Consider the following 286,279-nt stretch of genomic DNA (forward strand, 5'->3'; position numbering starts at 1 on the left):
ACTCACACACACACTCACACACACTCACACTCACACACTCACAAACACACTCACACACACACTCACACTCACACATGCACACACACACTCAGTCTCACTTCACAGACACACACACACCCACTCACACTCACGCACACACTCACACTCACACGCTCACACACACACTCGCACTCGCACACTCTCACACATACTCACACTCACACACACACTCACACACACACTCACACACACACTCACACACACTCACACTCACACTCCCTCACACTCACACTCACACTCACACTCACACTAACACTCACACTCACACTCACACACACACTCACACACACTCACACTCACACACTCACACACGCTCTCTCACACACACACTCACATGAAAACACACACTCACACACACTCACACAGTCTCACTTCACAGACACGCACACACTCACACACACACTCACTCACACTCATGCACACACTCACACTCACACACTCACACACCCACTCACACACACACTCACACACACGCTCACACTCACACACACACTCACACACACACTCACACACACTCACACTTACGCACTCACAAACACACTCACACACACACTCACTCACACTCATGCACACACTCACACTCACACACTCACACACCCACTCACACACACACTCACACACACGCTCACACTCACACACACACACTCACATACACACTCACACTCTCACACACCCACTCACACACACACTCACTCACACACTCACACTCACACACATTCACACACACACTAACACACACACACTCCCACTCACACACACACACTCACACTCACTGAGACACAGACACTCACTAACACACTCACGCTCACACTCACACACATTCACACACATGCTCACACGCACAGATACTCTGACACACACGCTCACACTCACACACACACTCACACAGACACACACACACGCACACTCACACCCACAAACACTAACACACACACTCACACTCACACACACACACTCACACACACACTCACACACACACTCACAAACACACTCACACACACACTCACACTCACACATGCACACACACACAGTCTCACTTCACAGACACACACACACTCACTCACACTCACTCACACACTCACACTCACACGCTCACACACACACTCACACTCGCACACTCTCACACACACTCACACTCTCACACACACTCATACTCACACTCACACACACACTCACACTCACGCTCACACACACACTCATACTCACACTCACACACACACTCACACTCACACACTCACACACGCTCTCTCTCTCACACACACTCACACTCACACTCACACACACTCACACTCACACACACACTCACACACACTCACACTCACACACTCACACACGCTCTCTCTCTCTCACACACACACGCAAACACACACTCACACTCCCTCACACTCACACTCACACTCACACTAACACTCACACTCACACACACACTCACACACACTCACACTCACACACTCACACACGCTCTCTCACACACACACTCACATGAAAACACACACTCACACACACTCACACAGTCTCACTTCACAGACACGCACACACTGACACACACACTCACTCACACTCATGCACACACTCACACTCACACACTCACACACCCACTCACACACACACTCACACACACGCTCACACTCACACACACACTCACACACACTCACACACACTCACACTTACGCACTCACAAACACACTCACACACACACTCACTCACACTCATGCACACACTCACACTCACACACTCACACACCCACTCACACACACACTCACACACACGCTCACACTCACACACACACACTCACATACACACTCACACTCTCACACACCCACTCACACACACACTCACTCACACACTCACACTCACACACATTCACACACACACTAACACACACACACTCCCACTCACACACACACACTCACACTCACTGAGACACAGACACTCACTAACACACTCACGCTCACACTCACACACATTCACACACATGCTCACACGCACAGATACTCTGACACACACGCTCACACTCACACACACACTCACACAGACACACACACACGCACACTCACACCCACAAACACTAACACACACACTCACACTCACACACACACACTCACACACACACTCACACACACACTCACAAACACACTCACACACACACTCACACTCACACATGCACACACACACAGTCTCACTTCACAGACACACACACACTCACTCACACTCACTCACACACTCACACTCACACGCTCACACACACACTCACACTCGCACACTCTCACACACACTCACACTCACACACACACTCATACTCACACTCACACACACACTCACACTCACACTCACACACACACTCATACTCACACTCACACACACACTCACACTCACACACTCACACACGCTCTCTCTCTCACACACACTCACACTCACACTCACACACACTCACACTCACACACACACTCACACACACTCACACTCACACACTCACACACGCTCTCTCTCTCACACACACACACGCAAACACACACTCACACACACTCACACTCACACAGTTTCACTTCACAGACACGAACACATTCACACACACACTCACACACACTCACACTCACACACACTCACACACGCACACTCACACTCACACACACACTCACACACACTCACACTCACACACACACTCACACACACATACACTCACACACACCCACTCACACACACACTCACACACACACACTCACAGACACACTCACACTCACATACAAACTCACACATACACTCACACACACTCACACACACTCACACATACATTTACACTCACACACACACTCACACTCACACACACACACACATACACTCACACTCACACACACACTCACACACAATCACACTCACACACTCACACACGCTCTCTCTCTCACACACACACACGCAAACACACACTCACACACACACTCACACAGTCTCACTTCACAGACACGAACACATTCACACACACACTCACACACACTCACACTCACACTCACACACACTCACACTCGCACACTCACACTCACACACACACTCACACACACACTCACACACACTCACACTCACACACACACTCACACACACTCACACACACACATACACTCACACACACCCACTCACACACACACTCACACACACACTCACAGACACACTCACACTCACATACAAACTCACACATACACTCACACACACTCACACACACTCACACATACATTTACACTCACACACACACTCACACTCACACACACACTCACTCACACTCATGCACACACTCACACTCACACACTCACACACCCACTCACACACACACTCACACACACGCTCACACTCACACACACACACTCACATACACACTCACACTCTCACACACCCACTCACACACACACTAACACACACACACTCCCACTCACACACACACACTCACACTCACTGAGACACAGACACTCACTAACACACACACGCTCACACTCACACACATTCACACACATGCTCACACGCACAGATACTCTGACACACACGCTCACACTCACACAGACACACACACACGCACACTCACACCCACAAACACTAACACACACACTCACACTCACACACACACACTCACACACACACTCACACACACACTCACACACACTCACACTCACACACTCACAAACACACTCACACACACACTCACACTCACACATGCACACACACACAGTCTCACTTCACAGACACACACACACTCACTCACACTCACTCACACACTCACACTCACACGCTCACACACACACTCACACTCGCACACTCTCACACACACTCACACTCACACACACACTCATACTCACACTCACACACACACTCACACTCACACTCACACACACTCACACTCACACACTCACACACGCTCTCTCTCTCACACACACTCACACTCACACTCACACACACTCACACTCACACACACACTCACACACACTCACACTCACACACTCACACACGCTCTCTCTCTCACACACACACACGCAAACACACACTCACACACACTCACACTCACACAGTCTCACTTCACAGACACGAACACATTCACACACACACTCACACACACTCACACTCACACTCACACACACTCACACACGCACACTCACACTCACACACACACTCACACACACACACACACACACACACACACACTCACACACACTCACACACACACATACACTCACACACACCCACTCACACACACACTCACACACACACACTCACAGACACACTCACACTCACATACAAACTCACACATACACTCACACACACTCACACACACTCACACATACATTTACACTCACACACACACTCACACTCACACACACACACACATACACTCACACTCACACACACACTCACACTCACACACACACTCACACTCAGACACTCACAAACACACACACGCTCACACTCACACACAGTTACACACATGCTCACACGCACAGATACTCTGACACACACGCTCACACTCACACACACACTCACACACACTCACACAGACACACACACACGCACACTCACACCCACAAACACTAACACACACACACTCACACTCACACACACACTCACACACACTCACACTCTCACAAACACACTCACACACACACTCACACTCACACATGCACACACACACTCAGTCTCACTTCACAGACACACACACACACTCACTCACACTCACGCACACACTCACACTCACACGCTCACACACACACTCACACTCGCACACTCTCACACACACTCACACTCACACACACACTCACACACACACTCACACACACACTCACACACACTCACACTCACACACACACACTCACACTCACACACTCACACACGCTTTCTCTCTCACACACACTCACACTCACACACTCACACACGCTTTCTCTCTCACACAACTCACACTCACACTCACACACACTCACACTCACACACACACTCACCCACACTCACACTCACACACTCACACACGCTCTCTCTCTCTCACACACACACGCAAACACACACTCACACTCACACAGTCTCACTTCACAGACACGAACACACTCACACACACACTCACACACACTCCCACTCAGACACTCACAAACACACACACGCTCACACTCACACACAGTCACACACATGCTCACACGCACAGATACTCTGACACACACGCTCACACTCACACACACACTCACACACACTCACACACACGCACACTCACACCCACAAACACTAACACACACACACTCACACTCACACACACACTCACACACACACTCACACACACTCACACTCACACACTCACAAACACACTCACACACACACTCACACTCACACATGCACACACACACTCAGTCTCACTTCACAGACACACACACACTCACTCACACTCACGCACACACTCACACTCACACGCTCACACACACACTCACACTCGCACACACTCACACACACTCACACTCACACACACACTCACACTCACACTCACACACACTCACACTCACACACACACACACTCACACTCACACACTCACACACGCTTTCTCTCACACACACACTCACACTCACACTCACACACACTCACACTCACACACACACTCACACACACTCACACTCACACACTCACACACGCTCTCTCTCTCACACACACACACGCAAACACACACTCACACTCACAAAGTCTCACTTCACAGACACGAACACATTTACACACACACTCACTCAAACTCTTGCACACACTCACACTCACACATTCACACACACACTCACACTCACACACACTCACACTCACACTCAAACACACTCACACACGCACACTCACACTCACACTCACACACACACTCAAACACACTCACACTCACACACACACTCACACACACTCACACACACATACACTCACACACACACTCACACTCACACACCCACTCACACACACACTCTCACACACACACTCATAGACACACTCACACTCACATACAAACTCACACATACACTCACACACACACACTCACACATACAGTTACACTCACACACACACTCACACTCACACACACACTCACACACACATACACTCACACTCACACACACTCACACTCACACTCACACACACACTCACACTCACACACACACTCACACTCACACACACACTCACATACACACTCACACTCTCACACACCCACTCACACACACACTCACTCACACACTCACACTCACACACATTCACACACACACTAACACACACACACTCCCACTCACACACACACACTCACACTCACTGAGACACAGACACTCACTAACACACACACGCTCACACTCACACACATTCACACACATGCTCACACGCACAGATACTCTGACACACACGCTCACACTCACACAGACACACACACACGCACACTCACACCCACAAACACTAACACACACACTCACACTCACACACACACACTCACACACACACTCACACACACACTCACACACACTCACACTCACACACTCACAAACACACTCACACACACACTCACACTCACACATGCACACACACACAGTCTCACTTCACAGACACACACACACTCACTCACACTCACTCACACACTCACACTCACACGCTCACACACACACTCACACTCGCACACTCTCACACACACTCACACTCACACACACACTCATACTCACACTCACACACACACTCACACTCACACTCACACACACTCACACTCACACACTCACACACGCTCTCTCTCTCACACACACTCACACTCACACTCACACACACTCACACTCACACACACACTCACACACACTCACACTCACACACTCACACACGCTCTCTCTCTCACACACACACACGCAAACACACACTCACACACACTCACACTCACACAGTCTCACTTCACAGACACGAACACATTCACACACACACTCACACACACTCACACTCACACTCACACACACTCACACACGCACACTCACACTCACACACACACTCACACACACACACACACACACACTCACACACACTCACACACACACATACACTCACACACACCCACTCACACACACACTCACACACACACACTCACAGACACACTCACACTCACATACAAACTCACACATACACTCACACACACTCACACACACTCACACATACATTTACACTCACACACACACTCACACTCACACACACACACACATACACTCACACTCACACACACACTCACACTCACACACACACTCACACTCAGACACTCACAAACACACACACGCTCACACTCACACACAGTTACACACATGCTCACACGCACAGATACTCTGACACACACGCTCACACTCACACACACACTCACACACACTCACACAGACACACACACACGCACACTCACACCCACAAACACTAACACACACACACTCACACTCACACACACACTCACACACACTCACACTCTCACAAACACACTCACACACACACTCACACTCACACATGCACACACACACTCAGTCTCACTTCACAGACACACACACACACTCACTCACACTCACGCACACACTCACACTCACACGCTCACACACACACTCACACTCGCACACTCTCACACACACTCTCACACACACTCACACTCACACACACACTCACACACACACTCACACACACACTCACACACACTCACACTCACACACACACACTCACACTCACACACTCACACACGCTTTCTCTCTCACACACACTCACACTCACACACTCACACACGCTTTCTCTCTCACACACACTCACACTCACACTCACACACACTCACACTCACACACACACTCACCCACACTCACACTCACACACTCACACACGCTCTCTCTCTCACACACACACACGCAAACACACACTCACACTCACACAGTCTCACTTCACAGACACGAACACACTCACACACACACTCACACACACTCCCACTCAGACACTCACAAACACACACACGCTCACACTCACACACAGTCACACACATGCTCACACGCACAGATACTCTGACACACACGCTCACACTCACACACACACTCACACACACTCACACACACGCACACTCACACCCACAAACACTAACACACACACACTCACACTCACACACACACTCACACACACACTCACACACACTCACACTCACACACTCACAAACACACTCACACACACACTCACACTCACACATGCACACACACACTCAGTCTCACTTCACAGACACACACACACTCACTCACACTCACGCACACACTCACACTCACACGCTCACACACACACTCACACTCGCACACACTCACACACACTCACACTCACACACACACTCACACTCACACTCACACACACTCACACTCACACACACACACACTCACACTCACACACTCACACACGCTTTCTCTCACACACACACTCACACTCACACTCACACTCACACACACTCACACTCACACACACACTCACACACACTCACACTCACACACTCACACACGCTCTCTCTCTCACACACACACACGCAAACACACACTCACACTCACAAAGTCTCACTTCACAGACACGAACACATTTACACACACACTCACTCAAACTCTTGCACACACTCACACTCACACATTCACACACACACTCACACTCACACACACTCACACTCACACTCAAACACACTCACACACGCACACTCACACTCACACTCACACACACACTCAAACACACTCACACTCACACACACACTCACACACACTCACACACACATACACTCACACACACACTCACACTCACACACCCACTCACACACACACTCTCACACACACACTCACAGACACACTCACACTCACATACAAACTCACACATACACTCACACACACACACTCACACATACAGTTACACTCACACACACACTCACACTCACACACACACTCACACACACATACACTCACACTCACACACACTCACACTCACACTCACACACACACTCACACTCACACACACACTCACACTCACACACACACTCACATACACACTCACACTCTCACACACCCACTCACACACACACTCACTCACACACTCACACTCACACACATTCACACACACACTAACACACACACACTCCCACTCACACACACACACTCACACTCACTGAGACACAGACACTCACTAACACACACACGCTCACACTCACACACATTCACACACATGCTCACATGCACAGATACTCTGACACACACGCTCACACTCACACACACACTCACACAGACACACACACACGCACACTCACACCCACAAACACTAACACACACACTCACACTCACACACACACACTCACACACACACTCACACACACACTCACACACTCACAAACACACTCACACACACACTCACACTCACACACACACTCACACTCACACACACACACACATACACTCACACTCACACTCACACACACACTCACACTGACACACACACTCACACTCAGACACTCACAAACACACACACGCTCACACTCACACACAGTCACACACATGCTCACACGCACAGATACTCTGACACACACGCTCACACTCACACACACACTCACACACACTCACACAGACACACACACACGCACACTCACACCCACAAACACTAACACACACACACTCACACTCACACACACACTCACACACACTCACACTCACACACTCACAAACACACTCACACACACACTCACACTCACACATGCACACACACACTCAGTCTCACTTCACAGACACACACACACCCACTCACACTCACGCACACACTCACACTCACACGCTCACACACACACTCACACTCGCACACTCTCACACATACTCACACTCACACACACACTCACACACACACTCACACACACACTCACACACACTCACACTCACACACACTCACACTCACACTCACACTAACACTCACACTCACACTCACACTCACACACACACTCACACACACTCACACTCACACACTCACACACGCTCTCTCACACACACACTCACATGAAAACACACACTCACACACACTCACACAGTCTCACTTCACAGACACGCACACACTCACACACACACTCACTCACACTCATGCACACACTCACACTCACACACTCACACACCCACTCACACACACACTCACACACACGCTCACACTCACACACACACTCACACACACACTCACACACACTCACACTCACACACTCACAAACACACTCACACACACACTCACTCACACTCATGCACACACTCACACTCACACACTCACACACCCACTCACACACACACTCACACACACACACTCACATACACACTCACACTCTCACACACCCACTCACACACACACTCACTCACACACTCACACTCACACACATTCACACACACACTAACACACACACACTCCCACTCACACACACACACTCACACTCACTGAGACACAGACACTCACTAACACACACACGCTCACACTCACACACATTCACACACATGCTCACACGCACAGATACTCTGACACACACGCTCACACTCACACAGACACACACACACGCACACTCACACCCACAAACACTAACACACACACTCACACTCACACACACACACTCACACACACACTCACACACACACTCACACACACTCACACTCACACACTCACAAACACACTCACACACACACTCACACTCACACATGCACACACACACAGTCTCACTTCACAGACACACACACACTCACTCACACTCACTCACACACTCACACTCACACGCTCACACACACACTCACACTCGCACACTCTCACACACACTCACACTCACACACACACTCATACTCACACTCACACACACACTCACACTCACACTCACACTCACACACTCACACACGCTCTCTCTCTCACACACACACACGCAAACACACACTCACACACACTCACACTCACACAGTCTCACTTCACAGACACGAACACATTCACACACACACTCACACACACTCACACTCACACACACTCACACTCACACTCACACTCACACACACTCACACACGCACACTCACACTCACACACACACTCACACACACTCACACACACACACACACTCACACACACTCACACACACACATACACTCACACACACCCACTCACACACACACTCACACACACACACTCACAGACACACTCACACTCACATACAAACTCACACATACACTCACACACACTCACACACACTCACACATACATTTACACTCACACACACACTCACACTCACACACACACACATACACTCACGCTCACACACACACTCACACTCACACACACACTCACACTCAGACACTCACAAACACACACACGCTCACACTCACACACAGTTACACACATGCTCACATGCACAGATACTCTGACACACACGCTCACACTCACACACACACTCACACACACTCACACAGACACACACACACGCACACTCACACCCACAAACACTAACACACACACACTCACACTCACACTCACACACACACTCACACACACTCACACTCTCACAAACACACTCACACACACACTCACACTCACACATGCACACACACACTCAGTCTCACTTCACAGACACACACACACACTCACTCACACTCACGCACACACTCACACTCACACGCTCACACACACACTCACACTCGCACACTCTCACACACACTCACACTCACACACACACTCACACACACACTCACACACACACTCACACACACTCACACTCACACACACACACACTCACACTCACACACTCACACACGCTTTCTCTCTCACACACACTCACACTCACACTCACACACACTCACACTCACACACACACTCACCCACACTCACACTCACACACTCACACACGCTCTCTCTCTCTCACACACACACGCAAACACACACTCACACTCACACAGTCTCACTTCACAGACACGAACACACTCACACACACACTCACACACACGCCCACTCAGACACTCACAAACACACACACGCTCACACTCACACACAGTCACACACATGCTCACACGCACAGATACTCTGACACACACGCTCACACTCACACACACACTCACACACACTCACACACACGCACACTCACACCCACAAACACTAACACACACACACTCACACTCACACACACACTCACACACACACTCACACACACTCACACTCACACACTCACAAACACACTCACACACACACTCACACTCACACATGCACACACACACTCAGTCTCACTTCACAGACACACACACACTCACTCACACTCACGCACACACTCACACTCACACGCTCACACACACACTCACACTCGCACACACTCACACACACTCACACTCACACACACACTCACACTCACACTCACACACACTCACACTCACACACACACACACTCACACTCACACACTCACACACGCTTTCTCTCACACACACACTCACACTCACACTCACACACACTCACACTCACACACACACTCACACACACTCACACTCACACACTCACACACGCTCTCTCTCTCACACACACACGCAAACACACACTCACACTCACAAAGTCTCACTTCACAGACACGAACACATTCACACACACACTCACTCAAACTCTTGCACACACTCACACTCACACATTCACACACACACTCACACTCACACACACTCACACTCACACTCAAACACACTCACACACGCACACTCACACTCACACTCACACACACACTCAAACACACTCACACTCACACACACACTCACACACACTCACACACACATACACTCACACACACACTCACACTCACACACCCACTCACACTCTCACACACACACTCACAGACACACTCACACTCACATACAAACTCACACATACACTCACACACACACACTCACACATACAGTTACACTCACACACACACTCACACTCACACACACACTCACACACACACACACACACACTCACACACACTCACACTCACACTCACACACACACTCACACTCACACTCACACACACACTCACACTCACACACACACTCACACACACTCACACACTCACAAACACACTCACACACACACTCACACATGCACACACACACTCAGTCTCACTTCACAGACACACACACACTCACTCACACTCACGCACACACTCACACTCACACGCTCACACACACACTCACACTCGCACACTCTCACACACACTCACACTCACACACACACTCACACACACACTCACACACACACTCACACACACTCACACTCACACACACACACACTCACACTCACACACTCACACACGCTTTCTCTCTCACACACACTCACACTCACACTCACACACACTCACACTCACACACACACTCACACACACTCACACTCACACACTCACACACGCTCTCTCTCTCACACACACACACACGCAAACACACACTCACACACACTCACACTCACACAGTCTCACTTCACAGACGCGAACACATTCACACACACACTCACTCACACTCTTGTACACACTCACACTCACACATTCACACACACACTCACACTCACACACACTCACACTCACACACACTCACACACTCACACACACACTCACACACACTCACACACACACATACACTCACACACACACTCACACTCACACACCCACTCACACACACACTCTCACACACACACTCACAGACACACTCACACTCACATACAAACTCACACATACACTCACACACACTCACACTCACACTCACACTCACACTCACACACACACTCACACTCACACACACACTCACACTCACACACACACTCACACACACTCCCACTCAGACACTCACAAACACACACACGCTCACACTCACACACAGTCACACACATGCTCACACGCACAGATACTCTGACACACACGCTCACACTCACACACACACTCACACACACTCACACAGACACACACACACGCACACTCACACCCACAAACACTAACACACACACACTCACACTCACACACACACTCACACACACACTCACACACACTCACACTCACACACTCACAAACACACTCACACACACACTCACACTCACACATGCACACACACACTCAGTCTCACTTCACAGACACACACACACTCACTCACACTCACGCACACACTCACACTCACACGCTCACACACACACTCACACTCGCACACACTCACACACACTCACACTCACACACACACTCACACTCACACTCACACACACTCACACTCACACACACACACTCACACTCACACACTCACACACGCTTTCTCTCACACACACACTCACACTCACACTCACACACACTCACACTCACACACACACTCACACACACTCACACTCACAAAGTCTCACTTCACAGACACGAACACATTCACACACACACTCACTCAAACTCTTGCACACACTCACACTCACACATTCACACACACACTCACACTCACACACACTCACACTCACACTCAAACACACTCACACACGCACACTCACACTCACACTCACACACACACTCACACACACTCACACTCACACACACACTCACACACACTCACACACACATACACTCACACACACACTCACACTCACACACCCACTCACACACACACTCTCACACACACACTCACAGACACACTCACACTCACATACAAACTCACACATACACTCACACACACACACTCACACATACAGTTACACTCACACACACACTCACACTCACACACACACTCACACACACATACACTCACACTCACACTCACACACACTCACACTCACACTCACACACACACTCACACTCACACACACACTCACACACCCTCACACTCACACACTCACACACGCTCTCTCACACACACACTCACATGAACACACACACTCACACACACTCACACCGTCTCACTTCACAGACACGCACACACTCACACACACACTCACTCACACTCATGCACACACTCACACTCACACACTCACACACCCACTCACACACACACTCACACACACGCTCACACTCACACACACACACTCACACACACACTCACACTCACACACACACTCTAACACACTCACACACTCACACTCACACACATTCACACACACACTAACACACACACACTCCCACTCACACACACACACTCACACTCACACAGACACTCACAAACACACACACGCTCACACTCACACACAGTCACACACATGCTCACACGCACAGACACTCTGACAAACACGCTCACACTCACACACACATTCAAACACACTCACACACTCACACTGACACACACACACGCACACTCACACCCACAAACACTAACACACATACACTCACACTCACACACACACACTCACACACACACTCACACACACACTCACACACACTCACACTCACACACTCACAAACAAACTCACACACACACTCACACTCACACATGGACACACACACAGTCTCACTTCACAGACACGCACACACTCACACACACTCACACACTCACAAACACACTCACACACACACTCACACATGCACACACACACTCAGTCTCACTTCACAGACACACACACACTCACTCACACTCACGCACACACTCACACTCACACGCTCACACACACACTCACACTCGCACACTCTCACACACACTCACACTCACACACACACTCACACACACACTCACACACACACTCACACACACTCACACTCACACACACACACTCACACTCACACACTCACACACGCTTTCTCTCTCACACACACTCACACTCACACTCACACACACTCACACTCACACACACACTCACACACACTCACACTCACACACTCACACACGCTCTCTCTCTCACACACACACACACGCAAACACACACTCACACACACTCACACTCACACAGTCTCACTTCACAGACGCGAACACATTCACACACACACTCACTCACACTCTTGTACACACTCACACTCACACATTCACACACACACTCACACTCACACACACTCACACTCACACACACTCACACACTCACACACACACTCACACACACTCACACACACACATACACTCACACACACACTCACACTCACACACCCACTCACACACACACTCTCACACACACACTCACAGACACACTCACACTCACATACAAACTCACACATACACTCACACACACTCACACTCACACTCACACTCACACTCACACTCACACTCACACACACACTCACACTCACACACACACTCACACACACTCCCACTCAGACACTCACAAACACACACACGCTCACACTCACACACAGTCACACACATGCTCACACGCACAGATACTCTGACACACACGCTCACACTCACACACACACTCACACACACTCACACAGACACACACACACGCACACTCACACCCACAAACACTAACACACACACACTCACACTCACACACACACTCACACACACACTCACACACACTCACACTCACACACTCACAAACACACTCACACACACACTCACACTCACACATGCACACACACACTCAGTCTCACTTCACAGACACACACACACTCACTCACACTCACGCACACACTCACACTCACACGCTCACACACACACTCACACTCGCACACACTCACACACACTCACACTCACACACACACTCACACTCACACTCACACACACTCACACTCACACACACACACTCACACTCACACACTCACACACGCTTTCTCTCACACACACACTCACACTCACACTCACACACACTCACACTCACACACACACTCACACACACTCACACTCACAAAGTCTCACTTCACAGACACGAACACATTCACACACACACTCACTCAAACTCTTGCACACACTCACACTCACACATTCACACACACACTCACACTCACACACACTCACACTCACACTCAAACACACTCACACACGCACACTCACACTCACACTCACACACACACTCACACACATTCACACTCACACACACACTCACACACACTCACACACACATACACTCACACACACACTCACACTCACACACCCACTCACACACACACTCTCACACACACACTCACAGACACACTCACACTCACATACAAACTCACACATACACTCACACACACACACTCACACATACAGTTACACTCACACACACACTCACACTCACACACACACTCACACACACATACACTCACACTCACACTCACACACACTCACACTCACACTCACACACACACTCACACTCACACACACACTCACACACCCTCACACTCACACACTCACACACGCTCTCTCACACACACACTCACATGAACACACACACTCACACACACTCACACCGTCTGACTTCACAGACACGCACACACTCACACACACACTCACTCACACTCATGCACACACTCACACTCACACACTCACACACCCACTCACACACACACTCACACACACGCTCACACTCACACACACACACTCACACACACACTCACACTCACACACACACTCTAACACACTCACACACTCACACTCACACACATTCACACACACACTAACACACACACACTCCCACTCACACACACACACTCACACTCACACAGACACTCACAAACACACACACGCTCACACTCACACACAGTCACACACATGCTCACACGCACAGACACTCTGACAAACACGCTCACACTCACACACACATTCAAACACACTCACACACTCACACTGACACACACACACGCACACTCACACCCACAAACACTAACACACATACACTCACACTCACACACACACACTCACACACACACTCACACACACACTCACACACACTCACACTCACACACTCACAAACAAACTCACACACACACTCACACTCACACATGGACACACACACAGTCTCACTTCACAGACACGCACACATTCACTCACACTCACGCACACACACACACGCTCACACACACACTCACACTCGCACACACTCACACACACTCACACTCACACACACACTCACACACGCTCTCTCTCTCACACACACTCACACTCACACTCACACACACTCACACACACTCACACACACTCACACTCACACACTCACACACGCTCTCTCTCTCTCACACACACACGCAAACACACACTCACACACACTCACACTCACACAGTCTCACTTCACAGACACGAACACATTCACACACACACTCACTCACACTCTTGCACACACTCACACTCACACATTCACACACACACTCACATACACTCACACTCACACTCACACACTCACACACGCTCTCTCTCTCACACACACTCACACTCACACTCACACACACTCACACACACTCACACACACTCACACTCACACACTCACACACGCTCTCTCTCTCTCACACACACACGCAAACACACACTCACACACACTCACACTCACACAGTCTCACTTCACAGACACGAACACATTCACACACACACTCACTCACACTCACACTCACACATTCACACACACACTCACACACACTCACACTCACACTCACACACACTCACACACGCACACTCACACTCACACACACACTCACACACACTCACACTCACACACACACTCACACACACTCACACACACACATACACTCACACACACCCACTCACACGCACACTCACACACACACACTCACAGACACACTCACACTCACATACAAACTCACACATACACTCACACACACTCACACACACTCACCCATACATTTACACTCACACACACACTCACACTCACACACACACTCACACACACATACACTCACACTCACACACACACTCACACTCACACTCACACACACACTCACACTCACACACACACTCACACTCAGACACTCACAAACACACACACGCTCACACTCACACACAGTCACACACATGCTCACACGCACAGATACTCTGACACACACGCTCACACTCACACACACACTCACACACACTCACACAGACACACACACGCACACTCACACCCACAAACACTAACACACACACACTCACACTCACACACACACTCACACACACTCACACTCACACACTCACAAACACACTCACACACACACTCACACACACACTCACACTCACACATGCATACACACACTCAGTCTCACTTCACAGACACACACACACTCACTCACACTCACGCACACACTCACACTCACACGCTCACACACACACTCACAGTTGCACACTCTCACACACACTCACACTCTCACACACACTCACACTCACACTCACACACACACTCACACACACTCACACTCACACACACACACACTCACACTCACACACTCACACACGCTTTCTCTCTCACACACACTCACACTCACACACACTCACACTCACACACACACTCACACACACTCACACTCACACACTCACACACGCTCTCTCTCTCTCACACACACACGCAAACACACACTCACACACACTCACACTCACACAGTCTCACTTCACAGACACGAACACATTCACACACACACTCACTCACACTCTTGCACACACTCACACTCACACATTCACACACACACTCACACTCACACACACTCACATTCACACTCAAACACACACACACGCACACTCACACTCACACACACACTCACACACACTCACACTCACACACTCACACACACACTCACACACACACTCACACACACTCACACACACACATACACTCACACACACACTCACACTCACACACCCACTCACACACACACTCTCACACACACACTCACAGACACACTCACACTCACATACAAACTCACACATATACTCACACACACTCACACTCACACACACACTCACACTCACACACACACTCACACTCACACTCACACACACACTCACACTCACACACACTCACACACTCTCACACTCAGACACTCACAAACACACACACGCTCACACTCACACACAGTCACACACATGCTCACACGCACAGATACTCTGACACACACGCTCACACTCACACACACACTCACACACACTCACACAGACACACACACATGCACACTCACACCCACAAACACTAACACACTCACACACACACTCACACACACACTCACACTCACACACACTCACACTCACACACAAACTCACACCCACAGACTCACACACACTCACACTCACACACACACACTCAAAGACACTCACACTCACACACACACTCACACTTAAACATACTCACACACTCACACACCCATACTCACACTCACACACACTCACACACATACACAGAGGGGCTGAAACAGAGGATGGGAAACAGAGGGGCTGAAACAGAGGGCGAGCAACAGAGGGCAAGAAACAGAGGGGATGAAACAGAGGTGCTGAATCAGAGGGGCTGAAACATAGGGCGAGAAACAGAGGGCGAGAAACAGAAGAGCTGAAACAGAGGGTGAGAAACAGAGTGCGAGAAACAGATGTGCTGAAACAGAGGGGCTGAAACAGAGTGCGAGAAACAGAGGTGCTGAATCTGAGGGGCTGAAACTTAGGGCGAGAAACAGAAGGGCTGAAACAGATGGGTTGAAACTGAGAGCGAGAAACAGAGGGGATGAAACAGAGGGGCTGAATCAGAGGGTCTGAAACATAGGGCGAGGAACAGAGGGGCTGAAACACAGGGGCTGAAACAGAGGGCGAGAAACAGAGGGTCTGAAACAGAGGGGCTGAAACAGAAGGGCTGAAACAGAGGGCGAGAAACAGAGGGCAAGAAACAGAGGGCGAGAAACAGAGGGTGAGAAACAGAGGGCGAGAAACAGAGGTGCTGAAACAGAGGGGCAAGAAACGGAGGGGCTGAAACAGAGGGCGAGAAACAGAGGGGCTGAAACAGAGGGCGAGAAACAGAGGTGCTGAAACAGAGGGTGAGAAACAGAGGGGCTGAAACAGAGGGTGGGAAACAGAGTGCGAGAAACAGAGGGGCTGAAACAGAGGGTGAGAAACAGAGGGGTTGAAACAGAGGGCGAGAAACAGAGGGGCTGAAACAGAGGGCGAGCAACAGAGGGGCTGAAACAGAGGGTGAGAAACACAGGGGATGAAACAGAGTGCAAGAAACAGAGGGCGAGAAACAGAGGGGCTGAAACAGAGGGGCTGAAACAGAGGGGCTGAAACATAGGGCGAGGAACACAGGGGCTGAAACATAGGGGCTGAAACAGAGGGCGAGAAACAGAGGGTCTGAAACAGAGGGGCTGAAACAGAAGGGCTGAAACAGAGGGCGAGAAACAGAGTGCACGAAACAGAGGGGCTGAAACAGAACGCAAGAAACAGAGGGTCTGAAACTGAGGGTCTGAAACAGATGGGCTGAAACAGAGGGCGAGAAACAGAGGGGCTGAAACAGATTGGCTGAAACAGAGGGCGAGCAACAGAGGGGCTGAAACAGTGGGTGAGAAACAGAGGGGCTCAAACAGAGGGGCTGACTCTGAGGGCGAGAAACAGAGGGGCTGAAACAAAGGGTGAGAAACAGAGGTGAGAAACAGAGGGGCTGAAACAGAGGGGCAAGAAACGGAGGGGCTGAAACAGAGGGCCAGAAACAGAGGGGCTGAAACAGAGGGTGAGAAACAGAGGGGCTGAAACAGAGGGACTGAAACATGGGGCGAGAAACAGAGGGGCTGAAACAGAGGGTGAGAAACAGAGGGGCTGAAACACAGGGCGAGAAACAGGGGGCTGAAACTGAGGGCGATCAACAGAGGGGCTGAAACAGAGGGTGAGAAACAGAGGGGCTGAAACAGAGGGGCTGAATCAGAGGGCGAGAAACAGAGGGGCTGAAACACAGGGGCTGAAACAGAGTGCAAGAAACAGAGGGTGAGAACTAGAGGGGATGAAACAGAGGTGCTGAATCAGAGGGGCTGAAACAGCGGGGCTGAAACAGAGTTCGAGAACCAAAGCGTGAGAAACAGAGGGCGAGAATCAGAGGGTGAGAAACAGAGTGGCTGAAACAGTGGGGCAGAAACAGAGGGGCTGAAACATAGGGCAAGAAACAGCGGGGCTGAAACAGAGGCGCTGAAACAGAGCACGAGAAAAAGATGGCGAGCAACAGAGGGCGAGAAACAGAGGGCGAGAAACAGATTGGCTGAACATAGGGCGAGAAAGAGAGGGGCTGAAACATAGGGCGAGAAACATAGGGGCTGAAACATAGGGCGAGAAACACAGGGGAAGAAATAAATGGCGAGAAACAGAGGGTGAAAAACAGAGGGGCTGAAACAGAAGGCGAGAAACAAGAGGGGCTGAAACAGAGGGGCTGAAACAGAGGGCGAGAAACAGAGGTCGAGAAACAGAGGGGCTGAATCAGAGGGCGAGAAACCGAGGGTCTGAAACAGAGGGGCTGAAACAGTTTGGCTGAAACATTTTGTGAGAAACAGAGGGCGAGAAACAGAGAGCGAGAAACAGAGTGGCTGAAACATAGGGTCTGAAACAGAGTGCAAGAAACAGAGGGCGAGAAACAGAGGGGATGAAACAGAGGGGCTGAAACAGAGCACGTGAAAAAGATGGCGAGCAACAGAGGGCGAGAAACAGAGGGCGAGAAACAGATTGGCTGAAACAGAGGGCGAGAAACAGAGGGGCTGAAAATAGGGTGAGAAAGAGAGGGGCTGAAACGTAGGGCGAGAAACACAGGGCGAGAAATAAATTGCGAGAAACAGAGGGCGAGAAACGAAGGGCGTGAAACAGAGGGGCTGAAACAGAAGGCGAGAAACAAGAGGGGCTGAAACAGAGGGGCTCAAACAGAGGGTGAGAAACAGAGGGGCTGAATCAGAGGGCGAGAAACAGAGGGGCTGAAACAGAGGGGCTGAAACAGAGGGCGAGAAACAGAGGGGCTGAACCAGAGGGCAAGAAACAGATGGGCTGAAACAGAGGGGCTGAAACATAGGGTGAGAAATAGCGGGGCTGAAACAGAGGGCGAGAAACAGAGTGGCTGAAACAGAGGGGCTGAAACAGAGGGTGAGAAACAGACGGGCTGAAACAGAGGGCGAGAAACAGAGGGGCTGAAACAGAGGGCGAGAAACAGAGGGGCTGAAACAGAGGGGGAGAAACAGAGGGGCTGAAACAGAGGGGCTGAAACAGAGGGGCTGAAACAGAGGGGCTGAAACAGAGGGGCTGAAACAGAGGGGCTGAAACAGAGGGGCTGAAACTGAGGGCGAGAAACAGAGGGGCTGACACAGTGGGCGAGAAATAGAGGGGCTGAAACAGAGGGTCAGAAACAGAGAGTGAGAAACAGAGGGGCTTAAACAGAGGGCGAGAAACAGAGGGGCTGAATCGGGGGTCGAGAAACAGAGGTGCTGAAACAGAGGGTGAGAAACAGAGGGGCTGAAGCAGAGGGTCAGAAACAGAGAGTGAGAAACAGAGGGGCTGAAAGAGAGGGTGAGAAACAGAGGGGCTGAAACACAGGGCGAGAAACAGGGGGACTGACACAGAGGGGCTGAAACAGAGGGAGAGAAACATAGTGGCTGAAAGAGAGGGGCTGAAACAGAGGGCGAGCAACAGAGGGTCTGAAACAGTGGGTGAGAAACGGAGGGGCTGAAACAGACGGGCTGAAACAGAAGGGCGAGAAACGGAGGGGCTGAAACAGAGGGTGAGAAACAGAGGTGAGAAACTGAGGGGCTGAAACAGAGGGCGAGAAACAGAGGGTGAGAAACAGAGGGCGAGAAACAGAGGTGCTGAAACAGAGGGGCAAGAAATGGAGGGGCTGAAACAGAGGGCGAGAAACAGAGGGGCTGAAACAGAGGGTGAGAAAGAGAGGGGCTGAAACAGAGGGTGGGAAACAGAGTGCGAGAAACAGAGGGGCTGAAACAGAGGGTGAGAAACAGAGGGGCTGAAACATAGGGCGAGAAACAGGGGGCTGAAACAGAGGGCGAGCAACAGAGGGGCTGAAACTGAGGGTGAGAAACAGAGGGGCTGAAACAGAGGGGCTGAATCAGAGGGCGAGAAACAGAGGGGCTGAAACACAGGGGCTGAAACAGAGTGGAAGAAACAGAGGGTGAGAAACAGAGGGGATGAAACAGAGGTGCTGAATCAGAGGGGCTGAAACATAGGGCGAGAAACAGAGGGCGATAAACAGAAGAGCTGAAACAGAGGGTGCGAAACAGAGGGGCTGAAACAGAGGGCGAGAAACAGAGGGCGAGAGTGGCTGAAACAGTGGGGCAGAAACAGAGGGGCTGAAACATAGGGCAAGAAACAGCGGGGCTGAAACAGAGGCGCTGAAACAGAGCACGAGAAAAAGATGGCGAGCAACAGAGGGCGAGAAACAGAGGGCGAGAAACAGATTGGCTGAACATAGGGCGAGAAAGAGAGGGGCTGAAACATAGGGCGAGAAACATAGGGGCTGAAACATAGGGCGAGAAACACAGGGGGAGAAATAAATGGCGAGAAACAGAGGGCGAAAAACAGAGGGGCTGAAACAGAAGGCGAGAAACAAGAGGGGCTGAAACAGAGGGGCTGAAACAGAGGTCGAGAAACAGAGGGGCTGAAGCAGAGGGGCTGAATCAGAGGGCGAGAAACAGAGGGGCTGAAACACAGGGCGAGAAACAGGGAGCTGAAACAGAGGGCGATCAACAGAGGGGCTGAAACAGATGGTGAGAAACAGAGGGGCTGAAACAGAGGGGCTGAATCAGAGGGCGAGAAACAGAGGGGCTGAAACACAGGGGCTGAAACAGAGTGCAAGAAACAGAGGGTGAGAAACAGAGGGGATGAAACAGAGGTGCTGAATCAGAGGGGCTGAAACAGAGGGGCTGAATCAGAGGGCGAGAAACAGAGGGGCTGAAACACAGGGGCTGAAACAGAGTGCAAGAAACAGAGGGTGAGAAACAGAGTGGCTGAAACAGTGGGGCAGAAACAGAGGGACTGAAACATAGGGCAAGAAACAGCGGGGCTGAAACAGAGGCGCTGAAACAGAGCACGAGAAAAAGATGGCGAGCAACAGAGGGCGAGAAACAGAGGGCGAGAAACAGATTGGCTGAACATAGGGCGAGAAAGAGAGGGGCTGAAACATAGGGCGAGAAACATAGGGGCTGAAACATAGGGCGAGAAACACAGGGGGAGAAATAAATGGCGAGAAACAGAGGGCGAAAAACAGAGGGGCTGAAACAGAAGGCGAGAAACAAGAGGGGCTGAAACAGAGGGGCTGAAACAGAGGGCGAGAAACAGAGGGTCTGAAACAGAGGGGCTGAAACAATTTGGCTGAAACATTTTGTGAGAAACAGAGGGCGAGAAACAGAGAGCGAGAAACAGAGTGGCTGAAACATAGGGTCTGAAACAGAGTGCAAGAAACAGAGGGCGAGAAACAGAGGGGATGAAACAGAGGGGCTGAAACAGAGCACGTGAAAAAGATGGCGAGCAACAGAGGGCGAGAAACAGAGGGCGAGAAACAGATTGGCTGAAACAGAGGGCGAGAAACAGAGGGGCTGAACATAGGGTGAGAAAGAGAGGGGCTGAAACATAGGGCGAGAAACATAGGGGCTGTAAAATAGGGCGAGAAACACAGGGCGAGAAATAAATGGCGAGAAACAGAGGGCGAGAAACGGAGGGCGAGAAACAGAGGGGCTGAAACAGATGGCGAGAAACAAGAGGGGCTGAAACAGAGGGGCTCAAACAGAGGGTGAGAAACAGAGGGGCTGAAACAGAGGGGCTGAATCAGAGGGCGAGAAACAGAGGGGCTGAAACAGAGGGGCTGAAACAGAGGGCGAGAAACAGAGGGGCTGAACCAGAGGGTGAGAAACAGATGGGCTGAAACAGAGGGGCTGAAACATAGGGTGAGAAATAGCGGGGCTGAAACAGAGGGCGAGAAACAGAGTGGCTGAAACAGAGGGGCTGAAACAGAGGGTGAGAAACAGACGGGCTGAAACAGAGGGCGAGAAAAAGAGGGGCGGAAACAGTGGGTGAGAAACAGAGGGGCTGAAACAGGGGCTGAAACATAGGGTGAGAAACAGCGGGGCTGAAACAGTGGGCGAGAAACAGAGGGGCTGAAACAGTGGGTAAGAAACAGAGGAGCTGAATCAGAGGGCGAGAAACAGAGAGGCTGAAACAGGGGGCGAGAAACAGAGGGGCTGAAACAGAGGGTCTGAAACAGAGGGGCTGAAACAGAGGGGCTGAAACTGAGGGCGAGAAGCAGAGGGCGAGAAACAGAGGGGCTGACACAGTGGGCGAGAAATGGAGGGGCTGAAACAGAGGGTCAGAAACAGTGAGTGAGAAACAGAGGGGCTTAAACAGAGGGCGAGAAACAGAGGGGCTGAATCGGGGGTCGAGAAATAGAGGTGCTGAAACAGAGGGTGAGAAACAGAGGGGCTGAAGCAGAGGGTCAGAAACAGAGAGTGAGAAACAGAGGGGCTGAAAGAGAGGGTGAGAAACAGAGGGGCTGAAACACAGGGCGAGAAACAGGGGGACTGACACAGAGGGGCTGAAACAGAGGGAGAGAAACATAGTTGCTGAAAGAGAGGGGCTGAAACAGAGGGCGAGCAACAGAGGGGCTGAAACAGTGGGTGAGAAACAGAGGGGCTGAAACAGACGGGCTGAAACAGAAGGGCGAGAAACGGAGGGGCTGAAACAGAGGGTGAGAAACAGAGGTGAGAAACTGAGGGGCTGAAACAGAGGGCGAGAAACAGAGGGTGAGAAACAGAGGGCGAGAAACAGAGGTGCTGAAACAGAGGGGCAAGAAACGGAGGGGCTGAAACAGAGGGCGAGAAACAGAGGGGCTGAAACAGAGGGTGAGAAACAAAGGGGCTGAAACATAGGGCGAGAAACAGAGGGGCTGAAACAGAGGGCGAGCAACAGAGGGGCTGAAACATAGGGTGAGAAACAGAGGGCGAGAAACAGAGGGGATGAAACAGAGGTGCTGAATCAGAGGGGCTGAAACAGAGGGTGAGAAACAGAGGGGCTGAAACAGAGGGGCTGAATCAGAGGGCGAGAAACAGAGTGGCTGAAACAGAGGGTGAGAAACAGAGTGCGAGAAACAGAGGGGCTGAAACAGAGGGCGAGAAACAGAGGGGCTGAAACAGAGGGCGAGCAACAGAGGGGCTGAAATAGAGAGTGAGAAACACAGGTGATGAAACAGAGTGCAAGAAACAGAGGGCGAGAAACAGAGGGGATGAAACAGAGGTGCTGAATCAGAGGGGCTGAAACATAGGGCGAGAAACAGAGGGCGAGAAGCAGAAGAGCTGAAACAGAGGGTGAGAAACAGAGTGCGAGAAACAGAGGTGCTGAAACAGAGGGGCAGAAACAGAGGGCGAGAAACAGAGGGGCTGAAACAGATGGGCTGAAACAGAGGGCGAGAAAGAGAGGTGCTGAAACAGAGTGTGAGAAACAGAGGGGCTGAAAAAATGGGTTGAAACAGAGAGCAAGAAACAGATGGGCTGAAACAGAGGGGCTGAAACACTTTGGCTGAAACATTTTGTGAGAAACAGAGGACGAGAAACAGAGAGCGAGAAACAGAGGGGATGAAACAGAGGGGCTGACTCAGAGGGGCTGAAACATAAGGCGAGAAACAGAGGGTCTGAAACAGAGGGGCTGAAACAGAAGGGCTGAAACAGAGGGCGAGAAACAGAGGGCGAGAAACAGAGGGGCTGAAACAGAATGCAAGAAACAGAGGGTCTGAAACAGAGGGTCTGAAACCGAGGGGCTGAAACAGAGGGAGAGAAACATAGTGGCTGAAAGAGAGGGGCTGAAACAGAGGGCGAGCAACAGAGGGGCTGAAACAGTGGGTGAGAAACAGAGGGGCTGAAACAGACGGGCTGAAACAGAAGGGCGAGAAACGGAGGGGCTGAAACAGAGGGTGAGAAACAGAGGTGAGAACCTGAGGGGCTGAAACAGAGGGCGAGAAGCAGAGGATGAGAAACAAAGGGCGAGAAACAGAGGTGCTGAAACAGAGGGGCAAGAAACGGAGGGGCTGAAACAGAGGGCGAGAAACAGAGGGGCTGAAACAGAGGGTGAGAAACAGAGGGGCTGAAACAGATGGTGGGAAACAGAGTGCGAGAAACAGAGGGGCTGAAACAGAGGGTGAGAAACAGAGGGGCTGAAACATATGGCGAGAAACAGAGGGGCTGAAACAGAGGGCGAGCAACAGAGGGGCTGAAACAGAGGGTGAGAAACAGAGGGGCTGAAACAGAGGGGCTGAATTAGAGAGCGAGAAACAGAGGGGCTGAAACAGAGGGCGAGCAACAGAGGGGCTGAAATAGAGCGTGAGAAACACAGGTGATGAAACAGAGTGCAAGAAACAGAGGGCGAGAAACAGAGGGGATGAAACAGAGGTGCTGAATCAGAGGGGCTGAAACAGAGGGTGAGAAACAGAGGGGCTGAAACAGAGGGGCTGAATCAGAGGGCGAGAAACAGAGGGGCTGAAACAGAGGGCGAGCAACAGAGGGGCTGAAATAGAGAGTGAGAAACACAGGTGATGAAACAGAGTGCAAGAAACAGAGGGCGAGAAACAGAGGGGATGAAACAGAGGTGCTGAATCAGAGGGGCTGAAACATAGGGCGAGAAACAGAGGGCGAGAAGCAGAAGAGCTGAAACAGAGGGTGAGAAACAGAGTGCGAGAAACAGAGGTGCTGAAACAGAGGGGCTGAAACAGAGGGCGAGAAACAGAGTGCGAGAAACAGAGGGGCAGAAACAGAGGGCGAGAAACAGAGGGGCTGAAACAGATGGGCTGAAACAGTGGGCGAGAAAGAGAGGTGCTGAAACAGAGTGTGAGAAACAGAGGGGCTGAAAAAATGGGTTGAAACAGAGAGCAAGAAACAGATGGGCTGAAACAGAGGGGCTGAAACACTTTGGCTGAAACATTTTGTGAGAAACAGAGGACGAGAAACAGAGAGCGAGAAACAGAGGGGATGAAACAGAGGGGCTGAATCAGAGGGGCTGAAACAAAGGGCGAGGAACAGAGGGGCTGAAACACAGGGGCTGAAACAGAGGGCGAGAAACAGAGGGTCTGAAACAGAGGGGCTGAAACAGAAGGGCTGAAACAGAGGGCGAGAAACAGAGTGCGAGAAACAGAGGGGCTGAAACAGAATGCAAGAAACAGAGGGTCTGAAACAGAGGGTCTGAAACAGATGGGCTGAAACAGAGGGCGAGAAACAGAGGGGCTGAAAAAGATTGGCTGAAACAGAGGGCGAGCAACAGCGGGGCTGAAACAGTGGGTGAGAAACAGAGGGGCTCAAACAGATGGGCTGACTCGGAGGGCGAGAAACAGAGGGGCTGAAACAGAGGGTGAGAAACAGAGGTGAGAAACAGAGGGGCTGAAACAGAGGGCGAGAAACAGAGGGTGAGAAACAGAGGGCGAGAAACAGAGGGGCTGAAACTGAGGGGCAAGAAACGGAGGGGCTGAAACAGAGGGCCAGAAACAGAGGGGCTGAAACAGAGGGCGAGAAACAGGGGGCTGAAACAGAGGGTGAGCAACAGAGGGGCTGAAACAGAGGGTGAGAAACAGAGGGGCTGAAACACAGGGCGAGAAACAGAGGGCTGAAACAGAGGGCGAGCAACAGAGGGGCTGAAACAGAGGGTGAGAAACAGAGGGGCTGAAACAGAGGGGCTGAATCAGAGGGCGAGAAACAGAGGGGCTGAAACACAGGGGCTGAAACAGAGTGCAAGAAACAGAGGGCGAGAAACAGAGGGGATGAAACAGAGGTGCTGAATCAGAGGGGCTGAAACATAGGGCGAGAAATAGCGGGGCTGAAACAGAGGGCGAGAAACAGAGTGGCTGAAACAGAGGGGCTGAAACAGAGGGTGAGAAACAGATGGGCTGAAACAGAGGTGAGAAACAGAGGAGCTGAAACAGAGCGCGAGAAACAGAGGGGCTGAAACAGATTGGCTGAGACAGATGGCGAGAAACAGAGGGGCTGAACGAGAGGGGCTGAATCAGAGGGGCAGAAACAAAGGGCGAGAAACAGAGGGACTGAAACAGAGGGGCTGAAACAGAGGAAGAGAAACATAGTGGCTGAAAGAGAGGAGTTGAAACAGAGGGCGAGCAACAGAGGGGCTGAAACAGTGGGTGAGAAACAGAGGGGCTGAAACAGACGGGCTGAATCAGAGGGCGAGAAACGGAGGGGCTGAAACAGAGGGTGAGAAACAGAGGTGAGAAACTGAGGGGCTGAAACAGAGGGCGAGAAACAGAGGGTGAGAAACAGAGGGCGAGAAACAGAGGTGCTGAAACAGAGGGGCAAGAAACGGAGGGGCTGAAACAGAGGGCGAGAAACAGAGGGGCTGAAACAGAGGGTGAGAAACAGAGGGGCTGAAACAGAGGGTGGGAAACAGAGGGGCTGAAACAGAGGGCGAGCAACAGAGGGGCTGAAACAGAGGGTGAGAAACAGAGGGGCTGAAACAGAGGGGCTGAATCAGAGGGCGAGAAACAGAGGGGCTGAAACAGAGGGTGAGAAACAGAGTGCGAGAAACAGAGGGGCTGAAACAGAGGGTGAGAATCAGAGGAGCTGAAACAGAGGGCGAGAAACAGAGGGGCTGAAACAGAGGGCGAGAAACAGAGGGGCTGAAACAGAGGGCGAGCAACCGAGGGGCTGAAACAGAGCGTGAGAAACACAGGTGATGAGACAGAGAGCAAGAAACAGATGGGCTGAAACAGAGGGGCTGAAACACTTTGGCTGAAACATTTTGTGAGAAACAGAGGACGAGAAACAGAGGACGAGAAACAGAGAGCGAGAAACAGAGGGGATGAAACAGAGGGGCTGAAACATAGGGCGAGGAACAGAGGGACTGAAACACAGGGGCTGAAACAGAGGGCGAGAAACAGAGGGTCTGAAACAGAGGGGCTGAAACAGAGGGCGAAAAACAGAGTGCGAGAAACAGAGTGGCTGAAACAGAATGCAAGAAACCGAGGGTCTGAAACAGAGGGTCTGAAACACAGGGTCTGAAACAGAGGGCGAGAAACAGAGGGGCTGAAACAGATTGGCTGAAACAGAGGGCGAGCAACAGAGGGGCTGAAACAGTGGGTGAGAAACAGAGGGGCTCAAACAGAGGGGCTGACTCTGAGGGCGAGAAACAGAGGGGCCGAAACAGAGGGTGAGAAACAGAGGTGAGAAACAGAATGGCTGAAACAGAGGGCGAGAAACAGAGGGTGAGAAACAGAGGGCGAGAAACAGAGGGGCTGAAACTGAGGGGCAAGAAACGGAGGGGCTGAAACAGAGGGCCAGAAACAGAGGGGCTGAAACATAGGGTGAGAAATAGCGGGGCTGAAACAGAGTTTGAGAAACAGAGGGGCTGTAACAGAGGGGCTGAATCAGAGGGCGAGAAACAGAGGGGCTGAAACACAGGGGCTGAAACAGAGTGCAAGAAACAGAGGGCGAGAAACAGAGGGGATGAAACAGAGGTGCTGAATCAGAGGGGCTGAAACATAGGGCGAGAAACAGAGGGCGAGAAACAGAGGGGCTGAAACAGAGGGCGAGAAACAGATGGGCTGAAACAGAGGGGCAGAAACATAGGGTGAGAAATAGCGGGGCTGAAACAGTGGGCGAGAAACAGAGTGGCTGAAACAGAGGGGCTGAAACAGAGGGTGAGAAACAGATGGGCTGAAACAGAGGGCGAGAAACAGAGGGGCGGGAACAGTGCGTGAGAAACAGAGGGGCTGAAACAGAGGCGCTGAAACATAGGGTGAGAAACAGCAGGGGTTGAAACAGAGGGCGAGAAACAGAGGCGCTGAAACAGAGGGGCTGAAACAGAGGGTGAGGAACAGAGGGGCTGAAACAGTGGGCGAGAAACAGAGGGGCTGAAACAGTGGGTAAGAAACAGAGGGGCTGAATCAGAGCGCGAGAAACAGAGAGGCTGAAACAGGGGGCGAGAAATGGAGGGGCTGAAACAGAGGGCGAGAAACAGAGGGGCTGAAACAGAGGGGCTGAAACAGTGGGGCTGAAACTGAGGGCGAGAAACAGAGGGGCTGAATCAGAGCGCGAGAAACAGAGAGGCTGACACAGTGGGCGAGAAATGGAGGGGCTGAAACAGAGGGCTAGAAACAGAGGGGCTGAAACAGAGGGTCAGAAACAGAGAGTGAGAAACAGAGGGGCTGAAACAGAGGGCGAGAAACAGAGGGGCTGAAACGGGGGTCGAGAAACAGAGGTGCTGAAACAGAGGGTGAGAAACAGAGGTGAGAAACAGAGGGGCAGAAACAAAGGGCGAGAAACAGAGGGACTGAAACCGAGGGACTGAAACAGAGGGCGAGAAACAGAGTGCGAGAAACAGAGGGGCAGAAACAGAGGGCGAGAAACAGAGGGGCTGAAACAGATGGGCTGAAACAGAGGGCGAGAAAGAGAGGTGCTGAAACAGAGTGTGAGAAACAGAGGGGCTGAAAAAATGGGTTGAAACAGAGAGCAAGAAACAGATGGGCTGAAACAGAGGGGCTGAAACACTTTGGCTGAAACATTTTGTGAGAAACAGAGGACGAGAAACAGAGAGCGAGAAACAGAGGGGATGAAACAGAGGGGCTGAATCAGAGGGGCTGAAACAAAGGGCGAGGAACAGAGGGGCTGAAACACAGGGGCTGAAACAGAGGGCGAGAAACAGAGGGTCTGAAACAGAGGGGCTGAAACAGAAGGGCTGAAACAGAGGGCGAGAAACAGAGTGCGAGAAACAGAGGGGCTGAAACAGAATGCAAGAAACAGAGGGTCTGAAACAGAGGGTCTGAAACAGATGGGCTGAAACAGAGGGCGAGAAACAGAGGGGCTGAAAAAGATTGGCTGAAACAGAGGGCGAGCAACAGCGGGGCTGAAACAGTGGGTGAGAAACAGAGGGGCTCAAACAGATGGGCTGACTCGGAGGGCGAGAAACAGAGGGGCTGAAACAGAGGGTGAGAAACAGAGGTGAGAAACAGAGGGGCTGAAACAGAGGGCGAGAAACAGAGGGTGAGAAACAGAGGGCGAGAAACAGAGGGGCTGAAACTGAGGGGCAAGAAACGGAGGGGCTGAAACAGAGGGCCAGAAACAGAGGGGCTGAAACAGAGGGCGAGAAACAGGGGGCTGAAACAGAGGGTGAGCAACAGAGGGGCTGAAACAGAGGGTGAGAAACAGAGGGGCTGAAACACAGGGCGAGAAACAGAGGGCTGAAACAGAGGGCGAGCAACAGAGGGGCTGAAACAGAGGGTGAGAAACAGAGGGGCTGAAACAGAGGGGCTGAAACAGAGGGTGAGAAACAGATGGGCTGAAACAGAGGTGAGAAACAGAGGAGCTGAAACAGAGCGCGAGAAACAGAGGGGCTGAAACAGATTGGCTGAGACAGATGGCGAGAAACAGAGGGGCTGAACGAGAGGGGCTGAATCAGAGGGGCAGAAACAAAGGGCGAGAAACAGAGGGACTGAAACAGAGGGGCTGAAACAGAGGAAGAGAAACATAGTGGCTGAAAGAGAGGAGTTGAAACAGAGGGCGAGCAACAGAGGGGCTGAAACAGTGGGTGAGAAACAGAGGGGCTGAAACAGACGGGCTGAATCAGAGGGCGAGAAACGGAGGGGCTGAAACAGAGGGTGAGAAACAGAGGTGAGAAACTGAGGGGCTGAAACAGAGGGCGAGAAACAGAGGGTGAGAAACAGAGTGCGAGAAACAGAGGTGCTGAAACAGAGGGGCAAGAAACGGAGGGGCTGAAACAGAGGGCGAGAAACAGAGGGGCTGAAACAGAGGGTGGGAAACAGAGGGGCTGAAACAGAGGGTGAGAAACAGAGGTGAGAAACTGAGGGGCTGAAACAGAGGGCGAGAAACAGAGGGTGAGAAACAGAGGGCGAGAAACAGAGGTGCTGAAACAGAGGGGCAAGAAACGGAGGGGCTGAAACAGAGGGCGAGAAACAGAGGGGCTGAAACAGAGGGTGAGAAACAGAGGGGCTGAAACAGAGGGTGGGAAACAGAGGGGCTGAAACAGAGGGCGAGCAACAGAGGGGCTGAAACAGAGGGTGAGAAACAGAGGGGCTGAAACAGAGGGGCTGAATCAGAGGGCGAGAAACAGAGGGGCTGAAACAGAGGGTGAGAAACAGAGTGCGAGAAACAGAGGGGCTGAAACAGAGGGTGAGAATCAGAGGAGCTGAAACAGAGGGGCTGAAACATAGGGCGAGGAACAGAGGGACTGAAACACAGGGGCTGAAACAGAGGGCGAGCAACCGAGGGGCTGAAACAGAGCGTGAGAAACACAGGTGATGAGACAGAGAGCAAGAAACAGATGGGCTGAAACAGAGGGGCTGAAACACTTTGGCTGAAACATTTTGTGAGAAACAGAGGACGAGAAACAGAGGACGAGAAACAGAGAGCGAGAAACAGAGGGGATGAAACAGAGGGGCTGAAACATAGGGCGAGGAACAGAGGGACTGAAACACAGGGGCTGAAACAGAGGGCGAGAAACAGAGGGTCTGAAACAGAGGGGCTGAAACAGAGGGCGAAAAACAGAGTGCGAGAAACAGAGTGGCTGAAACAGAATGCAAGGAACAGAGGGTCTGAAACAGAGGGTCTGAAACACAGGGGCTGAAACAGAGGGCGAGAAACAGAGGGGCTGAAACAGATTGGCTGAAACAGAGGGCGAGCAACAGAGGGGCTGAAACAGTGGGTGAGAAACAGAGGGGCTCAAACAGAGGGGCTGACTCTGAGGGCGAGAAACAGAGGGGCCGAAACAGAGGGTGAGAAACAGAGGTGAGAAACAGAATGGCTGAAACAGAGGGCGAGAAACAGAGGGTGAGAAACAGAGGGCGAGAAACAGAGGGGCTGAAACTGAGGGGCAAGAAACGGAGGGGCTGAAACAGAGGGCCAGAAACAGAGGGGCTGAAACATAGGGTGAGAAATAGCGGGGCTGAAACAGAGTTTGAGAAACAGAGGGGCTGTAACAGAGGGGCTGAATCAGAGGGCGAGAAACAGAGGGGCTGAAACACAGGGGCTGAAACAGAGTGCAAGAAACAGAGGGCGAGAAACAGAGGGGATGAAACAGAGGTGCTGAATCAGAGGGGCTGAAACATAGGGCGAGAAACAGAGGGCGAGAAACAGAGGGGCTGAAACAGAGGGCGAGAAACAGATGGGCTGAAACAGAGGTGCTGAAACATAGGGTGAGAAATAGCGGGGCTGAAACAGAGGGCGAGAAACAGAGTGGCTGAAACAGAGGGGCTGAAACAGAGGGTGAGAAACAGATGGGCTGAAACAGAGGGCGAGAAACAGAGGGGCGGGAACAGTGCGTGAGAAACAGAGGGGCTGAAACAGAGGCGCTGAAACATAGGGTGAGAAACAGCAGGGGTTGAAACAGAGGGCGAGAAACAGAGGGGCTGAAAGAGAGGGGCTGAAACAGAGGGGCTGAAACAGAGGGTGAGGAACAGAGGGGCTGAAACAGTGGGCGAGAAACAGAGGGGCTGAAACAGTGGGTAAGAAACAGAGGGGCTGAATCAGAGCGCGAGAAACAGAGAGGCTGAAACAGGGGGCGAGAAATGGAGGGGCTGAAACAGAGGGCGAGAAACAGAGGGGCTGAAACAGAGGGGCTGAAACAGTGGGGCTGAAACTGAGGGCGAGAAACAGAGGGGCTGAATCAGAGCGCGAGAAACAGAGAGGCTGACACAGTGGGCGAGAAATGGAGGGGCTGAAAGAGAGGGCTAGAAACAGAGGGGCTGAAACAGAGGGTCAGAAACAGAGAGTGAGAAACAGAGGGGCTGAAACAGAGGGCGAGAAACAGAGGGGCTGAAACGGGGGTCGAGAAACAGAGGTGCTGAAACAGAGGGTGAGAAACAGAGGTGAGAAACAGAGGGGCAGAAACAAAGGGCGAGAAACAGAGGGACTGAAACCGAGGGGCTGAAACAGAGGGAGAGAAACATAGTGGCTGAAAGAGAGGGGCTGAAACAGAGGGCGAGCAACAGAGGGGCTGAAACAGTGGGTGAGAAACAGAGGGGCTGAAACAGACGGGCTGAATCAGAGGGCGAGAAACGGAGGGGCTGAAACAGAGGGTGAGAAACAGAGGTGAGAAACTGAGGGGCTGAAACAGAGGGCGAGAAACAGAGGGTGAGAAACAGAGGGCGAGAAACAGAGGTGCTGAAACAGAGGGGCAAGAAACGGAGGGGCTGAAACAGAGGGCGAGAAACAGAGGGGCTGAAACAGAGGGTGAGAAAGAGAGGGGCTGAAACAGAGGGTGGGAATCAGAGGGCGAGCAACAGAGGGGCTGAAACAGAGGGTGAGAAACAGAGGGGCTGAAACATAGGGCGAGAAACAGGGGGCTGAAACAGAGGGCGAGCAACAGCGGGGCTGAAACAGAGGGGCTGAATCAGAGGGCGAGAAACAGAGGGGCTGAAACAGAGGGTGAGAAACAGAGTGCGAGAAATAGAGGGGCTGAAACAGAGGGTGAGAAACAGAGGGGCTGAAACAGAGGGTGAGAAACAGAGGGGCTGAAACAGAGGGCGAGCAACAGAGGGGCTGAAACAGAGCGTGAGAAACACAGGTGATGAAACAGAGTGCAAGAAACGGAGGGCGAGAAACAGAGGGGATGAAACAGAGGTGCTGAATCAGAGGGGCTGAAACATAGGGCGAGAAACAGAGGGCGAGAAACAGAAGAGCTGAAACAGAGGGTGAGAAACAGAGTGCGAGAAACAGAGGTGCTGCAACAGAGGGGCTGAAACAGTGGGCGAGAAACAGAGTGCGAGAAACAGAGGGGCAGAAACAGAGGGCGAGAAACAGAGGGGCTGAAACAGAGGCGAGAAACAGAAGGGCTGAAACAGATGGGCTGAAACAGAGGGCGAGAAAGAGAGGTGCGGAAACAGAGTGTGAGAAACAGAGGTGCTGAAAAAATGGATTGAAACAGAGAGCAAGAAACAGATGGGCTGAAACAGAGGGGCTGAAACACTTTGGCTGAAACATTTTGTGAGAAACAGAGAGCGAGAAACAGAGGGGATGAAACAGAGGGGCTGAAACATAGGGCGAGGAACAGAGGGACTGAAACACAGGGGCTGAAACAGTGGGCGAGCAACAGAGGGTCTGAAACAGAGGGGCTGAAACAGAAGGGCTGAAACAGAGGGCGAGAAACAGAGTGCGAAAAACAGAGGGGCTGAAACAGAACGCAAGAAACAGAGGGTCTGAAACAGAGGGTCTGAAACAGAGGGGCTGAAACAGAGGGCGAGAAACAGAGGGGCTGAAACAGATTGGCTGAAACAGAGGGCGAGCAACAGAGGGGCTGAAACAGTGGGTGAGAAACAGAGGGGCTCAAACAGAGGGGCTGACTCTGAGGGCGAGAAACAGAGGGGCTGAAACAGAGGGTGAGAAACAGAGGTGAGAAACAGATGGGCTGAAACAGAGGGCGAGAAACAGAGGGTGAGAAACAGAGGGCGAGAAACAGAGGGGCTGAAACAGCGGGGCAAGAAATGGAGGGTCTGAAACAGAGGGCCAGAAACAGAGGGGCTGAAACAGAGGGCGAGAAACAGAGGGGCTGAAACAGAGGGCGAGCAACAGAGGGGCTGAAATAGAGAGTGAGAAACACAGGTGATGAAACAGAGTGCAAGGAACAGAGGGCGAGAAACAGAGGGGATGAAACAGAGGTGCTGAATCAGAGGGGCTGAAACATAGGGCGAGAAACAGAGGGCGAGAAGCAGAAGAGCTGAAACAGAGGGTGAGAAACAGAGTGCGAGAAACAGAAGTGCGAGAAACAGAGGGGCAGAAACAGAGGGCGAGAAACAGAGGGGCTGAAACAGATGGGCTGAAACAGAGGGCGAGAAAGAGAGGTGCTGAAACAGAGTGTGAGAAACAGAGGGGCTGAAAAAATGGGTTGAAACAGAGAGCAAGAAACAGATGGGCTGAAACAGAGGGGCTGAAACTCTTTGGCTGAAACATTTTGTGAGAAACAGAGGACGAGAAACAGAGAGCGAGAAACAGAAGGGATGAAACAGAGGGGCTGAATCAGAGGGGCTGAAACATAGGGCGAGGAACACAGGGGCTGAAACACAGGGGCTGAAACAGAGGGCGAGAAACAGAGGGTCTGAAACAGAGGGGCTGAAACAGAAGGGCTGAAACAGAGGGCGAGAAACAGAGTGCGAGAAACAGAGGGGCTGAAACAGAATGCAAGAAACAGAGGGTCTGAAACAGAGGGTCTGAAACAGATGGGCTGAAACAGAGGGCGAGAAACAGAGGCCTGAAACAGATTGGCTGAAACAGAGGGCGAGCAACAGAGGGGCTGAAACAGTGGGTGAGAAACAGAGGGGCTCAAACAGATGGGCTGACTCTGAGGACGAGAAACAGAGGGGCTGAAACAGAGGGTGAGAAACAGAGGTGATAAACAGAGGGGCTGAAACAGAGGGCGAGAAACAGAGGGTGAGAAACAGAGGGCGAGAAACAGAGGTGCTGAAACAGAGGGGCAAGAAACGGAGGGGCTGAAACAGAGGGCCAGAAACAGTGGGGCTGAAACAGAGGGCGAGAAACAGGGGGCTGAAACAGAGGGCGAGCAACAGAGGGGCTGAAACAGAGGGTGAGAAACAGAGGGGCTGAAACACAGGGCGAGAAACAGGGGGCTGAAACAGAGATCGAGCAACAGAGGGGCTGAAACAGAGGGTGAGAAACAGAGGGGCTGAAACAGAGGGGCTGAATCAGAGGGCGAGAAACAGAGGGGCTGAAACACAGGGGCTGAAACGGAGTGCAAGAAACAGAGGGCGAGAAACAGAGGGGATGAAACAGAGGTGCTGAATCAGAGGGGCTGAAACATAGGGCGAGAAATAGCGGGGCTGAAACAGAGGGCGAGAAACAGAGTGGCTGAAACAGAGGGGCTGAAACAGTGGGTGAGAAACAGATGGGCTGAAACAGAGGTGAGAAACAGAGGACCTGAAACAGAGGGCGAGAAACAGAGGGGCTGAAACAGATTGGCTGAGACAGATGGCGAGAAACAGAGGGGCTGAAAGAGAGGGGCTGAATCAGAGGGGCAGAAACAAAGGGCGAGAAACAGAGGGACTGAAACAGAGGGACTGAAACAGAGGGAGAGAAACATAGTGGCTGAAAGAGAGGGGCTGAAACAGAGGGCGAGCAACAGAGGGGCTGAAACAGTGGGTGAGAAACAGAGGGGCTGAAACAGACGGGCTGAATCAGAGGGCGAGAAACGGAGGGGCTGAAACAGAGGGTGAGAAACAGAGGTGAGAAACTGAGGGGCTGAAACAGAGGGCGAGAAACAGAGGGCGAGAAACAGAGGGCGAGAAACAGAGGCGCTGAAACAGAGGGGCAAGAAACGGAGGGGCTGAAACAGAGGGTGAGAAACAGAGGGGCTGAAACAGAGGGTGAGAAACAGAGGGGCTGAAACAGAGGGTGGGAAACAGAGGGGCTGAAACAGAGGGCGAGCAACAGAGGGGCTGAAACAGAGGGTGAGAAACAGAGGGGCTGAAACAGAGGGGCTGAATCAGAGGGCGAGAAACAGGGGGGCTGAAACAGAGGGTGAGAAACAGAGTGCGAGAAACAGAGGGGCTGAAACAGAGGGTGAGAAACAGAGCGGCTGAAACAGAGGGCGAGAAACAGAGGGGCTGAAACAGAGGGCGAGCAACCGAGGGGCTGAAACAGAGCGTGAGAAACACAGGTGATGAAACAGAGTGCAAGAAACAGAGGGCGAGAAACAGAGGGGCTGAAACAGAGGGTGAGAAACAGAGCGGCTGAAACAGAGGGGCAAGAAACGGAGGGGCTGAAACAGAGGGCGAGAAACAGACGGGCTGAAACAGAGGGTGAGAAACAGAGGGGCTGAAACATAGGGCGAGAAACAGAGGGGCTGAAACAGAGGGCGAGCAACAGAGGGGCTGAAACAGAGGGTGAGAAACAGAGGGGCTGAAACAGAGGGGCTAAATCAGAGGGCGAGAAACAGAGGGGCTGAAACAGAGGGCGAGAAACAGAGGGGCTGAAACAGAGGGCGAGCAACCGAGGGGCTGAAACAGAGCGTGAGAAACACAGGTGATGAAACAGAGTGCAAGAAACAGAGGGCGAGAAACAGAGGGGATGAAACAGCGGTGCTGAATCTGAGGGGCTGAAACATAGGGCGAGAAACAGAGGGCGAGAAACAGAAGAGCTGAAACAGAGGGTGAGAAACAGAGTGCGCGAAACAGAGGTGCTGAAACAGAGGGGCTGAAACAGAGGGCGAGAAACAGAGGGCTGAAACAGAGGCGAGAAACAGAAGGGCTGAAACAGATGGGCTGAAACAGAGGGCGAGAAAGAGAGGTGCTGAAACAGAGTGTGAGAAACAGAGGGGCTGAAAAAATGGGTTGAAACAGAGAGCAAGAAACAGATGGGCTGAAACAGAGGGGCTGAAACACTTTGGCTGAAACATTTTGTGAGAAACAGAGGACGAGAAACAGAGGACGAGAAACAGAGAGCGAGAAACAGAGGGGATGAAACAGAGGGGCTGAAACATAGGGCGAGGAACAGAGGGGCTGAAACACAGGGGCTGAAACAGAGGGCGAGAAACAGAGGGTCTGAAACAGAGGGGCTGAAACAGAAGGGCTGAAACAGAGGGCGAGAAACAGAGTGCGAGAAACAGAGGGGCTGAAACAGAATGCAAGAAACAGAGGGTCTGAAACAGAGGGTCTGAAACACAGGGGCTGAAACAGAGGGGGGGAAACAGAGGGGCTGAAACAGATTGGCTGAAACAGAGGGTTGGCAACAGAGGGGCTGAAACAGTGGGTGAGAAACAGAGGGGCCGAAACAGAGGGTGAGAAACAGAGGTGAGAAACAGAGGGGCTGAAACAGAGGGCGAGAAACAGAGGGTGAGAAACAGAGGGCAAGAAACAGAGGGGCTGAAACTGAGGGGCAAGAAACGGAGGGGCTGAAACAGAGGGCCAGAAACAGAGGGGCTGAGTCATAGGGTGAGAAATAGCGGGGCTGAAACAGAGTTTGAGAAACAGAGGGGCTGAAACAGAGGGGCTGAATCAGAGGGCGAGAAACAGAGGGGCTGAAACACAGGGGCTGAAACAGAGTGCAAGAAACAGAGGGCGAGAAACAGAGGGGATGAAACAGAGGTGCTGAATCAGAGGGGCTGAAACATAGGGCGAGAAACAGAGGGCGAGAAACAGAGGGGCTGAAACAGAGGGCGAGAAACAGATGGGCTGAAACAGAGGGGCAGAAACATAGGGTGAGAAACAGCGGGGCTGAAACAGAGGGCGAGAAAGAGAGGGGCTGAAACAGAGGGGCTGAAACAGAGGGGCTGAAACAGTGGGTGAGAAACAGAGGGGCTGAAACAGTGGGTAAGAAACAGAGGGGCTGAATCAGAGCGCGAGAAACAGAGAGGCTGAAACAGGGGGCGAGAAATGGAGGGGCTGAAACAGAGGGCGAGAAACAGAGGGGCTGAAACAGAGGGGCTGAAACAGAGGGGCTGAAACAGAGGGCGAGAAACAGAGGTCGAGAAACAGAGGGGCTGACGCAGTGGGCCAGAAATGGAGGGGCTGAAACAGAGGGCTAGAAACAGAGGGGCTGAAACAGAGGGTCAGAAACAGAGAGTGAGAAACAGAGGGGCTGAAACAGAGGGCGAGAAACAGAGGGGCTGAAACGGGGGTCGAGAAACAGAGGTGCTGAAACAGAGGGTGAGAAACAGAGGTGAGAAACAGAGGGGCTGAAACAGAGGGCGAGAAACAGAGGGGCTGAAACAGATTGGCTGAAACAGATGGCGAGAAACAGAGGGGCTGAAACAGAGGGGCTGAAACAGAAGGGCAGAAACAAAGGGCGAGAAACAGAGGGACTGAAACAGAGGGGCTGAAACAGAGGGAGAGAAACATAGTGGCTGAAAGAGAGGGGCTGAAACAGAGGGCGAGCAACAGAGGGGCTGAAACAGTGGGTGAGAAACAGAGGGGCTGAAACAGAGGGACTGAAACAGGGGGCGAGAAACAGAGGGGCTGAAACAGAGGGGGAGAAACAGAGGGGCTGAAACAGAGGGGCTAAATCAGAGGGCGAGAAAGAGAGTGCGAGAAACAGAGGGGCTGAAACAGAGGGCGAGAAACAGAGGGGCTGAAACAGAGGGTGAAAAACAGAGGGGCTGAAACAGAGGGACTGAAACAGGGGGCGAGAAACAGAGGGGCTGAAACAGAGGGGGAGAAACAGAGGGGCTGAAACAGAGGGGCTAAATCAGAGGGCGAGAAAGAGAGTGCGAGAAACAGAGGGGCTGAAACAGAGGGCGAGAAACAGAGGGGCTGAAACAGAGCGTGAGAAACACAGGTGATGAAACAGAGTGCAAGAAACAGAGGGCGAGAAACAGAGGGGATGAAACAGAGGTGCTGAATCTGAGGGGCTGAAACATAGGGCGAGAAACAGAGGGCGAGAAACAGAAGAGCTGAAACAGAGGGTGAGAAACAGAGTGCGCGAAACAGAGGTGCTGAAACAGAGGGGCTGAAACAGAGGGCGAGAAACAGAGGGCTGAAACAGAGGCGAGAAACAGAAGGGCTGAAACAGATGGGCTGAAACAGAGGGCGAGAAAGAGAGGTGCTGAAACAGAGTGTGAGAAACAGAGGGGCTGAAAAAATGGGTTGAAACAGAGAGCAAGAAACAGATGGGCTGAAACAGAGGGGCTGAAACACTTTGGCTGAAACATTTTGTGAGAAACAGAGGACGAGAAACAGAGGACGAGAAACAGAGAGCGAGAAACAGAGGGGATGAAACAGAGGGGCTGAAACATAGGGCGAGGAACAGAGGGGCTGAAACACAGGGGCTGAAACAGAGGGCGAGAAACAGAGGGTCTGAAACAGAGGGGCTGAAACAGAAGGGCTGAAACAGAGGGCGAGAAACAGAGTGCGAGAAACAGAGGGGCTGAAACAGAATGCAAGAAACAGAGGGTCTGAAACAGAGGGTCTGAAACACAGGGGCTGAAACAGAGGGGGGGAAACAGAGGGGCTGAAACAGATTGGCTGAAACAGAGGGTTGGCAACAGAGGGGCTGAAACAGTGGGTGAGAAACAGAGGGGCCGAAACAGAGGGTGAGAAACAGAGGTGAGAAACAGAGGGGCTGAAACAGAGGGCGAGAAACAGAGGGTGAGAAACAGAGGGCAAGAAACAGAGGGGCTGAAACTGAGGGGCAAGAAACGGAGGGGCTGAAACAGAGGGCCAGAAACAGAGGGGCTGAGTCATAGGGTGAGAAATAGCGGGGCTGAAACAGAGTTTGAGAAACAGAGGGGCTGAAACAGAGGGGCTGAATCAGAGGGCGAGAAACAGAGGGGCTGAAACACAGGGGCTGAAACAGAGTGCAAGAAACAGAGGGCGAGAAACAGAGGGGATGAAACAGAGGTGCTGAATCAGAGGGGCTGAAACATAGGGCGAGAAACAGAGGGCGAGAAACAGAGGGGCTGAAACAGAGGGCGAGAAACAGATGGGCTGAAACAGAGGGGCAGAAACATAGGGTGAGAAACAGCGGGGCTGAAACAGAGGGCGAGAAAGAGAGGGGCTGAAACAGAGGGGCTGAAACAGAGGGGCTGAAACAGAGGGGCTGAAACAGTGGGTGAGAAACAGAGGGGCTGAAACAGTGGGTAAGAAACAGAGGGGCTGAATCAGAGCGCGAGAAACAGAGAGGCTGAAACAGGGGGCGAGAAATGGAGGGGCTGAAACAGAGGGCGAGAAACAGAGGGGCTGAAACAGAGGGGCTGAAACAGAGGGGCTGAAACAGAGGGCGAGAAACAGAGGTCGAGAAACAGAGGGGCTGACGCAGTGGGCCAGAAATGGAGGGGCTGAAACAGAGGGCTAGAAACAGAGGGGCTGAAACAGAGGGTCAGAAACAGAGAGTGAGAAACAGAGGGGCTGAAACAGAGGGCGAGAAACAGAGGGGCTGAAACGGGGGTCGAGAAACAGAGGTGCTGAAACAGAGGGTGAGAAACAGAGGTGAGAAACAGAGGGGCTGAAACAGAGGGCGAGAAACAGAGGGGCTGAAACAGATTGGCTGAAACAGATGGCGAGAAACAGAGGGGCTGAAACAGAGGGGCTGAAACAGAAGGGCAGAAACAAAGGGCGAGAAACAGAGGGACTGAAACAGAGGGGCTGAAACAGAGGGAGAGAAACATAGTGGCTGAAAGAGAGGGGCTGAAACAGAGGGCGAGCAACAGAGGGGCTGAAACAGTGGGTGAGAAACAGAGGGGCTGAAACAGAGGGACTGAAACAGGGGGCGAGAAACAGAGGGGCTGAAACAGAGGGGGAGAAACAGAGGGGCTGAAACAGAGGGGCTAAATCAGAGGGTGAGAAAGAGAGTGCGAGAAACAGAGGGGCTGAAACAGAGGGCGAGAAACAGAGGCGCTGAAACAGACGGACTGAAACAGGGGGCGAGAAACAGAGGGGCTGAAACAGAGGGTGAAAAACAGAGGGGCTGAAACAGAGGGGCTAAATCAGAGGGTAAGAAACGGAGGGGATGAAACAGAGGGTGAGAAACAGAGGTGAGAAACTGAGGGGCCGAAACAGAGGGCGGAAAACAGAGGGTGAGAAACAGAGGGCGAGAAACAGAGGTGCTGAAACAGAGGGGCAAGAAACGGAAGGGCTGAAACAGAGGGCGAGAAACTGAGGGGCTGAAACAGAGGGTGAGAAACAGAGGGGCTGAAACAGAGGGTGGGAAACAGAGGGGCTGAAACAGAGGGCGAGCAACAGAGGGGCTGAAACAGAGGGTGAGAAACAGAGGGGCTGAAACAGAGGGGCTGAATCAGAGGGCGAGAAACAGAGGGGCTGAAACAGAGGGTGAGAAACAGAGTGCGAGAAACAGAGGGGCTGAAACAGAGGGTGAGAAACAGAGGGGCTGAAACAGAGGGCGAGAAACAGAGGGGCTGAAACAGAGGGCGAGCAACCGAGGGGCTGAAACAGAGCGTGAGAAACACAGGTGATGAAACAGAGTGCCAGAAACAAAGGGCGAGAAGCAGAGGGGCTGAAACAGAGGGTGAGATACAGAGCGGCTGAAACAGAGGGGCAAGAAACGGAGGGGCTGAAACAGAGGGCGAGAAACAGAGGGGCTGAAACAGAGGGTGAGAAACAGAGGGGCTGAAACATAGGGCGAGAAACAGAGGGGCTGAAACAGAGGGCGAGCAACAGAGGGGCTGAAACAGAGGGTGAGAAACAGAGGGGCTGAAACAGAGGGGCTGAATCAGAGGGCGAGAAACAGAGGGGCTGAAACAGAGGGTGAGAAACAGAGTGCGAGAAACAGAGGGGCTGAAACAGAGGGTGAGAAACAGAGGGGCTGAAACAGAGGGCGAGAAACAGAGGGGCTGAAACAGAGGGCGAGCAACCGAGGGGCTGAAACAGAGCGTGAGAAACACAGGTGATGAAACAGAGTGCAAGGAACAGAGGGCGAGAAACAGAGGGGATGAAACAGAGGTGCTGAATCTGAAGGGCTGAAACATAGGGCGAGAAACAGAGGGCGAGAAACAGAAGAGCTGAAACAGAGGGTGAGAAACAGAGTGCGAGAAACAGAGGTGCTGAAACAGAGGAGCTGAAACAGAGGGCGAGAAAGAGAGGGGCTGAAACAGAGGGGCTGAAACAGAGGGGCTGAAACAGAGGGGCTGAAACAGTGGGTGAGAAAGAGAGGGGCTGAAACAGTGGGTAAGAAACAGAGGGGCTGAATCAGAGCGCGAGAAACAGAGAGGCTGAAACAGGGGGCGAGAAATGGAGGGGCTGAAACAGAGGGCGAGAAACAGAGGGGCTGAAACAGAGGGGCTGAAACAGAGGGCGAGAAACAGAGGGGCTGAAACAGAGGGCGAGCAACCGAGGGGCTGAAACAGAGCGTGAGAAACAGAGGTCGAGAAACAGAGGGGCTGACGCAGTGGGCCAGAAATGGAGGGGCTGAAACAGAGGGCTAGAAACAGAGGGGCTGAAACAGAGGGTCAGAAACAGAGAGTGAGAAACAGAGGGGCTGAAACAGAGGGTCAGAAACAGAGAGTGAGAAACAGAGGGGCTGAAACAGAGGGCGAGAAACAGAGGGGCTGAAACGGGGGTCGAGAAACAGAGGTGCTGAAACAGAGGGTGAGAAACAGAGGTGAGAAACAGAGGGGCTGAAACAGAGGGCGAGAAACAGAGGGGCTGAAACAGATTGGCTGAAACAGATGGCGAGAAACAGAGGGGCTGAAACAGAGGGGCTGAAACAGAAGGGCAGAAACAAAGGGCGAGAAACAGAGGGACTGAAACAGAGGGGCTGAAACAGAGGGAGAGAAACATAGTGGCTGAAAGAGAGGGGCTGAAACAGAGGGCGAGCAACAGAGGGGCTGAAACAGTGGGTGAGAAACAGAGGGGCTGAAACAGAGGGACTGAAACAGGGGGCGAGAAACAGAGGGGCTGAAACAGAGGGGGAGAAACAGAGGGGCTGAAACAGAGGGGCTAAATCAGAGGGTGAGAAAGAGAGTGCGAGAAACAGAGGGGCTGAAACAGAGGGCGAGAAACAGAGGCGCTGAAACAGACGGACTGAAACAGGGGGCGAGAAACAGAGGGGCTGAAACAGAGGGTGAAAAACAGAGGGGCTGAAACAGAGGGGCTAAATCAGAGGGTAAGAAACGGAGGGGATGAAACAGAGGGTGAGAAACAGAGGTGAGAAACTGAGGGGCCGAAACAGAGGGCGGAAAACAGAGGGTGAGAAACAGAGGGCGAGAAACAGAGGTGCTGAAACAGAGGGGCAAGAAACGGAGGGGCTGAAACAGAGGGCGAGAAACTGAGGGGCTGAAACAGAGGGTGAGAAACAGAGGGGCTGAAACAGAGGGTGGGAAACAGAGGGGCTGAAACAGAGGGCGAGCAACAGAGGGGCTGAAACAGAGGGTGAGAAACAGAGGGGCTGAAACAGAGGGGCTGAATCAGAGGGCGAGAAACAGAGGGGCTGAAACAGAGGGTGAGAAACAGAGTGCGAGAAACAGAGGGGCTGAAACAGAGGGTGAGAAACAGAGGGGCTGAAACAGAGGGCGAGAAACAGAGGGGCTGAAACAGAGGGCGAGCAACCGAGGGGCTGAAACAGAGCGTGAGAAACACAGGTGATGAAACAGAGTGCCAGAAACAGAGGGCGAGAAGCAGAGGGGCTGAAACAGAGGGTGAGATACAGAGCGGCTGAAACAGAGGGGCAAGAAACGGAGGGGCTGAAACAGAGGGCGAGAAACAGAGGGGCTGAAACAGAGGGTGAGAAACAGAGGGGCTGAAACATAGGGCGAGAAACAGAGGGGCTGAAACAGAGGGCGAGCAACAGAGGGGCTGAAACAGAGGGTGAGAAACAGAGGGGCTGAAACAGAGGGGCTGAATCAGAGGGCGAGAAACAGAGGGGCTGAAACAGAGGGTGAGAAACAGAGTGCGAGAAACAGAGGGGCTGAAACAGAGGGTGAGAAACAGAGGGGCTGAAACAGAGGGCGAGAAACAGAGGGGCTGAAACAGAGGGCGAGCAACCGAGGGGCTGAAACAGAGCGTGAGAAACACAGGTGATGAAACAGAGTGCAAGGAACAGAGGGCGAGAAACAGAGGGGATGAAACAGAGGTGCTGAATCTGAAGGGCTGAAACATAGGGCGAGAAACAGAGGGCGAGAAACAGAAGAGCTGAAACAGAGGGTGAGAAACAGAGTGCGAGAAACAGAGGTGCTGAAACAGAGGAGCTGAAACAGAGGGCGAGAAACAGAGTGCGAGAAACAGAGGGGCAGAGACAGAGGGCGAGAAAGAGAGGGGCTGAAACAGAGGGGCTGAAACAGAGGGGCTGAAACAGAGGGGCTGAAACAGTGGGTGAGAAAGAGAGGGGCTGAAACAGTGGGTAAGAAACAGAGGGGCTGAATCAGAGCGCGAGAAACAGAGAGGCTGAAACAGGGGGCGAGAAATGGAGGGGCTGAAACAGAGGGCGAGAAACAGAGGGGCTGAAACAGAGGGGCTGAAACAGAGGGCGAGAAACAGAGGGGCTGAAACAGAGGGCGAGCAACCGAGGGGCTGAAACAGAGCGTGAGAAACAGAGGTCGAGAAACAGAGGGGCTGACGCAGTGGGCCAGAAATGGAGGGGCTGAAACAGAGGGCTAGAAACAGAGGGGCTGAAACAGAGGGTCAGAAACAGAGAGTGAGAAACAGAGGGGCTGAAACAGAGGGTCAGAAACAGAGAGTGAGAAACAGAGGGGCTGAAACAGAGGGCGAGAAACAGAGGGGCTGAAACGGGGGTCGAGAAACAGAGGTGCTGAAACAGAGGGTGAGAAACAGAGGTGAGAAACAGAGGGGCTGAAACAGAGGGCGAGAAACAGAGGGGCTGAAACAGATTGGCTGAAACAGATGGCGAGAAACAGAGGGGCTGAAACAGAGGGGCTGAAACAGAAGGGCAGAAACAAAGGGCGAGAAACAGAGGGACTGAAACAGAGGGGCTGAAACAGAGGGAGAGAAACATAGTGGCTGAAAGAGAGGGGCTGAAACAGAGGGCGAGCAACAGAGGGGCTGAAACAGTGGGTGAGAAACAGAGGGGCTGAAACAGAGGGACTGAAACAGGGGGCGAGAAACAGAGGGGCTGAAACAGAGGGGGAGAAACAGAGGGGCTGAAACAGAGGGGCTAAATCAGAGGGTGAGAAAGAGAGTGCGAGAAACAGAGGGGCTGAAACAGAGGGCGAGAAACAGAGGCGCTGAAACAGACGGACTGAAACAGAGGGCGAGAAACAGAGGGGCTGAAACAGAGGGTGAAAAACAGAGGGGCTGAAACAGAGGGGCTAAATCAGAGGGTAAGAAACGGAGGGGATGAAACAGAGGGTGAGAAACAGAGGTGAGAAACTGAGGGGCCGAAACAGAGGGCGGAAAACAGAGGGTGAGAAACAGAGGGCGAGAAACAGAGGTGCTGAAACAGAGGGGCAAGAAACGGAGGGGCTGAAACAGAGGGCGAGAAACTGAGGGGCTGAAACAGAGGGTGAGAAACAGAGGGGCTGAAACAGAGGGTGGGAAACAGAGGGGCTGAAACAGAGGGCGAGCAACAGAGGGGCTGAAACAGAGGGTGAGAAACAGAGGGGCTGAAACAGAGGGGCTGAATCAGAGGGCGAGAAACAGAGGGGCTGAAACAGAGGGTGAGAAACAGAGTGCGAGAAACAGAGGGGCTGAAACAGAGGGTGAGAAACAGAGGGGCTGAAACAGAGGGCGAGAAACAGAGGGGCTGAAACAGAGGGCGAGCAACCGAGGGGCTGAAACAGAGCGTGAGAAACACAGGTGATGAAACAGAGTGCCAGAAACAGAGGGCGAGAAGCAGAGGGGCTGAAACAGAGGGTGAGATACAGAGCGGCTGAAACAGAGGGGCAAGAAACGGAGGGGCTGAAACAGAGGGCGAGAAACAGAGGGGCTGAAACAGAGGGTGAGAAACAGAGGGGCTGAAACATAGGGCGAGAAACAGAGGGGCTGAAACAGAGGGCGAGCAACAGAGGGGCTGAAACAGAGGGTGAGAAACAGAGGGGCTGAAACAGAGGGCGAGAAACAGAGGGGATGAAACAGAGGTGCTGAATCTGAAGGGCTGAAACATAGGGCGAGAAACAGAGGGCGAGAAACAGAAGAGCTGAAACAGAGGGTGAGAAACAGAGTGCGAGAAACAGAGGTGCTGAAACAGAGGAGCTGAAACAGAGGGCGAGAAACAGAGTGCGAGAAACAGAGGGGCAGAGACAGAGGGCGAGAAAGAGAGGGGCTGAAACAGAGGGGCTGAAACAGAGGGGCTGAAACAGAGGGGCTGAAACAGTGGGTGAGAAAGAGAGGGGCTGAAACAGTGGGTAAGAAACAGAGGGGCTGAATCAGAGCGCGAGAAACAGAGAGGCTGAAACAGGGGGCGAGAAATGGAGGGGCTGAAACAGAGGGCGAGAAACAGAGGGGCTGAAACAGAGGGGCTGAAACAGAGGGCGAGAAACAGAGGGGCTGAAACAGAGGGCGAGCAACCGAGGGGCTGAAACAGAGCGTGAGAAACAGAGGTCGAGAAACAGAGGGGCTGACGCAGTGGGCCAGAAATGGAGGGGCTGAAACAGAGGGCTAGAAACAGAGGGGCTGAAACAGAGGGTCAGAAACAGAGAGTGAGAAACAGAGGGGCTGAAACAGAGGGCGAGAAACAGAGGGGCTGAAACAGGGGTCGAGAAACAGAGGTGCTGAAACAGAGGGTGAGAAACAGAGGTGAGAAACAGAGGGGCTGAAACAGAGGGCGAGAAACAGAGGGGCTGAAACAGATTGGCTGAAACAGATGGCGAGAAACAGAGGGGCTGAAACAGAGGGGCTGAAACAGAAGGGCAGAAACAAAGGGCGAGAAACAGAGGGACTGAAACAGAGGGGCTGAAACAGAGGGAGAGAAACATAGTGGCTGAAAGAGAGGGGCTGAAACAGAGGGCGAGCAACAGAGGGGCTGAAACAGTGGGTGAGAAACAGAGGGGCTGAAACAGAGGGACTGAAACAGGGGGCGAGAAACAGAGGGGCTGAAACAGAGGGGGAGAAACAGAGGGGCTGAAACAGAGGGGCTAAATCAGAGGGCGAGAAAGAGAGTGCGAGAAACAGAGGGGCTGAAACAGAGGGCGAGAAACAGAGGGGCTGAAACAGAGGGTGAAAAACAGAGGGGCTGAAACAGAGGGGCTAAATCAGAGGGTGAGAAACGGAGGGGATGAAACAGAGGGGCTGAAACAGAGGGACTGAAACAGAGGGGCTGATACAGAGGGCGAGAAACAGAGGGGCTGAAACAGAGGGCGAGTAAAAGAGGGGCTGAAACAGAGGACGATTAACAGAGGGGCTGAAACAGAGGGGCTGAAACAGAGGGGCTGAAACAGAGGGCGAGAAACAGAGAGGCTGAAACAGAGGGCGCGAAACAGAGGGGCTGAAACAGAGGGCGAGAAACAGAGGGGCTGAAACAGAGGGGCTGAAACAGAGGGGCTGATACAGAGGGCGAGAAACAGTGGGGCTGAAACAGAGGGACTGAAACAGAGGGTCTGAAACAGAGGGACTGAAACAGAGGGCGAGAAACAGAGGGGCTGAAACAGAGGGCGAGAAACAGAGGGGCTGAAACAGAAGGGCTGAATGAGTGGGGCTGAAACAGAGGGGCTGAATCAGAGGGGCTGAAACAGAGGGTGAGAAACAGAGTGGCTGAAACAGAGGGGCTGAAACAGAGGGGCTGAAACAGAGGGCGAGAAACATAGGGGCTGAAACAGAGGGCGAGAATCCGAGGGTGAGAAACAGAGGGCGAGAAACAGAGGGGATGAAACAGAGGGGCTGAAACAGAGGGGCTGAAATAGAGAGGCTGAAACAGAGGGGCTGAATCAGTGGGGCTGAAACAGAGGGTCTGAATCAGAGGAGCGGAAACAGATAGCAAGAAACAGAGGGGCTGAAACAGAGGGGCTGAAACAGAGGGCGAGAAACTGAGAGGCAGAAACAGAGGGCGAGAAACAGAGGGGCTGAAACAGAGGGCGAGAAACAGAGGGGCTGAAACAGAGTGCGAGAAACAGAGGAGTTGAAACAGAGGGGCTGAAACAGAGGGGCTGAAACAGAGGGTGAGAAACAGAGGGGCTGAAACAGAGGGCGAGAAACAGAGTGGCTGAAACAGAGGGGCTGAAACAGAGGGGCTGAATCAGAGGGGCTGATTCAGAGGGGCTGAAACAGAGGGGCTGAATCAGAGGGGCTGAAACAGAGGGCGAGAAACATTGGTGCTGAAACAGAGGACGAGAAACAGAGGGGCAGAAACAGAGGGCGAGAAGCAGAGTGGCTAAAACAGAGGGGCTGAAACAGAGAGCGCGAAACAGAGGGGCTGAAACAGAGGGCGAGAAACAGAGGGGCTGAAACAGAGGGGCTGAAACAGAGGGGCTAAATCAGAGGGGCAGAAACAGAGGGTGAGATACAGAGGGGCTGAAACAGAGGGCGAGAAACAGAGGGGCTGAAACAGAGGGGCTGAAACAGAGGGGCTGAAACAGAGGGCGAGAAACAGAGGGGCTGAAACAGAGGGGCTGAAACAGAGGGCATGAAACAGACGGGCTGAAACAGATGCGAGAAACAGAGGGGCTGAATCAGAGGGGCTGAAACAGAGGGCGAGAAACAGAGGGGCTGAAACAGAGGGCGAGAAACAGATGGGCTGAAACAGAGGGCGAGAAACAGAGGGGCTGAAACAGAGGGGCTGAAACAGAGGGGCTGAATCAGTGGGGCTGATTCAGAGGGGCTGAAACAGAGAGGCTGAATCAGAGGGGCTGAAACAGAGGGCGAGAAACAGAGGGGCTGAAACAGAGGGCGAGAAACAGAGTGGCTGAAACAGAGGGGCTGAAACAGAGAGCACGAAACAGAGGGGCTGAAACAGAGGGCGAGAAACAGAGGGGCTGAAAAAGAGGGGCTAAATCAGAGGGGCAGAAACAGAGGGCGAGAAACAGAGGGGCTGAAACAGAGGTCGAGAAACAGTGGGGCTGAAACAGAGGGGCTGAAACAGAGGGGCTGAAACAGAGGGGCTGAAACAGAGGGTCTGTATCAGAGGAGCGGAAACAGAGGGCGAGAAACAGAGGGGCTGAAACAGAGGGCAAGAAACAGAGGGGCTGAAACAGAGGGCGAGAAATAGAGGGGCTGAAACAGAGGGCGAGAAACAGTGGGGCTGAATCAGAGGGCGAGAAACAGAGGGGCTGAAACAGAGGGGCTGAAACAGAGGACGAGAAACAGAGGGGCTGAATCAGAGGGGCTGAATCAGAGGGGCTGAAACAGAGGGGCTGAAACAGACGGCGAGAATCAAACGGGCTGAAACAGCGGGCGAGAAACAGAGGGCGAGAAACAGAGGGGCTGAAACAGAGGGGCTGAAACAGACGGGCTGAAACAGAGGGGCTGATACAGAGGGCGAGAAACAGTGGGGCTGAAACAGAGGGACTGAAACAGAGGGTCTGAAACAGAGGGACTGAAACAGAGGGCGAGAAACAGAGGGGCTGAAACAGAGGGCGAGAAACAGAGGGGCTGAAACAGAAGGGCTGAATGAGTGGGGCTGAAACAGAGGGGCTGAATCAGAGGGGCTGAAACAGAGGGTGAGAAACAGAGTGGCTGAAACAGAGGGGCTGAAACAGAGGGGCTGAAACAGAGGGCGAGAAACATAGGGGCTGAAACAGAGGGCAAGAATCCGAGGGTGAGAAACAGAGGGCGAGAAACAGAGGGGATGAAACAGAGGGGCTGAAACAGAGGGGCTGAAATAGAGAGGCTGAAACAGAGGGGCTGAATCAGTGGGGCTGAAACAGAGGGTCTGAATCAGAGGAGCGGAAACAGATAGCGAGAAACAGAGGGGCTGAAACAGAGGGGCTGAAACAGAGGGCGAGAAACTGAGAGGCAGAAACAGAGGGCGAGAAACAGAGGGGCTGAAACAGAGGGCGAGAAACAGAGGGGCTGAAACAGAGTGCGAGAAACAGAGGAGTTGAAACAGAGGGGCTGAAACAGAGGGGCTGAAACAGAGGGCGAGAAACAGAGGGGCTGAAACAGAGGGCGAGAAACAGAGTGGCTGAAACAGAGGGGCTGAAACAGAGGGGCTGAATCAGAGGGGCTGATTCAGAGGGGCTGAAACAGAGGGGCTGAATCAGAGGGGCTGAAACAGAGGGCGAGAAACATTGGTGCTGAAACAGAGGACGAGAAACAGAGGGGCAGAAACAGAGGGCGAGAAGCAGAGTGGCTAAAACAGAGGGGCTGAAACAGAGAGCGCGAAACAGAGGGGCTGAAACAGAGGGCGAGAAACAGAGGGGCTGAAACAGAGGGGCTGAAACAGAGGGGCTAAATCAGAGGGGCAGAAACAGAGGGCGAGATACAGAGGGGCTGAAACAGAGGGCGAGAAACAGAGGGGCTGAAACAGAGGGGCTGAAACAGAGGGGCTGAAACAGAGGGGCTGAAACAGAGGGCGAGAAACAGAGGGGCTGAAACAGAGGGGCTGAAACAGAGGGCATGAAACAGACGGGCTGAAACAGATGCGAGAAACAGAGGGGCTGAATCAGAGGGGCTGAAACAGAGGGCGAGAAACAGAGGGGCTGAAACAGAGGGCGAGAAACAGATGGGCTGAAACAGAGGGCGAGAAACAGAGGGGCTGAAACAGAGGGGCTGAAACAGAGGGGCTGAATCAGTGGGGCTGATTCAGAGGGGCTGAAACAGAGAGGCTGAATCAGAGGGGCTGAAACAGAGGGCGAGAAACAGAGGGGCTGAAAAAGAGGGGCTAAATCAGAGGGGCAGAAACAGAGGGCGAGAAACAGAGGGGCTGAAACAGAGGTCGAGAAACAGTGGGGCTGAAACAGAGGGGCTGAAACAGAGGGGCTGAAACAGAGGGTCTGTATCAGAGGAGCGGAAACAGAGGGCGAGAAACAGAGGGGCTGAAACAGAGGGCAAGAAACAGAGGGGCTGAAACAGAGGGCGAGAAACAGAGGGGCTGAAACAGAGAGGCTGAAACAGAGGGGCTGAAACAGAGGGCGAGAAACAGAGGGGCTGAAACAGAGGGCGAGAAACAGTGGGGCTGAATCAGAGGGCGAGAAACAGAGGGGCTGAAACAGAGGGGCTGAAACAGAGGACGAGAAACAGAGGGGCTGAATCAGAGGGGCTGAATCAGAGGGGCTGAAACAGAGGGGCTGAAACAGACGGCGAGAATCAAACGGGCTGAAACAGCGGGCGAGAAACAGAGGGCGAGAAACAGAGGGGCTGAAACAGAGGGGCTGAAACAGACGGGCTGAAACAGAGAGCCTGAAACAGAGGGCGAGAAACAGAGGGGCTGAAACAGAGGGCGAGAAACAGAGGGGCTGAAACAGAGGGGCTGAAACAGAGGGGCTGAAACAGAGGGCTAGAAACAGAGGGGCTGAAACAGAGGGTCAGAAACAGAGAGTGAGAAACAGAGGGGCTGAAACAGAGGGCGAGAAACAGAGGGGCTGAAACAGGGGTCGAGAAACAGAGGTGCTGAAACAGAGGGTGAGAAACAGAGGTGAGAAACAGAGGGGCTGAAACAGAGGGCGAGAAACAGAGGGGCTGAAACAGATTGGCTGAAACAGATGGCGAGAAACAGAGGGGCTGAAACAGAGGGGCTGAAACAGAAGGGCAGAAACAAAGGGCGAGAAACAGAGGGACTGAAACAGAGGGGCTGAAACAGAGGGAGAGAAACATAGTGGCTGAAAGAGAGGGGCTGAAACAGAGGGCGAGCAACAGAGGGGCTGAAACAGTGGGTGAGAAACAGAGGGGCTGAAACAGAGGGACTGAAACAGGGGGCGAGAAACAGAGGGGCTGAAACAGAGGGGGAGAAACAGAGGGGCTGAAACAGAGGGGCTAAATCAGAGGGCGAGAAAGAGAGTGCGAGAAACAGAGGGGCTGAAACAGAGGGCGAGAAACAGAGGCGCTGAAACAGACGGACTGAAACAGGGGGCGAGAAACAGAGGGGCTGAAACAGAGGGTGAAAAACACAGGGGCTGAAACAGAGGGGCTAAATCAGAGGGTGAGAAACGGAGGGGATGAAACAGAGGGGCTGAAACAGAGGGACTGAAACAGAGGGGCTGATACAGAGGGCGAGAAACAGAGGGGCTGAAACAGAGGGCGAGTAAAAGAGGGGCTGAAACAGAGGACGATTAACAGAGGGGCTGAAACAGAGGGGCTGAAACAGAGGGGCTGAAACAGAGGGCGAGAAACAGAGAGGCTGAAACAGAGGGCGCGAAACAGAGGGGCTGAAACAGAGGGCGAGAAACAGAGGGGCTGAAACAGAGGGGCTGAAACAGAGGGGCTGATACAGAGGGCGAGAAACAGTGGGGCTGAAACAGAGGGACTGAAACAGAGGGTCTGAAACAGAGGGACTGAAACAGAGGGCGAGAAACAGAGGGGCTGAAACAGAGGGCGAGAAACAGAGGGGCTGAAACAGAAGGGCTGAATGAGTGGGGCTGAAACAGAGGGGCTGAATCAGAGGGGCTGAAACAGAGGGTGAGAAACAGAGTGGCTGAAACAGAGGGGCTGAAACAGAGGGGCTGAAACAGAGGGCGAGAAACATAGGGGCTGAAACAGAGGGCGAGAATCCGAGGGTGAGAAACAGAGGGCGAGAAACAGAGGGGATGAAACAGAGGTCGAGAAACAGTGGGGCTGAAACAGAGGGGCTGAAACAGAGGGGCTGAATCAGTGGGGCTGAAACAGAGGGTCTGAATCAGAGGAGCGGAAACAGATAGCAAGAAACAGAGGGGCTGAAACAGAGGGGCTGAAACAGAGGGCGAGAAACTGAGAGGCAGAAACAGAGGGCGAGAAACAGAGGGGCTGAAACAGAGGGCGAGAAACAGAGGGGCTGAAACAGAGTGCGAGAAACAGAGGAGTTGAAACAGAGGGGCTGAAACAGAGGGGCTGAAACAGAGGGCGAGAAACAGAGGGGCTGAAACAGAGGGCGAGAAACAGAGTGGCTGAAACAGAGGGGCTGAAACAGAGGGGCTGAATCAGAGGGGCTGATTCAGAGGGGCTGAAACAGAGGGGCTGTATCAGAGGGGCTGAAACAGAGGGCGAGAAACATTGGTGCTGAAACAGAGGACGAGAAACAGAGGTGCAGAAACAGAGGGCGAGAAGCAGAGTGGCTAAAACAGAGGGGCTGAAACAGAGAGCGCGAAACAGAGGGGCTGAAACAGAGGGCGAGAAACAGAGGGGCTGAAACAGAGGGGCTGAAACAGAGGGGCTAAATCAGAGGGGCAGAAACAGAGGGTGAGATACAGAGGGGCTGAAACAGAGGGCGAGAAACAGAGGGGCTGAAACAGAGGGGCTGAAACAGAGGGGCTGAAACAGAGGGCGAGAAACAGAGGGGCTGAAACAGAGGGGCTGAAACAGAGGGCATGAAACAGACGGGCTGAAACAGATGCGAGAAACAGAGGGGCTGAATCAGAGGGGCTGAAACAGAGGGCGAGAAACAGAGGGGCTGAAACAGAGGGCGAGAAACAGATGGGCTGAAACAGAGGGCGAGAAACAGAGGCGCTGAAACAGAGGGGCTGAAACAGAGGGGCTGAATCAGTGGGGCTGATTCAGAGGGGCTGAAACAGAGAGGCTGAATCAGAGGGGCTGAAACAGAGGGCGAGAAACAGAGGGGCTGAAACAGAGGGCGAGAAACAGAGTGGCTGAAACAGAGGGGCTGAAACAGAGAGCACGAAACAGAGGGGCTGAAACAGAGGGCGAGAAACAGAGGGGCTGAAAAAGAGGGGCTAAATCAGAGGGGCAGAAACAGAGGGCGAGAAACAGAGGGGCTGAAACAGAGGTCGAGAAACAGTGGGGCTGAAACAGAGGGGCTGAAACAGAGGGGCTGAAACAGAGGGGCTGAAACAGAGGGTCTGTATCAGAGGAGCGGAAACAGAGGGCGAGAAACAGAGGGGCTGAAACAGAGGGCAAGAAACAGAGGGGCTGAAACAGAGGGCGAGAAACAGAGGGGCTGAAACAGAGAGGCTGAAACAGAGGGGCTGAAACAGAGGGCGAGAAATAGAGGGGCTGAAACAGAGGGCGAGAAACAGTGGGGCTGAATCAGAGGGCGAGAAACAGAGGGGCTGAAACAGAGGGGCTGAAACAGAGGACGAGAAACAGAGGGGCTGGATCAGAGGGGCTGAATCAGAGGGGCTGAAACAGAGGGGCTGAAACAGACGGCGAGAATCAAACGGGCTGAAACAGCGGGCGAGAAACAGAGGGCGAGAAACAGAGGGGCTGAAACAGAGGGGCTGAAACAGACGGGCTGAAACAGAGGGGCTGATACAGAGGGCGAGAAACAGTGGGGCTGAAACAGAGGGACTGAAACAGAGGGTCTGAAACAGAGGGACTGAAACAGAGGGCGAGAAACAGAGGGGCTGAAACAGAGGGCGAGAAACAGAGGGGCTGAAACAGAAGGGCTGAATGAGTGGGGCTGAAACAGAGGGGCTGAATCAGAGGGGCTGAAACAGAGGGTGAGAAACAGAGTGGCTGAAACAGAGGGGCTGAAACAGAGGGGCTGAAACAGAGGGCGAGAAACATAGGGGCTGAAACAGAGGGCAAGAATCCGAGGGTGAGAAACAGAGGGCGAGAAACAGAGGGGATGAAACAGAGGGGCTGAAACAGAGGGGCTGAAATAGAGAGGCTGAAACAGAGGGGCTGAATCAGTGGGGCCGAAACAGAGGGTCTGAATCAGAGGAGCGGAAACAGATAGCGAGAAACAGAGGGGCTGAAACAGAGGGGCTGAAACAGAGGGCGAGAAACTGAGAGGCAGAAACAGAGGGCGAGAAACAGAGGGGCTGAAACAGAGGGCGAGAAACAGAGGGGCTGAAACAGAGTGCGAGAAACAGAGGAGTTGAAACAGAGGGGCTGAAACAGAGGGGCTGAAACAGAGGGCGAGAAACAGAGGGGCTGAAACAGAGGGCGAGAAACAGAGTGGCTGAAACAGAGGGGCTGAAACAGAGGGGCTGAATCAGAGGGGCTGATTCAGAGGGGCTGAAACAGAGGGGCTGAATCAGAGGGGCTGAAACAGAGGGCGAGAAACATTGGTGCTGAAACAGAGGACGAGAAACAGAGGGGCAGAAACAGAGGGCGAGAAGCAGAGTGGCTAAAACAGAGGGGCTGAAACAGAGAGCGCGAAACAGAGGGGCTGAAACAGAGGGCGAGAAACAGAGGGGCTGAAACAGAGGGGCTGAAACAGAGGGGCTAAATCAGAGGGGCAGAAACAGAGGGCGAGATACAGAGGGGCTGAAACAGAGGGCGAGAAACAGAGGGGCTGAAACAGAGGGGCTGAAACAGAGGGGCTGAAACAGAGGGGCTGAAACAGAGGGCGAGAAACAGAGGGGCTGAAACAGAGGGGCTGAAACAGAGGGCATGAAACAGACGGGCTGAAACAGATGCGAGAAACAGAGGGGCTGAATCAGAGGGGCTGAAACAGAGGGCGAGAAACAGAGGGGCTGAAACAGAGGGCGAGAAACAGATGGGCTGAAACAGAGGGCGAGAAACAGAGGGGCTGAAACAGAGGGGCTGAAACAGAGGGGCTGAATCAGTGGGGCTGATTCAGAGGGGCTGAAACAGAGAGGCTGAATCAGAGGGGCTGAAACAGAGGGCGAGAAACAGAGGGGCTGAAAAAGAGGGGCTAAATCAGAGGGGCAGAAACAGAGGGCGAGAAACAGAGGGGCTGAAACAGAGGTCGAGAAACAGTGGGGCTGAAACAGAGGGGCTGAAACAGAGGGGCTGAAACAGAGGGTCTGTATCAGAGGAGCGGAAACAGAGGGCGAGAAACAGAGGGGCTGAAACAGAGGGCAAGAAACAGAGGGGCTGAAACAGAGGGCGAGAAACAGAGGGGCTGAAACAGAGAGGCTGAAACAGAGGGGCTGAAACAGAGGGCGAGAAACAGAGGGGCTGAAACAGAGGGCGAGAAACAGTGGGGCTGAATCAGAGGGCGAGAAACAGAGGGGCTGAAACAGAGGGGCTGAAACAGAGGACGAGAAACAGAGGGGCTGAATCAGAGGGGCTGAATCAGAGGGGCTGAAACAGAGGGGCTGAAACAGACGGCGAGAATCAAACGGGCTGAAACAGCGGGCGAGAAACAGAGGGCGAGAAACAGAGGGGCTGAAACAGAGGGGCTGAAACAGACGGGCTGAAACAGAGAGCCTGAAACAGAGGGCGAGAAACAGAGGGGCTGAAACAGAGGGCGAGAAACAGAGGGGCTGAAACAGAGGGGCTGAAACAGAGGGGCTGAAACAGAGGGGCTGAATCAGAGGGTCTAAAAGATAGGGGCTGAATCAGAGGTGCTGAATCTGAGGGCGAGAAACAGAGGGGCTGAAACAGAGGGCGAGAAACAGTGGGGCTGAAACAGAGGGCGAGAAACAGAGGGCGAGAAACAGAGGGGCTGAAACAGAGGGCGAGAAACAGAGGGGCTGAAACAGAGGGGCTGAAACAGAGGGGCTGAAACAGAGGGCGAGAAACAGAGAGGCTGAAACAGAGGGCGTGAAACAGAGGGGCTGAAACAGAGGGCGAGAAACAGAGGGGCTGAAAGAGAGGGCGAGAAAAAGAGGGGCTGAAACAGAGGGGCTGAAACAGAGGGCGAGAAACAGAGCGGCTGAAACAGAGGGCGAGAAACAGCGGGGCTGAAACAGAGGGCGAGAAACAGAGGGCGAGAAACAGAGGGACTGAAACAGAGGTGCTGAAGCACAGGGGCTGAAACAGAGGGCGAGAAACAGAGAAGCTGAAACAGAGGGGCTGAAACAGAGGGCGAGAAACAGAGGGGCTGAAAAAGAGGGGCTGAAACAGAGAGGCTGAAACAGAGGGCGAGAAATAGAGGGGCTGAAACAGAGAGCGAGAAACAAAGGGGCTGAAACAGAGGGCGAGAAACAGAGGGGCTGAAACAGAGGGGCTGAAACAGAGGGGCTGAAACAGAGGGCGTGAAACAGAGGGGCTGAAACAGAGGGCGAGAAACAGAGGGGCTGAATCAGAGGGGCTGAAACAGAGGGCGAGAAACAGAGGGGCTGAAACAGAGGGCGAGAAACAGATGGGCTGAAACAGAGGGCGAGAAACAGAGGGGCTGAAACAGAGGGGCTGAAACAGAGGGGCTGAATCAGTGGGGCTGATTCAGAGGGGCTGAAACAGAGAGGCTGAATCAGAGGGGCTGAAACAGAGGGCGAGAAACAGAGAAGCTGAAACAGAGGGCGAGAAACAGAGGGGCTGAAACAGAGGGCGAGAAACAGAGTGGCTGAAACAGAGGGGCTGAAACAGAGGGGCTGGAACAGATGGGGAGAAACAGAGGGGCTGAAACAGAGGGCGAGAAACAGAGGGGCTGAAACAGAGGGGCTGAAACAGAGGGGCTGAAACAGAGGGGCTGAAACAGAGGGCGAGAAACAGTGGGGCTGAAACAGAGGGGCTGAAACAGAGGGGCTGATACAGAGGGCGGGAAACAGAGGGGCTGAAACAGAGGGCGAGTAACAGAGGGGCTGAAACAGAGGGCGATAAACAGAGGGGCTGAAACAGAGGGGCTGAAACAGAGGGGCTGAAACAGAGGGCGAGAAACAGAGAGGCTGAAACAGAGGGGCTGAAACAGAGGGCGAGAAACTGAGAGGCAGAAACAGAGGGCGAGAAACAGAGGGGCTGAAACAGAGGGCGAGAAACAGAGGGGCTGAAACAGAGGGCGAGAAACAGAGGGGTTGAATCAGAGGGGCGGAATCAGAGGGGCTGAAACAGAGGGGCTGAAACAGAGGGCGAGAAACAGAGGGCGAGAAACAGAGGGGCTGAAACAGAGGGGCTGATACAGAGGGACTGAAACAGAGGGGCTGATACAGAGGGCGAGAAACAGAGGGGCTGAAACAGAGGGCGAGTAACAGAGGGGCTGAAACAGAGGGCGATAAACAGAGGGGCTGAATCAGAGGGGCTGAATCAGAGGGGCTGGAACAGATGGGGAGAAACAGAGGGGCTGAAACAGAGGGCGAGAAACAGAGGGGCTGAAACAGAGGGGCTGAAACAGAGGGGCTGAAACAGAGGGGCTGAAACAGAGGGCGAGAAACAGTGGGGCTGAAACAGAGGGGCTGAAACAGAGGGGCTGAAACAGAGGGGCTGAAACAGAGGGCGAGAAACAGAGGGGCTGAATCATACGGGCTGAATCAGAGGGGCTGAAACAGAGGGGCTGAATCAGAGGGGCTGAATCAGATGGGCTGAAACAGAGGGCGAGAAATAGAGGGCGAGAAACAGAGGGTGAGAAACAGAGGGGCTGAAACAGAGGGCGAGAAACAGATGGGCTGAAACAGAGGGCGAGAAACAGAGGGGCTGAAACAGAGGGGCTGAAACAGAGGGGCTGAATCAGTGGGGCTGATTCAGAGGGGCTGAAACAGAGAGGCTGAATCAGAGGGGCTGAAACAGAGGGCGAGAAACAGAGGGGCTGAAACAGAGGGCGAGAAACAGAGTGGCTGAAACAGAGGGGCTGAAACAGAGAGCACGAAACAGAGGGGCTGAAACAGAGGGCGAGAAACAGAGGGGCTGAAAAAGAGGGGCTAAATCAGAGGGGCAGAAACAGAGGGCGAGAAACAGAGGGGCTGAAACAGAGGTCGAGAAACAGTGGGGCTGAAACAGAGGGGCTGAAACAGAGGGGCTGAAACAGAGGGGCTGAAACAGAGGGTCTGTATCAGAGGAGCGGAAACAAAGGGCGAGAAACAGAGGGGCTGAAACAGAGGGCAAGAAACAGAGGGGCTGAAACAGAGGGCGAGAAACAGAGGGGCTGAAACAGAGAGGCTGAAACAGAGGGGCTGAAACAGAGGGCGAGAAATAGAGGGGCTGAAACAGAGGGCGAGAAACAGTGGGGCTGAATCAGAGGGCGAGAAACAGAGGGGCTGAAACAGAGGGGCTGAAACAGAGGACGAGAAACAGAGGGGCTGGATCAGAGGGGCTGAATCAGAGGGGCTGAAACAGAGGGGCTGAAACAGACGGCGAGAATCAAACGGGCTGAAACAGCGGGCGAGAAACAGAGGGCGAGAAACAGAGGGGCTGAAACAGAGGGGCTGAAACAGACGGGCTGAAACAGAGGGGCTGATACAGAGGGCGAGAAACAGTGGGGCTGAAACAGAGGGACTGAAACAGAGGGTCTGAAACAGAGGGACTGAAACAGAGGGCGAGAAACAGAGGGGCTGAAACAGAGGGCGAGAAACAGAGGGGCTGAAACAGAAGGGCTGAATGAGTGGGGCTGAAACAGAGGGGCTGAATCAGAGGGGCTGAAACAGAGGGTGAGAAACAGAGTGGCTGAAACAGAGGGGCTGAAACAGAGGGGCTGAAACAGAGGGCGAGAAACATAGGGGCTGAAACAGAGGGCAAGAATCCGAGGGTGAGAAACAGAGGGCGAGAAACAGAGGGGATGAAACAGAGGGGCTGAAACAGAGGGGCTGAAATAGAGAGGCTGAAACAGAGGGGCTGAATCAGTGGGGCCGAAACAGAGGGTCTGAATCAGAGGAGCGGAAACAGATAGCGAGAAACAGAGGGGCTGAAACAGAGGGGCTGAAACAGAGGGCGAGAAACTGAGAGGCAGAAACAGAGGGCGAGAAACAGAGGGGCTGAAACAGAGGGCGAGAAACAGAGGGGCTGAAACAGAGTGCGAGAAACAGAGGAGTTGAAACAGAGGGGCTGAAACAGAGGGGCTGAAACAGAGGGCGAGAAACAGAGGGGCTGAAACAGAGGGCGAGAAACAGAGTGGCTGAAACAGAGGGGCTGAAACAGAGGGGCTGAATCAGAGGGGCTGATTCAGAGGGGCTGAAACAGAGGGGCTGAATCAGAGGGGCTGAAACAGAGGGCGAGAAACATTGGTGCTGAAACAGAGGACGAGAAACAGAGGGGCTGAAACAGAGGGCGAGAAGCAGAGTGGCTAAAACAGAGGGGCTGAAACAGAGAGCGCGAAACAGAGGGGCTGAAACAGAGGGCGAGAAACAGAGGGGCTGAAACAGAGGGGCTGAAACAGAGGGGCTAAATCAGAGGGGCAGAAACAGAGGGCGAGATACAGAGGGGCTGAAACAGAGGGCGAGAAACAGAGGGGCTGAAACAGAGGGGCTGAAACAGAGGGGCTGAAACAGAGGGGCTGAAACAGAGGGCGAGAAACAGAGGGGCTGAAACAGAGGGGCTGAAACAGAGGGCATGAAACAGACGGGCTGAAACAGATGCGAGAAACAGAGGGGCTGAATCAGAGGGGCTGAAACAGAGGGCGAGAAACAGAGGGGCTGAAACAGAGGGCGAGAAACAGATGGGCTGAAACAGAGGGCGAGAAACAGAGGGGCTGAAACAGAGGGGCTGAAACAGAGGGGCTGAATCAGTGGGGCTGATTCAGAGGGGCTGAAACAGAGAGGCTGAATCAGAGGGGCTGAAACAGAGGGCGAGAAACAGAGGGGCTGAAAAAGAGGGGCTAAATCAGAGGGGCAGAAACAGAGGGCGAGAAACAGAGGGGCTGAAACAGAGGTCGAGAAACAGTGGGGCTGAAACAGAGGGGCTGAAACAGAGGGGCTGAAACAGAGGGTCTGTATCAGAGGAGCGGAAACAGAGGGCGAGAAACAGAGGGGCTGAAACAGAGGGCAAGAAACAGAGGGGCTGAAACAGAGGGCGAGAAACAGAGGGGCTGAAACAGAGAGGCTGAAACAGAGGGGCTGAAACAGAGGGCGAGAAACAGAGGGGCTGAAACAGAGGGCGAGAAACAGTGGGGCTGAATCAGAGGGCGAGAAACAGAGGGGCTGAAACAGAGGGGCTGAAACAGAGGACGAGAAACAGAGGGGCTGAATCAGAGGGGCTGAATCAGAGGGGCTGAAACAGAGGGGCTGAAACAGACGGCGAGAATCAAACGGGCTGAAACAGCGGGCGAGAAACAGAGGGCGAGAAACAGAGGGGCTGAAACAGAGGGGCTGAAACAGACGGGCTGAAACAGAGAGCCTGAAACAGAGGGCGAGAAACAGAGGGGCTGAAACAGAGGGCGAGAAACAGAGGGGCTGAAACAGAGGGGCTGAAACAGAGGGGCTGAAACAGAGGGGCTGAATCAGAGGGTCTAAAAGATAGGGGCTGAATCAGAGGTGCTGAATCTGAGGGCGAGAAACAGAGGGGCTGAAACAGAGGGCGAGAAACAGTGGGGCTGAAACAGAGGGCGAGAAACAGAGGGCGAGAAACAGAGGGGCTGAAACAGAGGGCGAGAAACAGAGGGGCTGAAACAGAGGGGCTGAAACAGAGGGGCTGAAACAGAGGGCGAGAAACAGAGAGGCTGAAACAGAGGGCGTGAAACAGAGGGGCTGAAACAGAGGGCGAGAAACAGAGGGGCTGAAAGAGAGGGCGAGAAAAAGAGGGGCTGAAACAGAGGGGCTGAAACAGAGGGCGAGAAACAGAGCGGCTGAAAAAGAGGGCGAGAAACAGCGGGGCTGAAACAGAGGGCGAGAAACAGAGGGCGAGAAACAGAGGGACTGAAACAGAGGTGCTGAAGCACAGGGGCTGAAACAGAGGGCGAGAAACAGAGAAGCTGAAACAGAGGGGCTGAAACAGAGGGCGAGAAACAGAGGGGCTGAAAAAGAGGGGCTGAAACAGAGGGGCTGAAACAGAGGGCGAGAAATAGAGGGGCTGAAACAGAGAGCGAGAAACAAAGGGGCTGAAACAGAGGGCGAGAAACAGAGGGGCTGAAACAGAGGGGCTGAAACAGAGGGGCTGAAACAGAGGGCGTGAAACAGAGGGGCTGAAACAGAGGGCGAGAAACAGAGGGGCTGAATCAGAGGGGCTGAAACAGAGGGCGAGAAACAGAGGGGCTGAAACAGAGGGCGAGAAACAGATGGGCTGAAACAGAGGGCGAGAAACAGAGGGGCTGAAACAGAGGGGCTGAAACAGAGGGGCTGAATCAGTGGGGCTGATTCAGAGGGGCTGAAACAGAGAGGCTGAATCAGAGGGGCTGAAACAGAGGGAGAGAAACAGAGAAGCTGAAACAGAGGGCGAGAAACAGAGGGGCTGAAACAGAGGGCGAGAAACAGAGTGGCTGAAACAGAGGGGCTGAAACAGAGGGGCTGGAACAGATGGGGAGAAACAGAGGGGCTGAAACAGAGGGCGAGAAACAGAGGGGCTGAAACAGAGGGGCTGAAACAGAGGGGCTGAAACAGAGGGGCTGAAACAGAGGGCGAGAAACAGTGGGGCTGAAACAGAGGGGCTGAAACAGAGGGGCTGATACAGAGGGCGGGAAACAGAGGGGCTGAAACAGAGGGCGAGTAACAGAGGGGCTGAAACAGAGGGCGATAAACAGAGGGGCTGAAACAGAGGGGCTGAAACAGAGGGGCTGAAACAGAGGGCGAGAAACAGAGAGGCTGAAACAGAGGGGCTGAAACAGAGGGCGAGAAACTGAGAGGCAGAAACAGAGGGCGAGAAACAGAGGGGCTGAAACAGAGGGCGAGAAACAGAGGGGCTGAAACAGAGGGCGAGAAACAGAGGGGTTGAATCAGAGGGGCGGAATCAGAGGGGCTGAAACAGAGGGGCTGAAACAGAGGGCGAGAAACAGAGGGCGAGAAACAGAGGGGCTGAAACAGAGGGGCTGATACAGAGGGACTGAAACAGAGGGGCTGATACAGAGGGCGAGAAACAGAGGGGCTGAAACAGAGGGCGAGTAACAGAGGGGCTGAAACAGAGGGCGATAAACAGAGGGGCTGAATCAGAGGGGCTGAATCAGAGGGGCTGGAACAGATGGGGAGAAACAGAGGGGCTGAAACAGAGGGCGAGAAACAGAGGGGCTGAAACAGAGGGGCTGAAACAGAGGGGCTGAAACAGAGGGGCTGAAACAGAGGGCGAGAAACAGTGGGGCTGAAACAGAGGGGCTGAAACAGAGGGGCTGAAACAGAGGGGCTGAAACAGAGGGCGAGAAACAGAGGGGCTGAATCATACGGGCTGAATCAGAGGGGCTGAAACAGAGGGGCTGAATCAGAGGGGCTGAATCAGATGGGCTGAAACAGAGGGCGAGAAATAGAGGGCGAGAAACAGAGGGTGAGAAACAGAGGGGCTGAAACAGAGGGGCTGAAACAGAGGGGCTGAAACAGAGGGTGAGAAACAGAGGGGCTGAAACAGAGGGCGAGAAACAGAGGGGCTGAAACAGAGGGGCTGAAACAGAAGGGCTGAAACTGAGGGGCTGAAACAGAGGGCGAGAAACAGAGGGGTTGAATCAGAGGGGCGGAATCAGAGGGGCTGAAACAGAGGGGCTGAAACAGAGGGCGAGAAACAGAGGGCGAGAAACAGAGGGGCTGAAACAGAGGGGCTGATACTGAGGGACTGAAACAGAGGGGCTGATACAGAGGGCGAGAAACAGAGGGGCTGAAACAGAGGGCGAGTAACAGAGGGGCTGAAACAGAGGGCGATAAACAGAGGGGCTGAATCAGAGGGGCTGAATCAGAGGGGCTGGAACAGATGGGGAGAAACAGAGGGGCTGAAACAGAGGGCGAGAAACAGAGGGGCTGAAACAGAGGGGCTGAAACAGAGGGGCTGAAACAGAGGGGCTGAAACAGAGGGCGAGAAACAGTGGGGCTGAAACAGAGGGGCTGAAACAGAGGGGCTGATACAGAGGGCGGGAAACAGAGGGGCTGAAACAGAGGGCGAGTAACAGAGGGGCTGAAACAGAGGGCGATAAACAGAGGGGCTGAAACAGAGGGGCTGAAACAGAGGGGCTGAAACAGAGGGCGAGAAACAGAGAGGCTGAAACAGAGGGGCTGAAACAGAGGGCGAGAAACTGAGAGGCAGAAACAGAGGGCGAGAAACAGAGGGGCTGAAACAGAGGGCGAGAAACAGAGGGGCTGAAACAGAGGGCGAGAAACTGAGGGGTTGAATCAGAGGGGCGGAATCAGAGGGGCTGAAACAGAGGGGCTGAAACAGAGGGCGAGAAACAGAGGGCGAGAAACAGAGGGGCTGAAACAGAGGGGCTGATACAGAGGGACTGAAACAGAGGGGCTGATACAGAGGGCGAGAAACAGAGGGGCTGAAACAGAGGGCGAGTAACAGAGGGGCTGAAACAGAGGGCGATAAACAGAGGGGCTGAATCAGAGGGGCTGAATCAGAGGGGCTGGAACAGATGGGGAGAAACAGAGGGGCTGAAACAGAGGGCGAGAAACAGAGGGGCTGAAACAGAGGGGCTGAAACAGAGGGGCTGAAACAGAGGGGCTGAAACAGAGGGCGAGAAACAGTGGGGCTGAAACAGAGGGGCTGAAACAGAGGGGCTGATACAGAGGGCGGGAAACAGAGGGGCTGAAACAGAGGGCGAGTAACAGAGGGGCTGAAACAGAGGGCGATAAACAGAGGGGCTGAAACAGAGGGGCTGAAACAGAGGGGCTGAAACAGAGGGCGAGAAACAGAGAGGCTGAAACAGAGGGGCTGAAACAGAGGGCGAGAAACTGAGAGGCAGAAACAGAGGGCGAGAAACAGAGGGGCTGAAACAGAGGGCGAGAAACAGAGGGGCTGAAACAGAGTGCGAGAAACAGAGGAGTTGAAACAGAGGGGCTGAAACAGAGAGCCTGAAACAGAGGGCGAGAAACAGAGGGGCTGAAACAGAGGGCGAGAAACAGAGGGGCTGAAACAGAGGGGCTGAAACAGAGGGGCTGAATCAGAGGGGCTGATTCAGAGGGGCTGAAACAGAGGGGCTGAATCAGAGGGGCTGAAACAGAGGGCGAGAAACATTGGTGCTGAAACAGAGGACGAGAAACAGAGGGGCAGAAACAGAGGGCGAGAAGCAGAGTGGCTAAAACAGAGGGGCTGAAACAGAGAGCGCGAAACAGAGGGGCTGAAACAGAGGGCGAGAAACAGAGTGGCTGAAACAGAGATGCTGAAACAGAGGGGCTAAATCAGAGGGGCAGAAAAAGAGGGCGAGATACAGAGGGGCTGAAACAGAGGGCGAGAAACAGAGGGGCTGAAACAGAGGGGCTGAAACAGAGGGGCTGAAACAGAGGGCGAGAAACAGAGGGGCTGAAACAGAGGGGCTGAAACAGAGGGCATGAAACAGACGGGCTGAAACAGATGCGAGAAACAGAGGGGCTGAATCAGAGGGGCTGAAACAGAGGGCGAGAAACAGAGGGGCTGAAACAGAGGGCGAGAAACAGATGGGCTGAAACAGAGGGCGAGAAACAGAGGGGCTGAAACAGAGGGGCTGAAACAGAGGGGCTGAATCAGTGGGGCTGATTCAGAGGGGCTGAAACAGGGAGGCTGAATCAGAGGGGCTGAAACAGAGGGCGAGAAACAGAGGGGCTGAAACAGAGGGCGAGAAACAGAGTGGCTGAAACAGAGGGGCTGAAACAGAGAGCACGAAACAGAGGGGCTGAAACAGAGGGCGAGAAACAGAGGGGCTGAAAAAGAGGGGCTAAATCCGAGGGGCAGAAACAGAGGGCGAGAAACAGAGGGGCTGAAACAGAGGTCGAGAAACACAGGGGCTGAAACAGAGGGGCTGAAACAGAGGGGCTGAAACAGAGGGGCTGAAACAGAGGGTCTGAATCAGAGGAGCGGAAACAGAGGGCGAGAAACAGAGGGGCTGAAACAGAGGGCAAGAAACAGAGGGGCTGAAACAGAGGGCGAGAAACAGAGGGGCTGAAACAGAGAGGCTGAAACAGAGGGGCTGAAACAGAGGGCGAGAAACAGAGGGGCTGAAACAGAGGGCGAGAAACAGTGGGGCTGAATCAGAGGGCGAGAAACAGAGGGGCTGAAACAGAGGGGCTGAAACAGAGGACGAGAAACAGAGGGGCTGAATCAGAGGGGCTGAATCAGAGGGGCTGAAACAGAGGGGCTGAAACAGACGGCGAGAATCAAACGGGCTGAAACAGCGGGCGAGAAACAGAGGGCGAGAAACAGAGGGGCTGAAACAGAGGGGCTGAAACAGACGGGCTGAAACAGAGAGCCTGAAACAGAGGGCGAGAAACAGAGGGGCTGAAACAGAGGGCGAGAAACAGAGGGGCTGAAACAGAGGGGATGAAACAGAGGGGTTGAAACAGAGGGGCTGAATCAGAGGGTCTGAAAGAGAGGGGCTGAATCAGAGGGGCTGAAACTGAGGGCAAGAAACAGAGGGGCTGAAACAGAGGGCGAGAAACAGTGGGGCTGAAACAGAGGGCGAGAAACAGAGGGCGAGAAACAGAGGGGCTGAAACAGAGTGCGAGAAACAGAGGGGCTGAAACAGAGGGGCTGAAACAGAGGGGCTGAAACAGAGGGCGAGAAACAGAGAGGCTGAAACAGAGGGCGTGAAACAGAGGGGCTGAAACAGAGGGCGAGAAACAGAGGGGCTGAAAGAGAGGGCGAGAAAAAGAGGGGCTGAAACAGAGGGGCTGAAACAGAGGGCGAGAAACAGAGCGGCTGAAACAGAGGGCGAGAAACAGCGGGGCTGAAACAGAGGGCGAGAAACAGAGGGCGAGAAACAGAGGGACTGAAACAGAGGTGCTGAAGCACAGGGGCTGAAACAGAGGGCGAGAAACAGAGAAGCTGAAACAGAGGGCGAGAAACAGAGGGGCTGAAACCGAGGGCGAGAAACAGAGGGGCTGAAAAAGAGGGGCTGAAACAGAGGGGCTGAAACAGAGGGCGAGAAATAGAGGGGCTGAAACAGAGAGCGAGAAACAAAGGGGCTGAAACAGAGGGCGAGAAACAGAGGGGCTGAAACAGAGGGGCTGAAACAGAGGGGCTGAAACAGAGGGCGTGAAACAGAGGGGCTGAAACAGAGGGCGAGAAACAGAGGGGCTGAATCAGAGGGGCTGAAACAGAGGGCGAGAAACAGAGGGGCTGAAACAGAGGGCGAGAAACAGATGGGCTGAAACAGAGGGCGAGAAACAGAGGGGCTGAAACAGAGGGGCTGAAACAGAGGGGCTGAATCAGTGGGGCTGATTCAGAGGGGCTGAAACAGAGAGGCTGAATCAGAGGGGCTGAAACAGAGGGCGAGAAACAGAGAAGCTGAAACAGAGGGCGAGAAACAGAGGGGCTGAAACAGAGGGCGAGAAACAGAGGGGCTGAGAAAGAGGGTCTGAAACAGAGGGGCTGAAACAGAGGGCGAGAAATAGAGGGGCTGAAACAGAGGGCGTGAAACAGAGGGGCTGAATCAGATGGGCTGAAACAGAGGGCGAGAAACAGAGGGGCTGAAACAGAGGGCGAGAAACAGATGGGCTGAAACAGAGGGCGAGAAACAGAGGGGCTGAAACAGAGGGGCTGAAACAGAGGGGCTGAATCAGTGGGGCTGATTCAGAGGGGCTGAAACAGAGAGGCTGAATCAGAGGGGCTGAAACAGAGGGCGAGAAACAGAGGGGCTGAAACAGATGCGAGAAACAGAGGCGAGAAACAGAGGGGCTGAAACAGAGAGCACGAAACAGAGGGGCTGAAACAGAGGGAGAGAAACAGAGGGGCTGAAACAGAGGGGCTGAAACAGAGGGGCTGAAACAGAAGGACTGAAACAGACGGCTGAAACAGAGGGCGAGAAACAGAGGGGCTGAAACAGAGGGCGAGAAACAGAGGGGCTGAAACAGAGGGCGAGAAACAGAGGGGCTGAAACAGAAGGGCTGAATGAGTGGGGCTGAAACAGAGGGGCTGAATCAGAGGGGCTGAAACAGAGGGTGAGAAACAGAGTGGCTGAAACAGAGGGGCTGAAACAGAGGGGCTGAAACAGAGGGCGAGAAACATAGGGGCTGAAACAGAGGGCGAGAATCCGAGGGTGAGAAACAGAGGGCGAGAAACAGAGGGGATGAAACAGAGGGGCTGAAACAGAGGGGTTGAAATAGAGAGGCTGAAACAGAGGGGCTGAATCAGTGGGGCTGAAACAGAGGGTCTGAATCAGAGGATCGGAAACAGATAGCAAGAAACAGAGGGGCTGAAACAGAGGGGCTGAAACAGAGGGCGAGAAACTGAGAAGCTGAAACAGAGGGCGAGAAACAGAGGGGCTGAAAGAGAGGGCGAGAAACAGAGGGGCTGAAAAAGAGGGTCTGAAACAGAGGGGCTGAAACAGAGGGCAAGAAATAGAGGGGCTGAAACAGAGGGCGAGAAACAGAGGGGCTGAATCAGATGGGCTGAAACAGAGGGCGAGAAACAGATGGGCTGAAACAGAGGGCGAGAAACAGAGGGGCTGAAACAGAGGGGCTGAAACAGAGGGGCTGAATCAGTGGGGCTGATTCAGAGGGGCTGAAACAGAGAGGCTGAATCAGAGGGGCTGAAACAGAGGGCGAGAAACAGAGGGGCTGAAACAGATGCGAGAAACAGAGGCGAGAAACAGAGGGGCTGAAACAGAGAGCACGAAACAGAGGGGCTGAAACAGAGGGAGAGAAACAGAGGGGCTGAAACAGAGGGGCTGAAACAGAGGGGCTGAAACAGAAGGACTGAAACAGAGGGGCTGAAACAGAGGGCGAGAAACAGAGGGGCTGAAACAGAGGGCGAGAAACAGAGGGGCTGAAACAGAGGGCGAGAAACAGAGGGGCTGAAACAGAAGGGCTGAATGAGTGGGGCTGAAACAGAGGGGCTGATACAGAGGGCGAGAAACAGTGGGGCTAAAACAGAGGGACTGAAACAGAGGGTCTGAAACAGAGGGACTGAAACAGAGGGCGAGAAACAGAGGGGCTGAAACAGAGGGCGAGAAACAGAGGGGCTGAAACAGAAGGGCTGAATGAGTGGGGCTGAAACAGAGGGGCTGAATCAGAGGGGCTGAAACAGAGGGTGAGAAACAGAGTGGCGGAAACAGAGGGGCTGAAACAGAGGGGCTGAAACAAAGGGCGAGAAACATAGGGGCTGAAACAGAGGGCGAGAATCCGAGGGTGAGAAACAGAGGGCGAGAAACAGAGGGGATGAAACAGAGTGGCTGAAACAGAGGGGCTGAAATAGAGAGGCTGAAACAGAGGGGCTGAATCAGTGGGGCTGAAACAGAGGGTCTGAATCAGAGGAGCGGAAACAGATAGCGAGAAACAGAGGGGCTGAAACAGAGGGGCTGAAACAGAGGGCGAGAAACTGAGAGGCAGAAACAGAGGGCGAGAAACAGAGGGGCTGAAACAGAGGGCGAGAAACAGAGGGGCTGAAACAGAGTGCGAGAAACAGAGGAGTTGAAACAGAGGGGCTGAAACAGAGGGGCTGAAACAGAGGGCGAGAAACAGAGGGGCTGAAACAGAGGGCGAGAAACAGAGTGGCTGAAACAGAGGGGCTGAAACAGAGGGGCTGAATCAGAGGGGCTGATTCAGAGGGGCTGAAACAGAGGGGCTGAATCAGAGGGGCTGAAACAGAGGGCGAGAAACATTGGTGCTGAAACAGAGGACGAGAAACAGAGGGGCAGAAACAGAGGGCGAGAAGCAGAGTGGCTAAAACAGAGGGGCTGAAACAGAGAGCGCGAAACAGACGGGCTGAAACAGAGGGCGAGAAACAGAGGGGCTGAAACAGAGGGGCCAAATCAGAGGGGCAGAAACAGAGGGCGAGATACAGAGGGGCTGAAACAGAGGGCGAGAAACAGAGGGGCTGAAACAGAGGGGCTGAAACAGAGTGGCTGAAACAGAGGGGCTGAAACAGAGGGCGAGAAACAGAGGGGCTGAAACAGAGGGGCTGAAACAGAGGGCATGAAACAGACGGGCTGAAACAGATGCGAGAAACAGAGGGGCTGAATCAGAGGGGCTGAAACAGAGGGCGAGAAACAGAGGGGCTGAAACAGAGGGCGAGAAACAGATGGGCTGAAACAGAGGGCGAGAAACAGAGGGGCTGAAACAGAGGGGCTGAAACAGAGGGGCTGAATCAGTGGGGCTGATTCAGAGGGGCTGAAACAGAGAGGCTGAATCAGAGGGGCTGAAACAGAGGGCGAGAAACAGAGGGGCTGAAACAGAGGGCGAGAAACAGAGGGGCTGAAACAGAGGGCAAGAAACAGAGGGGCTGAAACAGAGGGCGAGAAACAGAGGGGCTGAAACAGAGAGGCTGAAACAGAGGGGCTGAAACAGAGGGCGAGAAACAGAGGGGCTGAAACAGAGGGCGAGAAACAGTGGGGCTGAATCAGAGGGCGAGAAACAGAGGGGCTGAAACAGAGGGGCTGAAACAGAGGACGAGAAACAGAGGGGCTGAATCAGAGGGGCTGAATCAGAGGGGCTGAAACAGAGGGGCTGAAACAGACGGCGAGAATCAAACGGGCTGAAACAGCGGGCGAGAAACAGAGGGCGAGAAACAGAGGGGCTGAAACAGAGGGGCTGAAACAGACGGGCTGAAACAGAGAGCCTGAAACAGAGGGCGAGAAACAGAGGGGCTGAAACAGAGGGCGAGAAACAGAGGGGCTGAAACAGAGGGGCTGAAACAGAGGGGCTGAAACAGAGGGGCTGAATCAGAGGGTCTGAAAGAGAGGTGCTGAATCAGAGGTGCTGAAACTGAGGGCGAGAAACAGAGGGGCTGAAACAGAGGGCGAGAAACAGTGGGGCTGAAACAGAGGGCGAGAAACAGAGGGCGAGAAACAGAGGGGCTGAAACAGAGGGCGAGAAACAGAGGGGCTGAAACAGAGGGGCTGAAACAGAGGGGCTGAAACAGAGGGCGAGAAACAGAGAGGCTGAAACAGAGGGCGTGAAACAGAGGGGCTGAAACAGAGGGCGAGAAACAGAGGGGCTGAAAGAGAGGGCGAGAAAAAGAGGGGCTGAAACAGAGGGGCTGAAACAGAGGGCGAGAAACAGAGCGGCTGAAACAGAGGGCGAGAAACAGCGGGGCTGAAACAGAGGGCGAGAAACAGAGGGCGAGAAACAGAGGGACTGAAACAGAGGTGCTGAAGCACAGGGGCTGAAACAGAGGGCGAGAAACAGAGAAGCTGAAACAGAGGGGCTGAAACAGAGGGCGAGAAACAGAGGGGCTGAAAAAGAGGGGCTGAAACAGAGGGGCTGAAACAGAGGGCGAGAAATAGAGGGGCTGAAACAGAGAGCGAGAAACAAAGGGGCTGAAACAGAGGGTGAGAAACAGAGGGGCTGAAACAGAGGGGCTGAAACAGAGGGGCTGAAACAGAGGGCGTGAAACAGAGGGGCTGAAACAGAGGGCGAGAAACAGAGGGGCTGAATCAGAGGGGCTGAAACAGAGGGCGAGAAACAGAGGGGCTGAAACAGAGGGCGAGAAACAGATGGGCTGAAACAGAGGGCGAGAAACAGAGGGGCTGAAACAGAGGGGCTGAAACAGAGGGGCTGAATCAGTGGGGCTGATTCAGAGGGGCTGAAACAGAGAGGCTGAATCAGAGGGGCTGAAACAGAGGGCGAGAAACAGAGAAGCTGAAACAGAGGGCGAGAAACAGAGGGGCTGAAACAGAGGGCGAGAAACAGAGTGGCTGAAACAGAGGGGCTGAAACAGAGAGCACGAAACAGAGGGGCTGAAACAGAGGGCGAGAAACAGAGGGGCTGAAAAAGAGGGGATAAATCAGAGGGGCAGAAACAGAGGGCGAGAAACAGAGGGGCTGAAACAGAGGGCGAGAAACAGATGGGCTGAAACAGAGGGCGAGAAACAGAGGGGCTGAAACAGAGGGGCTGAAGCAGAGGGGCTGAATCAGTGGGGCTGATTCAGAGGGGCTGAAACAGAGAGGCTGAATCAGAGGGGCTGAAACAGAGGGCGAGAAACAGAGGGGCTGAAACAGAGGCGAGAAACAGAGGGGCTGAAACAGAGGGCGAGAAACAGAGTGGCTGAAACAGAGGGGCTGAAACAGAGAGCACGAAACAGAGGGGCTGAAACAGAGGGCGAGAAACAGAGGGGCTGAAAAAGAGGGGATAAATCAGAGGGGCAGAAACAGAGGGCGAGAAACAGAGGGGCTGAAACAGAGGTCGAGAAACAGTGGGGCTGAAACAGAGGGGCTGAAACAGAGGGGCTGAAACAGAGGGGCTGAAACAGAAGGACTGAAACAGAGGGGCTGAAACAGAGGGCGAGAAACAGAGGGGCTGAATCATACGGGCTGAATCAGAGGGGCTGAAACAGAGGGGCTGAATCAGAGGGGCAGAATCAGATGGGCTGAAACAGAGGGCGAGAAATAGAGGGCGAGAAACAGAGGGGCTGAAACAGAGGGGCTGAATCAGAGGGGCTGAAACAGAGGGGCTGAAACAGAGGGTGAGAAACAGAGGGGCTGAAACAGAGGGCGAGAAACAGAGGGGCTGAAACAGAGGGGCTGAAACAGAAGGGCTGAAACTGAGGGGCTGAAACAGAGGGCGAGAAACAGAGGGGTTGAATCAGAGGGGCGGAATCAGAGGGGCTGAAACAGAGGGGCTGAAACAGAGGGCGAGAAACTGAGGGGCTGAAACAGAGGGCGAGAAACAGAGGGCGAGAAACAGAGGGGCTGAAACAGAGGGGCTGAAACAGAGGGACTGAAACAGAGGGGCTGATACAGAGGGCGAGAAACAGAGGGGCTGAAACAGAGGGCGAGTAACAGAGGGGCTGAAACAGAGGGCGATAAACAGAGGGGCTGAAACAGAGGGCGAGAAACAGAGAGGCTGAAACAGAGGGCGCGAAACAGAGGGGCTGAAACAGAGGCCGAGAAACAGAGGGGCTGAAACAGAGGGGCTGAAACAGAGGGGCTGAAACAGAGGGGCTGAAACAGAGGGCGAGAAACAGTGGGGCTGAAACAGAGGGGCTGAAACAGAGGGGCTGATACAGAGGGCGGGAAACAGAGGGGCTGAAACAGAGGGCGAGTAACAGAGGGGCTGAAACAGAGGGCGATAAACAGAGGGGCTGAAACAGAGGGGCTGAAACAGAGGGGCTGAAACAGAGGGCGAGAAACAGAGAGGCTGAAACAGAGGGGCTGAAACAGAGGGCGAGAAACTGAGAGGCAGAAACAGAGGGCGAGAAACAGAGGGGCTGAAACAGAGGGCGAGAAACAGAGGGGCTGAAACAGAGTGCGAGAAACAGAGGAGTTGAAACAGAGGGGCTGAAACAGAGGGCGAGAAACAGAGGGGCTGAATCAGAGGGGCTGAAACAGAGGGCGAGAAACAGAGGGGCTGAAACAGAGGGCGAGAAACAGATGGGCTGAAACAGAGGGCGAGAAACAGAGGGGCTGAAACAGAGGGGCTGAAACAGAGGGGCTGAATCAGTGGGGCTGATTCAGAGGGGCTGAAACAGAGAGGCTGAATCAGAGGGGCTGAAACAGAGGGCGAGAAACAGAGAAGCTGAAACAGAGGGCGAGAAACAGAGGGGCTGAAACAGAGGGCGAGAAACAGAGTGGCTGAAACAGAGGGGCTGAAACAGAGAGCACGAAACAGAGGGGCTGAAACAGAGGGCGAGAAACAGAGGGGCTGAAAATGAGGGGATAAATCAGAGGGGCAGAAACAGAGGGCGAGAAACAGAGGGGCTGAAACAGAGGGCGAGAAACAGATGGGCTGAAACAGAGGGCGAGAAACAGAGGGGCTGAAACAGAGGGGCTGAAACAGAGGGGCTGAATCAGTGGGGCTGATTCAGAGGGGCTGAAACAGAGAGGCTGAATCAGAGGGGCTGAAACAGAGGGCGAGAAACAGAGGGGCTGAAACAGAGGCGAGAAACAGAGGGGCTGAAACAGAGGGCGAGAAACAGAGTGGCTGAAACAGAGGGGCTGAAACAGAGAGCACGAAACAGAGGGGCTGAAACAGAGGGCGAGAAACAGAGGGGCTGAAAAAGAGGGGATAAATCAGAGGGGCAGAAACAGAGGGCGAGAAACAGAGGGGCTGAAACAGAGGTCGAGAAACAGTGGGGCTGAAACAGAGGGGCTGAAACAGAGGGGCTGAAACAGAGGGGCTGAAACAGAAGGACTGAAACAGAGGGGCTGAAACAGAGGGCGAGAAACAGAGGGGCTGAATCATACGGGCTGAATCAGAGGGGCTGAAACAGAGGGGCTGAATCAGAGGGGCTGAATCAGATGGGCTGAAACAGAGGGCGAGAAATAGAGGGCGAGAAACAGAGGGGCTGAAACAGAGGGGCTGAAACAGAGGGGCTGAAACAGAGGGGCTGAAACAGAGGGTGAGAAACAGAGGGGCTGAAACAGAGGGCGAGAAACAGAGGGGCTGAAACAGAGGCGAGAAACAGAGGGGCTGAAACAGAGGGCGAGAAACAGAGTGGCTGAAACAGAGGGGCTGAAACAGAAGGGCTGAAACTGAGGGGCTGAAACAGAGGGCGAGAAACAGAGGGGTTGAATCAGAGGGGCGGAATCAGAGGGGCTGAAACAGAGGGGCTGAAACAGAGGGCGAGAAACTGAGGGGCTGAAACAGAGGGCGAGAAACAGAGGGCGAGAAACAGAGGGGCTGAAACAGAGGGGCTGAAACAGAGGGACTGAAACAGAGGGGCTGATACAGAGGGCGAGAAACAGAGGGGCTGAAACAGAGGGCGAGTAACAGAGGGGCTGAAACAGAGGGCGATAAACAGAGGGCGAGAAACAGAGAGGCTGGAAACAGAGGGCGCGAAACAGAGGGGCTGAAACAGAGGTCGAGAAACAGAGGGGCTGAAACAGAGGGGCTGAAACAGAGGGGCTGAAACAGAGGGGCTGAAACAGAGGGGGAGAAACAGTGGGGCTGAAACAGAGGGGCTGAAACAGAGGGGCTGATACAGAGGGCGGGAAACAGAGGGGCTGAAACAGAGGGCGAGTAACAGAGGGGCTGAAACAGAGGGCGATAAACAGAGGGGCTGAAACAGAAGGGCTGAAACAGAGGGGCTGAAACAGAGGGCGAGAAACAGAGAGGCTGAAACAGAGGGGCTGAAACAGAGGGCGAGAAACTGAGTGGCAGAAACAGAGGGCGAGAAACAGAGGGGCTGAAACAGAGGGCGAGAAACAGAGGGGCTGAAACAGAGTGCGAGAAACAGAGGAGTTGAAACAGAGGGGCTGAAACAGAGAGCCTGAAACAGAGGGCGAGAAACAGAGGGGCTGAAACAGAGGGCGAGAAACAGAGGGGCTGAAACAGAGGGGCTGAAACAGAGGGGCTGAATCAGAGGGGCTGATTCAGAGGGGCTGAAACAGAGGGGCTGAATCAGAGGGGCTGAAACAGAGGGCGAGAAACATTGGTGCTGAAACAGAGAACGAGAAACAGAGGGGCAGAAACAGAGGGCGAGAAGCAGAGTGGCTAAAACAGAGGGGCTGAAATAGAGAGCGCGAAACAGAGGGGCTGAAACAGAGGGCGAGAAACAGAGGGGCTGAAACAGAGGGGCTGAAACAGAGGGGCTAAATCAGAGGGGCAGAAAAAGAGGGCGAGATACAGAGGGGCTGAAACAGAGGGCGAGAAACAGAGGGGCTGAAACAGAGGGGCTGAAACAGAGGGGCTGAAACAGAGGGGCTGAAACAGAGGGCGAGAAACAGAGGGGCTGAAACAGAGGGGCTGAAACAGAGGGCATGAAACAGACGGGCTGAAACAGATGCGAGAAACAGAGGGGCTGAATCAGAGGGGCTGAAACAGAGGGCGAGAAACAGAGGGGCTGAAACAGAGGGCGAGAAACAGATGGGCTGAAACAGAGGGCGAGAAACAGAGGGGCTGAAACAGAGGGGCTGAAACAGAGGGGCTGAATCAGTGGGGCTGATTCAGAGGGGCTGAAACAGAGAGGCTGAATCAGAGGGGCTGAAACAGAGGGCGAGAAACAGAGGGGCTGAAACAGAGGGCGAGAAACAGAGGGGCTGAAACAGAGGGGCTGAAACAGAGAGCACGAAACAGAGGGGCTGAAACAGAGGGCGAGAAACAGAGGGGCTGAAAAAGAGGGGCTAAATCAGAGGGGCAGAAACAGAGGGCGAGAAACAGAGGGGCTGAAACAGAGGTCGAGAAACACAGGGGCTGAACAGAGGGGCTGAAACAGAGGGGCTGAAACAGAGGGGCTGAAACAGAGGGTCTGAATCAGAGGAGCGGAAACAGAGGGCGAGAAACAGAGGGGCTGAAACAGAGGGCAAGAAACAGAGGGGCTGAAACAGAGGGCGAGAAACAGAGGGGCTGAAACAGAGAGGCTGAAACAGAGGGGCTGAAACAGAGGGCGAGAAACAGAGGGGCTGAAACAGAGGGCGAGAAACAGTGGGGCTGAATCAGAGGGCGAGAAACAGAGGGGCTGAAACAGAGGGGCTGAAACAGAGGACGAGAAACAGAGGGGCTGAATCAGAGGGGCTGAATCAGAGGGGCTGAAACAGAGGGGCTGAAACAGACGGCGAGAATCAAACGGGCTGAAACAGCGGGCGAGAAACAGAGGGCGAGAAACAGAGGGGCTGAAACAGAGGGGCTGAAACAGACGGGCTGAAACAGAGAGCCTGAAACAGAGGGCGAGAAACAGAGGGGCTGAAACAGAGGGCGAGAAACAGAGGGGCTGAAACAGAGGGGCTGAAACAGAGGGGCTGAAACAGAGAGGCTGAATCAGAGGGTCTGAAAGAGAGGGGCTGAATCAGAGGGGCTGAAACTGAGGGCAAGAAACAGAGGGGCTGAAACAGAGGGCGAGAAACAGTGGGGCTGAAACAGAGGGCGAGAAACAGAGGGCGAGAAACAGAGGGGCTGAAACAGAGTGCGAGAAACAGAGGGGCTGAAACAGAGGGGCTGAAACAGAGGGGCTGAAACAGAGGGCGAGAAACAGAGAGGCTGAAACAGAGGGCGTGAAACAGAGGGGCTGAAACAGAGGGCGAGAAACAGAGGGGCTGAAAGAGAGGGCGAGAAAAAGAGGGGCTGAAACAGAGGGGCTGAAACAGAGGGCGAGAAACAGAGCGGCTGAAACAGAGGGCGAGAAACAGCGGGGCTGAAACAGAGGGCGAGAAACAGAGGGCGAGAAACAGAGGGACTGAAACAGAGGTGCTGAAGCACAGGGGCTGAAACAGAGGGCGAGAAACAGAGAAGCTGAAACAGAGGGCAAGAAACAGAGGGGCTGAAACAGAGGGCGAGAAACAGAGGGGCTGAAAAAGAGGGGCTGAAACAGAGGGGCTGAAACAGAGGGCGAGAAATAGAGGGGCTGAAACAGAGAGCGAGAAACAAAGGGGCTGAAACAGAGGGCGAGAAACAGAGGGGCTGAAACAGAGGGGCTGAAACAGAGGGGCTGAAACAGAGGGCGTGAAACAGAGGGGCTGAAACAGAGGGCGAGAAACAGAGGGGCTGAATCAGAGGGGCTGAAACAGAGGGCGAGAAACAGAGGGGCTGAAACAGAGGGCGAGAAACAGATGGGCTGAAACAGAGGGCGAGAAACAGAGGGGCTGAAACAGAGGGGCTGAAACAGAGGGGCTGAAACAGAGAGGCTGAATCAGAGGGGCTGAAACAGAGGGCGAGAAATAGAGGGCGAGAAACAGAGGGGCTGAAACAGAGGGGCTGAAACAGAGGGGCTGAAACAAAGGGGCTGAAACAGAGGGTGAGAAACAGAGGGGCTGAAACAGAGGGCGAGAAACAGAGGGGCTGAAACAGAGGGGCTGAAACAGAAGGGCTGAAACTGAGGGGCTGAATCAGTGGGGCTGATTCAGAGGGGCTGAAACAGAGAGGCTGAATCAGAGGGGCTGAAACAGAGGGCGAGAAACAGAGAAGCTGAAACAGAGGGCGAGAAACAGAGGGGCTGAAACAGAGGGCGAGAAACAGAGGGGCTGAAAAAGAGGGTCTGAAACAGAGGGGCTGAAACAGAGGGCGAGAAATAGAGGGGCTGAAACAGAGGGCGAGAAACAGAGGGGCTGAATCAGATGGGCTGAAACAGAGGGCGAGAAACAGAGGGGCTGAAACAGAGGGCGAGAAACAGATGGGCTGAAACAGAGGGCGAGAAACAGAGGGGCTGAAACAGAGGGGCTGAAACAGAGGGGCTGAATCAGTGGGGCCGATTCAGAGGGGCTGAAACAGAGAGGCTGAATCAGAGGGGCTGTAACAGAGGGCGAGAAACAGAGGGGCTGAAACAGAGGCGAGAAACAGAGGGGCTGAAACAGAGGGCGAGAAACAGAGTGGCTGAAACAGAGGGGCTGAAACAGAGAGCACGAAACAGAGGGGCTGAAACAGAGGGCGAGAAACAGAGGGGCTGAAACAGAGGGGCTGAAACAGAGGGGCTGAAACAGAAGGACTGAAACAGAGGGGCTGAAACAGAGGGCGAGAAACAGAGGGGCTGAATCATACGGGCTGAATCAGAGGGGCTGAAACAGAGGGGCTGAATCAGAGGGGCTGAATCAGATGGGCTGAAACAGAGGGCGAGAAATAGAGGGCGAGAAACAGAGGGGCTGAAACAGAGGGGCTGAAACAGAGGGGCTGAAACAGAGGGGCTCAAACAGAGGGTGAGAAACAGAGGGGCTGAAACAGAGGGCGAGAAACAGAGGGGCTGAAACTGAGGGGCTGAAACAGAAGGGCTGAAACTGAGGGGCTGAAACAGAGGGCGAGAAACAGAGGGGTTGAATCAGAGGGGCGGAATCAGAGGGGCTGAAACAGAGGGGCTGAAACAGAGGGCGAGAAACTGAGGGGCTGAAACAGAGGGCGAGAAACAGAGGGTGAGAAACAGAGGGGCTGAAACAGAGGGGCTGAAACAGAGGGACTGAAACAGAGGGGCTGATGCAGAGTGCGAGAAACAGAGGGGCTGAAACAGAGGGCGAGTAACAGAGGGGCTGAAACAGAGGGCGATAAACAGAGGGGCTGAAACAGAGGGGCTGAAACAGAGGGCGAGAAACAGAGAGGCTGAAACAGAGGGCGCGAAACAGAGGGGCTGAAACAGAGGGCGAGAAACAGAGGGGCTGAAACAGAGGGGCTGAAACAGAGGGGCTGAAACAGAGGGGCTGAAACAGAGGGCGAGAAACAGTGGGGCTGAAACAGAGGGGCTGAAACAGAGGGGCTGATACAGAGGGCGGGAAACAGAGGGGCTGAAACAGAGGGCGAGTAACAGAGGGGCTGAAACAGAGGGCGATAAACAGAGGGGCTGAAACAGAGGGGCTGAAACAGAGGGGCTGAAACAGAGGGCGAGAAACAGAGAGGCTGAAACAGAGGGCGCGAAACAGAGGGGCTGAAACAGAGGGCGAGAAACAGAGGGGCTGAAACAGAGGGGCTGAAACAGAGCGGCTGAAACAGAGGGGCTGAAACAGAGGGCGAGAAACAGTGGGGCTGAAACAGAGGGACTGAAACAGAGGGTCTGAAACTGAGGGACTGAAACAGAGGGCGAGAAACAGAGGGGCTGAAACAGAGGGCGAGAAACAGGGGCTGAAACAGAAGGGCTGAATGAGTGGGGCTGAAACAGAGGGGCTGAATCAGAGGGGCTGAAACAGAGGGTGAGAAACAGAGGGGCTGAAACAGAGGTCGAGAAACAGAGGGGCTGAAACAGAGGGGCTGAAACAGAGGGGCTGAAACAGAGGGGCTGAAACAGAAGGGCTGAATGAGTGGGGCTGAAACAGAGGGGCTGAATCAGAGGGGCAGAAACAGAGGGCGAGAAACAGAGGGGCTGAAACACAGGTCGAGAAACAGAGGGGCTGAAACAGAGGGGCTGAAACAGAGGGGCTGAAACAGAGGGCGAGAGACAATCGGGCTGAAACAGAGGGGCTGAAACAGAGGGGCTGATACAGAGGGCGAGAAACAGAGGGGCTGAAACAGAGGGCGAGTAACAGACGGGCTGAAACAGAGGGTGATAAACAGAGGGGCTGAAACAGAGTGGCTGAAACAGAGGCGCTGAAACAGAGGGGATGAAATAGAGGGGCTGAAACAGAGGGCGAGAAACTGAGAGGCAGAAACAGAGGGCGAGAAACAGAGGGGCTGAAACAGAGGGCGAGAAACAGAGGTTGGCTGAAACAGAGTGCGAGAAACAGAGGAGTTGAAACAGAGGGGCTGAAACAGAGGGGCTGAAACAGAGGGCGAGAAACAGAGGGGCTGAAACAGAGGGCGAGACACAGAGGGGCTGAAACAGAGGGGCTGAAACAGAGGGGCTGAATCAGAGGGGCTGATTCAGAGGGGCTGAAACAGAGGGGCTGAATCAGAGGGGCTGAAACAGAGGGCCAGAAACAGAGGGGCTGAAACAGAGGACGAGAAACAGAGGGGCAGAAACAGAGGGCGAGAAGCAGAGTGGCTAAAACAGAGGGGCTGAAACAGAGAGCGCGAAACAGAGGGGCTGAAACAGAGGGCGAGAAACAGAGGGGCTGAAACAGAGGGGCTAAATCAGAGGGGCAGAAACAGAGGGCGAGAAACAGAGGGGCTGAAACAGAGGGCGAGAAACAGAGGGGCTGAAACAGAGGGGCTGAAACAGAGGGGCTGAAACAGAGGTGCTGAAACAGAGGGCGAGAAACAGAGGGGCTGAAACAGAGGGCGAGAAACAGAGGGGCAGAAACAGAGGGGCTGAAACAGAAGGGCTGAAACAGAGGGGCTGAAACAGAGGGCGAGAAACAGAGGGGCTGAATCAGAGGGGCTGAATCACAGGGGCATAAACAGAGGGGCTCAAACAGAGGGCCAGAAACAGTGGGGCTGAAACAGAGGGTGAGTAACAGAGGTCGAGAAACAGAGGTGCTGAAACAGAGGGGCTGAAACAGAGGGGCTGATACAGAGGGCGAGAAACAGAGGGTCTGAATCAGAGCGGCGGAAACGGAGGGTGAGAAACGGAGGTGCTGAAACAGAGGGCGAGAAACAGAGTGGCTGAAACAGACGGGCTGAAACAAAGGGGCTGAAAAAGCGGGCGAGAAACAGAGGCGCTGAAACAGAGGCCGAGAAACAGAGGGGCTGAAACAGAGGGGCTGAAACAGAGGGGCTGAATCAGAGGGGCTGAAACAGAGTGGCTGAAACAGAGGGGCTGAAAAAGAGGGGCTGGAACAGAGGGGGAGAAACAGAGGGGCTGAAACAGAGGGGCTGAATCAGAGGGGCTGAAACAGAGGGCGAGAAATAGAGGGGCTGAAACAGAGGGCGAGAAACCGAGGGGCAGAAACAGAGGGTGAGAAACAGAGGGGCTGAAACAGAGGGCGAGAAACAGAGGGGCTGAAACAGAGGGCGAGAAACAGAGGGGCTGAAACAGAGGGCGAGAAACAGAGGGGCTGAAAAAGAGGGGATAAATCAGAGGGGCAGAAACAGAGGGCGAGAAACAGAGGGGCTGAAACAGAGGTCGAGAAACGGTGGGGCTGAAACAGAGGGGCTGAAACAGAGGGGCTGAAACAGAGGGGCTGAAACAGAAGGACTGAAACAGAGGGGCTGAAACAGAGGGCGAGAAACAGAGGGGCTGAATCATACGGGCTGAATCAGAGGGGCTGAAACAGAGGGGCTGAATCAGAGGGGCTGAATCAGATGGGCTGAAACAGAGGGCGAGAAATAGAGGGTGAGAAACAGAGGGGCTGAAACAGAGGGGCTGAAACAGAGGGGCTGAAACAGAGGGTGAGAAACAGAGGGGCTGAAACAGAGGGCGAGAAACAGAGGGGCTGAAACAGAGGGGCTGAAACAGAAGGGCTGAAACTGAGGGGCTGAAACAGAGGGTGAGAAACAGAGGGGTTGAATCAGAGGGGCGGAATCAGAGGGGCTGAAACAGAGGGGCTGAAACAGAGGGCGAGAAACTGAGGGGCTGAAACAGAGGGCGAGAAACAGAGGGTGAGAAACAGAGGGGCTGAAACAGAGGGGCTGAAACAGAGGGCGAGAAACAGAGGGGCTGATACAGAGGGCGAGAAACAGAGGGGCTGAAACAGAGGGCGAGTAACAGAGGGGCTGAAACAGAGGGCGATAAACAGAGGGGCTGAAACAGCGGGGCTGAAACAGAGGGCGAGAAACAGAGAGGCTGAAACAGAGGGCGCGAAACAGAGGGGCTGAAACAGAGGGCGAGAAACAGAGGGGCTGAAACAGAGGGGCTGAAACAGAGGGGCCGAAACAGAGGGGCTGAAACAGAGGGCGAGAAACAGTGGGGCTGAAACAGAGGGGCTGAAACAGAGGGGCTGATACAGAGGGCGGGAAACAGAGGGGCTGAAACAGAGGGCGAGTAACAGAGGGGCTGAAACAGAGGGCGATAAACAGAGGGGCTGAAACAGAGGGGCTGAAACAGAGGGGCTGAAACAGAGGGCGAGAAACAGAGAGGCTGAAACAGAGGGCGCGAAACAGAGGGGCTGAAACAGAGGGCGAGAAACAGAGGGGCTGAAACAGAGGGGCTGAAACAGAGGGGCTGAATCATACGGGCTGAATCAGAGGGGCTGAAACAGAGGGGCTGAATCAGAGGGGCTGAATCAGATGGGCTGAAACAGAGGGCGAGAAACAGTGGGGCTGAAACAGAGGGACTGAAACAGAGGGTCTGAAACTGAGGGACTGAAACAGAGGGCGAGAAACAGAGGGGCTGAAACAGAGGGCGAGAAACAGGGGCTGAAACAGAAGGGCTGAATGAGTGGGGCTGAAACAGAGGGGCTGAATCAGAGGGGCTGAAACAGAGGGTGAGAAACAGAGGGGCTGAAACAGAGATCGAGAAACAGAGGGGCTGAAACAGAGGGGCTGAAACAGAGGGGCTGAAACAGAAGGGCTGAATGAGTGGGGCTGAAACAGAGGGGCTGAATCAGAGGGGCAGAAACAGAGGGCGAGAAACAGAGGGGCTGAAACACAGGTCGTGAAACAGAGGGGCTGAAACAGAGGGGCTGAAACAGAGGGGCTGAAACAGAGGGGCTGAAACAGAGGGCGAGAAACAATCGGGCTGAAACAGAGGGGCTGAAACAGAGGGGCTGATACAGAGGGCGAGAAACAGAGGGGCTGAAACAGAGGGCGAGTAACAGAGGGGCTGAAACAGAGGGCGATAAACAGAGGGGCTGAAACAGAGTGGCTGAAACAGAGGCGCTGAAACAGAGGGGATGAAATAGAGGGGCTGAAACAGAGGGCGAGAAACTTAGAGGCAGAAACAGAGGGCGAGAAACAGAGGGGCTGAAACAGAGGGCGAGAAACAGAGGTTGGCTGAAACAGAGTGCGAGAAACAGAGGAGTTGAAACAGAGGGGCTGAAACAGAGGGGCTGAAACAGAGGGCGAGAAACAGAGGGGCTGAAACAGAGGGCGAGACACAGAGGGGCTGAAACAGAGGGGCTGAAACAGAGGGGCTGAATCAGAGGGGCTGATTCAGAGGGGCTGAAACAGAGGGGCTGAATCAGAGGGACTGAAACAGAGGGCGAGAAACAGAGGGGCTGAAACAGAGGACGAGAAACAGAGGGGCAGAAACAGAGGGCGAGAAGCAGAGTGGCTAAAACAGAGGGGCTGAAACAGAGAGCGCGAAACAGAGGGGCTGAAACAGAGGGCGAGAAACAGAGGGGCTGAAACAGAGGGGCTAAATCAGAGGGGCAGAAACAGAGGGCGAGAAACAGAGGGGCTGAAACAGAGGGCGAGAAACAGAGGGGCTGAAACAGAGGGGCTGAAACAGAGGGGCTGAAACAGAGGTGCTGAAACAGAGGGCGAGAAACAGAGGGGCTGAAACAGAGGGCGAGAAACAGAGGGGCAGAAACAGAGGGGCTGAAACAGAAGGGCTGAAACAGAGGGGCTGAAACAGAGGGCGAGAAACAGAGGGGCTGAATCAGAGGGGCTGAATCACAGGGGCATAAACAGAGGGGCTGAAACAGAGGGTGAGTAACAGAGGTCGAGAAACAGAGGGGCTGAAACAGAGGGGCTGAAACAGAGGGGCTGATACAGAGGGCGAGAAACAGAGGGGCTGAATCAGAGGGGCTGAAATGGAGGGTGAGAAACGGGGGGGCTGAAACAGAGGGCGAGAAACAGAGTGGCTGAAACAGACGGGCTGAAACAAAGGGGCTGAAAAAGAGGGCGAAAAACAGCGGCGCTGAAACAGAGGCCGAGAAACAGAGGGGCTGAAACAGAGGGGCTGAAACAGAGGGGCTGAATGAGTGGGGCTGAATCAGAGGGGCTGAATCAGAGGGGCTGAAACAGAGTGGCTGAAACAGAGGGGCTGAAACAGAGGGGCTGGAACAGAGGGGGAGAAACAGAGGGGCTGAAACAGAGGGGCTGAATCAGAGGGGCTGAAACAGAGGGCGAGAAATAGAGGGGCTGTAACAGAGGGCGAGAAACCGAGGGGCAGAAACAGAGGGTGAGAAACAGAGGGGCTGAAACAGAGGGCGAGAAACAGAGGGGCTGAAACAGAGGGCGAGAAACAGAGGGGCTGAAACAGAGGGCGAGAAACAGAGGGGCTGAAACAGAGGGGCTGAAACAGAAGGGCTGAAACTGAGGGGCTGAAACAGAGGGCGAGAAACAGAGGGGTTGAATCAGAGGGGCGGAATCAGAGGGGCTGAAACAGAGGGGCTGAAACAGAGGGCGAGAAACTGAGGGGCTGAAACAGAGGGCGAGAAACAGAGGGTGAGAAACAGAGGGGCTGAAACAGAGGGGCTGAAACAGAGGGCGAGAAACAGAGGGGCTGATACAGAGGGCGAGAAACAGAGGGGCTGAAACAGAGGGCGAGTAACAGAGGGGCTGAAACAGAGGGCGATAAACAGAGGGGCTGAAACAGCGGGGCTGAAACAGAGGGCGAGAAACAGAGAGGCTGAAACAGAGGGCGCGAAACAGAGGGGCTGAAACAGAGGGCGAGAAACAGAGGGGCTGAAACAGAGGGGCTGAAACAGAGGGGCTGAAACAGAGGGGCTGAAACAGAGGGCGAGAAACAGTGGGGCAGAAACAGAGGGGCTGAAACAGAGGGGCTGATACAGAGGGCGGGAAACAGAGGGGCTGAAACAGAGGGCGAGTAACAGAGGGGCTGAAACAGAGGGCGATAAACAGAGGGGCTGAAACAGAGGGCCAGAAACAGTGGGGCTGAAACAGAGGGTGAGTAACAGAGGTCGAGAAACAGAGGGGCTGAAACAGAGGGGCTGAAACAGAGGGGCTGATACAGAGGGCGAGAAACAGAGGGGCTGAATCAGAGGGGCTGAAATGGAGGGTGAGAAACGGAGGGGCTGAAACAGAGGGCGAGAAACAGAGTGGCTGAAACAGACGGGCTGAAACAAAGGGGCTGAAAAAGAGGGCGAAAAACAGAGGCGCTGAAACAGAGGCCGAGAAACAGAGGGGCTGAAACAGAGGGGCTGAAACAGAGGGGCTGAATGAGTAGGGCTGAATCAGAGGGGCTGAATCAGAGGGGCTGAAACAGAGTGGCTGAAACAGAGGGGCTGAAACAGAGGGGCTGGAACAGAGGGGGAGAAACAGAGGGGCTGAAACAGAGGGGCTGAATCAGAGGGGCTGAAACAGAGGGCGAGAAACAGAGGGGCTGAAACAGAGGGCGAGAAACAGAGGGGCTGAAACAGAGGGCGAGAAACAGAGGGGCTGAAACAGAGGGCGAGAAACAGAGGGGCTGAAACAGAGGGGCTGAAACAGAAGGGCTGAAACTGAGGGGCTGAAACAGAGGGCGAGAAACAGAGGGGTTGAATCAGAGGGGCGGAATCAGAGGGGCTGAAACAGAGGGGCTGAAACAGAGGGTGAGAAACTCTGGGGCTGAAACAGAGGGCGAGAAACAGAGGGTGAGAAACAGAGGGGCTGAAACAGAGGGGCTGAAACAGAGGGCGAGAAACAGAGGGGCTGATACAGAGGGCGAGAAACAGAGGGGCTGAAACAGAGGGCGAGTAACAGAGGGGCTGAAACAGAGGGCGATAAACAGAGGGGCTGAAACAGCGGGGCTGAAACAGAGGGCGAGAAACAGAGAGGCTGAAACAGAGGGCGCGAAACAGAGGGGCTGAAACAGAGAGCGAGAAACAGAGGGGCTGAAACAGAGGGGCTGAAACAGAGGGGCTGAAACAGAGGGGCTGAAACAGAGGGCGAGAAACAGTGGGGCTGAAACAGAGGGGCTGAAACAGAGGGGCTGATACAGAGGGCGGGAAACATTGGGGCTGAAACAGAGGGCGAGTAACAGAGGGGCTGAAACAGAGGGCGATAAACAGAGGGGCTGAAACAGAGGGGCTGAAACAGAGGGGCTGAAACAGAGGGCGAGAAACAGAGAGGCTGAAACAGAGGGCGCGAAACAAAGGGGCTGAAACAGAGGGCGAGAAACAGAGGGGCTGAAACAGAGGGGCTGAAACAGAGGGGCTGAAACAGAGGGGCTGAAACAGAGGGCGAGAAATAGTGGGGCTGAAACAGAGGGACTGAAACAGAGGGTCTGAAACTGAGGGACTGAAACAGAGGGCGAGAAATAGAGGGGCTGAAACAGAGGGCGAGAAACCGAGGGGCAGAAACAGAGGGTGAGAAACAGAGGGGCTGAAACAGAGGGCGAGAAACAGAGGGGCTGAAACAGAGGGGCTGATACAGAGGGCGAGAAACAGAGGGGCTGAAACAGAGGGCGAGTAACAGAGGGGCTGAAACAGAGGGCGATAAACAGAGGGGCTGAAACAGAGTGGCTGAAACAGAGGCGCTGAAACAGAGGGGATGAAATAGAGGGGCTGAAACAGAGGGCGAGAAACTTAGAGGCAGAAACAGAGGGCGAGAAACAGAGGGGCTGAAACAGAGGGCGAGAAACAGAGGTTGGCTGAAACAGAGTGCGAGAAACAGAGGAGTTGAAACAGAGGGGCTGAAACAGAGGGGCTGAAACAGAGGGCGAGAAACAGAGGGGCTGAAACAGAGGGCGAGACACAGAGGGGCTGAAACAGAGGGGCTGAAACAGAGGGGCTGAATCAGAGGGGCTGATTCAGAGGGGCTGAAACAGAGGGGCTGAATCAGAGGGACTGAAACAGAGGGCGAGAAACAGAGGGGCTGAAACAGAGGACGAGAAACAGAGGGGCAGAAACAGAGGGCGAGAAGCAGAGTGGCTAAAACAGAGGGGCTGAAACAGAGAGCGCGAAACAGAGGGGCTGAAACAGAGGGCGAGAAACAGAGGGGCTGAAACAGAGGGGCTAAATCAGAGGGGCAGAAACAGAGGGCGAGAAACAGAGGGGCTGAAACAGAGGGCGAGAAACAGAGGGGCTGAAACAGAGGGGCTGAAACAGAGGGGCTGAAACAGAGGTGCTGAAACAGAGGGCGAGAAACAGAGGGGCTGAAACAGAGGGCGAGAAACAGAGGGGCAGAAACAGAGGGGCTGAAACAGAAGGGCTGAAACAGAGGGGCTGAAACAGAGGGCGAGAAACAGAGGGGCTGAATCAGAGGGGCTGAATCACAGGGGCATAAACAGAGGGGCTGAAACAGAGGGTGAGTAACAGAGGTCGAGAAACAGAGGGGCTGAAACAGAGGGGCTGAAACAGAGGGGCTGATACAGAGGGCGAGAAACAGAGGGGCTGAATCAGAGGGGCTGAAATGGAGGGTGAGAAACGGGGGGGCTGAAACAGAGGGCGAGAAACAGAGTGGCTGAAACAGACGGGCTGAAACAAAGGGGCTGAAAAAGAGGGCGAAAAACAGCGGCGCTGAAACAGAGGCCGAGAAACAGAGGGGCTGAAACAGAGGGGCTGAAACAGAGGGGCTGAATGAGTGGGGCTGAATCAGAGGGGCTGAATCAGAGGGGCTGAAACAGAGTGGCTGAAACAGAGGGGCTGAAACAGAGGGGCTGGAACAGAGGGGGAGAAACAGAGGGGCTGAAACAGAGGGGCTGAATCAGAGGGGCTGAAACAGAGGGCGAGAAATAGAGGGGCTGTAACAGAGGGCGAGAAACCGAGGGGCAGAAACAGAGGGTGAGAAACAGAGGGGCTGAAACAGAGGGCGAGAAACAGAGGGGCTGAAACAGAGGGCGAGAAACAGAGGGGCTGAAACAGAGGGCGAGAAACAGAGGGGCTGAAACAGAGGGGCTGAAACAGAAGGGCTGAAACTGAGGGGCTGAAACAGAGGGCGAGAAACAGAGGGGTTGAATCAGAGGGGCGGAATCAGAGGGGCTGAAACAGAGGGGCTGAAACAGAGGGCGAGAAACTGAGGGGCTGAAACAGAGGGCGAGAAACAGAGGGTGAGAAACAGAGGGGCTGAAACAGAGGGGCTGAAACAGAGGGCGAGAAACAGAGGGGCTGATACAGAGGGCGAGAAACAGAGGGGCTGAAACAGAGGGCGAGTAACAGAGGGGCTGAAACAGAGGGCGATAAACAGAGGGGCTGAAACAGCGGGGCTGAAACAGAGGGCGAGAAACAGAGAGGCTGAAACAGAGGGCGCGAAACAGAGGGGCTGAAACAGAGGGCGAGAAACAGAGGGGCTGAAACAGAGGGGCTGAAACAGAGGGGCTGAAACAGAGGGGCTGAAACAGAGGGCGAGAAACAGTGGGGCAGAAACAGAGGGGCTGAAACAGAGGGGCTGATACAGAGGGCGGGAAACAGAGGGGCTGAAACAGAGGGCGAGTAACAGAGGGGCTGAAACAGAGGGCGATAAACAGAGGGGCTGAAACAGAGGGCCAGAAACAGTGGGGCTGAAACAGAGGGTGAGTAACAGAGGTCGAGAAACAGAGGGGCTGAAACAGAGGGGCTGAAACAGAGGGGCTGATACAGAGGGCGAGAAACAGAGGGGCTGAATCAGAGGGGCTGAAATGGAGGGTGAGAAACGGAGGGGCTGAAACAGAGGGCGAGAAACAGAGTGGCTGAAACAGACGGGCTGAAACAAAGGGGCTGAAAAAGAGGGCGAAAAACAGAGGCGCTGAAACAGAGGCCGAGAAACAGAGGGGCTGAAACAGAGGGGCTGAAACAGAGGGGCTGAATGAGTAGGGCTGAATCAGAGGGGCTGAATCAGAGGGGCTGAAACAGAGTGGCTGAAACAGAGGGGCTGAAACAGAGGGGCTGGAACAGAGGGGGAGAAACAGAGGGGCTGAAACAGAGGGGCTGAATCAGAGGGGCTGAAACAGAGGGCGAGAAACAGAGGGGCTGAAACAGAGGGCGAGAAACAGAGGGGCTGAAACAGAGGGCGAGAAACAGAGGGGCTGAAACAGAGGGCGAGAAACAGAGGGGCTGAAACAGAGGGGCTGAAACAGAAGGGCTGAAACTGAGGGGCTGAAACAGAGGGCGAGAAACAGAGGGGTTGAATCAGAGGGGCGGAATCAGAGGGGCTGAAACAGAGGGGCTGAAACAGAGGGTGAGAAACTCTGGGGCTGAAACAGAGGGCGAGAAACAGAGGGTGAGAAACAGAGGGGCTGAAACAGAGGGGCTGAAACAGAGGGCGAGAAACAGAGGGGCTGATACAGAGGGCGAGAAACAGAGGGGCTGAAACAGAGGGCGAGTAACAGAGGGGCTGAAACAGAGGGCGATAAACAGAGGGGCTGAAACAGCGGGGCTGAAACAGAGGGCGAGAAACAGAGAGGCTGAAACAGAGGGCGCGAAACAGAGGGGCTGAAACAGAGAGCGAGAAACAGAGGGGCTGAAACAGAGGGGCTGAAACAGAGGGGCTGAAACAGAGGGGCTGAAACAGAGGGCGAGAAACAGTGGGGCTGAAACAGAGGGGCTGAAACAGAGGGGCTGATACAGAGGGCGGGAAACATTGGGGCTGAAACAGAGGGCGAGTAACAGAGGGGCTGAAACAGAGGGCGATAAACAGAGGGGCTGAAACAGAGGGGCTGAAACAGAGGGGCTGAAACAGAGGGCGAGAAACAGAGAGGCTGAAACAGAGGGCGCGAAACAAAGGGGCTGAAACAGAGGGCGAGAAACAGAGGGGCTGAAACAGAGGGGCTGAAACAGAGGGGCTGAAACAGAGGGGCTGAAACAGAGGGCGAGAAATAGTGGGGCTGAAACAGAGGGACTGAAACAGAGGGTCTGAAACTGAGGGACTGAAACAGAGGGCGAGAAATAGAGGGGCTGAAACAGAGGGCGAGAAACCGAGGGGCAGAAACAGAGGGTGAGAAACAGAGGGGCTGAAACAGAGGGCGAGAAACAGAGGGGCTGAAACAGAGGGCGAGAAACAGAGGGGCTGAAACAGAGGGCGAGAAACAGAGGGGCTGAAACAGAGGGCGAGAAACAGAGGGGCTGAAACAGAGGGGCTGAAACAGAAGGGCTGAAACTGAGGGGCTGAAACAGAGGGCGAGAAACAGAGGGGTTGAATCAGAGGGGCGGAATCAGAGGGGCTGAAACAGAGGGGCTGAAACAGAGGGCGAGAAACTGAGGGGCTGAAACAGAGGGCGAGAAACAGAGGGTGAGAAACAGAGGGGCTGAAACAGAGGGGCTGAAACAGAGGGCGAGAAACAGAGGGGCTGATACAGAGGGCGAGAAACAGAGGGGCTGGAACAGAGGGCGAGTAACAGAGGGGCTGAAACAGAGGGCGATAAACAGAGGGGCTGAAACAGCGGGGCTGAAACAGAGGGCGAGAAACAGAGAGGCTGAAACAGAGGGCGCGAAACAGTGGGGCTGAAACAGAGGGCGAGAAACAGAGGGGCTGAAACAGAGGGGCTGAAACAGAGGGGCTGAAACAGAGGGGCTGAAACAGAGGGCGAGAAACAGTGGGGCTGAAACAGAGGGGCTGAAACAGAGGGGCTGATACAGAGGGCGGGAAATATTGGGGCTGAAACAGAGGGCGAGTAACAGAGGGGCTGAAACAGAGGGCGATAAACAGAGGGGCTGAAACAGAGGGGCTGAAACAGAGGGCGAGAAACAGAGAGGCTGAAACAGAGGGCGCGAAACAGAGGGGCTGAAACAGAGGGCGAGAAACAGAGGGGCTGAAACAGAGGGGCTGAAACAGAGGGGCTGAAACAGAGGGGCTGAAACAGAGGGCGAGAAACAGTGGGGCTGAAACAGAGGGACTGAAACAGAGGGTCTGAAACTGAGGGACTGAAACAGAGGGCGAGAAACAGAGGGGCTGAAACAGAGGGCGAGAAACAGGGGCTGAAACAGAAGGGCTGAATGAGTGGGGCTGAAACAGAGGGGCTGAATCAGAGGGGCTGAAACAGAGGGTGAGAAACAGAGGGGCTGAAACAGAGGTCGAGAAACAGAGGGGCTGAAACAGAGGGGCTGAAACAGAGGGGCTGAAACAGAGGGGCTGAAACAGAAGGGCTGAATGAGTGGGGCTGAAACAGCGGGGCTGAATCAGAGGGGCAGAAACAGAGGGCGAGAAACAGAGGGGCTGAAACACAGGTCGAGAAACAGAGGGGCTGAAACAGAGGGGCTGAAACAGAGGGGCTGAAACAGAGGGGCTGAAACAGAGGGCGAGAAACAATCGGGCTGAAACAGAGGGGCTGAAACAGAGGGGCTGATACAGAGGGCGAGAAACAGAGGGGCTGAAACAGAGGGCGAGTAACAGAGGGGCTGAAACAGAGGGCGATAAACAGAGGGGCTGAAACAGAGTGGCTGAAACAGAGGCGCTGAAACAGAGGGGATGAAATAGAGGGGCTGAAACAGAGGGCGAGAAACTGAGAGGCAGAAACAGAGGGCGAGAAACAGAGGGGCTGAAACAGAGGGCGAGAAACAGAGGTTGGCTGAAACAGAGTGCGAGAAACAGAGGAGTTGAAACAGAGGGGCTGAAACAGAGGGGCTGAAACAGAGGGCGAGAAACAGAGGGGCTGAAACAGAGGGCGAGACACAGAGGGGCTGAAACAGAGGGGCTGAAACAGAGGGGCTGAATCAGAGGGGCTGATTCAGAGGGGCTGAAACAGAGGGGCTGAATCAGAGGGGCTGAAACAGAGGGCGAGAAACAGAGGGGCTGAAACAGAGGACGAGAAACAGAGGGGCAGAAACAGAGGGCGAGAAGCAGAGTGGCTAAAACAGAGGGGCTGAATCAGAGAGCGCGAAACAGAGGGGCTGAAACAGAGGGCGAGAAACAGAGGGGCTGAAACAGAGGGGCAAAATCAGAGGGGCAGAAACAGAGGGCGAGAAACAGAGGGGCTGAAACAGAGGGCGAGAAACAGAGGGGCTGAAACAGAGGGGCTGAAACAGAGGTGCTGAAACAGAGGGGCTGAAACAGATGGGCTGAAACAGAGGGGCTGAAACAGAGGGCGAGAAACAGAGGGGCTGAATCAGAGGGGCTGAATCACAGGGGCATAAACAGAGGGGCTGAAACAGAGGGCCAGAAACAGTGGGGCTGAAACAGAGGGTGAGTAACAGAGGTCGAGAAACAGAGGGGCTGAAACAGAGGGGCTGAAACAGAGGGGCTGATACAGAGGGCGAGAAACAGAGGGGCTGAATCAGAGGGGCTGAAATGGAGGGTGAGAAACGGAGGGGCTGAAACAGAGGGGCTGAATCAGAGGGGCTGAAACAGAGTGCGAGAAACAGAGGGCGAGAAACACAGGGGCTGAAACAGAGGGCGAGAAACAGAGTGGCTGAAACAGAGGGGCTGAAACAGAGAGCGCGAAACAGAGGGACTGAAACAGAGGGCGAGAAACAGAGGGGCTGAAAAAGAGGGGCTGAAACAGAGGGGCTAAATCAGAGGGACAGAAACAGAGGGCGATAAACAGAGGGGCTGAAACAGAGGGCGAGAAACAGAGCGGCTGAAACACAGGGGCTGAAACAGAGGGGCTGAAACAGAGAGCGAGAAACAGAGGGGCTGTAACAGAGGGCGAGAAACAGAGGGGCTGAAACAGAGGGGCTGAAACAGAAGGGCTGAAACAGAGGGGCTGAAACAGAGGGCGAGAAACAGAGGGGCTGAATCAGAGGGGCTGAATCAGAGGGGCTGAAACAGAGGGGCTGAAACAGAGGGCGAGAAACAGAGGGGCTGAAACAGAGGGCGAGTAACAGAGGGCGAGAAACAGAGGGGCTGAAACAGAGGGGCTGAAACAGATGGGCTGATACAGAGGGCGAGAAACAGAGGGGCTGAATCAGAGGGGCTGAAACAGAGGGTGAGAAACAGAGGGGCTGAAACAGAGGGCCAGAAACAGAGTGGCTGAAACAGACGGGCTGAAACAGAGGGGCTGAAAAAGAGGGCGAAAAACAGAGGGGAAAAAACAGAGGGCGAGAAACAGAGGGTTTGAAACAGAGGGGCTTAAACAGAGGGGCTGAATGAGTGGGGCTGAATCAGAGGGGCTGAATCAGAGGGGCTGGAACAGATGGGGAGAAACAGAGGGGCTGAAACAGAGAGGCTGAATCAGAGGGGCTGAAACAGAGGGCGAGAAAAAGAGGGGCTGAAACAGAGGGCGAGAAACAGATGGGCAGAAAGAGAGGGCGAGAAACAGAGGGGCTGAAACAGAGGGGCTGAAACAGAGGGCGAAAAAGAGAGGGGCTGAAACAGAGGGCTAGAAACAGAGGGTGAGAAACAGAGGGCGAGAAACAGAGGGTATGAAACAGAGGGGTTGAAACAGAGGGGCTGAAACAGAGGTGTTGAAACAGAGGGGCTGAATCAGAGGGGATAAAACAGAGGGGCTGAATCAGAGAGCGTGAAACAGAGGGGCTTAAACAGAAGGGCTGAAACAGAGGGCGAGAAACAGAGGGGCTGAAACAGAGGGGCTGAAACAGAGGGGCTGAAACAGAGGGCGAGAAACAGAGGGGCTGAAATAGAGGGCGAGAAACAGAGGGGCTGAAACAGAGGGGCTGAAACAGAGGGGCTGAAACAGAGGGCGAGAAACAGAGGGGCTGAAACAGAGGGCGAGAAACAGTGGGGCTGAATCAGACGGCGAGAAGCAGAGGGGCTGAAACAGAGGGGCTGAAACAGAGGGGTTGAAGCAGAGGACGAGAAACAGAGGGGCTGAATCAGAGGGGCTTAATCAGAGGGGCTGGAACAGAGGGGCTGAATAAGATGGCGAGAAACAAACGGGCTGAAACAGCGGGCGAGAAACAGAGGGCGAGAAACAGAGGGGCTGAAACAGCGGGGCTGAAACAGACGGGCTGAAACAGAGAGCCTGAAACAGAGGGCGAGAAACAGAGGGGCTGAAACAGAGGGCGAGAAACAGAGGGGCTGAAACAGAGGGGCTGAAACAGAGGGGCTGAAACTGAGGGGCTTAAACAGAGGGCGAGAAACAGAGAGGCTGAAACAGAGGGCGAGAAACAGAGGGGCTGAAACAGAGGGCGAGAAACAGTGGGGCTGAAACAGAGGGCGAGAAACAGAGGGGCTGAAACAGAGGTGCTGAAACAGAGGGGCTGAAACAGAGGTCGAGAAACAGAGGGGCTGAAACAGAGGGCGAGAAACAGAGGGGCGGAAACAGAGGGGCTGAAACAGAGGGGCTGAAACAGAGGGGCTGATACAGAGGGCGAGAAACAGAGGGGCTGAATCAGAGGGGCTGAAATGGAGGGTGAGAAACGGAGGGGCTGAAACAGAGGGGCTGAATCAGAGGGGCTGAAACAGAGTGCGAGAAACAGAGGGCGAGAAACACAGGGGCTGAAACAGAGGGCGAGAAACAGAGTGGCTGAAACAGAGGGGCTGAAACAGAGAGCGCGAAACAGAGGGACTGAAACAGAGGGCGAGGAACAGAGGGGCTGAAAAAGAGGGGCTGAAACAGAGGGGCTAAATCAGAGGGACAGAAACAGAGGGCGATAAACAGAGGGGCTGAAACAGAGGGCGAGAAACAGAGCGGCTGAAACACAGGGGCTGAAACAGAGGGGCTGAAACAGAGAGCGAGAAACAGAGGGGCTGTAACAGAGGGCGAGAAACAGAGGGGCTGAAACAGAGGGGCTGAAACAGAAGGGCTGAAACAGAGGGGCTGAAACAGAGGGCGAGAAACAGAGGGGCTGAATCAGAGGGGCTGAATCAGAGGGGCTGAAACAGAGGGGCTGAAACAGAGGGCGAGAAACAGAGGGGCTGAAACAGAGGGCGAGTAACAGAGGGCGAGAAACAGAGGGGCTGAAACAGAGGGGCTGAAACAGAGGGGCTGATACAGAGGGCGAGAAACAGAGGGGCTGAATCAGAGGGGCTGAAACAGAGGGTGAGAAACAGAGGGGCTGAAACAGAGGGCCAGAAACAGAGTGGCTGAAACAGACGGGCTGAAACAGAGGGGCTGAAAAAGAGGGCGAAAAACAGAGGGGAAAAAACAGAGGGCGAGAAACAGAGGGTTTGAAACAGAGGGGCTTAAACAGAGGGGCTGAATGAGTGGGGCTGAATCAGAGGGGCTGAATCAGAGGGGCTGGAACAGATGGGGAGAAACAGAGGGGCTGAAACAGAGAGGCTGAATCAGAGGGGCTGAAACAGAGGGCGAGAAAAAGAGGGGCTGAAACAGAGGGCGAGAAACAGATGGGCAGAAAGAGAGGGCGAGAAACAGAGGGGCTGAAACAGAGGGGCTGAAACAGAGGGCGAAAAAGAGAGGGGCTGAAACAGAGGGCGAGAAACAGAGGGTATGAAACAGAGGGGTTGAAACAGAGGGGCTGAAACAGAGGTGTTGAAACAGAGGGGCTGAATCAGAGGGGATAAAACAGAGGGGCTGAATCAGAGAGCGAGAAACAGAGGGGCTTAAACAGAAGGGCTGAAACAGAGGGCGAGAAACAGAGGGGCTGAAACAGAGGGGCTGAAACAGAGGGGCTGAAACAGAGGGCGAGAAACAGAGGGGCTGAAATAGAGGGCGAGAAACAGAGGGGCTGAAACAGAGGGGCTGAAACAGAGGGGCTGAAACAGAGGGCGAGAAACAGAGGGGCTGAAACAGAGGGCGAGAAACAGTGGGGCTGAATCAGACGGCGAGAAGCAGAGGGGCTGAAACAGAGGGGCTGAAACAGAGGGGTTGAAGCAGAGGGCGAGAAACAGAGGGGCTGAAACAGAGGGCGAGAAACAGAGGGGCTGAAACAGAGGGCGAGAAACAGAGAGCCTGAAACAGAGGGCGAGAAATAGAGGGGCTGAAACAGAGGGCGAGAAACAGAGGGGCTGAAACACAGGGCGAGAAACAGTGGGGCTGAAACAGAGGGACTGAAACAGAGGGTCTGAAACAGAGGGACTGAAACAGAGGGCGAGAAACAGAAGGGCTGAAACAGAGGGCGAGAAACAGAGGGGCTGAAACAGAAGGGCTGAATGAGTGGGGCTGAAACAGAGGGGCTGAATCAGAGGGGCTGAAAAAGAGGGTGAGAAACAGAGTGGCTGAAACAGAGGGGCTGAAACAGAGGGGCTGAAACAGAGGGCGAGAAACATAGGGGCTGAAACAGAGGGCGAGAATCCGAGGGTGAGAAACAGAGGGCGAGAAACAGAGGGGATGAAACAGAGGGGCTGAAACAGAGGGGCTGAAACAGAGAGGCTGAAACAGAGGGGCTGAACCAGTGGGGCTGAAACAGAGGGTCTGAATCAGAGGAGCGGAAACAGATAGCGAGAAACAGAGGGGCTGAAACAGAGGGGCTGAAACAGAGGGCGAGAAACTGAGAGGCAGAAACAGAGGGCGAGAAACAGAGGGGCTGAAACAGAGGGCGAGAAACAGAGGGGCTGAAACAGAGGCGCTGAAACAGAGGGGATGAAATAGAGGGGCTGAAACAGAGGGCGAGAAACTGAGAGGCAGAAACAGAAGGCGAAAAACAGAGGGGCTGAAACAGAGGGCGAGAAACAGAGGTTGGCTGAAACAGAGTGCGAGAAACATAGGAGTTGAAACAGAGGGGCTGAAACAGAGGGGTGAAACAGAGGGCGAGAAACAGAGGGGCTGAAACAGAGGGCGAGAAACAGAGGGGCTGAAACAGAGGGGCTGAAACAGAGGGGCTGAATCAGAGGGGCTGATTCAGAGGGGCTGAAACAGAGGGGCTGAATCAGAGGGGCTGAAACAGAGGGCGAGAAACAGAGGGGCTGAAACAGAGGACGAGAAACAGAGGGGCAGAAACAGAGGGCGAGAAGCAGAGTGGCTAAAACAGAGGGGCTGAAACAGAGAGCGCGAAACAGAGGGGCTGAAACAGAGGGCGAGAAACAGAGGGGCTGAAACAGAGGGGCTGAAACAGAGGGGCTAAATCAGAGGGGCAGAAACAGAGGGCGAGAAACAGAGGGGCTGAAACAGAGGGCGAGAAACAGAGGGGCTGAAACAGAGGGGCTGAAACAGAGGGGCTGAAACAGAGGGGCTGAAACAGAGGGCGAGAAACAGAGGGGCTGAAACAGAGGGCGAGAAACAGAGGGGCAGAAACAGAGGGGCTGAAACAGAAGGGCTGAAACAGAGGGGCTGAAACAGAGGGCGAGAAACAGAGGGGCTGAATCAGAGGGGCTGAATCACAGGGGCATAAACAGAGGGGCTGAAACAGTGGGCGAGTAACAGAGGGCGAGAAACAGAGGGGCTGAAACAGAGGGGCTGAAACAGAGGGGCTGATACAGAGGGCGAGTAACAGAGGGCGAGAAACAGAGGGGCTGAACCAGAGGGGCTGAAACAGAGGGGCTGATACAGAGGGCGAGAAACAGAGGGGCTGAATCAGGGGGGCTGAAACGGAGGGTGAGAAACGGAGGGGCTGAAACAGAGGGGCTGAAAAAGAGGGCGAAAAACAGAGGCGCTGAAACAGAGGCCGAGAAACAGAGGGGCTGAAACAGAGGGGCTGAAACAGAGGGGCTGAATGAGTGGGGCTGAATCAGAGGGGCTGAATCAGAGGGGCTGAAGCAGAGTGGCTGAAACAGAGGGGCTGAAACAGAGGGGCTGGAACAGAGGGGGAGAAACAGAGGGGCTGAAACAGAGGGGCTGAATCAGAGGGGCTGAAACAGAGGGCGAGAAACAGAGGGGCTAAAACAGAGGGCGAGAAACCGAGGGGCAGAAACAGAGGGTGAGAAACAGAGGGGCTGAAACAGAGGGCGAGAAACAGAGGGGCTGAAACAGAGGGCAAGAAACAGAAGGGCTGAAACAGAGGGCGAGAAAGAGAGGGCGAGAAACAGAGGGACTGAAACAGAGGCGCTGAAACACAGGGGCTGAAACAGAGGGCGAGAAACAGAGGGGCTGAAACAGAGTGCGAGAAACCGAGGGGCTGAAACAGAGGGCGGGAAACAGAGAGGCTGAAACAGAGGGGCTGAAACAGAGGTGCTGAATCAGAGGGGCTGATTCAGTGGGGCTGAAACAGAGGGGCTGAATCAGAGGGGCTGAAACAGAGTGCGAGAAACAGAGGGGCTGAAACAGCGGGCGAGAAACACAGGGGCTGAAACAGAGGGCGAGAAACAGAGTGGCTGAAACAGAGGGGCTGAAACAGAGAGCGCGAAACAGAGGGACTGAAACAGAGGGCGAGAAACAGAGGGGCTGAAAAAGAGGGGCTGAAACAGAGGGGCTAAATCAGAGGGACAGAAACAGAGGGCGATAAACAGAGGGGCTGAAACAGAGGGCGAGAAACAGAGCGGCTGAAACAGAGGGGCTGAAACAGAGGGGCTGAAACAGAGGGGCTGATACAGAGGGCGAGAAACAGAGGGGCTGAAACAGAGGGCGAGAAACAGAGGGGCTGAAACAGAGGGCGAGAAACAGAGGGGCTAAATCAGAGGTGCAGAAACAGAGGGCGAGAAACAGAGGGGCTGAAACAGAGGGGCTGAAACAGAGGGGCTGAAACAGAGGCGAGAAACAGAGGGGCTGAAACAGAGGGCGAGAAACAGAGGGGCTGAAACAGAGGGGCTGAAACAGTGGGGCTGAAATAGAAGGACTGAATCAGAGGGGCTGAAACAGAGGACGAGAAAAAGAGGGGCTGAAACAGAGGGCGAGAAACAGAGGGGCAGAAAGAGAGGGGGAGAAACAGAGGGGCTGAAACAGAGGGGCTGAAACAGAGGGCGAAGAAGAGAGGGGCTGAAACAGAGGGCTAGAAACAAAGGGTGAGAAACAGAGGACGAGAAACTGAGGGGATGAAACAGAGGGGTTGAAACAGAGGGGCTGAAACAGAGGGGCTGAATCAGAGGGGCTGAAACAGAGGGGCTGAATCAGAGAGCGAGAAACAGAGGGGCTTAAACAGAGGGGCTGAAACAGAGGGCGAGAAACAGAGGGGCTGAAACAGAGGGGCTGAAACAGAGGGGCTGAAACAGAGGGCGAGAAACAGAGGGGCTGAAATAGATGGCGAGAAACAGAGGGGCTGAAACAGAGGGGCTGAAACAGAGGGGCTGAAACAGAGGGCGAGAAACAGAGGGGCTGAAACAGAGGGCGTGAAACAGTGGGGCTGAATCAGAGGGCGAGAAGCAGAGGGGCTGAAACAGAGGGGCTGAAACAGAGGGGCTGAAGCAGAGGACGAGAAACAGAGGTGATGAATCAGAGGGGCTTAATCAGAGGGGTTGGAACAGAGGGGCTGAATAAGAGGGCGAGAAACAAACGGGCTGAAACAGCGGGCGAGAAACAGAGGGCGAGAAACAGAGGGGCTGAAACAGCGGGGCTGAAACAGACGGGCTGAAACAGAGAGCCTGAAACAGAGGGCGAGAAACAGAGGGGCTGAAACAGAGGGCGAGAAACAGAGGGGCTGAAACAGAGGGGCTGAAACAGAGGGGCTGAAACTGAGGGGCTAAAACAGAGGGCGAGAAACAGAGAGGCTGAAACAGAGGGCGAGAAACAGAGGGGCTGAAACAGAGGGCGAGAAACAGAGGGGCTGAAACAGAGGGCGAGAAACAGAGGGGCTGAAACAGAGGGGCTGAAACAGAGGGGCTGAAACAGAGGGCGAGAAACAGAGGGGCTGAAACAGAGGGCGAGAAACAGAGGGGCGGAAACAGAGGGGCTGAAACAGAGGGGCTGAAACAGAGGGCGAGAAATAGAGGGGCTGAAACAGAGGGCGAGAAACAGAGGGGCTGAAACACAGGGCGAGAAACAGAGGGGCTGAATCAGAGGGGCTGAAACAGAGGGTGAGAAACAGAGTGGCTGAAACAGAGGGGCTGAAACAGAGGGGCTGAAACAGAGGGCGAGAAACATAGGGGCTGAAACAGAGGGCGAGAATCCGAGGGTGAGAAACAGAGGGCGAGAAACAGAGGGGATGAAACAGAGGGGCTGAAACAGAGGGGCTGAAACAGAGAGGCTGAAACAGAGGGGCTGAACCAGTGGGGCTGAAACAGAGGGTCTGAATCAGAGGAGCGGAAACAGATAGCGAGAAACAGAGGGGCTGAAACAGAGGTGCTGAAACAGAGGGCGAGAAACTGAGAGGCAGAAACAGAGGGCGAGAAACAGAGGGGCTGAAACAGAGGGCGAGAAACAGAGGGGCTGAAACAGAGGCGCTGAAACAGAGGGGATGAAATAGAGGGGCTGAAACAGAGGGCGAGAAACTGAGAGGCAGAAACAGAAGGCGAAAAACAGAGGGGCTGAAACAGAGGGCGAGAAACAGAGGTTGGCTGAAACAGAGTGCGAGAAACATAGGAGTTGAAACAGAGGGGCTGAAACAGAGGGGTGAAACAGAGGGCGAGAAACAGAGGGGCTGAAACAGAGGGCGAGAAACAGAGGGGCTGAAACAGAGGTGCTGAAACAGAGGGGCTGAATCAGAGGGGCTGATTCAGAGGGGCTGAAACAGAGGGGCTGAATCAGAGGGGCTGAAACAGAGGGCGAGAAACAGAGGGGCTGAAACAGAGGACGAGAAACAGAGGGGCAGAAACAGAGGGCGAGAAGCAGAGTGGCTAAAACAGAGGGGCTGAAACAGAGAGCGCGAAACAGAGGGGCTGAAACAGAGGGCGAGAAACAGAGGGGCTGAAACAGAGGGGCTGAAACAGAGGGGCTCAATCAGAGGGGCAGAAACAGAGGGCGAGAAACAGAGGGGCTGAAACAGAGGGCGAGAAACAGAGGGGCTGAAACAGAGGGGCTGAAACAGAGGGGCTGAAACAGAGGGGCTGAAACAGAGGGCGAGAAACAGAGGGGCTGAAACAGAGGGCGAGAAACAGAGGGGCAGAAACAGAGGGGCTGAAACAGAAGGGCTGAAACAGAGGGGCTGAAACAGAGGGCGAGAAACAGAGGGGCTGAATCAGAGGGGCTGAATCACAGGGGCATAAACAGAGGGGCTGAAACAGTGGGCGAGTAACAGAGGGCGAGAAACAGAGGGGCTGAAACAGAGGGGCTGAAACAGAGGGGCTGATACAGAGGGCGAGTAACAGAGGGCGAGAAACAGAGGGGCTGAAACAGAGGGGCTGAAACAGAGGGGCTGATACAGAGGGCGAGAAACAGAGGGGCTGAATCAGAGGGGCTGAAACGGAGGGTGAGAAACGGAGGGGCTGAAACAGAGGGGCTGAAAAAGAGGGCGAAAAACAGAGGCGCTGAAACAGAGGCCGAGAAACAGAGGGGCTGAAACAGAGGGGCTGAAACAGAGGGGCTGAATGAGTGGGGCTGAATCAGAGGGGCTGAATCAGAGGGGCTGAAACAGAGTGGCTGAAACAGAGGGGCTGAAACAGAGGGGCTGGAACAGAGGGGGAGAAACAGAGGGGCTGAAACAGAGGGGCTGAATCAGAGGGGCTGAAACAGAGGGCGAGAAACAGAGGGGCTGAAACAGAGGGCGAGAAACCGAGGGGCAGAAACAGAGGGTGAGAAACAGAGGGGCTGAAACAGAGGGCGAGAAACAGAGGGGCTGAAACAGAGGGCGAGAAACAGAGGGGCTGAAACAGAGGGCGAGAAAGAGAGGGCGAGAAACAGAGGGACTGAAACAGAGGCGCTGAAACACAGGGGCTGAAACAGAGGGCGAGAAACAGAGGGGCTGAAACAGAGTGTGAGAAACCGAGGGGCTGAAACAGAGGGCGGGAAACAGAGAGGCTGAAACAGAGGGGCTGAAACAGAGGTGCTGAATCAGAGGGGCTGATTCAGAGGGGCTGAAACAGAGGGGCTGAATCAGAGGGGCTGAAACAGAGTGCGAGAAACAGAGGGGCTGAAACAGAGGGCGAGAAACACAGGGGCTGAAACAGAGGGCGAGAAACAGAGTGGCTGAAACAGAGGGGCTGAAACAGAGAGCGCGAAACAGAGGGACTGAAACAGAGGGCGAGAAACAGAGGGCGAGAAACAGAGCGGCTGAAACAGAGGGGCTGAAACAGAGGGGCTGAAACAGAGGGGCTGATACAGAGGGCGAGAAACAGAGGGGCTGAAACAGAGGGCGAGAAACAGAGGGGCTGAAACAGAGGGCGAGAAACAGAGGGGCTAAATCAGAGGTGCAGAAACAGAGGGCGAGAAACAGAGGGGCTGAAACAGAGGGGCTGAAATAGAGGGGCTGAAACAGAGGCGAGAAACAGAGGGGCTGAAACAGAGGGCGAGAAACACAGGGGCTGAAACAGAGGGGCTGAAACAGTGGGGCTGAAATAGAAGGACTGAATCAGAGGGGCTGAAACAGAGGACGAGAAAAAGAGGGGCTGAAACAGAGGGCGAGAAACAGAGGGGCAGAAAGAGAGGGGGAGAAACAGAGGGGCTGAAACAGAGGGGCTGAAACAGAGGGCGAAGAAGAGAGGGGCTGAAACAGAGGGCTAGAAACAGAGGGTGAGAAACAGAGGGCGAGAAACTGAGGGGATGAAACAGAGGGGTTGAAACAGAGGGGCTGAAACAGAGGGGCTGAATCAGAGGGGCTGAAACAGAGGGGCTGAATCAGAGAGCGAGAAACAGAGGGGCTTAAACAGAGGGGCTGAAACAGAGGGCGAGAAACAGAGGGGCTGAAACAGAGGGGCTGAAACAGAGGGGCTGAAACAGAGGGCGAGAAACAGAGGGGCTGAAATAGATGGCGAGAAACAGAGGGGCTGAAACAGAGGGGCTGAAACAGAGGGGCTGAAACAGAGGGCGAGAAACAGAGGGGCTGAAACAGAGGGCGTGAAACAGTGGGGCTGAATCAGAGGGCGAGAAGTAGAGGGGCTGAAACAGAGGGGCTGAAACAGAGGGGCTGAAGCAGAGGACGAGAAACAGAGGTGATGAATCAGAGGGGCTTAATCAGAGGGGTTGGAACAGAGGGGCTGAATAAGAGGGCGAGAAACAAACGGGCTGAAACAGCGGGCGAGAAACAGAGGGCGAGAAACAGAGGGGCTGAAACAGCGGGGCTGAAACAGACGGGCTGAAACAGAGAGCCTGAAACAGAGGGCGAGAAACAGAGGGGCTGAAACAGAGGGCGAGAAACAGAGGGGCTGAAACAGAGGGGCTGAAACAGAGGGGCTGAAACTGAGGGGCTAAAACAGAGGGCGAGAAACAGAGAGGCTGAAACAGAGGGGCTGAAACAGAGGGGCTGAAACAGAGGGCGAGAAACAGAGGGGCTGAAACAGAGGGCGAGAAACAGAGGGGCTGAAACAGAGGGGCTGAAACAGAGGGGCTGAAACAGAGGGCGAGAAACAGAGGGGCTGAAACAGAGGGCGAGAAACAGAGGGGCGGAAACAGAGGGGCTGAAACAGAGGGGCTGAAACAGAGGGCGAGAAATAGAGGGGCTGAAACAGAGGGCGAGAAACAGAGGGGCTGAAACACAGGGCGAGAAACAGAGGGGCTGAAACAGAGGGGCTGAAACAGAGGGGCTGAAACAGAGGGCGTGAAACAGAGGGGCTGAAACAGAGGGCGAGAAACAGAGGGGCTAAATCAGAGGTGCAGAAACAGAGGGCGAGAAACAGAGGGGCTGAAACAGAGGGGCTGAAACAGAGGGGCTGAAACAGAGGCGAGAAACAGAGGGGCTGAAACAGAGGGCGAGAAACAGAGGGGCTGAAACAGAGGGGCTGAAACAGTGGGGCTGAAATAGAAGGACTGAAACAGAGGGGCTGAAACAGAGGGCGAGAAACAGAAGGGCTGAATCAGTGGGGCTGAATCAGAGGGGCTGAAACAGAGGCGCTGAATCAGAGGGGCTGAAACAGAGGGGCTGAAACAGAGGGCGAGAAATCGAGGACGAGAAACAGAGGGGCTGAAACAGAGGGGCTTAAACAGAGGGGCTGATACAGAGGGCGAGAAACAGAGGGGCTGAAACAGAGGGCGAGAAACAGAGGGGCTGAAACAGAGGGCCAGAAACAGAGGGGCTGAAACAGAGGGCGAGAAACAGAGCGGCTGAAACAGAGGGGCTGAAACAGAAGGGCTGAAACTGAGGGGCTGAAACAGAGGGCGAGAAACTGAGGGGTTGAATCAGAGGGGCTGAATCAGAGGGGCTGAATCAGAGGGGCTGAAACAGAGTGGCTAAAACAGACGGGCTGAAACAGAGGGGCTGAAAAAGAGGGCGAAAAACAGAGGGGCTGAAACAGAGGCCGAGAAACAGAGGGGCTGAAACAGAGGGGCTTAAACAGAGGGGCTGAATGATTGGGGCTGAATCAGAGGGGTTGAATCAGAGGGGCTGGAACAGAGGGGGAGAAACAGAGGGGCTGAAACAGAGAGGCTGAATCAGAGGGGCTGAAACAGAGGGCGAGAAACAGAGGGGCTGAAACAGAGGGCGAGAAACAGAGGGGCAGAAAGAGAGGGCGAGAAACAGAGTGGCTGAAACAGAGGGGCTGAAACAGGGGGCGAAAAAGAGAGGGGCTGAAACAGAGGGCTAGAAACAGAGGGTGAGAAACAGAGGGCGAGAAACAGAGGGGATGAAAAAGAGGGGTTGAAACAGAGGGGCTGAAACAGAGGGGCTGAAACAGAGGGGCTGAATCAGAGGGGCTGAAACAGAAGGCGAGAAACAGAGGGGCTGAAACAGAGGGCGAGAAACAGAGGGGCTGAAACAGAGGGTCTGAAACAGAGGGCGAGAAACAGAGGGGCTGAAACAGAGGGGCTGAACCAGAGGGGCTGAAACAGAGGGCGAGAAACAGAGGGGCTGAAACAGAGGTCGAGAAACAGAGGGGCTGAAACAGAGGGGCTGAAACAGAGGGGCTGAAAAAGAGGGCGAGAAACAGAGGGGCTGAAACAGAGGGCGAGAAACAGTGGGGCTGAATCAGAGGGCGAGAAGCAGAGGGGCTGAAACAGAGGAGCTGAAACAGAGGGGCTGAAACAGAGGACGAGAAACAGAGGGGCTGAATCAGAGGGGCTGAATCAGAGGGGCTGGAACAGAGGGGCTGAATAAGAGGGCGAGAAACAAAAGGGCTGAAACAGCGGGCGAGAAACAGAGGGCGAGAAACAGAGGGTCTGAAACAGAGGGGCTGAAACAGACGGGCTGAAACAGAGAGCCTGAAACAGAGGGCGAGAAACAGAGGGGCTGAAACAGAGGGCGAGAAACAGAGGGGCTGAAACAGAGGGGCTGAAACAGAGGGGCTGAAACAGAGGGGCTAAAACAGAGGGCGAGAAACAGAGAGGCTGAAATAGAGGGCGAGAAACAGAGGGGCTGAAACAGAGGGCGAGAAACAGAGGGGCTGAAACAGAGGGTGAGAAACAGAGGGGCTGAAACAGAGGGGCTGAAACAGAGGGGCTGAAACAGAGGGTGAGAAACAGAGGGGATGAAACAGAGGGCGAGAAACAGAGGGCAAGAAACAGAGGGACTGAAACAGAGGGGCTGAAACACAGGGGCTGAAACAGAGGGCGAGAAACAGAGGGGCTGAAACAGAGGGCGAGAAATAGAGGGGCTGAAACAGAGGGCGAGAAACCGAGGGGCTGAAACAGAGGGCGAGAAACAGAGGGGCTGAAACAGAGGGGCTGAAACAGAGGGGCTGAAACAGAAGGACTGAAACAGAGGGGCTGAAACAGAGGGCGAGAAACAGAGGGGCTGAATCATACGGGCTGAATCAGAGGGGCTGAAACAGAGGGGCTGAATCAGAGGGGCTGAATCAGATGGGCTGAAACAGAGGGCGAGAAATTGAGGGGCTGAAACAGAGGACGAGAAAAAGAGGGGCTGAAACAGAGGGCGAGAAACAGAGGGGCAGAAAGAGAGGGGGAGAAACAGAGGGGCTGAAACAGAGGGGCTGAAACAGAGGGCGAAAAAGAGAGGGGCTGAAACAGAGGGCTAGAAACAGAGGGTGAGAAACAGAGGGCGAGAAACTGAGGGGATGAAACAGAGGGGTTGAAACAGAGGGGCTGAAACAGAGGGGCTGAGTCAGAGGGGCTGAAACAGAGGGGCTGAATCAGAGAGCGAGAAACAGAGGGGCTTAAACAGAGGGGCTGAAACAGAGGGCGAGAAACAGAGGGGCTGAAACAGAGGGGCTGAAACAGAGGGGCTGAAACAGAGGGCGAGAAACAGAGGGGCTGAAATAGAGGGCGAGAAACAGAGGGGCTGAAACAGAGGGGCTGAAACAGAGGGGCTGAAACAGAGGGCGAGAAACAGAGGGGCTGAAACAGAGGGCGAGAAACAGTGGGGCTGAATCAGAGGGCGAGAAGCAGAGGGGCTGAAACAGAGGGGCTGAAACAGAGGGGCTGAAGCAGAGGACGAGAAACAGAGGTGATGAATCAGAGGGGCTTAATCAGAGGGGTTGGAACAGAGGGGCTGAATAAGAGGGCGAGAAACAAACGGGCTGAAACAGCGGGCGAGAAACAGAGGGCGAGAAACAGAGGGGCTGAAACAGCGGGGCTGAAACAGACGGGCTGAAACAGAGAGCCTGAAACAGAGGGCGAGAAACAGAGGGGCTGAAACAGAGGGCGAGAAACAGAGGGTCTGAAACAGAGGGGCTGAAACAGAGGGGCTGAAACTGAGGGGCTAAAACAGAGGGCGAGAAACAGAGAGGCTGAAACAGAGGGGCTGAAACAGAGGGGCTGAAACAGAGGGCGAGAAACAGAGGGGCTGAAACAGAGGGCGAGAAACAGAGGGGCTGAAACAGAGGGGCTGAAACAGAGGGGCTGAAACAGAGGGCGAGAAACAAAGGGGCTGAAACAGAGGGCGAGAAACAGAGGGGCGGAAACAGAGGGGCTGAAACAGAGGGGCTGAAACAGAGGGCGAGAAATAGAGGGGCTGAAACAGAGGGCGAGAAACAGAGGGGCTGAAACACAGGGCGAGAAACAGAGGGGCTGAAACAGAGGGGCTGAAACAGAGGGGCTGAAACAGAGGGCGTGAAACAGAGGGGCTGAAACAGAGGGCGAGAAACAGAGGGGCTAAATCAGAGGTGCAGAAACAGAGGGCGAGAAACAGAGGGGCTGAAACAGAGGGGCTGAAACAGAGGGGCTGAAACAGAGGCGAGAAACAGAGGGGCTGAAACAGAGGGCGAGAAACAGAGGGGCTGAAACAGAGGTGCTGAAATAGAAGGACTGAAACAGAGGGGCTGAAACAGAGGGCGAGAAACAGAAGGGCTGAATCAGTGGGGCTGAATCAGAGGGGCTGAAACAGAGGCGCTGAATCAGAGGGGCTGAAACAGAGGGGCTGAAACAGAGGGCGAGAAATAGAGGACGAGAAACAGAGGGGCTGAAACAGAGGGGCTGAAACAGAGGGGCTGATACAGAGGGCGAGAAACAGAGGGGCTGAAACAGAGGGCGAGAAACAGAGGGGCTGAAACAGAGGGCCAGAAACAGAGGGGCTGAAACAGAGGGCGAGAAACAGAGCGGCTGAAACAGAGGGCCTGAAACAGAAGGGCTGAAACTGAGGGGCTGAAACAGAGGGCGAGAAACTGAGGGGTTGAATCAGAGGGGCTGAATCAGAGGGGCTGAATCAGAGGGGCTGAAACAGAGTGGCTAAAACAGACGGGCTGAAACAGAGGGGCTGAAAAAGAGGGCGAAAAACAGAGGGGCTGAAACAGAGGCCGAGAAACAGAGGGGCTGAAACAGAGGGGCTTAAACAGAGGGAATGAATGATTGGGGCTGAATCAGAGGGGTTGAATCAGAGGGGCTGGAACAGAGGGGGAGAAACAGAGGGGCTGAAACAGAGAGGCTGAATCAGAGGGGCTGAAACAGAGGGCGAGAAACAGAGGGGCTGAAACAGAGGGCGAGAAACAGAGGGGCAGAAAGAGAGGGCGAGAAACAGAGGGGCTGAAACAGAGGGGCTGAAACAGGGGGCGAAAAAGAGAGGGGCTGAAACAGAGGGCTAGAAACAGAGGGTGAGAAACAGAGGGCGAGAAACAGAGGGGATGAAAAAGAGGGGTTGAAACAGAGGGGCTGAAACAGAGGGGCTGAAACAGAGGGGCTGAATCAGAGGGGCTGAAACAGAAGGCGAGAAACAGAGGGGCTGAAACAGAGGGCGAGAAACAGAGGGGCTGAAACAGAGGGTCTGAAACAGAGGGCGAGAAACAGAGGGGCTGAAACAGAGGGGCTGAACCAGAGGGGCTGAAACAGAGGGCGAGAAACAGAGGGGCTGAAACAGAGGTCGAGAAACAGAGGGGCTGAAACAGAGGGGCTGAAACAGAGGGGCTGAAAAAGAGGGCGAGAAACAGAGGGGCTGAAACAGAGGGCGAGAAACAGTGGGGCTGAATCAGAGGGCGAGAAGCAGAGGGGCTGAAACAGAGGAGCTGAAACAGAGGGGCTGAAACAGAGGACGAGAAACAGAGGGGCTGAATCAGAGGGGCTGAATCAGAGGGGCTGGAACAGAGGGGCTGAATAAGAGGGCGAGAAACAAAAGGGCTGAAACAGCGGGCGAGAAACAGAGGGCGAGAAACAGAGGGTCTGAAACAGAGGGGCTGAAACAGACGGGCTGAAACAGAGAGCCTGAAACAGAGGGCGAGAAACAGAGGGGCTGAAACAGAGGGCGAGAAACAGAGGGGCTGAAACAGAGGGCGAGAAACAGAGGGGCTGAAACAGAGGGGCTGAAACAGAGGGGCTGAAACAGAGGGCGAGAAACAGAGGGGCTGAAACAGAGGGTGAGAAACAGAGGGGATGAAACAGAGGGCGAGAAACAGAGGGCAAGAAACAGAGGGACTGAAACAGAGGGGCTGAAACACAGGGGCTGAAACAGAGGGCGAGAAACAGAGGGGCTGAAACAGTGGGCGAGAAATAGAGGGGCTGAAACAGAGGGCGAGAAACAGAGGGGCTGAAACAGAGGGGCTGAAACAGAGGGGCTGAAACAGAAGGACTGAAACAGAGGGGCTGAAACAGAGGGCGAGAAAAAGAGGGGCTGAAACAGAGGAGCTGAAACAGAGGGCGAGAAACAGAGAGGCTGAAACAGAGGGCGTGAAACAGAGGGGCTGAAACAGAGGGCGAGAAAAAGAGGGGCTGAAACAGAGGAGCTGAAACAGAGGGCGAGAAACAGAGCGGCTGAAACAGAGGGCGAGAAACAGCGGGGCTGAAACAGAGGGCGAGAAACAGAGGGCGAGAAACAGAGGGACTGAAACAGAGTTGCTGAAGCACAGGGGCTGAAACAGAGGGCGAGAAACAGAGAAGCTGAAACAGAGGGGCTGAAACAGAGGGGCTGAAACAGAGGGCGAGAAACAGAGGGGCTGAAACAGAGGGCGAGAAACAGAGGGTCTGAAACAGAGGGGCTGAAACAGACGGGCTGAAACAGAGAGCCTGAAACAGAGGGCGAGAAACAGAGGGGCTGAAACAGAGGGCGAGAAACAGAGGGGCTGAAACAGAGGGGCTGAAACAGAGGGGCTGAAACAGAGGGGCTAAAACAGAGGGCGAGAAACAGAGAGGCTGAAATAGAGGGCGAGAAACAGAGGGGCTGAAACAGAGGGCGAGAAACAGAGGGGCTGAAACAGAGGGCGAGAAACAGAGGGGCTGAAACAGAGGGGCTGAAACAGAGGGGCTGAAACAGAGGGCGAGAAACAGAGGGGCTGAAACAGAGGGTGAGAAACAGAGGGGATGAAACAGAGGGCGAGAAACAGAGGGCAAGAAACAGAGGGACTGAAACAGAGGGGCTGAAACACAGGGGCTGAAACAGAGGGCGAGAAACAGAGGGGCTGAAACAGAGAGCGCGAAACAGAGGGGCTGAAACAGAGGGGCTGAAACAGAGGGGCTGAAACAGAGGGCGAGAAACAGAGAGGCTGAAACAGAGGGCGCGAAACAGAGGGGCTGAAACAGAGGGCGAGAAACAGAGGGGCTGAATCATACGGGCTGAATCAGAGGGGCTGAAACAGAGGGGCTGAATCAGAGGGGCTGAATCAGATGGGCTGAAACAGAGGGCGAGAAATTGAGGGCGAGAAACAGAGGGGCTGAAACAGAAGGGCTGAATGAGTGGGGCTGAAACAGAGGGGCTGAATCAGAGGGGCTGAAAAAGAGGGTGAGAAACAGAGTGGCTGAAACAGAGGGGCTGAAACAGAGGGGCTGAAACAGAGGGCGAGAAACATAGGGGCTGAAACAGAGGGCGAGAATCCGAGGGTGAGAAACAGAGGGCGAGAAACAGAGGGGATGAAACAGAGGGGCTGAAACAGAGGGGCTGAAACAGAGAGGCTGAAACAGAGGGGCTGAACCAGTGGGGCTGAAACAGAGGGTCTGAATCAGAGGAGCGGAAACAGATAGCGAGAAACAGAGGGGCTGAAACAGAGGGGCTGAAACAGAGGGCGAGAAACTGAGAGGCAGAAACAGAGGGCGAGAAACAGAGGGGCTGAAACAGAGGGCGAGAAACAGAGGGGCTGAAACAGAGGCGCTGAAACAGAGGGGATGAAATAGAGGGGCTGAAACAGAGGGCGAGAAACTGAGAGGCAGAAACAGAAGGCGAAAAACAGAGGGGCTGAAACAGAGGGCGAGAAACAGAGGTTGGCTGAAACAGAGTGCGAGAAACATAGGAGTTGAAACAGAGGGGCTGAAACAGAGGGGTGAAACAGAGGGCGAGAAACAGAGGGGCTGAAACAGAGGGCGAGAAACAGAGGGGCTGAAACAGAGGGGCTGAAACAGAGGGGCTGAATCAGAGGGGCTGATTCAGAGGGGCTGAAACAGAGGGGCTGAATCAGAGGGGCTGAAACAGAGGGCGAGAAACAGAGGGGCTGAAACAGAGGACGAGAAACAGAGGGGCAGAAACAGAGGGCGAGAAGCAGAGTGGCTAAAACAGAGGGGCTGAAACAGAGAGCGCGAAACAGAGGGGCTGAAACAGAGGGCGAGAAACAGAGGGGCTGAAACAGAGGGGCTGAAACAGAGGGGCTAAATCAGAGGGGCAGAAACAGAGGGCGAGAAACAGAGGGGCTGAAACAGAGGGCGAGAAACAGAGGGGCTGAAACAGAGGGGCTGAAACAGAGGGGCTGAAACAGAGGGGCTGAAACAGAGGGCGAGAAACAGAGGGGCTGAAACAGAGGGCGAGAAACAGAGGGGCAGAAACAGAGGGGCTGAAACAGAAGGGCTGAAACAGAGGGGCTGAAACAGAGGGCGAGAAACAGAGGGGCTGAATCAGAGGGGCTGAATCACAGGGGCATAAACAGAGGGGCTGAAACAGTGGGCGAGTAACAGAGGGCGAGAAACAGAGGGGCTGAAACAGAGGGGCTGAAACAGAGGGGCTGATACAGAGGGCGAGTAACAGAGGGCGAGAAACAGAGGGGCTGAACCAGAGGGGCTGAAACAGAGGGGCTGATACAGAGGGCGAGAAACAGAGGGGCTGAATCAGGGGGGCTGAAACGGAGGGTGAGAAACGGAGGGGCTGAAACAGAGGGGCTGAAAAAGAGGGCGAAAAACAGAGGCGCTGAAACAGAGGCCGAGAAACAGAGGGGCTGAAACAGAGGGGCTGAAACAGAGGGGCTGAATGAGTGGGGCTGAATCAGAGGGGCTGAATCAGAGGGGCTGAAGCAGAGTGGCTGAAACAGAGGGGCTGAAACAGAGGGGCTGGAACAGAGGGGGAGAAACAGAGGGGCTGAAACAGAGGGGCTGAATCAGAGGGGCTGAAACAGAGGGCGAGAAACAGAGGGGCTAAAACAGAGGGCGAGAAACCGAGGGGCAGAAACAGAGGGTGAGAAACAGAGGGGCTGAAACAGAGGGCGAGAAACAGAGGGGCTGAAACAGAGGGCAAGAAACAGAAGGGCTGAAACAGAGGGCGAGAAAGAGAGGGCGAGAAACAGAGGGACTGAAACAGAGGCGCTGAAACACAGGGGCTGAAACAGAGGGCGAGAAACAGAGGGGCTGAAACAGAGTGCGAGAAACCGAGGGGCTGAAACAGAGGGCGGGAAACAGAGAGGCTGAAACAGAGGGGCTGAAACAGAGGTGCTGAATCAGAGGGGCTGATTCAGTGGGGCTGAAACAGAGGGGCTGAATCAGAGGGGCTGAAACAGAGTGCGAGAAACAGAGGGGCTGAAACAGCGGGCGAGAAACACAGGGACTGAAACAGAGGGCGAGAAACAGAGTGGCTGAAACAGAGGGGCTGAAACAGAGAGCGCGAAACAGAGGGACTGAAACAGAGGGCGAGAAACAGAGGGGCTGAAAAAGAGGGGCTGAAACAGAGGGGCTAAATCAGAGGGACAGAAACAGAGGGCGATAAACAGAGGGGCTGAAACAGAGGGCGAGAAACAGAGCGGCTGAAACAGAGGGGCTGAAACAGAGGGGCTGAAACAGAGGGGCTGATACAGAGGGCGAGAAACAGAGGGGCTGAAACAGAGGGCGAGAAACAGAGGGGCTGAAACAGAGGGCGAGAAACAGAGGGGCTAAATCAGAGGTGCAGAAACAGAGGGCGAGAAACAGAGGGGCTGAAACAGAGGGGCTGAAACAGAGGGGCTGAAACAGAGGCGAGAAACAGAGGGGCTGAAACAGAGGGCGAGAAACAGAGGGGCTGAAACAGAGGGGCTGAAACAGTGGGGCTGAAATAGAAGGACTGAATCAGAGGGGCTGAAACAGAGGACGAGAAAAAGAGGGGCTGAAACAGAGGGCGAGAAACAGAGGGGCAGAAAGAGAGGGGGAGAAACAGAGGGGCTGAAACAGAGGGGCTGAAACAGAGGGCGAAGAAGAGAGGGGCTGAAACAGAGGGCTAGAAACAAAGGGTGAGAAACAGAGGACGAGAAACTGAGGGGATGAAACAGAGGGGTTGAAACAGAGGGGCTGAAACAGAGGGGCTGAATCAGAGGGGCTGAAACAGAGGGGCTGAATCAGAGAGCGAGAAACAGAGGGGCTTAAACAGAGGGGCTGAAACAGAGGGCGAGAAACAGAGGGGCTGAAACAGAGGGGCTGAAACAGAGGGGCTGAAACAGAGGGCGAGAAACAGAGGGGCTGAAATAGATGGCGAGAAACAGAGGGGCTGAAACAGAGGGGCTGAAACAGAGGGGCTGAAACAGAGGGCGAGAAACAGAGGGGCTGAAACAGAGGGCGTGAAACAGTGGGGCTGAATCAGAGGGCGAGAAGCAGAGGGGCTGAAACAGAGGGGCTGAAACAGAGGGGCTGAAGCAGAGGACGAGAAACAGAGGTGATGAATCAGAGGGGCTTAATCAGAGGGGTTGGAACAGAGGGGCTGAATAAGAGGGCGAGAAACAAACGGGCTGAAACAGCGGGCGAGAAACAGAGGGCGAGAAACAGAGGGGCTGAAACAGCGGGGCTGAAACAGACGGGCTGAAACAGAGAGCCTGAAACAGAGGGCGAGAAACAGAGGGGCTGAAACAGAGGGCGAGAAACAGAGGGGCTGAAACAGAGGGGCTGAAACAGAGGGGCTGAAACTGAGGGGCTAAAACAGAGGGCGAGAAACAGAGAGGCTGAAACAGAGGGCGAGAAACAGAGGGGCTGAAACAGAGGGCGAGAAACAGAGGGGCTGAAACAGAGGGCGAGAAACAGAGGGGCTGAAACAGAGGGGCTGAAACAGAGGGGCTGAAACAGAGGGCGAGAAACAGAGGGGCTGAAACAGAGGGCGAGAAACAGAGGGGCGGAAACAGAGGGGCTGAAACAGAGGGGCTGAAACAGAGGGCGAGAAATAGAGGGGCTGAAACAGAGGGCGAGAAACAGAGGGGCTGAAACACAGGGCGAGAAACAGAGGGGCTGAATCAGAGGGGCTGAAACAGAGGGTGAGAAACAGAGTGGCTGAAACAGAGGGGCTGAAACAGAGGGGCTGAAACAGAGGGCGAGAAACATAGGGGCTGAAACAGAGGGCGAGAATCCGAGGGTGAGAAACAGAGGGCGAGAAACAGAGGGGATGAAACAGAGGGGCTGAAACAGAGGGGCTGAAACAGAGAGGCTGAAACAGAGGGGCTGAACCAGTGGGGCTGAAACAGAGGGTCTGAATCAGAGGAGCGGAAACAGATAGCGAGAAACAGAGGGGCTGAAACAGAGGTGCTGAAACAGAGGGCGAGAAACTGAGAGGCAGAAACAGAGGGCGAGAAACAGAGGGGCTGAAACAGAGGGCGAGAAACAGAGGGGCTGAAACAGAGGCGCTGAAACAGAGGGGATGAAATAGAGGGGCTGAAACAGAGGGCGAGAAACTGAGAGGCAGAAACAGAAGGCGAAAAACAGAGGGGCTGAAACAGAGGGCGAGAAACAGAGGTTGGCTGAAACAGAGTGCGAGAAACATAGGAGTTGAAACAGAGGGGCTGAAACAGAGGGGTGAAACAGAGGGCGAGAAACAGAGGGGCTGAAACAGAGGGCGAGAAACAGAGGGGCTGAAACAGAGGTGCTGAAACAGAGGGGCTGAATCAGAGGGGCTGATTCAGAGGGGCTGAAACAGAGGGGCTGAATCAGAGGGGCTGAAACAGAGGGCGAGAAACAGAGGGGCTGAAACAGAGGACGAGAAACAGAGGGGCAGAAACAGAGGGCGAGAAGCAGAGTGGCTAAAACAGAGGGGCTGAAACAGAGAGCGCGAAACAGAGGGGCTGAAACAGAGGGCGAGAAACAGAGGGGCTGAAACAGAGGGGCTGAAACAGAGGGGCTCAATCAGAGGGGCAGAAACAGAGGGCGAGAAACAGAGGGGCTGAAACAGAGGGCGAGAAACAGAGGGGCTGAAACAGAGGGGCTGAAACAGAGGGGCTGAAACAGAGGGGCTGAAACAGAGGGCGAGAAACAGAGGGGCTGAAACAGAGGGCGAGAAACAGAGGGGCAGAAACAGAGGGGCTGAAACAGAAGGGCTGAAACAGAGGGGCTGAAACAGAGGGCGAGAAACAGAGGGGCTGAATCAGAGGGGCTGAATCACAGGGGCATAAACAGAGGGGCTGAAACAGTGGGCGAGTAACAGAGGGCGAGAAACAGAGGGGCTGAAACAGAGGGGCTGAAACAGAGGGGCTGATACAGAGGGCGAGTAACAGAGGGCGAGAAACAGAGGGGCTGAAACAGAGGGGCTGAAACAGAGGGGCTGATACAGAGGGCGAGAAACAGAGGGGCTGAATCAGAGGGGCTGAAACGGAGGGTGAGAAACGGAGGGGCTGAAACAGAGGGGCTGAAAAAGAGGGCGAAAAACAGAGGCGCTGAAACAGAGGCCGAGAAACAGAGGGGCTGAAACAGAGGGGCTGAAACAGAGGGGCTGAATGAGTGGGGCTGAATCAGAGGGGCTGAATCAGAGGGGCTGAAACAGAGTGGCTGAAACAGAGGGGCTGAAACAGAGGGGCTGGAACAGAGGGGGAGAAACAGAGGGGCTGAAACAGAGGGGCTGAATCAGAGGGGCTGAAACAGAGGGCGAGAAACAGAGGGGCTGAAACAGAGGGCGAGAAACCGAGGGGCAGAAACAGAGGGTGAGAAACAGAGGGGCTGAAACAGAGGGCGAGAAACAGAGGGGCTGAAACAGAGGGCGAGAAACAGAGGGGCTGAAACAGAGGGCGAGAAAGAGAGGGCGAGAAACAGAGGGACTGAAACAGAGGCGCTGAAACACAGGGGCTGAAACAGAGGGCGAGAAACAGAGGGGCTGAAACAGAGTGTGAGAAACCGAGGGGCTGAAACAGAGGGCGGGAAACAGAGAGGCTGAAACAGAGGGGCTGAAACAGAGGTGCTGAATCAGAGGGGCTGATTCAGAGGGGCTGAAACAGAGGGGCTGAATCAGAGGGGCTGAAACAGAGTGCGAGAAACAGAGGGGCTGAAACAGAGGGCGAGAAACACAGGGGCTGAAACAGAGGGCGAGAAACAGAGTGGCTGAAACAGAGGGGCTGAAACAGAGAGCGCGAAACAGAGGGACTGAAACAGAGGGCGAGAAACAGAGGGCGAGAAACAGAGCGGCTGAAACAGAGGGGCTGAAACAGAGGGGCTGAAACAGAGGGGCTGATACAGAGGGCGAGAAACAGAGGGGCTGAAACAGAGGGCGAGAAACAGAGGGGCTGAAACAGAGGGCGAGAAACAGAGGGGCTAAATCAGAGGTGCAGAAACAGAGGGCGAGAAACAGAGGGGCTGAAACAGAGGGGCTGAAATAGAGGGGCTGAAACAGAGGCGAGAAACAGAGGGGCTGAAACAGAGGGCGAGAAACACAGGGGCTGAAACAGAGGGGCTGAAACAGTGGGGCTGAAATAGAAGGACTGAATCAGAGGGGCTGAAACAGAGGACGAGAAAAAGAGGGGCTGAAACAGAGGGCGAGAAACAGAGGGGCAGAAAGAGAGGGGGAGAAACAGAGGGGCTGAAACAGAGGGGCTGAAACAGAGGGCGAAGAAGAGAGGGGCTGAAACAGAGGGCTAGAAACAGAGGGTGAGAAACAGAGGGCGAGAAACTGAGGGGATGAAACAGAGGGGTTGAAACAGAGGGGCTGAAACAGAGGGGCTGAATCAGAGGGGCTGAAACAGAGGGGCTGAATCAGAGAGCGAGAAACAGAGGGGCTTAAACAGAGGGGCTGAAACAGAGGGCGAGAAACAGAGGGGCTGAAACAGAGGGGCTGAAACAGAGGGGCTGAAACAGAGGGCGAGAAACAGAGGGGCTGAAATAGATGGCGAGAAACAGAGGGGCTGAAACAGAGGGGCTGAAACAGAGGGGCTGAAACAGAGGGCGAGAAACAGAGGGGCTGAAACAGAGGGCGTGAAACAGTGGGGCTGAATCAGAGGGCGAGAAGTAGAGGGGCTGAAACAGAGGGGCTGAAACAGAGGGGCTGAAGCAGAGGACGAGAAACAGAGGTGATGAATCAGAGGGGCTTAATCAGAGGGGTTGGAACAGAGGGGCTGAATAAGAGGGCGAGAAACAAACGGGCTGAAACAGCGGGCGAGAAACAGAGGGCGAGAAACAGAGGGGCTGAAACAGCGGGGCTGAAACAGACGGGCTGAAACAGAGAGCCTGAAACAGAGGGCGAGAAACAGAGGGGCTGAAACAGAGGGCGAGAAACAGAGGGGCTGAAACAGAGGGGCTGAAACAGAGGGGCTGAAACTGAGGGCCTAAAACAGAGGGCGAGAAACAGAGAGGCTGAAACAGAGGGGCTGAAACAGAGGGGCTGAAACAGAGGGCGAGAAACAGAGGGGCTGAAACAGAGGGCGAGAAACAGAGGGGCTGAAACAGAGGGGCTGAAACAGAGGGGCTGAAACAGAGGGCGAGAAACAGAGGGGCTGAAACAGAGGGCGAGAAACAGAGGGGCGGAAACAGAGGGGCTGAAACAGAGGGGCTGAAACAGAGGGCGAGAAATAGAGGGGCTGAAACAGAGGGCGAGAAACAGAGGGGCTGAAACACAGGGCGAGAAACAGAGGGGCTGAAACAGAGGGGCTGAAACAGAGGGGCTGAAACAGAGGGCGTGAAACAGAGGGGCTGAAACAGAGGGCGAGAAACAGAGGGGCTAAATCAGAGGTGCAGAAACAGAGGGCGAGAAACAGAGGGGCTGAAACAGAGGGGCTGAAACAGAGGGGCTGAAACAGAGGCGAGAAACAGAGGGGCTGAAACAGAGGGCGAGAAACAGAGGGGCTGAAACAGAGGGGCTGAAACAGTGGGGCTGAAATAGAAGGACTGAAACAGAGGGGCTGAAACAGAGGGCGAGAAACAGAAGGGCTGAATCAGTGGGGCTGAATCAGAGGGGCTGAAACAGAGGCGCTGAATCAGAGGGGCTGAAACAGAGGGGCTGAAACAGAGGGCGAGAAATCGAGGACGAGAAACAGAGGGGCTGAAACAGAGGGGCTTAAACAGAGGGGCTGATACAGAGGGCGAGAAACAGAGGGGCTGAAACAGAGGGCGAGAAACAGAGGGGCTGAAACAGAGGGCCAGAAACAGAGGGGCTGAAACAGAGGGCGAGAAACAGAGCGGCTGAAACAGAGGGGCTGAAACAGAAGGGCTGAAACTGAGGGGCTGAAACAGAGGGCGAGAAACTGAGGGGTTGAATCAGAGGGGCTGAATCAGAGGGGCTGAATCAGAGGGGCTGAAACAGAGTGGCTAAAACAGACGGGCTGAAACAGAGGGGCTGAAAAAGAGGGCGAAAAACAGAGGGGCTGAAACAGAGGCCGAGAAACAGAGGGGCTGAAACAGAGGGGCTTAAACAGAGGGGCTGAATGATTGGGGCTGAATCAGAGGGGTTGAATCAGAGGGGCTGGAACAGAGGGGGAGAAACAGAGGGGCTGAAACAGAGAGGCTGAATCAGAGGGGCTGAAACAGAGGGCGAGAAACAGAGGGGCTGAAACAGAGGGCGAGAAACAGAGGGGCAGAAAGAGAGGGCGAGAAACAGAGTGGCTGAAACAGAGGGGCTGAAACAGGGGGCGAAAAAGAGAGGGGCTGAAACAGAGGGCTAGAAACAGAGGGTGAGAAACAGAGGGCGAGAAACAGAGGGGATGAAAAAGAGGGGTTGAAACAGAGGGGCTGAAACAGAGGGGCTGAAACAGAGGGGCTGAATCAGAGGGGCTGAAACAGAAGGCGAGAAACAGAGGGGCTGAAACAGAGGGCGAGAAACAGAGGGGCTGAAACAGAGGGTCTGAAACAGAGGGCGAGAAACAGAGGGGCTGAAACAGAGGGGCTGAACCAGAGGGGCTGAAACAGAGGGCGAGAAACAGAGGGGCTGAAACAGAGGTCGAGAAACAGAGGGGCTGAAACAGAGGGGCTGAAACAGAGGGGCTGAAAAAGAGGGCGAGAAACAGAGGGGCTGAAACAGAGGGCGAGAAACAGTGGGGCTGAATCAGAGGGCGAGAAGCAGAGGGGCTGAAACAGAGGAGCTGAAACAGAGGGGCTGAAACAGAGGACGAGAAACAGAGGGGCTGAATCAGAGGGGCTGAATCAGAGGGGCTGGAACAGAGGGGCTGAATAAGAGGGCGAGAAACAAAAGGGCTGAAACAGCGGGCGAGAAACAGAGGGCGAGAAACAGAGGGTCTGAAACAGAGGGGCTGAAACAGACGGGCTGAAACAGAGAGCCTGAAACAGAGGGCGAGAAACAGAGGGGCTGAAACAGAGGGCGAGAAACAGAGGGGCTGAAACAGAGGGGCTGAAACAGAGGGGCTGAAACAGAGGGGCTAAAACAGAGGGCGAGAAACAGAGAGGCTGAAATAGAGGGCGAGAAACAGAGGGGCTGAAACAGAGGGCGAGAAACAGAGGGGCTGAAACAGAGGGTGAGAAACAGAGGGGCTGAAACAGAGGGGCTGAAACAGAGGGGCTGAAACAGAGGGTGAGAAACAGAGGGGATGAAACAGAGGGCGAGAAACAGAGGGCAAGAAACAGAGGGACTGAAACAGAGGGGCTGAAACACAGGGGCTGAAACAGAGGGCGAGAAACAGAGGGGCTGAAACAGAGGGCGAGAAATAGAGGGGCTGAAACAGAGGGCGAGAAACCGAGGGGCTGAAACAGAGGGCGAGAAACAGAGGGGCTGAAACAGAGGGGCTGAAACAGAGGGGCTGAAACAGAAGGACTGAAACAGAGGGGCTGAAACAGAGGGCGAGAAACAGAGGGGCTGAATCATACGGGCTGAATCAGAGGGGCTGAAACAGAGGGGCTGAATCAGAGGGGCTGAATCAGATGGGCTGAAACAGAGGGCGAGAAATTGAGGGGCTGAAACAGAGGACGAGAAAAAGAGGGGCTGAAACAGAGGGCGAGAAACAGAGGGGCAGAAAGAGAGGGGGAGAAACAGAGGGGCTGAAACAGAGGGGCTGAAACAGAGGGCGAAAAAGAGAGGGGCTGAAACAGAGGGCTAGAAACAGAGGGTGAGAAACAGAGGGCGAGAAACTGAGGGGATGAAACAGAGGGGTTGAAACAGAGGGGCTGAAACAGAGGGGCTGAGTCAGAGGGGCTGAAACAGAGGGGCTGAATCAGAGAGCGAGAAACAGAGGGGCTTAAACAGAGGGGCTGAAACAGAGGGCGAGAAACAGAGGGGCTGAAACAGAGGGGCTGAAACAGAGGGGCTGAAACAGAGGGCGAGAAACAGAGGGGCTGAAATAGAGGGCGAGAAACAGAGGGGCTGAAACAGAGGGGCTGAAACAGAGGGGCTGAAACAGAGGGCGAGAAACAGAGGGGCTGAAACAGAGGGCGAGAAACAGTGGGGCTGAATCAGAGGGCGAGAAGCAGAGGGGCTGAAACAGAGGGGCTGAAACAGAGGGGCTGAAGCAGAGGACGAGAAACAGAGGTGATGAATCAGAGGGGCTTAATCAGAGGGGTTGGAACAGAGGGGCTGAATAAGAGGGCGAGAAACAAACGGGCTGAAACAGCGGGCGAGAAACAGAGGGCGAGAAACAGAGGGGCTGAAACAGCGGGGCTGAAACAGACGGGCTGAAACAGAGAGCCTGAAACAGAGGGCGAGAAACAGAGGGGCTGAAACAGAGGGCGAGAAACAGAGGGTCTGAAACAGAGGGGCTGAAACAGAGGGGCTGAAACTGAGGGGCTAAAACAGAGGGCGAGAAACAGAGAGGCTGAAACAGAGGGGCTGAAACAGAGGGGCTGAAACAGAGGGCGAGAAACAGAGGGGCTGAAACAGAGGGCGAGAAACAGAGGGGCTGAAACAGAGGGGCTGAAACAGAGGGGCTGAAACAGAGGGCGAGAAACAAAGGGGCTGAAACAGAGGGCGAGAAACAGAGGGGCGGAAACAGAGGGGCTGAAACAGAGGGGCTGAAACAGAGGGCGAGAAATAGAGGGGCTGAAACAGAGGGCGAGAAACAGAGGGGCTGAAACACAGGGCGAGAAACAGAGGGGCTGAAACAGAGGGGCTGAAACAGAGGGGCTGAAACAGAGGGCGTGAAACAGAGGGGCTGAAACAGAGGGCGAGAAACAGAGGGGCTAAATCAGAGGTGCAGAAACAGAGGGCGAGAAACAGAGGGGCTGAAACAGAGGGGCTGAAACAGAGGGGCTGAAACAGAGGCGAGAAACAGAGGGGCTGAAACAGAGGGCGAGAAACAGAGGGGCTGAAACAGAGGTGCTGAAATAGAAGGACTGAAACAGAGGGGCTGAAACAGAGGGCGAGAAACAGAAGGGCTGAATCAGTGGGGCTGAATCAGAGGGGCTGAAACAGAGGCGCTGAATCAGAGGGGCTGAAACAGAGGGGCTGAAACAGAGGGCGAGAAATAGAGGACGAGAAACAGAGGGGCTGAAACAGAGGGGCTGAAACAGAGGGGCTGATACAGAGGGCGAGAAACAGAGGGGCTGAAACAGAGGGCGAGAAACAGAGGGGCTGAAACAGAGGGCCAGAAACAGAGGGGCTGAAACAGAGGGCGAGAAACAGAGCGGCTGAAACAGAGGGCCTGAAACAGAAGGGCTGAAACTGAGGGGCTGAAACAGAGGGCGAGAAACTGAGGGGTTGAATCAGAGGGGCTGAATCAGAGGGGCTGAATCAGAGGGGCTGAAACAGAGTGGCTAAAACAGACGGGCTGAAACAGAGGGGCTGAAAAAGAGGGCGAAAAACAGAGGGGCTGAAACAGAGGCCGAGAAACAGAGGGGCTGAAACAGAGGGGCTTAAACAGAGGGAATGAATGATTGGGGCTGAATCAGAGGGGTTGAATCAGAGGGGCTGGAACAGAGGGGGAGAAACAGAGGGGCTGAAACAGAGAGGCTGAATCAGAGGGGCTGAAACAGAGGGCGAGAAACAGAGGGGCTGAAACAGAGGGCGAGAAACAGAGGGGCAGAAAGAGAGGGCGAGAAACAGAGGGGCTGAAACAGAGGGGCTGAAACAGGGGGCGAAAAAGAGAGGGGCTGAAACAGAGGGCTAGAAACAGAGGGTGAGAAACAGAGGGCGAGAAACAGAGGGGATGAAAAAGAGGGGTTGAAACAGAGGGGCTGAAACAGAGGGGCTGAAACAGAGGGGCTGAATCAGAGGGGCTGAAACAGAAGGCGAGAAACAGAGGGGCTGAAACAGAGGGCGAGAAACAGAGGGGCTGAAACAGAGGGTCTGAAACAGAGGGCGAGAAACAGAGGGGCTGAAACAGAGGGGCTGAACCAGAGGGGCTGAAACAGAGGGCGAGAAACAGAGGGGCTGAAACAGAGGTCGAGAAACAGAGGGGCTGAAACAGAGGGGCTGAAACAGAGGGGCTGAAAAAGAGGGCGAGAAACAGAGGGGCTGAAACAGAGGGCGAGAAACAGTGGGGCTGAATCAGAGGGCGAGAAGCAGAGGGGCTGAAACAGAGGAGCTGAAACAGAGGGGCTGAAACAGAGGACGAGAAACAGAGGGGCTGAATCAGAGGGGCTGAATCAGAGGGGCTGGAACAGAGGGGCTGAATAAGAGGGCGAGAAACAAAAGGGCTGAAACAGCGGGCGAGAAACAGAGGGCGAGAAACAGAGGGTCTGAAACAGAGGGGCTGAAACAGACGGGCTGAAACAGAGAGCCTGAAACAGAGGGCGAGAAACAGAGGGGCTGAAACAGAGGGCGAGAAACAGAGGGGCTGAAACAGAGGGCGAGAAACAGAGGGGCTGAAACAGAGGGGCTGAAACAGAGGGGCTGAAACAGAGGGCGAGAAACAGAGGGGCTGAAACAGAGGGTGAGAAACAGAGGGGATGAAACAGAGGGCGAGAAACAGAGGGCAAGAAACAGAGGGACTGAAACAGAGGGGCTGAAACACAGGGGCTGAAACAGAGGGCGAGAAACAGAGGGGCTGAAACAGTGGGCGAGAAATAGAGGGGCTGAAACAGAGGGCGAGAAACAGAGGGGCTGAAACAGAGGGGCTGAAACAGAGGGGCTGAAACAGAAGGACTGAAACAGAGGGGCTGAAACAGAGGGCGAGAAAAAGAGGGGCTGAAACAGAGGAGCTGAAACAGAGGGCGAGAAACAGAGAGGCTGAAACAGAGGGCGTGAAACAGAGGGGCTGAAACAGAGGGCGAGAAAAAGAGGGGCTGAAACAGAGGAGCTGAAACAGAGGGCGAGAAACAGAGCGGCTGAAACAGAGGGCGAGAAACAGCGGGGCTGAAACAGAGGGCGAGAAACAGAGGGCGAGAAACAGAGGGACTGAAACAGAGTTGCTGAAGCACAGGGGCTGAAACAGAGGGCGAGAAACAGAGAAGCTGAAACAGAGGGGCTGAAACAGAGGGGCTGAAACAGAGGGCGAGAAACAGAGGGGCTGAAACAGAGGGCGAGAAACAGAGGGTCTGAAACAGAGGGGCTGAAACAGACGGGCTGAAACAGAGAGCCTGAAACAGAGGGCGAGAAACAGAGGGGCTGAAACAGAGGGCGAGAAACAGAGGGGCTGAAACAGAGGGGCTGAAACAGAGGGGCTGAAACAGAGGGGCTAAAACAGAGGGCGAGAAACAGAGAGGCTGAAATAGAGGGCGAGAAACAGAGGGGCTGAAACAGAGGGCGAGAAACAGAGGGGCTGAAACAGAGGGCGAGAAACAGAGGGGCTGAAACAGAGGGGCTGAAACAGAGGGGCTGAAACAGAGGGCGAGAAACAGAGGGGCTGAAACAGAGGGTGAGAAACAGAGGGGATGAAACAGAGGGCGAGAAACAGAGGGCAAGAAACAGAGGGACTGAAACAGAGGGGCTGAAACACAGGGGCTGAAACAGAGGGCGAGAAACAGAGGGGCTGAAACAGAGAGCGCGAAACAGAGGGGCTGAAACAGAGGGGCTGAAACAGAGGGGCTGAAACAGAGGGCGAGAAACAGAGAGGCTGAAACAGAGGGCGCGAAACAGAGGGGCTGAAACAGAGGGCGAGAAACAGAGGGGCTGAATCATACGGGCTGAATCAGAGGGGCTGAAACAGAGGGGCTGAATCAGAGGGGCTGAATCAGATGGGCTGAAACAGAGGGCGAGAAATTGAGGGCGAGAAACAGAGGGGCTGAAACAGAGGGGCTGAAACAGAGGGGCTGAAACAGAGGGGCTGAAACAGAGGGTGAGAAACAGAGGGGCTGAAACAGAGGGCGAGAAACAGAGGGGCTGAAACAGAGGGGCTGAAACAGAAGGGCTGAAACTGAGGGGCTGAAACAGAGGGCGAGAAACAGAGGGGTTGAATCAGAGGGGCGGAATCAGAGGGGCGGAATCAGAGGGGCTGAAACAGAGGGGCTGAAACAGAGGGCGAGAAACTGAGATGCAGAAACAGAGGGCGAGAAACAGAGGGCGAGAAGCAGAGGGGCTGAAACAGAGGGGCTGAAACAGAGGGACTGAAACAGAGGGGCTGATACAGAGGGCGAGAAACAGAGGGGCTGAAACAGAGGGCGAGTAACAGAGGGGCTGAAACAGAGGGCGATAAACAGAGGGGCTGAAACAGAGGGGCTGAAACAGAGGGCGAGAAACAGAGAGGCTGAAACAGAGGGCGCGAAACAGAGGGGCTGAAACAGAGGGCGAGAAACAGAGGGGCTGGAACAGAGGGGCTGAAACAGAGGGGCTGAAACAGAGGGGCTGAAACAGAGGGCGAGAAACAGTGGGGCTGAAACAGAGGGGCTGAAACAGAGGGGCTGATACAGAGGGCGGGAAACAGAGGGGCTGAAACAGAGGGCGAGTAACAGAGGGGCTGAAACAGAGGGCGATAAACAGAGGGGCTGAAACAGAGGGGCTGAAACAGAGGGGCTGAAACAGAGGGCGAGAAACAGAGAGGCTGAAACAGAGGGGCTGAAACAGAGGGCGAGAAACTGAGAGGCAGAAACAGAGGGCGAGAAACAGAGGGGCTGAAACAGAGGGGCTGAAACAGAGTGCGAGAAACAGAGGAGTTGAAACAGAGGGGCTGAAACAGAGGGGCTGAAACAGAGGGCGAGAAACAGAGGGGCTGAAACAGATGGCGAGAAACAGAGGGGCTGAAACAGAGGGGCTGAAACAGAGGGGCTGAATCAGAGGGGCTGATTCAGAGGGGCTGAAACAGAGGGGCTGAATCAGAGGGGCTGAAACAGAGGGCGAGAAACATTGGGGCTGAAACAGAGGACGAGAAACAGAGGGGCAGAAACAGAGGGCGAGAAGCAGAGTGGCTAAAACAGAGGGGCTGAAACAGAGAGCGCGAAACAGAGGGGCTGAAGCAGAGGGGCTGAAACAGAGGGCGAGAAATAGAGGGGCTGAAACTGAGGGCGAGAAACAGAGGGGCTGAAACACAGGGCGAGAAACAGAGGGGCTGAAACAGAGGGGCTGAAACAGAGGGGCTGAAACAGAGGGCGTGAAACAGAGGGTCTGAAACAGAGGGCGAGAAACAGAGGGGCTAAATCAGAGGTGCAGAAACAGAGGGCGAGAAACAGAGGGGCTGAAACAGAGGGGCTGAAACAGAGGGGCTGAAACAGAGGCGAGAAACAGAGGGGCTGAAACAGAGGGCGAGAAACAGAGGGGCTGAAACAGAGGGGCTGAAACAGTGGGGCTGAAATAGAAGGACTGAAACAGAGGGGCTGAAAAAGAGGGCGAAAAACAGAGGGGCTGAAACAGAGGCCGAGAAACAGAGGGGCTGAAACAGAGGGGCTTAAACAGAGGGGCTGAATGATTGGGGCTGAATCAGAGGGGTTGATTCAGAGGGGCTGGAACAGAGGGGGAGAAACAGAGGGGCTGAAACAGAGAGGCTGAATCAGAGGGGCTGAAACAGAGGGCGAGAAACAGAGGGGCTGAAACAGAGGGCGAGAAACAGAGGGGCAGAAAGAGAGGGCGAGAAACAGAGTGGCTGAAACAGAGGGGCTGAAACAGGGGGCGAAAAAGAGAGGGGCTGAAACAGAGGGCTAGAAACAGAGGGTCAGAAACAGAGGGCGAGAAACAGAGGGGATGAAAAAGAGGGGTTGAAACAGAGGGGCTGAAACAGAGGGGCTGAAACAGAGGGGCTGAATCAGAGGGGCTGAAACAGAGGGGCTGAACCAGAGGGGCTGAAACAGAGGGCGAGAAACAGAGGGGCTGAAACAGAGGTCGAGAAACAGAGGGGCTGAAACAGAGGGGCTGAAACAGAGGGGCTGAAAAAGAGGGCGAGAAACAGAGGGGCTGAAACAGAGGGCGAGAAACAGTGGGGCTGAATCAGAGGGCGAGAAGCAGAGGGGCTGAAACAGAGGAGCTGAAACAGAGGGGCTGAAACAGAGGACGAGAAACAGAGGGGCTGAATCAGAGGGGCTGAATCAGAGGGGCTGGAACAGAGGGGCTGAATAAGAGGGCGAGAAACAAAAGGGCTGAAACAGCGGGCGAGAAACAGAGGGCGAGAAACAGAGGGTCTGAAACAGAGGGGCTGAAACAGACGGGCTGAAACAGAGAGCCTGAAACAGAGGGCGAGAAACAGAGGGGCTGAAACAGAGGGCGAGAAACAGAGGGGCTGAAACAGAGGGGCTGAAACAGAGGGGCTGAAACAGAGGGGCTAAAACAGAGGGCGAGAAACAGAGAGGCTGAAATAGAGGGCGAGAAACAGAGGGGCTGAAACAGAGGGCGAGAAACAGAGGGGCTGAAACAGAGGGTGAGAAACAGAGGGGCTGAAACAGAGGGGCTGAAACAGAGGGGCTGAAACAGAGGGTGAGAAACAGAGGGGATGAAACAGAGGGCGAGAAACAGAGGGCAAGAAACAGAGGGACTGAAACAGAGGGGCTGAAACACAGGGGCTGAAACAGAGGGCGAGAAACAGAGGGGCTGAAACAGAGGGCGAGAAATAGAGGGGCTGAAACAGAGGGCGAGAAACCGAGGGGCTGAAACAGAGGGCGAGAAACAGAGGGGCTGAAACAGAGGGGCTGAAACAGAGGGGCTGAAACAGAAGGACTGAAACAGAGGGGCTGAAACAGAGGGCGAGAAACAGAGGGGCTGAATCATACGGGCTGAATCAGAGGGGCTGAAACAGAGGGGCTGAATCAGAGGGGCTGAATCAGATGGGCTGAAACAGAGGGCGAGAAATTGAGGGGCTGAAACAGAGGACGAGAAAAAGAGGGGCTGAAACAGAGGGCGAGAAACAGAGGGGCAGAAAGAGAGGGGGAGAAACAGAGGGGCTGAAACAGAGGGGCTGAAACAGAGGGCGAAAAAGAGAGGGGCTGAAACAGAGGGCTAGAAACAGAGGGTGAGAAACAGAGGGCGAGAAACTGAGGGGATGAAACAGAGGGGTTGAAACAGAGGGGCTGAAACAGAGGGGCTGAGTCAGAGGGGCTGAAACAGAGGGGCTGAATCAGAGAGCGAGAAACAGAGGGGCTTAAACAGAGGGGCTGAAACAGAGGGCGAGAAACAGAGGGGCTGAAACAGAGGGGCTGAAACAGAGGGGCTGAAACAGAGGGCGAGAAACAGAGGGGCTGAAATAGAGGGCGAGAAACAGAGGGGCTGAAACAGAGGGGCTGAAACAGAGGGGCTGAAACAGAGGGCGAGAAACAGAGGGGCTGAAACAGAGGGCGAGAAACAGTGGGGCTGAATCAGAGGGCGAGAAGCAGAGGGGCTGAAACAGAGGGGCTGAAACAGAGGGGCTGAAGCAGAGGACGAGAAACAGAGGTGATGAATCAGAGGGGCTTAATCAGAGGGGTTGGAACAGAGGGGCTGAATAAGAGGGCGAGAAACAAACGGGCTGAAACAGCGGGCGAGAAACAGAGGGCGAGAAACAGAGGGGCTGAAACAGCGGGGCTGAAACAGACGGGCTGAAACAGAGAGCCTGAAACAGAGGGCGAGAAACAGAGGGGCTGAAACAGAGGGCGAGAAACAGAGGGTCTGAAACAGAGGGGCTGAAACAGAGGGGCTGAAACTGAGGGGCTAAAACAGAGGGCGAGAAACAGAGAGGCTGAAACAGAGGGGCTGAAACAGAGGGGCTGAAACAGAGGGCGAGAAACAGAGGGGCTGAAACAGAGGGCGAGAAACAGAGGGGCTGAAACAGAGGGGCTGAAACAGAGGGGCTGAAACAGAGGGCGAGAAACAGAGGGGCTGAAACAGAGGGCGAGAAACAGAGGGGCGGAAACAGAGGGGCTGAAACAGAGGGGCTGAAACAGAGGGCGAGAAATAGAGGGGCTGAAACAGAGGGCGAGAAACAGAGGGGCTGAAACACAGGGCGAGAAACAGAGGGGCTGAAACAGAGGGGCTGAAACAGAGGGGCTGAAACAGAGGGCGTGAAACAGAGGGGCTGAAACAGAGGGCGAGAAACAGAGGGGCTAAATCAGAGGTGCAGAAACAGAGGGCGAGAAACAGAGGGGCTGAAACAGAGGGGCTGAAACAGAGGGGCTGAAACAGAGGCGAGAAACAGAGGGGCTGAAACAGAGGGCGAGAAACAGAGGGGCTGAAACAGAGGGGCTGAAACAGTGGGGCTGAAATAGAAGGACTGAAACAGAGGGGCTGAAACAGAGGGCGAGAAACAGAAGGGCTGAATCAGTGGGGCTGAATCAGAGGGGCTGAAACAGAGGCGCTGAATCAGAGGGGCTGAAACAGAGGGGCTGAAACAGAGGGCGAGAAATAGAGGACGAGAAACAGAGGGGCTGAAACAGAGGGGCTGAAACAGAGGGGCTGATACAGAGGGCGAGAAACAGAGGGGCTGAAACAGAGGGCGAGAAACAGAGGGGCTGAAACAGAGGGCCAGAAACAGAGGGGCTGAAACAGAGGGCGAGAAACAGAGCGGCTGAAACAGAGGGGCTGAAACAGAAGGGCTGAAACTGAGGGGCTGAAACAGAGGGCGAGAAACTGAGGGGTTGAATCAGAGGGGCTGAATCAGAGGGGCTGAATCAGAGGGGCTGAAACAGAGTGGCTAAAACAGACGGGCTGAAACAGAGGGGCTGAAAAAGAGGGCGAAAAACAGAGGGGCTGAAACAGAGGCCGAGAAACAGAGGGGCTGAAACAGAGGGGCTTAAACAGAGGGAATGAATGATTGGGGCTGAATCAGAGGGGTTGAATCAGAGGGGCTGGAACAGAGGGGGAGAAACAGAGGGGCTGAAACAGAGAGGCTGAATCAGAGGGGCTGAAACAGAGGGCGAGAAACAGAGGGGCTGAAACAGAGGGCGAGAAACAGAGGGGCAGAAAGAGAGGGCGAGAAACAGAGGGGCTGAAACAGAGGGGCTGAAACAGGGGGCGAAAAAGAGAGGGGCTGAAACAGAGGGCTAGAAACAGAGGGTGAGAAACAGAGGGCGAGAAACAGAGGGGATGAAAAAGAGGGGTTGAAACAGAGGGGCTGAAACAGAGGGGCTGAAACAGAGGGGCTGAATCAGAGGGGCTGAAACAGAAGGCGAGAAACAGAGGGGCTGAAACAGAGGGCGAGAAACAGAGGGGCTGAAACAGAGGGTCTGAAACAGAGGGCGAGAAACAGAGGGGCTGAAACAGAGGGGCTGAACCAGAGGGGCTGAAACAGAGGGCGAGAAACAGAGGGGCTGAAACAGAGGGCGAGAAACAGAGGGGCTGAAACAGAGGTCGAGAAACAGAGGGGCTGAAACAGAGGGGCTGAAACAGAGGGGCTGAAAAAGAGGGCGAGAAACAGAGGGGCTGAAACAGAGGGCGAGAAACAGTGGGGCTGAATCAGAGGGCGAGAAGCAGAGGGGCTGAAACAGAGGAGCTGAAACAGAGGGGCTGAAACAGAGGACGAGAAACAGAGGGGCTGAATCAGAGGGGCTGAATCAGAGGGGCTGGAACAGAGGGGCTGAATAAGAGGGCGAGAAACAAAAGCGCTGAAACAGCGGGCGAGAAACAGAGGGCGAGAAACAGAGGGTCTGAAACAGAGGGGCTGAAACAGACGGGCTGAAACAGAGAGCCTGAAACAGAGGGCGAGAAACAGAGGGGCTGAAACAGAGGGCGAGAAACAGAGGGGCTGAAACAGAGGGGCTGAAACAGAGGGGCTGAAACAGAGGGGCTAAAACAGAGGGCGAGAAACAGAGAGGCTGAAATAGAGGGCGAGAAACAGAGGGGCTGAAACAGAGGGCGAGAAACAGAGGGGCTGAAACAGAGGGCGAGAAACAGAGGGGCTGAAACAGAGGGGCTGAAACAGAGGGGCTGAAACAGAGGGCGAGAAACAGAGGGGCTGAAACAGAGGGTGAGAAACAGAGGGGATGAAACAGAGGGCGAGAAACAGAGGGCAAGAAACAGAGGGACTGAAACAGAGGGGCTGAAACACAGGGGCTGAAACAGAGGGCGAGAAACAGAGGGGCTGAAACAGTGGGCGAGAAATAGAGGGGCTGAAACAGAGGGCGAGAAACAGAGGGGCTGAAACAGAGGGGCTGAAACAGAGGGGCTGAAACAGAAGGACTGAAACAGAGGGGCTGAAACAGAGGGCGAGAAAAAGAGGGGCTGAAACAGAGGAGCTGAAACAGAGGGCGAGAAACAGAGAGGCTGAAACAGAGGGCGTGAAACAGAGGGGCTGAAACAGAGGGCGAGAAAAAGAGGGGCTGAAACAGAGGAGCTGAAACAGAGGGCGAGAAACAGAGCGGCTGAAACAGAGGGCGAGAAACAGCGGGGCTGAAACAGAGGGCGAGAAACAGAGGGCGAGAAACAGAGGGACTGAAACAGAGTTGCTGAAGCACAGGGGCTGAAACAGAGGGCGAGAAACAGAGAAGCTGAAACAGAGGGGCTGAAACAGAGGGGCTGAAACAGAGGGCGAGAAACAGAGGGGCTGAAACAGAGGGCGAGAAACAGAGGGTCTGAAACAGAGGGGCTGAAACAGACGGGCTGAAACAGAGAGCCTGAAACAGAGGGCGAGAAACAGAGGGGCTGAAACAGAGGGCGAGAAACAGAGGGGCTGAAACAGAGGGGCTGAAACAGAGGGGCTGAAACAGAGGGGCTAAAACAGAGGGCGAGAAACAGAGAGGCTGAAATAGAGGGCGAGAAACAGAGGGGCTGAAACAGAGGGCGAGAAACAGAGGGGCTGAAACAGAGGGCGAGAAACAGAGGGGCTGAAACAGAGGGGCTGAAACAGAGGGGCTGAAACAGAGGGCGAGAAACAGAGGGGCTGAAACAGAGGGTGAGAAACAGAGGGGATGAAACAGAGGGCGAGAAACAGAGGGCAAGAAACAGAGGGACTGAAACAGAGGGGCTGAAACACAGGGGCTGAAACAGAGGGCGAGAAACAGAGGGGCTGAAACAGAGAGCGCGAAACAGAGGGGCTGAAACAGAGGGGCTGAAACAGAGGGGCTGAAACAGAGGGCGAGAAACAGAGAGGCTGAAACAGAGGGCGCGAAACAGAGGGGCTGAAACAGAGGGCGAGAAACAGAGGGGCTGAATCATACGGGCTGAATCAGAGGGGCTGAAACAGAGGGGCTGAATCAGAGGGGCTGAATCAGATGGGCTGAAACAGAGGGCGAGAAATTGAGGGCGAGAAACAGAGGGGCTGAAACAGAGGGGCTGAAACAGAGGGGCTGAAACAGAGGGGCTGAAACAGAGGGTGAGAAACAGAGGGGCTGAAAGAGAGGGCGAGAAACAGAGGGGCTGAAACAGAGGGGCTGAAACAGAAGGGCTGAAACTGAGGGGCTGAAACAGAGGGCGAGAAACAGAGGGGTTGAATCAGAGGGGCGGAATCAGAGGGGCTGAAACAGAGGGGCTGAAACAGAGGGTGAGAAACTGAGGGGCAGAAACAGAGGGCGAGAAACACAGGGCGAGAAGCAGAGGGGCTGAAACAGAGGGGCTGAAACAGAGGGACTGAAACAGAGGGGCTGATACAGAGGGCGAGAAACAGAGGGGCTGAAACAGGGGGCGAGTAACAGAGGGGCTGAAACAGAGGGCGATAAACAGAGGGGCTGAAACAGAGGGGCTGAAACAGAGGGCGAGAAACAGAGAGGCTGAAACAGAGGGCGCGAAACAGAGGGGCTGAAACAGAGGGCGAGAAACAGAGGGGCTGGAACAGAGGGGCTGAAACAGAGGGGCTGAAACAGAGGGGCTGAAACAGAGGGCGAGAAACAGTGGGGCTGAAACAGAGGGGCTGAAACAGAGGGGCTGATACAGAGGGCGGGAAACAGAGGGGCTGAAACAGAGGGCGAGTAACAGAGGGGCTGAAACAGAGGGCGATAAACAGAGGGGCTGAAACAGAGGGGCTGAAACAGAGGGGCTGAAACAGAGGGCGAGAAACAGAGAGGCTGAAACAGAGGGGCTGAAACAGAGGGCGAGAAACTGAGAGGCAGAAACAGAGGGCGAGAAACAGAGGGGCTGAAACAGAGGGGCTGAAACAGAGTGCGAGAAACAGAGGAGTTGAAACAGAGGGGCTGAAACAGAGGGGCTGAAACAGAGGGCGAGAAACAGAGGGGCTGAAACAGATGGCGAGAAACAGAGGGGCTGAAACAGAGGGGCTGAAACAGAGGGGCTGAATCAGAGGGGCTGATTCAGAGGGGCTGAAACAGAGGGGCTGAATCAGAGGGGCTGAAATAGAGGGCGAGAAACATTGGGGCTGAAACAGAGGACGAGAAACAGAGGGGCAGAAACAGAGGGCGAGAAGCAGAGTGGCTAAAACAGAGGGGCTGAAACAGAGAGCGCGAAACAGAGGGGCTGAAACAGAGGGGCTGAAACAGAGGGCGAGAAATAGAGGGGCTGAAACTGAGGGCGAGAAACAGAGGGGCTGAAACACAGGGCGAGAAACAGAGGGGCTGAAACAGAGGGGCTGAAACAGAGGGGCTGAAACAGAGGGCGTGAAACAGAGGGTCTGAAACAGAGGGCGAGAAACAGAGGGGCTAAATCAGAGGTGCAGAAACAGAGGGCGAGAAACAGAGGGGCTGAAACAGAGGGGCTGAAACAGAGGGGCTGAAACAGAGGCGAGAAACAGAGGGGCTGAAACAGAGGGCGAGAAACAGAGGGGCTGAAACAGAGGGGCTGAAACAGTGGGGCTGAAATAGAAGGACTGAAACAGAGGGGCTGAAACAGAGGGCGAGAAACAGAAGGGCTGAATCAGTGGGGCTGAATCAGAGGGGCTGAAACAGAGGGGCTGAAACAGAGGGCGAGAAATAGAGGACGAGAAACAGAGGGGCTGAAACAGAGGGCGAGAAACAGAGGGGCTGAAACAGAGGGCCAGAAACAGAGGGGCTGAAACAGAGGGCGAGAAACAGAGCGGCTGAAACAGAGGGGCTGAAACAGAAGGGCTGAAACTGAGGGGCTGAAACAGAGGGCGAGAAACTGAGGGGTTGAATCAGAGGGGCTGAATCAGAGGGGCTGAATCAGAGGGGCTGAAACAGAGTGGCTAAAACAGACGGGCTGAAACAGAGGGGCTGAAAAAGAGGGCGAAAAACAGAGGGGCTGAAACAGAGGCCGAGAAACAGAGGGGCTGAAACAGAGGGGCTTAAACAGAGGGGCTGAATGATTGGGGCTGAATCAGAGGGGTTGAATCAGAGGGGCTGGAACAGAGGGGGAGAAACAGAGGGGCTGAAACAGAGAGGCTGAATCAGAGGGGCTGAAACAGAGGGCGAGAAACAGAGGGGCTGAAACAGAGGGCGAGAAACAGAGGGGCAGAAAGAGAGGGCGAGAAACAGAGGGGCTGAAACAGAGGGGCTGAAACAGGGGGCGAAAAAGAGAGGGGCTGAAACAGAGGGCTAGAAACAGAGGGTGAGAAACAGAGGGCGAGAAACAGAGGGGATGAAACAGAGGGGCTGAAACAGAGGGGCTGAATCAGAGGGGCTGAAACAGAGGGGCTGAATCAGAGGGGCTGAAACAGAAGGCGAGAAACAGAGGGGCTGAAACAGAGGGTGAGAAACAGAGGGGCTGAAACAGAGGGTCTGAAACAGAGGGCGAGAAACAGAGGGGCTGAAACAGAGGGGCTGAACCAGAGGGGCTGAAACAGAGGGCAAGAAACAGAGGGGCTGAAACAGAGGTCGAGAAACAGAGGGGCTGAAACAGAGGGGCTGAAACAGAGGGGCTGAAAAAGAGGGCGAGAAACAGAGGGGCTGAAACAGAGGGCGAGAAACAGTGGGGCTGAATCAGAGGGCGAGAAGCAGAGGGGCTGAAACAGAGGAGCTGAAACAGAGGGGCTGAAACAGAGGACGAGAAACAGAGGGGCTGAATCAGAGGGGCTGAATCAGAGGGGCTGGAACAGAGGGGCTGAATAAGAGGGCGAGAAACAAAAGGGCTGAAACAGCGGGCGAGAAACAGAGGGCGAGAAACAGAGGGTCTGAAACAGAGGGGCTGAAACAGAGGGCGAGAAACAGAGGGGCTGAAACAGAGGGCGAGAAACAGAGGGGCTGAAACAGAGGGGCTGAAACAGAGGGGCTGAAACAGAGGGGCTAAAACAGAGGGCGAGAAACAGAGAGGCTGAAATAGAGGGCGAGAAACAGAGGGGCTGAAACAGAGGGCGAGAAACAGAGGGGCTGAAACAGAGGGCGAGAAACAGAGGGGCTGAAACAGAGGGGCTGAAACACAGGGGCTGAAACAGAGGGTGAGAAACAGAGGGGCTGAAACAGAGGGCGAGAAATAGAGGGGCTGAAACAGAGGGCGAGAAACAGAGTGGCTGAAACAGAGGGGCTGAAACAGAGGGGCTGAAACAGAAGGACTGAAACAGAGGGGCTGAAACAGAGGGCGAGAAACAGAGGGGCTGAATCATACGGGCTGAATCAGAGGGGCTGAAACAGAGGGGCTGAATCAGAGGGGCTGAATCAGATGGGCTGAAACAGAGGGCGAGAAATTGAGGGGCTGAAACAGAGGACGAGAAAAAGAGGGGCTGAAACAGAGGGCGAGAAACAGAGGGGCAGAAAGAGAGGGGGAGAAACAGAGGGGCTGAAACAGAGGGGCTGAAACAGAGGGCGAAAAAGAGAGGGGCTGAAACAGCAGGCTAGAAACAGAGGGTGAGAAACAGAGGGCGAGAAACTGAGGGGATGAAACAGAGGGGTTGAAACAGAGGGGCTGAAACAGAGGGGCTGAATCAGAGGGGCTGAAACAGAGGGGCTGAATCAGAGAGCGAGAAACAGAGGGGCTTAAACAGAGGGGCTGAAACAGAGGGCGAGAAACAGAGGGGCTGAAACAGAGGGGCTGAAACAGAGGGGCTGAAACAGAGGGCGAGAAACAGAGGGGCTGAAATAGAGGGCGAGAAACAGAGGGGCTGAAACAGAGGGGCTGAAACAGAGGGGCTGAAACAGAGGGCGAGAAACAGAGGGGCTGAAACAGAGGGCGAGAAACAGTGGGGCTGAATCAGAGGGCGAGAAGCAGAGGGGCTGAAACAGAGGGGCTGAAACAGAGGGGCTGAAGCAGAGGACGAGAAACAGAGGTGATGAATCAGAGGGGCTTAATCAGAGGGGTTGGAACAGAGGGGCTGAATAAGAGGGCGAGAAACAAACGGGCTGAAACAGCGGGCGAGAAACAGAGGGCGAGAAACAGAGGGGCTGAAACAGCGGGGCTGAAACAGACGGGCTGAAACAGAGAGCCTGAAACAGAGGGCGAGAAACAGAGGGGCTGAAACAGAGGGCGAGAAACAGAGGGGCTGAAACAGAGGGGCTGAAACAGAGGGGCTGAAACTGAGGGGCTAAAACAGAGGGCGAGAAACAGAGAGGCTGAAACAGAGGGCGAGAAACAGAGGGGCTGAAACAGAGGGCGAGAAACAGAGGGGCTGAAACAGAGGGCGAGAAACAGAGGGGCTGAAACAGAGGGGCTGAAACAGAGGGGCTGAAACAGAGGGCGAGAAACAGAGGGGCTGAAACAGAGGGCGAGAAACAGAGGGGCGGAAACAGAGGGGCTGAAACAGAGGGGCTGAAACAGAGGGCGAGAAATAGAGGGGCTGAAACAGAGGGCGAGAAACAGAGGGGCTGAAACACAGTGCGAGAAACAGAGGGGCTGAAACAGAGGGGCTGAAACAGAGGGGCTGAAACAGAGGGGCTGAAACAGAGGCGAGAAACAGAGGGGCTGAAACAGAGGGCGAGAAACAGAGGGGCTGAAACAGAGGGGCTGAAACAGTGGGGCTGAAATAGAAGGACTGAAACAGAGGGGCTGAAACAGAGGGCGAGAAACAGAAGGGCTGAATCAGTGGGGCTGAATCAGAGGGGCTGAAACAGAGGCGCTGAATCAGAGGGGCTGAAACAGAGGGGCTGAAACAGAGGGCGAGAAATAGAGGACGAGAAACAGAGGGGCTGAAACAGAGGGGCTGAAACAGAGGGGCTGATACAGAGGGCGAGAAACAGAGGGGCTGAAACAGAGGGCGAGAAACAGAGGGGCTGAAACAGAGGGCCAGAAACAGAGGGGCTGAAACAGAGGGCGAGAAACAGAGCGGCTGAAACAGAGGGGCTGAAACAGAAGGGCTGAAACTGAGGGGCTGAAACAGAGGGCGAGAAACTGAGGGGTTGAATCAGAGGGGCTGAATCAGAGGGGCTGAATCAGAGGGGCTGAAACAGAGTGGCTAAAACAGACGGGCTGAAACTGAGGGGCTGAAAAAGAGGGCGAAAAACAGAGGGGCTGAAACAGAGGCCGAGAAACAGAGGGGCTGAAACAGAGGGGCTTAAACAGAGGGGATGAATGATTGGGGCTGAATCAGAGGGGTTGAATCAGAGGGGCTGGAACAGAGGGGGAGAAACAGAGGGGCTGAAACAGAGAGGCTGAATCAGAGGGGCTGAAACAGAGGGCGAGAAACAGAGGGGCTGAAACAGAGGGCGAGAAACAGAGGGGCAGAAAGAGAGGGCGAGAAACAGAGGGGCTGAAACAGAGGGGCTGAAACAGGGGGCGAAAAAGAGAGGGGCTGAAACAGAGGGCTAGAAACAGAGGGTGAGAAACAGAGGGCGAGAAAGAGAGGGGATGAAAAAGAGGGGTTGAAACAGAGGGGCTGAAACAGAGGGGCTGAAACAGAGGGGCTGAATCAGAGGGGCTGAAACAGAAGGCGAGAAACAGAGGGGCTGAAACAGAGGGCGAGAAACAGAGGGGCTGAAACAGAGGGTCTGAAACAGAGGGCGAGAAACAGAGGGGCTGAAACAGAGGGGCTGAACCAGAGGGGCTGAAACAGAGGGCGAGAAACAGAGGGGCTGAAACAGAGGGCGAGAAACAGAGGGGCTGAAACAGAGGGCGAGAAACAGAGGGGCTGAAACAGAGGTCGAGAAACAGAGGGGCTGAAACAGAGGGGCTGAAACAGCGGGGCTGAAAAAGAGGGCGAGAAACAGAGGGGCTGAAACAGAGGGCGAGAAACAGTGGGGCTGAATCAGAGGGCGAGAAACAGAGGGTCTGAAACAGAGGGGCTGAAACAGACGGGCTGAAACAGAGAGCCTGAAACAGAGGGCGAGTAACAGAGGGGCTGAAACAGAGGGCGATAAACAGAGGAGCTGAAACAGAGGGGCTGAAACAGAGGGGCTGAAACAGAGGGCGAGAAACAGAGAGGCTGAAACAGAGGGGCTCAAACAGAGGGCGAGAAACTGAGAGGCAGAAACAGAGGGCGAGAAACAGAGGGGCTGAAACAGAGGGGCTGAAACAGAGTGCGAGAAACAGAGGAGTTGAAACAGAGGGGCTGAAACAGAGGGGCTGAAACAGAGGGCGAGAAACAGAGGGGCTGAAACAGATGGCGAGAAACAGAGGGGCTGAAACAGAGGGGCTGAAACAGAGGGGCTGAATCAGAGGGGCTGATTCAGAGGGGCTGAAACAGAGGGGCTGAATCAGAGGGGCTGAAACAGAGGGCGAGAAACATTGGGGCTGAAACAGAGGACGAGAAACAGAGGGGCAGAAACAGAGGGCGAGAAGCAGAGTGGCTAAAACAGAGGGGCTGAAACAGAGAGCGCGAAACAGAGGGGCTGAAACAGAGGGGCTGAAACAGAGGGCGAGAAATAGAGGGGCTGAAACTGAGGGCGAGAAACAGAGGGGCTGAAACACAGGGCGAGAAACAGAGGGGCTGAAACAGAGGGGCTGAAACAGAGGGGCTGAAACAGAGGGCGTGAAACAGAGGGTCTGAAACAGAGGGCGAGAAACAGAGGGGCTAAATCAGAGGTGCAGAAACAGAGGGCGAGAAACAGAGGGGCTGAAACAGAGGGGCTGAAACAGAGGGGCTGAAACAGAGGCGAGAAACAGAGGGGCTGAAACAGAGGGCGAGAAACAGAGGGGCTGAAACAGAGGGGCTGAAACAGTGGGGCTGAAATAGAAGGACTGAAACAGAGGGGCGGAAACAGAGGGCGAGAAACAGAAGGGCTGAATCAGTGGGGCTGAATCAGAGGGGCTGAAACAGAGGGGCTGAAACAGAGGGCGAGAAATAGAGGACGAGAAACAGAGGGGCTGAAACAGAGGGCGAGAAACAGAGGGGCTGAAACAGAGGGCCAGAAACAGAGGGGCTGAAACAGAGGGCGAGAAACAGAGCGGCTGAAACAGAGGGGCTGAAACAGAAGGGCTGAAACTGAGGGGCTGAAACAGAGGGCGAGAAACTGAGGGGTTGAATCAGAGGGGCTGAATCAGAGGGGCTGAATCAGAGGGGCTGAAACAGAGTGGCTAAAACAGACGGGCTGAAACAGAGGGGCTGAAAAAGAGGGCGAAAAACAGAGGGGCTGAAACAGAGGCCGAGAAACAGAGGGGCTGAAACAGAGGGGCTTAAACAGAGGGGCTGAATGATTGGGGCTGAATCAGAGGGGTTGAATCAGAGGGGCTGGAACAGAGGGGGAGAAACAGAGGGGCTGAAACAGAGAGGCTGAATCAGAGGGGCTGAAACAGAGGGCGAGAAACAGAGGGGCTGAAACAGAGGGCGAGAAACAGAGGGGCAGAAAGAGAGGGCGAGAAACAGAGGGGCTGAAACAGAGGGGCTGAAACAGGGGGCGAAAAAGAGAGGGGCTGAAACAGAGGGCGAGAAACAGAGGGTGAGAAACAGAGGGCGAGAAACAGAGGGGATGAAACAGAGGGGCTGAAACAGAGGGGCTGAATCAGAGGGGCTGAAACAGAGGGGCTGAATCAGAGGGGCTGAAACAGAAGGCGAGAAACAGAGGGGCTGAAACAGAGGGTGAGAAACAGAGGGGCTGAAACAGAGGGTCTGAAACAGAGGGCGAGAAACAGAGGGGCTGAAACAGAGGGGCTGAACCAGAGGGGCTGAAACAGAGGGCAAGAAACAGAGGGGCTGAAACAGAGGTCGAGAAACAGAGGGGCTGAAACAGAGGGGCTGAAACAGAGGGGCTGAAAAAGAGGGCGAGAAACAGAGGGGCTGAAACAGAGGGCGAGAAACAGTGGGGCTGAATCAGAGGGCGAGAAGCAGAGGGGCTGAAACAGAGGAGCTGAAACAGAGGGGCTGAAACAGAGGACGAGAAACAGAGGGGCTGAATCAGAGGGGCTGAATCAGAGGGGCTGGAACAGAGGGGCTGAATAAGAGGGCGAGAAACAAAAGGGCTGAAACAGCGGGCGAGAAACAGAGGGCGAGAAACAGAGGGTCTGAAACAGAGGGGCTGAAACAGACGGGCTGAAACAGAGAGCCTGAAACAGAGGGCGAGAAACAGAGGGGCTGAAACAGAGGGCGAGAAACAGAGGGGCTGAAACAGAGGGGCTGAAACAGAGGGGCTGAAACAGAGGGGCTAAAACAGAGGGCGAGAAACAGAGAGGCTGAAATAGAGGGCGAGAAACAGAGGGGCTGAAACAGAGGGCGAGAAACAGAGGGGCTGAAACAGAGGGCGAGAAACAGAGGGGCTGAAACAGAGGGGCTGAAACACAGGGGCTGAAACAGAGGGCAAGAAACAGAGGGGCTGAAACAGAGGGCGAGAAATAGAGGGGCTGAAACAGAGGGCGAGAAACAGAGTGGCTGAAACAGAGGGGCTGAAACAGAGGGGCTGAAACAGAAGGACTGAAACAGAGGGGCTGAAACAGAGGGCGAGAAACAGAGGGGCTGAATCATACGGGCTGAATCAGAGGGGCTGAAACAGAGGGGCTGAATCAGAGGGGCTGAATCAGATGGGCTGAAACAGAGGGCGAGAAATTGAGGGGCTGAAACAGAGGACGAGAAAAAGAGGGGCTGAAACAGAGGGCGAGAAACAGAGGGGCAGAAAGAGAGGGGGAGAAACAGAGGGGCTGAAACAGAGGGGCTGAAACAGAGGGCGAAAAAGAGAGGGGCTGAAACAGCAGGCTAGAAACAGAGGGTGAGAAACAGAGGGCGAGAAACTGAGGGGATGAAACAGAGGGGTTGAAACAGAGGGGCTGAAACAGAGGGGCTGAATCAGAGGGGCTGAAACAGAGGGGCTGAATCAGAGAGCGAGAAACAGAGGGGCTTAAACAGAGGGGCTGAAACAGAGGGCGAGAAACAGAGGGGCTGAAACAGAGGGGCTGAAACAGAGGGGCTGAAACAGAGGGCGAGAAACAGAGGGGCTGAAATAGAGGGCGAGAAACAGAGGGGCTGAAACAGAGGGGCTGAAACAGAGGGGCTGAAACAGAGGGCGAGAAACAGAGGGGCTGAAACAGAGGGCGAGAAACAGTGGGGCTGAATCAGAGGGCGAGAAGCAGAGGGGCTGAAACAGAGGGGCTGAAACAGAGGGGCTGAAGCAGAGGACGAGAAACAGAGGTGATGAATCAGAGGGGCTTAATCAGAGGGGTTGGAACAGAGGGGCTGAATAAGAGGGCGAGAAACAAACGGGCTGAAACAGCGGGCGAGAAACAGAGGGCGAGAAACAGAGGGGCTGAAACAGCGGGGCTGAAACAGACGGGCTGAAACAGAGAGCCTGAAACAGAGGGCGAGAAACAGAGGGGCTGAAACAGAGGGCGAGAAACAGAGGGGCTGAAACAGAGGGGCTGAAACAGAGGGGCTGAAACTGAGGGGCTAAAACAGAGGGCGAGAAACAGAGAGGCTGAAACAGAGGGCGAGAAACAGAGGGGCTGAAACAGAGGGCGAGAAACAGAGGGGCTGAAACAGAGGGCGAGAAACAGAGGGGCTGAAACAGAGGGGCTGAAACAGAGGGGCTGAAACAGAGGGCGAGAAACAGAGGGGCTGAAACAGAGGGCGAGAAACAGAGGGGCGGAAACAGAGGGGCTGAAACAGAGGGGCTGAAACAGAGGGCGAGAAATAGAGGGGCTGAAACAGAGGGCGAGAAACAGAGGGGCTGAAACACAGGGCGAGAAACAGAGGGGCTGAAACAGAGGGGCTGAAACAGAGGGGCTGAAACAGAGGGGCTGAAACAGAGGCGAGAAACAGAGGGGCTGAAACAGAGGGCGAGAAACAGAGGGGCTGAAACAGAGGGGCTGAAACAGTGGGGCTGAAATAGAAGGACTGAAACAGAGGGGCTGAAACAGAGGGCGAGAAACAGAAGGGCTGAATCAGTGGGGCTGAATCAGAGGGGCTGAAACAGAGGCGCTGAATCAGAGGGGCTGAAACAGAGGGGCTGAAACAGAGGGCGAGAAATAGAGGACGAGAAACAGAGGGGCTGAAACAGAGGGGCTGAAACAGAGGGGCTGATACAGAGGGCGAGAAACAGAGGGGCTGAAACAGAGGGCGAGAAACAGAGGGGCTGAAACAGAGGGCCAGAAACAGAGGGGCTGAAACAGAGGGCGAGAAACAGAGCGGCTGAAACAGAGGGGCTGAAACAGAAGGGCTGAAACTGAGGGGCTGAAACAGAGGGCGAGAAACTGAGGGGTTGAATCAGAGGGGCTGAATCAGAGGGGCTGAATCAGAGGGGCTGAAACAGAGTGGCTAAAACAGACGGGCTGAAACTGAGGGGCTGAAAAAGAGGGCGAAAAACAGAGGGGCTGAAACAGAGGCCGAGAAACAGAGGGGCTGAAACAGAGGGGCTTAAACAGAGGGGATGAATGATTGGGGCTGAATCAGAGGGGTTGAATCAGAGGGGCTGGAACAGAGGGGGAGAAACAGAGGGGCTGAAACAGAGAGGCTGAATCAGAGGGGCTGAAACAGAGGGCGAGAAACAGAGGGGCTGAAACAGAGGGCGAGAAACAGAGGGGCAGAAAGAGAGGGCGAGAAACAGAGGGGCTGAAACAGAGGGGCTGAAACAGGGGGCGAAAAAGAGAGGGGCTGAAACAGAGGGCTAGAAACAGAGGGTGAGAAACAGAGGGCGAGAAACAGAGGGGATGAAAAAGAGGGGTTGAAACAGAGGGGCTGAAACAGAGGGGCTGAAACAGAGGGGCTGAATCAGAGGGGCTGAAACAGAAGGCGAGAAACAGAGGGGCTGAAACAGAGGGCGAGAAACAGAGGGGCTGAAACAGAGGGTCTGAAACAGAGGGCGAGAAACAGAGGGGCTGAAACAGAGGGGCTGAACCAGAGGGGCTGAAACAGAGGGCGAGAAACAGAGGGGCTGAAACAGAGGGCGAGAAACAGAGGGGCTGAAACAGAGGTCGAGAAACAGAGGGGCTGAAACAGAGGGGCTGAAACAGCGGGGCTGAAAAAGAGGGCGAGAAACAGAGGGGCTGAAACAGAGGGTGAGAAACAGTGGGGCTGAATCAGAGGGCGAGAAGCAGAGGGGCTGAAACAGAGGAGCTGAAACAGAGGGGCAGAAACAGAGGACGAGAAACAGAGGGGCTGAATCAGAGGGGCTGAATCAGAGGGGCTGGAACAGAGGGGCTGAATAAGAGGGCGAGAAACAAAAGGGCTGAAACAGCGGGCGAGAAACAGAGGGCGAGAAACAGAGGGTCTGAAACAGAGGGGCTGAAACAGACGGGCTGAAACAGAGAGCCTGAAACAGAGGGCGAGAAACAGAGGGGCTGAAACAGAGGGCGAGAAACAGACGGGCTGAAACAGAGGGGCTGAAACAGAGGGGCTGAAACAGAGGGGCTAAAACAGAGGGCGAGAAACAGAGAGGCTGAAATAGAGGGCGAGAAACAGAGGGGCTGAAACAGAGGGCGAGAAACAGAGGGGCTGAAACAGAGGGCGAGAAACAGAGGGGCTGAAACAGAGGGGCTGAAACAGAGGGGCTGAAACAGAGGGCGAGAAACAGAGGGGCTGAAACAGAGGGTGAGAAACAGAGGGGATGAAACAGAGGGCGAGAAACAGAGGGCAAGAAACAGAGGGACTGAAACAGAGGGGCTGAAACACAGGGGCTGAAACAGAGGGCGAGAAACAGAGGGGCTGAAACAGAGGGCGAGAAATAGAGGGGCTGAAACAGAGGGCGAGAAACATAGGGGCTGAAACAGAGGGGCTGAAACAGAGGGGCTGAAACAGAAGGACTGAAACAGAGGGGCTGAAACAGAGGGCGAGAAACAGAGGGGCTGAATCATACGGGCTGAATCAGAGGGGCTGAAACAGAGGGGCTGAATCAGAGGGGCTGAATCAGATGGGCTGAAACAGAGGGCGAGAAATTGAGGGCGAGAAACAGAGGGGCTGAAACAGAGGGGCTGAAACAGAGGGGCTGAAACAGAGGGGCTGAAACAGAGGGTGAGAAACAGAGGGGCTGAAACAGAGGGCGAGAAACAGAGGGGCTGAAACAGAGGGGCTGAAACAGAAGGGCTGAAACTGAGGGGCTGAAACAGAGGGCGAGAAACAGAGGGGTTGAATCAGAGGGGCGGAATCAGAGGGGCTGAAACAGAGGGGCTGAAACAGAGGGCGAGAAACTGAGGGGCAGAAACAGAGGGCGAGAAACAGAGGGCGAGAAGCAGAGGGGCTGAAACAGAGGGGCTGAAACAGAGGGACTGAAACAGAGGGGCTGATACAGAGGGCGAGAAACAGAGGGGCTGAAACAGAGGGCGAGTAACAGAGGGGCTGAAACAGAGGGGCTGAAACAGAGGGCGAGAAACAGAGAGGCTGAAACAGAGGGCGCGAAACAGAGGGGCTGAAACAGAGGGCGAGAAACAGAGGGGCTGAAACAGAGGGGCTGAAACAGAGGGGCTGAAACAGAGGGGCTGAAACAGAGGGCGAGAAACAGTGGGGCTGAAACAGAGGGGCTGAAACAGAGGGGCTGATACAGAGGGCGGGAAACAGAGGGGCTGAAACAGAGGGCGAGTAACAGAGGGGCTGAAACAGAGGGCGATAAACAGAGGGGCTGAAACAGAGGGGCTGAAACAGAGGGGCTGAAACAGAGGGCGAGAAACAGAGAGGCTGAAACAGAGGGGCTGAAACAGAGGGCGAGAAACTGAGAGGCAGAAACAGAGGGCGAGAAACAGAGGGGCTGAAACAGAGGGCGAGAAACAGAGGGGCTGAAACAGAGTGCGAGAAACAGAGGAGTTGAAACAGAGGGGCTGAAACAGAGGGGCTGAAACAGAGGGCGAGAAACAGAGGGGCTGAAACAGATGGCGAGAAACAGAGGGGCTGAAACAGAGGGGCTGAAACAGAGGGGCTGAATCAGAGGGGCTGATTCAGAGGGGCTAAAACAGAGGGGCTGAATCAGAGGGGCTGAAACAGAGGGCGAGAAACATTGGGGCTGAAACAGAGGACGAGAAACAGAGGGGCAGAAACAGAGGGCGAGAAGCAGAGTGGCTAAAACAGAGGGGCTGAAACAGAGAGCGCGAAACAGAGGGGCTGAAACAGAGGGCGAGAAATAGAGGGGCTGAAACTGAGGGCGAGAAACAGAGGGGCTGAAACACAGGGCGAGAAACAGAGGGGCTGAAACAGAGGGGCTGAAACAGAGGGGCTGAAACAGAGGGCGTGAAACAGAGGGTCTGAAACAGAGGGCGAGAAACAGAGGGGCTAAATCAGAGGTGCAGAAACAGAGGGCGAGATACAGAGGGGCTGAAACAGAGGGGCTGAAACAGAGGGGCTGAAACAGAGGCGAGAAACAGAGGGGCTGAAACAGAGGGCGAGAAACAGAGGGGCTGAAACAGAGGGGCTGAAACAGTGGGGCTGAAATAGAAGGACTGAAACAGAGGGGCTGAAATAGAGGGCGAGAAACAGAAGGGCTGAATCAGTGGGGCTGAATCAGAGGGGCTGAAACAGAGGGGCTGAAACAGAGGGCGAGAAATAGAGGACGAGAAACAGAGGGGCTGATACAGAGGGCGAGAAACAGAGGGGCTGAAACAGAGGGCGAGAAACAGAGGGGCTGAAACAGAGGGCCAGAAACAGAGGGGCTGAAACAGAGGGCGAGAAACAGAGCGGCTGAAACAGAGGGGCTGAAACAGAAGGGCTGAAACTGAGGGGCTGAAACAGAGGGCGAGAAACTGAGGGGTTGAATCAGAGGGGCTGAATCAGAGGGGCTGAATCAGAGGGGCTGAAACAGAGTGGCTAAAACAGACGGGCTGAAACAGAGGGGCTGAAAAAGAGGGCGAAAAACAGAGGGGCTGAAACAGAGGCCGAGAAACAGAGGGGCTGAAACAGAGGGGCTTAAACAGAGGGGCTGAATGATTGGGGCTGAATCAGAGGGGTTGAATCAGAGGGGCTGGAACAGAGGGGGAGAAACAGAGGGGCTGAAACAGAGAGGCTGAATCAGAGGGGCTGAAACAGAGGGCGAGAAACAGAGGGGCTGAAACAGAGGGCGAGAAACAGAGGGGCAGAAAGAGAGGGCGAGAAACAGAGGGGCTGAAACAGAGGGGCTGAAACAGGGGGCGAAAAAGAGAGGGGCTGAAACAGAGGGCTAGAAACAGAGGGTGAGAAACAGAGGGCGAGAAACAGAGGGGATGAAACAGAGGGGCTGAAACAGAGGGGCTGAATCAGAGGGGCTGAAACAGAGGGGCTGAATCAGAGGGGCTGAAACAGAAGGCGAGAAACAGAGGGGCTGAAACAGAGGGCGAGAAACAGAGGGGCTGAAACAGAGGGTCTGAAACAGAGGGCGAGAAACAGAGGGGCTGAAACAGAGGGGCTGAACCAGAGGGGCTGAAACAGAGGGCGAGAAACAGAGGGGCTGAAACAGAGGTCGAGAAACAGAGGGGCTGAAACAGAGGGGCTGAAACAGAGGGGCTGAAAAAGAGGGCGAGAAACAGAGGGGCTGAAACAGAGGGCGAGAAACAGTGGGGCTGAATCAGAGGGCGAGAAGCAGAGGGGCTGAAACAGAGGAGCTGAAACAGAGGGGCTGAAACAGAGGACGAGAAACAGAGGGGCTGAATCAGAGGGGCTGAATCAGAGGGGCTGGAACAGAGGGGCTGAATAAGAGGGCGAGAAACAAAAGGGCTGAAACAGCGGGCGAGAAACAGAGGGCGAGAAACAGAGGGTCTGAAACAGAGGGGCTGAAACAGACGGGCTGAAACAGAGAGCCTGAAACAGAGGGCGAGAAACAGAGGGGCTGAAACAGAGGGCGAGAAACAGAGGGGCTGAAACAGAGGGGCTGAAACAGAGGGGCTGAAACAGAGGGGCTAAAACAGAGGGCGAGAAACAGAGAGGCTGAAATAGAGGGCGAGAAACAGAGGGGCTGAAACAGAGGGCGAGAAACAGAGGGGCTGAAACAGAGGGCGAGAAACAGAGGGGCTGAAACAGACGGGCTGAAACACAGGGGCTGAAACAGAGGGCGAGAAACAGAGGGGCTGAAACAGAGGGCGAGAAATAGAGGGGCTGAAACAGAGGGCGAGAAACAGAGGGGCTGAAACAGAGGGGCTGAAACAGAGGGGCTGAAACAGAAGGACTGAAACAGAGGGGCTGAAACAGAGGGCGAGAAACAGAGGGGCTGAATCATACGGGCTGAATCAGAGGGGCTGAAACAGAGGGGCTGAATCAGAGGGGCTGAATCAGATGGGCTGAAACAGAGGGCGAGAAATTGAGGGGCTGAAACAGAGGACGAGAAAAAGAGGGGCTGAAACAGAGGGCGAGAAACAGAGGGGCAGAAAGAGAGGGGGAGAAACAGAGGGGCTGAAACAGAGGGGCTGAAACAGAGGGCGAAAAAGAGAGGGGCTGAAACAGCAGGCTAGAAACAGAGGGTGAGAAACAGAGGGCGAGAAACTGAGGGGATGAAACAGAGGGGTTGAAACAGAGGGGCTGAAACAGAGGGGCTGAATCAGAGGGGCTGAAACAGAGGGGCTGAATCAGAGAGCGAGAAACAGAGGGGCTGAAACAGAGGGGCTGAAACAGAGGGGCTGAAACAGAGGGCGAGAAACAGAGGGGCTGAAATAGAGGGCGAGAAACAGAGGGGCTGAAACAGAGGGGCTGAAACAGAGGGGCTGAAACAGAGGGCGAGAAACAGAGGGGCTGAAACAGAGGGCGAGAAACAGTGGGGCTGAATCAGAGGGCGAGAAGCAGAGGGGCTGAAACAGAGGGGCTGAAACAGAGGGGCTGAAGCAGAGGACGAGAAACAGAGGTGATGAATCAGAGGGGCTTAATCAGAGGGGTTGGAACAGAGGGGCTGAATAAGAGGGCGAGAAACAAACGGGCTGAAACAGCGGGCGAGAAACAGTGGGCGAGAAACAGAGGGGCTGAAACAGCGGGGCTGAAACAGACGGGCTGAAACAGAGAGCCTGAAACAGAGGGCGAGAAACAGAGGGGCTGAAACAGAGGGCGAGAAACAGAGGGGCTGAAACAGAGGGGCTGAAACAGAGGGGCTGAAACTGAGGGGCTAAAACAGAGGGCGAGAAACAGAGAGGCTGAAACAGAGGGCGAGAAACAGAGGGGCTGAAACAGAGGGCGAGAAACAGAGGGGCTGAAACAGAGGGCGAGAAACAGAGGGGCTGAAACAGAGGGGCTGAAACAGAGGGGCTGAAACAGAGGGCGAGAAACAGAGGGGCTGAAACAGAGGGCGAGAAACAGAGGGGCGGAAACAGAGGGGCTGAAACAGAGGGGCTGAAACAGAGGGCGAGAAATAGAGGGGCTGAAACAGAGGGCGAGAAACAGAGGGGCTGAAACACAGGGCGAGAAACAGAGGGGCTGAAACAGAGGGGCTGAAACAGAGGGGCTGAAACAGAGGGCGTGAAACAGAGGGGCTGAAACAGAGGGCGAGAAACAGAGGGGCTAAATCAGAGGTGCAGAAACAGAGGGCGAGAAACAGAGGGGCTGAAACAGAGGGGCTGAAACAGAGGGGCTGAAACAGAGGCGAGAAACAGAGGGGCTGAAACAGAGGGCGAGAAACAGAGGGGCTGAAACAGAGGGGCTGAAACAGTGGGGCTGAAATAGAAGGACTGAAACAGAGGGGCTGAAACAGAGGGCGAGAAACAGAAGGGCTGAATCAGTGGGGCTGAATCAGAGGGGCTGAAACAGAGGCGCTGAATCAGAGGGGCTGAAACAGAGGGGCTGAAACAGAGGGCGAGAAATAGAGGACGAGAAACAGAGGGGCTGAAACAGAGGGGCTGAAACAGAGGGGCTGATACAGAGGGCGAGAAACAGAGGGGCTGAAACAGAGGGCGAGAAACAGAGGGGCTGAAACAGAGGGCCAGAAACAGAGGGGCTGAAACAGAGGGCGAGAAACAGAGCGGCTGAAACAGAGGGGCTGAAACAGAAGGGCTGAAACTGAGGGGCTGAAACAGAGGGCGAGAAACTGAGGGGTTGAATCAGAGGGGCTGAATCAGAGGGGCTGAATCAGAGGGGCTGAAACAGAGTGGCTAAAACAGACGGGCTGAAACAGAGGGGCTGAAAAAGAGGGCGAAAAACAGAGGGGCTGAAACAGAGGCCGAGAAACAGAGGGGCTGAAACAGAGGGGCTTAAACAGAGGGGATGAATGATTGGGGCTGAATCAGAGGGGTTGAATCAGAGGGGCTGGAACAGAGGGGGAGAAACAGAGGGGCTGAAACAGAGAGGCTGAATCAGAGGGGCTGAAACAGAGGGCGAGAAACAGAGGGGCTGAAACAGAGGGCGAGAAACAGAGGGGCAGAAAGAGAGGGCGAGAAACAGAGGGGCTGAAACAGAGGGGCTGAAACAGGGGGCGAAAAAGAGAGGGGCTGAAACAGAGGGCTAGAAACAGAGGGTGAGAAACAGAGGGCGAGAAACAGAGGGGATGAAAAAGAGGGGTTGAAACAGAGGGGCTGAAACAGAGGGGCTGAAACAGAGGGGCTGAATCAGAGGGGCTGAAACAGAGGGGCTGAATCAGAGGGGCTGAAACAGAAGGCGAGAAACAGAGGGGCTGAAACAGAGGGCGAGAAACAGAGGGGCTGAAACAGAGGGTCTGAAACAGAGGGCGAGAAACAGAGGGGCTGAAACAGAGGGGCTGAACCAGAGGGGCTGAAACAGAGGGCGAGAAACAGAGGGGCTGAAACAGAGGTCGAGAAACAGAGGGGCTGAAACAGAGGGGCTGAAACAGAGGGGCTGAAAAAGAGGGCGAGAAACAGAGGGGCTGAAACAGAGGGCGAGAAACAGTGGGGCTGAATCAGAGGGCGAGAAGCAGAGGGGCTGAAACAGAGGAGCTGAAACAGAGGGGCAGAAACAGAGGGGCTGAAACAGAGGGGCTGAAACAGAGGGGCTGAAACAGAGGGTGAGAAACAGAGGGGCTGAAACAGAGGGCGAGAAACAGAGGGGCTGAAACAGAGGGGCTGAAACAGAAGGGCTGAAACTGAGGGGCTGAAACAGAGGGCGAGAAACAGAGGGGTTGAATCAGAGGGGCGGAATCAGAGGGGCTGAAACAGAGGGGCTGAAACAGAGGGCGAGAAACTGAGGGGCTGAAACAGAGGGCGAGAAACAGAGGTCGAGAAACAGAGGGGCTGAAACAGAGGGGCTGAAACAGAGGGACTGAAACAGAGGGGCTGATACAGAGGGCGCGAAACAGAGGGGCTGAAACAGAGGGCGAGTAACAGAGGGGCTGAAACAGAGGCCCTGAAACAGAGGGGCTGAAAAAGAGGGCGAGAAACAGAGAGGCTGAAACAGAGGGCGCGAAACAGAGGTTCTGAAACAGAGGGCGAGAAACAGAGTGGCTGAAACAGAGGGGCTGAAACAGAGGGGCTGAAACAGAGGGGCTGAAACAGAGGGCGAGAAACAGTGGGGCTGAAACAGAGGGGCTGAAACAGAGGGGCTGATACAGAGGGCGGGAAACAGAGGGGCTGAAACAGAGGGCGAGTAACAGAGGGGCTGAAACAGAGGGCGATAAACAGAGGGGCTGAAACAGAGGGGCTGAAACAGAGGGGCTGAAACAGAGGGCGAGAAACAGAGAGGCTGAAACAGAGGGGCTGAAACAGAGGGCGAGAAACTGAGAGGCAGAAACAGAGGGCGAGAAACAGAGGGGCTGAAACAGAGGGCGAGAAACAGAGGGGCTGAAACAGAGGGCGAGAAACAGAGGAGTTGAAACAGAGGGGCTGAAACAGAGGGGCTGAAACAGAGGGCGAGAAACAGAGGGGCTGAAACAGAGGGCGAGAAACAGAGGGGCTGAAACAGAGGGGCTGAAACAGAGGGGCTGAATCAGAGGGGCTGATTCAGAGGGGCTGAAACAGAGGGGCTGAATCAGAGGGGCTGAAACAGAGGGCGAGAAACATTGGGGCTGAAACAGAGGACGAGAAACAGAGGGGCAGAAACAGAGGGCGAGAAGCAGAGTGGCTAAAACAGAGGGGCTGAAACAGAGAGCGCGAAACAGAGGGGCTGAAACAGAGGGCGAGAAACAGAGGGGCTGAAACAGAGGGGCTGAAACAGAGGGGCTAAATCAGAGGGGCAGAAAAAGAGGGCGAGATACAGAGGGGCTGAAACAGAGGGCGAGAAACAGAGGGCCTGAAACAGAGGGGCTGAAACAGAGGGGCTGAAACAGAGGGGCTGAAACAGAGGGCGAGAAACAGAGGGGCTGAAACAGAGGGGCTGAAACAGAGGGCATGAAACAGATGGGCTGAAACAGATGCGAGAAACAGAGGGGCTGAATCAGAGGGGCTGAAACAGAGGGCGAGAAACAGAGGGGCTGAAACAGAGGGCGAGAAACAGATGGGCTGAAACAGAGGGCGAGAAACAGAGGGGCTGAAACAGAGGGGCTGAAACAGAGGGGCTGAATCAGTGGGGCTGATTCAGAGGGGCTGAAACAGAGAGGCTGAATCAGAGGGGCTTAAACAGAGGGCGAGAAACAGAGGGGCTGAAACAGAGGGCGAGAAACAGAGGGGCTGAAACAGAGGGGCTGAAACAGAGAGCACGAAACAGAGGGGCTGAAACAGAGGGCGAGAAACAGAGGGGCTGAAAAAGAGGGGCTAAATCAGAGGGGCAGAAACAGAGGGCGAGAAACAGAGGGGCTGAAACAGAGGTCGAGAAACACAGGGGCTGAAACAGAGGGGCTGAAACAGAGGGGCTGAATCAGAGGGGCTGATTCAGAGGGGCTGAAACAGAGGGGCTGAATCAGAGGGGCTGAAACAGAGGGCGAGAAACATTGGGGCTGAAACAGAGGACGAGAAACAGAGGGGCAGAAACAGAGGGCGAGAAGCAGAGTGGCTAAAACAGAGGGGCTGAAACAGAGAGCGCGAAACAGAGGGGCTGAAACAGAGGGGCTGAAACAGAGGGCGAGAAATAGAGGGGCTGAAACTGAGGGCGAGAAACAGAGGGGCTGAAACACAGGGCGAGAAACAGAGGGGCTGAAACAGAGGGGCTGAAACAGAGGGGCTGAAACAGAGGGCGTGAAACAGAGGGTCTGAAACAGAGGGCGAGAAACAGAGGGGCTAAATCAGAGGTGCAGAAACAGAGGGCGAGATACAGAGGGGCTGAAACAGAGGGGCTGAAACAGAGGGGCTGAAACAGAGGCGAGAAACAGAGGGGCTGAAACAGAGGGCGAGAAACAGAGGGGCTGAAACAGAGGGGCTGAAACAGTGGGGCTGAAATAGAAGGACTGAAACAGAGGGGCTGAAACAGAGGGCGAGAAACAGAAGGGCTGAATCAGTGGGGCTGAATCAGAGGGGCTGAAACAGAGGGGCTGAAACAGAGGGCGAGAAATAGAGGACGAGAAACAGAGGGGCTGATACAGAGGGCGAGAAACAGAGGGGCTGAAACAGAGGGCGAGAAACAGAGGGGCTGAAACAGAGGGCCAGAAACAGAGGGGCTGAAACAGAGGGCGAGAAACAGAGCGGCTGAAACAGAGGGGCTGAAACAGAAGGGCTGAAACTGAGGGGCTGAAACAGAGGGCGAGAAACTGAGGGGTTGAATCAGAGGGGCTGAATCAGAGGGGCTGAATCAGAGGGGCTGAAACAGAGTGGCTAAAACAGACGGGCTGAAACAGAGGGGCTGAAAAAGAGGGCGAAAAACAGAGGGGCTGAAACAGAGGCCGAGAAACAGAGGGGCTGAAACAGAGGGGCTTAAACAGAGGGGCTGAATGATTGGGGCTGAATCAGAGGGGTTGAATCAGAGGGGCTGGAACAGAGGGGGAGAAACAGAGGGGCTGAAACAGAGAGGCTGAATCAGAGGGGCTGAAACAGAGGGCGAGAAACAGAGGGGCTGAAACAGAGGGCGAGAAACAGAGGGGCAGAAAGAGAGGGCGAGAAACAGAGGGGCTGAAACAGAGGGGCTGAAACAGGGGGCGAAAAAGAGAGGGGCTGAAACAGAGGGCTAGAAACAGAGGGTGAGAAACAGAGGGCGAGAAACAGAGGGGATGAAACAGAGGGGCTGAAACAGAGGGGCTGAATCAGAGGGGCTGAAACAGAGGGGCTGAATCAGAGGGGCTGAAACAGAAGGCGAGAAACAGAGGGGCTGAAACAGAGGGCGAGAAACAGAGGGGCTGAAACAGAGGGTCTGAAACAGAGGGCGAGAAACAGAGGGGCTGAAACAGAGGGGCTGAACCAGAGGGGCTGAAACAGAGGGCGAGAAACAGAGGGGCTGAAACAGAGGTCGAGAAACAGAGGGGCTGAAACAGAGGGGCTGAAACAGAGGGGCTGAAAAAGAGGGCGAGAAACAGAGGGGCTGAAACAGAGGGCGAGAAACAGTGGGGCTGAATCAGAGGGCGAGAAGCAGAGGGGCTGAAACAGAGGAGCTGAAACAGAGGGGCTGAAACAGAGGACGAGAAACAGAGGGGCTGAATCAGAGGGGCTGAATCAGAGGGGCTGGAACAGAGGGGCTGAATAAGAGGGCGAGAAACAAAAGGGCTGAAACAGCGGGCGAGAAACAGAGGGCGAGAAACAGAGGGTCTGAAACAGAGGGGCTGAAACAGACGGGCTGAAACAGAGAGCCTGAAACAGAGGGCGAGAAACAGAGGGGCTGAAACAGAGGGCGAGAAACAGAGGGGCTGAAACAGAGGGGCTGAAACAGAGGGGCTGAAACAGAGGGGCTAAAACAGAGGGCGAGAAACAGAGAGGCTGAAATAGAGGGCGAGAAACAGAGGGGCTGAAACAGAGGGCGAGAAACAGAGGGGCTGAAACAGAGGGCGAGAAACAGAGGGGCTGAAACAGAGGGGCTGAAACACAGGGGCTGAAACAGAGGGCGAGAAACAGAGGGGCTGAAACAGAGGGCGAGAAATAGAGGGGCTGAAACAGAGGGCGAGAAACAGAGGGGCTGAAACAGAGGGGCTGAAACAGAGGGGCTGAAACAGAAGGACTGAAACAGAGGGGCTGAAACAGAGGGCGAGAAACAGAGGGGCTGAATCATACGGGCTGAATCAGAGGGGCTGAAACAGAGGGGCTGAATCAGAGGGGCTGAATCAGATGGGCTGAAACAGAGGGCGAGAAATTGAGGGGCTGAAACAGAGGACGAGAAAAAGAGGGGCTGAAACAGAGGGCGAGAAACAGAGGGGCAGAAAGAGAGGGGGAGAAACAGAGGGGCTGAAACAGAGGGGCTGAAACAGAGGGCGAAAAAGAGAGGGGCTGAAACAGCAGGCTAGAAACAGAGGGTGAGAAACAGAGGGCGAGAAACTGAGGGGATGAAACAGAGGGGTTGAAACAGAGGGGCTGAAACAGAGGGGCTGAATCAGAGGGGCTGAAACAGAGGGGCTGAATCAGAGAGCGAGAAACAGAGGGGCTGAAACAGAGGGGCTGAAACAGAGGGGCTGAAACAGAGGGCGAGAAACAGAGGGGCTGAAATAGAGGGCGAGAAACAGAGGGGCTGAAACAGAGGGGCTGAAACAGAGGGGCTGAAACAGAGGTCGAGAAACAGAGGGGCTGAAACAGAGGGCGAGAAACAGTGGGGCTGAATCAGAGGGCGAGAAGCAGAGGGGCTGAAACAGAGGGGCTGAAACAGAGGGGCTGAAGCAGAGGACGAGAAACAGAGGTGATGAATCAGAGGGGCTTAATCAGAGGGGTTGGAACAGAGGGGCTGAATAAGAGGGCGAGAAACAAACGGGCTGAAACAGCGGGCGAGAAACAGTGGGCGAGAAACAGAGGGGCTGAAACAGCGGGGCTGAAACAGACGGGCTGAAACAGAGAGCCTGAAACAGAGGGCGAGAAACAGAGGGGCTGAAACAGAGGGCGAGAAACAGAGGGGCTGAAACAGAGGGGCTGAAACAGAGGGGCTGAAACTGAGGGGCTAAAACAGAGGGCGAGAAACAGAGAGGCTGAAACAGAGGGCGAGAAACAGAGGGGCTGAAACAGAGGGCGAGAAACAGAGGGGCTGAAACAGAGGGCGAGAAACAGAGGGGCTGAAACAGAGGGGCTGAAACAGAGGGGCTGAAACAGAGGGCGAGAAACAGAGGGGCTGAAACAGAGGGCGAGAAACAGAGGGGCGGAAACAGAGGGGCTGAAACAGAGGGGCTGAAACAGAGGGCGAGAAATAGAGGGGCTGAAACAGAGGGCGAGAAACAGAGGGGCTGAAACACAGGGCGAGAAACAGAGGGGCTGAAACAGAGGGGCTGAAACAGAGGGGCTGAAACAGAGGGCGTGAAACAGAGGGGCTGAAACAGAGGGCGAGAAACAGAGGGGCTAAATCAGAGGTGCAGAAACAGAGGGCGAGAAACAGAGGGGCTGAAACAGAGGGGCTGAAACAGAGGGGCTGAAACAGAGGCGAGAAACAGAGGGGCTGAAACAGAGGGCGAGAAACAGAGGGGCTGAAACAGAGGGGCTGAAACAGTGGGGCTGAAATAGAAGGACTGAAACAGAGGGGCTGAAACAGAGGGCGAGAAACAGAAGGGCTGAATCAGTGGGGCTGAATCAGAGGGGCTGAAACAGAGGCGCTGAATCAGAGGGGCTGAAACAGAGGGGCTGAAACAGAGGGCGAGAAATAGAGGACGAGAAACAGAGGGGCTGAAACAGAGGGGCTGAAACAGAGGGGCTGATACAGAGGGCGAGAAACAGAGGGGCTGAAACAGAGGGCGAGAAACAGAGGGGCTGAAACAGAGGGCCAGAAACAGAGGGGCTGAAACAGAGGGCGAGAAACAGAGCGGCTGAAACAGAGGGGCTGAAACAGAAGGGCTGAAACTGAGGGGCTGAAACAGAGGGCGAGAAACTGAGGGGTTGAATCAGAGGGGCTGAATCAGAGGGGCTGAATCAGAGGGGCTGAAACAGAGTGGCTAAAACAGACGGGCTGAAACAGAGGGGCTGAAAAAGAGGGCGAAAAACAGAGGGGCTGAAACAGAGGCCGAGAAACAGAGGGGCTGAAACAGAGGGGCTTAAACAGAGGGGATGAATGATTGGGGCTGAATCAGAGGGGTTGAATCAGAGGGGCTGGAACAGAGGGGGAGAAACAGAGGGGCTGAAACAGAGAGGCTGAATCAGAGGGGCTGAAACAGAGGGCGAGAAACAGAGGGGCTGAAACAGAGGGCGAGAAACAGAGGGGCAGAAAGAGAGGGCGAGAAACAGAGGGGCTGAAACAGAGGGGCTGAAACAGGGGGCGAAAAAGAGAGGGGCTGAAACAGAGGGCTAGAAACAGAGGGTGAGAAACAGAGGGCGAGAAACAGAGGGGATGAAAAAGAGGGGTTGAAACAGAGGGGCTGAAACAGAGGGGCTGAAACAGAGGGGCTGAATCAGAGGGGCTGAAACAGAGGGGCTGAATTAGAGGGGCTGAAACAGAAGGCGAGAAACAGAGGGGCTGAAACAGAGGGCGAGAAACAGAGGGGCTGAAACAGAGGGTCTGAAACAGAGGGCGAGAAACAGAGGGGCTGAAACAGAGGGGCTGAACCAGAGGGGCTGAAACAGAGGGCGAGAAACAGAGGGGCTGAAACAGAGGTCGAGAAACAGAGGGGCTGAAACAGAGGGGCTGAAACAGAGGGGCTGAAAAAGAGGGCGAGAAACAGAGGGGCTGAAACAGAGGGCGAGAAACAGTGGGGCTGAATCAGAGGGCGAGAAGCAGAGGGGCTGAAACAGAGGAGCTGAAACAGAGGGGCTGAAACAGAGGACGAGAAACAGAGGGGCTGAATCAGAGGGGCTGAATCAGAGGGGCTGGAACAGAGGGGCTGAATAAGAGGGCGAGAAACAAAAGGGCTGAAACAGCGGGCGAGAAACAGAGGGCGAGAAACAGAGGGTCTGAAACAGAGGGGCTGAAACAGAGGGCGAGAAACAGAGGGGCTGAAACAGAGGGGCTGAAACAGAGGGGCTAAAACAGAGGGCGAGAAACAGAGAGGCTGAAATAGAGGGCGAGAAACAGAGGGGCTGAAACAGAGGGCGAGAAACAGAGGGGCTGAAACAGAGGGCGAGAAACAGAGGGGCTGAAACAGAGGGGCTGAAACAGAGGGGCTGAAACAGAGGGCGAGAAACAGAGGGGCTGAAACAGAGGGTGAGAAACAGAGGGGATGAAACAGAGGGCGAGAAACAGAGGGCAAGAAACAGAGGGACTGAAACAGAGGGGCTGAAACACAGGGGCTGAAACAGAGGGCGAGAAACAGAGGGGCTGAAACAGAGGGCGAGAAATAGAGGGGCTGAAACAGAGGGCGAGAAACAGAGGGGCTGAAACAGAGGGGCTGAAACAGAGGGGCTGAAACAGAAGGACTGAAACAGAGGGGCTGAAACAGAGGGCGAGAAACAGAGGGGCTGAATCATACGGGCTGAATCAGAGGGGCTGAAACAGAGGGGCTGAATCAGAGGGGCTGAATCAGATGGGCTGAAACAGAGGGCGAGAAATTGAGGGCGAGAAACAGAGGGGCTGAAACAGAGGGGCTGAAACAGAGGGGCTGAAACAGAGGGGCTGAAACAGAGGGTGAGAAACAGAGGGGCTGAAACAGAGGGCGAGAAACAGAGGGGCTGAAACAGAGGGGCTGAAACAGAAGGGCTGAAACTGAGGGGCTGAAACAGAGGGCGAGAAACAGAGGGGTTGAATCAGAGGGGCGGAATCAGAGGGGCTGAAACAGAGGGGCTGAAACAGAGGGCGAGAAACTGAGGGGCTGAAACAGAGGGCGAGAAACAGAGGTCGAGAAACAGAGGGGCTGAAACAGAGGGGCTGAAACAGAGGGACTGAAACAGAGGGGCTGATACAGAGGGCGCGAAACAGAGGGGCTGAAACAGAGGGCGAGTAACAGAGGGGCTGAAACAGAGGCCCTGAAACAGAGGGGCTGAAAAAGAGGGCGAGAAACAGAGAGGCTGAAACAGAGGGCGCGAAACAGAGGGTCTGAAACAGAGGGCGAGAAACAGAGTGGCTGAAACAGAGGGGCTGAAACAGAGGGGCTGAAACAGAGGGGCTGAAACAGAGGGCGAGAAACAGTGGGGCTGAAACAGAGGGGCTGAAACAGAGGGGCTGATACAGAGGGCGGGAAACAGAGGGGCTGAAACAGAGGGCGAGTAACAGAGGGGCTGAAACAGAGGGCGATAAACAGAGGGGCTGAAACAGAGGGGCTGAAACAGAGGGGCTGAAACAGAGGGCGAGAAACAGAGAGGCTGAAACAGAGGGGCTGAAACAGAGGGCGAGAAACTGAGAGGCAGAAACAGAGGGCGAGAAACAGAGGGGCTGAAACAGAGGGCGAGAAACAGAGGGGCTGAAACAGAGGGCGAGAAACAGAGGAGTTGAAACAGAGGGGCTGAAACAGAGGGGCTGAAACAGAGGGCGAGAAACAGAGGGGCTGAAACAGAGGGCGAGAAACAGAGGGGCTGAAACAGAGGGGCTGAAACAGAGGGGCTGAATCAGAGGGGCTGATTCAGAGGGGCTGAAACAGAGGGGCTGAATCAGAGGGGCTGAAACAGAGGGCGAGAAACATTGGGGCTGAAACAGAGGACGAGAAACAGAGGGGCAGAAACAGAGGGCGAGAAGCAGAGTGGCTAAAACAGAGGGGCTGAAACAGAGAGCGCGAAACAGAGGGGCTGAAACAGAGGGCGAGAAACAGAGGGGCTGAAACAGAGGGGCTGAAACAGAGGGGCTAAATCAGAGGGGCAGAAAAAGAGGGCGAGATACAGAGGGGCTGAAACAGAGGGCGAGAAACAGAGGGCCTGAAACAGAGGGGCTGAAACAGAGGGGCTGAAACAGAGGGGCTGAAACAGAGGGCGAGAAACAGAGGGGCTGAAACAGAGGGGCTGAAACAGAGGGCATGAAACAGATGGGCTGAAACAGATGCGAGAAACAGAGGGGCTGAATCAGAGGGGCTGAAACAGAGGGCGAGAAACAGAGGGGCTGAAACAGAGGGCGAGAAACAGATGGGCTGAAACAGAGGGCGAGAAACAGAGGGGCTGAAACAGAGGGGCTGAAACAGAGGGGCTGAATCAGTGGGGCTGATTCAGAGGGGCTGAAACAGAGAGGCTGAATCAGAGGGGCTGAAACAGAGGGCGAGAAACAGAGGGGCTGAAACAGAGGGCGAGAAACAGAGGGGCTGAAACAGAGGGGCTGAAACAGAGAGCACGAAACAGAGGGGCTGAAACAGAGGGCGAGAAACAGAGGGGCTGAAAAAGAGGGGCTAAATCAGAGGGGCAGAAACAGAGGGCGAGAAACAGAGGGGCTGAAACAGAGGTCGAGAAACACAGGGGCTGAAACAGAGGGGCTGAAACAGAGGGGCTGAAACAGAGGGGCTGAAACAGAGGGTCTGAATCAGAGGAGCGGAAACAGAGGGCGAGAAACAGAGGGGCTGAAACAGAGGGCAAGAAACATAGGGGCTGAAACAGAGGGCGAGAAACAGAGGGGCTGAAACAGAGAGGCTGAAACAGAGGGGCTGAAACAGAGGGCGAGAAACAGAGGGGCTGAAACAGAGGGCGAGAAGCAGTGGGGCTGAATCAGAGGGCGAGAAACAGAGGGGCTGAAACAGAGGGGCTGAAACAGAGGACGAGAAACAGAGGGGCTGAATCAGAGGGGCTGAATCAGAGGGGCTGAAACAGAGGGGCTGAAACAGACGGCGAGAATCAAACGGGCTGAAACAGCGGGCGAGAAACAGAGGGCGAGAAACAGAGGGGCTGAAACAGAGGGGCTGAAACAGACGGGCTGAAACAGAGAGCCTGAAACAGAGGGCGAGAAACAGAGGGGCTGAAACAGAGGGCGAGAAACAGAGGGGCTGAAACAGAGGGGCTGAAACAGAGGGGCTGAAACAGAGGGGCTGAATCAGAGGGTCTGAAAGAGAGGGGCTGAATCAGAGGGGCTGAAACTGAGGGCGAGAAACAGAGGGGCTGAAACAGAGGGCGAGAAACAGTGGGGCTGAAACAGAGGGCGAGAAACAGAGGGCGAGAAACAGAGGGGCTGAAACAGAGTGCGAGAAACAGAGGGGCTGAAACAGAGGGGCTGAAACAGAGGGGCTGAAACAGAGGGCGAGAAACAGAGAGGCTGAAACAGAGGGCGTGAAACAGAGGGGCTGAAACAGAGGGCGAGAAAAAGAGGGGCTGAAACAGAGGAGCTGAAACAGAGGGCGAGAAACAGAGCGGCTGAAACAGAGGGCGAGAAACAGCGGGGCTGAAACAGAGGGCGAGAAACAGAGGGCGAGAAACAGAGGGACTGAAACAGAGTTGCTGAAGCACAGGGGCTGAAACAGAGGGCGAGAAACAGAGAAGCTGAAACAGAGGGGCTGAAACAGAGGGGCTGAAACAGAGGGGCTGAAACAGAGGGTGAGAAACAGAGGGGCTGAAACAGAGGGCGAGAAACAGAGGGGCTGAAACAGAGGGGCTGAAACAGAAGGGCTGAAACTGAGGGGCTGAAACAGAGGGCAAGAAACAGAGGGGTTGAATCAGAGGGGCGGAATCAGAGGGGCTGAAACAGAGGGGCTGAAACAGAGGGCGAGTAACAGAGGGGCTGAAACAGAGGGCGATAAACAGAGGGGCTGAAACAGAGGGGCTGAAACAGAGGGGCTGAAACAGAGGGCGAGAAACAGAGAGGCTGAAACAGAGGGGCTGAAACAGAGGGCGAGAAACTGAGAGGCAGAAACAGAGGGCGAGAAACATTGGGGCTGAAACAGAGGACGAGAAACAGAGGGGCAGAAACAGAGGGCGAGAAGCAGAGTGGCTAAAACAGAGGGGCTGAAACAGAGAGCGCGAAACAGAGGGGCTGAAACAGAGGGCGAGAAACAGAGGGGCTGAAACAGAGGGGCTGAAACAGAGGGGCTAAATCAGAGGGGCAGAAAAAGAGGGCGAGATACAGAGGGGCTGAAACAGAGGGCGAGAAACAGAGGGCCTGAAACAGAGGGGCTGAAACAGAGGGGCTGAAACAGAGGGGCTGAAACAGAGGGCGAGAAACAGAGGGGCTGAAACAGAGGGGCTGAAACAGAGGGCATGAAACAGACGGGCTGAAACAGATGCGAGAAACAGAGGGGCTGAATCAGAGGGGCTGAAACAGAGGGCGAGAAACAGAGGGGCTGAAACAGAGGGCGAGAAACAGATGGGCTGAAACAGAGGGCGAGAAACAGAGGGGCTGAAACAGAGGGGCTGAAACAGAGGGGCTGAATCAGTGGGGCTGATTCAGAGGGGCTGAAACAGAGAGGCTGAATCAGAGGGGCTTAAACAGAGGGCGAGAAACAGAGGGGCTGAAACAGAGGGCGAGAAACAGAGGGGCTGAAACAGAGGGGCTGAAACAGAGAGCACGAAACAGAGGGGCTGAAACAGAGGGCGAGAAACAGAGGGGCTGAAAAAGAGGGGCTAAATCAGAGGGGCAGAAACAGAGGGCGAGAAACACAGGGGCTGAAACAGAGGGGCTGAAACAGAGGGGCTGAAACAGAGGGGCTGAAACAGAGGGTCTGAATCAGAGGAGCGGAAACAGAGGGCGAGAAACAGAGGGGCTGAAACAGAGGGCAAGAAACAGAGGGGCTGAAACAGAGGGCGAGAAACAGAGGCGCTGAAACAGAGAGGCTGATACAGAGGGGCTGAAACAGAGGGCGAGAAACAGAGGGGCTGAAACAGAGGGCGAGAAGCAGTGGGGCTGAATCAGAGGGCGAGAAACAGAGGGGCTGAAACAGAGGGGCTGAAACAGAGGACGAGAAACAGAGGGGCTGAATCAGAGGGGCTGAATCAGAGGGGCTGAAACAGAGGGCGAGAAACATTGGGGCTGAAACAGAGGACGAGAAACAGAGGGGCAGAAACAGAGGGCGAGAAGCAGAGTGGCTAAAACAGAGGGGCTGAAACAGAGAGCGCGAAACAGAGGGGCTGAAACAGAGGGCGAGAAACAGAGGGGCTGAAACAGAGGGGCTGAAACAGAGGGGCTAAATCAGAGGGGCAGAAAAAGAGGGCGAGATACAGAGGGGCTGAAACAGAGGGCGAGAAACAGAGGGGCTGAAACAGAGGGGCTGAAACAGAGGGGCTGAAACAGAGGGGCTGAAACAGAGGGCGAGAAACAGAGGGGCTGAAACAGAGGGGCTGAAACAGAGGGCATGAAACAGACGGGCTGAAACAGATGCGAGAAACAGAGGGGCTGAATCAGAGGGGCTGAAACAGAGGGCGAGAAACAGAGGGGCTGAAACAGAGGGCGAGAAACAGATGGGCTGAAACAGAGGGCGAGAAACAGAGGGGCTGAAACAGAGGGGCTGAAACAGAGGGGCTGAATCAGTGGGGCTGATTCAGAGGGGCTGAAACAGAGAGGCTGAATCAGAGGGGCTGAAACAGAGGGCGAGAAACAGAGGGGCTGAAACAGAGGGCGAGAAACAGAGGGGCTGAAACAGAGAGCACGAAACAGAGGGGCTGAAACAGAGGGCGAGAAACAGAGGGGCTGAAAAAGAGGGGCTAAATCAGAGGGGCAGAAACAGAGGGCGAGAAACAGAAGGGCTGAAACAGAGGTCGAGAAACACAGGGGCTGAAACAGAGGGGCTGAAACAGAGGGGCTGAAACAGAGGGGCTGAAACAGAGGGTCTGAATCAGAGTAGCGGATACAGAGGGCGAGAAACAGAGGGGCTGAAACAGAGGGCAAGAAACAGAGGGGCTGAAACAGAGGGCGAGAAACAGAGGGCCTGAAACAGAGAGGCTGAAACAGAGGGGCTGAAACAGAGGGCGAGAAACAGAGGGGCTGAAACAGAGGGCGAGAAGCAGTGGGGCTGAATCAGAGGGCGAGAAACAGAGGGGCTGAAACAGAGGGGCTGAAACAGAGGACGAGAAACAGAGGGGCTGAATCAGAGGGGCTGAATCAGAGGGGCTGAAACAGAGGGGCTGAAACAGACGGCGAGAATCAAACGGGCTGAAACAGCGGGCGAGAAACAGAGGGCGAGAAACAGAGGGGCTGAAACAGAGGGGCTGAAACAGACGGGCTGAAACAGAGAGCCTGAAACAGAGGGCGAGAAACAGAGGGGCTGAAACAGAGGGCGAGAAACAGAGGGGCTGAAACAGAGGGGCTGAAACAGAGGGGCTGAAACAGAGGGGCTGAATCAGAGGGTCTGAAAGAGAGGGGCTGAATCAGAGGGGCTGAAACTGAGGGCGAGAAACAGAGGGGCTGAAACAGAGGGCGAGAAACAGTGGGGCTGAAACAGAGGGCGAGAAACAGAGGGCGAGAAACAGAGGGGCTGAAACAGAGTGCGAGAAACAGAGGGGCTGAAACAGAGGGGCTGAAACAGAGGGGCTGAAACAGAGGGCGAGAAACAGAGAGGCTGAAACAGAGGGCGTGAAACAGAGGGGCTGAAACAGAGGGCGAGAAAAAGAGGGGCTGAAACAGAGGAGCTGAAACAGAGGGCGAGAAACAGAGCGGCTGAAACAGAGGACGAGAAACAGCGGGGCTGAAACAGAGGGCGAGAAACAGAGGGCGAGAAACAGAGGGACTGAAACAGAGTTGCTGAAGCACAGGGGCTGAAAAAGAGGGCGAGAAACAGAGAAGCTGAAACAGAGGGGCTGAAACAGAGGGGCTGAAACAGAGGGCGAGAAACACAGGCGCTGAAACAGAGGGCGAGAAACAGAGGGTCTGAAACAGAGGGGCTGAAACAGACGGGCTGAAACAGAGAGCCTGAAACAGAGGGCGAGAAACAGAGGGGCTGAAACAGAGGGCGAGAAACAGAGGGGCTGAAACAGAGGGGCTGAAACAGAGGGGCTGAAACAGAGGGGCTAAAACAGAGGGCGAGAAACAGAGAGGCTGAAATAGAGGGCGAGAAACAGAGGGGCTGAAACAGAGGGCGAGAAACAGAGGGGCTGAAACAGAGGGCGAGAAACAGAGGGGCTGAAACAGAGGGGCTGAAACAGAGGGGCTGAAACAGAGGGCGAGAAACAGAGGGGCTGAAACAGAGGGTGAGAAACAGAGGGGATGAAACAGAGGGCGAGAAACAGAGGGCAAGAAACAGAGGGACTGAAACAGAGGGGCTGAAACACAGGGGCTGAAACAGAGGGCGAGAAACAGAGGGGCTGAAACAGAGGGCGAGAAATAGAGGGGCTGAAACAGAGGGCGAGAAACAGAGGGGCTGAAACAGAGGGGCTGAAACAGAGGGGCTGAAACAGAAGGACTGAAACAGAGGGGCTGAAACAGAGGGCGAGAAACAGAGGGGCTGAATCATACGGGCTGAATCAGAGGGGCTGAAACAGAGGGGCTGAATCAGAGGGGCTGAATCAGATGGGCTGAAACAGAGGGCGAGAAATTGAGGGGCTGAAACAGAGGACGAGAAAAAGAGGGGCTGAAACAGAGGGCGAGAAACAGAGGGGCAGAAAGAGAGGGGGAGAAACAGAGGGGCTGAAACAGAGGGGCTGAAACAGACGGGCTGAAACAGAGAGCCTGAAACAGAGGGCGAGAAACAGAGGGTGAGAAACAGAGGGCGAGAAACTGAGGGGATGAAACAGAGGGGTTGAAACAGAGGGGCTGAAACAGAGGGGCTGAATCAGAGGGGCTGAAACAGAGGGGCTGAATCAGAGAGCGAGAAACAGAGGGGCTTAAACAGAGGGGCTGAAACAGAGGGCGAGAAACAGAGGGGCTGAAACAGAGGGGCTGAAACAGAGGGGCTGAAACAGAGGGCGAGAAACAGAGGGGCTGAAATAGATGGCGAGAAACAGAGGGGCTGAAACAGAGGGGCTGAAACAGAGGGGCTGAAACAGAGGGCGAGAAACAGAGGGGCTGAAACAGAGGGCGAGAAACAGTGGGGCTGAATCAGAGGGCGAGAAGCAGAGGGGCTGAAACAGAGGGGCTGAAACAGAGGGGCTGAAGCAGAGGACGAGAAACAGAGGTGATGAATCAGAGGGGCTTAATCAGAGGGGTTGGAACAGAGGGGCTGAATAAGAGGGCGAGAAACAAACGGGCTGAAACAGCGGGCGAGAAACAGAGGGCGAGAAACAGAGGGGCTGAAACAGCGGGGCTGAAACAGACGGGCTGAAACAGAGAGCCTGAAACAGAGGGCGAGAAACAGAGGGGCTGAAACAGAGGGCGAGAAACAGAGGGGCTGAAACAGAGGGGCTGAAACAGAGGGGCTGAAACTGAGGGGCTAAAACAGAGGGCGAGAAAAAGAGAGGCTGAAACAGAGGGCGAGAAACAGAGGGGCTGAAACAGAGGGCGAGAAACAGAGGGGCTGAAACAGAGGGCGAGAAACAGAGGGGCTGAAACAGAGGGGCTGAAACAGAGGGGCTGAAACAGAGGGCGAGAAACAGAGGGGCTGAAACAGAGGGCGAGAAACAGAGGGGCGGAAACAGAGGGGCTGAAACAGAGGGGCTGAAACAGAGGGCGAGAAATAGAGGGGCTGAAACAGAGGGCGAGAAACAGAGGGGCTGAAACACAGGGCGAGAAACAGAGGGGCTGAAACAGAGGGGCTGAAACAGAGGGGCTGAAACAGAGGGCGTGAAACAGAGGGGCTGAAACAGAGGGCGAGAAACAGAGGGGCTAAATCAGAGGTGCAGAAACAGAGGGCGAGAAACAGAGGGGCTGAAACAGAGGGGCTGAAACAGAGGGGCTGAAACAGAGGCGAGAAACAGAGGGGCTGAAACAGAGGGCGAGAAACAGAGGGGCTGAAACAGAGGGGCTGAAACAGTGGGGCTGAAATAGAAGGACTGAAACAGAGGGGCTGAAACAGAGGGCGAGAAACAGAAGGGCTGAATCAGTGGGGCTGAATCAGAGGGGCTGAAACAGAGGCGCTGAATCAGAGGGGCTGAAAGAGAGGGGCTGAAACAGAGGGCGAGAAATAGAGGACGAGAAACAGAGGGGCTGAAACAGAGGGGCTGAAACAGAGGGGCTGATACAGAGGGCGAGAAACAGAGGGGCTGAAACAGAGGGCGAGAAACAGAGGGGCTGAAACAGAGGGCCAGAAACAGAGGGGCTGAAACAGAGGGCGAGAAACAGAGCGGCTGAAACAGAGGGGCTGAAACAGAAGGGCTGAAACTGAGGGGCTGAAACAGAGGGCGAGAAACTGAGGGGTTGAATCAGAGGGGCTGAATCAGAGGGGCTGAATCAGAGGGGCTGAAACAGAGTGGCTAAAACAGACGGGCTGAAACAGAGGGGCTGAAAAAGAGGGCGAAAAACAGAGGGGCTGAAACAGAGGCCGAGAAACAGAGGGGCTGAAACAGAGGGGCTTAAACAGAGGGGCTGAATGATTGGGGCTGAATCAGAGGGGTTGAATCAGAGGGGCTGGAACAGAGGGGGAGAAACAGAGGGGCTGAAACAGAGAGGCTGAATCAGAGGGGCTGAAACAGAGGGCGAGAAACAGAGGGGCTGAAACAGAGGGCGAGAAACAGAGGGGCAGAAAGAGAGGGCGAGAAACAGAGGGGCTGAAACAGAGGGGCTGAAACAGGGGGCGAAAAAGAGAGGGGCTGAAACAGAGGGCTAGAAACAGAGGGTGAGAAACAGAGGGCGAGAAACAGAGGGGATGAAAAAGAGGGGTTGAAACAGAGGGGCTGAAACAGAGGGGCTGAAACAGAGGGGCTGAATCAGAGGGGCTGAAACAGAGGGGCTGAATCAGAGGGGCTGAAACAGAAGGCGAGAAACAGAGGGGCTGAAACAGAGGGCGAGAAACAGAGGGGCTGAAACAGAGGGTCTGAAACAGAGGGCGAGAAACAGAGGGGCTGAAACAGAGGGGCTGAACCAGAGGGGCTGAAACAGAGGGCGAGAAACAGAGGGGCTGAAACAGAGGTCGAGAAACAGAGGGGCTGAAACAGAGGGGCTGAAACAGAGGGGCTGAAAAAGAGGGCGAGAAACAGAGGGGCTGAAACAGAGGGCGAGAAACAGTGGGGCTGAATCAGAGGGCGAGAAGCAGAGGGGCTGAAACAGAGGAGCTGAAACAGAGGGGCTGAAACAGAGGACGAGAAACAGAGGGGCTGAATCAGAGGGGCTGAATCAGAGGGGCTGGAACAGAGGGGCTGAATAAGAGGGCGAGAAACAAAAGGGCTGAAACAGCGGGCGAGAAACAGAGGGCGAGAAACAGAGGGTCTGAAACAGAGGGGCTGAAACAGACGGGCTGAAACAGAGAGACTGAAACAGAGGGCGAGAAACAGAGGGGCTGAAACAGAGGGCGAGAAACAGAGGGGCTGAAACAGAGGGGCTGAAACAGAGGGGCTGAAACAGAGGGGCTAAAACAGAGGGCGAGAAACAGAGAGGCTGAAATAGCGGGCGAGAAACAGAGGGGCTGAAACAGAGGGCGAGAAACAGAGGGGCTGAAACAGAGGGCGAGAAACAGAGGGGCTGAAACAGAGGGGCTGAAACAGAGGGGCTGAAACAGAGGGCGAGAAACAGAGGGGCTGAAACAGAGGGTGAGAAACAGAGGGGATGAAACAGAGGGCGAGAAACAGAGGGCAAGAAACAGAGGGACTGAAACAGAGGGGCTGAAACACAGGGGCTGAAACAGAGGGCGAGAAACAGAGGGGCTGAAACAGAGGGCGAGAAATAGAGGGGCTGAAACAGAGGGCGAGAAACAGAGGGGCTGAAACAGAGGGGCTGAAACAGAGGGGCTGAAACAGAAGGACTGAAACAGAGGGGCTGAAACAGAGGGCGAGAAACAGAGGGGCTGAATCATACGGGCTGAATCAGAGGGGCTGAAACAGAGGGGCTGAATCAGAGGGGCTGAATCAGATGGGCTGAAACAGAGGGCGAGAAATTGAGGGCGAGAAACAGAGGGGCTGAAACAGAGGGGCTGAAACAGAGGGGCTGAAACAGAGGGGCTGAAACAGAGGGTGAGAAACAGAGGGGCTGAAACAGAGGGCGAGAAACAGAGGGGCTGAAACAGAGGGGCTGAAACAGAAGGGCTGAAACTGAGGGGCTGAAACAGAGGGCGAGAAACAGAGGGGTTGAATCAGAGGGGCGGAATCAGAGGGGCTGAAACAGAGGGGCTGAAACAGAGGGCGAGAAACTGAGGGGCTGAAACAGAGGGCGAGAAACAGAGGGCGAGAAACAGAGGGGCTGAAACAGAGGGGCTGAAACAGAGGGACTGAAACAGAGGGGCAGATACAGAGGGCGAGAAACAGAGGGGCTGAAACAGAGGGCGAGTAACAGAGGGGCTGAAACAGAGGGCGATAAACAGAGGGGCTGAAACAGAGGGGCTGAAACAGAGGGCGAGAAACAGAGAGGCTGAAACAGAGGGCGCGAAACAGAGGGGCTGAAACAGAGGGCGAGAAACAGAGGGGCTGAAACAGAGGGGCTGAAACAGAGGGGCTGAAACAGAGGGGCTGAAACAGAGGGCGAGAAACAGTGGGGCTGAAACAGAGGGGCTGAAACAGAGGGGCTGATACAGAGGGCGGGAAACAGAGGGGCTGAAACAGAGGGCGAGTAACAGAGGGGCTGAAACAGAGGGCGATAAACAGAGGGGCTGAAACAGAGGGGCTGAAACAGAGGGGCTGAAACAGAGGGCGAGAAACAGAGAGGCTGAAACAGAGGGGCTGAAACAGAGGGCGAGAATCTGAGAGGCCGAAACAGAGGGCGAGAAACAGAGGGGCTGAAACAGAGGGCGAGAAACAGAGGGGCTGAAACAGAGGGGCTGAAACAGAGGGGCTGAAACAGAGGGTGAGAAACAGAGGGGCTGAAACAGAGGGCGAGAAACAGAGGGGCTGAAACAGAGGGCGAGAAACAGAGGGGCTGAAACAGAGGGGCTGAAACAGAGGGGCTGAATCAGAGGGGCTGATTCAGAGGGGCTGAAACAGAGGGGCTGAATCAGAGGGGCTGAAACAGAGGGCGAGAAACATTGGGGCTGAAACAGAGGACGAGAAACAGAGGGGCAGAAACAGAGGGCGAGAAGCAGAGTGGCTAAAACAGAGGGGCTGAAACAGAGAGCGCGAAACAAAGGGGCTGAAACAGAGGGGCTGAAACAGAGGGCGAGAAATAGAGGGGCTGAAACAGAGGGCGAGAAACAGAGGGGCTGAAACACAGGGCGAGAAACAGAGGGGCTGAAACAGAGGGGCTGAAACAGAGGGGCTGAAACAGATGGCGTGAAACAGAGGGGCTGAAACAGAGGGCGAGAAACAGAGGGGCTAAATCAGAGGTGCAGAAACAGAGGGCGAGAAACAGAGGGGCTGAAACAGAGGGGCTGAAACAGAGGGGCTGAAACAGAGGCGAGAAACAGAGGTGCTGAAACAGAGGGCGAGAAACAGAGGGGCTGAAACAGAGGGCGAGAAACAGAGGGCAAGAAACAGAGGGACTGAAACAGAGGGGCTGAAACAGAAGGACTGAAACAGAGGGGCTGAAACAGAGGGCGAGAAACAGAGGGGCTGAATCATACGGGCTGAATCAGAGGGGCTGAAACAGAGGGGCTGAATCAGAGGGGCTGAATCAGATGGGCTGAAACAGAGGGCGAGAAATTGAGGGGCTGAAACAGAGGACGAGAAAAAGAGGGGCTGAAACAGAGGGCGAGAAACAGAGGGGCAGAAAGAGAGGGGGAGAAACAGAGGGGCTGAAACAGAGGGGCTGAAACAGACGGGCTGAAACAGAGAGCCTGAAACAGAGGGCGAGAAACAGAGGGTGAGAAACAGAGGGCGAGAAACTGAGGGGATGAAACAGAGGGGTTGAAACAGAGGGGCTGAAACAGAGGGGCTGAATCAGAGGGGCTGAAACAGAGGGGCTGAATCAGAGAGCGAGAAACAGAGGGGCTTAAACAGAGGGGCTGAAACAGAGGGCGAGAAACAGAGGGGCTGAAACAGAGGGGCTGAAACAGAGGGGCTGAAACAGAGGGCGAGAAACAGAGGGGCTGAAATAGAGGGCGAGAAACAGAGGGGCTGAAACAGAGGGGCTGAAACAGAGGGGCTGAAACAGAGGGCGAGAAACAGAGGGGCTGAAACAGAGGGCGAGAAACAGTGGGGCTGAATCAGAGGGCGAGAAGCAGAGGGGCTGAAACAGAGGGGCTGAAACAGAGGGGCTGAAGCAGAGGACGAGAAACAGAGGTGATGAATCAGAGGGGCTTAATCAGAGGGGTTGGAACAGAGGGGCTGAATAAGAGGGCGAGAAACAAAAGGGCTGAAACAGCGGGCGAGAAACAGAGGGCGAGAAACAGAGGGTCTGAAACAGAGGGGCTGAAACAGACGGGCTGAAACAGAGAGACTGAAACAGAGGGCGAGAAACAGAGGGGCTGAAACAGAGGGCGAGAAACAGAGGGGCTGAAACAGAGGGGCTGAAACAGAGGGGCTGAAACAGAGGGGCTAAAACAGAGGGCGAGAAACAGAGAGGCTGAAATAGCGGGCGAGAAACAGAGGGGCTGAAACAGAGGGCGAGAAACAGAGGGGCTGAAACAGAGGGCGAGAAACAGAGGGGCTGAAACAGAGGGGCTGAAACAGAGGGGCTGAAACAGAGGGCGAGAAACAGAGGGGCTGAAACAGAGGGTGAGAAACAGAGGGGATGAAACAGAGGGCGAGAAACAGAGGGCAAGAAACAGAGGGACTGAAACAGAGGGGCTGAAACACAGGGGCTGAAACAGAGGGCGAGAAACAGAGGGGCTGAAACAGAGGGCGAGAAATAGAGGGGCTGAAACAGAGGGCGAGAAACAGAGGGGCTGAAACAGAGGGGCTGAAACAGAGGGGCTGAAACAGAAGGACTGAAACAGAGGGGCTGAAACAGAGGGCGAGAAACAGAGGGGCTGAATCATACGGGCTGAATCAGAGGGGCTGAAACAGAGGGGCTGAATCAGAGGGGCTGAATCAGATGGGCTGAAACAGAGGGCGAGAAATTGAGGGCGAGAAACAGAGGGGCTGAAACAGAGGGGCTGAAACAGAGGGGCTGAAACAGAGGGGCTGAAACAGAGGGTGAGAAACAGAGGGGCTGAAACAGAGGGCGAGAAACAGAGGGGCTGAAACAGAGGGGCTGAAACAGAAGGGCTGAAACTGAGGGGCTGAAACAGAGGGCGAGAAACAGAGGGGTTGAATCAGAGGGGCGGAATCAGAGGGGCTGAAACAGAGGGGCTGAAACAGAGGGCGAGAAACTGAGGGGCTGAAACAGAGGGCGAGAAACAGAGGGCGAGAAACAGAGGGGCTGAAACAGAGGGGCTGAAACAGAGGGACTGAAACAGAGGGGCAGATACAGAGGGCGAGAAACAGAGGGGCTGAAACAGAGGGCGAGTAACAGAGGGGCTGAAACAGAGGGCGATAAACAGAGGGGCTGAAACAGAGGGGCTGAAACAGAGGGCGAGAAACAGAGAGGCTGAAACAGAGGGCGCGAAACAGAGGGGCTGAAACAGAGGGGCTGAAACAGAGGGGCTGAAACAGAGGGGCTGAAACAGAGGGGCTGAAACAGAGGGGCTGAAACAGAGGGCGAGAAACAGTGGGGCTGAAACAGAGGGGCTGAAACAGAGGGGCTGATACAGAGGGCGGGAAACAGAGGGGCTGAAACAGAGGGCGAGTAACAGAGGGGCTGAAACAGAGGGCGATAAACAGAGGGGCTGAAACAGAGGGGCTGAAACAGAGGGGCTGAAACAGAGGGGCTGAAACAGAGGGCGAGAAACAGAGAGGCTGAAACAGAGGGGCTGAAACAGAGGGCGAGAATCTGAGAGGCCGAAACAGAGGGCGAGAAACAGAGGGGCTGAAACAGAGGGCGAGAAACAGAGGGGCTGAAACAGAGGGGCTGAAACAGAGGGGCTGAAACAGAGGGTGAGAAACAGAGGGCGAGAAACAGAGGGGCTGAAACAGAGGGCGAGAAACAGAGGGGCTGAAACAGAGGGGCTGAAACAGAGGGGCTGAATCAGAGGGGCTGATTCAGAGGGGCTGAAACAGAGGGGCTGAATCAGAGGGGCTGAAACAGAGGGCGAGAAACATTGGGGCTGAAACAGAGGACGAGAAACAGAGGGGCAGAAACAGAGGGCGAGAAGCAGAGTGGCTAAAACAGAGGGGCTGAAACAGAGAGCGCGAAACAAAGGGGCTGAAACAGAGGGGCTGAAACAGAGGGCGAGAAATAGAGGGGCTGAAACAGAGGGCGAGAAACAGAGGGGCTGAAACACAGGGCGAGAAACAGAGGGGCTGAAACAGAGGGGCTGAAACAGAGGGGCTGAAACAGATGGCGTGAAACAGAGGGGCTGAAACAGAGGGCGAGAAACAGAGGGGCTAAATCAGAGGTGCAGAAACAGAGGGCGAGAAACAGAGGGGCTGAAACAGAGGGGCTGAAACAGAGGGGCTGAAACAGAGGCGAGAAACAGAGGTGCTGAAACAGAGGGCGAGAAACAGAGGGGCTGAAACAGAGGGCGAGAAACAGAGGGCAAGAAACAGAGGGACTGAAACAGAGGGGCTGAAACAGAAGGACTGAAACAGAGGGGCTGAAACAGAGGGCGAGAAACAGAGGGGCTGAATCATACGGGCTGAATCAGAGGGGCTGAAACAGAGGGGCTGAATCAGAGGGGCTGAATCAGATGGGCTGAAACAGAGGGCGAGAAATTGAGGGGCTGAAACAGAGGACGAGAAAAAGAGGGGCTGAAACAGAGGGCGAGAAACAGAGGGGCAGAAAGAGAGGGGGAGAAACAGAGGGGCTGAAACAGAGGGGCTGAAACAGACGGGCTGAAACAGAGAGCCTGAAACAGAGGGCGAGAAACAGAGGGTGAGAAACAGAGGGCGAGAAACTGAGGGGATGAAACAGAGGGGTTGAAACAGAGGGGCTGAAACAGAGGGGCTGAATCAGAGGGGCTGAAACAGAGGGGCTGAATCAGAGAGCGAGAAACAGAGGTGCTTAAACAGAGGGGCTGAAACAGAGGGCGAGAAACAGAGGGGCTGAAACAGAGGGGCTGAAACAGAGGGGCTGAAACAGAGGGCGAGAAACAGAGGGGCTGAAATAGAGGGCGAGAAACAGAGGGGCTGAAACAGAGGGGCTGAAACAGAGGGGCTGAAACAGAGGGCGAGAAACAGAGGGGCTGAAACAGAGGGCGAGAAACAGTGGGGCTGAATCAGAGGGCGAGAAGCAGAGGGGCTGAAACAGAGGGGCTGAAACAGAGGGGCTGAAGCAGAGGACGAGAAACAGAGGTGATGAATCAGAGGGGCTTAATCAGAGGGGTTGGAACAGAGGGGCTGAATAAGAGGGCGAGAAACAAACGGGCTGAAACAGCGGGCGAGAAACAGAGGGCGAGAAACAGAGGGGCTGAAACAGCGGGGCTGAAACAGACGGGCTGAAACAGAGAGCCTGAAACAGAGGGCGAGAAACAGAGGGGCTGAAACAGAGGGCGAGAAACAGAGGGGCTGAAACAGAGGGGCTGAAACAGAGGGGCTGAAACTGAGGGGCTAAAACAGAGGGCGAGAAAAAGAGAGGCTGAAACAGAGGGCGAGAAACAGAGGGGCTGAAACAGAGGGCGAGAAACAGAGGGGCTGAAACAGAGGGCGAGAAACAGAGGGGCTGAAACAGAGGGGCTGAAACAGAGGGGCTGAAACAGAGGGCGAGAAACAGAGGGGCTGAAACAGAGGGCGAGAAACAGAGGGGCGGAAACAGAGGGGCTGAAACAGAGGGGCTGAAACAGAGGGCGAGAAATAGAGGGGCTGAAACAGAGGGCGAGAAACAGAGGGGCTGAAACACAGGGCGAGAAACAGAGGGGCTGAAACAGAGGGGCTGAAACAGAGGGGCTGAAACAGAGGGCGTGAAACAGAGGGGCTGAAACAGAGGGCGAGAAACAGTGGGGCTAAATCAGAGGTGCAGAAACAGAGGGCGAGAAACAGAGGGGCTGAAACAGAGGGGCTGAAACAGAGGGGCTGAAACAGAGGGGCTGAAACAGAGGCGAGAAACAGAGGGGCTGAAACAGAGGGCGAGAAACAGAGGGGCTGAAACAGAGGGGCTGAAACAGTGGGGCTGAAATAGAAGGACTGAAACAGAGGGGCTGAAACAGAGGGCGAGAAACAGAAGGGCTGAATCAGTGGGGCTGAATCAGAGGGGCTGAAACAGAGGCGCTGAATCAGAGGGGCTGAAAGAGAGGGGCTGAAACAGAGGGCGAGAAATAGAGGACGAGAAACAGAGGGGCTGAAACAGAGGGGCTGAAACAGAGGGGCTGATACAGAGGGCGAGAAACAGAGGGCGAGAAACAGAGGGGCTGAAACAGAGGGCGAGAAACAGAGGGGCTGAAACAGAGGGGCTGAAACAGGGGGCGAGAAACAGAGGGGCTGAAACAGAGGGGCTGAAACAGAGGGTGAGAAACAGAGGGGCTGAAACAGAGGGCGAGAAACCGAGGGGCTGAAACAGAGGGGCTGAAACAGAGGGCGAGAAACAGAGGGGCTGAAACAGAGGGCGAGAAACAGAGGGGCTGAAACAGAGGGCCAGAAACAGAGGGGCTGAAACAGAGGGCGAGAAACAGAGCGGCTGAAACAGAGGGGCTGAAACAGAAGGGCTGAAACTGAGGGGCTGAAACAGAGGGCGAGAAACTGAGGGGTTGAATCAGAGGGGCTGAATCAGAGGGGCTGAATCAGAGGGGCTGAAACAGAGTGGCTAAAACAGACGGGCTGAAACAGAGGGGCTGAAAAAGAGGGCGAAAAACAGAGGGGCTGAAACAGAGGCCGAGAAACAGAGGGGCTGAAACAGAGGGGCTTAAACAGAGGGGCTGAATGATTGGGGCTGAATCAGAGGGGTTGAATCAGAGGGGCTGGAACAGAGGGGGAGAAACAGAGGGGCTGAAACAGAGAGGCTGAATCAGAGGGGCTGAAACAGAGGGCGAGAAACAGAGGGGCTGAAACAGAGGGCGAGAAACAGAGGGGCAGAAAGAGAGGGCGAGAAACAGAGGGGCTGAAACAGAGGGGCTGAAACAGGGGGCGAAAAAGAGAGGGGCTGAAACAGAGGGCTAGAAACAGAGGGTGAGAAACAGAGGGCGAGAAACAGAGGGGATGAAAAAGAGGGGTTGAAACAGAGGGGCTGAAACAGAGGGGCTGAAACAGAGGGGCTGAATCAGAGGGGCTGAAACAGAGGGGCTGAATCAGAGGGGCTGAAACAGAAGGCGAGAAACAGAGGGGCTGAAACAGAGGGCGAGAAACAGAGGGGCTGAAACAGAGGGTCTGAAACAGAGGGCGAGAAACAGAGGGGCTGAAACAGAGGGGCTGAACCAGAGGGGCTGAAACAGAGGGCGAGAAACAGAGGGGCTGAAACAGAGGTCGAGAAACAGAGGGGCTGAAACAGAGGGGCTGAAACAGAGGGGCTGAAAAAGAGGGCGAGAAACAGAGGGGCTGAAACAGAGGGCGAGAAACAGTGGGGCTGAATCAGAGGGCGAGAAGCAGAGGGGCTGAAACAGAGGAGCTGAAACAGAGGGGCTGAAACAGAGGACGAGAAACAGAGGGGCTGAATCAGAGGGGCTGAATCAGAGGGGCTGGAACAGAGGGGCTGAATAAGAGGGCGAGAAACAAAAGGGCTGAAACAGCGGGCGAGAAACAGAGGGCGAGAAACAGAGGGTCTGAAACAGAGGGGCTGAAACAGACGGGCTGAAACAGAGAGACTGAAACAGAGGGCGAGAAACAGAGGGGCTGAAACAGAGGGCGAGAAACAGAGGGGCTGAAACAGAGGGGCTGAAACAGAGGGGCTGAAACAGAGGGGCTAAAACAGAGGGCGAGAAACAGAGAGGCTGAAATAGAGGGCGAGAAACAGAGGGGCTGAAACAGAGGGCGAGAAACAGAGGGGCTGAAACAGAGGGCGAGAAACAGAGGGGCTGAAACAGAGGGGCTGAAACAGAGGGGCTGAAACAGAGGGCGAGAAACAGAGGGGCTGAAACAGAGGGTGAGAAACAGAAGGGATGAAACAGAGGGCGAGAAACAGAGGGCAAGAAACAGAGGGACTGAAACAGAGGGGCTGAAACACAGGGGCTGAAACAGAGGGCGAGAAACAGAGGGGCTGAAACAGAGGGCGAGAAATAGAGGGGCTGAAACAGAGGGCGAGAAACAGAGGGGCTGAAACAGAGGGGCTGAAACAGAGGGGCTGAAAGAGAAGGACTGAAACAGAGGGGCTGAAACAGAGGGCGAGAAACAGAGGGGCTGAATCATACGGGCTGAATCAGAGGGGCTGAAACAGAGGGGCTGAATCAGAGGGGCTGAATCAGATGGGCTGAAACAGAGGGCGAGAAATTGAGGGCGAGAAACAGAGGGGCTGAAACAGAGGGGCTGAAAGAGAGGGGCTGAAACAGAGGGGCTGAAACAGAGGGTGAGAAACAGAGGGGCTGAAACAGAGGGCGAGAAACAGAGGGGCTGAAACAGAGGGGCTGAAACAGAAGGGCTGAAACTGAGGGGCTGAAACAGAGGGCGAGAAACAGAGGGGTTGAATCAGAGGGGCGGAATCAGAGGGGCTGAAACAGAGGGGCTGAAACAGAGGGCGAGAAACTGAGGGGCTGAAACAGAGGGCGAGAAACAGAGGGCGAGAAACAGAGGGGCTGAAACAGAGGGGCTGAAACAGAGGGACTGAAACAGAGGGGCAGATACAGAGGGCGAGAAACAGAGGGGCTGAAACAGAGGGCGAGTAACAGAGGGGCTGAAACAGAGGGCGATAAACAGAGGGGCTGAAACAGAGGGGCTGAAACAGAGGGCGAGAAACAGAGAGGCTGAAACAGAGGGCGCGAAACAGAGGGGCTGAAACAGAGGGCGAGAAACAGAGGGGCTGAAACAGAGGGGCTGAAACAGAGGGGCTGAAACAGAGGGGCTGAAACAGAGGGCGAGAAACAGTGGGGCTGAAACAGAGGGGCTGAAACAGAGGGGCTGATACAGAGGGCGGGAAACAGAGGGGCTGAAACAGAGGGCGAGTAACAGAGGGGCTGAAACAGAGGGCGATAAACAGAGGGGCTGAAACAGAGGGGCTGAAACAGAGGGGCTGAAACAGAGGGCGAGAAACAGAGAGGCTGAAACAGAGGGGCTGAAACAGTGGGCGAGAAACTGAGAGGCCGAAACAGAGGGCGAGAAACAGAGGGGCTGAAACAGAGGGCGAGAAACAGAGGGGCTGAAACAGAGTGCGAGAAACAGAGGAGTTGAAACAGAGGGGCTGAAACAGAGGGGCTGAAACAGAGGGCGAGAAACAGAGGGGCTGAAACAGAGGGGCTGAAACAGAGGGGCTGAATCAGAGGGGCTGATTCAGAGGGGCTGAAACAGAGGGGCTGAATCAGAGGGGCTGAAACAGAGGGCGAGAAACATTGGGGCTGAAACAGAGGACGAGAAACAGAGGGGCAGAAACAGAGGGCGAGAAGCAGAGTGGCTAAAACAGAGGGGCTGAAACAGAGAGCGCGAAACAAAGGGGCTGAAACAGAGGGGCTGAAACAGAGGGCGAGAAATAGAGGGGCTGAAACAGAGGGCGAGAAACAGAGGGGCTGAAACACAGGGCGAGAAACAGAGGGGCTGAAACAGAGGGGCTGAAACAGAGGGGCTGAAACAGAGGGCGTGAAACAGAGGAGCTGAAACAGAGGGCGAGAAACAGAGGGGCTAAATCAGAGGTGCAGAAACAGAGGGCGAGAAACAGAGGGGCTGAAACAGAGGGGCTGAAACAGAGGGGCTGAAACAGAGGCGAGAAACAGAGGTGCTGAAACAGAGGGCGAGAAACAGAGGGGCTGAAACAGAGGGGCTGAAACAGTGGGGCTGAAATAGAAGGACTGAAACAGAGGGGCTGAAACAGAGGGCGAGAAACAGAAGGGCTGAATCAGTGGGGCTGAATCAGAGGGGCTGAAACAGAGGCGCTGAATCAGAGGGGCTCAAACAGAGGGGCTGAAACAGAGGGCGAGAAATAGAGGACGAGAAACAGAGGGGCTGAAACAGAGGGGCTGAAACAGAGGGGCTGATACAGAGGGCGAGAAACAGAGGGGCTGAAACAGAGGGCGAGAAACAGAGGGGCTGAAACAGAGGGCCAGAAACAGAGGGGCTGAAACAGAGGGCGAGAAACAGAGCGGCTGAAACAGAGGGGCTGAAACAGAAGGGCTGAAACTGAGGGGCTGAAACAGAGGGCGAGAAACTGAGGGGTTGAATCAGAGGGGCTGAATCAGAGGGGCTGAATCAGAGGGGCTGAAACAGAGTGGCTAAAACAGACGGGCTGAAACAGAGGGGCTGAAAAAGAGGGCGAAAAACAGAGGGGCTGAAACAGAGGCCGAGAAACAGAGGGGCTGAAACAGAGGGGCTTAAACAGAGGGGCTGAATGATTGGGGCTGAATCAGAGGGGTTGAATCAGAGGGGCTGGAACAGAGGGGGAGAAACAGAGGGGCTGAAACAGAGAGGCTGAATCAGAGGGGCTGAAACAGAGGGCGAGAAACAGAGGGGCTGAAACAGAGGGCGAGAAACAGAGGGGCAGAAAGAGAGGGCGAGAAACAGAGGGGCTGAAACAGAGGGGCTGAAACAGGGGGCGAAAAAGAGAGGGGCTGAAACAGAGGGCTAGAAACAGAGGGTGAGAAACAGAGGGCGAGAAACAGAGGGGATGAAAAAGAGGGGTTGAAACAGAGGGGCTGAAACAGAGGGGCTGAAACAGAGGGGCTGAATCAGAGGGGCTGAAACAGAGGGGCTGAATTAGAGGGGCTGAAACAGAAGGCGAGAAACAGAGGGGCTGAAACAGAGGGCGAGAAACAGAGGGGCTGAAACAGAGGGTCTGAAACAGAGGGCGAGAAACAGAGGGGCTGAAACAGAGGGGCTGAACCAGAGGGGCTGAAACAGAGGGCGAGAAACAGAGGGGCTGAAACAGAGGTCGAGAAACAGAGGGGCTGAAACAGAGGGGCTGAAACAGAGGGGCTGAAAAAGAGGGCGAGAAACAGAGGGGCTGAAACAGAGGGCGAGAAACAGTGGGGCTGAATCAGAGGGCGAGAAGCAGAGGGGCTGAAACAGAGGAGCTGAAACAGAGGGGCTGAAACAGAGGACGAGAAACAGAGGGGCTGAATCAGAGGGGCTGGAACAGAGGGGCTGAATAAGAGGGCGAGAAACAAAAGGGCTGAAACAGCGGGCGAGAAACAGAGGGCGAGAAACAGAGGCTCTGAAACAGAGGGGCTGAAACAGACGGGCTGAAACAGAGAGCCTGAAACAGAGGGCGAGAAACAGAGGGGCTGAAACAGAGAGCGAGAAACAGAGGGGTTGAAACGGAGGGGCTGAAACAGAGGGGCTGAAACAGAGGGGCTAAAACAGAGGGCGAGAAACAGAGAGGCTGAAATAGAGGGCGAGAAACAGAGGGGCTGAAACAGAGGGCGAGAAACAGAGGGGCTGAAACAGAGGGCGAGAAACAGAGGGGCTGAAACAGAGGGGCTCAAACAGTGGGGCTGAAACAGAGGGCGAGAAACAGAGGGGCTGAAACAGAGGGTGAGAAACAGAGGGGATGAAACAGAGGGCGAGAAACAGAGGGCAAGAAACAGAGGGACTGAAACAGAGGGGCTGAAACACAGGGGCTGAAACAGAGGGCGAGAAACAGAGGGGCTGAAACAGAGGGCGAGAAATAGAGGGGCTGAAACAGAGGGCGAGAAACAGAGGGGCTGAAACAGAGGGGCTGAAACAGAGGGGCTGAAACAGAAGGACTGAAACAGAGGGGCTGAAACAGAGGGCGAGAAACAGAGGGGCTGAATCATACGGGCTGAATCAGAGGGGCTGAAACAGAGGGGCTGAATCAGAGGGGCTGAATCAGATGGGCTGAAACAGAGGGCGAGAAATTGAGGGGCTGAAACAGAGGACGAGAAAAAGAGGGGCTGAAACAGAGGGCGAGAAACAGAGGGGCAGAAAGAGAGGGGGAGAAACAGAGGGGCTGAAACAGAGGGGCTGAAACAGAGGGCGAAAAAGAGAGGGGCTGAAACAGAGGGCTAGAAACAGAGGGTGAGAAACAGAGGGCGAGAAACTGAGGGGATGAAACAGAGGGGTTGAAACAGAGGGGCTGAAACAGAGGGGCTGAATCAGAGGGGCTGAAACAGAGGGGCTGAATCAGAGAGCGAGAAACAGAGGGGCTTAAACAGAGGGGCTGAAACAGAGGGCGAGAAACAGAGGGGCTGAAACAGAGGGGCTGAAACAGAGGGGCTGAAACAGAGGGCGAGAAACAGAGGGGCTGAAATAGAGGGCGAGAAACAGAGGGGCTGAAACAGAGGGGCTGAAACAGAGGGGCTGAAACAGAGGGCGAGAAACAGAGGGGCTGAAACAGAGGGCGAGAAACAGTGGGGCTGAATCAGAGGGCGAGAAGCAGAGGGGCTGAAACAGAGGGGCTGAAACAGAGGGGCTGAAGCAGAGGACGAGAAACAGAGGTGATGAATCAGAGGGGCTTAATCAGAGGGGTTGGAACAGAGGGGCTGAATAAGAGGGCGAGAAACAAACGTGCTGAAACAGTGGGCGAGAAACAGAGGGCGAGAAACAGAGGGGCTGAAACAGCGGGGCTGAAACAGACGGGCTGAAACAGAGAGCCTGAAACAGAGGGCGAGAAACAGAGGGGCTGAAACAGAGGGCGAGAAACAGAGGGGCTGAAACAGAGGGGCTGAAACAGAGGGGCTGAAACTGAGGGGCTAAAACAGAGGGCGAGAAACAGAGAGGCTGAAACAGAGGGCGAGAAACAGCGGGGCTGAAACAGAGGGCGAGAAACAGAGGGGCTGAAACAGAGGGCGAGAAACAGAGGGGCTGAAACAGAGGGGCTGAAACAGAGGGGCTGAAACAGAGGGCGAGAAACAAAGGGGCTGAAACAGAGGGCGAGAAACAGAGGGGCGGAAACAGAGGGGCTGAAACAGAGGGGCTGAAACAGAGGGCGAGAAATAGAGGGGCTGAAACAGAGGGCGAGAAACAGAGGGGCTGAAACACAGGGCGAGAAACAGAGGGGCTGAAACAGAGGGGCTGAAACAGAGGGGCTGAAACAGAGGGCGTGAAACAGAGGGGCTGAAACAGAGGGCGAGAAACAGAGGGGCTAAATCAGAGGTGCAGAAACAGAGGGCGAGAAACAGAGGGGCTGAAACAGAGGGGCTGAAACAGAGGGGCTGAAACAGAGGCGAGAAACAGAGGGGCTGAAACAGAGGGCGAGAAACAGAGGGGCTGAAACAGAGTGGCTGAAACAGTGGGGCTGAAATAGAGGGCGAGAAACAGAAGGGCTGAATCAGTGGGGCTGAATCAGAGGGGCTGAAACAGAGGCGCTGAATCAGAGGGGCTGAAACAGAGGGGCTGAAACAGAGAGCGAGAAATAGAGGACGAGAAACAGAGGGGCTGAAACAGAGGGGCTGAAACAGAGGGGCTGATACAGAGGGCGAGAAACAGAGGGGCTGAAACAGAGGGCGAGAAACAGAGGGGCTGAAACAGAGGGCCAGAAACAGAGGGGCTGAAACAGAGGGCGAGAAACAGAGCAGCTGAAACAGAGGGGCTGAAACAGAAGGGCTGAAACTGAGGGGCTGAAACAGAGGGCGAGAAACTGAGGGGTTGAATCAGAGGGGCTGAATCAGAGGGGCTGAATCAGAGGGGCGGAAACAGAGGGGCTGAAACAGAGGGGCTGAAACAGAGGGGCGAGAAACAGAGGGGCTGAAACAGAGGGCGAGAAACAGAGGGGCTGAAACAGAGGGCCAGAAACAGAGGGGCTGAAACAGAGGGCGAGAAACAGAGCGGCTGAAACAGAGGGGCTGAAACAGAAGGGCTGAAACTGAGGGGCTGAAACAGAGGGCGAGAAACTGAGGGGTTGAATCAGAGGGGCTGAATCAGAGGGGCTGAATCAGAGGGGCTGAAACAGAGTGGCTAAAACAGACGGGCTGAAACAGAGGGGCTGAAAAAGAGGGCGAAAAACAGAGGGGCTGAAACAGAGGCCGAGAAACAGAGGGGCTGAAACAGAGGGGCTTAAACAGAGGGGCTGAATGATTGGGGCTGAATCAGAGGGGTTGAATCAGAGGGGCTGGAACAGAGGGGGAGAAACAGAGGGGCTGAAACAGAGAGGCTGAATCAGAGGGGCTGAAACAGAGGGCGAGAAACAGAGGGGCTGAAACAGAGGGCGAGAAACAGAGGGGCAGAAAGAGAGGGCGAGAAACAGAGGGGCTGAAACAGAGGGGCTGAAACAGGGGGCGAAAAAGAGAGGGGCTGAAACAGAGGGCTAGAAACAGAGGGTGAGAAACAGAGGGCGAGAAACAGAGGGGATGAAAAAGAGGGGTTGAAACAGAGGGGCTGAAACAGAGGGGCTGAAACAGAGGGGCTGAATCAGAGGGGCTGAAACAGAGGGGCTGAATCAGAGGGGCTGAAACAGAAGGCGAGAAACAGAGGGGCTGAAACAGAGGGCGAGAAACAGAGGGGCTGAAACAGAGGGTCTGAAACAGAGGGCGAGAAACAGAGGGGCTGAAACAGAGGGGCTGAACCAGAGGGGCTGAAACAGAGGGCGAGAAACAGAGGGGCTGAAACAGAGGTCGAGAAACAGAGGGGCTGAAACAGAGGGGCTGAAACAGAGGGGCTGAAAAAGAGGGCGAGAAACAGAGGGGCTGAAACAGAGGGCGAGAAACAGTGGGGCTGAATCAGAGGGCGAGAAGCAGAGGGGCTGAAACAGAGGAGCTGAAACAGAGGGGCTGAAACAGAGGACGAGAAACAGAGGGGCTGAATCAGAGGGGCTGAATCAGAGGGGCTGGAACAGAGGGGCTGAATAAGAGGGCGAGAAACAAAAGGGCTGAAACAGCGGGCGAGAAACAGAGGGCGAGAAACAGAGGGTCTGAAACAGAGGGGCTGAAACAGACGGGCTCAAACAGAGAGACTGAAACAGAGGGCGAGAAACAGAGGGGCTGAAACAGAGGGCGAGAAACAGAGGGGCTGAAACAGAGGGGCTGAAACAGAGGGGCTGAAACAGAGGGGCTAAAACAGAGGGCGAGAAACAGAGAGGCTGAAATAGAGGGCGAGAAACAGAGGGGCTGAAACAGAGGGCGAGAAACAGAGGGGCTGAAACAGAGGGCGAGAAACAGAGGGGCTGAAACAGAGGGGCTGAAACAGAGGGGCTGAAACAGAGGGCGAGAAACAGAGGGGCTGAAACAGAGGGTGAGAAACAGAGGGGATGAAACAGAGGGCGAGAAACAGAGGGCAAGAAACAGAGGGACTGAAACAGAGGGGCTGAAACACAGGGGCTGAAACAGAGGGCGAGAAACAGAGGGGCTGAAACAGAGGGCGAGAAATAGAGGGGCTGAAACAGAGGGCGAGAAACAGAGGGGCTGAAACAGAGGGGCTGAAACAGAGGGGATGAAACAGAAGGACTGAAACAGAGGGGCTGAAACAGAGGGCGAGAAACAGAGGGGCTGAATCATACGGGCTGAATCAGAGGGGCTGAAACAGAGGGGCTGAATCAGAGGGGCTGAATCAGATGGGCTGAAACAGAGGGCGAGAAATTGAGGGCGAGAAACAGAGGGGCTGAAACAGAGGGGCTGAAACAGAGGGGCTGAAACAGAGGGGCTGAAACAGAGGGTGAGAAACAGAGGGGCTGAAACAGAGGGCGAGAAACAGAGGGGCTGAAACAGAGGGGCTGAAACAGAAGGGCTGAAACTGAGGGGCTGAAACAGAGGGCGAGAAACAGAGGGGTTGAATCAGAGGGGCGGAATCAGAGGGGCTGAAACAGAGGGGCTGAAACAGAGGGCGAGAAACTGAGGGGCTGAAACAGAGGGCGAGAAACAGAGGGCGAGAAACAGAGGGACTGAAACAGAGGGGCTGAAACAGAGGGCGAGAAATAGAGGGGCTGAAACAGAGGGCGAGAAACAGAGGGGCTGAAACACAGGGCGAGAAACAGAGGGGCTGAAACAGAGGGGCTGAAACAGAGGGGCTGAAACAGAGGGCGTGAAACAGAGGGGCTGAAACAGAGGGCGAGAAACAGAGGGGCTAAATCAGAGGTGCAGAAACAGAGGGCGAGAAACAGAGGGGCTGAAACAGAGGGGCTGAAACAGAGGGGCTGAAACAGAGGCGAGAAACAGAGGGGCTGAAACAGAGGGCGAGAAACAGAGGGGCTGAAACAGAGGGGCTGAAACAGTGGGGCTGAAATAGAGGGCGAGAAACAGAAGGGCTGAATCAGTGGGGCTGAATCAGAGGGGCTGAAACAGAGGCGCTGAATCAGAGGGGCTGAAACAGAGGGGCTGAAACAGAGAGCGAGAAATAGAGGACGAGAAACAGAGGGGCTGAAACAGAGGGGCTGAAACAGAGGGGCTGATACAGAGGGCGAGAAACAGAGGGGCTGAAACAGAGGGCGAGAAACAGAGGGGCTGAAACAGAGGGCCAGAAACAGAGGGGCTGAAACAGAGGGCGAGAAACAGAGCAGCTGAAACAGAGGGGCTGAAACAGAAGGGCTGAAACTGAGGGGCTGAAACAGAGGGCGAGAAACTGAGGGGTTGAATCAGAGGGGCTGAATCAGAGGGGCTGAATCAGAGGGGCGGAAACAGAGGGGCTGAAACAGAGGGGCTGAAACAGAGGGGCGAGAAACAGAGGGGCTGAAACAGAGGGCGAGAAACAGAGGGGCTGAAACAGAGGGCCAGAAACAGAGGGGCTGAAACAGAGGGCGAGAAACAGAGCGGCTGAAACAGAGGGGCTGAAACAGAAGGGCTGAAACTGAGGGGCTGAAACAGAGGGCGAGAAACTGAGGGGTTGAATCAGAGGGGCTGAATCAGAGGGGCTGAATCAGAGGGGCTGAAACAGAGTGGCTAAAACAGACGGGCTGAAACAGAGGGGCTGAAAAAGAGGGCGAAAAACAGAGGGGCTGAAACAGAGGCCGAGAAACAGAGGGGCTGAAACAGAGGGGCTTAAACAGAGGGGCTGAATGATTGGGGCTGAATCAGAGGGGTTGAATCAGAGGGGCTGGAACAGAGGGGGAGAAACAGAGGGGCTGAAACAGAGAGGCTGAATCAGAGGGGCTGAAACAGAGGGCGAGAAACAGAGGGGCTGAAACAGAGGGCGAGAAACAGAGGGGCAGAAAGAGAGGGCGAGAAACAGAGGGGCTGAAACAGAGGGGCTGAAACAGGGGGCGAAAAAGAGAGGGGCTGAAACAGAGGGCTAGAAACAGAGGGTGAGAAACAGAGGGCGAGAAACAGAGGGGATGAAAAAGAGGGGTTGAAACAGAGGGGCTGAAACAGAGGGGCTGAAACAGAGGGGCTGAATCAGAGGGGCTGAAACAGAGGGGCTGAATCAGAGGGGCTGAAACAGAAGGCGAGAAACAGAGGTGCTGAAACAGAGGGCGAGAAACAGAGGGGCTGAAACAGAGGGTCTGAAACAGAGGGCGAGAAACAGAGGGGCTGAAACAGAGGGGCTGAACCAGAGGGGCTGAAACAGAGGGCGAGAAACAGAGGGGCTGAAACAGAGGTCGAGAAACAGAGGGGCTGAAACAGAGGGGCTGAAACAGAGGGGCTGAAAAAGAGGGCGAGAAACAGAGGGGCTGAAACAGAGGGCGAGAAACAGTGGGGCTGAATCAGAGGGCGAGAAGCAGAGGGGCTGAAACAGAGGAGCTGAAACAGAGGGGCTGAAACAGAGGACGAGAAACAGAGGGGCTGAATCAGAGGGGCTGAATCAGAGGGGCTGGAACAGAGGGGCTGAATAAGAGGGCGAGAAACAAAAGGGCTGAAGCAGCGGGCGAGAAACAGAGGGCGAGAAACAGAGGGTCTGAAACAGAGGGGCTGAAACAGACGGGCTGAAACAGAGAGACTGAAACAGAGGGCGAGAAACAGAGGGGCTGAAACAGAGGGCGAGAAACAGAGGGGCTGAAACAGAGGGGCTGAAACAGAGGGGCTGAAACAGAGGGGCTAAAACAGAGGGCGAGAAACAGAGAGGCTGAAATAGAGGGCGAGAAACAGAGGGGCTGAAACAGAGGGCGAGAAACAGAGGGGCTGAAACAGAGGGCGAGAAACAGAGGGGCTGAAACAGAGGGGCTGAAACAGAGGGGCTGAAACAGAGGGCGAGAAACAGAGGGGCTGAAACAGAGGGTGAGAAACAGAGGGGATGAAACAGAGGGCGAGAAACAGAGGGCAAGAAACAGAGGGACTGAAACAGAGGGGCTGAAACACAGGGGCTGAAACAGAGGGCGAGAAACAGAGGGGCTGAAACAGAGGGCGAGAAATAGAGGGGCTGAAACAGAGGGCGAGAAACAGAGGGGCTGAAACAGAGGGGCTGAAACAGAGGGGATGAAACAGAAGGACTGAAACAGAGGGGCTGAAACAGAGGGCGAGAAACAGAGGGGCTGAATCATACGGGCTGAATCAGAGGGGCTGAAACAGAGGGGCTGAATCAGAGGGGCTGAATCAGATGGGCTGAAACAGAGGGCGAGAAATTGAGGGCGAGAAACAGAGGGGCTGAAACAGAGGGGCTGAAACAGAGGGGCTGAAACAGAGGGGCTGAAACAGAGGGTGAGAAACAGAGGGGCTGAAACAGAGGGCGAGAAACAGAGGGGCTGAAACAGAGGGGCTGAAACAGAAGGGCTGAAACTGAGGGGCTGAAACAGAGGGCGAGAAACAGAGGGGTTGAATCAGAGGGGCGGAATCAGAGGGGCTGAAACAGAGGGGCTGAAACAGAGGGCGAGAAACTGAGGGGCTGAAACAGAGGGCGAGAAACAGAGGTCGAGAAACAGAGGGGCTGAAACAGAGGGGCTGAAACAGAGGGACTGAAACAGAGGGGCAGATACAGAGGGCGAGAAACAGAGGGGCTGAAACAGAGGGCGAGTAACAGAGGGGCTGAAACAGAGGGCGATAAACAGAGGGGCTGAAACAGAGGGGCTGAAACAGAGGGCGAGAAACAGAGAGGCTGAAACAGAGGGCGCGAAACAGAGGGGCTGAAACAGAGGGCGAGAAACAGAGGGGCTGAAACAGAGGGGCTGAAACAGAGGGGCTGAAACAGAGGGGCTGAAACAGAGGGGCTGATACAGAGGGCGGGAAACAGAGGGGCTGAAACAGAGGGCGAGTAACAGAGGGGCTGAAACAGAGGGCGATAAACAGAGGGGCTGAAACAGAGGGGCTGAAACAGAGGGGCTGAAACAGAGGGGCTGAAACAGAGGGCGAGAAACTGAGAGGCCGAAACAGAGGGCGAGAAACAGAGGGGCTGAAACAGAGGGCGAGAAACAGAGGGGCTGAAACAGAGTGCGAGAAACAGAGGAGTTGAAACAGAGGGGCTGAAACAGAGGGGCTGAAACAGAGGGCGAGAAACAGAGGGGCTGAAACAGAGGGCGAGAAACAGAGGGGCTGAAACAGAGGGGCTGAAACAGAGGGGCTGAATCAGAGGGGCTGATTCAGAGGGGCTGAAACAGAGGGGCTGAATCAGAGGGGCTGAAACAGAGGGCGAGAAACATTGGGGCTGAAACAGAGGACGAGAAACAGAGGGGCAGAAACAGAGGGCGAGAAGCAGAGTGGCTAAAACAGAGGGGCTGAAACAGAGAGCGCGAAACAGAGGGGCTGAAACAGAGGGGCTGAAACAGAGGGGCTGAAACAGAGGGCGTGAAACAGAGGGGCTGAACAGAGGGCGAGAAACAGAGGGGCTAAATCAGAGGTGCAGAAACAGAGGGCGAGAAACAGAGGGGCTGAAACAGAGGGGCTGAAACAGAGGGGCTGAAACAGAGGCGAGAAACAGAGGGGCTGAAACAGAGGGCGAGAAACAGAGGGGCTGAAACAGAGGGGCTGAAACAGTGGGGCTGAAATAGAAGGACTGAAACAGAGGGGCTGAAACAGAGGGCGAGAAACAGAAGGGCTGAATCAGTGGGGCCGAATCAGAGGGGCTGAAACAGAGGCGCTGAATCAGAGGGGCTGAAACAGAGGGGCTGAAACAGAGGGCGAGAAATAGAGGACGAGAAACAGAGGGGCTGAAACAGAGGGGCTGAAACAGAGGGGCTGATACAGAGGGCGAGAAACAGAGGGGCTGAAACAGAGGGCGAGAAACAGAGGGGCTGAAACAGAGGGCCAGAAACAGAGGGGCTGAAACAGAGGGCGAGAAACAGAGCGGCTGAAACAGAGGGGCTGAAACAGAAGGGCTGAAACTGAGGGGCTGAAACAGAGGGCGAGAAACTGAGGGGTTGAATCAGAGGGGCTGAATCAGAGGGGCTGAATCAGAGGGGCTGAAACAGAGTGGCTAAAACAGACGGGCTGAAACAGAGGGGCTGAAAAAGAGGGCGAAAAACAGAGGGGCTGAAACAGAGGCCGAGAAACAGAGGGGCTGAAACAGAGGGGCTTAAACAGAGGGGCTGAATGATTGGGGCTGAATCAGAGGGGTTGAATCAGAGGGGCTGGAACAGAGGGGGAGAAACAGAGGGGCTGAAACAGAGAGGCTGAATCAGAGGGGCTGAAACAGAGGGCGAGAAACAGAGGGGCTGAAACAGAGGGCGAGAAACAGAGGGGCAGAAAGAGAGGGCGAGAAACAGAGGGGCTGAAACAGAGGGGCTGAAACAGGGGGCGAAAAAGAGAGGGGCTGAAACAGAGGGCTAGAAACAGAGGGTGAGAAACAGAGGGCGAGAAACAGAGGGGATGAAAAAGAGGGGTTGAAACAGAGGGGCTGAAACAGAGGGGCTGAAACAGAGGGGCTGAATCAGAGGGGCTGAAACAGAGGGGCTGAATTAGAGGGGCTGAAACAGAAGGCGAGAAACAGAGGGGCTGAAACAGAGGGCGAGAAACAGAGGGGCTGAAACAGAGGGTCTGAAACAGAGGGCGAGAAACAGAGGGGCTGAAACAGAGGGGCTGAACCAGAGGGGCTGAAACAGAGGGCGAGAAACAGAGGGGCTGAAACAGAGGTCGAGAAACAGAGGGGCTGAAACAGAGGGGCTGAAACAGAGGGGCTGAAACAGAGGGCGAGAAACAGTGGGGCTGAATCAGAGGGCGAGAAGCAGAGGGGCTGAAACAGAGGAGCTGAAACAGAGGGGCTGAAACAGAGGACGAGAAACAGAGGGGCTGAATCAGAGGGGCTGAATCAGAGGGGCTGGAACAGAGGGGCTGAATAAGAGGGCGAGAAACAAAAGGGCTGAAACAGCGGGCGAGAAACAGAGGGCGAGAAACAGAGGGTCTGAAACAGAGGGGCTGAAACAGACGGGCTGAAACAGAGAGCCTGAAACAGAGGGCGAGAAACAGAGGGGCTGAAACAGAGGGCGAGAAACAGAGGGGCTGAAACAGAAGGGCTGAAACAGAGGGGCTGAAACAGAGGGGCTAAAACAGAGGGCGAGAAACAGAGAGGCTGAAATAGAGGGCGAGAAACAGAGGGGCTGAAACAGAGGGCGAGAAACAGAGGGGCTGAAACAGAGGGCGAGAAACAGAGGGGCTGAAACAGAGGGGCTGAAACAGTGGGGCTGAAACAGAGGGCGAGAAACAGAGGGGCTGAAACAGAGGGTGAGAAACAGAGGGGATGAAACAGAGGGCGAGAAACAGAGGGCAAGAAACAGAGGGACTGAAACAGAGGGGCTGAAACACAGGGGCTGAAACAGAGGGCGAGAAACAGAGGGGCTGAAACAGAGGGCGAGAAATAGAGGGGCTGAAACAGAGGGCGAGAAACAGAGGGGCTGAAACAGAGGGGCTGAAACAGAGGGGCTGAAACAGAAGGACTGAAACAGAGGGGCTGAAACAGAGGGCGAGAAACAGAGGGGCTGAATCATACGGGCTGAATCAGAGGGGCTGAAACAGAGGGGCTGAATCAGAGGGGCTGAATCAGATGGGCTGAAACAGAGGGCGAGAAATTGAGGGGCTGAAACAGAGGACGAGAAAAAGAGGGGCTGAAACAGAGGGCGAGAAACAGAGGGGCAGAAAGAGAGGGGGAGAAACAGAGGGGCTGAAACAGAGGGGCTGAAACAGAGGGCGAAAAAGAGAGGGGCTGAAACAGAGGGTGAGAAACAGAGGGGCTGAAACAGAGGGCGAGAAACAGAGGGGCTGAAACAGAGGGACTGAAACAGAAGGGCTGAAACTGAGGGGCTGAAACAGAGGGCGAGAAACAGAGGGGTTGAATCAGAGGGGCGGAATCAGAGGGGCTGAAACAGAGGGGCTGAAACAGAGGGCGAGAAACTGAGGGGCTGAAACAGACAGCGAGAAACAGAGGTCGAGAAACAGAGGGGCTGAAACAGAGGGGCTGAAACAGAGGGACTGAAACAGAGGGGCAGATACAGAGGGCGAGAAACAGAGGGGCTGAAACAGAGGGCGAGTAACAGAGGGGCTGAAACAGAGGGCGATAAACAGAGGGGCTGAAACAGAGGGGCTGAAACAGAGGGCGAGAAACAGAGAGGCTGAAACAGAGGGCGCGAAACAGAGGGGCTGAAACAGAGGGCGAGAAACAGAGGGGCTGAAACAGAGGGGCTGAAACAGAGGGGCTGAAACAGAGGGGCTGAAACAGGGCGAGAAACAGTGGGGCTGAAACAGAGGGGCTGAAACAGAGGGGCTGATACAGAGGGTGGGAAACAGAGGGGCTGAAACAGAGGGCGAGTAACAGAGGGGCTGAAACAGAGGGCGATAAACAGAGGGGCTGAAACAGAGGGGCTGAAACAGAGGGGCTGAAACAGAGGGCGAGAAACAGAGAGGCTGAAACAGAGGGGCTGAAACAGAGGGCGAGAAACTGAGAGGCCGAAACAGAGGGCGAGAAACAGAGGGGCTGAAACAGAGGGCGAGAAACAGAGGGGCTGAAACAGAGTGCGAGAAACAGAGGAGTTGAAACAGAGGGGCTGAAACAGAGGGCGAGAAACAGAGGGGCTGAAACAGAGGGGCTGAAACAGAGGGGCTGAATCAGAGGGGCTGATTCAGAGGGGCTGAAACAGAGGGGCTGAATCAGAGGGGCTGAAACAGAGGGCGAGAAACATTGGGGCTGAAACAGAGGACGAGAAACAGAGGGGCAGAAACAGAGGGCGAGAAGCAGAGTGGCTAAAACAGAGGGGCTGAAACAGAGAGCGCGAAACAGAGGGGCTGAAACAGAGGGGCTGAAACAGAGGGCGAGAAATAGAGGGGCTGAAACAGAGGGCGAGAAACAGAGGGGCTGAAACACAGGGCGAGAAACAGAGGGGCTGAAACAGAGGGGCTGAAACAGAGGGGCTGAAACAGAGGGCGTGAAACAGAGGGGCTGAAACAGAGGGCGAGAAACAGAGGGGCTAAATCAGAGGTGCAGAAACAGAGGGCGAGAAACAGAGGGGCTGAAACAGAGTGGCTGAAACAGAGGGGCTGAAACAGAGGCGAGAATCAGAGGGGCTGAAACAGAGGGCGAGAAACAGAGGGGCTGAAACAGAGGGGCTGAAACAGTGGGGCTGAAATAGAAGGACTGAAACAGAGGGGCTGAAACAGAGGGCGAGAAACAGAAGGGCTGAATCAGTGGGGCCGAATCAGAGGGGCTGAAACAGAGGCGCTGAATCAGAGGGGCTGAAACAGAGGGGCTGAAACAGAGGGCGAGAAATAGAGGACGAGAAACAGAGGGGCTGAAACAGAGGGGCTGAAACAGAGGGGCTGATACAGAGGGCGAGAAACAGAGGGGCTGAAACAGAGGGCGAGAAACAGAGGGGCTGAAACAGAGGGCCAGAAACAGAGGGGCTGAAACAGAGGGCGAGAAACAGAGCGGCTGAAACAGAGGGGCTGAAACAGAAGGGCTGAAACTGAGGGGCTGAAACAGAGGGCGAGAAACTGAGGGGTTGAATCAGAGGGGCTGAATCAGAGGGGCTGAATCAGAGGGGCTGAAACAGAGTGGCTAAAACAGACGGGCTGAAACAGAGGGGCTGAAAAAGAGGGCGAAAAACAGAGGGGCTGAAACAGAGGCCGAGAAACAGAGGGGCTGAAACAGAGGGGCTTAAACAGAGGGGCTGAATGATTGGGGCTGAATCAGAGGGGTTGAATCAGAGGGGCTGGAACAGAGGGGGAGAAACAGAGGGGCTGAAACAGAGAGGCTGAATCAGAGGGGCTGAAACAGAGGGCGAGAAACAGAGGGGCTGAAACAGAGGGCGAGAAACAGAGGGGCAGAAAGAGAGGGCGAGAAACAGAGGGGCTGAAACAGAGGGGCTGAAACAGGGGGCGAAAAAGAGAGGGGCTGAAACAGAGGGCTAGAAACAGAGGGTGAGAAACAGAGGGCGAGAAACAGAGGGGATGAAAAAGAGGGGTTGAAACAGAGGGGCTGAAACAGAGGGGCTGAAACAGAGGGGCTGAATCAGAGGGGCTGAAACAGAGGGGCTGAATTAGAGGGGCTGAAACAGAAGGCGAGAAACAGAGGGGCTGAAACAGAGGGCGAGAAACAGAGGGGCTGAAACAGAGGGTCTGAAACAGAGGGCGAGAAACAGAGGGGCTGAAACAGAGGGGCTGAACCAGAGGGGCTGAAACAGAGGGCGAGAAACAGAGGGGCTGAAACAGAGGTCGAGAAACAGAGGGGCTGAAACAGAGGGGCTGAAACAGAGGGGCTGAAAAAGAGGGCGAGAAACAGAGGGGCTGAAACAGAGGGCGAGAAACAGTGGGGCTGAATCAGAGGGCGAGAAGCAGAGGGGCTGAAACAGAGGAGCTGAAACAGAGGGGCTGAAACAGAGGACGAGAAACAGAGGGGCTGAATCAGAGGGGCTGAATCAGAGGGGCTGGAACAGAGGGGCTGAATAAGAGGGCGAGAAACAAAAGGGCTGAAACAGCGGGCGAGAAACAGAGGGCGAGAAACAGAGGGTCTGAAACAGAGGGGCTGAAACAGACGGGCTGAAACAGAGAGGCTGAAATAGAGGGCGAGAAACAGAGGGGCTGAAACAGAGGGCGAGAAACAGAGGGGCTGAAACAGAGGGCGAGAAACAGAGGGGCTGAAACAGAGGGGCTGAAACAGTGGGGCTGAAACAGAGGGCGAGAAACAGAGGGGCTGAAACAGAGGGTGAGAAACAGAGGGGATGAAACAGAGGGCGAGAAACAGAGGGCAAGAAACAGAGGGACTGAAACAGAGGGGCTGAAACACAGGGGCTGAAACAGAGGGCGAGAAACAGAGGGGCTGAAACAGAGGGCGAGAAATAGAGGGGCTGAAACAGAGGGCGAGAAACAGAGGGGCTGAAACAGAGGGGCTGAAACAGAGGAGCTGAAACAGAAGGACTGAAACAGAGGGGCTGAAACAGAGGGCGAGAAACAGAGGGGCTGAATCATACGGGCTGAATCAGAGGGGCTGAAACAGAGGGGCTGAATCAGAGGGGCTGAATCAGATGGGCTGAAACAGAGGGCGAGAAATTGAGGGGCTGAAACAGAGGACGAGAAAAAGAGGGGCTGAAACAGAGGGCGAGAAACAGAGGGGCAGAAAGAGAGGGGGAGAAACAGAGGGGCTGAAACAGAGGGGCTGAAACAGAGGGCGAAAAAGAGAGGGGCTGAAACAGAGGGCTAGAAACAGAGGGTGAGAAACAGAGGGCGAGAAACTGAGGGGATGAAACAGAGGGGTTGAAACAGAGGGGCTGAAACAGAGGGGCTGAATCAGAGGGGCTGAAACAGAGGGGCTGAATCAGAGAGCGAGAAACAGAGGGGCTTAAACAGAGGGGCTGAAACAGAGGGCGAGAAACAGAGGGGCTGAAACAGAGGGGCTGAAACAGAGGGGCTGAAACAGAGGGCGAGAAACAGAGGGGCTGAAATAGAGGGCGAGAAACAGAGGGGCTGAAACAGAGGGGCTGAAACAGAGGGGCTGAAACAGAGGGCGAGAAACAGAGGGGCTGAAACAGAGGGCGAGAAACAGTGGGGCTGAATCAGAGGGCGAGAAGCAGAGGGGCTGAAACAGAGGGGCTGAAACAGAGGGGCTGAAGCAGAGGACGAGAAACAGAGGTGATGAATCAGAGGGGCTTAATCAGAGGGGTTGGAACAGAGGGGCTGAATAAGAGGGCGAGAAACAAACGGGCTGAAACAGTGGGCGAGAAACAGAGGGCGAGAAACAGAGGGGCTGAAACAGCGGGGCTGAAACAGACGGGCTGAAACAGAGAGCCTGAAACAGAGGGCGAGAAACAGAGGGGCTGAAACAGAGGGCGAGAAACAGAGGGGCTGAAACAGAGGGGCTGAAACAGAGGGGCTGAAACAGAGGGGCTAAAACAGAGGGCGAGAAACAGAGAGGCTGAAACAGAGGGCGAGAAACAGAGGGGCTGAAACAGAGGGCGAGAAACAGAGGGGCTGAAACAGAGGGCGAGAAACAGAGGGGCTGAAACAGAGGGGCTGAAACAGAGGGGCTGAAACAGAGGGCGAGAAACAGAGGGGCTGAAACAGAGGGCGAGAAACAGAGGGGCGGAAACAGAGGGGCTGAAACAGAGGGGCTGAAACAGAGGGCGAGAAATAGAGGGGCTGAAACAGAGGGCGAGAAACAGAGGGGCTGAAAGACAGGGCGAGAAACAGAGGGGCTGAAACAGAGGGGCTGAAACAGAGGGGCTGAAACAGAGGGCGTGAAACAGAGGGGCTGAAACAGAGGGCGAGAAACAGAGTGTCTAAATCAGAGGTGCAGAAACAGAGGGCGAGAAACAGAGGGGCTGAAACAGAGGGGCTGAAACAGAGGGGCTGAAACAGAGGCGAGAAACAGAGGGGCTGAAACAGAGGGCGAGAAACAGAGGGGCTGAAACAGAGGGGCTGAAACAGTGTGGCTGAAATAGAGGGCGAGAAACAGAAGGGCTGAATCAGTGGGGCTGAATCAGAGGGGCTGAAACAGAGGCGCTGAATCAGAGGGGCTGAAACAGAGGGGCTGAAACAGAGAGCGAGAAATAGAGGACGAGAAACAGAGGGGCTGAAACAGAGGGGCTGAAACAGAGGGGCTGATACAGAGGGCGAGAAACAGAGGGGCTGAAACAGAGGGCGAGAAACAGAGGGGCTGAAACAGAGGGCCAGAAACAGAGGGGCTGAAACAGAGGGCGAGAAACAGAGCGGCTGAAACAGAGGGGCTGAAACAGAAGGGCTGAAACTGAGGGGCTGAAACAGAGGGCGAGAAACTGAGGGGTTGAATCAGAGGGGCTGAATCAGAGGGGCTGAATCAGAGGGGCGGAAACAGAGGGGCTGAAACAGAGGGGCTGAAACAGAGGGGCGAGAAACAGAGGGGCTGAAACAGAGGGCGAGAAACAGAGGGGCTGAAACAGAGGGCCAGAAACAGAGGGGCTGAAACAGAGGGCGAGAAACAGAGCGGCTGAAACAGAGGGGCTGAAACAGAAGGGCTGAAACTGAGGGGCTGAAACAGAGGGCGAGAAACTGAGGGGTTGAATCAGAGGGGCTGAATCAGAGGGGCTGAATCAGAGGGGCTGAAACAGAGTGGCTAAAACAGACGGGCTGAATCAGAGGGGCTGAAAAAGAGGGCGAAAAACAGAGGGGCTGAAACAGAGGCCGAGAAACAGAGGGGCTGAAACAGAGGGGCTTAAACAGAGGGGCTGAATGATTGGGGCTGAATCAGAGGGGTTGAATCAGAGGGGCTGGAACAGAGGGGGAGAAACAGAGGGGCTGAAACAGAGAGGCTGAATCAGAGGGGCTGAAACAGAGGGCGAGAAACAGAGGGGCTGAAACAGAGGGCGAGAAACAGAGGGGCAGAAAGAGAGGGCGAGAAACAGAGGGGCTGAAACAGAGAGGCTGAAACAGGGGGCGAAAAAGAGAGGGGCTGAAACAGAGGGCTAGAAACAGAGGGTGAGAAACAGAGGGCGAGAAACAGAGGGGATGAAAAAGAGGGGTTGAAACAGAGGGGCTGAAACAGAGGGGCTGAAACAGAGGGGCTGAATCAGAGGGGCTGAAACAGAGGGGCTGAATCAGAGGGGCTGAAACAGAAGGCGAGAAACAGAGGGGCTGAAACAGAGGGCGAGAAACAGAGGGGCTGAAACAGAGGGTCTGAAACAGAGGGCGAGAAACAGAGGGGCTGAAACAGAGGGGCTGAACCAGAGGGGCTGAAACAGAGGGCGAGAAACAGAGGGGCTGAAACAGAGGTCGAGAAACAGAGGGGCTGAAACAGAGGGGCTGAAACAGAGGGGCTGGAAAAGAGGGCGAGAAACAGAGGGGCTGAAACAGAGGGCGAGAAACAGTGGGGCTGAATCAGAGGGCGTGAAGCAGAGGGGCTGAAACAGAGGAGCTGAAACAGAGGGGCTGAAACAGAGGACGAGAAACAGAGGGGCTGAATCAGAGGGGCTGAATCAGATGGGCTGGAACAGAGGGGCTGAATAAGAGGGCGAGAAACAAAAGGGCTGAAACAGCGGGCGAGAAACAGAGGGCGAGAAACAGAGGGTCTGAAACAGAGGGGCTGAAACAGACGGGCTGAAACAGAGAGACTGAAACAGAGGGCGAGAAACAGAGGGGCTGAAACAGAGGGCGAGAAACAGAGGGGCTGAAACAGAGGGGCTGAAACAGAGGGGCTGAAACAGAGGGGCTAAAACAGAGGGCGAGAAACAGAGAGGCTGAAATAGAGGGCGAGAAACAGAGGGGCTGAAACAGAGGGCGAAAAACAGAGGGGCTGAAACAGAGGGCGAGAAACAGAGGGGCTGAAACAGAGGGGCTGAAACAGAGGGGCTGAAACAGAGGGCGAGAAACAGAGGGGCTGAAACAGAGGGTGAGGAACAGAGGGGATGAAACAGAGGGCGAGAAACAGAGGGCAAGAAACAGAGGGACTGAAACAGAGGGGCTGAAACACAGGGGCTGAAACAGAGGGCGAGAAACAGAGGGGCTGAAACAGAGGGCGAGAAACAGAGGGGCTGAAACAGAGGGCGAGAAACAGAGGGGCTGAAACAGAGGGGCTGAAACAGAGGGGCTGAAACAGAAGGACTGAAACAGAGGGGCTGAAACAGAGGGCGAGAAACAGAGGGGCTGAAACAGAGGGCGAGAAACAGAGGGGCTGAAACAGAGGGGCTGAAACAGAAGGGCTGAAACTGAGGGGCTGAAACAGAGGGCGAGAAACAGAGGGGTTGAATCAGAGGGGCGGAATCAGAGGGGCTGAAACAGAGGGGCTGAAACAGAGGGCGAGAAACTGAGGGGCTGAAACAGAGGGCGAGAAACAGAGGGCGAGAAACAGAGGGGCTGAAACAGAGGGGCTGAAACAGAGGGACTGAAACAGAGGGGCTGATACAGAGGGCGAGAAACAGAGGGGCTGAAACAGAGGGCGAGTAACAGAGGGGCTGAAACAGAGGGCGATAAACAGAGGGGCTGAAACAGAGGGGCTGAAACAGAGGGCGCGAAACAGAGGGGCTGAAACAGAGGGCGAGAAACAGAGTGGCTGAAACAGAGGGGCTGAAACAGAGGGGCTGAAACAGAGGGGCTGAAACAGAGGGCGAGAAACAGTGGGGCTGAAACAGAGGGGCTGAAACAGAGGGGCTGATACAGAGGGCGGGAAACAGAGGGGCTGAAACAGAGGGCGAGTAACAGAGGGGCTGAAACAGAGGGCGATAAACAGAGGGGCTGAAACAGAGGGGCTGAAACAGAGGGGCTGAAACAGAGGGCGAGAAACAGAGAGGCTGAAACAGAGGGGCTGAAACAGAGGGCGAGAAACTGAGAGGCAGAAACAGAGGGCGAGAAACAGAGGGGCTGAAACAGAGGGCGAGAAACAGAGGGGCTGAAACAGAGTGCGAGAAACAGAGGAGTTGAAACAGAGGGGCTGAAACAGAGGGGCTGAAACAGAGGGCGAGAAACAGAGGGGCTGAAACAGAGGGTGAGAAACAGAGGGGCTGAACCAGAGGTGCTGAAACAGAGGGGCTGAATCAGAGGGGCTGATGCAGAGGGGCTGAAACAGAGGGGCTGAATCAGAGGGGCTGAAACAGAGGGCGAGAAACATTGGGGCTGAAACAGAGGACGAGAAACAGAGGGGCAGAAACAGAGGGCGAGAAGCAGAGTGGCTAAAACAGAGGGGCTGAAACAGAGAGCGCGAAACAGAGGGGCTGAAACAGAGGGCGAGAAACAGAGGGGCTGAAACAGAGGGGCTGAAACAGAGGGGCTAAATCAGAGGGGCAGAAAAAGAGGGCGAGATACAGAGGGGCTGAAACAGAGGGCGAGAAACAGAGGGGCTGAAACAGAGGGGCTGAAACAGAGGGGCTGAAACAGAGGGCGAGAAACAGAGGTGCTGAAACAGAGGGGCTGAAACAGAGGGCATGAAACAGACGGGCTGAAACAGATGCGAGAAACAGAGGGGCTGAATCAGAGGGGCTGAAACAGAGGGCGAGAAACAGAGGGGCTGAAACAGAGGGCGAGAAACAGATGGGCTGAAACAGAGGGCGAGAAACAGAGGGGCTGAAACAGAGGGGCTGAAACAGAGGGGCTGAATCAGTGGGGCTGATTCAGAGGGGCTGAAACAGAGAGGCTGAATCAGAGGGGCTGAAACAGAGGGCGAGAAACAGAGGGGCTGAAACAGAGGGCGAGAAACAGAGGGGCTGAAACAGAGGGGCTGAAACAGAGAGCACGAAACAGAGGGGCTGAAACAGAGGGCGAGAAACAGAGGGGCTGAAAAAGAGGGGCTAAATCAGAGGGGCAGAAACAGAGGGCGAGAAACAGAGGGGCTGAAACAGAGGTCGAGAAACACAGGGGCTGAAACAGAGGGGCTGAAACAGAGGGGCTGAAACAGAGGGTCTGAATCAGAGGAGCGGAAACAGAGGGCGAGAAACAGAGGGGCTGAAACAGAAGGCAAGAAACAGAGGGGCTGAAACAGAGGGCGAGAAACAGAGGGGCTGAAACAGAGAGGCTGAAACAGAGGGGCTGAAACAGAGGGCGAGAAACAGAGGGGCTGAAACAGAGGGCGAGAAGCAGTGGGGCTGAATCAGAGGGCGAGAAACAGAGGGGCTGAAACAGAGGGGCTGAAACAGAGGACGAGAAACAGAGGGGCTGAATCAGAGGGGCTGAATCAGAGGGGCTGAAACAGAGGGGCTGAAACAGACGGCGAGAATCAAACGGGCTGAAACAGCGCGCGAGAAACAGAGGGCGATAAACAGAGGGGCTGAAACAGAGGGGCTGAAACAGACGGGCTGAAACAGAGAGCCTGAAACAGAGGGCGAGAAACAGAGGGGCTGAAACAGAGGGCGAGAAACAGAGGGGCTGAAACAGAGGGGCTGAAACAGAGGGGCTGAAACAGAGGGGCTGAATCAGAGGGTCTGAAAGAGAGGGGCTGAATCAGAGGGGCTGAAACTGAGGGCGAGAAACAGAGGGGCTGAAACAGAGGGCGAGAAACAGTGGGGCTGAAACAGAGGGCGAGAAACAGAGGGCGAGAAACAGAGGGGCTGAAACAGAGTGCGAGAAACAGAGGGGCTGAAACAGAGGGGCTGAAACAGAGGGGCTGAAACAGAGGGCGAGAAACAGAGAGGCTGAAACAGAGGGCGTGAAACAGAGGGGCTGAAACAGAGGGCGAGAAACAGAGGGGCTGAAAGAGAGGGGCTGAAACAGAGGGGCTGAAACAGAGGAGCTGAAACAGAGGGTGAGAAGCAGAGCGGCTGAAACAGAGGGCGAGAAACAGCGGGGCTGAAACAGAGGGCGAGAAACAGAGGGGCTGAAACAGAGGGCGAGAAACAGAGGGGCTGAAAAAGAGGGGCTGAAACAGAGGGGCTGAAACAGAGGGCGAGAAATAGAGGGGCTGAAACAGAGAGCGAGAAACAAAGGGGCTGAAACAGAGGGTCTGAAACAGAGGGGCTGAAACAGAGGGGCTGAAACAGAGGGGCTGAAACAGAGGGCGTGAAACAGAGGGCGTGAAACAGAGGGGCTGAAACAGAGGGCGAGAAACAGAGGGGCTGAAACAGAGGGCTAGAAACAGAGTGGCTGAAACAGAGGGGCTGAAACAGAGGGGCTGAAACAGAGGGGCTGAAACAGAGGGCGAGAAACAGTGGGGCTGAAACAGAGGGGCTGAAACAGAGGGGCTGATACAGAGGGCGGGAAACAGAGGGGCTGAAACAGAGGGCGAGTAACAGAGGGGCTGAAACAGAGGGCGATAAACAGAGGGGCTGAAACAGAGGGGCTGAAACAGAGGGGCTGAAACAGAGGGCGAGAAACAGAGAGGCTGAAACAGAGGGGCTGAAACAGAGGGCGAGAAACTGAGAGGCAGAAACAGAGGGCGAGAAACAGAGGGGCTGAAACAGAGGGCGAGAAACAGAGGGGCTGAAACAGAGTGCGAGAAACAGAGGAGTTGAAACAGAGGGGCTGAAACAGAGGGGCTGAAACAGAGGGCGAGAAACAGAGGGGCTGAAACAGAGGGCGAGAAACAGAGGGGCTGAACCAGAGGTGCTGAAACAGAGGGGCTGAATCAGAGGGGCTGATGCAGAGGGGCTGAAACAGAGGGGCTGAATCAGAGGGGCTGAAACAGAGGGCGAGAAACATTGGGGCTGAAACAGAGGACGAGAAACAGAGGGGCAGAAACAGAGGGCGAGAAGCAGAGTGGCTAAAACAGAGGGGCTGAAACAGAGAGCGCGAAACAGAGGGGCTGAAACAGAGGGCGAGAAACAGAGGGGCTGAAACAGAGGGGCTGAAACAGAGGGGCTAAATCAGAGGGGCAGAAAAAGAGGGCGAGATACAGAGGGGCTGAAACAGAGGGCGAGAAACAGAGGGGCTGAAACAGAGGGGCTGAAACAGAGGGGCTGAAACAGAGGGCGAGAAACAGAGGTGCTGAAACAGAGGGGCTGAAACAGAGGGCATGAAACAGACGGGCTGAAACAGATGCGAGAAACAGAGGGGCTGAATCAGAGGGGCTGAAACAGAGGGCGAGAAACAGAGGGGCTGAAACAGAGGGCGAGAAACAGATGGGCTGAAACAGAGGGCGAGAAACAGAGGGGCTGAAACAGAGGGGCTGAAACAGAGGGGCTGAATCAGTGGGGCTGATTCAGAGGGGCTGAAACAGAGAGGCTGAATCAGAGGGGCTGAAACAGAGGGCGAGAAACAGAGGGGCTGAAACAGAGGGCGAGAAACAGAGGGGCTGAAACAGAGGGGCTGAAACAGAGAGCACGAAACAGAGGGGCTGAAACAGAGGGCGAGAAACAGAGGGGCTGAAAAAGAGGGGCTAAATCAGAGGGGCAGAAACAGAGGGCGAGAAACAGAGGGGCTGAAACAGAGGTCGAGAAACACAGGGGCTGAAACAGAGGGGCTGAAACAGAGGGGCTGAAACAGAGGGTCTGAATCAGAGGAGCGGAAACAGAGGGCGAGAAACAGAGGGGCTGAAACAGAAGGCAAGAAACAGAGGGGCTGAAACAGAGGGCGAGAAACAGAGGGGCTGAAACAGAGAGGCTGAAACAGAGGGGCTGAAACAGAGGGCGAGAAACTGAGGGGCTGAAACAGAGGGCGAGAAGCAGTGGGGCTGAATCAGAGGGCGAGAAACAGAGGGGCTGAAACAGAGGGGCTGAAACAGAGGACGAGAAACAGAGGGGCTGAATCAGAGGGGCTGAATCAGAGGGGCTGAAACAGAGGGGCTGAAACAGACGGCGAGAATCAAACGGGCTGAAACAGCGCGCGAGAAACAGAGGGCGAGAAAAAGAGGGGCTGAAACAGAGGAGCTGAAACAGAGGGTGAGAAGCAGAGCGGCTGAAACAGAGGGCGAGAAACAGCGGGGCTGAAACAGAGGGCGAGAAACAGAGGGGCTGAAACAGAGGGCGAGAAACAGAGGGGCTGAAAAAGAGGGGCTGAAACAGAGGGGCTGAAACAGAGGGCGAGAAATAGAGGGGCTGAAACAGAGAGCGAGAAACAAAGGGGCTGAAACAGAGGGTCTGAAACAGAGGGGCTGAAACAGAGGGGCTGAAACAGAGGGGCTGAAACAGAGGGCGTGAAACAGAGGGCGTGAAACAGAGGGGCTGAAACAGAGGGCGAGAAACAGAGGGGCTGAAACAGAGGGCTAGAAACAGAGTGGCTGAAACAGAGGGGCTGAAACAGAGGGGCTGAAACAGAGGGGCTGAAACAGAGGGCGAGAAACAGTGGGGCTGAAACAGAGGGGCTGAAACAGAGGGGCTGATACAGAGGGCGGGAAACAGAGGGGCTGAAACAGAGGGCGAGTAACAGAGGGGCTGAAACAGAGGGCGATAAACAGAGGGGCTGAAACAGAGGGGCTGAAACAGAGGGGCTGAAACAGAGGGCGAGAAACAGAGAGGCTGAAACAGAGGGGCTGAAACAGAGGGCGAGAAACTGAGAGGCAGAAACAGAGGGCGAGAAACAGAGGGGCTGAAACAGAGGGCGAGAAACAGAGGGGCTGAAACAGAGTGCGAGAAACAGAGGAGTTGAAACAGAGGGGCTGAAACAGAGGGGCTGAAACAGAGGGCGAGAAACAGAGGGGCTGAAACAGAGGGCGAGAAACAGAGGGGCTGAACCAGAGGTGCTGAAACAGAGGGGCTGAATCAGAGGGGCTGATGCAGAGGGGCTGAAACAGAGGGGCTGAATCAGAGGGGCTGAAACAGAGGGCGAGAAACATTGGGGCTGAAACAGAGGACGAGAAACAGAGGGGCAGAAACAGAGGGCGAGAAGCAGAGTGGCTAAAACAGAGGGGCTGAAACAGAGAGCGCGAAACAGAGGGGCTGAAACAGAGGGCGAGAAACAGAGGGGCTGAAACAGAGGGGCTGAAACAGAGGGGCTAAATCAGAGGGGCAGAAAAAGAGGGCGAGATACAGAGGGGCTGAAACAGAGGGCGAGAAACAGAGGGGCTGAAACAGAGGGGCTGAAACAGAGGGGCTGAAACAGAGGGCGAGAAACAGAGGTGCTGAAACAGAGGGGCTGAAACAGAGGGCATGAAACAGACGGGCTGAAACAGATGCGAGAAACAGAGGGGCTGAATCAGAGGGGCTGAAACAGAGGGCGAGAAACAGAGGGGCTGAAACAGAGGGCGAGAAACAGATGGGCTGAAACAGAGGGCGAGAAACAGAGGGGCTGAAACAGAGGGGCTGAAACAGAGGGGCTGAATCAGTGGGGCTGATTCAGAGGGGCTGAAACAGAGAGGCTGAATCAGAGGGGCTGAAACAGAGGGCGAGAAACAGAGGGGCTGAAACAGAGGGCGAGAAACAGAGGGGCTGAAACAGAGGGGCTGAAACAGAGAGCACGAAACAGAGGGGCTGAAACAGAGGGCGAGAAACAGAGGGGCTGAAAAAGAGGGGCTAAATCAGAGGGGCAGAAACAGAGGGCGAGAAACAGAGGGGCTGAAACAGAGGTCGAGAAACACAGGGGCTGAAACAGAGGGGCTGAAACAGAGGGGCTGAAACAGAGGGTCTGAATCAGAGGAGCGGAAACAGAGGGCGAGAAACAGAGGGGCTGAAACAGAAGGCAAGAAACAGAGGGGCTGAAACAGAGGGCGAGAAACAGAGGGGCTGAAACAGAGAGGCTGAAACAGAGGGGCTGAAACAGAGGGCGAGAAACAGAGGGGCTGAAACAGAGGGCGAGAAGCAGTGGGGCTGAATCAGAGGGCGAGAAACAGAGGGGCTGAAACAGAGGGGCTGAAACAGAGGACGAGAAACAGAGGGGCTGAATCAGAGGGGCTGAATCAGAGGGGCTGAAACAGAGGGGCTGAAACAGACGGCGAGAATCAAACGGGCTGAAACAGCGCGCGAGAAACAGAGGGCGATAAACAGAGGGGCTGAAACAGAGGGGCTGAAACAGACGGGCTGAAACAGAGAGCCTGAAACAGAGGGCGAGAAACAGAGGGGCTGAAACAGAGGGCGAGAAACAGAGGGGCTGAAACAGAGGGGCTGAAACAGAGGGGCTGAAACAGAGGGGCTGAATCAGAGGGTCTGAAAGAGAGGGGCTGAATCAGAGGGGCTGAAACTGAGGGCGAGAAACAGAGGGGCTGAAACAGAGGGCGAGAAACAGTGGGGCTGAAACAGAGGGCGAGAAACAGAGGGCGAGAAACAGAGGGGCTGAAACAGAGTGCGAGAAACAGAGGGGCTGAAACAGAGGGGCTGAAACAGAGGGGCTGAAACAGAGGGCGAGAAACAGAGAGGCTGAAACAGAGGGCGTGAAACAGAGGGGCTGAAACAGAGGGCGAGAAACAGAGGGGCTGAAAGAGAGGGCGAGAAAAAGAGGGGCTGAAACAGAGGAGCTGAAACAGAGGGTGAGAAGCAGAGCGGCTGAAACAGAGGGCGAGAAACAGCGGGGCTGAAACAGAGGGCGAGAAACAGAGGGGCTGAAACAGAGGGCGAGAAACAGAGGGGCTGAAAAAGAGGGGCTGAAACAGAGGGGCTGAAACAGAGGGCGAGAAATAGAGGGGCTGAAACAGAGAGCGAGAAACAAAGGGGCTGAAACAGAGGGTCTGAAACAGAGGGGCTGAAACAGAGGGGCTGAAACAGAGGGGCTGAAACAGAGGGCGTGAAACAGAGGGGCTGAAACAGAGGGCGAGAAACAGAGGGGCTGAATCAGAGGGGCTGAAACAGAGGGCGAGAAACAGAGGGGCTGAAACAGAGGGCGAGAAACAGATGGGCTGAAACAGAGGGCGAGAAACAGAGGGGCTGAAACAGAGGGGCTGAAACAGAGGGGCTGAAACAGAGAGGCTGAAACAGAGGGTGCGAAAAAGAGGGGCTGAAACAGAGGGCGAGAGTCAGAGGGGCTGAAACAGAGGGGCTGAAACAGAGGGGCTGAAACAGAGGGCGAGAAGCAGTGGGGCTGAAACAGAGGGACTGAAACAGAGGGGCTGAAACAGAGGGACTGAAACAGAGGGCGAGAAACAGAGGGGCTGAAACAGAGGGCGAGAAACAGAGGGGCTGAAACAGAAGGGCTGAATGAGTGGGGCTGAAACAGAGGGCGAGAAACAGAGGGGCTGAAACAGAGGGTGAGAAACAAAGGGGCTGAAACAGAGGGGCTGAAACAGAAGGGCTGAAACTGAGGGGCTGAAACAGAGGGCGAGAAACTGAGGGGTTGAATCAGAGGGCGAGAAACAGAGGGGCTGAAACAGAGTGGCTAAAACAGACGGGCTGAATCAGAGGGGCTGAAAAAGAGGGCGAAAAACAGAGGGGCTGAAACAGAGGCCGATAAACAGAGGGGCTGAAACAGAGGGGCTTAAACAGAGGGGCTGAATGATTGGGGCTGAATCAGAGGGGTTGAATCAGAGGGGCTGGAACAGAGGGGGAGAAACAGAGGGGCTGAAACAGAGAGGCTGAATCAGAGGGGCTGAAACAGAGGGCGAGAAACAGAGGGGCTGAAACAGAGGGCGAGAAACAGAGGGGCAGAAAGAGAGGGCGAGAAACAGAGGGGCTGAAACAGAGAGGCTGAAACAGGGGGCGAAAAAGAGAGGGGCTGAAACAGAGGGCTAGAAACAGAGGGTGAGAAACAGAGGGCGAGAAACAGAGGGGATGAAAAAGAGGGGTTGAAACAGAGGGGCTGAAACAGAGGGGCTGAAACAGAGGGGCTGAATCAGAGGGGCTGAAACAGAGGGGCTGAATCAGAGGGGCTGAAACAGAAGGCGAGAAACAGAGGGGCTGAAACAGAGGGCGAGAAACAGAGGGGCTGAAACAGAGGGTCTGAAACAGAGGGCGAGAAACAGAGGGGCTGAAACAGAGGGGCTGAACCAGAGGGGCTGAAACAGAGGGCGAGAAACAGAGGGGCTGAAACAGAGGTCGAGAAACAGAGGGGCTGAAACAGAGGGGCTGAAACAGAGGGGCTGGAAAAGAGGGCGAGAAACAGAGGGGCTGAAACAGAGGGCGAGAAACAGTGGGGCTGAATCAGAGGGCGTGAAGCAGAGGGGCTGAAACAGAGGAGCTGAAACAGAGGGGCTGAAACAGAGGACGAGAAACAGAGGGGCTGAATCAGAGGGGCTGAATCAGATGGGCTGGAACAGAGGGGCTGAATAAGAGGGCGAGAAACAAAAGTGCTGAAACAGCGGGCGAGAAACAGAGGGCGAGAAACAGAGGGTCTGAAACAGAGGGGCTGAAACAGACGGGCTGAAACAGAGAGACTGAAACAGAGGGCGAGAAACAGAGGGGCTGAAACAGAGGGCGAGAAACAGAGGGGCTGAAACAGAGGGGCTGAAACAGAGGGGCTGAAACAGAGGGGCTAAAACAGAGGGCGAGAAACAGAGAGGCTGAAATAGAGGGCGAGAAACAGAGGGGCTGAAACAGAGGGCGAAAAACAGAGGGGCTGAAACAGAGGGCGAGAAACAGAGGGGCTGAAACAGAGGGGCTGAAACAGAGGGGCTGAAACAGAGGGCGAGAAACAGAGGGGCTGAAACAGAGGGTGAGGAACAGAGGGGATGAAACAGAGGGCGAGAAACAGAGGGCAAGAAACAGAGGGACTGAAACAGAGGGGCTGAAACACAGGGGCTGAAACAGAGGGCGAGAAACAGAGGGGCTGAAACAGAGGGCGAGAAACAGAGGGGCTGAAACAGAGGGCGAGAAACAGAGGGGCTGAAACAGAGGGGCTGAAACAGAGGGGCTGAAACAGAAGGACTGAAACAGAGGGGCTGAAACAGAGGGCGAGAAACAGAGGGGCTGAAACAGAGGGCGAGAAACAGAGGGGCTGAAACAGAGGGGCTGAAACAGAAGGGCTGAAACTGAGGGGCTGAAACAGAGGGCGAGAAACAGAGGGGTTGAATCAGAGGGGCGGAATCAGAGGGGCTGAAACAGAGGGGCTGAAACAGAGGGCGAGAAACTGAGGGGCTGAAACAGAGGGCGAGAAACAGAGAGCGAGAAACAGAGGGGCTGAAACAGAGGGGCTGAAACAGAGGGACTGAAACAGAGGGGCTGATACAGAGGGCGAGAAACAGAGGGGCTGAAACAGAGGGCGAGTAACAGAGGGGCTGAAACAGAGGGCGATAAACAGAGGGGCTGAAACAGAGGGGCTGAAACAGAGGGCGCGAAACAGAGGGGCTGAAACAGAGGGCGAGAAACAGAGTGGCTGAAACAGAGGGGCTGAAACAGAGGGGCTGAAACAGAGGGGCTGAAACAGAGGGCGAGAAACAGTGGGGCTGAAACAGAGGGGCTGAAACAGAGGGGCTGATACAGAGGGCGGGAAACAGAGGGGCTGAAACAGAGGGCGAGTAACAGAGGGGCTGAAACAGAGGGCGATAAACAGAGGGGCTGAAACAGAGGGGCTGAAACAGAGGGGCTGAAACAGAGGGCGAGAAACAGAGAGGCTGAAACAGAGGGGCTGAAACAGAGGGCGAGAAACTGAGAGGCAGAAACAGAGGGCGAGAAACAGAGGGGCTGAAACAGAGGGCGAGAAACAGAGGGGCTGAAACAGAGTGCGAGAAACAGAGGAGTTGAAACAGAGGGGCTGAAACAGAGGGGCTGAAACAGAGGGCGAGAAACAGAGGGGCTGAAACAGAGGGCGAGAAACAGAGGGGCTGAACCAGAGGTGCTGAAACAGAGGGGCTGAATCAGAGGGGCTGATGCAGAGGGGCTGAAACAGAGGGGCTGAATCAGAGGGGCTGAAACAGAGGGCGAGAAACATTGGGGCTGAAACAGAGGACGAGAAACAGAGGGGCAGAAACAGAGGGCGAGAAGCAGAGTGGCTAAAACAGAGGGGCTGAAACAGAGAGCGCGAAACAGAGGGGCTGAAACAGAGGGCGAGAAACAGAGGGGCTGAAACAGAGGGGCTGAAACAGAGGGGCTAAATCAGAGGGGCAGAAAAAGAGGGCGAGATACAGAGGGGCTGAAACAGAGGGCGAGAAACAGAGGGGCTGAAACAGAGGGGCTGAAACAGAGGGGCTGAAACAGAGGGCGAGAAACAGAGGTGCTGAAACAGAGGGGCTGAAACAGAGGGCATGAAACAGACGGGCTGAAACAGATGCGAGAAACAGAGGGGCTGAATCAGAGGGGCTGAAACAGAGGGCGAGAAACAGAGGGGCTGAAACAGAGGGCGAGAAACAGATGGGCTGAAACAGAGGGCGAGAAACAGAGGGGCTGAAACAGAGGGGCTGAAACAGAGGGGCTGAATCAGTGGGGCTGATTCAGAGGGGCTGAAACAGAGAGGCTGAATCAGAGGGGCTGAAACAGAGGGCGAGAAACAGAGGGGCTGAAACAGAGGGCGAGAAACAGAGGGGCTGAAACAGAGGGGCTGAAACAGAGAGCACGAAACAGAGGGGCTGAAACAGAGGGCGAGAAACAGAGGGGCTGAAAAAGAGGGGCTAAATCAGAGGGGCAGAAACAGAGGGCGAGAAACAGAGGGGCTGAAACAGAGGTCGAGAAACACAGGGGCTGAAACAGAGGGGCTGAAACAGAGGGGCTGAAACAGAGGGTCTGAATCAGAGGAGCGGAAACAGAGGGCGAGAAACAGAGGGGCTGAAACAGAAGGCAAGAAACAGAGGGGCTGAAACAGAGGGCGAGAAACAGAGGGGCTGAAACAGAGAGGCTGAAACAGAGGGGCTGAAACAGAGGGCGAGAAACAGAGGGGCTGAAACAGAGGGCGAGAAGCAGTGGGGCTGAATCAGAGGGCGAGAAACAGAGGGGCTGAAACAGAGGGGCTGAAACAGAGGACGAGAAACAGAGGGGCTGAATCAGAGGGGCTGAATCAGAGGGGCTGAAACAGAGGGGCTGAAACAGACGGCGAGAATCAAACGGGCTGAAACAGCGCGCGAGAAACAGAGGGCGATAAACAGAGGGGCTGAAACAGAGGGGCTGAAACAGACGGGCTGAAACAGAGAGCCTGAAACAGAGGGCGAGAAACAGAGGGGCTGAAACAGAGGGCGAGAAACAGAGGGGCTGAAACAGAGGGGCTGAAACAGAGGGGCTGAAACAGAGGGGCTGAATCAGAGGGTCTGAAAGAGAGGGGCTGAATCAGAGGGGCTGAAACTGAGGGCGAGAAACAGAGGGGCTGAAACAGAGGGCGAGAAACAGTGGGGCTGAAACAGAGGGCGAGAAACAGAGGGCGAGAAACAGAGGGGCTGAAACAGAGTGCGAGAAACAGAGGGGCTGAAACAGAGGGGCTGAAACAGAGGGGCTGAAACAGAGGGCGAGAAACAGAGAGGCTGAAACAGAGGGCGTGAAACAGAGGGGCTGAAACAGAGGGCGAGAAACAGAGTGGCTGAAAGAGAGGGCGAGAAAAAGAGGGGCTGAAACAGAGGAGCTGAAACAGAGGGTGAGAAGCAGAGCGGCTGAAACAGAGGGCGAGAAACAGCGGGGCTGAAACAGAGGGCGAGAAACAGAGGGGCTGAAACAGAGGGCGAGAAACAGAGGGGCTGAAAAAGAGGGGCTGAAACAGAGGGGCTGAAACAGAGGGCGAGAAATAGAGGGGCTGAAACAGAGAGCGAGAAACAAAGGGGCTGAAACAGAGGGTCTGAAACAGAGGGGCTGAAACAGAGGGGCTGAAACAGAGGGGCTGAAACAGAGGGCGTGAAACAGAGGGCGTGAAACAGAGGGGCTGAAACAGAGGGCGAGAAACAGAGGGGCTGAAACAGAGGGCGAGAAACAGAGTGGCTGAAACAGAGGGGCTGAAACAGAGGGGCTGAAACAGAGGGGCTGAAACAGAGGGCGAGAAACAGTGGGGCTGAAACAGAGGGGCTGAAACAGAGGGGCTGATACAGAGGGCGGGAAACAGAGGGGCTGAAACAGAGGGCGAGTAACAGAGGGGCTGAAACAGAGGGCGATAAACAGAGGGGCTGAAACAGAGGGGCTGAAACAGAGGGGCTGAAACAGAGGGCGAGAAACAGAGAGGCTGAAACAGAGGGGCTGAAACAGAGGGCGAGAAACTGAGAGGCAGAAACAGAGGGCGAGAAACAGAGGGGCTGAAACAGAGGGCGAGAAACAGAGGGGCTGAAACAGAGTGCGAGAAACAGAGGAGTTGAAACAGAGGGGCTGAAACAGAGGGGCTGAAACAGAGGGCGAGAAACAGAGGGGCTGAAACAGAGGGCGAGAAACAGAGGGGCTGAACCAGAGGTGCTGAAACAGAGGGGCTGAATCAGAGGGGCTGATGCAGAGGGGCTGAAACAGAGGGGCTGAATCAGAGGGGCTGAAACAGAGGGCGAGAAACATTGGGGCTGAAACAGAGGACGAGAAACAGAGGGGCAGAAACAGAGGGCGAGAAGCAGAGTGGCTAAAACAGAGGGGCTGAAACAGAGAGCGCGAAACAGAGGGGCTGAAACAGAGGGCGAGAAACAGAGGGGCTGAAACAGAGGGGCTGAAACAGAGGGGCTAAATCAGAGGGGCAGAAAAAGAGGGCGAGATACAGAGGGGCTGAAACAGAGGGCGAGAAACAGAGGGGCTGAAACAGAGGGGCTGAAACAGAGGGGCTGAAACAGAGGGCGAGAAACAGAGGTGCTGAAACAGAGGGGCTGAAACAGAGGGCATGAAACAGACGGGCTGAAACAGATGCGAGAAACAGAGGGGCTGAATCAGAGGGGCTGAAACAGAGGGCGAGAAACAGAGGGGCTGAAACAGAGGGCGAGAAACAGATGGGCTGAAACAGAGGGCGAGAAACAGAGGGGCTGAAACAGAGGGGCTGAAACAGAGGGGCTGAATCAGTGGGGCTGATTCAGAGGGGCTGAAACAGAGAGGCTGAATCAGAGGGGCTGAAACAGAGGGCGAGAAACAGAGGGGCTGAAACAGAGGGCGAGAAACAGAGGGGCTGAAACAGAGGGGCTGAAACAGAGAGCACGAAACAGAGGGGCTGAAACAGAGGGCGAGAAACAGAGGGGCTGAAAAAGAGGGGCTAAATCAGAGGGGCAGAAACAGAGGGCGAGAAACAGAGGGGCTGAAACAGAGGTCGAGAAACACAGGGGCTGAAACAGAGGGGCTGAAACAGAGGGGCTGAAACAGAGGGTCTGAATCAGAGGAGCGGAAACAGAGGGCGAGAAACAGAGGGGCTGAAACAGAAGGCAAGAAACAGAGGGGCTGAAACAGAGGGCGAGAAACAGAGGGGCTGAAACAGAGAGGCTGAAACAGAGGGGCTGAAACAGAGGGCGAGAAACAGAGGGGCTGAAACAGAGGGCGAGAAGCAGTGGGGCTGAATCAGAGGGCGAGAAACAGAGGGGCTGAAACAGAGGGGCTGAAACAGAGGACGAGAAACAGAGGGGCTGAATCAGAGGGGCTGAATCAGAGGGGCTGAAACAGAGGGGCTGAAACAGACGGCGAGAATCAAACGGGCTGAAACAGCGCGCGAGAAACAGAGGGCGATAAACAGAGGGGCTGAAACAGAGGGGCTGAAACAGACGGGCTGAAACAGAGAGCCTGAAACAGAGGGCGAGAAACAGAGGGGCTGAAACAGAGGGCGAGAAACAGAGGGGCTGAAACAGAGGGGCTGAAACAGAGGGGCTGAAACAGAGGGGCTGAATCAGAGGGTCTGAAAGAGAGGGGCTGAATCAGAGGGGCTGAAACTGAGGGCGAGAAACAGAGGGGCTGAAACAGAGGGCGAGAAACAGTGGGGCTGAAACAGAGGGCGAGAAACAGAGGGCGAGAAACAGAGGGGCTGAAACAGAGTGCGAGAAACAGAGGGGCTGAAACAGAGGGGCTGAAACAGAGGGGCTGAAACAGAGGGCGAGAAACAGAGAGGCTGAAACAGAGGGCGTGAAACAGAGGGGCTGAAACAGAGGGCGAGAAACAGAGTGGCTGAAAGAGAGGGCGAGAAAAAGAGGGGCTGAAACAGAGGAGCTGAAACAGAGGGTGAGAAGCAGAGCGGCTGAAACAGAGGGCGAGAAACAGCGGGGCTGAAACAGAGGGCGAGAAACAGAGGGGCTGAAACAGAGGGCGAGAAACAGAGGGGCTGAAAAAGAGGGGCTGAAACAGAGGGGCTGAAACAGAGGGCGAGAAATAGAGGGGCTGAAACAGAGAGCGAGAAACAAAGGGGCTGAAACAGAGGGTCTGAAACAGAGGGGCTGAAACAGAGGGGCTGAAACAGAGGGGCTGAAACAGAGGGCGTGAAACAGAGGGGCTGAAACAGAGGGCGAGAAACAGAGGGGCTGAATCAGAGGGGCTGAAACAGAGGGCGAGAAACAGAGGGGCTGAAACAGAGGGCGAGAAACAGATGGGCTGAAACAGAGGGCGAGAAACAGAGGGGCTGAAACAGAGGGGCTGAAACAGAGGGGCTGAAACAGAGAGGCTGAAACAGAGGGTGCGAAAAAGAGGGGCTGAAACAGAGGGCGAGAGTCAGAGTGGCTGAAACAGAGGGGCTGAAACAGAGGGGCTGAAACAGAGGGCGAGAAGCAGTGGGGCTGAAACAGAGGGACTGAAACAGAGGGGCTGAAACAGAGGGACTGAAACAGAGGGCGAGAAACAGAGGGGCTGAAACAGAGGGCGAGAAACAGAGGGGCTGAAACAGAAGGGCTGAATGAGTGGGGCTGAAACAGAGGGCGAGAAACAGAGGGGCTGAAACAGAGGGTGAGAAACAAAGGGGCTGAAACAGAGGGGCTGAAACAGAAGGGCTGAAACAGAGGGCGAGAAACATAGGGGCTGAAACAGAGGGCGAGAATCAGAGGGAGAGAAACAGAGGGGGAGAAACAGAGGGGATGAAACAGAGGGGCTGAAACAGAGGGGCTGAAATAGAGGGGCTGAAACAGAGAGGCTGAATCAGATGGGCGGAAACAGAGGGTCTGAATCAGAGGAGCGGAAACAGATGGCGAGAAACAGAGGGGCTGAAACAGAGGGCGAGAAACAGAGGGGCTGAAACAGAGGGCGAGAAACAGAGGGGCTGAAACAGAGGGCGAGAAACAGAGGGGCTGAAACAGAGGGGCAGAAACAGAGGGGCTAAAACAGAGGGCGAGAAACAGAGAGGCTGAAACAGAGGGCGAGAAACAGTGGGGCTGAATCAGAGGGCGAGAAACAGAGGGGCTGAAACAGAGGGCGAGAAACAGAGGGGCTGAATTAGAGGGGCTGAATCAGAGGGGCTGAAACAGAGGGGCTGAAACAGAGGGCGAGAATCAAACGGGCTGAAACAGCGGGCGAGAAACAGAGGGGCTGAAACAGAGGGCGAGAAACATAGGGGCTGAAACAGAGGGGCTGAAACAGAGGGGCTGAAACAGAGGGGTTGAATCAGAGGGTCTGAAAGAGAGGGGCTGAATCAGAGGGGCTGAAACTGAGGGTGAGAAACAGAGGGGCTGAAACAGAGGGCGAGAAACAGAGGGGCTGAAACAGAGGGGCTGAAACAGAGGGGCTGAAACAGAGGGGCTGAAACAGAGGGCGAGAAACAGAGAGGCTGAAACAGAGGGCGTGAAACAGAGGGGCTGAAACAGAGGGCGAGAAACAGAGGGGCTGAAACAGAGGGCGAGAAACAGAGGGGCTGAAACAGAGGGGCTGAAACAGAGGGGCTGAATCAGAGGGGCTGAATCAGAGGGGCTGAAACAGAGGGGCTGAAACAGACGGCGAGAATCAAACGGGCTGAAACAGCGCGCGAGAAACAGAGGGCGATAAACAGAGGGGCTGAAACAGAGGGGCTGAAACAGACGGGCTGAAACAGAGAGCCTGAAACAGAGGGCGAGAAACAGAGGGGCCGAAACAGAGGGCGAGAAACAGAGGGGCTGAAACAGAGGGGCTGAAACAGAGGGGCTGAAACAGAGGGGCTGAATCAGAGGGTCTGAAAGAGAGGGGCTGAATCAGAGGGGCTGAAACTGAGGGCGAGAAACAGAGGGGCTGAAACAGAGGGCGAGAAACAGTGGGGCTGAAACAGAGGGCGAGAAACAGAGGGCGAGAAACAGAGGGGCTGAAACAGAGTGCGAGAAACAGAGGGGCTGAAACAGGGGGGCTGAAACAGAGGGGCTGAAACAGAGGGCGAGAAACAGAGAGGCTGAAACAGAGGGCGTGAAACAGAGGGGCTGAAACAGAGGGCGAGAAACAGAGGGGCTGAAAGAGAGGGCGAGAAAAAGAGGGGCTGAAACAGAGGAGCTGAAACAGAGGGTGAGAAGCAGAGCGGCTGAAACAGAGGGCGAGAAACAGCGGGGCTGAAACAGAGGGCGAGAAACAGAGGGGCTGAAACAGAGGGCGAGAAACAGAGGGGCTGAAAAAGAGGGGCTGAAACAGAGGGGCTGAAACAGAGGGCGAGAAATAGAGGGGCTGAAACAGAGAGCGAGAAACAAAGGGGCTGAAACAGAGGGTCTGAAACAGAGGGGCTGAAACAGAGGGGCTGAAACAGAGGGGCTGAAACAGAGGGCGTGAAACAGAGGGCGTGAAACAGAGGGGCTGAAACAGAGGGCGAGAAACAGAGGGGCTGAAACAGAGGGCGAGAAACAGAGTGGCTGAAACAGAGGGGCTGAAACAGAGGGGCTGAAACAGAGGGGCTGAAACAGAGGGCGAGAAACAGTGGGGCTGAAACAGAGGGGCTGAAACAGAGGGGCTGATACAGAGGGCGGGAAATAGAGGGGCTGAAACAGAGGGCGAGTAACAGAGGGGCTGAAACAGAGGGCGATAAACAGAGGGGCTGAAACAGAGGGGCTGAAACAGAGGGGCTGAAACAGAGGGCGAGAAACAGAGAGGCTGAAACAGAGGGGCTGAAACAGAGGGCGAGAAACTGAGAGGCAGAAACAGAGGGCGAGAAACAGAGGGGCTGAAACAGAGGTCGAGAAACAGAGGGGCTGAAACAGAGTGCGAGAAACAGAGGAGTTGAAACAGAGGGGCTGAAACAGAGGGGCTGAAACAGAGGGCGAGAAACAGAGGGGCTGAAACAGAGGGCGAGAAACAGAGGGGCTGAACCAGAGGTGCTGAAACAGAGGGGCTGAATCAGAGGGGCTGATGCAGAGGGGCTGAAACAGAGGGGCTGAATCAGAGGGGCTGAAACAGAGGGCGAGAAACATTGGGGCTGAAACAGAGGACGAGAAACAGAGGGGCAGAAACAGAGGGCGAGAAGCAGAGTGGCTAAAACAGAGGGGCTGAAACAGAGAGCGCGAAACAGAGGGGCTGAAACAGAGGGCGAGAAACAGAGGGGCTGAAACAGAGGGGCTGAAACAGAGGGGCTAAATCAGAGGGGCAGAAAAAGAGGGCGAGATACAGAGGGGCTGAAACAGAGGGCGAGAAACAGAGGGGCTGAAACAGAGGGGCTGAAACAGAGGGGCTGAAACAGAGGGCGAGAAACAGAGGTGCTGAAACAGAGGGGCTGAAACAGAGGGCATGAAACAGACGGGCTGAAACAGATGCGAGAAACAGAGGGGCTGAATCAGAGGGGCTGAAACAGAGGGCGAGAAACAGAGGGGCTGAAACAGAGGGCGAGAAACAGATGGGCTGAAACAGAGGGCGAGAAACAGAGGGGCTGAAACAGAGGGGCTGAAACAGAGGGGCTGAATCAGTGGGGCTGATTCAGAGGGGCTGAAACAGAGAGGCTGAATCAGAGGGGCTGAAACAGAGGGTGAGAAACAGAGGGGCTGAAACAGAGGGCGAGAAACAGAGGGGCTGAAACAGAGGGGCTGAAACAGAGAGCATGAAACAGAGGGGCTGAAACAGAGGGCGAGAAACAGAGGGGCTGAAAAAGAGGGGCTAAATCAGAGGGGCAGAAACAGAGGGCGAGAAACAGAGGGGCTGAAACAGAGGTCGAGAAACACAGGGGCTGAAACAGAGGGGCTGAAACAGAGGGGCTGAAACAGAGGGTCTGAATCAGAGGAGCGGAAACAGAGGGCGAGAAACAGAGGGGCTGAAACAGAAGGCAAGAAACAGAGGGGCTGAAACAGAGGGCGAGAAACAGAGGGGCTGAAACAGAGAGGCTGAAACAGAGGGGCTGAAACAGAGGGCGAGAAACAGAGGGGCTGAAACAGAGGGCGAGAAGCAGTGGGGCTGAATCAGAGGGCGAGAAACAGAGGGGCTGAAACAGAGGGGCTGAAACAGAGGACGAGAAACAGAGGGGCTGAATCAGAGGGGCTGAATCAGAGGGGCTGAAACAGAGGGGCTGAAACAGACGGCGAGAATCAAACGGGCTGAAACAGCGCGCGAGAAACAGAGGGCGATAAACAGAGGGGCTGAAACAGAGGGGCTGAAACAGACGGGCTGAAACAGAGAGCCTGAAACAGAGGGCGAGAAACAGAGGGGCTGAAACAGAGGGCGAGAAACAGAGGGGCTGAAACAGAGGGGCTGAAACAGAGGGGCTGAAACAGAGGGGCTGAATCAGAGGGTCTGAAAGAGAGGGGCTGAATCAGAGGGGCTGAAACTGAGGGCGAGAAACAGAGGGGCTGAAACAGAGGGCGAGAAACAGTGGGGCTGAAACAGAGGGCGAGAAACAGAGGGCGAGAAACAGAGGGGCTGAAACAGAGTGCGAGAAACAGAGGGGCTGAAACAGAGGGGCTGAAACAGAGGGGCTGAAACAGAGGGCGAGAAACAGAGAGGCTGAAACAGAGGGCGTGAAACAGAGGGGCTGAAACAGAGGGCGAGAAACAGAGGGGCTGAAAGAGAGGGCGAGAAAAAGAGGGGCTGAAACAGAGGAGCTGAAACAGAGGGTGAGAAGCAGAGCGGCTGAAACAGAGGGCGAGAAACAGCGGGGCTGAAACAGAGGGCGAGAAACAGAGGGGCTGAAACAGAGGGCGAGAAACAGAGGGGCTGAAAAAGAGGGGCTGAAACAGAGGGGCTGAAACAGAGGGCGAGAAATAGAGGGGCTGAAACAGAGAGCGAGAAACAAAGGGGCTGAAACAGAGGGTCTGAAACAGAGGGGCTGAAACAGAGGGGCTGAAACAGAGGGGCTGAAACAGAGGGCGTGAAACAGAGGGGCTGAAACAGAGGGCGAGAAACAGAGGGGCTGAATCAGAGGGGCTGAAACAGAGGGCGAGAAACAGAGGGGCTGAAACAGAGGGCGAGAAACAGATGGGCTGAAACAGAGGGCGAGAAACAGAGGGGCTGAAACAGAGGGGCTGAAACAGAGGGGCTGAAACAGAGAGGCTGAAACAGAGGGTGCGAAAAAGAGGGGCTGAAACAGAGGGCGAGAGTCAGAGGGGCTGAAACAGAGGGGCTGAAACAGAGGGGCTGAAACAGAGGGCGAGAAGCAGTGGGGCTGAAACAGAGGGACTGAAACAGAGGGGCTGAAACAGAGGGACTGAAACAGAGGGCGAGAAACAGAGGGGCTGAAACAGAGGGCGAGAAACAGAGGGGCTGAAACAGAAGGGCTGAATGAGTGGGGCTGAAACAGAGGGCGAGAAACAGAGGGGCTGAAACAGAGGGTGAGAAACAAAGGGGCTGAAACAGAGGGGCTGAAACAGAAGGGCTGAAACAGAGGGCGAGAAACATAGGGGCTGAAACAGAGGGCGAGAATCAGAGGGAGAGAAACAGAGGGGGAGAAACAGAGGGGATGAAACAGAGGGGCTGAAACAGAGGGGCTGAAATAGAGGGGCTGAAACAGAGAGGCTGAATCAGATGGGCGGAAACAGAGGGTCTGAATCAGAGGAGCGGAAACAGATGGCGAGAAACAGAGGGGCTGAAACAGAGGGCGAGAAACAGAGGGGCTGAAACAGAGGGCGAGAAACAGAGGGGCTGAAACAGAGGGCGAGAAACAGAGGGGCTGAAACAGAGGGGCAGAAACAGAGGGGCTAAAACAGAGGGCGAGAAACAGAGAGGCTGAAACAGAGGGCGAGAAACAGTGGGGCTGAATCAGAGGGCGAGAAACAGAGGGGCTGAAACAGAGGGCGAGAAACAGAGGGGCTGAATTAGAGGGGCTGAATCAGAGGGGCTGAAACAGAGGGGCTGAAACAGAGGGCGAGAATCAAACGGGCTGAAACAGCGGGCGAGAAACAGAGGGGCTGAAACAGAGGGCGAGAAACATAGGGGCTGAAACAGAGGGGCTGAAACAGAGGGGCTGAAACAGAGGGGTTGAATCAGAGGGTCTGAAAGAGAGGGGCTGAATCAGAGGGGCTGAAACTGAGGGTGAGAAAGAGAGGGGCTGAAACAGAGGGCGAGAAACAGAGGGGCTGAAACAGAGGGGCTGAAACAGAGGGGCTGAAACAGAGGGGCTGAAACAGAGGGGCTGAAACAGAGGGGCTGAAACAGAGGGCGAGAAACAGAGAGGCTGAAACAGAGGGCGTGAAACAGAGGGGCTGAAACAGAGGGCGAGAAACAGAGGGGCTGAAACAGAGGGCGAGAAACAGAGGGGCTGAAACAGAGGGGCTGAAACAGAGGGGCTGAAACAGAGGGGCTGAAACAGAGGGCGAGAAACAGAGGGGCTGAAACAGAGGTGCTGAAGCACAGGGGCTGAAACAGAGGGCGAGAAACAGAGGGGCTGAAACAGAGAGCGAGAAACAGAGGGGCTGAAACAGAGGGCGAGAAACAGAGGGGCTGAAAAAGAGGGGCTGAAACAGAGGGGCTGAAACAGAGGGGCTGAAACAGAGGGCGAGAAATAGAGGGGCTGAAACAGAGAGCGAGAAACAGAGGGTCTGAAACAGAGGGCGAGAAACAGAGGGGCTGAAACAGAGGGGCTGAAACAGAGGGGCTGAAACAGAGGGCGAGAAACAGAGGTGCTGAAACAGAGGGGCTGAAACAGAGGGCATGAAACAGACGGGCTGAAACAGATGCGAGAAACAGAGGGGCTGAATCAGAGGGGCTGAAACAGAGGGCGAGAAACAGAGGGGCTGAAACAGAGGGCGAGAAACAGATGGGCTGAAACAGAGGGCGAGAAACAGAGGGGCTGAAACAGAGGGGCTGAAACAGAGGGGCTGAATCAGTGGGGCTGATTCAGAGGGGCTGAAACAGAGAGGCTGAATCAGAGGGGCTGAAACAGAGGGCGAGAAACAGAGGGGCTGAAACAGAGGGCGAGAAACAGAGGGGCTGAAACAGAGGGGCTGAAACAGAGAGCACGAAACAGAGGGGCTGAAACAGAGGGCGAGAAACAGAGGGGCTGAAAAAGAGGGGCTAAATCAGAGGGGCAGAAACAGAGGGCGAGAAACAGAGGGGCTGAAACAGAGGTCGAGAAACACAGGGGCTGAAACAGAGGGGCTGAAACAGAGGGGCTGAAACAGAGGGTCTGAATCAGAGGAGCGGAAACAGAGGGCGAGAAACAGAGGGGCTGAAACAGAAGGCAAGAAACAGAGGGGCTGAAACAGAGGGCGAGAAACAGAGGGGCTGAAACAGAGAGGCTGAAACAGAGGGGCTGAAACAGAGGGCGAGAAACAGAGGGGCTGAAACAGAGGGCGAGAAGCAGTGGGGCTGAATCAGAGGGCGAGAAACAGAGGGGCTGAAACAGAGGGGCTGAAACAGAGGACGAGAAACAGAGGGGCTGAATCAGAGGGGCTGAATCAGAGGGGCTGAAACAGAGGGGCTGAAACAGACGGCGAGAATCAAACGGGCTGAAACAGCGCGCGAGAAACAGAGGGCGATAAACAGAGGGGCTGAAACAGAGGGGCTGAAACAGACGGGCTGAAACAGAGAGCCTGAAACAGAGGGCGAGAAACAGAGGGGCTGAAACAGAGGGCGAGAAACAGAGGGGCTGAAACAGAGGGGCTGAAACAGAGGGGCTGAAACAGAGGGGCTGAATCAGAGGGTCTGAAAGAGAGGGGCTGAATCAGAGGGGCTGAAACTGAGGGCGAGAAACAGAGGGGCTGAAACAGAGGGCGAGAAACAGTGGGGCTGAAACAGAGGGCGAGAAACAGAGGGCGAGAAACAGAGGGGCTGAAACAGAGTGCGAGAAACAGAGGGGCTGAAACAGAGGGGCTGAAACAGAGGGGCTGAAACAGAGGGCGAGAAACAGAGAGGCTGAAACAGAGGGCGTGAAACAGAGGGGCTGAAACAGAGGGCGAGAAACAGAGGGGCTGAAAGAGAGGGCGAGAAAAAGAGGGGCTGAAACAGAGGAGCTGAAACAGAGGGTGAGAAGCAGAGCGGCTGAAACAGAGGGCGAGAAACAGCGGGGCTGAAACAGAGGGCGAGAAACAGAGGGGCTGAAACAGAGGGCGAGAAACAGAGGGGCTGAAAAAGAGGGGCTGAAACAGAGGGGCTGAAACAGAGGGCGAGAAATAGAGGGGCTGAAACAGAGAGCGAGAAACAAAGGGGCTGAAACAGAGGGTCTGAAACAGAGGGGCTGAAACAGAGGGGCTGAAACAGAGGGGCTGAAACAGAGGGCGTGAAACAGAGGGGCTGAAACAGAGGGCGAGAAACAGAGGGGCTGAATCAGAGGGGCTGAAACAGAGGGCGAGAAACAGAGGGGCTGAAACAGAGGGCGAGAAACAGATGGGCTGAAACAGAGGGCGAGAAACAGAGGGGCTGAAACAGAGGGGCTGAAACAGAGGGGCTGAAACAGAGAGGCTGAAACAGAGGGTGCGAAAAAGAGGGGCTGAAACAGAGGGCGAGAGTCAGAGGGGCTGAAACAGAGGGGCTGAAACAGAGGGGCTGAAACAGAGGGCGAGAAGCAGTGGGGCTGAAACAGAGGGACTGAAACAGAGGGGCTGAAACAGAGGGACTGAAACAGAGGGCGAGAAACAGAGGGGCTGAAACAGAGGGCGAGAAACAGAGGGGCTGAAACAGAAGGGCTGAATGAGTGGGGCTGAAACAGAGGGCGAGAAACAGAGGGGCTGAAACAGAGGGTGAGAAACAAAGGGGCTGAAACAGAGGGGCTGAAACAGAAGGGCTGAAACAGAGGGCGAGAAACATAGGGGCTGAAACAGAGGGCGAGAATCAGAGGGAGAGAAACAGAGGGGGAGAAACAGAGGGGATGAAACAGAGGGGCTGAAACAGAGGGGCTGAAATAGAGGGGCTGAAACAGAGAGGCTGAATCAGATGGGCGGAAACAGAGGGTCTGAATCAGAGGAGCGGAAACAGATGGCGAGAAACAGAGGGGCTGAAACAGAGGGCGAGAAACAGAGGGGCTGAAACAGAGGGCGAGAAACAGAGGGGCTGAAACAGAGGGCGAGAAACAGAGGGGCTGAAACAGAGGGGCAGAAACAGAGGGGCTAAAACAGAGGGCGAGAAACAGAGAGGCTGAAACAGAGGGCGAGAAACAGTGGGGCTGAATCAGAGGGCGAGAAACAGAGGGCGAGAAACAGAGGGGCTGAATTAGAGGGGCTGAATCAGAGGGGCTGAAACAGAGGGGCTGAAACAGAGGGCGAGAATCAAACGGGCTGAAACAGCGGGCGAGAAACAGAGGGGCTGAAACAGAGGGCGAGAAACATAGGGGCTGAAACAGAGGGGCTGAAACAGAGGGGCTGAAACAGAGGGGTTGAATCAGAGGGTCTGAAAGAGAGGGGCTGAATCAGAGGGGCTGAAACTGAGGGTGAGAAACAGAGGGGCTGAAACAGAGGGCGAGAAACAGAGGGGCTGAAACAGAGGGGCTGAAACAGAGGGGCTGAAACAGAGGGGCTGAAACAGAGGGGCTGAAACAGAGGGGCTGAAACAGAGGGCGAGAAACAGAGAGGCTGAAACAGAGGGCGTGAAACAGAGGGGCTGAAACAGAGGGCGAGAAACAGAGGGGCTGAAACAGAGGGCGAGAAACAGAGGGGCTGAAACAGAGGGGCTGAAACAGAGGGGCTGAAACAGAGGGGCTGAAACAGAGGGCGAGAAACAGAGGGGCTGAAACAGAGGGCGCGAAACAGAGGGCGAGAAACAGAGGGACTGAAACAGAGGTGCTGAAGTACAGGGGCTGAAACAGAGGGCGAGAAACAGAGGGGCTGAAACAGAGAGCGAGAAACAGAGGGGCTGAAACAGAGGGCGAGAAACAGAGGGGCTGAAAAAGAGGGGCTGAAACAGAGGGGCTGAAACAGAGGGGCTGAAACAGAGGGCGAGAAATAGAGGGGCTGAAACAGAGAGCGAGAAACAGAGGGTCTGAAACAGAGGGGCTGAAACAGAGGGGCTGAAGCAGTTGGGCTGATTCAGAGGGGCTGAAACAGAGAGGCTGAATCAGAGTGGCTGAAACAGTGGGCGAGAAACAGAGGGGCTGAAACAGAGGGCGAGAAACAGAGTGGCTGAAACAGAGGGGCTGAAACAGAGAGCACGAAACAGAGGGGCTGAAACAGAGGGCGAGAAACAGAGGGGCTGATACAGAGGGGCTAAATCAGAGGGGCAGAAACAGAGGGCGAGAAACTGAGGGGCTGAAACAGAGGTCGAGAAACAGTGGGGCTGAAACTGAGGGGCTGAAACAGAGGGGCTGAAACAGAGGGGCTGAAACAGAGGGTCTGAATCAGAGGAGCGGAAACAGAGGGCGAGAAACAGAGGGGCTGAAACAGAGGGCGAGAAACAGAGGGGCTGAAACAGAGGGCGAGAAACAGAGGGGCTGAAACAGAGGGGCAGAAACAGAGGGGCTGAAACAGAGGGCGAGAAACAGAGGGGCTGAAACAGAGGGCGAGAAACAGTGGGGCTGAATCAGAGGGCGAGAAACAGAGGGGCTGAAACAGAGGGGCTGAAACAGAGGACGAGAAACAGAGGGGCTGAATCAGAGGGGCTGAAACAGAGGGCGAGAATCAAACGGGCTGAAACAGCGGGCGAGAAACAGAGGGCGAGAAACAGCGGGGCTGAAACAGAGGGGCTGAAACAGACGGGCTGAAACAGAGAGCCTGAAACAGAGGGCGTGAAACAGAGGGGCTGAAACAGAGGGCGAGAAACAGAGGGGCTGAAACAGAGGGGCTGAAACAGAGGGGCTGAAACAGAGGGGCTGAATCAGAGGGTCTGAAAGAGAGGGACTGAATCAGAGGGGCTGAAACTGAGGGCGAAAAACAGTGGGGCTGAAACAGAGGGCGAGAAACAGAGGGGCTGAAACAGAGGGGCTGAAACAGAGGGGCGGAAACAGAGGGGCTGAAACAGAGGGCGTGAAACAGAGGGGCTGAAACAGAGGGCGAGAAACAGAGGGATGAAAGAGAGGGCGAGAAACAGAGGGGCTGAAACAGAGGGCGAGAAACAGAGGGGCTGAAACAGAGGGCGAGAAACAGAGGGGCTGAAACAGAGGGCGAGAAACAGAGAAGCTGAAACAGAGGGCGAGAAACAGAGGGGCTGAAACAGAGGGCGAGAAACAGAGGGGCTGAAAAAGAGGGGCTGAAACAGAGCGGCTGAAACAGAGGGGCTGTAACAGAGGGCGAGAAATAGAGGGGCTGAAACAGAGAGCGAGAAACAAAGGGGCTGAAACAGAGGGCGAGAAACAGAGGGGCTGAAACAGAGGGGCTGAAACAGAGGGGCTGAAACAGAGGGCGTGAAACAGAGGGGCTGAAACAGAGGGCGAGAAACAGAGGGGCTGAATCAGAGGGACTGAAACAGAGGGCGAGAAACAGAGGGGCTGAAACAGAGGGCGAGAAACAGATGGGCTGAAACAGAGGGCGAGAAACAGAAGGGCTGAAACAGAGGGGTTGAAACAGAGGGGCTGAATCAGTGGGGCTGATTCAGAGGGGCTGAAACAGAGAGGCTGAATCAGAGCGGCTTAAACAGAGGGCGAGAAACAGAGGGGCTGAAACAGAGGGCGAGAAACAGAGGGGCTGAAACAGAGGGCGAGAAACAGAGTGGCTGAAACAGAGCGGCTGAAACAGAGAGCACAAAACAGAGGGGCTGAAACAGAGGGCGAGAAACAGAGGGGCTGAAAAAGAGGGGCTAAATCAGAGGGGCAGAAACAGAGGGCGAGAAACAGAGGGGCTGAAACAGAGGTCGAGAAACAGTGGGGCTGAAACAGAGGGGCTGAAACAAAGGGGCTGAAACAGAGGGGCTGAAACAGAAGGACTGAAACAGAGGGGCTGAATCAGACGGGCTGAATCAGAGGGGCTGAAACAGAGGGGCTGAATCAGAGGGGCTGAATCAGATGGGCTGAAACAGAGGGCGAAAAATAGAGGGCGAGAAACAGAGGGGCTGAAACAGAGGGGCTGAAACAGAGGGGCTGAAACAGAGGGGCTGAAACAGAGGGTGAGAAACAGAGGGGCTGAAACAGAGGGCGAGAAATAGAGGGGCTGAAACAGAGGGGCTGAAACAGAAGTGCTGAAACTGAGGGGCTGAAACAGAGGGCGAGAAACAGAGGGGTTGAATCAGAGGGGCGGAATCAGAGGGGCTGAAACAGAGGGGCTGAAACAGAGGGCGAGAAACAGAGGGCGAGAAACAGAGAGGCTGAAACAGAGGGCGCGAAACAGAGGGGCTGAAACAGAGGGCGAGAAACAGAGGGGCTGAAACAGAGGGGCTGAAACAGAGGGGCTGAAACAGAGGGGCTGAAACAGAGGGCGAGAAGCAGTGGGGCTGAAACAGAGGGGCTGAAACAGAGGGGCTGAAACAGAGGGACTGAAACAGAGGGGCTGATACAGAGGGCGAGAAACAGAGGGGCTGAAACAGAGGGCGAGTAAAAGAGGGGCTGAAACAGAGGACGATTAACAGAGGGGCTGAAACAGAGGGGCTGAAACAGAGGGGCTGAAACAGAGGGCGAGAAACAGAGAGGCTGAAACAGAGGGCGCGAAACAGAGGGGCTGAAACAGAGGGCGAGAAACAGAGGGGCTGAAACAGAGGGGCTGAAACAGAGGGGCTGATACAGAGGGCGAGAAACAGTGGGGCTGAAACAGAGGGACTGAAACAGAGGGTCTGAAACAGAGGGACTGAAACAGAGGGCGAGAAACAGAGGGGCTGAAACAGAGGGCGAGAAACAGAGGGGCTGAAACAGAAGGGCTGAATGAGTGGGGCTGAAACAGAGGGGCTGAATCAGAGGGGCTGAAACAGAGGGTGAGAAACAGAGTGGCTGAAACAGAGGGGCTGAAACAGAGGGGCTGAAACAGAGGGACTGAAACAGAGGGCGAGAAACAGAGGGGCTGAAACAGAGGGCGAGAAACTGAGGGGCTGAAACAGAAGGGCTGAATGAGTGGGGCTGAAACAGAGGGGCAGAAACAGAGGGGCTAAAACAGAGGGCGAGAAACAGAGGGGCTGAAACAGAGGGCGAGAAACAGTGGGGCTGAATCAGAGGGCGAGAAACAGAGGGGCTGAAACAGAGGGGCTGAAACAGAGGGGCTGAAACAGAGGACGAGAAACAGAGGGGCTGAATTAGAGGGGCTGAATCAGAGGGGCTGAAACAGAGGGGCTGAAACAGAGGGCGAGAATCAAATGGGCTGAAACAGCGGGCGAGAAACAGAGGGGCTGAAACAGAGGGCGAGAAACATAGGGGCTGAAACAGAGGGGCTGAAACAGAGGGGCTGAAACAGAGGGGTTGAATCAGAGGGTCTGAAAGAGAGGGGCTGAATCAGAGGGGCTGAAACTGAGGGCGAGAAACAGAGGGGCTGAAACAGAGGGCGAGAAACAGAGGGGCTGAAACAGAGGGGCTGAAACAGAGGGGCTGAAACAGAGGGGCTGAAACAGAGGGGCTGAAACAGAGGGCGAGAAACAGAGAGGCTGAAACAGAGGGCGTGAAACAGAGGGGCTGAAACAGAGGGCGAGAAACAGAGGGGCTGAAACAGAGGGCGAGAAACAGAGGGGCTGAAACAGAGGGGCTGAAACAGAGGGGCTGAAACAGAGGGGCTGAAACAGAGGGCGAGAAACAGAGGGGCTGAAACAGAGGGCGCGAAACAGAGGGCGAGAAACAGAAGACTGAAACAGAGGTGCTGAAGCACAGGGGCTGAAACAGAGGGCGAGAAACAGAGGGGCTGAAACAGAGAGCGAGAAACAGAGGGGCTGAAACAGAGGGCGAGAAACAGAGGGGCTGAAAAAGAGGGGCTGAAACAGAGGGGCTGAAACAGAGGGGCTGAAACAGAGGGCGAGAAATAGAGGGGCTGAAACAGAGAGTGAGAAACAGAGGGGCTGAAACAGAGGGGCTGAAACAGAGGGGCTGAATCAGTGGGGCTGATTCAGAGGGGCTGAAACAGAGAGGCTGAATCAGAGTGGCTGAAACAGAGGGCGAGAAACAGAGGGGCTGAAACAGAGGGCGAGAAACAGAGTGGCTGAAACAGAGGGGCTGAAACAGAGAGCACGAAACAGAGGGGCTGAAACAGAGGGCGAGAAACAGAGGGGCTGATACAGAGGGGCTAAATCAGAGGGGCAGAAACAGAGGGCGAGAAACTGAGGGGCTGAAACAGAGGTCGAGAAACAGTGGGGCTGAAACTGAGGGGCTGAAACAGAGGGGCTGAAACAGAGGGGCTGAAACAGAGGGTCTGAATCAGAGGAGCGGAAACAGAGGGCGAGAAACAGAGGGGCTGAAACAGAGGGCGAGAAACAGAGGGGCTGAAACAGAGGGCGAGAAACAGAGGGGCTGAAACAGAGGGGCAGAAACAGAGGGGCTGAAACAGAGGGCGAGAAACAGAGGGGCTGAAACAGAGGGCGAGAAACAGTGGGGCTGAATCAGAGGGCGAGAAACAGAGGGGCTGAAACAGAGGGGCTGAAATAGAGGACGAGAAACAGAGGGGCTGAATCAGAGGGGCTGAATTAGAGGGGCTGAAACAGAGGGGCTGAAACAGAGGGCGAGAATCAAACGGGCTGAAACAGCGGGCGAGAAACAGAGGGCGAGAAACAGCGGGGCTGAAACAGAGGGGCTGAAACAGACGGGCTGAAACAGAGAGCCTGAAACAGAGGGCGAGAAACAGAGGGACTGAAACAGAGGGCGAGAAACAGAGGGGCTGAAACAGAGGGGCTGAAACAGAGGGGCTGAAACAGAGGGGCTGAATCAGAGGGTCTGAAAGAGAGGGGCTGAATCAGAGGGGCTGAAACTGAGGGCGAGAAACAGTGGGGCTGAAACAGAGGGCGAGAAACAGAGGGGCTGAAACAGAGGGGCTGAAACAGAGGGGCGGAAACAGAGGGATGAAACAGAGGGCGAGAAACATAGAGGCTGAAACAGAGGGCGTGAAACAGAGGGGCTGAAACAGAGGGCGAGAAAGAGAGGGATGAAAGAGAGGGCGAGAAACAGAGGGGCTGAAACAGAGGGCGAGAAACAGAGGGGCTGAAACAGAGGGCGAGAAACAGAGGGGCTGAAACAGAGGGCGAGAAACAGAGAAGCTGAAACAGAGGGCGAGAAACAGAGGGGCTGAAACAGAGGGCGAGAAACAGAGGGGCTGAAAAAGAGGGGCTGAAACAGAGCGGCTGAAACAGAGGGGCTGTAACAGAGGGCGAGAAATAGAGGGGCTGAAACAGAGAGCGAGAAACAAAGGGGCTGAAACAGAGGGCGAGAAACAGAGGGGCTGAAACAGAGGGGCTGAAACAGAGGGGCTGAAACAAAGGGCGTGAAACAGAGGGGCTGAAACAGAGGGCGAGAAACAGATGGGCTGAAACAGAGGGCGAGAAACAGAGGGGCTGAAACAGAGGGGTTGAAACAGAGGGGCTGAATCAGTGGGGCTGATTCAGAGGGGCTGAAACAGAGAGGCTGAATCAGAGCGGCTTAAACAGAGGGCGAGAAACAGAGGGGCTGAAACAGAGGGCGAGAAACAGAGGGGCTGAAACAGAGGGCGAGAAACAGAGTGGCTGAAACAGAGCGGCTGAAACAGAGAGCACAAAACAGAGGGGCTGAAACAGAGGGCGAGAAACAGAGGGGCTGAAAAAGAGGGGCTAAATCAGAGGGGCAGAAACAGAGGGCGAGAAACAGAGGGGCTGAAACAGAGGTCGAGAAACAGTGGGGCTGAAACAGAGGGGCTGAAACAAAGGGGCTGAAACAGAGGGGCTGAAACAGAAGGACTGAAACAGAGGGGCTGAATCAGACGGGCTGAATCAGAGGGGCTGAAACAGAGGGGCTGAATCAGAGGGGCTGAATCAGATGGGCTGAAACAGAGGGCGAAAAATAGAGGGCGAGAAACAGAGGGGCTGAAACAGAGGGGCTGAAACAGAGGGGCTGAAACAGAGGGGCTGAAACAGAGGGTGAGAAACAGAGGGGCTGAAACAGAGGGCGAGAAACAGAGGGGCTGAAACAGAGGGGCTGAAACAGAAGGGCTGAAACTGAGGGGCTGAAACAGAGGGCGAGAAACAGAGGGGTTGAATCAGAGGGGCGGAATCAGAGGGGCTGAAACAGAGGGGCTGAAACAGAGGGCGAGAAATAGAGGGGCTGAAACAGAGAGTGAGAAACAGAGGGGCTGAAACAGAGGGGCTGAAACAGAGGGGCTGAATCAGTGGGGCTGATTCAGAGGGGCTGAAACAGAGGGGCTGAAACAGAGGGGCTGAAACAGAGGGCGAGAAGCAGTGGGGCTGAAACAGAGGGGCTGAAACAGAGGGGCTGAAACAGAGGGACTGAAACAGAGGGGCTGATACAGAGGGCGAGAAACAGAGGGGCTGAAACAGAGGGCGAGTAAAAGAGGGGCTGAAACAGAGGACGATTAACAGAGGGGCTGAAACAGAGGGGCTGAAACAGAGGGGCTGAAACAGAGGGCGAGAAACAGAGAGGCTGAAACAGAGGGCGCGAAACAGAGGGGCTGAAACAGAGGGCGAGAAACAGAGGGGCTGAAACAGAGGGGCTGATACAGAGGGCGAGAAACAGTGGGGCTGAAACAGAGGGACTGAAACAGAGGGTCTGAAACAGAGGGACTGAAACAGAGGGCGAGAAACAGAGGGGCTGAAACAGAGGGCGAGAAACAGAGGGGCTGAAACAGAAGGGCTGAATGAGTGGGGCTGAAACAGAGGGGCTGAATCAGAGGGGCTGAAACAGAGGGTGAGAAACAGAGTGGCTGAAACAGAGGGGCTGAAACAGAGGGGCTGAAACAGAGGGCGAGAAACATAGGGGCTGCAACAGAGGGCGAGAATCCGAGGGTGAGAAACAGAGGGCGAGAAACAGAGGGGATGAAACAGAGGGGCTGAAACAGAGGGGCTGAAATAGAGAGGCTGAAACAGAGGGGCTGAATCAGTGGGGCTGAAACAGAGGGTCTGAATCAGAGGAGCGGAATCAGATAGCGAGAAACAGAGGGGCTGAAACAGAGGGGCTGAAACAGAGGGCGAGAAACTGAGAGGCAGAAACAGAGGGCGAGAAACAGAGGGGCTGAAACAGAGGGCGGGAAACAGAGGGGCTGAAACAGAGTGCGAGAAACAGAGGAGTTGAAACAGAGGGGCTGAAACAGAGGGGCTGAAACAGAGGGCGAGAAACAGAGGGGCTGAAACAGAGGGCGAGAAACAGAGTGGCTGAAACAGAGGGGCTGAAACAGAGGGGCTGAATCAGAGGGGCTGATTCAGAGGGGCTGAAACAGAGGGGCTGAATCAGAGGGGCTGAAACAGAGGGCGCGAAACAGAGGGGCTGAAACAGAGGGCGAGAAACAGAGGGGCTGAAACAGAGGGGCTGAAACAGAGGGGCTGAAACAGTGGGGCTGAAACAGAGGGCGAGAAACAGAGAGGCTGAAACAGAGGGGCTTAAACAGAGGGGCGGAAACAGAGGGGCTGAAACAGAGGGCGAGAAACATAGAGGCTGAAACAGAGGGCGTGAAACAGAGGGGCTGAAACAGAGGGCGAGAAAGAGAGGGATGAAAGAGAGGGCGAGAAACAGAGGGGCTGAAACAGAGGGCGAGAAACAGAGGGGCTGAAACAGAGGGCGAGAAACAGAGGGGCTGAAACAGAGGGCGAGAAACAGAGAAGCTGAAACAGAGGGCGAGAAACAGAGGGGCTGAAACAGAGGGCGAGAAACAGAGGGGCTGAAAAAGAGGGGCTGAAACAGAGCGGCTGAAACAGAGGGGCTGTAACAGAGGGCGAGAAATAGAGGGGCTGAAACAGAGAGCGAGAAACAAAGGGGCTGAAACAGAGGGCGAGAAACAGAGGGGCTGAAACAGAGGGGCTGAAACAGAGGGGCTGAAACAGAGGGCGTGAAACAGAGGGGCTGAAACAGAGGGCGAGAAACAGATGGGCTGAAACAGAGGGCGAGAAACAGAGGGGCTGAAACAGAGGGGTTGAAACAGAGGGGCTGAATCAGTGGGGCTGATTCAGAGGGGCTGAAACAGAGAGGCTGAATCAGAGCGGCTTAAACAGTGGGCGAGAAACAGAGGGGCTGAAACAGAGGGCGAGAAACAGAGGGGCTGAAACAGAGGGCGAGAAACAGAGTGGCTGAAACAGAGCGGCTGAAACAGAGAGCACAAAACAGAGGGGCTGAAACAGAGGGCGAGAAACAGAGGGGCTGAAAAAGAGGGGCTAAATCAGAGGGGCAGAAACAGAGGGCGAGAAACAGAGGGGCTGAAACAGAGGTCGAGAAACAGTGGGGCTGAAACAGAGGGGCTGAAACAAAGGGGCTGAAACAGAGGGGCTGAAACAGAAGGACTGAAACAGAGGGGCTGAATCAGACGGGCTGAATCAGAGGGGCTGAAACAGAGGGGCTGAATCAGAGGGGCTGAATCAGATGGGCTGAAACAGAGGGCGAAAAATAGAGGGCGAGAAACAGAGGGGCTGAAACAGAGGGGCTGAAACAGAGGGGCTGAAACAGAGGGGCTGAAACAGAGGGTGAGAAACAGAGGGGCTGAAACAGAGGGCGAGAAACAGAGGGGCTGAAACAGAGGGGCTGAAACAGAAGGGCTGAAACTGAGGGGCTGAAACAGAGGGCGAGAAACAGAGGGGTTGAATCAGAGGGGCGGAATCAGAGGGGCTGAAACAGAGGGGCTGAAACAGAGGGCGAGAAACAGAGGGCGAGAAACAGAGAGGCTGAAACAGAGGGCGCGAAACAGAGGGGCTGAAACAGAGGGCGAGAAACAGAGGGGCTGAAACAGAGGGGCTGAAACAGAGGGGCTGAAACAGAGGGGCTGAAACAGAGGGCGAGAAGCAGTGGGGCTGAAACAGAGGGGCTGAAACAGAGGGGCTGAAACAGAGGGACTGAAACAGAGGGGCTGATACAGAGGGCGAGAAACAGAGGGGCTGAAACAGAGGGCGAGTAAAAGAGGGGCTGAAACAGAGGACGATTAACAGAGGGGCTGAAACAGAGGGGCTGAAACAGAGGGGCTGAAACAGAGGGCGAGAAACAGAGAGGCTGAAACAGAGGGCGCGAAACAGAGGGGCTGAAACAGAGGGCGAGAAACAGAGGGGCTGAAACAGAGGGGCTGATACAGAGGGCGAGAAACAGTGGGGCTGAAACAGAGGGACTGAAACAGAGGGTCTGAAACAGAGGGACTGAAACAGAGGGCGAGAAACAGAGGGGCTGAAACAGAGGGCGAGAAACAGAGGGGCTGAAACAGAAGGGCTGAATGAGTGGGGCTGAAACAGAGGGGCTGAATCAGAGGGGCTGAAACAGAGGGTGAGAAACAGAGTGGCTGAAACAGAGGGGCTGAAACAGAGGGGCTGAAACAGAGGGCGAGAAACATAGGGGCTGAAACAGAGGGCGAGAATCCGAGGGTGAGAAACAGAGGGCGAGAAACAGAGGGGATGAAACAGAGGGGCTGAAACAGAGGGGCTGAAATAGAGAGGCTGAAACAGAGGGGCTGAATCAGTGGGGCTGAAACAGACGGTCTGAATCAGAGGAGCGGAAACAGATAGCGAGAAACAGAGGGGCTGAAACAGAGGGGCTGAAACAGAGGGCGAGAAACAGAGGGCGAGAAACAGAGAGGCTGAAACAGAGGGCGCGAAACAGAGGGGCTGAAACAGAGGGCGAGAAACAGAGGGGCTGAAACAGAGGGGCTGAAACAGAGGGGCTGAAACAGAGGGGCTGAAACAGAGGGCGAGAAGCAGTGGGGCTGAAACAGAGGGGCTGAAACAGAGGGGCTGAAACAGAGGGACTGAAACAGAGGGGCTGATACAGAGGGCGAGAAACAGAGGGGCTGAAACAGAGGGCGAGTAAAAGAGGGGCTGAAACAGAGGACGATTAACAGAGGGGCTGAAACAGAGGGGCTGAAACAGAGGGGCTGAAACAGAGGGCGAGAAACAGAGAGGCTGAAACAGAGGGCGCGAAACAGAGGGGCTGAAACAAAGGGCGAGAAACAGAGGGGCTGAAACAGAGGGGCTGATACAGAGGGCGAGAAACAGTGGGGCTGAAACAGAGGGACTGAAACAGAGGGTCTGAAACAGAGGGACTGAAACAGAGGGCGAGAAACAGAGGGGCTGAAACAGAGGGCGAGAAACAGAGGGGCTGAAACAGAAGGGCTGAATGAGTGGGGCTGAAACAGAGGGGCTGAATCAGAGGGGCTGAAACAGAGGGTGAGAAACAGAGTGGCTGAAACAGAGGGGCTGAAACAGAGGGGCTGAAACAGAGGGCGAGAAACATAGGGGCTGAAACAGAGGGCGAGAATCCGAGGGTGAGAAACAGAGGGCGAGAAACAGAGGGGATGAAACAGAGGGGCTGAAACAGAGGGGCTGAAATAGAGAGGCTGAAACAGAGGGGCTGAATCAGTGGGGCTGAAACAGACGGTCTGAATCAGAGGAGCGGAAACAGATAGCGAGAAACAGAGGGGCTGAAACAGAGGGGCTGAAACAGAGGGCGAGAAACTGAGAGGCAGAAACAGAGGGCGAGAAACAGAGGGGCTGAAACAGAGGGCGAGAAACAGAGGGGCTGAAACAGAGTGCGAGAAACAGAGGAGTTGAAACAGAGGGGCTGAAACAGAGGGGCTGAAACAGAGGGCGAGAAACAGAGGGGCTGAAACAGAGGGCGAGAAACAGAGTGGCTGAAACAGAGGGGCTGAAACAGAGGGGCTGAATCAGAGGGGCTGATTCAGAGGGGCTGAAACAGAGGGGCTGAATCAGAGGGGCTGAAACAGAGGGCGAGAAACATTGGTGCTGAAACAGAGGACGAGAAACAGAGGGGCAGAAACAGAGGGCGAGAAGCAGAGTGGCTAAAACAGAGGGGCTGAAACAGAGAGCGCGAAACAGAGGGGCTGAAACAGAGGGCGAGAAACAGAGGGGCTGAAACAGAGGGGCTGAAACAGAGGGGCTAAATCAGAGGGGCAGAAACAGAGGGCGAGATACAGAGGGGCTGAAACAGAGGGCGAGAAACAGAGGGGCTGAAACAGAGGGGCTGAAACAGAGGGGCTGAAACAGAGGGCGAGAAACAGAGGGGCTGAAACAGAGGGGCTGAAACAGAGGGCATGAAACAGACGGGCTGAAACAGATGCGAGAAACAGAGGGGCTGAATCAGAGGGGCTGAAACAGAGGGCGAGAAACAGAGGGGCTGAAACAGAGGGCGAGAAACAGATGGGCTGAAACAGAGGGCGAGAAACAGAGGGGCTGAAACAGAGGGGCTGAAACAGAGGGGCTGAATCAGTGGGGCTGATTCAGAGGGGCTGAAACAGAGAGGCTGAATCAGAGTGGCTGAAACAGAGGGCGAGAAACAGAGGGGCTGAAACAGAGGGCGAGAAACAGAGTGGCTGAAACAGAGGGGCTGAAACAGAGAGCACGAAACAGAGGGGCTGAAACAGAGGGCGAGAAACAGAGGGGCTGAAAAAGAGGGGCTAAATCAGAGGGGCAGAAACAGAGGGCGAGAAACAGAGGGGCTGAAACAGAGGTCGAGAAACAGTGGGGCTGAAACAGAGGGGCTGAAACAGAGGGGCTGAAACAGAGGGGCTGAAACAGAGGGTCTGTATCAGAGGAGCGGAAACAGAGGGCGAGAAACAGAGGGGCTGAAACAGAGGGCAAGAAACAGAGGGGCTGAAACAGAGGGCGAGAAACAGAGGGGCTGAAAGAGAGAGGCTGAAACAGAGGGGCTGAAACAGAGGGCGAGAAACAGAGGGGCTGAAACAGAGGGCGAGAAACAGTGGGGCTGAATCAGAGGGCGAGAAACAGAGGGGCTGAAACAGAGGGGCTGAAACAGAGGACGAGAAACAGAGGGGCTGAATCAGAGGGGCTGAATCAGAGGGGCTGAAACAGAGGGGCTGAAACAGACGGCGAGAATCAAACGGGCTGAAACAGCGGGCGAGAAACAGAGGGCGAGAAACAGAGGGGCTGAAACAGAGGGGCTGAAACAGACGGGCTGAAACAGAGAGCCTGAAACAGAGGGCGAGAAACAGAGGGGCTGAAACAGAGGGCGAGAAACAGAGGGGCTGAAACAGAGGGGCTGAAACAGAGGGGCTGAAACAGAGGGGCTGAATCAGAGGGTCTGAAAGAGAGGGGCTGAATCAGAGGGGCTGAAACTGAGGGCGAGAAACAGAGGGGCTGAAACAGAGGGCGAGAAACAGTGGGGCTGAAACAGAGGGCGAGAAACAGAGGGCGAGAAACAGAGGGGCTGAAACAGAGGGCGAGAAACAGAGGGGCTGAAACAGAGGGGCTGAAACAGAGGGGCTGAAACAGAGGGCGAGAAACAGAGAGGCTGAAACAGAGGGCGTGAAACAGAGGGGCTGAAACAGAGGGCGAGAAACAGAGGGGCTGAAAGAGAGGGCGAGAAAAAGAGGGGCTGAAACAGAGGGGCTGAAACAGAGGGCGAGAAACAGAGGGGCTGAAACAGAGGGCGAGAAACAGCGGGGCTGAAACAGAGGGCGAGAAACAGAGGGCGAGAAACAGAGGGACTGAAACAGAGGTGCTGAAGCACAGGGGCTGAAACAGAGGGCGAGAAACAGAGAAGCTGAAACAGAGGGGCTGAAACAGAGGGCGAGAATCAGAGGGGCTGAAAAAGAGGGGCTGAAACAGAGGGGCTGAAACAGAGGGCGAGAAATAGATGGGCTGAAATAGAGAGCGAGAAACAAAGGGGCTGAAACAGAGGGCGAGAAACAGAGGGGCTGAAACAGAGGGGCTGAAACAGAGGGGCTGAAACAGAGGGCGTGAAACAGAGGGGCTGAAACAGAGGGCGAGAAACAGAGGGGCTGAATCAGAGGGGTTGAAACAGAGGGCGAGAAACAGAGGGGCTGAAACAGAGGGCGAGAAACAGATGGGCTGAAACAGAGGGCGAGAAACAGAGGGGCTGAAACAGAGGGGCTGAAACAGAGGGGCTGAATCAGTGGGGCTGATTCAGAGGGGCTGAAACAGAGAGGCTGAATCAGAGGGGCTGAAACAGAGGGCGAGAAACAGAGAAGCTGTAACAGAGGGCGAGAAACAGAGGGGCTGAAACAGAGGGCGAGAAACAGAGTGGCTGAAACAGAGGGGCTGAAACAGAGAGCACGAAACAGAGGGGCTGAAACAGAGGGCGAGAAACAGAGGGGCTGAAAAAGAGGGGATAAATCAGAGGGGCAGAAACAGAGGGCGAGAAACAGAGGGGCTGAATCAGTGGGGCTGATTCAGAGGGGCTGAAACAGAGAGGCTGAATCAGAGGGGCTGAAACAGAGGGCGAGAAACAGAGGGGCTCAAACAGAGGGCGAGAAACAGAGGGGCTGAAACAGAGGGGCTGAAACAGAGAGCACGAAACAGAGGGGCTGAAACAGAGGGCGAGAAACAGAGGGGCTGAAAAAGAGGGGCTAAATCAGAGTGGCAGAAACAGAGGGCGAGAAACAGAGGGGCTGAAACAGAGGTCGAGAAACACAGGGGCTGGAACAGAGGGGCTGAAACCGAGGGGCTGAAACAGAAGGGCTGAAACAGAGGGTCTGAATCAGAGGAGCGGAAACAGAGGGCGAGAAACAGAGGGGCTGAAACAGAGGGCAAGAAACAGAGGGGCTGAAACAGAGGGTGAGAAACAGAGGGGCTGAAACAGAGAGGCTGAAACAGAGGGGCTGAAACAGAGGGCGAGAAACAGAGGGGCTTAAACAGAGGGCGAGAAACAGTGGGGCTGAATCAGAGGGCGAGAAACAGAGGGGCTGAAACAGAGGGGCTGAAACAGAGGACGAGAAACAGAGGGGCTGAATCAGAGGGGCTGAATCAGAGGGGCTGAAACAGAGGGGCTGAAACAGACGGCGAGAATCAAACGGGCTGAAACAGCGGGCGAGAAACAGAGGGCGAGAAACAGAGGGGCTGAAACAGAGGGGCTGAAACAGACGGGCTGAAACAGAGAGCCTGAAACAGAGGGCGAGAAACAGAGGGGCTGAAACAGAGGGCGAGAAACAGAGGGGCTGAAACAGAGGGCGAGAAACAGAGGGGTTGAATCAGAGGGGCGGAATCAGAGGGGCTGAAACAGAGGGGCTGAAACAGAGGGCGAGAAACTGAGGGGCTGAAACAGAGGGCGAGAAACAGAGGGCGAGAAACAGAGGGGCTGAAACAGAGGGGCTGAAACAGAGGGACTGAAACAGAGGGGCTGATACAGAGGGCGAGAAACAGAGGGGCTGAAACAGAGGGCGAGTAACAGAGGGGCTGAAACAGAGGGCGATAAACAGAGGGGCTGAAACAGAGGGGCTGAAACAGAGGGCGAGAAACAGAGAGGCTGAAACAGAGGGCGCGAAACAGAGGGGCTGAAACAGAGGGCGAGAAACAGAGGGGCTGAAACAGAGGGGCTGAAACAGAGGGGCTGAAACAGAGGGCGAGAAACAGTGGGGCTGAAACAGAGGGGCTGAAACAGAGGGGCTGATACAGAGGGCGGGAAACAGAGGGGCTGAAACAGAGGGCGAGTAACAGAGGGGCTGAAACAGAGGGGCCGAAACAGAGGGGCTGAAACAGAGGGCGAGAAACAGAGAGGCTGAAACAGAGGGGCTGAAACAGAGGGCGAGAAACTGAGAGGCCGAAACAGAGGGCGAGAAACAGAGGGGCTGAAACAGACGGCGAGAATCAAACGGGCTGAAACAGCGGGCGAGAAACAGAGGGCGAGAAACAGAGGGGCTGAAACAGAGGGGCTGAAACAGACGGGCTGAAACAGAGAGCCAGAAACAGAGGGCGAGAAACAGAGGGGCTGAAACAGAGGGCGAGAAACAGAGGGGCTGAAACAGAGGGCGAGAAACAGAGGGGTTGAATCAGAGGGGCGGAATCAGAGGGGCTGAAACAGAGGGGCTGAAACAGAGGGCGAGAAACTGAGGGGCTGAAACAGAGGGCGAGAAACAGAGGGCGAGAAACAGAGGGGCTGAAACAGAGGGGCTGAAACAGAGGGACTGAAACAGAGGGGCTGATACAGAGGGCGAGTAACAGAGGGGCTGAAACAGAGGGCGATAAACAGAGGGGCTGAAACAGAGGGGCTGAAACAGAGGGCGAGAAACAGAGAGGCTGAAACAGAGGGCGCGAAACAGAGGGGCTGAAACAGAGGGCGAGAAACAGAGGGGCTGAAACAGAGGGGCTGAAACAGAGGGGCTGAAACAGAGGGCGAGAAACAGTGGGGCTGAAACAGAGGGGCTGAAACAGAGGGGCTGATACAGAGGGCGGGAAACAGAGGGGCTGAAACAGAGGGCGAGTAACAGAGGGGCTGAAACAGAGGGGCTGAAACAGAGGGGCTGAAACAGAGGGCGAGAAACAGAGAGGCTGAAACAGAGGGGCTGAAACAGAGGGCGAGAAACTGAGAGGCCGAAACAGAGGGCGAGAAACAGAGGGGCTGAAACAAAGGGCGAGAAACAGATGGGCTGAAACAGAGTGCGAGAAACAGAGGAGTTGAAACAGAGGGGCTGAAACAGAGGGGCTGAAACAGAGGGCGAGAAACAGAGGGGCTGAAACAGAGGGCGAGAAACAGAGGGGCTGAAACAGAGGGGCTGAAACAGAGGGGCTGAATCAGAGGGGCTGTTTCAGAGGGGCTGAAACAGAGGGGCTGAATCAGAGGGGCTGAAACAGAGGGCGAGAAACATTGGGGCTGAAACAGAGGACGAGAAACAGCGGGGCAGAAACAGAGGGCGAGAAGCAGAGTGGCTAAAACGGAGAGGCTGAAACAGAGAGCGCGAAACAGAGGGGCTGAAACAGAGGGCGAGAAACAGAGGGGCTGAAACAGAGGGGCTGAAACAGAGGGGCTAAATCAGAGGGGCAGAAAAAGAGGGCGAGATACAGAAGGGCTGAAACAGAGGGCGAGAAAGAGGGGCTGAAACAGAGGGGCTGAAACAGAGGGGCTGAAACAGAGGGGCTGAAACAGAGGGCGAGAAACAGAGGGGCTGAAACAGAGGGGCTGAAACAGAGGGCATGAAACAGACGGGCTGAAACAGATGCGAGAAACAGAGGGGCTGAATCAGAGTGGCTGAAACAGAGGGCGAGAAACAGAGGGGCTGAAACAGAGGGCGAGAAACAGATGGGCTGAAACAGAGGGCGAGAAACAGAGGGGCTGAAACAGAGGGGCTGAAACAGTGGGGCTGAATCAGTGGGGCTGATTCAGAGGGGCTGAAACAGAGAGGCTGAATCAGAGGGGCTGAAACAGAGGGCGAGAAACAGAGGGGCTCAAACAGAGGGCGAGAAACAGAGGGGCTGAAACAGAGGGGCTGAAACAGAGAGCACGAAACAGAGGGGCTGAAACAGAGGGCGAGAAACAGAGGGGCTGAAAAAGAGGGGCTAAATCAGAGGGGCAGAAACAGAGGGCGAGAAACAGAGGGGCTGAAACAGAGGTCGAGAAACACAGGGGCTGAAACAGAGGGGCTGAAACCGAGGGGCTGAAACAGAGGGGCTGAAACAGAGGGTCTGAATCAGAGGAGAGGAAACAGAGGGCGAGAAACAGAGGGGCTGAAACAGAGGGCAAGAAACAGAGGGGCTGAAACAGAGGGTGAGAAACAGAGGGGCTGAAACAGAGAGGCTGAAACAGAGGGGCTGAAACAGAGGGCGAGAAACAGAGGGGCTGAAACAGAGGGCGAGAAACAGTGGGGCTGAATCAGAGGGCGAGAAACAGAGGGGCTGAAACAGAGGGGCTGAAACAGAGGACGAGAAACAGAGGGGCTGAATCAGAGGGGCTGAATCAGAGGGGCTGAAACAGAGGGGCTGAAACAGACGGCGAGAATCAAACGGGCTGAAACAGCGGGCGAGAAACAGAGGGCGAGAAACAGAGGGGCTGAAACAGAGGGGCTGAAACAGACGGGCTGAAACAGAGAGCCTGAAACAGAGGGCGAGAAACAGAGGGGCTGAAACAGAGGGCGAGAAACAGAGGGGCTGAAACAGAGGGGCTGAAACAGAGGGGCTGAAACAGAGGGGCTGAATCAGAGGGTCTGAAAGAGAGGGGCTGAATCAGAGGGGCTGAAACTGAGGGCGAGAAACAGAGGGGCTGAAACAGAGGGCGAGAAACAGTGGGGCTGAAACAGAGGGCGAGAAACAGAGGGCGAGAAACAGAGGGCGAGAAACAGAGAGGCTGAAACAGAGGGCGTGAAACAGAGGGGCTGAAACAGAGGGCGAGAAACAGAGGGGCTGAAAGAGAGGGCGAGAAAAAGAGGGGCTGAAACAGAGGGGCTGAAACAGAGGGCGAGAAACAGAGCGGCTGAAACAGAGGGCGAGAAACAGCGGGGCTGAAACAGAGGGCGAGAAACAGAGGGCGAGAAACAGAGCGACTGAAACAGAGGTGCTGAAGCACAGGGGCTGAAACAGAGGGCGAGAAACAGAGAAGCTGAAACAGAGGGCGAGAAACAGAGGGGCTGAAACAGAGGGCGAGAAACAGAGGGGCTGAAAAAGAGGGGCTGAAACAGAGGGGCTGAAACAGAGGGCGAGAAATAGAGGGGCTGAAACAGAGAGCGAGAAACAAAGGGGCTAAAACAGAGGGCGAGAAACTGAGGGGCTGAAACAGAGGGGCTGAAACAGAGGGGCTGAAACAGAGGGCGTGAAACAGAGGGGCTGAAACAGAGGGCGAGAAACAGAGGCGCTGAATCAGAGGGGCTGAAACAGAGGGCGAGAAACAGAGGGGCTGAAACAGAGGGCGAGAAACAGATGGGCTGAAACAGAGGGCGAGAAACAGAGGGGCTGAAACAGAGGGGCTGAAACAGAGGGGCTGAATCAGTGGGGCTGATTCAGAGGGGCTGAAACAGAGAGGCTGAATCAGAGGGGCTGAAACAGAGGGCGAGAAACAGAGAAGCTGAAACAGAGGGCGAGAAACAGAGGGGCTGAAACAGAGGGCGAGAAACAGAGGGGCTGAAAAAGAGGGTCTGAAACAGAGGGGCTGAAACAGAGGGCGAGAAATAGAGGGGCTGAAACAGAGGGCGAGAAATAGAGCGGCTGAATCAGATGGGCTGAAACAGAGGGCGAGAAACTGAGTGGCTGAAACAGAGGGGCTGAAACAGAGAGCACGAAACAGAGGGGCTGAAACAGAGGGCGAGAAACAGAGGGGCTGAAAAAGAGGGGATAAATCAGAGGGGCAGAAACAGAGGGCGAGAAACAGAGGGGCTGAAACAGAGGTCGAGAAACAGTGGGGCTGAAACAGAGGGGCTGAAACAGAGGGGCTGAAACAGAGGGGCTGAAACAGAAGGACTGAAACAGAGGGGCTGAAACAGAGGGCGAGAAACAGAGGGGCTGAATCATACGGGCTGAATCAGAGGGGCTGAAACAGAGGGGCTGAATCAGAGGGGCTGAATCAGATGGGCTGAAACAGAGGGCGAGAAATAGAGGGCGAGAAACAGAGGGGCTGAAACAGAGGGGCTGAAACAGAGGGGCTGAAACAGAGGGGCTGAAACAGAGGGTGAGAAACAGAGGGGCTGAAACAGAGGGCGAGAAACAGAGGGGCTGAAACAGAGGGGCTGAAACAGAAGGGCTGAAACTGAGGGGCTGAAACGGAGGGCGAAAAACAGAGGGGTTGAATCAGAGGGGCGGAATCAGAGGGGCTGAAACAGAGGGGCTGAAACAGAGGGCGAGAAACTGAGGGGCTGAAACAGAGGGCGAGAAACAGAGGGTGAGAAACAGAGGGGCTGAAACAGAGGGACTGAAACAGAGGGGCTGATACAGAGGGCGAGAAACAGAGGGGCTGAAACAGAGGGCGAGTAACAGAGGGGCTGAAACAGAGGGCGATAAACAGAGGGGCTGAAACAGAGGGGCTGAAACAGAGGGCGAGAAACAGAGAGGCTGAAACAGAGGGCGCGAAACAGAGGGGCTGAAACAGAGGGCGAGAAACAGAGGGGCTGAAACAGAGGGGCTGAAACAGAGGGGCTGAAACAGAGGGGCTGAAACAGAGGGCGAGAAACAGTGGGGCTGAAACAGAGGGGCTGAAACAGAGGGGCTGATACAGAGGGCGGGAAACAGAGGGGCTGAAACAGAGGGCGAGTAACAGAGGGGCTGAAACAGAGGGCGATAAACAGAGGGGCTGAAACAGAGGGGCTGAAACAGAGGGGCTGAAACAGAGGGCGAGAAACAGAGAGGCTGAAACAGAGGGGCTGAAACAGAGGGCGAGAAACTGAGAGGCCGAAACAGAGGGCGAGAAACAGAGGGGCTGAAACAAAGGGCGAGAAACAGATGGGCTGAAACAGAGTGCGAGAAACAGAGGAGTTGAAACAGAGGGGCTGAAACAGAGGGGCTGAAACAGAGGGCGAGAAACAGAGGGGCTGAAACAGAGGGCGAGAAACAGAGGGGCTGAAACAGAGGGGCTGAAACAGAGGGGCTGAATCAGAGGGGCTGTTTCAGAGGGGCTGAAACAGAGGGGCTGAATCAGAGGGGCTGAAACAGAGGGCGAGAAACATTGGGGCTGAAACAGAGGACGAGAAACAGCGGGGCAGAAACAGAGGGCGAGAAGCAGAGTGGCTAAAACGGAGAGGCTGAAACAGAGAGCGCGAAACAGAGGGGCTGAAACAGAGGGCGAGAAACAGAGGGGCTGAAACAGAGGGGCTGAAACAGAGGGGCTAAATCAGAGGGGCAGAAAAAGAGGGCGAGATACAGAGGGGCTGAAACAGAGGGCGAGAAACAGAGGGGCTGAAACAGAGGGGCTGAAACAGAGGGGCTGAAACAGAGGGGCTGAAACAGAGGGCGAGAAACAGAGGGGCTGAAACAGAGGGGCTGAAACAGAGGGCATGAAACAGACGGGCTGAAACAGATGCGAGAAACAGAGGGGCTGAATCAGAGTGGCTGAAACAGAGGGCGAGAAACAGAGGGGCTGAAACAGAGGGCGAGAAACAGATGGGCTGAAACAGAGGGCGAGAAACAGAGGGGCTGAAACAGAGGGGCTGAAACAGTGGGGCTGAATCAGTGGGGCTGATTCAGAGGGGCTGAAACAGAGAGGCTGAATCAGAGGGGCTGAAACAGAGGGCGAGAAACAGAGGGGCTCAAACAGAGGGCGAGAAACAGAGGGGCTGAAACAGAGGGGCTGAAACAGAGAGCACGAAACAGAGGGGCTGAAACAGAGGGCGAGAAACAGAGGGGCTGAAAAAGAGGGGCTAAATCAGAGGGGCAGAAACAGAGGGCGAGAAACAGAGGGGCTGAAACAGAGGTCGAGAAACACAGGGGCTGAAACAGAGGGGCTGAAACCGAGGGGCTGAAACAGAGGGGCTGAAACAGAGGGTCTGAATCAGAGGAGAGGAAACAGAGGGCGAGAAACAGAGGGGCTGAAACAGAGGGCAAGAAACAGAGGGGCTGAAACAGAGGGTGAGAAACAGAGGGGCTGAAACAGAGAGGCTGAAACAGAGGGGCTGAAACAGAGGGCGAGAAACAGAGGGGCTGAAACAGAGGGCGAGAAACAGTGGGGCTGAATCAGAGGGCGAGAAACAGAGGGGCTGAAACAGAGGGGCTGAAACAGAGGACGAGAAACAGAGGGGCTGAATCAGAGGGGCTGAATCAGAGGGGCTGAAACAGAGGGGCTGAAACAGACGGCGAGAATCAAACGGGCTGAAACAGCGGGCGAGAAACAGAGGGCGAGAAACAGAGGGGCTGAAACAGAGGGGCTGAAACAGACGGGCTGAAACAGAGAGCCTGAAACAGAGGGCGAGAAACAGAGGGGCTGAAACAGAGGGCGAGAAACAGAGGGGCTGAAACAGAGGGGCTGAAACAGAGGGGCTGAAACAGAGGGGCTGAATCAGAGGGTCTGAAAGAGAGGGGCTGAATCAGAGGGGCTGAAACTGAGGGCGAGAAACAGAGGGGCTGAAACAGAGGGCGAGAAACAGTGGGGCTGAAACAGAGGGCGAGAAACAGAGGGCGAGAAACAGAGGGCGAGAAACAGAGAGGCTGAAACAGAGGGCGTGAAACAGAGGGGCTGAAACAGAGGGCGAGAAACAGAGGGGCTGAAAGAGAGGGCGAGAAAAAGAGGGGCTGAAACAGAGGGGCTGAAACAGAGGGCGAGAAACAGAGCGGCTGAAACAGAGGGCGAGAAACAGCGGGGCTGAAACAGAGGGCGAGAAACAGAGGGCGAGAAACAGAGCGACTGAAACAGAGGTGCTGAAGCACAGGGGCTGAAACAGAGGGCGAGAAACAGAGAAGCTGAAACAGAGGGCGAGAAACAGAGGGGCTGAAACAGAGGGCGAGAAACAGAGGGGCTGAAAAAGAGGGGCTGAAACAGAGGGGCTGAAACAGAGGGCGAGAAATAGAGGGGCTGAAACAGAGAGCGAGAAACAAAGGGGCTAAAACAGAGGGCGAGAAACTGAGGGGCTGAAACAGAGGGGCTGAAACAGAGGGGCTGAAACAGAGGGCGTGAAACAGAGGGGCTGAAACAGAGGGCGAGAAACAGAGGCGCTGAATCAGAGGGGCTGAAACAGAGGGCGAGAAACAGAGGGGCTGAAACAGAGGGCGAGAAACAGATGGGCTGAAACAGAGGGCGAGAAACAGAGGGGCTGAAACAGAGGGGCTGAAACAGAGGGGCTGAATCAGTGGGGCTGATTCAGAGGGGCTGAAACAGAGAGGCTGAATCAGAGGGGCTGAAACAGAGGGCGAGAAACAGAGAAGCTGAAACAGAGGGCGAGAAACAGAGGGGCTGAAACAGAGGGCGAGAAACAGAGGGGCTGAAAAAGAGGGTCTGAAACAGAGGGGCTGAAACAGAGGGCGAGAAATAGAGGGGCTGAAACAGAGGGCGAGAAACAGAGCGGCTGAATCAGATGGGCTGAAACAGAGGGCGAGAAACTGAGTGGCTGAAACAGAGGGGCTGAAACAGAGAGCACGAAACAGAGGGGCTGAAACAGAGGGCGAGAAACAGAGGGGCTGAAAAAGAGGGGATAAATCAGAGGGGCAGAAACAGAGGGCGAGAAACAGAGGGGCTGAAACAGAGGTCGAGAAACAGTGGGGCTGAAACAGAGGGGCTGAAACAGAGGGGCTGAAACAGAGGGGCTGAAACAGAAGGACTGAAACAGAGGGGCTGAAACAGAGGGCGAGAAACAGAGGGGCTGAATCATACGGGCTGAATCAGAGGGGCTGAAACAGAGGGGCTGAATCAGAGGGGCTGAATCAGATGGGCTGAAACAGAGGGCGAGAAATAGAGGGCGAGAAACAGAGGGGCTGAAACAGAGGGGCTGAAACAGAGGGGCTGAAACAGAGGGGCTGAAACAGAGGGTGAGAAACAGAGGGGCTGAAACAGAGGGCGAGAAACAGAGGGGCTGAAACAGAGGGGCTGAAACAGAAGGGCTGAAACTGAGGGGCTGAAACGGAGGGCGAAAAACAGAGGGGTTGAATCAGAGGGGCGGAATCAGAGGGGCTGAAACAGAGGGGCTGAAACAGAGGGCGAGAAACTGAGGGGCTGAAACAGAGGGCGAGAAACAGAGGGTGAGAAACAGAGGGGCTGAAACAGAGGGACTGAAACAGAGGGGCTGATACAGAGGGCGAGAAACAGAGGGGCTGAAACAGAGGGCGAGTAACAGAGGGGCTGAAACAGAGGGCGATAAACAGAGGGGCTGAAACAGAGGGGCTGAAACAGAGGGCGAGAAACAGAGAGGCTGAAACAGAGGGCGCGAAACAGAGGGGCTGAAACAGAGGGCGAGAAACAGAGGGGCTGAAACAGAGGGGCTGAAACAGAGGGGCTGAAACAGAGGGGCTGAAACAGAGGGCGAGAAACAGTGGGGCTGAAACAGAGGGGCTGAAACAGAGGGGCTGATACAGAGGGCGGGAAACAGAGGGGCTGAAACAGAGGGCGAGTAACAGAGGGGCTGAAACAGAGGGCGATAAACAGAGGGGCTGAAACAGAGGGGCTGAAACAGAGGGGCTGAAACAGAGGGCGAGAAACAGAGAGGCTGAAACAGAGGGCGCGAAACAGAGGGGCTGAAACAGAGGGCGAGAAACAGAGGGGCTGAAACAGAGGGGCTGAAACAGAGGGGCTGAAACAGAGGGCGTGAAACAGAGGGGCTGAAACAGAGGGGCTGAAACAGAGGGGCTGAATCAGAGGGGTTGAAACAGAGGGCGAGAAACAGAGGGGCTGAAACAGAGGGCGAGAAACAGATGGGCTGAAACAGAGGGCGAAAAACAGAGGGGCTGAAACAGAGGGGCTGAAACAGAGAGGCTGAATCAGAGGGGCTGAAACAGAGGGCGAGAAACAGAGAAGCTGAAACAGAGGGGATAAATCAGAGGGGCAGAAACAGAGGGCGAGAAACAGAGGGGCTGAAACAGAGGGGCTGAAACAGAGGGGCTGAAACAGAGGGCGAGAAACAGAGAGGCTGAAACAGAGGGCGCGAAACAGAGAGGCTGAAACAGAGGGCGCGAAACAGAGGGGCTGAAACAGAGGGCGAGAAACAGAGGGGCTGAAACAGAGGGCGAGAAACAGATGGGCTGAAACAGAGGGCGAGAAACAGTGGGGCTGATTCAGAGGGGCTGAAACAGAGAGGCTGAATCAGAGGGGCTGAAACAGAGGGCGAGAAACAGAGAAGCTGAAACAGAGGGCGAGAAACAGAGGGGCTGAAACAGAGGGCGAGAAACAGAGTGGCTGAAACAGAGGGGCTGAAACAGAGAGCACGAAACAGAGGGGCTGAAACAGAGGGCGAGAAACAGAGGGGCTGAAAAAGAGGGGATAAATCAGAGGGGCAGAAACAGAGGGCGAGAAACAGAGGGGCTGAAACAGAGGGGCTGAAACAGAGGGGCTGAATCAGTGGGGCTGATTCAGAGGGGCTGAAACAGAGAGGCTGAATCAGAGGGGCTGAAACAGAGTGCGAGAAACAGAGGGGCTCAAACAGAGGGCGAGAAACAGAGGGGCTGAAACAGAGGGGCTGAAACAGAGAGCACGAAACAGAGGGGCTGAAACAGAGGGCGAGAAACAGAGGGGCTGAAAAAGAGGGGCTAAATCAGAGTGGCAGAAACAGAGGGCGAGAAACAGAGGGGCTGAAACAGAGGTCGAGAAACACAGGGGCTGGAACAGAGGGGCTGAAACCGAGGGGCTGAAACAGAGGGGCTGAAACAGAGGGTCTGAATCAGAGGAGCGGAAACAGAGGGCGAGAAACAAAGGGGCTGAAACAGAGGGCAAGAAACAGAGGGGCTGAAACAGAGGGTGAGAAACAGAGGGGCTGAAACAGAGAGGCTGAAACAGAGGGGCTGAAACAGAGGGCGAGAAACAGAGGGGCTTAAACAGAGGGCGAGAAACAGTGGGGCTGAATCAGAGGGCGAGAAACAGAGGGGCTGAAACAGAGGGGCTGAAACAGAGGACGAGAAACAGAGGGGCTGAATCAGAGGGGCTGAATCAGAGGGGCTGAAACAGAGGGGCTGAAACAGACGGCGAGAATCAAACGGGCTGAAACAGCGGGCGAGAAACAGAGGGCGAGAAACAGAGGGGCTGAAACAGAGGGGCTGAAACAGACGGGCTGAAACAGAGAGCCTGAAACAGAGGGCGAGAAACAGAGGGGCTGAAACAGAGGGCGAGAAACAGAGGGGCTGAAACAGAGGGCGAGAAACAGAGGGGTTGAATCAGAGGGGCGGAATCAGAGGGGCTGAAACAGAGGGGCTGAAACAGAGGGCGAGAAACTGAGGGGCTGAAACAGAGGGCGAGAAACAGAGGGCGAGAAACAGAGGGGCTGAAACAGAGGGGCTGAAACAGAGGGACTGAAACAGAGGGGCTGATACAGCGGGCGAGAAACAGAGGGGCTGAAACAGAGGGCGAGTAACAGAGGGGCTGAAACAGAGGGCGATAAACAGAGGGGCTGAAACAGAGGGGCTGAAACAGAGGGCGAGAAACAGAGAGGCTGAAACAGAGGGCGCGAAACAGAGGGGCTGAAACAGAGGGCGAGAAACAGAGGGGCTGAAACAGAGGGGCTGAAACAGAGGGGCTGAAACAGAGGGCGAGAAACAGTGGGGCTGAAACAGAGGGGCTGAAACAGAGGGGCTGATACAGAGGGCGGGAAACAGAGGGGCTGAAACAGAGGGCGAGTAACAGAGGGGCTGAAACAGAGGGCGATAAACAGAGGGGCTGAAACAGAGGGGCTGAAACAGAGGGGCTGAAACAGAGGGCGAGAAACAGAGAGGCTGAAACAGAGGGCGAGAAACAGAGGGGCTGAAACAGAGGGCGAGAAACAGAGGGGCTGAAACAGAGTGCGAGAAACAGAGGAGTTGAAACAGAGGGGCTGAAACAGAGGGGCTGAAACAGAGGGCGAGAAACAGAGGGGCTGAAACAGAGGGGCTGAAACAGAGGGGCTGAATCAGAGGGGCTGATTCAGAGGGGCTGAAACAGAGGGGCTGAATCAGAGGGGCTGAAACAGAGGGCGAGAAACATTGGGGCTGAAACAGAGGACGAGAAACAGCGGGGCAGAAACAGAGGGCGAGAAGCAGAGTGGCTAAAACGGAGAGGCTGAAACAGAGAGCGCGAAACAGAGGGGCTGAAACAGAGGGCGAGAAACAGAGGGGCTGAAACAGAGGGGCTGAAACAGAGGGGCTAAATCAGAGGGGCAGAAAAAGAGGGCGAGATACAGAGGGGCTGAAACAGAGGGCGAGAAACAGAGGGGCTGAAACAGAGGGGCTGAAACAGAGGGGCTGAAACAGAGGGGCTGAAACAGAGGGCGAGAAACAGAGGGGCTGAAACAGAGGGGCTGAAACAGAGGGCATGAAACAGACGGGCTGAAACAGATGCGAGAAACAGAGGGGCTGAATCAGAGTGGCTGAAACAGAGGGCGAGAAACAGAGGGGCTGAAACAGAGGGCGAGAAACAGATGGGCTGAAACAGAGGGCGAGAAACAGAGGGGCTGAAACAGAGGGGCTGAAACAGAGGGGCTGAATCAGTGGGGCTGATTCAGAGGGGCTGAAACAGAGAGGCTGAATCAGAGGGGCTGAAACAGAGGGCGAGAAACAGAGGGGCTCAAACAGAGGGCGAGAAACAGAGGGGCTGAAACAGAGGGGCTGAAACAGAGAGCACGAAACAGAGGGGCTGAAACAGAGGGCGAGAAACAGAGGGGCTGAAAAAGAGGGGCTAAATCAGAGGGGCAGAAACAGAGGGCGAGAAACAGAGGGGCTGAAACAGAGGTCGAGAAACACAGGGGCTGAAACAGAGGGGCTGAAACCGAGGGGCTGAAACAGAGGGGCTGAAACAGAGGGTCTGAATCAGAGGAGCGGAAACAGAGGGCGAGAAACAGAGGGGCTGAAACAGAGGGCAAGAAACAGAGGGGCTGAAACAGAGGGTGAGAAACAGATGGGCTGAAACAGAGAGGCTGAAACAGAGGGGCTGAAACAGAGGGCGAGAAACAGAGGGGCTGAAACAGAGGGCGAGAAACAGTGGGTCTGAATCAGAGGGCGAGAAACAGAGGGGCTGAAACAGAGGGGCTGAAACAGAGGACGAGAAACAGAGGGGCTGAATCAGAGGGGCTGAATCAGAGGGGCTGAAACAGAGGGGCTGAAACAGACGGCGAGAATCAAACGGGCTGAAACAGCGGGCGAGAAACAGAGGGCGAGAAACAGAGGGGCTGAAACAGAGGGGCTGAAACAGACGGGCTGAAACAGAGAGCCTGAAACAGAGGGCGAGAAACAGAGGGGCTGAAACAGAGGGCGAGAAACAGAGGGGCTGAAACAGAGGGGCTGAAACAGAGGGGCTGAAACAGAGGGGCTGAATCAGAGGGTCTGAAAGAGAGGGGCTGAATCAGAGGGGCTGAAACTGAGGGCGAGAAACAGAGGGGCTGAAACAGAGGGCGAGAAACAGTGGGGCTGAAACAGAGGGCGAGAAACAGAGGGCGAGAAACAGAGGGCGAGAAACAGAGAGGCTGAAACAGAGGGCGTGAAACAGAGGGGCTGAAACAGAGGGCGAGAAACAGAGGGGCTGAAAGAGAGGGCGAGAAAAAGAGGGGCTGAAACAGAGGGGCTGAAACAGAGGGCGAGAAACAGAGCGGCTGAAACAGAGGGCGAGAAACAGCGGGGCTGAAACAGAGGGCGAGAAACAGAGGGCGAGAAACAGAGGGACTGAAACAGAGGTGCTGAAGCACAGGGGCTGAAACAGAGGGCGAGAAACAGAGAAGCTGAAACAGAGGGCGAGAAACAGAGGGGCTGAAACAGAGGGCGAGAAACAGAGGGGCTGAAAAAGAGGTGCTGAAACAGAGGGGCTGAGACAGAGGGCGAGAAATAGAGGGGCTGAAACAGAGAGCGAGAAACAAAGGGGCTAAAACAGAGGGCGAGAAACAGAGGGGCTGAAACAGAGGGGCTGAAACAGAGGGGCTGAAACAGAGGGCGTGAAACAGAGGGGCTGAAACAGAGGGCGAGAAACAGAGGCGCTGAATCAGAGGGGCTGAAACAGAGGGCGAGAAACAGAGGGGCTGAAACAGAGGGCGAGAAACAGATGGGCTGAAACAGAGGGCGAGAAACAGAGGGGCTGAACCAGAGGGGCTGAAACAGAGGGGCTGAATCAGTGGGGCTGATTCAGAGGGGCTGAAACAGAGAGGCTGAATCAGAGGGGCTGAAACAGAGGGCGAGAAACAGAGAAGCTGAAACAGAGGGCGAGAAACAGAGGGGCTGAAACAGAGGGCGAGAAACAGAGGGGCTGAAAAAGAGGGTCTGAAACAGAGGGGCTGAAACAGAGGGCGAGAAATAGAGGGGCTGAAACAGAGGGCGAGAAACAGAGCGGCTGAATCAGATGGGCTGAAACAGAGGGCGAGAAACTGAGTGGCTGAAACAGAGGGGCTGAAACAGAGAGCACGAAACAGAGGGGCTGAAACAGAGGGCGAGAAACAGAGGGGCTGAAAAAGAGGGGATAAATCAGAGGGGCAGAAACAGAGGGCGAGACACAGAGGGGCTGAAACAGAGGTCGAGAAACAGTGGGGCTGAAACAGAGGGGCTGAAACAGAGGGGCTGAAACAGAGGGGCTGAAACAGAAGGACTGAAACAGAGGGGCTCAAACAGAGGGCGAGAAACAGAGGGGCTGAATCATACGGGCTGAATCAGAGGGGCTGAAACAGAGGGGCTGAATCAGAGGGGCTGAATCAGATGGGCTGAAACAGAGGGCGAGAAATAGAGGGCGAGAAACAGAGGGGCTGAAACAGAGGGGCTGAAACAGAGGGGCTGAAACAGAGGGGCTGAAACAGAGGGTGAGAAACAGAGGGGCTGAAACAGAGGGCGAGAAACAGAGGGGCTGAAACAGAGGGGCTGAAACAGAAGGGCTGAAACTGAGGGGCTGAAACGGAGGGCGAAAAACAGAGGGGTTGAATCAGAGGGGCGGAATCAGAGGGGCTGAAACAGAGGGGCTGAAACAGAGGGCGAGAAACTGAGGGGCTGAAACAGAGGGCGAGAAACAGAGGGTGAGAAACAGAGGGGCTGAAACAGAGGGACTGAAACAGAGGGGCTGATACAGAGGGCGAGAAACAGAGGGGCTGAAACAGAGGGCGAGTAACAGAGGGGCTGAAACAGAGGGCGATAAACAGAGGGGCTGAAACAGAGGGGCTGAAACAGAGGGCGAGAAACAGAGAGGCTGAAACAGAGGGCGCGAAACAGAGGGGCTGAAACAGAGGGCGAGAAACAGAGTGGCTGAAACAGAGGGGCTGAAACAGAGGGGCTGAAACAGAGGGGCTGAAACAGAGGGCGAGAATCAGTGGGGCTGAAACAGAGGGGCTGAAACAGAGGGGCTGATACAGAGGGCGGGAAACAGAGGGGCTGAAACAGAGGGCGAGTAACAGAGGGGCTGAAACAGAGGGCGATAAACAGAGGGGCTGAAACAGAGGGGCTGAAACAGAGGGGCTGAAACAGAGGGCGAGAAACAGAGAGGCTGAAACAGAGGGCGCGAAACAGAGGGGCTGAAACAGAGGGCGAGAAACAGAGGGGCTGAAACAGAGGGGCTGAAACAGAGGGGCTGAAACAGAGGGGCTGAAACAGAGGGCGAGAAACAGTGGGGCTGAAACAGAGGGACTGAAACAGAGGGTCTGAAACTGAGGGACTGAAACAGAGGGCGAGAAACAGAGGGGCTGAAACAGAGGGCGAGAAACAGGGGCTGAAACAGAAGGGCTGAATGAGTGGGGCTGAAACTGAGGGGCTGAATCAGAGGGGCTGAAACAGAGGGTGAGAAACAGAGGGGCTGAAACAGAGGTCGAGAAACAGAGGGGCTGAAACAGAGGGGCTGAAACAGAGGGGCTGAAACAGAGGGGCTGAAACAGAAGTGCTGAATGAGTGGGGCTGAAACAGAGGGGCTGAATCAGAGGGGCAGAAACAGAGGGCGAGAAACAGAGGGGCTGAAACACAGGTCGAGAAACAGAGGGGCTGAAACAGAGGGGCTGAAACAGAGGGGCTGAAACAGAGGGGCTGAAACAGAGGGCGAGAAACAATCGGGCTGAAACAGAGGGGCTGAAACAGAGGGGCTGATACAGAGGGCGAGAAACAGAGGGGCTGAAACAGAGGGCGAGTAACAGAGGGGCTGAAACAGAGGGCGATAAACAGAGGGGCTGAAACAGAGTGGCTGAAACAGAGGCGCTGAAACAGAGGGGATGAAATAGAGGGGCTGAAACAGAGGGCGAGAAACTGAGAGGCAGAAACAGAGGGCGAGAAACAGAGGGGCTGAAACAGAGGGCGAGAAACAGAGGTTGGCTGAAACAGAGTGCGAGAAACAGAGGAGTTGAAACAGAGGGGCTGAAACAGAGGGGCTGAAACAGAGGGCGAGAAACAGAGGGGCTGAAACAGAGGGCGAGACACAGAGGGGCTGAAACAGAGGGGCTGAAACAGAGGGGCTGAATCAGAGGGGCTGATTCAGAGGGGCTGAAACAGAGGGGCTGAATCAGAGGGGCTGAAACAGACGGCGAGAAACAGAGGGGCTGAAACAGAGGACGAGAAACAGAGGGGCAGAAACAGAGGGCGAGAAGCAGAGTGGCTAAAACAGAGGGGCTGAAACAGAGAGCGCGAAACAGAGGGGCTGAAACAGAGGGCGAGAAACAGAGGGGCTGAAACAGAGGGGCTAAATCAGAGGGGCAGAAACAGAGGGCGAGAAACAGAGGGGCTGAAACAGAGGGCGAGAAACAGAGGGGCTGAAACAGAGGGGCTGAAACAGAGGGGCTGAAACAGAGGTGCTGAAACAGAGGGCGAGAAACAGAGGGGCTGAAACAGAGGGCGAGAAACAGAGGGGCAGAAACAGAGGGGCTGAAACAGAAGGGCTGAAACAGAGGGGCTGAAACAGAGGGCGAGAAACAGAGGGGCTGAATCAGAGGGGCTGAATCACAGGGGCATAAACAGAGGGGCTGAAACAGAGGGCCAGAAACAGTGGGGCTGAAACAGAGGGTGAGTAACAGAGGTCGAGAAACAGAGGGGCTGAAACAGAGGGGCTGAAACAGAGGGGCTGATACAGAGGGCGAGAAACAGAGGGGCTGAAACAGAGGGGCTGATACAGAGGGCGAGAAACAGAGTGGCTGAAACAGACGGGCTGAAACAAAGGGGCTGAAAAAGAGGGCGAAAAACAGAGGCGCTGAAACAGAGGCCGAGAAACAGAGGGGCTGAAACAGAGGGGCTGAAACAGACGGGCTGAATGAGTGGGGCTGAATCAGAGGGGCTGAATCAGAGGGGCTGAAACAGAGTGGCTGAAACAGAGGGGCTGAAACAGAGGGGCTGGAACAGAGGGGGAGAAACAGAGGGGCTGAAACAGAGGGGCTGAATCAGAGGGGCTGAAACAGAGGGCGAGAAATAGAGGGGCTGAAACAGAGGGCGAGAAACCGAGGGGCAGAAACAGAGGGTGAGAAACAGAGGGGCTGAAACAGAGGGCGAGAAACAGAGGGGCTGAAACAGAGGGCGAGAAGCAGAGGGGCTGAAACAGAGGGCGAGAAACAGAGGGGCTGAAAAAGAGGGGATAAATCAGAGGGGCAGAAACAGAGGGCGAGAAACAGAGGGGCTGAAACAGAGGTCGAGAAACAGTGGGGCTGAAACAGAGGGGCTGAAACAGAGGGGCTGAAACAGAGGGGCTGAAACAGAAGGACTGAAACAGAGGGGCTGAAACAGAGGGCGAGAAACAGAGGGGCTGAATCATACGGGCTGAATCAGAGGGGCTGAAACAGAGGGGCTGAATCAGAGGGGCTGAATCAGATGGGCTGAAACAGAGGGCGAGAAATAGAGGGCGAGAAACAGAGGGGCTGAAACAGAGGGGCTGAAACAGAGGGGCTGAAACAGAGGGTGAGAAACAGAGGGGCTGAAACAGAGGGCGAGAAACAGAGGGGCTGAAACAGAGGGGCTGAAACAGAAGGGCTGAAACTGAGGGGCTGAAACAGAGGGCGAGAAACAGAGGGGTTGAATCAGAGGGGCGGAATCAGAGGGGCTGAAACAGAGGGGCTGAAACAGAGGGCGAGAAACTGAGGGGCTGAAACAGAGGGCGAGAAACAGAGGGTGAGAAACAGAGGGGCTGAAACAGAGGGGCTGAAACAGAGGGCGAGAAACAGAGGGGCTGATACAGAGGGCGAGAAACAGAGGGGCTGAAACAGAGGGCGAGTAACAGAGGGGCTGAAACAGAGGGCGATAAACAGAGGGGCTGAAACAGCGGGGCTGAAACAGAGGGCGAGAAACAGAGAGGCTGAAACAGAGGGCGCGAAACAGAGGGGCTGAAACAGAGGGCGAGAAACAGAGGGGCTGAAACAGAGGGGCTGAAACAGAGGGGCTGAAACAGAGGGGCTGAAACAGAGAGCGAGAAACAGTGGGGCTGAAACAGAGGGGCTGAAACAGAGGGGCTGATACAGAGGGCGGGAAACAGAGGGGCTGAAACAGAGGGCGAGTAACAGAGGGGCTGAAACAGAGGGCGATAAACAGAGGGGCTGAAACAGAGGGGCTGAAACAGAGGGGCTGAAACAGAGGGCGAGAAACAGAGAGGCTGAAACAGAGGGCGCGAAACAGAGGGGCTGAAACAGAGGCCGAGAAACAGAGGGGCTGAAACAGAGGGGCTGAAACAGAGGGGCTGAAACAGAGGGGCTGAAACAGAGGGCGAGAAACAGTGGGGCTGAAACAGAGGGACTGAAACAGAGGGTCTGAAACTGAGGGACTGAAACAGAGGGCGAGAAACAGAGGGGCTGAAACAGAGGGTGAGAAACAGGGGCTGAAATAGAAGGGCTGAATGAGTGGGGCTGAAACAGAGGGGCTGAATCAGAGGGGCTGAAACAGAGGGTGAGAAACAGAGGGGCTGAAACAGAGGTCGAGAAACAGAGGGGCTGAAACAGAGGGGCTGAAACAGAGGGGCTGAAACAGAGGGGCTGAAACAGAAGGGCTGAATGAGTGGGGCTGAAACAGAGGGGCTGAATCAGAGGGGCAGAAACAGAGGGCGAGAAACAGAGGGGCTGAAACACAGGTCGAGAAACAGAGGGGCTGAAACAGAGGGACTGAAACAGAGGGGCTGAAACAGAGGGGCTGAAACAGAGGGCGAGAAACAATCGGGCTGAAACAGAGGGGCTGAAACAGAGGGGCTGATACAGAGGGCGAGAAACAGAGGGGCTGAAACAGAGGGCGAGTAACAGAGGGGCTGAAACAGAGGGCGATAAACAGAGGGGCTGAAACAGAGTGGCTGAAACAGAGGCGCTGAAACAGAGGGGATGAAATAGAGGGGCTGAATCAGAGGGCGAGAAACTGAGAGGCAGAAACAGAGGGCGAGAAACAGAGGGGCTGAAACAGAGGGCGAGAAACAGACGTTGGCTGAAACAGAGTGCGAGAAACAGAGGAGTTGAAACAGAGGGGCTGAAACAGAGGGGCTGAAACAGAGGGCGAGAAACAGAGGGGCTGAAACAGAGGGCGAGACACAGAGGGGCTGAAACAGAGGGGCTGAAACAGAGGGGCTGAATCAGAGGGGCTGATTCAGAGGGGCTGAAACAGAGGGGCTGAATCAGAGGGGCTGAAACAGAGGGCGAGAAACAGAGGGGCTGAAACAGAGGACGAGAAACAGAGGGGCAGAAACAGAGGGCGAGAAGCAGAGTGGCTAAAACAGAGGGGCTGAAACAGAGAGCGCGAAACATAGGGGCTGAAACAGAGGGCGAGAAACAGAGGGGCTAAATCAGAGGGGCAGAAACAGAGGGCGAGAAACAGAGGGGCTGAAACAGAGGGCGAGAAACAGAGGGGCTGAAACAGAGGGGCTGAAACAGAGGGGCTGAAACAGAGGTGCTGAAACAGAGGGCGAGAAACAGAGGGGCTGAAACAGAGGGCGAGAAACAGAGGGGCAGAAACAGAGGGGCTGAAACAGAAGGGCTGAAACAGAGGGGCTGAAACAGAGGGCGAGAAACAGAGGGGCTGAATCAGAGGGGCTGAATCACAGGGGCATAAACAGAGGGGCTGAAACAGAGGGCCAGAAACAGTGGGGCTGAAACAGAGGGTGAGTAACAGAGGTCGAGAAACAGAGGGGCTGAAACAGAGGGGCTGAAACAGAGGGGCTGATACAGAGGGGCTGAAACAGAGGGGCTGAATCAGAGGGGCTGAAACGGAGGGTGAGAAACGGAGGGGCTGAAACAGAGGGCGAGAAACAGAGTGGCTGAAACAGACGGGCTGAAACAAAGGGGCTGAAAAAGAGGGCGAAAAACAGAGGCGCTGAAACAGAGGCCGAGAAACAGAGGGGCTGAAACAGAGGGGCTGAAACAGAGGGGCTGAATGAGTGGGGCTGAATCAGAGGGGCTGAATCAGAGGGGCTGAAACAGAGTGGCTGAAACAGAGGGGCTGAAACAGAGGGGCTGGAACAGAGGGGGAGAAACAGAGGGGCTGAAACAGAGGGGCTGAATCAGAGGGGCTGAAACAGAGGGCGAGAAATAGAGGGGCTGAAACAGAGGGCGAGAAACCGAGGGGCAGAAACAGAGGGTGAGAAACAGAGGGGCTGAAACAGAGGGCGAGAAACAGAGGGGCTGAAACAGAGGGCGAGAAACAGAGGGGCTGAAACAGACGGCGAGAAACAGAGGGCGAGAAACAGAGGGACTGAAACAGAGGCGCTGAAACACAGGGGCTGAAACAGAGGGCGAGAAACAGAGGGGCTGAAACAGGGTGCGAGAAACCGAGGGGCTGAAACAGAGGGCGAGAAACAGAGAGGCTGAAACAGAGGGGCTGAAACAGAGGTGCTGAATCAGAGGGGCTGATTCAGAGGGGCTGAAACAGAGGGGCTGAATCAGAGGGGCTGAAACAGAGTGCGAGAAACAGAGGGCGAGAAACACAGGGGCTGAAACAGAGGGCGAGAAACAGAGTGGCTGAAACAGAGGGGCTGAAACAGAGAGCGCGAAACAGAGGGACTGAAACAGAGGGCGAGAAACAGAGGGGCTGAAAAAGAGGGGCTGAAACAGAGGGGCTAAATCAGAGGGACAGAAACAGAGGGCGATAAACAGAGGGGCTGAAACAGAGGGCGAGAAACAGAGCGGCTGAAACACAGGGGCTGAAACAGAGGGGCTGAAACAGAGGGCGAGAAACAGAGGGGCTGAAACAGAGGGGCTGAAACAGAAGGGCTGAAACAGAGGGGCTGAAACAGAGGGCGAGAAACAGAGGGGCTGAATCAGAGGGGCTGAATCAGAGGGGCTGAAACAGAGGGGCTGGAACAGAGGGCGAGAAACAGAGGGGCTGAAACAGAGGGCGAGTAACAGAGGGCGAGAAACAGAGGGGCTGAAACAGAGGGGCTGAAACAGAGGGGCTGATACAGAGGGCGAGAAACAGAGGGGCTGAATCAGAGGGGCTGAAACAGAGGGTGAGAAACAGAGGGGCTGAAACAGAGGGCCAGAAACAGAGTGGCTGAAACAGACGGGCTGAAACAGAGGGGCTGAAAAAGAGGGCGAAAAACAGAGGGGAAAAAACAGATGGCGAGAAACAGAGGAGCTGAAACAGAGGGGCTTAAACAGAGGGGCTGAATGAGTGGGGCTGAATCAGAGGGGCTGAATCAGAGGGGCTGGAACAGATGGGGAGAAACAGAGGGGCTGAAACAGAGAGGCTGAATCAGAGGGGCTGAAATAGAGGGCGAGAAAAAGAGGGGCTGAAACAGAGGGCGAGAAACAGATGGGCAGAAAGAGAGGGCGAGAAACAGAGGGGCTGAAACAGAGGGGCTGAAACAGAGGGCGAAAAAGAGAGGGGCTGAAACAGAGGGCTAGAAACAGAGGGTGAGAAACAGAGGGCGAGAAACAGAGGGTATGAAACAGAGGGGTTGAAACAGAGGGGCTGAAACAGAGGTGTTGAAACAGAGGGGCTGAATCAGAGGGGATGAAACAGAGGGGCTGAATCAGAGAGCGAGAAACAGAGGGGCTTAAACAGAGGGGCTGAAACAGAGGGCGAGAAACAGAGGGGCTGAAACAGAGGGGCTGAAACAGAGGGGCTGAAACAGAGGGCGAGAAACAGAGGGGCTGAAACAGAGGGCGAGAAACAGAGGGGCTGAAACAGAGGGCGAGAAACAGTGGGGCTGAATCAGACGGCGTGAAGCAGAGGGGCTGAAACAGAGGGGCTGAAACAGAGGGGTTGAAGCAGAGGATGAGAAACAGAGGGGCTGAATCAGAGGGGCTTAATCAGAGGGGCTGGAACAGAGGGGCTGAATAAGAGGGCGAGAAACAAACGGGCTGAAACAGCGGGCGAGAAACAGAGGGCGAGAAACAGAGGGGCTGAAACAGCGGGGCTGAAACAGACGGGCTGAAACAGAGAGCCTGAAACAGAGGGCGAGAAACAGAGGGGCTGAAACAGAGGGCGAGAAACAGAGGGGCTGAAACAGAGGGGCTGAAACACAGGGGCTGAAACTGGGGGGTTAAAACAGAGGGCGAGAAACAGAGAGGCTGAAACAGAGGGCGATAAACAGAGGGGTTGAAACAGAGGGCGAGAAACTGAGGGGCTGAAACAGAGGGCGAGAAACAGAGGGGCTGAAACAGAGGTGCTGAAACAGAGGGGCTGAAACAGAGGGCGAGAAACAGAGGGGCTGAAACAGAGGGCGAGAAACAGAGGAGCGGAAACAGACGGGCTGAAACAGAGGGGCTGAAACAGAGGGGCAGAAACAGTGGGCGAGAAATAGAGGGGCTGAAACAGAGGGCGAGAAACAGAGGGGCTGAAACACAGGGCGAGAAACAGTGGGGCTGAAACAGAGGGACTGAAACAGAGGGTCTGAAACAGAGGGACTGAAACAGAGGGCGAGAAACAGAAGGGCTGAAACAGAGGGCGAGAAACAGAGGGGCTGAAACAGAAGGGCTGAATGAGTGGGGCTGAAACAGAGGGGCTGAATCAGAGGGGCTGAAACAGAGGGTGAGAAACAGAGTGGCTGAAACAGAGGGGCTGAAACAGAGGGGCTGAAACAGAGGGCGAGAAACATAGGGGCTGAAACAGAGGGCGAGAATCCGAGGGTGAGAAACAGAGGGCGAGAAACAGAGGGGATGAAACAGAGGGGCTGAAACAGAGGGGCTGAAACAGAGGGGCTGAAACAGAGGGGCTGAATCAGTGGGGCTGAAACAGAGGGTCTGAATCAGAGGAGCGGAAACAGATAGCGAGAAACAGAGGGGCTGAATCAGAGGTGCTGAAACAGAGGGCGAGAAACTGAGAGGCAGAAACAGAGGGCGAGAAACAGAGGGGCTGAAACAGAGGGCGAGAAACAGAGGGGCTGAAACAGAGGCGCTGAAACAGAGGGGATGAAATAGAGGGGCTGAAACAGAGGGCGAGAAACTGAGAGGCAGAAACAGAAGGCGAGAAACAGAGGGGCTGAAACAGAGGGCGAGAAACAGAGGTTGGCTGAAACAGAGTGCGAGAAACATAGGAGTTGAAACAGAGGGGCTGAAACAGAGGGGTGAAACAGAGGGCGAGAAACAGAGGGGCTGAAACAGAGGGCGAGAAACAGAGGGGCTGAAACAGAGGGGCTGAAACAGAGGGGCTGAATCAGAGGGGCTGATTCAGAGGGGCTGAAACAGAGGGGCTGAATCAGAGGGGCTGAAACAGAGGGCGAGAAACAGAGGGGCTGAAACAGAGGACGAGAAACAGAGGGGCAGAAACAGAGGGCGAGAAGCAGGGTGGCTAAAACAGAGGGGCTGAAACAGAGAGCGCGAAACAGAGGGGCTGAAACAGAGGGCGAGAAACAGAGGGGCTGAAACAGAGGGGCTGAAACAGAGGGGCTAAATCAGAGGGGCAGAAACAGAGGGCGAGAAACAGAGGGGCTGAAACAGAGGGCGAGAAACAGAGGGGCTGAAACAGAGGGGCTGAAACAGAGGGGCTGAAACAGAGGGGCTGAAACAGAGGGCGAGAAACAGAGGGGCTGAAACAGAGGGCGAGAAACAGAGGGGCAGAAACAGATGGGCTGAAACAGAAGGGCTGAAACAGAGGGGCTGAAACAGAGGGCGAGAAACAGAGGGGCTGAATCAGAGGGGCTGAATCACAGGGGCATAAACAGAGGTGCTGAAACAGAGGGCGAGTAACAGAGGGCGAGAAACAGAGGGGCTGAAACAGAGGGGCTGAAACAGAGGGGCTGATACAGAGGGCGAGTAACAGAGGGCGAGAAACAGAGGGGCTGAAACAGAGGGGCTGAAACAGAGGGGCTGATACAGAGGGCGAGTAACAGAGGGCGAGAAACAGAGGGGCTGAAACAGAGGGGCTGAAACAGAGGGGCTGATACAGAGGGCGAGAAACAGAGGGGCTGAATCAGAGGGGCTGAAACGGAGGGTGAGAAACGGAGGGGCTGAAACAGAGGGGCTGAAAAAGAGGGCGAAAAACAGAGGCGCTGAAACAGAGGCCGAGAAACAGAGGGGCTGAAACAGAGGGGCTGAAACAGAGGGGCTGAATGAGTGGGGCTGAATCAGAGGGGCTGAATCAGAGGGGCTGAAACAGAGTGGCTGAAACAGAGGGGCTGAAACAGAGGGGCTGGAACAGAGGGGGAGAAACAGAGGGGCTGAAACAGAGCTGCTGAATCAGAGGGGCTGAAACAGAGGGCGAGAAACAGAGGGGCTGAAACAGAGGGCGAGAAACCGAGGGGCAGAAACAGAGGGTGAGAAACAGAGGGGCTGAAACAGAGGGCGAGAAACAGAGGGGCTGAAACAGAGGGCGAGAAACAGAGGGGCTGAAACAGAGGGCGAGAAAGAGAGGGCGAGAAACAGAGGGACTGAAACAGAGGCGCTGAAACACAGGGGCTGAAACAGAGGGCGAGAAACAGAGGGGCTGAAACAGAGTGCGAGAAACCGAGGGGCTGAAACAGAGGGCGGGAAACAGAGAGGCTGAAACAGAGGGGCTGAAACAGAGGTGCTGAATCAGAGGGGCTGATTCAGAGGGGCTGAAACAGAGGGGCTGAATCAGAGGGGCTGAAACAGAGTGCGAGAAACAGAGGGGCTGAAACAGAGAGGCTGAATCAGAGGGGCTGAAATAGAGGGCGAGAAAAAGAGGGGCTGAAACAGAGGGCGGGAAACAGATGGGCAGAAAGAGAGGGCGAGAAACAGAGGGGCTGAAACAGAGGGGCTGAAACAGAGGGCGAAAAAGAGAGGGGCTGAAACAGAGGGCTAGAAACAGAGGGTGAGAAACAGAGGGCGAGAAACAGAGGGTATGAAACAGAGGGGTTGAAACAGAGGGGCTGAAACAGAGGTGTTGAAACAGAGGGGCTGAATCAGAGGGGATGAAACAGAGGGGCTGAATCAGAGAGCGAGAAACAGAGGGGCTTAAACAGAGGGGCTGAAACAGAGGGCGAGAAACAGAGGGGCTGAAACAGAGGGGCTGAAACAGAGGGGCTGAAACAGAGGGCGAGAAACAGAGGGGCTGAAACAGAGGGCGAGAAACAGAGGGGCTGAAACAGAGGGCGAGAAACAGTGGGGCTGAATCAGACGGCGTGAAGCAGAGGGGCTGATACAGAGGGGCTGAAACAGAGGGGTTGAAGCAGAGGATGAGAAACAGACGGGCTGAATCAGAGGGGCTTAATCAGAGGGGCTGGAACAGAGGGGCTGAATAAGAGGGCGAGAAACAAACGGGCTGAAACAGCGGGCGAGAAACAGAGGGCGAGAAACAGAGGGGCTGAAACAGCGGGGCTGAAACAGACGGGCTGAAACAGAGAGCCTGAAACAGAGGGCGAGAAACAGAGGGGCTGAAACAGAGGGCGAGAAACAGAGGGGCTGAAACAGAGGGGCTGAAACACAGGGGCTGAAACTGGGGGGTTAAAACAGAGGGCGAGAAACAGAGAGGCTGAAACAGAGGGCGATAAACAGAGGGGTTGAAACAGAGGGCGAGAAACTGAGGGGCTGAAACAGAGGGCGAGAAACAGAGGGGCTGAAACAGAGGTGCTGAAACAGAGGGGCTGAAACAGAGGGCGAGAAACAGAGGGGCTGAAACAGAGGGCGAGAAACAGAGGAGCGGAAACAGACGGGCTGAAACAGAGGGGCTGAAACAGAGGGGCAGAAACAGTGGGCGAGAAATAGAGGGGCTGAAACAGAGGGCGAGAAACAGAGGGGCTGAAACACAGGGCGAGAAACAGTGGGGCTGAAACAGAGGGACTGAAACAGAGGGTCTGAAACAGAGGGACTGAAACAGAGGGCGAGAAACAGAAGGGCTGAAACAGAGGGCGAGAAACAGAGGGGCTGAAACAGAAGGGCTGAATGAGTGGGGCTGAAACAGAGGGGCTGAATCAGAGGGGCTGAAACAGAGGGTGAGAAACAGAGTGGCTGAAACAGAGGGGCTGAAACAGAGGGGCTGAAACAGAGGGCGAGAAACATAGGGGCTGAAACAGAGGGCGAGAATCCGAGGGTGAGAAACAGAGGGCGAGAAACAGAGGGGATGAAACAGAGGGGCTGAAACAGAGGGGCTGAAACAGAGGGGCTGAAACAGAGGGGCTGAATCAGTGGGGCTGAAACAGAGGGTCTGAATCAGAGGAGCGGAAACAGATAGCGAGAAACAGAGGGGCTGAATCAGAGGTGCTGAAACAGAGGGCGAGAAACTGAGAGGCAGAAACAGAGGGCGAGAAACAGAGGGGCTGAAACAGAGGGCGAGAAACAGAGGGGCTGAAACAGAGGCGCTGAAACAGAGGGGATGAAATAGAGGGGCTGAAACAGAGGGCGAGAAACTGAGAGGCAGAAACAGAAGGCGAGAAACAGAGGGGCTGAAACAGAGGGCGAGAAACAGAGGTTGGCTGAAACAGAGTGCGAGAAACATAGGAGTTGAAACAGAGGGGCTGAAACAGAGGGGTGAAACAGAGGGCGAGAAACAGAGGGGCTGAAACAGAGGGCGAGAAACAGAGGGGCTGAAACAGAGGGGCTGAAACAGAGGGGCTGAATCAGAGGGGCTGATTCAGAGGGGCTGAAACAGAGGGGCTGAATCAGAGGGGCTGAAACAGAGGGCGAGAAACAGAGGGGCTGAAACAGAGGACGAGAAACAGAGGGGCAGAAACAGAGGGCGAGAAGCAGGGTGGCTAAAACAGAGGGGCTGAAACAGAGAGCGCGAAACAGAGGGGCTGAAACAGAGGGCGAGAAACAGAGGGGCTGAAACAGAGGGGCTGAAACAGAGGGGCTAAATCAGAGGGGCAGAAACAGAGGGCGAGAAACAGAGGGGCTGAAACAGAGGGCGAGAAACAGAGGGGCTGAAACAGAGGGGCTGAAACAGAGGGGCTGAAACAGAGGGGCTGAAACAGAGGGCGAGAAACAGAGGGGCTGAAACAGAGGGCGAGAAACAGAGGGGCAGAAACAGATGGGCTGAAACAGAAGGGCTGAAACAGAGGGGCTGAAACAGAGGGCGAGAAACAGAGGGGCTGAATCAGAGGGGCTGAATCACAGGGGCATAAACAGAGGTGCTGAAACAGAGGGCGAGTAACAGAGGGCGAGAAACAGAGGGGCTGAAACAGAGGGGCTGAAACAGAGGGGCTGATACAGAGGGCGAGTAACAGAGGGCGAGAAACAGAGGGGCTGAAACAGAGGGGCTGAAACAGAGGGGCTGATACAGAGGGCGAGTAACAGAGGGCGAGAAACAGAGGGGCTGAAACAGAGGGGCTGAAACAGAGGGGCTGATACAGAGGGCGAGAAACAGAGGGGCTGAATCAGAGGGGCTGAAACGGAGGGTGAGAAACGGAGGGGCTGAAACAGAGGGGCTGAAAAAGAGGGCGAAAAACAGAGGCGCTGAAACAGAGGCCGAGAAACAGAGGGGCTGAAACAGAGGGGCTGAAACAGAGGGGCTGAATGAGTGGGGCTGAATCAGAGGGGCTGAATCAGAGGGGCTGAAACAGAGTGGCTGAAACAGAGGGGCTGAAACAGAGGGGCTGGAACAGAGGGGGAGAAACAGAGGGGCTGAAACAGAGCTGCTGAATCAGAGGGGCTGAAACAGAGGGCGAGAAACAGAGGGGCTGAAACAGAGGGCGAGAAACCGAGGGGCAGAAACAGAGGGTGAGAAACAGAGGGGCTGAAACAGAGGGCGAGAAACAGAGGGGCTGAAACAGAGGGCGAGAAACAGAGGGGCTGAAACAGAGGGCGAGAAAGAGAGGGCGAGAAACAGAGGGACTGAAACAGAGGCGCTGAAACACAGGGGCTGAAACAGAGGGCGAGAAACAGAGGGGCTGAAACAGAGTGCGAGAAACCGAGGGGCTGAAACAGAGGGCGGGAAACAGAGAGGCTGAAACAGAGGGGCTGAAACAGAGGTGCTGAATCAGAGGGGCTGATTCAGAGGGGCTGAAACAGAGGGGCTGAATCAGAGGGGCTGAAACAGAGTGCGAGAAACAGAGGGGCTGAAACAGAGAGGCTGAATCAGAGGGGCTGAAATAGAGGGCGAGAAAAAGAGGGGCTGAAACAGAGGGCGAGAAACAGATGGGCAGAAAGAGAGGGCGAGAAACAGAGGGGCTGAAACAGAGGGGCTGAAACAGAGGGCGAAAAAGAGAGGGGCTGAAACAGAGGGCTAGAAACAGAGGGTGAGAAACAGAGGGCGAGAAACAGAGGGTATGAAACAGAGGGGTTGAAACAGAGGGGCTGAAACAGAGGTGTTGAAACAGAGGGGCTGAATCAGAGGGGATGAAACAGAGGGGCTGAATCAGAGAGCGAGAAACAGAGGGGCTTAAACAGAGGGGCTGAAACAGAGGGCGAGAAACAGAGGGGCTGAAACAGAGGGGCTGAAACAGAGGGGCTGAAACAGAGGGCGAGAAACAGAGGGGCTGAAACAGAGGGCGAGAAACAGAGGGGCTGAAACAGAGGGCGAGAAACAGTGGGGCTGAATCAGACGGCGTGAAGCAGAGGGGCTGAAACAGAGGGGCTGAAACAGAGGGGTTGAAGCAGAGGATGAGAAACAGAGGGGCTGAATCAGAGGGGCTTAATCAGAGGGGCTGGAACAGAGGGGCTGAATAAGAGGGCGAGAAACAAACGGGCTGAAACAGCGGGCGAGAAACAGAGGGCGAGAAACAGAGGGGCTGAAACAGCGGGGCTGAAACAGACGGGCTGAAACAGAGAGCCTGAAACAGAGGGCGAGAAACAGAGGGGCTGAAACAGAGGGCGAGAAACAGAGGGGCTGAAACAGAGGGGCTGAAACACAGGGGCTGAAACTGGGGGGTTAAAACAGAGGGCGAGAAACAGAGAGGCTGAAACAGAGGGCGATAAACAGAGGGGTTGAAACAGAGGGCGAGAAACTGAGGGGCTGAAACAGAGGGCGAGAAACAGAGGGGCTGAAACAGAGGTGCTGAAACAGAGGGGCTGAAACAGAGGGCGAGAAACAGAGGGGCTGAAACAGAGGGCGAGAAACAGAGGAGCGGAAACAGAGGGGCTGAAACAGAGGGGCTGAAACAGAGGGGCAGAAACAGTGGGCGAGAAATAGAGGGGCTGAAACAGAGGGCGAGAAACAGAGGGGCTGAAACACAGGGCGAGAAACAGTGGGGCTGAAACAGAGGGACTGAAACAGAGGGTCTGAAACAGAGGGACTGAAACAGAGGGCGAGAAACAGAAGGGCTGAAACAGAGGGCGAGAAACAGAGGGGCTGAAACAGAAGGGCTGAATGAGTGGGGCTGAAACAGAGGGGCTGAATCAGAGGGGCTGAAACAGAGGGTGAGAAACAGAGTGGCTGAAACAGAGGGGCTGAAACAGAGGGGCTGAAACAGAGGGCGAGAAACATAGGGGCTGAAACAGAGGGCGAGAATCCGAGGGTGAGAAACAGAGGGCGAGAAACAGAGGGGATGAAACAGAGGGGCTGAAACAGAGGGGCTGAAACAGAGGGGCTGAAACAGAGGGGCTGAATCAGTGGGGCTGAAACAGAGGGTCTGAATCAGAGGAGCGGAAACAGATAGCGAGAAACAGAGGGGCTGAATCAGAGGTGCTGAAACAGAGGGCGAGAAACTGAGAGGCAGAAACAGAGGGCGAGAAACAGAGGGGCTGAAACAGAGGGCGAGAAACAGAGGGGCTGAAACAGAGGCGCTGAAACAGAGGGGATGAAATAGAGGGGCTGAAACAGAGGGCGAGAAACTGAGAGGCAGAAACAGAAGGCGAGAAACAGAGGGGCTGAAACAGAGGGCGAGAAACAGAGGTTGGCTGAAACAGAGTGCGAGAAACATAGGAGTTGAAACAGAGGGGCTGAAACAGAGGGGTGAAACAGAGGGCGAGAAACAGAGGGGCTGAAACAGAGGGCGAGAAACAGAGGGGCTGAAACAGAGGGGCTGAAACAGAGGGGCTGAATCAGAGGGGCTGATTCAGAGGGGCTGAAACAGAGGGGCTGAATCAGAGGGGCTGAAACAGAGGGCGAGAAACAGAGGGGCTGAAACAGAGGACGAGAAACAGAGGGGCAGAAACAGAGGGCGAGAAGCAGGGTGGCTAAAACAGAGGGGCTGAAACAGAGAGCGCGAAACAGAGGGGCTGAAACAGAGGGCGAGAAACAGAGGGGCTGAAACAGAGGGGCTGAAACAGAGGGGCTAAATCAGAGGGGCAGAAACAGAGGGCGAGAAACAGAGGGGCTGAAACAGAGGGCGAGAAACAGAGGGGCTGAAACAGAGGGGCTGAAACAGAGGGGCTGAAACAGAGGGGCTGAAACAGAGGGCGAGAAACAGAGGGGCTGAAACAGAGGGCGAGAAACAGAGGGGCAGAAACAGATGGGCTGAAACAGAAGGGCTGAAACAGAGGGGCTGAAACAGAGGGCGAGAAACAGAGGGGCTGAATCAGAGGGGCTGAATCACAGGGGCATAAACAGAGGTGCTGAAACAGAGGGCGAGTAACAGAGGGCGAGAAACAGAGGGGCTGAAACAGAGGGGCTGAAACAGAGGGGCTGATACAGAGGGCGAGTAACAGAGGGCGAGAAACAGAGGGGCTGAAACAGAGGGGCTGAAACAGAGGGGCTGATACAGAGGGCGAGTAACAGAGGGCGAGAAACAGAGGGGCTGAAACAGAGGGGCTGAAACAGAGGGGCTGATACAGAGGGCGAGAAACAGAGGGGCTGAATCAGAGGGGCTGAAACGGAGGGTGAGAAACGGAGGGGCTGAAACAGAGGGGCTGAAAAAGAGGGCGAAAAACAGAGGCGCTGAAACAGAGGCCGAGAAACAGAGGGGCTGAAACAGAGGGGCTGAAACAGAGGGGCTGAATGAGTGGGGCTGAATCAGAGGGGCTGAATCAGAGGGGCTGAAACAGAGTGGCTGAAACAGAGGGGCTGAAACAGAGGGGCTGGAACAGAGGGGGAGAAACAGAGGGGCTGAAACAGAGCTGCTGAATCAGAGGGGCTGAAACAGAGGGCGAGAAACAGAGGGGCTGAAACAGAGGGCGAGAAACCGAGGGGCAGAAACAGAGGGTGAGAAACAGAGGGGCTGAAACAGAGGGCGAGAAACAGAGGGGCTGAAACAGAGGGCGAGAAACAGAGGGGCTGAAACAGAGGGCGAGAAAGAGAGGGCGAGAAACAGAGGGACTGAAACAGAGGCGCTGAAACACAGGGGCTGAAACAGAGGGCGAGAAACAGAGGGGCTGAAACAGAGTGCGAGAAACCGAGGGGCTGAAACAGAGGGCGGGAAACAGAGAGGCTGAAACAGAGGGGCTGAAACAGAGGTGCTGAATCAGAGGGGCTGATTCAGAGGGGCTGAAACAGAGGGGCTGAATCAGAGGGGCTGAAACAGAGTGCGAGAAACAGAGGGGCTGAAACAGAGGGCGAGAAACACAGGGGCTGAAACAGAGGGCGAGAAACAGAGTGGCTGAAACAGAGGGGCTGAAACAGAGAGCGCGAAACAGAGGGACTGAAAAAGAGGGCGAGAAACAGAGGGGCTGAAAAAGAGGGGCTGAAACAGAGGGGCTAAATCAGAGGGACAGAAACAGAGGGCGATAAACAGAGGGGCTGAAACAGAGGGCGAGAAACAGAGCGGCTGAAACAGAGGGGCTGAAACAGAGGGGCTGAAACAGAGGGGCTGAAACAGAGGGCGAGAAACAGAGGGGCTGAAACAGAGGGCGAGAAACAGAGGGGCTGAAACAGAGGGGCTGAAACAGAAGGGCTGAAACAGAGGGGCTGAAACAGAGGGCGAGAAACAGAGGGGCTGAATCAGAGGGGCTGAATCAGAGGGGCTGAAACAGAGGGGCTGAAACAGAGGGCGAGAAACAGAGGGGCTGAAAAAGAGGGCGAGTAACAGAGGGCGAGAAACAGAGGGGCTGTAACAGAGGGGCTGAAACAGAGGGGCCGATACAGAGGGCGAGAAACAGAGGGGCTGAATCAGAGGGGCTGAAACAGAGGGTGAGAAACAGAGGGGCTGAAACAGAGGGCCAGAAACAGAGTGGCTGAAACAGACGGGCTGAAACAGAGGGGCTGAAAAAGAGGGCGAAAAACAGCGGGGAAAAAACAGAGGGCGAGAAACAGAGGGGCTGAAACAGAGGGGCTTAAACAGAGGGGCTGAATGAGTGGGGCTGAATCAGAGGGGCTGAATCAGAGGGGCTGGAACAGAGGGGGAGAAACAGAGGGGCTGAAACAGAGAGGCTGAATCAGAGGGGCTGAAACAGAGGGCGAGAAAAAGAAGGGCTGAAACAGAGGGCGAGAAACAGAGGGGCAGAAAGAGAGGGGGAGAAACAGAGGGGCTGAAACAGAGGGGCTGAAACAGAGGGCGAAAAAGAGAGGGGCTGAAACAGAGGGCTAGAAACAGAGGGTGAGAAACAGAGTGCGAGAAACTGAGGGGATGAAACAGAGGGGTTGAAACAGAGGGGCTGAAACAGAGGGGCTGAATCAGAGGGGCTGAAACAGAGGGGCTGAATCAGAGAGCGAGAAACAGAGGGGCTTAAACAGAGGGGCTGAAACAGAGGGCGAGAAACAGAGGGGCTGAAACAGAGGGGCTGAAACAGAGGGGCTGAAACAGAGGGCGAGAAACAGAGGGGCTGAAATAGAGGGCGAGAAACAGAGGGGCTGAAACAGAGGGGTTGAAACAGAGGGGCTGAAACAGAGGGCGAGAAACAGAGGGGCTGAAACAGAGGGCGAGAAACAGTGGGGCTGAATCAGAGGGCGAGAAGCAGAGGGGCTGAAACAGAGGGGCTGAAACAGAGGGGCTGAAGCAGAGGACGAGAAACAGAGGTGCTGAATCAGAGGGGCTTAATCAGAGGGGTTGGAACAGAGGGGCTGAATAAGAGGGCGAGAAACAAACGGGCTGAAACAGCGGGCGAGAAACTGAGGGCGAGAAACAGAGGGGCTGAAACAGCGGGGCTGAAACAGACGGGCTGAAACAGAGAGCCTGAAACATAGGGCGAGAAACAGAGGGGCTGAAACAGAGGGCGAGAAACAGAGGGGCTGAAACAGAGGGGCTGAAACACAGGGGCTGAAACTGAGGGGCTAAAACAGAGGGCGAGAAACAGAGAGGCTGAAACAGAGGGCGAGAAACAGAGGGGCTGAAACAGAGGGCGAGAAACAGAGGGGCTGAAACAGAGGGCGAGAAACAGAGGGGCTGAAACAGAGGGGCTGAAACAGAGGGGCTGAAACAGAGGGCGAGAAACAGAGGGGCTGAAACAGAGGGCGAGAAACAGAGGGGCGGAAACAGAGGGGCTGAAACAGAGGGGCTTAAACAGAGGGCGAGAAATAGAGGGGCTGAAACAGAGGGCGAGAAACAGAGGGGCTGAAACAGAGGGGCTGAAACAGGGGGGCTGAAACAGAGTGCGTGAAACAGAGGGGCTGAAACAGAGGGCGAGAAACAGAGGGGCTAAATCAGAGGTGCAGAAACAGAGGGCGAGAAACAGAGGCGCTGAAACAGAGGGGCTGAAACAGAGGGGCTGAAACAGAGGCGAGAAACAGAGGGGCTGAAACAGAGGGCGAGAAACAGAGGGGCTGAAACAGAGGGGCTGTAACAGTGGGGCTGAAATAGAAGGACTGAAACAGAGGGGCTGAAACAGAGGGCGAGAAACAGAAGGGCTGAATCAGTGGGGCTGAATCAGAGGGGCTGAAACAGAGGCGCTGAATCAGAGGTGCTGAAACAGAGGGCGAGAAACACAGGGGCTGAAACAGAGGGCGAGAAACAGAGTGGCTGAAACAGAGGGGCTGAAACAGAGAGCGCGAAACAGAGGGACTGAAAAAGAGGGCGAGAAACAGAGGGGCTGAAAAAGAGGGGCTGAAACAGAGGGGCTAAATCAGAGGGACAGAAACAGAGGGCGATAAACAGAGGGGCTGAAACAGAGGGCGAGAAACAGAGCGGCTGAAACAGAGGGGCTGAAACAGAGGGGCTGAAACAGAGGGGCTGAAACAGAGGGCGAGAAACAGAGGGGCTGAAACAGAGGGCGAGAAACAGAGGGGCTGAAACAGAGGGGCTGAAACAGAAGGGCTGAAACAGAGGGGCTGAAACAGAGGGCGAGAAACAGAGGGGCTGAATCAGAGGGGCTGAATCAGAGGGGCTGAAACAGAGGGGCTGAAACAGAGGCCGAGAAACAGAGGGGCTGAAAAAGAGGGCGAGTAACAGAGGGCGAGAAACAGAGGGGCTGAAACAGAGGGGCTGAAACAGAGGGGCCGATACAGAGGGCGAGAAACAGAGGGGCTGAATCACAGGGGCTGAAACAGAGGGTGAGAAACAGAGGGGCTGAAACAGTGGGCCAGAAACAGAGTGGCTGAAACAGACGGGCTGAAACAGAGGGGCTGAAAAAGAGGGCGAAAAACAGCGGGGAAAAAACAGAGGGCGAGAAACAGAGGGGCTGAAACAGAGGGGCCTAAACAGAGGGGCTGAATGAGTGGGGCTGAATCAGAGGGGCTGAATCAGAGGGGCTGGAACAGAGGGGGAGAAACAGAGGGGCTGAAATAGAGAGGCTGAATCAGAGGGGCTGAAACAGAGGGCGAGAAAAAGAAGGGCTGAAACAGAGGGCGAGAAACAGAGGGGCAGAAAGAGAGGGGGAGAAACAGAGGGGCTGAAACAGAGGGGCTGAAACAGAGGGCGAAAAAGAGAGGGGCTGAAACAGAGGGCTAGAAACAGAGGGTGAGAAACAGAGGGCGAGAAACTGAGGGGATGAAACAGAGGGGTTGAAACAGAGGGGCTGAAACAGAGGGGCTGAATCAGAGGGGCTGAAACAGAGGGGCTGAATCAGAGAGCGAGAAACAGAGGGGCTTAAACAGAGGGGCTGAAACAGAGGGCGAGAAACAGAGGGGCTGAAACAGAGGGGCTGAAACAGAGGGGCTGAAACAGAGGGCGAGAAACAGAGGGGCTGAAATAGAGGGCGAGAAACAGAGGGGCTGAAACAGAGGGGTTGAAACAGAGGGGCTGAAACAGAGGGCGAGAAACAGAGGGGCTGAAACAGAGGGCGAGAAACAGTGGGGCTGAATCAGAGGGCGAGAAGCAGAGGGGCTGAAACAGAGGGGCTGAAACAGAGGGGCTGAAGCAGAGGACGAGAAACAGAGGTGCTGAATCAGAGGGGCTTAATCAGAGGGGTTGGAACAGAGGGGCTGAATAAGAGGGCGAGAAACAAACGGGCTGAAACAGCGGGCGAGAAACTGAGGGCGAGAAACAGAGGGGCTGAAACAGCGGGGCTGAAACAGACGGGCTGAAACAGAGAGCCTGAAACATAGGGCGAGAAACAGAGGGGCTGAAACAGAGGGCGAGAAACAGAGGGGCTGAAACAGAGGGGCTGAAACACAGGGGCTGAAACTGAGGGGCTAAAACAGAGGGCGAGAAACAGAGAGGCTGAAACAGAGGGCGAGAAACAGAGGGGCTGAAACAGAGGGCGAGAAACAGAGGGGCTGAAACAGAGGGCGAGAAACAGAGGGGCTGAAACAGAGGGGCTGAAACAGAGGGGCTGAAACAGAGGGCGAGAAACAGAGGGGCTGAAACAGAGGGCGAGAAACAGAGGGGCGGAAACAGAGGGGCTGAAACAGAGGGGCTTAAACAGAGGGCGAGAAATAGAGGGGCTGAAACAGAGGGCGAGAAACAGAGGGGCTGAAACAGAGGGGCTGAAACAGAGGGGCTGAAACAGAGGGCGTGAAACAGAGGGGCTGAAACAGAGGGCGAGAAACAGAGGGGCTAAATCAGAGGTGCAGAAACAGAGGGCGAGAAACAGAGGGGCTGAAACAGAGGGGCTGAAACAGAGGGGCTGAAACAGAGGCGAGAAACAGAGGGGCTGAAACAGAGGGCGAGAAACAGAGGGGCTGAAACAGAGGGGCTGAAACAGTGGGGCTGAAATAGAAGGACTGAAACAGAGGGGCTGAAACAGAGGGCGAGAAACAGAAGGGCTGAATCAGTGGGGCTGAATCAGAGGGGCTGAAACAGAGGCGCTGAATCAGAGGGGCTGAAACAGAGGGGCTGAAACAGAGGGCGAGAAATAGAGGACGAGAAACAGAGGGGCTGAAACAGAGGGGCTGAAACAGAGGGGCTGATACAGAGGGCGAGAAACAGAGGGGCTGAAACAGAGGGCCAGAAACAGAGGGGCTGAAACAGAGGGCGAGAAACAGAGCGGCTGAAACAGAGGGGCTGAAACAGAAGGGCTGAAACTGAGGGGCTGAAACAGAGGGCGAGAAACTGAGGGGTTGAATCAGAGGGGCTGAATCAGAGGGGCTGAATCAGAGGGGCTGAAACAGAGTGGCTAAAACAGACGGGCTGAAACAGAGGGGCTGAAAAAGAGGGCGAAAAACAGAGGGGCTGAAACAGAGGCCGAGAAACAGAGGGGCTGAAACAGAGGGGCTTAAACAGAGGGGCTGAATGATTGGGGCTGAATCAGAGGGGCTGGAACAGAGGGGGAGAAACAGAGGGGCTGAAACAGAGAGGCTGAATCAGAGGGGCTGAAACAGAGGGCGAGAAACAGAGGGGCTGAAACAGAGGGCGAGAAACAGAGGGGCAGAAAGAGAGGGCGAGAAACAGAGGGGCTGAAACAGAGGGGCTGAAACAGGGGGCGAAAAAGAGAGGGGCTGAAACAGAGGGCTAGAAACAGAGGGTGAGAAACAGAGGGCGAGAAACAGAGGGGATGAAAAAGAGGGGTTGAAACAGAGGGGCTGAAACAGAGGGGCTGAAACAGAGGGGCTGAATCAGAGGGGCTGAAACAGAGGGGCTGAATCAGAGGGGCTGAAACAGAAGGCGAGAAACAGAGGGGCTGAAACAGAGGGCGAGAAACAGAGGGGCTGAAACAGAGGGTCTGAAACAGAGGGCGAGAAACAGAGGGGCTGAAACAGAGGGGCTGAACCAGAGGGGCTGAAACAGAGGGCGAGAAACAGAGGGGCTGAAACAGAGGTCGAGAAACAGAGGGGCTGAAACAGAGGGGCTGAAACAGAGGGGCTGAAAAAGAGGGCGAGAAACAGAGGGGCTGAAACAGAGGGCGAGAAACAGTGGGGCTGAAACAGAGGGCGAGAAGCAGAGGGGCTGAAACAGAGGAGCTGAAACAGAGGGGCTGAAACAGAGGACGAGAAACAGAGGGGCTGAATCAGAGGGGCTGAATCAGAGGGGCTGGAACAGAGGGGCTGAATAAGAGGGCGAGAAACAAAAGGGCTGAAACAGCGGGCGAGAAACAGAGGGCGAGAAACAGAGGGTCTGAAACAGAGGGGCTGAAACAGACGGGCTGAAACAGAGAGCCTGAAACAGAGGGCGAGAAACAGAGGGGCTGAAACAGAGGGCGAGAAACAGAGGGGCTGAAACAGAGGGGCTGAAACAGAGGGGCTGAAACAGAGGGGCTAAAACAGAGGGCGAGAAACAGAGAGGCTGAAATAGCGGGCGAGAAACAGAGGGGCTGAAACAGAGGGCAAGAAACAGAGGGGCTGAAACAGAGGGCGAGAAACAGAGGGGCTGAAACAGAGGGGCTGAAACAGAGGGGCTGAAACAGAGGGCGAGAAACAGAGGGGCTGAAACAGAGGGTGAGAAACAGAGGGGATGAAACAGAGGGCGAGAAACAGAGGGCAAGAAACAGAGGGACTGAAACAGAGGGGCTGAAACACAGGGGCTGAAACAGAGGGCGAGAAACAGAGGGGCTGAAACAAAGGGCGAGAAATAGAGGGGCGGAAACAGAGGGCGAGAAACAGAGGGGCTGAAAAAGAGGGGCTGAAACAGAGGGGCTGAAACAGAGTATCTGAAACACAGGGCGAGAAACAGAGGGGCTGAAACAGAGGGGCTGAAACAGAGGGGCTGAAACAGAGGGCGTGAAACAGAGGGTCTGAAACAGAGGGCGAGAAACAGAGGGGCTAAATCAGAGGGGCAGAAACAGAGGGCGAGAAACAGAGGGGCTGAAACAGAGGGGCTGAAACAGAAGCGCTGAAACAGAGGGGCTGAAACAGAGGGTGAGAAACAGAGGGGCTGAAACAGAGGGGCTGAAACAGTGGGGGTGAAACAGAAGGACTGAAACAGAGGGGCTGAAACAGAGGGCGAGAAACAGAAGTGCTGAATCAGAGGGGCTGAATCAGAGGGGCTGAAACAGAGGGGCTGAATCAGAGGGGCTGAAACAGAGGGGCTGGAACAGAGGGCGAGAAATAGAGGGCGAGAAACAGAGGGGCTGAAACAGAGGGGCTGAAACAGAGAGGCTGATACAGCGGGCGAGAAACAGAGGGGCTGAGACAGAGGGCGAGAAACAGAGGGGCTGAAACAGACGGCGAGAAACAGAGGGGATGAAACAGCGAGGCTGAAACAGAGGGGCTGAAACAGAGGGGCTGAAACAGAGGGCGAGAAACAGAGAGGCTGAAACAGAGGGCGAGAAACAGAGGGGCTGAAACAGAGGGCCAGAAACAGAGGGGCTGAAACAGAGGGCGAGAAACAGAGCGGCTGAAACAGAGGGGCTGAAACAGAAGTGTTGAAACTGAGGGGCTGAAATAGAGGGCGAGAAACAGAGGGGTTGAATCAGAGGGGCTGAATCAGAGGGGCTGAATCAGAGGGGCTGAAACAGAGTGGCTGAAACAGACGGGCTGAAACAGAGGGGCTGAAAAAGAGGGTCTGAATCAGAGGGGCTGGAACAGAGGGGGAGAAACAGAGGGGCTGAAACAGAGAGGCTGAATCAGAGGGGCTGAAACAGAGGGCGAGAAACAGAGGGGCTGAAACAGAGGGCGAGAAACGAGGGGCAGAAAGAGAGGGCGAGAAACAGAGGGGCTGAAACAGAGGGGCTGAAACAGAGGGTGAAAAAGAGAGCGGCTGAAACAGAGGGCTAGAAACAGAGGGTGAGAAACAGAGGGCGAGAAACAGAGGGGATGAAACAGAGGGGTTGAAACAGAGGGGCTGAAACAGAGGGGCTGAAACAGAGGGGCTGAATCACAGGGGCTGAAACAGAAGGCAAGAAACAGAGGGGCTGAAACAGAGGGCGAGAAACAGAGGGGCTGAAACAGAGGGGCTGAAACAGAGGGAGAGAAACAGAGGGGCTGAAACAGAGGGGCTGAACCAGAGGGGCTGAAACAGAGGGTGAGAAACAGAGGGGCTGAAACAGAGGGCGAGAAACAGAGGGGCTGAAACAGAGGGTCTGAAATAGAGGGGCTGAAACAGAGGGCGAGAAACAGAGGGGCTGAAACAGAGGGCGAGAAACAGTGGGGCTGAATAAGAGGGCGAGAAGCAGAGGGGCTGAAACAGAGGGGCTGAAACAGAGGGGCTGAAACAGAGGACGAGAAACAGAGGGGCTGAATCAGAGGGGCTGAATCAGAGGGGCTGGAACAGAGGGGCTGAATAAGAGGGCGAGAAACAAACGGGCTGAAACAGCGGGCGAGAAACAGAGGGCGAGAAACAGAGGGGCTGAAACAGAGGGGCTGAAACAGACGGGCTGAAACAGAGAGCCTGAAACGGAGGGCGAGAAACAGAGGGGCTGAAACAGAGGGCGAGAAACAGAGGGGCTGAAACAGAATGGCTGAAACAGAGGGGCTGAAACAGAGGGGCTAAAACAGAGGGCGAGAAACAGAGAGGCTGAAACAGAGGGCGAGAAACAGAGGGGCTGAAACAGAGGGCGAGAAACAGAGGGGCTGAAACAGAGGGCGAGAAACAGAGGGGCTGAAACAGAGGGGCTGAAACAGAGGGGCTGAAACAGAGGGGCTGAAACAGAGGGCGAGAAACAGAGGGGCTGAAACAGAGGGCGAGAAACAGAGGGGCAGAAAGAGAGGGCGAGAAACAGAGGGGCTGAAACAGAGTGGCTGAAACAGGGGGCGAAAAAGAGAGGGGCTGAAACAGAGGGCTAGAAACAGAGGGTGAGAAACAGAGGGCGAGAAACAGAGGGGATGAAAAAGAGGGGTTGAAACAGAGGGGCTGAAACAGAGGGGCTGAATCAGAGGGGCTGAATCAGAGGGGCTGAAACAGAGGGGCTGAATCAGAGGGGCAGAAACAGAAGGCGAGAAACAGAGGGGCTGAAACAGAGGGCGAGAAACAGAGGGGCTGAAACAGAGGGGCTGAACCAGAGGGGCTGAAACAGAGGGCGAGAAACAGAGGGGCTGAAACAGAGGTCGAGAAACAGGGGGGCTGAAACAGAGGGGCTGAAACAGAGGGGCTGAAACAGAGGGCGAGAAACAGAGGGGCTGAAACAGAGGGCGAGAAACAGTGGGGCTGAATCAGAGGGCGAGAAGCAGAGGGGCTGAAACAGAGGGGCTGAAACAGAGGGGCTGAAACAGAGGACGAGAAACAGAGGGGCTGAATCAGAGGGGCTGAATCAGAGGGGCTGGAACAGAGGGGCTGAATAAGAGGGCGAGAAACAAAAGGGCTGAAACAGCGGGCGAGAAACAGAGGGCGAGAAACAGAGGGGCTGAAACAGAGGGGCTGAAACAGACGGGCTGAAACAGAGAGCCTGAAACAGAGGGCGAGAAACAGAGGGGCTGAAACAGAGGGCGAGAAACAGAGGGGCTGAAACAGAGGGGCTGAAACAGAGGGGCTGAAACAGAGGGGCTAAAACAGAGGGCGAGAAACAGAGAGGCTGAAATAGAGGGCGAGAAACAGAGGGGCTGAAACAGAGGGCGAGAAACAGAGGGGCTGAAACAGAGGGCGAGAAACAGAGGGGCTGAAACAGAGGGGCTGAAACAGAGGGGCTGAAACAGAGGGCGAGAAACAGAGGGGCTGAAACAGAGGGTGAGAAACAGAGGGGATGAAACGGAGGGTGAGAAACAGAGGGCAAGAAACAGAGGGACTGAAACAGAGGGGCTGAAACACAGGGGCTGAAACAGAGGGCGAGAAACAGAGGGGCTGAAACAGAGGGCGAGAAATAGAGGGGCTGAAACAGAGGGCGAGAAACAGAGGGGCTGAAAAAGAGGGGCTGAAACAGAGGGGCTGAAACAGAGGGGCTGAAACAGAGGGGCTGAAACAGAGGGACTGAAACAGAGGGGCTGAATCACAGGGGCTGAAACAGAAGGCAAGAAACAGAGGGGCTGAAACAGAGGGCGAGAAACAGAGGGGCTGAAACAGAGGGGCTGAAACAGAGGGAGAGAAACAGAGGGGCTGAAACAGAGGGGCTGAACCAGAGGGGCTGAAACAGAGGGTGAGAAACAGAGGGGCTGAAACAGAGGGCGAGAAACAGAGGGGCTGAAACAGAGGGTCTGAAATAGAGGGGCTGAAACAGAGGGCGAGAAACAGAGGGGCTGAAACAGAGGGCGAGAAACAGTGGGGCTGAATAAGAGGGCGAGAAGCAGAGGGGCTGAAACAGAGGGGCTGAAACAGAGGGGCTGAAACAGAGGACGAGAAACAGAGGGGCTGAATCAGAGGGGCTGAATCAGAGGGGCTGGAACAGAGGGGCTGAATAAGAGGGCGAGAAACAAACGGGCTGAAACAGCGGGCGAGAAACAGAGGGCGAGAAACAGAGGGGCTGAAACAGAGGGGCTGAAACAGACGGGCTGAAACAGAGAGCCTGAAACGGAGGGCGAGAAACAGAGGGGCTGAAACAGAGGGCGAGAAACAGAGGGGCTGAAAAAGAATGGCTGAAACAGAGGGGCTGAAACAGAGGGGCTAAAACAGAGGGCGAGAAACAGAGAGGCTGAAACAGAGGGCGAGAAACAGAGGGGCTGAAACAGAGGGCGAGAAACAGAGGGGCTGAAACAGAGGGCGAGAAACAGAGGGGCTGAAACAGAGGGGCTGAAACAGAGGGGCTGAAACAGAGGGGCTGAAACAGAGGGCGAGAAACAGAGGGGCTGAAACAGAGGGCGAGAAACAGAGGGGCAGAAAGAGAGGGCGAGAAACAGAGGGGCTGAAACAGAGTGGCTGAAACAGGGGGCGAAAAAGAGAGGGGCTGAAACAGAGGGCTAGAAACAGAGGGTGAGAAACAGAGGGCGAGAAACAGAGGGGATGAAAAAGAGGGGTTGAAACAGAGGGGCTGAAACAGAGGGGCTGAATCAGAGGGGCTGAATCAGAGGGGCTGAAACAGAGGGGCTGAATCAGAGGGGCAGAAACAGAAGGCGAGAAACAGAGGGGCTGAAACAGAGGGCGAGAAACAGAGGGGCTGAAACAGAGGGGCTGAACCAGAGGGGCTGAAACAGAGGGCGAGAAACAGAGGGGCTGAAACAGAGGTCGAGAAACAGGGGGGCTGAAACAGAGGGGCTGAAACAGAGGGGCTGAAACAGAGGGCGAGAAACAGAGGGGCTGAAACAGAGGGCGAGAAACAGTGGGGCTGAATCAGAGGGCGAGAAGCAGAGGGGCTGAAACAGAGGGGCTGAAACAGAGGGGCTGAAACAGAGGACGAGAAACAGAGGGGCTGAATCAGAGGGGCTGAATCAGAGGGGCTGGAACAGAGGGGCTGAATAAGAGGGCGAGAAACAAAAGGGCTGAAACAGCGGGCGAGAAACAGAGGGCGAGAAACAGAGGGGCTGAAACAGAGGGGCTGAAACAGACGGGCTGAAACAGAGAGCCTGAAACAGAGGGCGAGAAACAGAGGGGCTGAAACAGAGGGCGAGAAACAGAGGGGCTGAAACAGAGGGGCTGAAACAGAGGGGCTGAAACAGAGGGGCTAAAACAGAGGGCGAGAAACAGAGAGGCTGAAATAGAGGGCGAGAAACAGAGGGGCTGAAACAGAGGGCGAGAAACAGAGGGGCTGAAACAGAGGGCGAGAAACAGAGGGGCTGAAACAGAGGGGCTGAAACAGAGGGGCTGAAACAGAGGGCGAGAAACAGAGGGGCTGAAACAGAGGGTGAGAAACAGAGGGGATGAAACGGAGGGTGAGAAACAGAGGGCAAGAAACAGAGGGACTGAAACAGAGGGGCTGAAACACAGGGGCTGAAACAGAGGGCGAGAAACAGAGGGGCTGAAACAGAGGGCGAGAAATAGAGGGGCTGAAACAGAGGGCGAGAAACAGAGGGGCTGAAAAAGAGGGGCTGAAACAGAGGGGCTGAAACAGAGGGGCTGAAACAGAGGGGCTGAAACAGAGGGACTGAAACAGAGGGGCTGAATCACAGGGGCTGAAACAGAAGGCAAGAAACAGAGGGGCTGAAACAGAGGGCGAGAAACAGAGGGGCTGAAACAGAGGGGCTGAAACAGAGGGAGAGAAACAGAGGGGCTGAAACAGAGGGGCTGAACCAGAGGGGCTGAAACAGAGGGTGAGAAACAGAGGGGCTGAAACAGAGGGCGAGAAACAGAGGGGCTGAAACAGAGGGTCTGAAATAGAGGGGCTGAAACAGAGGGCGAGAAACAGAGGGGCTGAAACAGAGGGCGAGAAACAGTGGGGCTGAATAAGAGGGCGAGAAGCAGAGGGGCTGAAACAGAGGGGCTGAAACAGAGGGGCTGAAACAGAGGACGAGAAACAGAGGGGCTGAATCAGAGGGGCTGAATCAGAGGGGCTGGAACAGAGGGGCTGAATAAGAGGGCGAGAAACAAACGGGCTGAAACAGCGGGCGAGAAACAGAGGGCGAGAAACAGAGGGGCTGAAACAGAGGGGCTGAAACAGACGGGCTGAAACAGAGAGCCTGAAACGGAGGGCGAGAAACAGAGGGGCTGAAACAGAGGGCGAGAAACAGAGGGGCTGAAACAGAATGGCTGAAACAGAGGGGCTGAAACAGAGGGGCTAAAACAGAGGGCGAGAAACAGAGAGGCTGAAACAGAGGGCGAGAAACAGAGGGGCTGAAACAGAGGGCGAGAAACAGAGGGGCTGAAACAGAGGGCGAGAAACAGAGGGGCTGAAACAGAGGGGCTGAAACAGAGGGGCTGAAACAGAGGGGCTGAAACAGAGGGCGAGAAACAGAGGGGCTGAAACAGAGGGCGAGAAACAGAGGGGCAGAAAGAGAGGGCGAGAAACAGAGGGGCTGAAACAGAGTGGCTGAAACAGGGGGCGAAAAAGAGAGGGGCTGAAACAGAGGGCTAGAAACAGAGTGTGAGAAACAGAGGGCGAGAAACAGAGGGGATGAAAAAGAGGGGTTGAAACAGAGGGGCTGAAACAGAGGGGCTGAATCAGAGGGGCTGAATCAGAGGGGCTGAAACAGAGGGGCTGAATCAGAGGGGCAGAAACAGAAGGCGAGAAACAGAGGGGCTGAAACAGAGGGCGAGAAACAGAGGGGCTGAAACAGAGGGGCTGAACCAGAGGGGCTGAAACAGAGGGCGAGAAACAGAGGGGCTGAAACAGAGGTCGAGAAACAGGGGGGCTGAAACAGAGGGGCTGAAACAGAGGGGCTGAAACAGAGGGCGAGAAACAGAGGGGCTGAAACAGAGGGCGAGAAACAGTGGGGCTGAATCAGAGGGCGAGAAGCAGAGGGGCTGAAACAGAGGGGCTGAAACAGAGGGGCTGAAACAGAGGACGAGAAACAGAGGGGCTGAATCAGAGGGGCTGAATCAGAGGGGCTGGAACAGAGGGGCTGAATAAGAGGGCGAGAAACAAAAGGGCTGAAACAGCGGGCGAGAAACAGAGGGCGAGAAACAGAGGGGCTGAAACAGAGGGGCTGAAACAGACGGGCTGAAACAGAGAGCCTGAAACAGAGGGCGAGAAACAGAGGGGCTGAAACAGAGGGCGAGAAACAGAGGGGCTGAAACAGAGGGGCTGAAACAGAGGGGCTGAAACAGAGGGGCTAAAACAGAGGGCGAGAAACAGAGAGGCTGAAATAGAGGGCGAGAAACAGAGGGGCTGAAACAGAGGGCGAGAAACAGAGGGGCTGAAACAGAGGGCGAGAAACAGAGGGGCTGAAACAGAGGGGCTGAAACAGAGGGGCTGAAACAGAGGGCGAGAAACAGAGGGGCTGAAACAGAGGGTGAGAAACAGAGGGGATGAAACGGAGGGTGAGAAACAGAGGGCAAGAAACAGAGGGACTGAAACAGAGGGGCTGAAACACAGGGGCTGAAACAGAGGGCGAGAAACAGAGGGGCTGAAACAGAGGGCGAGAAATAGAGGGGCTGAAACAGAGGGCGAGAAACAGAGGGGCTGAAAAAGAGGGGCTGAAACAGAGGGGCTGAAACAGAGGGGCTGAAACAGAGGGCGAGAAATAGAGGGGCTGAAACAGAGGGCGAGAAACAGAGTGTCTGAAACACAGGGCGAGAAACAGAGGGGCTGAAACAGAGGGGCTGAAACAGAGGGGCTGAAATAGAGGGCGTGAAACAGAGGGTCTGAAACAGAGGGCGAGAAACAGAGGGGCTAAATCAGAGGGGCAGAAACAGAGTGCGAGAAACAGAGGGGCTGAAACAGAGGGGCTGAAACAGAGGGGCTGATACAGCGGGCGAGAAACAGAGGGGCTGAGACAGAGGGCGAGAAACAGAGGGGCTGAAACAGAGGGCGAGAAACAGAGGGGCTGAAACAGCGAGGCTGAAACAGAGGGGCTGAAACAGAGGGGCTGAAACAGAGGGCGAGAAACAGAGAGGCTGAAACAGAGGGCGAGAAACAGAGGGGCTGAAACAGAGGGCCAGAAACAGAGGGGCTGAAACAGAGGGCGAGAAACAGAGCGGCTGAAACAGAGGGGCTGAAACAGAAGTGTTGAAACTGAGGGGCTGAAACAGAGGGCGAGAAACAGAGGGGTTGAATCAGAGGGGCTGAATCAGAGGGGCTGAATCAGAGGGGCTGAAACAGAGTGGCTGAAACAGACGGGCTGAAACAGAGGGGCTGAAAAAGAGGGTCTGAATCAGAGGGGCTGGAACAGAGGGGGAGAAACAGAGGGGCTGAAACAGAGAGGCTGAATCAGAGGGGCTGAAACAGAGGGCGAGAAACAGAGGGGCTGAAACAGAGGGCGAGAAACGAGGGGCAGAAAGAGAGGGCGAGAAACAGAGGGGCTGAAACAGAGGGGCTGAAACAGAGGGCGAAAAAGAGAGGGGCTGAAACAGAGGGCTAGAAACAGAGGGTGAGAAACAGAGGGGCTGAAACAGAGGGGCTGAACCAGAGGGGCTGAAACAGAGGGTGAGAAACAGAGGGGCTGAAACAGAGGGCGAGAAACAGAGGGGCTGAAACAGAGGGTCTGAAACAGAGGGGCTGAAACAGAGGGCGAGAAACAGAGGGGATGAAACAGAGGGGTTGAAACAGAGGGGCTGAAACAGAGGGGCTGAAACAGAGGGGCTGAATCACAGGGGCTGAAACAGAAGGCAAGAAACAGAGGGGCTGAAACAGAGGGCGAGAAACAGAGGGGCTGAAACAGAGGGAGAGAAACAGAGGGGCTGAAACAGAGGGGCTGAACCAGAGGGGCTGAAACAGAGGGTGAGAAACAGAGGGGCTGAAACAGAGGGCGAGAAACAGAGGGGCTGAAACAGAGGGTCTGAAACAGAGGGGCTGAAACAGAGGGCGAGAAACGGAGGGGCTGAAACAGAGGGCGAGAAACAGTGGGGCTGAATAAGAGGGCGAGAAGCAGAGGGGCTGAAACAGAGGGGCTGAAACAGAGGGGCTGAAACAGAGGACGAGAAACAGAGGGGCTGAATCAGAGGGGCTGAATCAGAGGGGCTGGAACAGAGGGGCTGAATAAGAGGGCGAGAAACAAACGGGCTGAAACAGCGGGCGAGAAACAGAGGGCGAGAAACAGAGGGGCTGAAACAGAGGGGCTGAAACAGACGGGCTGAAACAGAGAGCCTGAAACGGAGGGCGAGAAACAGAGGGGCTGAAACAGAGGGCGAGAAGCAGAGGGGCTGAAACAGAAGGGCTGAAACAGAGGGGCTGAAACAGAGGGGCTAAAACAGAGGGCGAGAAACAGAGAGGCTGAAACAGAGGGCGAGAAACAGAGGGGCTGAAACAGAGGGCGAGAAACAGAGGGGCTGAAACAGAGGGCGAGAAACAGAGGGGCTGAAACAGAGGGGCTGAAACAGAGGGGCTGAAACAGAGGGCGAGAAACAGAGAGGCTGAAACAGAGGGCGAGAAACAGAGTGGCTGAAACAGAGGGGCTGAAACAGAGAGCGCGAAACAGAGGGGCTGAAACAGAGGGCGAGAAACAGAGGGGCTGAAACAGAGGGCGAGAAACAGAGGGGCAGAAAGAGAGGGCGAGAAACAGAGGGGCTGAAACAGAGTGGCTGAAACAGGGGGCGAAAAAGAGAGGGGCTGAAACAGAGGGCTAGAAACAGAGGGTGAGAAACAGAGGGCGAGAAACAGAGGGGATGAAAAAGAGGGGTTGAAACAGAGGGGCTGAAACAGAGGGGCTGAATCAGAGGGGCTGAATCAGAGGGGCTGAAACAGAGGGGCTGAATCAGAGGGGCTGAAACAGAAGGCGAGAAACAGAGGGGCTGAAACAGAGGGCGAGAAACAGAGGGGCTGAAACAGAGGGTCTGAAACAGAGGGGCTGAAACAGAGGGCGAGAAACAGAGGGGCTGAAACAGAGGGCGAGAAACAGTGGGGCTGAACAAGAGGGCGAGAAGCAGAGGGGCTGAAACAGAGGGTCTGAAACAGAGGGGCTGAAACAGAGGACGAGAAACAGAGGGGCTGAATCAGAGGGGCTGAATCAGAGGGGCTGGAACAGAGGGGCTGAATAAGAGGGCGAGAAACAAACGGGCTGAAACAGCGGGCGAGAAACAGAGGGGCTGAAACAGAGGGGCTGAAACAGACGGGCTGAAACAGAGAGCCTGAAACGGAGGGCGAGAAACAGAGGGGCTGAAACAGAGGGCGAGAAACAGAGGGGCTGAAACAGAAGGGCTGAAACAGAGGGGCTGAAACAGAGGGGCTAAAACAGAGGGCGAGAAACAGAGAGGCTGAAACAGAGGGCGAGAAACAGAGGGGCTGAAACAGAGGGCGAGAAACAGAGGGGCTGAAACAGAGGGCGAGAAACAGAGGGGCTGAAACAGAGGGGCTGAAACAGACGGGCTGAAACAGAGGGCGAGAAACAGAGAGGCTGAAACAGAGGGCGAGAAACAGAGTGGCTGAAACAGAGGGGCTGAAACAGAGAGCGCGAAACAGTGGGGCTGAAACAGAGGGCGAGAAACAGAGGGGCTGAAACAGAGGGCGAGAAACAGAGGGGCAGAAAGAGAGGGCGAGAAACAGAGGGGCTGAAACAGAGTGGCTGAAACAGGGGGCGAAAAAGAGAGGGGCTGAAACAGAGGGCTAGAAACAGAGGGTGAGAAACAGAGGGCGAGAAACAGAGGGGATGAAAAAGAGGGGTTGAAACAGAGGGGCTGAAACAGAGGGGCTGAATCAGAGGGGCTGAATCAGAGGGGCTGAAACAGAGGGGCTGAATCAGAGGGGCTGAAACAGAAGGCGAGAAACAGAGGGGCTGAAACAGTGGGCGAGAAACAGAGGGGCTGAAACAGAGGGGCTGAACCAGAGGGGCTGAAACAGAGGGCGAGAAACAGAGGGGCTGAAACAGAGGTCGAGAAACAGGGGGGCTGAAACAGAGGGGCTGAAACAGAGGGGCTGAAACAGAGGGCGAGAAACAGAGGGGCTGAAACAGAGGTCGAGAAACAGTGGGGCTGAATCAGAGGGCGAGAAGCAGAGGGGCTGAAACAGAGGGGCTGAAACAGAGGGGCTGAAACAGAGGACGAGAAACAGAGGGGCTGAATCAGAGGGGCTGAATCAGAGGGGCTGGAACAGAGGGGCTGAATAAGAGGGCGAGAAACAAAAGGGCTGAAACAGCGGGCGAGAAACAGAGGGCGAGAAACAGAGGGGCTGAAACAGAGGGGCTGAAACAGACGGGCTGAAACAGAGAGCCTGAAACAGAGGGCGAGAAACAGAGGGGCTGAAACAGAGGGCGAGAAACAGAGGGGCTGAAACAGAGGGGCTGAAACAGAGGGGCTGAAACAGAGGGGCTGTAACAGAGGGGCTAAAACAGAGGGCGAGAAACAGAGAGGCTGAAATAGAGGGCGAGAAACAGAGGGGCTGAAACAGAGGGCGAGAAACAGAGGGGCTGAAACAGAGGGCGAGAAACAGAGGGGCTGAAACAGAGGGGCTGAAACAGAGGGGCTGAAACAGAGGGCGAGAAACAGAGGGGCTGAAACAGAGGGTGAGAAACAGAGGGGATGAAACAGAGGGTGAGAAACAGAGGGCAAGAAACAGAGGGACTGAAACAGAGGGGCTGAAACACAGGGGCTGAAACAGAGGGCGAGAAACAGAGGGGCTGAAACAGAGGGCGAGAAATAGAGGGGCTGAAACAGAGGGAGAGAAACACAGGGGCTGAAAAAGAGGGGCTGAAACAGAGGGGCTGAAACAGAGGGGCTGAAACAGAGGGCGAGAAATAGAGGGGCTGAAACAGAGGGCGAGAAACAGAGTGTCTGAAACACAGGGCGAGAAACAGAGGGGCTGATACAGAGGGGCTGAAACAGAGGGGCTGAAATAGAGGGCGTGAAACAGAGGGTCTGAAACAGATTGCGAGAAACAGAGGGGCTAAATCAGAGGGGCAGAAACAGAGGGCGAGAAACAGAGGGGCTGAAACAGAGGGCGAGAAACAGAGGGGCTGAAACTGAGGGGCTGAAACAGAGGGCGAGAAACAGAGGGGCTGAAACAGAGGGCGAGAAACAGAGGGGCTGAAATAGAGGTGCTGAAACAGTGGGGCTGAAACAGAAGGACTGAAACAGAGGGGCTGAAACAGAGGGCGAGAAACAGAAGTGCTGAATCAGAGGGGCTGAATCAGAGGGGCTGAAACAGAGGGGCTGAATCAGAGGGGCTGAAACAGAGGGGCTGAAACAGAGGGCGAGAAATAGAGGGCGAGAAACAGAGGGGCTGAAACAGAGGGGCTGATACAGCAGGCGAGAAACAGAGGGGCTGAGACAGAGGGCGAGAAACAGAGGGGCTGAAACAGAGGGCGAGAAACAGAGGGGCTGAAACAGCGAGGCTGAAACAGAGGGGCTGAAACAGAGGGGCTGAAACAGAGGGCGAGAAACAGAGAGGCTGAAACAGAGGGCGAGAAACAGAGCGGCTGAAACAGAGGGGCTGAAACAGAAGTGCTGAAACTGAGGGGCTGAAACAGAGGGCGAGAAACAGAGGGGTTGAATCAGAGGGGCTGAATCAGAGGGGCTGAATCAGAGGGGCTGAAACAGAGTGGCTGAAACAGACGGGCTGAAACAGAGGGGCTGAAAAAGAGGGCGAAAAACAGAGGGGC

The sequence above is a fragment of the Chiloscyllium punctatum genome, chromosome 32 (genome assembly GCF_047496795.1).
Source record: "Chiloscyllium punctatum isolate Juve2018m chromosome 32, sChiPun1.3, whole genome shotgun sequence".
NCBI lineage: Eukaryota > Metazoa > Chordata > Chondrichthyes > Orectolobiformes > Hemiscylliidae > Chiloscyllium > Chiloscyllium punctatum.